The 288,358-nt window shown below is 44.8% G+C and overlaps 2 protein-coding genes across 2 annotated transcripts; one reads left to right on the plus strand and one right to left on the minus strand.

The window, feature by feature from the left end:
- The first annotated feature begins 28,872 nt into the window (after positions 1 to 28,872).
- On the plus strand, positions 28,873 to 185,835 carry LOC144769164 (extracellular calcium-sensing receptor-like). Its single transcript, XM_078653178.1, has 5 exons — positions 28,873 to 28,878; positions 37,670 to 38,506; positions 103,863 to 104,090; positions 140,815 to 140,938; positions 184,916 to 185,835. Exons 1-5 carry the CDS (start codon positions 28,873 to 28,875, stop codon positions 185,833 to 185,835), a joined length of 2,115 nt encoding a protein of 704 aa, XP_078509304.1.
- Positions 185,836 to 212,824: 26,989 nt separating this feature from the next.
- LOC144769165 (integrase/recombinase xerD homolog) lies at positions 212,825 to 213,778 on the minus strand. Its single transcript, XM_078653179.1, has one exon. The coding sequence runs from the start codon at positions 213,776 to 213,778 to the stop codon at positions 212,825 to 212,827; it is 954 nt and encodes a 317-aa protein (XP_078509305.1).
- Positions 213,779 to 288,358: the final 74,580 nt, after the last annotated feature.

Genomic DNA, 288,358 nt, shown 5'->3' on the forward strand with positions numbered 1-288,358 from the left:
TATGCAAGGGGACTTAGTTCCCCCTCTGCAAACAAGCCCGGGGACTGCATTGCAGAGAGGTGTAAAAAAGGGTGTGGCCTCATTACACCTCTCTGCATTGCAGCCCCCTGGTGCATACTGGAGGTTCCAGGTCAGCTAGTTGGCCCCCAGGGACCCCCAGTATGCAAGGGGAATTAGTTCCCCCTCTGCAAACGTGCCAGGGGGCTGCGTTGCAGAGAGGTGTGAAAACATTTTTTTTTAATTTATATTTAAAATATGTAATGTAATTAAAAAAATTAAATATCTAAAAATAAATAATTTAAAATAATGTAGTAAATCAGTATAAAAAATATAACAATGCATTTAAAAATTATCATTTACAAAACCATTGAAATTCACTGAAAAAACCATAGGTTTCAGCCACGATATAGTTAGGAATAAGCATTTAAAAAACCTTGCAAATTCATTGAAAAAAACATAGGTTTCACACACGTTATAGTTAGGAATTAGCATTTTAAAAACCTTTGAAATTCACTGAAAAAACCATAGGTTTCACACCAGTTATAGTTAGCTGGTCATTTTACTCATACAAAACCTTTGAAATTCCACCGTTATAGTTGGTTCAGCTAACTATAACTCGCGCGCCCGCAATGCACTGCTGATGACATCACATATTACATCACTCATGACATGGTCAGTGACATCACTCATGACATCACTGATGACATCTCAAATGACATCACTGATGACATCATCCTTGTGAAAGAGTGGGAGACCTCCTCTCACTCGAATATAACCTTTGATACACACATTCAGAAATAGAAACAAAAATTTTCAAGAAAATGGAGATACCAATACCAGTTACAACAACCTATTCCAACATCTACTTCCACATCCACTCATTCACCAACAGTTCTATTTAGTCACTCATACATGCACTCAATCATCATATGTACTCATACACCTATACATCCTGTTACACACCGATACTCATCCATAGAGTTACTTACACACATACTCACACATGCAAATAAACTATCAAATATCCATTTACTTGCATATACAGCTATATACACAAACATACACATACTGACTCTCTTAAACGATCACTTATAGAAACACATACTTAGTTATACAGGAACTCTTCAAATCTCTAACTCTCATATATACTCACTTATATACACCAATACTCACATATAGTAGTTTAACACATATGTATTTAGTCATAAAGATAGTATTGAGACAGTCATTCTCTCACTAACACACCTATACACAAACTCATCCACCCATACAGTCCTGCACACATGCTGTCTTCAAAACACATATAAACAGTGAGTCACTCATTAATGCATCTATGTGCTAAGTAATATCCCCACCAAACCGTATAAACACTCAGACACTCATACTGATACTCAAAAAAACAACTAATAACCTATATAGACACTCATGTAGTTACTCACCAACCCATGCAGCCACTTAATAAAAAAATGTGTGAGACTGATACAGATATTTACATATTTAAACATTACTCACTAATCCATGTATTCACTAAGATACAATTAATCAGTGAGTTATACTATCAAGTTTACAAAAAAAGTCATCCATTTAGACACTTACTTACCCATTTATTCTTCCATCGACCTTTAGATATACATATATAAAAAATATTTATTTTTCAGAAAGACACACATCCACTGGATGATGTCATCAGTGATGCCATTTGAGATGTCATCAGTGATGTTATGAGTGATGTCACTGACCATGTCATGAGTGATGTAATATGTGACGTCATCAGCAGTGCATTGCGGGCGCGCGAGTTATAGTTAGCTGAACTAACTATAACGGGGGAATGTCAAAGGTTTTGTATGAGTAAAATGACCAGCTAACTATAACTGGTGTGAAACCTATGTTTTTTTCAGTGTATATATATATATATATATATATATATATATATATATATATATATATATTCACTGAAAAAACCACAGGTTTCAGGCCTTATATAGTTAGGAATTAGCATTTAAAACACCTTTGAAATTCACTGAAAAAACCATAGGTTTCAGGAGTTATATAGTTAGGAATTAGCTTTTAAAAAACCTTTGAAATTCACTCAAAAAACTATAAGTTTTAGTGGTGTTATAGTTCGCTGGACATTTTACTCATACAAAACCATTGAAATTGCTCCTATATAGTTAGTTGTACTAACTATATTTCGCGCACCCGCAATCCACTGCTGATGATGTCACATATTAGATCATTCATGACATGGTCAGTGACATCACTGATGACATCTCAAATGACATCACTGATGACATCATCCAGTGAATGTGGTTTGCTTCGTTATTTAAATATGCATTATATATATAGCAATTTGCATTGAAGAATAAGTGGATATATATAAATAAATATTTGGATGGAGGATTTAGTAGCAGTGTAATTGACTGTTTACTTGACCAATTTATAATGTCTCACTAAATATAGTGGATAGTGACTAAACTATGTGAATATCTGTATCACTTTGTCAGTTGTTGTGTAAACTGATTCTACAGTTGGTTACTAGCTATGTGAAAGCCTATATTAGTTATTGATTAGTTAACTGAGTATTTGTATGGGAGTGTGAAAGTGTGTGTGGTTCGGTGGGGGGGGTGTGACTGTCCAAAGATGTGTGAATAGTTGATTCAGTAGATATATGAAGTTAAAACTACATGTTCTAACAGTTGTTTGGGTGAGTGAATATCTTTATGGGTGTGGTGTTGAGCAAATATATTTCTCAATGGTACAGGTCCAACAAACTAGAAAAATAAAAGGCAGTGTATGTGTCAGAAGTTGTATATAAATAAGTATACATAAGACACAATGATTGTGTGAGTGACTGTATGGATAACTGTACACTTGTAATAATGATTTTATAATTCACTAAGTATGACTTACTATCTAAATGAATAGAAGAAGTGGTGTTTGTATAAGTGTTTTGCTAAGTAAATATGTAAGTATGATCCATTGTTTGCATAAGTGAGTAGGATGACTTCATATGTGAATAGGATGCGTGCTGTTGTTTAATGTCGATATAGATGTATAAGTATTTTTGATAGTGTTCTATTGTTCATTGACAGCATGTATGAGTGAATCCATAGGTAAGTGATTAGATGTGTGTTTACATCTATGAATCACTGAGTGGATTTTTAGATACTTGTATTGCTGTGACAATGGATTTAAATATGATATTTCAAATTAGAGAGAGACCCCCTACAACCAGGGGAATAGGGAACTTTAACAGTAAAAGAAGTTATCCCTTGGCGGACCGTTCCTACATGAAACAAACCCAAATGTTTGTCTCAAACTACCCAAAAGGCCCCCTAGCTCCCTTGGGGGACCTTTCCTATCTTATATACTAATGCAACAGAAATGTAGTTCATTCGTTTTATTGTAAAAAAGGTTCGTACAAATACACTCAAATATTAAAAACAAATCATTGTACACATATGTTAAAAAGTCCTAAACCCATTCATGGAGTGCAATAACTCCTACACAAAAACATATAGAAATAAATTGTTAAAAGACAACAGTTAATACATATTATATCAAGGTAAAAGATACAAAAAAAGGGGGGAGAGACATACATAGACATAAAATTGTCAATAACTACTGCACGTTGTTTGAGATTTTTGACATCAAAACCCTCCTGGACATATACAATTCTTGGTCTACAGGCTAGGCTTATTAATCTCCTGATCGTGCAGAGAGGCGTCGACGCGTTTCGATGGTTTTTATCGATGCATTACCATCTTTATCAAGACAATGTTTATAGATCTCTCCTACAAATGGCACTGGTTGGTTGCCGTCTGTATAGTTCTCCTGCAGATAAACATATTACCATCAGTACTTTATATGTATTACATTCGACTTTTTCATTCTAGACACACCTCTTTTCTGTTTGGTAATTGTATTACAGTCGTCCTAATTCTGCATCATATCATAGTATATAAATATTATTCTATTTCTGGTTCAAGAACAGTAATCCCAATAAATCGTGATTAAAACACTGTAGGTTACTTGGGGTCATGTCCCCCAGGGATTATATCTTCCCCCTGTGCATCTTATCAGTTCTAACCCACTCCTTGTCTCGTGTTGGCCACCTTTCGCCTTTCTATTGGCCCCATCTAGTTGTTGTCTATTTCTTCAGCTGATATCGTATTCACAAGAGTCTAATTCACCTTTACTAGGGGAACTTGTATAAGGTTATCTTATTACCTGTTCACATCTTGCACGGTTTCCTAATTACTCTCATGTACTTCATCACACTTTAATCCAGGACTGGTTATACTGAAAGAATAGATACATCTTGTTACCTTATCACTGCTTCTATTTTAAAGGACAGGAGATAAGTGATTTATCCAAAATAATCTAGTTTACCTTATTTTTTTCGTTTTGGATTTCTCAAATTGATGATAGAAAATGTTTCCTTGGCTGCCTTATTATATTTTTCTTACTTTCTATAAACGAGAAAAGAAAGAGCACAAAGGAAGGATGGAGTTATCTTCTATTTATTTTCCTGCACTATATTTACTCTATATGACAACAGCGCTCTTTGTAATCTATTACCTTTATTGTTAAAAGATTTTTTGTCCACTGTTTTATATTTCTTTCTTCAATTTAAATTCGGCTTCAATAGTCTGTATTTGCCGATATCCTTTCTGCACGTACTCTGAAAATATATAATAAACGCGACCTGTTGATTAACTCGACTTTTTACTATGTTAACAATAAAAAATGCGTGTTGTGCACATCTTACCCCTAATGACGTGCTTCTGTGGATTTTAAGTTATGTCCCTGGGAACTTAAAATCCACATCCTTCCTTTGTGCTCTTTCTTTTCTCATTTATAGAAAGTAAGAAAAATATAATAAGGCAGCCAAGCAAACATTTTTTATCATCCATTTGAGAAATCCAAAACGAAAAAAATAAGGTAAACTATATTATTTTGGATAAATCACTTATCTCCTGTCCTTTAAAATAGAAGCATTGATAAGGTAACAAGATGTATCTATTCTTTCAGTATAACCAGTCCTGGATTAAAGTGTGATGAAGTACATGAGAGTAATTAGGAAACCGTGCAAGATGTGAACAGGTAATAAGATAACCTTATACAAGTTCCCCTAGTAAAGATGAATTAGACTCTTGTGAATACGATATCAGCTGAAGAAATAGACAACAACTAGATGGGGCCAATAGAAAGGCGAAAGGTGGCCAACACGAGACAAGGAGTGGGTTAGAACTGATAAGATGCACAGGGGGAAGATATAATCCCTGGGGGACATGACCCCAAGTAACCTACAGTGTTTTAATCATGATTTATTGGGATTACTGTTCTTGAACCAGAAATAGAATGATATTTATATACTATGATATGATGCAGAATTAGGACGACTGTAATACAATTACCAAACAGAAAAGAGGTGTGTCTAGAATGAAAAAGTCGAATGTAATACATATAAAGTACTGATGGTAATATGTTTATCTGCAGGAGAACTATACAGACGGCAACCAACCAGTGCCATTTGTAGGAGAGATCTATAAACATTGTCTTGATAAAGATGGTAATGCATCGATAAAAACCATCGAAACGCGTCGACGCCTCTCTGCACGATCAGGAGATTAATAAGCCTAGCCTGTAGACCTAGAATTGTATATGTCCAGGAGGGTTATGATGTCAAAAATCTCAAACAACGTGTATTAGTTATTGACAATTTTATGTCTATGTATGTCTCTCCTCCCTTTTTTTGTATCTTTTACCTTGATATAATATGTATTAACTGTTGTCTTTTAACAATTTAGTTCTATATGTTTTTGTGTAGGAGTTATTGCACTCCATTAATGGGTTTAGGACTTTTTAACATATGTGTACAATGATTTGTTTTTAATATTTGAGTGCATTTGTATGAACCTTTATTACAATAAAACGAATGAACTACATTTCTGTTGCATTAGTATATAAGATAGGAAAGGTCCCCCAAGGGAGCTAGGGGGCCTTTTGGGTAGTTTGAGACAAACATTTGGGTTTGTTTCATGTAGGAACGGTCCGCCAAGGGATAACTTCTTTTACTGTTTAAATATGATACTCTGTATTTTACAAAGAGTGATGAAAAATTGTAACAGTGTATGAAAAGGTGTATGTGATTGTCACGTGGATGATGTCATCAGTGATGTCATCAGTGATGTCATTTGAGATGTCATCAGTGATGTCACTGACCATGTCATGAATGATCTAATATGTGACATCATCAGCAGTGGATTGCGGCTGCGCGAAATATAGTTAGTACAATTAACTATATAGGAGCAATTTCAATGGTTTTGTTTGAGTAAAATGGCCAGCTAACTATAACACCACTAAAACTTATAGTTTTTTGAGTGAATTTCAAAGGTTTTTTAAAAGCTAATTCCTAACTATATAACTCCTGAAACCTATGGTTTTTTCAATGACTTTCAAAGGTTTTTTAAATGCTAATCCCTAACTATATAAGGCCTGAAACCTATGTTTTTTTCAGTGAATTTGCAAGGTTTTTAAATGCTAATTCCTAACTATATAAGGCCTGAAACCTATGGTTTTTTCAGTGAATTTCAAAGGTTTTTTAAATGCTAATTCCTAACTATATAAGGCCTGAAACCTATGTTTTTTCAGTGAATTTGCAAGGTTTTTTTAAATGCTAATTCCTAACTATATAAGGCCTGAAACCTATGGTTTTTTTCAGTGAATTTCAAAGGTTTTTTAAATGCTAATTCCTAACTATATAAGGCCTGAAACCTATGGTTTTTTCAGTGAATTGCAAAGGTTTTTTAATTGCTAATTCCTAACTATATAAGGCCTGAAACCTATGTTTTTTCAGTGAATTTGCCAGGTTTTTTTAAATGCTAATTCCTAACTATATAAGGCCTGAAACCTATGGTTTTTTCAGTGAATTTCAAAGGTTTTTTAAATGCTAATTCCTAACTATATAAGGCCTGAAACCTATGGTTTTTTCAGTGAATTCGCAAGGTTTTTTAAATGCTAATTCCTAACTATATAAGGCCTGAAACCTATGGTTTTTTCATTGAATTCGCAAGGTTTTTTAAATGCTAATTCTATTAGCGGATAACGTTTTTATATATTAAAACGTTTTTTAAATCTCAAATGCCTGCTTTGCTAACAGAGTTTTTAAGTACAGGCTCTTTTGTCTCTGGTGGCCATCTTTGGAGACTGCATATCAGAATGTTTTTAATGAAATATAGGAGGATTTGAGAAGTCACTCAAAATGTGCCCTAATTTTTCTTTCTTCAGCACTAATCATAATTTCTATGGCAAAATGAACCCCCTCATTTTGTTCCTTTGCAAATTAAATGTTTTAAGTGTTAACACTTTATTCCAATCAAGATGACTTAAGGTGTGCCATACTTTTGTCATAAGTAAGACTGTTAGTGCTCTAGTTGTTCTTTAGAACACTCTGGGACATTCTGTCATTGGGCTATAGTTGGGCTACATCTGGGTGATATTTGGGCTACATTTGTTTTTTTTGTCTCTGGTGGCCATCTTTGGGCTACATGGGGCTACATTGGGCTACATTTGGCTCTAACATATATATAGCCCAATGTAGCCCAATATATATTTTTTCAAATTTAATTTTTGTAAAAACCACTGGAGCACATATCTTGAGACATAGCAAAGGCACATCGGGCTACCAGTCCCTACAATTTTGCCAAGTTTGGTGGAAAACCATTCAGCCGTTCGGGCTAAAAGTGAGTCCAACCGCCCTATGGAAATTAACATGGGGAAAACACGTTTTGGGACCCCCCTTTTATCTCGGCCCCCGCTTGACGAATCCCCCCCAAACTTTCAGGGAAGGACCGGAGCGCTGCGAGGCAAAGTTAAGGAAAATATCAGGAAGATTCCTCAACCGGCGCCAAAGTTATTCCCATTAGAATGTTGCGATTTCCCTATGGAAAACAATCCTAACTAAATATACCTACTGGCTATCGCCAGTAGGTAATATATATATATATATATATACATATATATCTATAACTATTGCTACATCTATATCTATGTATTTATCTATCTGCTGATCATGATATGGTCACCTGTAATTGACCATATTGTTGCTCGTCATTTGATTTCCTTGTAGCAGATGTGGTGCAACTATGGGGTGCCTGGCTCCCGCGACCTGGGCGCCATACTGAAGTGCCTTTCAGTAATTTAATACTTTATGATTTAATTTTCTCCCTGTTATTTTAATCTGTTATCACTTCACAGTACTGCACGCTCGCAGGGGAGCCTGCAGGTCTCGCCGGGAGAAGCTGAACCCCAGTTATTTGTAGGCCTTGGCGTAGTTCGTTGACTTTCGCTACACGGATTAACACAAAGTTATAAAACAACTCTCTGAAGTTCCGCAAGTGGCGGAGTGCAAACTGCAGTTTGTGCAGGTATTCCTGCAGCTCGGGTAGAAATTCTACCAGAGCGGCAGCTCGCGCTCTTGAACTTACCGTTCGTGATTGCGAACTTACCGTTAGCGATCGCAAGTGTGTAAAAACTCTGCTGCACATTGAGAAGCAGAGCTTTCTGCACTCTGCGAGGTCTGCGGAGAGCAGAAAACTCCGCAAACCCAGTGAACAGAGCGAAGTTCACCACCCAGGCCTAGCTATTTGCACCATTTTGTTTGGCCATCTGTTTTTGAATTTGGACCCGCCTCCTCCCACATGGTAGAGTATTTAATACAAGCTTGCAGTGGGTATCTGCCAGCGCACCGAAGACACGCCAAAGGTCTGCTCCTGTCTTAGCTTGGACCACGCTCAGCGACAGCTCCCCTGCTCATTTTCTCTCAGAAGAAAACACTTGGCTACGGTACTCTAAGATGGAATTAATGGCACTGACTGACGAAAGGTAGGATGGACTGCACCAGTCCAACGATATATCTTCATACTAAATCCTCACTGTTATCATGTTCTTATTGTCAGATTTCTTTTCCCAAATTGCTTTTGATTGTGCTACTGATTCCTCCTTGTTAAAGGCCGGTTTTTCAAACATAGTGGGGAGGCCGAGCAATAAGCCCCTTCTCTGTGCTCTCATCAATGTGAGATCAATAGTAAAGCACAGTTTAGAATTTGCTAAGTTTATAGAAAAGCATCAGCTGGATGTATTGTTTGTTACCGAAACCTGGACCGGTGCTCCCTCAGGTCCCAGCCTGTTAGAAGCCATTCCTCCTGGTTTTTGCAATGCACACTTATGACAGACCCGGAAGAAGGAGAGGTGGCCTTGCTATCTTATATCGAGAGACATTTGCCACGTCGGTCTTTTTAGCAGCACCCTCTTAGGAGTGTGAAGCTCTTGCATTTAACATCCAAACCACCATGCAACACTGCTTTAAGGGCGTATTAATTTATCATGCCCCTGGTCCCAGAGCTTCTTTTACTGCCAATGTCAGTATTCTATTAGAATATGGCCTAGCTTCTTCCAACATTACCACGTTGGGAGATTTTAACTTCCATTTAGAAGTAGGCTCTGACCCGGAGTCTTCGAGACTCATTGACGCTATTAATTGCCTAGGTTTGTCCCAATTGGTGGTGGGATTTACACATGTCGCAGGCCATACAATTGAGGGCATCTTTTCAAATCACCCCCATCTATCTCTCAAGGGTATTTTGCCTTTAATTTGGTCTGGCCACTCTGCAGTTCATTCAAAATTGCCCTCCCACGTGGCCATGCTATTTGTAAGACTAAGCTTAACCCCAGAAAAATGTGCCATTGGAAAAAAATCAACCCCCATTCACTTCAGGAACTTCTTATCTCGTCTCAACCGGCTTACACCAAGGATGTCGATAGCAAGGCTAAGATTTATTCAAACCTGCTTGATACGGTGGTAACCACAGTGGCACCAGTGTTAACTATTAAGGTAGGTCGAATTTGCAAAAGACAAGAACATGTTTGGAGAATAGTAGTAGTAGTAGTAGTATAAATCTTTATTCGGTAAAAATTCTCACCATAAAAGAATACATTTTATACAATAAAACATTGGTAAAAGCTATCAACGATAAAATTACCTTGTTAAAAGTTGAAGCCTACACATTGTACAGTACATTGGGTGATTATTATGAGACCCCAGCCAAACATCCTCATCAGTACACTATTGCATAATGGTTAGAATGACTTCAAATCCATCCAGTCATCATCATAGCGTCCTGCCAATAAGGGCCTGCTAGCAATTTGGCGGGGTGGAGTATAGCTTCATCCTCCTAGTACGAGTCAGCCATGCACTACTCAGATATTTATCCACTCCGCATACCATGGCAGAGGATGTCGGGTCAGTGGTGAGAACTCGTAGGGACATTCTATGGCACCTCAAACCCAACCGCGTGCATACTGGTTTCAACCAGACCTTCATGGCAACTTTATAAGCGGGGCAGGCAAAAAGTAAATGCGCCACAGACTCCTTTGGAGCCGTGCACCCGGGGCAGGGGCGTGGAGGACCACCAGCGTTAGACCACCCCGCGGTGAACTCATGCATCGGAAGGGTCCCATACCTGAGTTTTAAATAAAGGGCTCTGTCCAAAGGCTTGGCTATGAGGTCTAGGAAGGGTTCCAACTTCCTAGACCATTTAAACTCTAAAAACCGCTCAGTGAGTAAACCCCCAACCCCGATGCGTGTTGCCTCTGCCTGAACCCAGTCCCAGTATAACTTCTTAATCACCGGTTTGAGGAGTGGCATTTGACTCGCCCACACATCTCTCAGGCCCAATTGCACCACCAACTGCCTCAGGTTGCTCAACCACCCGAACTTGTTACCAATGTCGAGCAATATTAGTTCATCCAGCCCAGCAGCATATTTGGCGAGCTCCCTGGTCCTTCGCAACCGAGCCCAGAACAATAGAGGGCGCAGCCGCACTAGATCTTTGAAGGATCGCCTGCCCAGATCTAGTGGCAAAGGGATTAGCGGGGTAGAAACAGGAAGAGCCACCAAGTCCCTCAGAAACTTGTTTTCCGCTGCAACTAGCTCAGAAACATTGTCAAACCCCACAGCTCGGAGCCATATAATGCGGGCGGGAGTATCTGGCCCTCATAGATTGCCATGACCGGTGCCACAGGTTTACTCGTTGACTCCCGATGCTCCCTCAAGGTCACCCCTGATACTCTTTTATGGCCAAGTAACATTTTGGCCAGGTGGTCCTTCCAATTCATCCGACGATTTACCCGCACCCCCAAATAGTCTAAAGAATCAACCAACTCCAAGGGTGCCCCATTGAGCGTAAAATTATTTCTAAATCTTTTGGAGGGTGAAAGAGCCATGAGCTTAGTTTTCGAGGTGTTAATGGTAAGTCCTCTATCTGTAGAAAAGGTCTCCCACAGCTTTACTCGAGGGACCAGGTCAAAGGCCGTCTTGAGATCTATGAAAGCCATGTAAAGGCTACCCCTTTTGATGGTAACTGTCTTCCAATAGATGACAAAAAAGCGAAAGACCTGGTCCATCGTACCCACCTTCTGGCGGAATCCTGCTTGGAGGTGGGAGAGGATTTGTTCCTCTTCCATCCATTCTCCAACCCTTGAGATGATGACCCTGCCAACCACTTTCTGAATCACGTATATCAGACTGATAGGTCTGTAATTGGCAGGGTCCTCTCTAGCCCCCTTTTTGAACACAGTGACCACCTCTGACCCCTTCCAAGAGTCTGGCGTGGGGTGACCCCTGGCAATCAGATTCATTATAATGGCAATTAATTCGGCCCAAGCCCTAGGTTCCTCTATCAAAAGGTCCCCCGGGATCCCATCCGGGCCAGCCGCCTTCTTCGGGGTCAGATGTCTGATGGCCACTACTACTTCCGAGGGCGAGAATGGGTCCTCGAGCTCCCCTATAAGTTCCCCTTCTCTACCCCTAGCTACCGTTGGACAAGAGGGGACTTCAGTTCCACCATATAGTGCCGAAAAGTGGTCAAACCATTGCTGGCTTGTTATCTGGGCGGATAAAGGCTGTGCGCTCTGCTGCCTAGCTTTATTAATAAGGTCCCAGAATAACCTTGAATTCCTCATGCTGACAGCACAGTTTAGGTCCTGCCAATGTTGTTCCTCCCACTCTCGTTTGGCCAGTGCCATTACCCTTGAATAGTCCTTCCTAGCCGCTCTAACTAGTGAGGGATGTTTTTTAAGTAGGGCAGCTGTTAGCTCTTTCCTTTTTCCCTTGCACTGGGCCGAGTACCAGGGATTACTAGAAATGGGAGGTGCGTTATTAACTCTATGGCTTTTCCCTTTGGATAAAAAATATTGGCTCACTTGCTCTATTGTGGTTTTGTAGGCTGCATCAAAGGCAATGGGCGACTCCGGGGCACTTCCCATTCCCTGTTCCCATACCGCCAAGTCCAAGGTCAGATCTACCACAAGAGATTTTATACTCCCAAGTTGATCTTCCTGCAATTGGGCCTTGTCCCATTTCAACCTACTGTTACTATTGTAAGGGACAACCTCTTTGGTTAACCTCAGGGGAGCACTCATCCCCCTACCCTTGGGGTTACCCCACCTAAACTTAGTGCAGAGGGGGTTGTGGTCACTATCCTGAGTAGCCACCACCTCCATATCTATTAGGTCTTTCCACAATCTAACGTCCAGTAAGATGTAATCAATTCTAGACGGACCATTAAGCCTGTTGAAGGTCATTGCACCAACGCTGTCGGACATAGTCCTGCCGTTGAGTGCTCTTAGATTGTGTTCCCTAGTGAGGGCATTAATTTGTATTGCCCTTGCTGACCATTTTCGAATAGGGGGTAGTGACAAGGCTGGGATAGACCATCTAGAATCTTCCTCCTCGGGACCCAAACAATCATCCCCAAAAAGGGGTTCATACGTGCAGTTAAAATCCCCGCCCACTATAATTTTAGCAGATGGGGAACACTTAGCTAATGCTAAGTCTAGACTCGTTAAAATTGCTGAGGAAGTATCCCCCGGTGCCCCTCTAGGGTAAACATTAAATAATTTGAGCCTGCTCCCCTCAATGTATCCCCTAGAGGAGAGGTGTAGTACATCACTACACACTGAATCATGAATGACAACATCCCAATCCAGATCAATTTTAATCCAAACCGATAGTCCTCCCGCTGGTCTACCCTTCCCACTGCTTACTGCTGGGGAAAAATATGTAGTATAGCCGGATTTGTGTAGTGGGAACAGACTCCAGGTTTCCTGGAACAGGCAAACATCAAACTTCTCAATGAATGTGTGCCATTCTGGTAGAGCCATCTTCCTTTTTAACCCTGCCACGTTCCAAGATAACAGGTGTATTACCCTGTGACCCATAGGAACTATACCAGGGACCCCCTTGCTCCCACACCTTCCCCCCTCCTTGGGCATGGGAATGGCGTCCACACAGATAGATGACTTGGGGGATGCAATGCTACCATCTATGGTGTCTACACACAATACATCCGTAGAGACTCTGGTAATACTGCTATCCGTACTTTGGGCTACTAAGGGGCCCACCTGTCTATTGTCTTTACATCTTGCCACCCTTAGTGCCTCAAAATCTGTGCCCTTTGGATTAGCCACACTTGGTCGGCCACCCCTCTCCCCCTTAGACTGTAGACATCAGTCGCAGTCTTCCATACCGGATAGCAACGAGAACCTGTTGCCTGTCTCCAGAGGGGTAAAGGGCCTCAAGTGCTCCATTCTGCTGTTATTATTTCTGTTGTGTCTCTGGGGTGCCGTGATCCAGCCAAAAGGGTCAGCCGCCTGGGCGGGGTGCTGGGCATAAGGAGCATACCTATTACTGTATAGTGGCGGAAGGTTGGGTCTGGAGGGGTAGAGCCCACTTACACGGGTTAGGGGAAACACCACTGATCTAGGGTAGAAGTATGTCAGTGCCCGAGGGATAATGCAATTGTCCCCATTTCCAGTGGGCCAATTTAATATGTAATCCACTGCCCGCGTATCTCTAAAATTAACCACCACCAGGTCACTCTCAATATCTTTACATCTGCTACCCAACCAATTGAGCCGCCTGACATGCACTATGTCCCCATCAATGTTATGTGAAATGGGCCTATAAGTACTCAACCAGTGTATAATTTTATTTTTCAATTGAGCGTAGCCCTCCCTCTTGTTATCTAATAACGGCGGAACCCCTTTCAAGATGACCACAAAAGGGACCGCTTGTGGAGGTATCTCCACTTGTGGCCCCTTGGTCACTGGAGCTCTAGTGTGTCTGGCGCTTCCCTGTTCCTCCTGCTTATTTCCTGTGGGGGCCATTATCGGTCCCCTTTGGGAATCACCCACTGGCCCTGCTACTGGGATGTTTATATGCTTTAGAGTGTGCGGTCTTTGGTAGACGGGGTCGGCCCTACCATGGGACTGTGACTTCGGTTTGGGGGGCTGGGATGGAGCAATAGGAGCATTGGTAGAGGATAACCTAACCGAGGTTGCGGGTGGAGCAGGCCCACTCACCTGGGCTTTGGCTAAAGTAACCATACTACTTATGGCAGTCTCCAGGATGGTCAGTCTAATCTCAACTTTCTTTATGCTCTCACTAATGGGCAGGAGCAGGGACCTGAGTAAAAATTCCAAGTTCCCCAATGATGTGGCGGGAAGTAATGCATTCGGTGGTGAGTCCCCAGAAATATTGTCATGGTCTATGGTGTTGGTACCCATGACAGGTGAAGCCACGACTAGCGGTAGTGGTAGAGTTGAAGGAGATTCTGGCACCTCCACTATTGCCATATCAGGGATGATAGGGGGCTTTGATACTTTACCGAAATCAGAGTGGGGAATTTTGGCTTTACCCTGTCCTTCCCTCAACTTCCTTCTTCTCTTACTAGGTGGTGGGCCATGCATCTCCACCGCAACTAGTTGTTTCGGCTTCATCTTCCTTGGCTTTACTGCAATGGGGGTCTGGGTGATTCGATCAGCAGCCGTACAACAGAGACTAGGAGGGGGGGAGACACTTACAATCTGATCGGGAGACAAACAGGGGGTGGGAGTACAATCCCGCAACAAAAGAGGGACGCCATCCTGGGTTAGTACATCCTCGCTAATATTAGGTGAACCTCCCTCCTGGGCAACAGGATGAGGAGCGGTATCGGTAAGGGACCTGTTTTTCATACTTTCAACAGGGCGTCGACGCTCAGCCTTACGCTCAGCCATAGAGGTTTCCTTATCGCCATCACCCAGGACCCTAGAAAAATATTTGTCCAATGACCCATTTCTTAATCCACCCGCCTTCCCAGTTATTCCCTCCTCAGACGGCATAGCCATGTCTGTCGCCTGTATCAAGGTCCACAGTTCCAATTCAATACAGGCGTTAGAGAGTAGGCCAAGCCCAGCCTACACTGGCCTACGAGGGCCTCAGAGGGCCCACCCTTTGCCCGGGCTTAGCCCCGCACTTCGTCCCGCGCGCGTCCCGCAGCGTGGAATGAGAAACCTTGTTTTAATCCTCCCAGGCGGGTGGGCGTAGCCGCTGCGGGAAGAGGCTGCAAGTGTGTTGAGAACTGCCTCGCAGTCCCGCAGCGGTGTGGGCGGTGTGGGCGGGTCCAGCGGCGCAACCGGGGAGCGGGCGCCGCGACCAGGAACCAGCAGTTCAGGAAATCCAAGTAAAATCCAGGGAGCCCAGTCCAATGCCCCGTAAGATTCAGCCAGTGAGTAACACCCGCGAAGCGGGTGTTATGAACAGTTATGGAGGAGCCAGGCGGGGGGGCGTAGCCGCTGCGGGAAGAGGCTGCAGGTGTGTTAAGAACTGCCTCGCAGTCCCGCAGCGGTGTGGGCGGTGTGGGCGGGTCCAGCGGCGCAACCGGGGAGCGGGCGCCGCGACCGGGAACCAGCAGTTCAGGAAATCCAAGTAAAATCCAGGGAGCCCAGTCCAATGCCCCGTAAGATTCAGCCAGTGAGTAACACCCGCGAAGCGGGTGTTATGAACAGTTATGGAGGAGCCAGGCGGGGGGGCGTAGCCGCTGCGGGAAGAGGCTGCAGGTGTGTTAAGAACTGCCTCGCAGTCCCGCAGCGGTGTGGGCGGTGTGGGCGGTGTGGGCGGGTCCAGCGGCGCAACCGGGGAGCGGGCGCCGCGACCAGAAACCAGCAGTTCAGGAAATCCAAGTAAAATCCAGGGAGCCCAGTCCAATGCCCCGTAAGATTCAGCCAGTGAGTAGGAAGGAGAGGTGGCCTTGCTATCTTATATCGAGAGACATTTGCCACGTCGGTCTTTTTAGCAGCACCCTCTTAGGAGTGTGAAGCTCTTGCATTTAACATCCAAACCACCATGCAACACTGCTTTAATGGTGTATTAATTTATCATGCCCCTGGTCCCAGAGCTTCTTTTACTGCCAATGTCAGTATTCTATTAGAATATGGCCTAGCTTCTTCCAACATTACCACGTTGGGAGATTTTAACTTCCATTTAGAAGTAGGCTCTGACCCGGAGTCTTCGAGACTCATTGACGCTATTAATTGCCTAGGTTTGTCCCAATTGGTGGTGGGATTTACACATGTCGCAGGCCATACAATTGAGGGCATCTTTTCAAATCACCCCCATCTATCTCTCAAGGGTATTTTGCCTTTAATTTGGTCTGACCACTCTGCAGTTCATTCAAAATTGCCCTCCCACGTGGCCATGCTATTTGTAAGACTAAGCTTAACCCCAGAAAAATGTGCCATTGGAAAAAAATCAACCCCCATTCACTTCAGAAACTTCTTATCTCGTCTCAACCGCCTTACACCAAGGATGTCGATAGCAAGGCTAAGATTTATTCAAACCTGCTTGATACGGTGGTAACCACAGTGGCACCAGTGTTAACTATTAAGGTAGGTCGAATTTGCAAAAGACAAGAACATGTTTGGAGAATAGCTTATGACAGCCAGGAGAAGAACAAGTATAAATCATGTCTTACAACGTACAAATCTCTCTAAGCCAAGAAAAAACAAAGTACTACACACAAAAAAGTGAGAGTGCAAAAAATTCCTCCAAAGAACTGTTTAATACAGTCATGATACTTACATTTTCTTTAAAAAAAATGCTGGCCCAATATCGTGAGTCGCTTTGATCGCAATACAAAGAGCCTTAACCTCTATCTGCCTTTTCACTGGCAACCAGTGAAGCTTTTTGAACGCCTTAGAGGCCGAATTATGTTTTGGGATATTCAACAAGAGGCGCGCTGCAGCATTTTGCACAATCTGCAACTTATTGATACCATTTTTGCAAAGGTTCATAAAGAGCCCTTTACAATAGTCAGCTCTGGATAAAATAAAGTGCCTAAACCACTAATTTCCTCAAGTCAGCTGGAATGAATGGGAGAATCCTTCTCAGTATTTCTAAAGTAAAAAAAGAGGTGGAAGTGATCTGATTAACATGTCCTTCAAAGGAGAGCATAGAGTCAAACATAAAACCCAAGTTTTTGACCTTATCTTTTGGGCTGGGGAGCGTACCAAACTCTGAGTGCCACAGAGCGGGGGCCCAGAAGTTGGTATGGTTGCCGAATAGTAAGACTTCAGTCTTACTAGCATTCAGCTTCAAACAGTTAGCAGACATCCATTCCCCCACCTGGCGAAGACAGGTATGGAACTGTGCCACTGTTTCGTCTGGAGAGCCTTTCACTGAAACCACAATCTGGGTATCATCTGCATACGAAATAGCAGAGAAACCCAAGGATCTCATTAGCCTTTTCAGTGGGGCAACATAGATATTAAAAAAGGTAGGGCTCAATGACGAGCCCTGTGGTACTCCACATGGCAGTGTGAAATTCAGTGACTTGTACTCAACAAGAGCCACAAACTGTTCCCGACCTGACAAGAATGATTTTAGTAGAGCAAGCTCTTTTCCTTTAATACCAATCCCCTCCAGGATCTGCAATATTTTCTGATGATTAACCATATCAAATGCCGCAGAGGGGTCAAGCAGCACAATTGCTGCTTTGCCTCCTACATCAATGGTCTGCCTAATCATTTCGGAAGCTGAGATCAACGCCAGTTGAGTACTGTGTTGCTTTTTAAAACCGAACTGGGAAGTTTCTAGACAGGCATGCTTTTCCAAATAATCGAGATGACAGTATTCATGGCTTTCTATACTATCTTTGCGGGCAAGGGGAGTCTAGAAATTGGTTGATAATTATTAGGGTCTGTTCCATCCAGATTGGCTTTCTTTAAAAAAGGGAGAACGGATGCTAATTTCCAATTAGCTGAAAAAATCCTGGAAAGAAACATTTGATTAAAAATTAAAGTTAAATGTGGGGAAAAAACCTCTGGCAGGAGATGAATATTTTGGGTGGACAGGAATCTAGGGGGTACCTGGATTTAGTGGACTTCAAAAGCTTAATGACCTCCTCTGTTGTTAATAACAGAAAGGAAAGCAGATCATTAGCATCGTTACTATCAGCGGATAACGGAGGGGTTTCTATTTTCACCGTGACATCACCAGGAGACCCTAAAGACAGCGACTTCCCTGAGGCAGCACTCCCTAAGCACCCGCTATACACCGCTTTCACTTTTTCTTGAAAGAACATGGCCAGGGAATTACAGAATGTTTGGTTTGCGGAGTGACCCCTCCTGTTATAGGCCCATCTCCTTGATTGACTCTGCCGTTAAAATCTTGGGCAGAGTCATCCTGCATAAAATGGAAGATTACCTAAAGGAAAGGGGAGTCCTCTCCAACCTACAGTATGGGTTTAGGACAAAAAGAGGAACTTTAGACCAGTGCCTAAACCTCCAGATGCTTATAAGTAAACACACCCAGGCGAAGGACGGTATGCTCTACATGGGTTTTATGGACCTTTCATCGGCCTTCGACTTGGTAAACCGGGCAAAATTGTGGTCGATCTTATCCAACTTAGGCTTCGATCCCTCCCTGGTTAACTTTCTAGCGACCCTTCACCAAGGTCTCCAAGCAACAATTAGAGTAACAAAGAGGGGGGTTGCACCAGCTATTTTAACTCCAAGCGTGGTATCAGGCAGGGGTGCATCCTGGCACCCCTATTGTTTACTCTATATATTAATTCCTTGGCCGAACACCTAGAGGGGGCTACCTTGGATGTCCCGCGTGTGGGAGACTCTGCAGTCCCGGTCCTTCTTTATGCGGATGACGCAGTTTTACAAGCCCGCACAGGACTGGGACTGCAGAGACTCTTGGACGCCTTTGGTAGTTTTATTGGGTCCCTGGACCTACAGGTAAACAGCAAAAAGTCTCACGTTATGGTGGCAGGCAAACGTCCGCCACCTTCAGTGACACAAGGGCAATGCAGTTCTTTGATAAATCTGGCCCTTAGCATTTTGGAATGAATCAAGTGAACCTGCACCACAAGAGTGATGGTGTTAACAGGGGTGCAGCAGATATAGGATCACACCAGGAGTACCCACTTGATTTGGTATAGGATATGGGTAATGACTGTTCTTCATATGATTAAATTAGCATCTAAAAAAAGATGTGGCCTAGCTCTTTGTGAGCATACACAATAAATTGAAACTAAATACGTTTAGACTTATGAAAAACAAACTACAATACTAAAGTAAGTAAGACTAAGGTGAATTATTGAAGTAGGAGTTAAGCCACTATACATTATTAAAGAATTCTTATACATTTGTGAAATATGTATTGATTTACAGACTGTCCTATGACATAAACATTTAGCATTTCTATGTATAATGAAATTTACAGCCAAAGGCAACATCCTTCATACTAATTATGAAAATCCAGAGGAGAAGTTAAAAATTATCGAACTTGTTAAGCACAGTCCATACTAATGCCTCATCACCGGCTTGGGTCCAGATGTAAAGCGCTGTAGGTGCCTGTCTAAGTGGAACCCTCTAGTGGAAGGGGCTATACCCAAGTCCAGATTGACATAGACTGCTCCTAAGCCCTTCTACCCGGGTGCTTTTAATGATTTTGCCAATTTAGTTTTCAACAAGTTAAGTCAGCTCCTGCATGCTAGCCTTCAACCACTTTATGATCATTTGGATGCAGTAGAGAAATGTTTTACAGCTTATCGGACAATAATAATAATGATTAATCAACGTTACCTACCCTCTTATTGTCCAAGGTGTCTCAAGTTCAAACAGATAATTCCAAGGCTATGCAGACAATATGTAGTGATGCACCAGGGGAGGACTGGCCAGAGAAGGTTGCTAAGGGAGATGCTAAGGGAAATGGCAACCCTAAGTCCCAAGTTTCAGCTGTTTCGATGATGAAGAGTGGTAAGTATCAGAGTGGACACCTCTCGGTAATCCACTGGCTGCCACTCCATGCGTTGTGGTGCTGAAAAATGTCCCTCATGTAGGTACTTGGGTCTTTTTGCATTTGTCACCCCGAGTGGGACAGGTATGCCCAGACGTGGGTCCCGTGCTCAATATGTCACTAGAATCAAGCTATGCTGGCTGATGAGGGCTGAAAGCCTGAACCCGGTCCTAGGATGCTTATTTCCAGTCCAGGGAGGACCTGGCATGGCAGTTCGGGTTGGACTGATCCCATTGTGCGCAGGGTAAAGACTGATTTGCATATGGCTGGGTCCAAACTGGAACGACAGGGTGAGCAAAAAAACTATGGATTTAGGCCCAGGCGTGAATGTATGACATTGTTCTGCAGATTTTGAAAAAGGGGGGTGGTGATGGACAGAGTTTCTGAATGATGCAGAATACTCTTACCAAGTCAAGAGATCATGGTTTTAATCCATCACCGTTTTTTAGCTCACTGCACCATCCCAGCTCAGAACCTGGCTATATGCAAATTAGTCTGTTCCTGTCCCAGTGCATGATGGGAACAGGGCAAACCAAACTACCAAGCCAATTCTTATACTGGGAAGGAAACAAGCTCCCGGGGACCGGTTTCTGGCATCACAGCCTTCTTCGGCCCGGTTTGCTTGAATCCTGATGGTGCAATGAGCAAGGGACTCACGTCTGAGTATACCCTCCCACACATAGTGTGGATAAAACCGATTTTGAAAAAGGGGGGTGGTGATGGACAGAGTTTCTGAATGATGCAGAATACTCATACCAAGTCAAGAGATCATGGTTTTAATCCATCACCGTTTTTTAGCTCACTGCACCATCCCAGCTCAGAACCTGGCTATATGCAAATTAGTCTGTTCCTGTCCCAGTGCATGATGGGAACAGGGCAAACCAAACTACCAAGCCAATTCTTATACTGGGAAGGAAACAAGCTCCCGGGGACCGGTTTCTGGCATCACAGCCTTCTTCGGCCCGGTTTGCTTGAATCCTGATGGTGCAATGAGCAAGGGACTCACGTCTGAGTATACCCTCCCACACATAGTGTGGATAAAACCGATTTTGAAAAAGGGGGGTGGTGATGGACAGAGTTTCTGAATGATGCAGAATACTCTTACCAAGTCAAGAGATCATGGTTTTAATCCATCACCGTTTTTTAGCTCACTGCACCATCCCAGCTCAGAACCTGGCTATATGCAAATTAGTCTGTTCCTGTCCCAGTGCATGATGGGAACAGGGCAAACCAAACTACCAAGCCAATTCTTATACTGGGAAGGAAACAAGCTCCCGGGGACCGGTTTCTGGCATCACAGCCTTCTTCGGCCCGGTTTGCTTGAATCCTGATGGTGCAATGAGCAAGGGACTCACGTCTGAGTATACCCTCCCACACATAGTGTGGATAAAACCGATTTTGAAAAAGGGGGGTGGTGATGGACAGAGTTTCTGAATGATGCAGAATACTCTTACCAAGTCAAGAGATCATGGTTTTAATCCATCACCGTTTTTTAGCTCACTGCACCATCCCAGCTCAGAACCTGGCTATATGCAAATTAGTCTGTTCCTGTCCCAGTGCATGATGGGAACAGGGCAAACCAAACTACCAAGCCAATTCTTATACTGGGAAGGAAACAAGCTCCCGGGGACATTGTTCTGCATTCTGTCCATCAATTGTTCTTTTTGCATTTGTCACCCCGAGTGGGACGGGTATGCCCAGATGTGGGTCCCGTGCTCTCCATGCCACTGGAATCAAGCTATCCTGGCTGATGAGGGCTGAAAACCTGAAACCGGTCCAAGGATACTTGTTTCCAGTCCAGGGAGGACCTAACCTCAGTTTGGGCTGGACGGTTCCCATTGGACGCAGGGTTAAGACTGATTTGCATATGGCTGGGTCCAAACTGGAATGGCATGGTGAAAAAAAACGATGGATTTAGGCCCAGATCTATGTAATGGGATGAATGTATGACATGGTTCTGCATTCTATCCATCAATTGTTGTTTTTGCGTTGGGTATCTGAGACCCCCGCGCTGTTATGAGGACATTCTTCCTGTATGTTGAGTAGGCTGAAATGGTTTGCACCCTAAAAACCTCCAGACGGATTCCATTACTGTTATTTTTAGATATCCTTTCATTGTTCAAGGTGTTTTACGCTTGCACGAATTGGTCTGCCTCGCCGTTAGCATCTTCTTTTGACTCCCTGACAGGGCCGGACTGGGAACCGAAACCGGCCCTGGCAAAGTGCTCGGCCGGCCCCCCTCTCCCAGGGGGGGGGGGGTTAGGGGTGCGACCGCGCTCTTTGCCAGTGCCGGTTTTCGGCCGTTTTTGTTACAGGGCCGTTTTTTGCAGCTATGCTGCAAAAAAACGGCGCTGTAACAAAAACGGCCCCCTGGGGCCCAAAACCGGCCCCCACCCATGCAGCCGACCGGGGGATTGCCCGGTGCCCGCAACGGCCAGTCCGGGCCTGCTCCCTGAAAGTGTTCCTAAAAAGTATTTCTGCCTGGATGAGCACTAATTTCCTTAAACTTAATGCTGACAAGACGGAGGTCCTGTTTTTTTTTTGTATTCTTTTTTATTAATGCACACAAAATAAATCATAAAACACATACAAAAAATACACTGGGTTCCATCTCAAAGCACAGTACCAAGATGAACGCCCTCCTGATCAATTCAAGTACATCAAATAATAATAACATATTGGTTTAGGGATCTTCCGACAATGCCGGATCTTCCGTTGCCTCCGGGGGGGGCATATACCGCCCCTATACAGATTCCAGGGCCCCCGAATTTTGCCCCATTCCTTGGGCCTCCCTCTGGCCACATACACTGCCCGCTCTCTGAACATACACCAGCCCAAGTCTTCCAGCCATTTTCCGATCGTAGGCGGCTGAATCGCCCCCCACATTTGAGCGATATTACGCTTAGCAACCCCGCATGCCAACGTGGCCCACACCTTTCCATGGGAAGAGAGGTCAGTTGGCTCCCAAACATTCAGGAGACACCGCCGCTCCTCCAACTCAAAACTCACTCCCCACACCTCCCTCACCTTGGCGTAAACAGCGGACCAGTACTCCCTAATAAGAGCACAGTCCCATAGCATACGGAAAAACATACCAATCTCGCCACATCCTCTCTTGCACACACCACTCTCAGCCAAGCGCAATCGCACCATTCGCAGGCCAGTCACATAACTGCGATGGAGGATCTTTAGTTGAACCAGCCGGAGTCTCATTTGAATTGCAACAACCCTAGGAGAGGCTACAGCCTCCCTCCAGTCTTCATCATCTAGGAGCAATCCATCAGCAATCCATTGGTCTCTAAGAACCACGAGGGGATCCTCCGTATGGTTAATCAGTTTTCTATAAATCAGGGAGATCGTTTTTGTTGGAAGATGACCGTCCAACACTCGGTCCTCCAACGGGGACGCCTCCGGAAGCGTCGCCTCCCGGGGAACACCAGCCAGCAGCGCATGCCTAATCTGGAGGTAGCGAAACCTCTCGTTCCCATGCAGGTGATACCGTTCCTGCAACGTTTCAAACGGGAGGATTCCATCCTTACCCCAGAGATCACCTACTCGGGAAATCCCGATGAGGTCCCATTTGTCAAAACCCTTGGACTTCCATAAACTTCCCAAGCGTTCGGAATTCCAGAGGGGTGTGGCCAACGTAATCTTCCCCTCCCACTTAAGGGAGAGATTGGCCTCATGCCAGACCTGTACAGCAACCGCCGCTTGCACCACCAAAGAAAAACGCCCACGCCTGGCATACAGTGCCCTAGTAAACTCCCCCCCGGGAACCTAACCACGGTCCATAGCATAGCCCGGATCCAGCGGCGAACCGTAAATGGCATGATTAACCGCCGCCAGCTGTAACGCCCAGTAATACTTGTGGAGATTGGGCAGACTGATCCCCCCATCGTACCACGGCAGCGTCAATTTCGCAAATGCAATTCGGGGTCTACCATCCAAAAGAAGCTGTCTCTGCTGAGACTCAACCTCCCAGAAATACGACGAGGGAACCGGATCCAATGAGTTCTGAAGTGCGTACAGAAAACGAAGCAGAGCCATCATCTTGAACAGGACTGCACGGCCGAGATGGGAGAGAGGAATCGATTTCCATCGAGACACATCGCGTCGGAGCCGGACCAGGGGCGGCAGCAAGTTATTGGATATAAAGACGCCAAGATATTTGAACCCCACCATTTCCAGTCTAACCGGACAACCCGGGGGGACCTCCGGGGGATCTCCACTTAAGACAAAAAGGACCGACTTCGCCCAGTTAATGGCAAAGCCAGAAAACTCACCAAACACCTCCAGGATATCCCAAAAAACCATGAGCGAAGTTCGAGGGGACGTCAAATACAACAAAATGTCATCCGCAAAAAGCGATATCTTATCCTCCCACTCAGGTGTCCACCGGAGCCCCCTAATCGACCTGTCCCAACGGACCCAGGCTGCCATCGGCTCCAGCGCCAATGCAAATAATAGCGGGGACAGAGGACATCCCTGCCTGGTGCCCCTCCCCAAAGCAAAGTCAGCCGATCTGTGGTTATTGACGACTACTCGAGCCAATGGACCAGAATATAAAAGTCAGACCCAGGACACGAACTCCTGGCCAAAACCCATCTACTCCAGGACAGCAAAAAGATAGGGCCATTCCACTTTGTCGAATGCCATAGTGGCATCCAGCGATAATAAAACCGTCGGCTCGTGAATATGGGCTGCCCCTCCCAGGACCCCATGCAGCCTGCGTAGATTAAGAGCCATATTACAGCGAGGCATAAAACCTGACTGGTCCGGATGAACCAGCGTCGTAATGACCTTTACAAGTCGGGTCGCCAATAATTTTGCCAAGACTTTTGGCTCAGCATTTAACAATGAGATCGGCCAATACGACGAAAACTCCGTCGTCGGCTTGCCTTCCTTGTGCAGGACTATGATATTCGCCACACGTTGATCGTATGGGAGCTGACTCCTCTCCCTACTCTCCACAAACATACCTCTGACGAAGGGAGCCAACTTATTTGCGTTTACTTTATAGAGTTCAACGGGGAGCCCATTAGGACCGGAAGCCTTACCAGAACAAACCCCTCTAATAGCCTGCGCCACTTCATCATCTGTGAATGGAGAGTCAAGAAACTCCCTGTCCTCCTCCGTAAGAGCGGGCATCGGAATGTCCTGAATCATGTCTGCGTTTTCGGACTCCGAATAGTTACATTCGGCCGCATGCACCTTCCTATAGTAGGTAGCAAATGCATCCACAATCTCCTGTGGACTCATGATTTTATCCGAACCAGTCGTCTGCAGCACCGGAACGAACCGCGACGCCCAGTCCCCTTTCTCCAACCAAGCTATCAGCTTCCCGGCCTTTTCCCCGTGCTCTTACACCCTACTCTGGGTATCTGCCAGCTGCGACCTCGCGCTATCTCGGGCCAGACGCCGATACTCATCCCTGAGGAGACGCAGGCAATGCAGTCCCGCCAGGGTGGAGGCAAGTGACATCTCCCGTTCCAGAACAAGCAACTCCGATTCCACCCTATCAATCGCAGCGCGCCCCTCCTTTTTCTTCCCAGAAATATACGAGAGCAGTTCCCCTCTCAGGACAGTTTTATACACTTCCCATAGGGAGCATTTGGAGTCCACCGATTCTACGTTCTCTTGAAAATAACTATCGGCCACACGCACTATCTCCTTCTTAGCCGCTGGGTCTCGGAACCGCCAAGCACTAATAGGAGCGACCCTGGCCACATCACGCCCGCCAAGGTCTAAACTGATCCAACCAGGTAAATGATCCGAAACCCCCCTAGCCAAATGTCGCACCTCCCAAATACACGCAGCCAGAGCCACAGGCACCAGTACATAATCTATTCTGGAGAGGGATTTGTGCGCTGCCGAGACATGAGTGTATTGAGAATCACCGGGGTTTTTAAGCCTCCATCCATCAATCAGTCCAACAGTTTCCACAAAATCAGCCAACCACTTCCGGGACAACAACAACTCACGAGCCGGACACCTATCAGCCTGCCCATCCATAACTGCATTAAAATCGCCACCAACAATCAACAACCCGACAGGCAACGTCAATAAAATCTTACACAGATCCTGAAAGGTATCAGCCTGAAGGGCCGGAGGAACATAAACAGACAAAAGGGTCACAGTTCTCCCTTCCCACAGCCCCGAAATGCCGACATATCTACCCCTATTATGGGTCCAAGTGGGCAAGGCGAAGGTGTTCTTAACCAGAATCCTGACGCCTCTCGACCCAGTTGTAAAGCCAGCGTGCGCAACCAACTTATAGCCCCCCCTGTGAAGAGCCATGCATCGCCTTCCCATAAGATGAGTTTCCTGCAATAACATCACATCTGGGGAGTGCCTCCGAATCAACTGGCGCACCATACCCCAACCCATTCACATTCCAACTCAAGGAGGAGATCCCAACCACCCCTTTAACAGAGGACATCACGATTCCAAGAGAAAAAAAAAATAGCGTGATAGCTCCCAGAGTGAAAAAAACCCACATACAATAATACAAAAACAAACCCCGAACACCCCCCACCACCCCCCTCCCTGCACCCCTGCTAACAGCTTACGCTCATCCCCAACTCGCAGTGTGCCTGTCACCCCGAACTAACCTACGCTAGCCTAAGATTAGCTAAAAGTAGTAAACGGAGGAGGACCCACTTACAGGCCCGCCGCACCCACCCACCCCCGAACCACACAGCCCCCCCTGTAAAAACAATTTGTACGAGGAAAGCAAACTTTACAATGATAAACAGGGGATTCAAATATTTGCTCCTGTGGAACCAAAAGCTACTTAAGAGTCATAGTGAGTCCCCACGGCCACACATTTACACACTAATAGTTCTTCCGCCTCCGCCGCGTCACCTGTCCCGGACTCCGGCACTTGGGAGCTGTCCAGCCAGTCTGCCGCCAACTCAGGATTGTCAAAAAACCAAGTCTTACCATTCAGTTCCACTCGCAGATGGGCCGGATACAGCATTGTATATTTCACACCCTTGTCCCTCAGTCTCCTCTTGACCGACACAAAAAGCCCTGCCGTTGTTTCTGTACCAGCTGGGTGAAATCCGGGAAGAAGAGGAGGGATGCGTTCTCAAATGCCAATGGGCCCGAGGTGCGAGCCGCCTGAAGAATAACATCCCGGTCTCGGAAGTTAAGAACTCTGGCTATCATGGGACGGGGGTTCACCCCAGGTCTGGGTCTCCGAGAAAGAATTTGCTCAGGCCTTTAGGCTTCAAATACTTGAGGACGATATTCCCCACAAACAAATCTGGCGTAGGACCCTCTGATTTCTCTGGCACACCTAAAATGCGGATGTTATTGCGCTGTGCCCGCCCTTCATATTCATCGAGCTTCCGGTCAGTAAGATCCCTTGACTTATGAAGATCCGGCACCTCCTGCAGCAATGTGCTGACATCATCGATAAGACTCGTGGCCTTCACCTCCAGAGATTTGACTTTCTCGCTGGTTTTTGTGAGGTCTGCCCGTAAAAGTCCCATTTCAATGGTGACAGTATCCAATTTGCCGTCCATTGTCTCCATTTTCTGACCCAGGGATGTCTGCACTCCCGCGATCGCAGCAAGAAGATCCGCCATAGTAGGCTCTGCCATCCCAAGGATATCCTCCGGACACCCGGCAGACCCCTTCTTGGTCTCACCCGGCGATCCCTTGGGGAAAGTATAGCGATCCAGTTAATTAGCTTGGATTTGCCTGGCCCCTCTCGACGACTTGTCCCCAGTTTATCTGAGTCCACTCTCGCCACCATCACACCACACTAGGCAGCCTGCCGCCGCGCCTCCACCTCCAGACAGACAGCGTATCAGCGGTATCCGAATCAGGATGGGCCCAGGGTCACCACCGTCGTCACCATTCGGCCCTCACCGGTAGACCACTCCAAAACACCCCCCGGGCCTCGCCAGAGGACGAGACCACCAATCTCCTCAGGGGCAAATCCAGACAGCAATCTCACCCACGGCCTCTCAAAATGACCCGGAAGGAAGCGGCTCTCTGCCCCCCTCTCACCACTGCTCCCAATCAATGAGCAGATAGAGTCAGGGCCCTCTGCGTAAAAGTACTAATAGACCCTCGGCATTCCCCACAATCCAGAGGTTCCCTGCATCTCAATCCTGCCAGCGGCCGACCTACCGCCCCGCAGGGACCTCCGGTCCTGGGAATCAGCTCCCGATCCACTCCGTCGAGGCGCTCCCGGGGCCCAGCCAGAAAGGTCCAAAATCGCCGCTGGTCACCGCAACACCACCTCAGGAGCAGGACAGATACTGTGCCTGGCCTGGCAGCCCGCACCCCAGCTGTCTCGCGGGCCCAAGCACCCGGGGCTTCAGGGACACCCTCACGCGCCTCCAGGCTAGGCAGGACTCCAATGACTCCTTGGGGCTGGGCATCAACAATACAGACCGGCCCGAGTACAGTAACACTGAGCCCCTGTCGGGGTCCTTCAGTGCAGTGCCCCTCAACAGCTGCGGCACGCGTCAGCCTCTGATCCCGCCAGGGACCTGCAACAAAGTCAGACCGGCCTCTGACCAGACCGGCCCCGCCCCGCCCCAGTGCCCGCTGTTGTTGCACTCTAGGGCGGGCAGGGCGTCAGCCGAAAACTGGAGTTGCACACCCCAGCACCGGAGCGGTTCCTCCACCCGAAGGTGAGGCAGGAACACAGAATAGTTAACAGGATGGAGGTATCAGGAGCGGAGGGCCAGCAGAGCCGGTCCCTATGCGGCCATCTTGGTCACTGGCGCAGCTCCTCCTATTAGGTCCTGTATTTTAATCAAGCTGTAGTACCCTCTTCAGCATTATGGTGGCCAGCTGATTTAGGATCCCCCTACTCCTAAGGATTCAGTTAAGAATCTAGGAGTCAGGTGGGACAAAGACCTTACCCTTGATACCCATGTCCAACAGGTATCCGCGGCCTGCTTTGGCAAGGTAAAAATCATTAGAAAAGGTATTGATTTCTTGCCTGAGTCAGCACGCAAAACCGTTGTGCATGCTCTAATCACCTCCCATCTTGATTATGCTAATGGTCTCTACATGCGTCTGCCAATTGGACTGATCCATAGGCTCCAGATAGAGCAGAATTCAGCAGCCAGACTGGTCTGCAAGGTCCCTCTTCGCAAACGTATTTCCGCTTACCTGAGATAGATGCATTGGCTATCTGTGGCCAAGTGCATCGAATTTAAGGCCCTTACGTTTGCTTTTCGGGCACTTCAAGGTAGGGGGTCAAACTACTTGAGGAAGAGACTTCGTCCTTACCAGCAGAACAGATCTCTTAGGTCTAACCACAAACAATACCTTACCACCCCCTGGTTCGCAAAGGCCAGAATGGGTTGAAGGACATTTGAGGTGGGAACCTCTAAATGCTGGAATAACCTATCTCCTCAATTGCGCGCATTGCAGTCCGAACAGTAATTTAGAAAGGCCTTGAAAACCTAGCTTTTTCGTCGCAATGACTAAATGTATACTGACCACTATCTCTACTTCTGTCCGTACTAGAGCGGGGACACCGCATCTGGGGTAGCTGTGCGCTATACAAGTATCTTCATTATTATTTATAAATTTTTTTATTATTATTAATTTTAGATATTCTTTCATTGTTCAGGGTGTTTCGCGCTTGCACAAATAGGTCTGCCTTACCATGAGCAGCTGAGGCTGGTACCCATGGGTTATTTAATCGGCATCTGGCCGTATTTCTGAGTGCACCTGCCCAAAACACCATAGGCCCTATAGGCCCCCTTAGATGTTCCTCTACGCTGCGCGACTTTTTAATGTAATGATTTCTGATCGATTTTCTGTTTTATCTGACTAAAATGATTCCGCATTATGATAAAGAAAGGATGGATAATTGTGGTGTGTCACAAGGGGATATAATGGTGTAGTGCCCCTAGCCAAGACTTATCTTTTGGAATGTAGCAGGCCCCACACCAAACTGGACAACATCGAATGGTTAAACGCGATAAATAAATTGTCGATTTTGTGTCTTCAGGAGCCCCGTCATATTAATGGTTACCTCATATACCATCTACCTACTACAGCATGCTCTAATTCGAGGCCATTTATAAAAATATCAGTCTTGTGATTCTTTTTTCCAGTCTATTGGAATTGAAGTTTCACAGGGAGTACGGAGAGTGTGTGTGAATTTTTATAACAATTGTTTAGTGTTTGAAGAAGTGCTGTGATCGAAAGGCTAGATAGAGACTTAACTAGATAAATAAGAAACATCAAAATTTGTGGCAAGGATTTTAATGCTCATTTATGTGTGTGCATTCCTAGGGAGGTATGTGGCTTTTGCGATAACTAGGGCAATGATCACACGCTTTCCACACACAAGGTTTATGGCAATATGATCAATCGTGTCCTCCTAAAACACAGCTTGGGGTTTGCAAATGAAATAAGTAAGCTATAGTCCCTTTTATTAAAACTTTAATGCCTGAGGGTAAAAAATTAGGATGGATTTCCACTCAATATCGAAAAATATGAGACAACATATTTATACTTTTAAAACCCACCCAAAATCTTTTAGTGATAATTACCCCCAAAGCTTCCAGGTTGACCGTCAGCTATGGGAAGTCCACCTTAAATCATATGTAAAAGTGAAAGATATTGAAATGATAGTCAATAACGTAAAATGGGCAAAGGTGAACCCTGTAGGATTTTATGGTAAATTTAGTAAAGGACAACAAATTATGGTTTAAGATTATTCTGGATGAAAATGCTTATAACCTAGAAAAAAAGAGGCTTTTATTTAAAAATCAACCTACATTAAATGGGAGCTCACTAAAAACATTAGCAGTAGGAGAGAACAAAACAAAGTCTGATTTGACCAGGAATGCACGATGGCACACAGGACACTAAAGTCTGCATTAGGTAGCTCTTATCAAGATTGTGGAATGCAGAAGACTTTATAAACGTACACTAACAAATAGGAAAATAATTGTAATGAAAGAGGCATGAACTGCCCTTGAACACACCAGTACATTAAAAGAAACAGTAAATGTGCCTATTCTAAAATCTTGATTGGGTTCCCTCAGATCTGTTCCATCAATCAATCATGGTTGGTAAAGTGCAGTTGCTCCCCTGCGAGGGTCTCAAGGCGCTCGGGCTTTGAGTGGGGGCGGCTCCATTGAGTGCTAGAAATATCAAACAACACCAAGATCGTCTCTCATCTGATCTATCAAGCATGCTACATTCATACCACAGACAATCAACACATATTAAACACAGCAAGGAGAAATAGACTCTTTTGAAAAGACCATCCCCAGTCTAACATAGAGAGACTTCCAATGTTCGGTCATATATCCAGTTGAAATAGTCTTACTTTTTTACATTCATATCAAACCCTAGAAAACAATTATTGGCAATGACGTTATTAAATCACAGTGGAAATGAAAGGAGAAATTACAATAATAATCCTAGCTTCATAAGGCAGCTTGTACATGGATTTTTTCTAATTTCCAGGTGGTCTCCTATAAATGCGTCAACGCGCGTCAGCGCTTTTATAGGGGACCACCTACAAATTAGAAAAAACCCTGAACTGGAGCAGTGTAGAGACTTGCCCGAGGCTGTGAGGTAGGTGAAGGACTTTCCTCCCATTCTGGTCTTGTAATGCGTGGGATGGTGGCCAGATAGAGGTCAGCTGATCGGAGGTGTCTCTTGGGTGCGTTGAAGGAGAGGCAGTTGTTCAGGTATGGTTTTGGGTGAAGTGGTTGTGATGTGGGATGTCTAGGATCAGTCTGGCTGCGACGTTCTGGATGGTCTGGAGGTAGTTTCTTGTTGATTCCGGAGTACAGAGCATTGCCGTAGTCCAGTCTGCTGCTGATGAGGGCGAGCCTGACTGTTTTTCTGGATTCAGTTGGGATCAATCTGAAACATTTTCTGACTATCCGGAGGGTGTTGAAGGAGACTGTGGATACTGCATTGATCTGGCGGTTTATCAAGAACAATGAGTCTAGTATGATGCTGAGATTTTGTGAGTGGCCCTTCGGGGTGAGGGAATTTCTAAGGGTGGGGGCCACCAGGTGTTATCCCATGCAGAAGGGTGGAGCCAAGGATGAGGACTTCTGTTATATCGGAGTTGAGTTTCAGGCATCTCTTCTTTATCCAGGTGGCGACGGCTTTCATCCCTTCTTGGAAGTTGTGCCTGGTGCTGTTGGGTTCTTTGGTGAAGGAGAGGATGATCTGGGTGTCGTGGGTGTAGGAGGCAATGTTGAGCCTGTGGTTTCTGATGATGGTTGTGAGGGGGGCCATATAGAAGAGGGAGGATTCCTGGGGCACTCCACATCTGGTCTTTGTTGGTTCCGAGAGGTAGGGCGGTAGGGCGGGAGTCTGATTCGCTGAGTTCTGCCTGTGAGAAATGAGCATATCCAGTCAAGGGCCTTTCCTCGGATGCTGGCATCATGGAGTCTGGTGACTAGTGTGCGGTGGAAGATGGTGTCAAAGACAGCTGAGAGTTCCAGGAGGATGTGGGCTGCCATATGGCCCTGGTCAAGGAAGGAGCGGATGTCATTGGTGGCAGCAAAATGGGCAGTCTGGGTGCTGTGGTTGCTGTGGAATCTGGATAGGGAGATGTCAAGGGCTCTGTTGGCTTCGATGAAGTTTGCTAGCTGAGTGTTGACAGCTTTTTCAATGTCCTTGGCTGAGAATAGAAGCAGGTAGATGGGCCTAAAGTTCTTGAGGTTCGTCGGTTTGCAGAGGGTTTCTTCAGGAGGGGGATGACTTTGGTACATTGCCAGTAGTCGGGGAATGTGGCAGTTTCGATGGAGCAGTTGATCGTCCAACGTTGTTCTGGGGTGATGGCCGTGGTGGCTCTGTGGAAGATGTGGGGTGGGCAGCAGCCGCGTCCGGTAGTGAGAGTACCGGCCGGGTGGTGACGTGTGGAGGGGGGCAGGGTGGGGTGGTAGTAATGTATCGATAACGGAGTTTAACAGGTAAGTAAACATATAAATAAATAAAACAAATTTCGTTGCGCGCACTGCATCGCATTTTGTGATGCAGTTCACGCAACGAAATTCATTTTATTTATTTATATGTTTCCTTACCTGTTAAACTCCGTAATCCATACGTTACTACCCCCCACCCTGCCCCTCCCCACGTCATCGCCCGGCCGGTACTCACACTACCGGCCGCGGCTGGTGGGCAGGGGTCTGAGGGTGCTCTGGAGTGGATGCTCTTCATGGTCTTTATGGTGTCCTCTGTCATGATAGGGGTCTAAGTGAGTAGAGTCTGTTGGGTGGCGTCGCTAAAGGTGAGAGGTGCAGCGGTGCGGAGGTCTTGGTTGTTGAAGTTGTCATAGGTCATCCTAATCTTGAGGTGAAAAAAGGTGCTGAGTCTGTGGCAAAGATCTCGGGAGGGTGGTATGTCTGTTATTTTGCTTGTGGGGTTTGGCGAATTCCTTGATGATGGAGAAGAGTTCTTTGGAGTTTTGGGTGTTGATGAGATTCTTTGTGGATTTCATTTGATGAGTTGGTGGTGTGTTGTGGTGACTGCTCTGTAGGCAGTGCATGTTTCTGGAGTTTTGTTGTTCCTCCATGTCTTTAAGAGTCATCAGCAGGAGTGATTGGATTCTTGGAGTGCAGTGGTGAACCAACTTGCTTTCCTGATGTGTCATCTTGTGGCTTTCCTGAGGGAGGCAAGTGTTTTGGCGCAGTTTGTGATCCATCGATGGAGGTTGCATGCCGTGTTGTTAGCGTCTGGCGTCATTGGTGGTGGGGCTTCCACGGAGGTAGCGGTGGGCGTGCTTGTGCACTGTAGGTTTTCTGAAAGAGAAGTGGATGCAGTGGTAATCTTTCCAGGGGAGTTCAGTGGTATGGTTGTAGGAGACATTGTTTCCTTCTGCGAAGATGAGGTTGAGTGTGTGTCTCGCTGTGTGCGTAGGGGGGGTGACCAGTTGCTTCAGTCCTATGTTGCTGAGGTTCCCTAGGAAGGCGGTGGTGTTGGGGTCATCGAGGTTGTCCAGGTGAAAGTTTAGGTCTCCATGTAGGATGCAGTCTGTGGAGGCGAGGGCGTGGGGTGCAATGAGGTCAGCGATCATGTTGGGGTATGGAGTGTTCAAGACTTATATAGACTTTTGGGGTCAATATTATTGAATGTTTTGAAAGTAACCTGTAGAACCGGGAAACTGGATACATAGTCCTAGTCACTGATCATCCCCATTTTTAAAAAGGTAGAACAAAATGAGCCATAATTCTATTGCCCGATCTCCCTATTGGATGCGTTGGTTAAGGCGTTCCGGGGAGTTATCTTGGGAAGACTGGAGATGCGGGCGGATGAACATGCCATCTTGACAGATAGTCAATATGGTTTCTGAAGAGACATGGGCACCATAGAGCAGTGTAATAATCTGTTTCTAATAATCTTAGAATATACAATTGCCAAAAAGGACTCAATTTACATAAGTTTAATGGTCTTGTCAAATGTGTTTGATTGTGCCATCTCCTAGTAAATTGCAGCACTTGATGGGGGTTATTGAAGTGAATGTGAATATAATTAACATCATCAGAGACATCTACATGGGTATCATTACCAGAGTCAGAAATGGAGTAGGGAGGGAGTGTGTTGAGGAGTTCTCCATATCTAGGGGATTAAGACAGCAGTGTGTTTTTTCACCCTTCCTCTGCACATTGTATACTAATAATTTGAAGAAGCTGCGAGAGGGGGTGGCAAGGACATACCCCAGGTTGGCCACAATCCAGTTCCAGTGATTCTTTATATGGATGACACTGTTCTGATGCCATGCACTACCATTGTGCTCCAGCTATTGATGGATTACTTTTCAGCTTACATAGGAGATCTGGACCAAGGGGTAACATCAAGAAGTAATTCATAATGATGTGTGAAGCATCTACCTCAATAAAGAAAGGGTTTAGTATCCAAGGTGTTGTCGTAAAACAAGCAGATACGTTTTCCTATCTGGGCGTTATTTTCAACTCCAGAGGAACTTAGATGTGTCAGGTAGTTAGGTGTGATTTGCCAAAGCAACCAATGCGTAATAGACTGTGTGAAGAAATTAATTGTGCAAGAAAAAGCATGCCTAAGACAATTGTTACAGATGACGGCAAGTTGTGTGTCTGCCCTATGCCACTCTGAGTTAAAGCTGCCATACATAGAAGATCTCATTAGAGTAAAACCTTTACTCTTGTGGCCTGATATATACACTAAACCAGAGACAACCTTAAACAGGAGAGTAGTTGCAGACTGTTTATTACTTGAGCGGCACTAGAAAAACCTTGGTTAAAGAATATTAGGAGCTTATGTGACGGGATAAACAGGCCAAACGACGTTGATGATCCTGAATAAATGTTGGATGTTAGTGAAGCAGTGCTCAAACATATGTGTTTCAACGTTTTGAGCTTCAGAAATTATCAGGAACTAGAAACAAAATGGGTTTTAAAGCATATTGCGAGATGACACTAGAGAGGGGTCTTTAACCTTATTTATCATCAATTCTGGACACTCAATGTCGATATTTTCTAATATGTTTTAGGTTCAATAAAATTAAGTGTATTGCTACCTCTCCACATATGAACGACTGGTCACACACCTTGACTAAATGCCCCTGTGACAACCATTCGACTTAATGTATGTTACACTTCACACGGTTTTGCAGGTTTTCTAAGGCTCCTAGGTTATTATTTCTGAGACCCATTTTTAAACAACATAACATGAGTTGTATCATTCTGGCCCTTACTTTCCTGCAACAATTTCAATCCCCTCTAATATGTGCCTCTGTAACATCCTATTTATGGTGCAGTATTCCAATTAGGAGACCTATAGGAGATCAATGGCCTGACCTTGTGCAATAGGGGATGAAGTGATACTGTTTTTAAGATCGTAATCTTATGTTATGCTTTATGAACTCACAAATTTATGATTTTATCTAAACACATTCAAAGGGACCATGATTGGTATAGTCTTTTATGTTTTTACTAATAATGATCGGTATGTTTGATGTTTCTCTTAGGACACTTGTGAACAGTGTTTCTCTGATTATGTCTGCCCACACATGTATGTGTAACAGGTACTGGTTGACACTAGTTTTAGACTTTTTAATTGCAGTGAAATTTTTGTTTTAATGCTGATTTCATTGTATATTTATAAATTGTGCTTTTCTGGCTTTTTCATAATGCCAAGTAAATATTGCTGTTGTGCTGCATAGTCCACATAATCTGTTATTTTGAGAAAATCTAGGCTTAAAATGTAATCTAGTCAAAAAGTAGCTCTTTATAATAAACACAGATGATCTGTATAGGTAGGAAACTATAAGAGAATGCACCATTTATAATGCAATTTTTCCTGTTGAATTTGATCGATGACACAAGGAAAAAGTACAGTGAACAAGAACTAATTTACAATGTGTAGGTAAAAAGATGCTTTTGATAAAACAAAACAGAATATTATATAGAAAACTGAAAAACAATAGTACCAAACAAGTCAAACAAACAAAATTAATATATTAAGTATATGTTTAGGATTAAAAACATAGCTAAAGGATTTCCTTTGTTTGTGTAAAATTTGTTACATTTTCTTTTCCCAAACTATAAATCATATGTCACGTGTGCAATTGATCAATTGTTGTCATTTACAATTAGTTGATAACTGTTACATAAATACAATCTCACAAAATAGATCTTTTTGATATATTTTCAATTTCTTAGGATAACATTTAAGAAATTTACAATTTCTATTATATTGGGGAAACAGCCATTACATTGCATGTGTTACACTGCATGCATTACAACGCAGTCGTTACAACAACCACGTTGTTACATCACAGTACATTACAACGCAAGTCATTTCATCGACTTGCTGTATGGGGCCCGCTAATATAAGGAGTAGAATCTTCCATTTCAACATCTTCCCCACTGTTGTGCACCGTGGAGTTGGAATAGTAAATTATACTATTCCTAAGTCCAGCCTGCCCCCTACAGCAAGTCAATCCAATGACTTGCGTTGTAATGTACTGCAATGTAACAACGTGGTTGTTGTAACAACTGTGTTGTAATGGCATGCATTGTAAACACATGCGATGTAAAGTGTCCTATTCGTTATAATGTTTGAGACTCCAGAAAGCAAATTTGTATTCAAAACACACTTTGGCTGGAATCAAAAGTGATCTGGCAAACTTTGGAAACAATTGAAAGTTAATATAATCATAAAATGCTTTGGATTATTTATTGTCAGAAAACGTAATGTAAAGGTTCCATTTTAATAATCAGACTGCACATATATTACCAGTCAAATTAATACAGTCTATTGTCTTTATAACTGAGTGCCTAAATATAAACCAACCAGGAAGAACCTCTCAACATTTTAGATCCTAAAATTACGATTTTGTTCTCCAGTCTGTTGCAGGTTTTAAATTCTCTAGTAGATACTGTTATGTCAAACAACCAGTATTCCACAACTCACATTAGACAATCAAGTATTAAAATAAAATGTGTTACATATTCATAATGCAAGCGTTTTCCACCTTTCTAGATAAGCTATGGTGCAGCATTGGGTTCACTAAGTGACAAAGCACAGTTTCCATCTTTTCTCCGGACCATTGCAAGTGCAGGATCTCGGGCCAATGCTTTCATTGAGCTCTGTCTTCACTTTGGTTGGAAGTGGATTGGAATTCTGGCTTCAGACAATGATTATGGTCTTGAGAATGGTCAAAAGCTAATGGACGAAGCTCCTAAGAATGGCATATGTATTGAATTTTTTGAAACACTAGCTACAAAGATGACACAGAAATCATTATTTCATATCATCAACATTATACAAAAGTGTACGGTAAAAGTTATAGTGTGCTTGACCTTTCCACCGCAGATGATTCAATTTTTTCAGGAGATCTCTGCAAAGAAGATTGTTGGTAAAATTTGGCTTGCAAACACCAGTTGGTTTTCCTCTCCTGTATTTTCCATAAAAGATTTGTGGCAAACGCTGCATGGTACAATTGGGTTTGCAGTGTATAGTGGAGAGATCCCAATGTTTAAGGAATTCCTTTATAGTATACATCCATCAAAATTCGTCAATGACATCTTTATGAAGTTGTTCTGGGAGCATGCCTTTGACTGCCAATGGCTGGAGGAATTGAACAGACCAACCACTGAAAACGGGACACCAGGAAAGAGATTTTGTAACCAAACAGAAAAATTGGAAACACTAGATGTGTCAGAATATGATGTGAATAACTTCAGATATTCCTATGCGGCATATAATGCCATCTATGCATTATCACAGGCCCTACATGATTTAAAGTGTTGCATACCTACAAGAGGACCATTTGCCAACGGAACATGTGCAAAGTATCCAGAATTTCAACCTTGGCAAGTGAGAAACTCTTAAATATTTATCTTGTTTTACAATTCAGTGTGTTATATCATTTTCTGGAAAAATCTTACAGTGAAAGAGAATGATGCTTTGAATAATGAATCAATTTAGGCAACACAGAGTAATGATCTGCTGTATATAATAATGCAAAAATATGATTGGGGAAAGAGAGCATTTGGATAATTTTTAAAACACTGTTATACAGATGGTGGTAATGTCTAGAAGTTGTAATTGTCATTAGGAAATCTTTGCCAATATCCATTTGCTATTTTGTTTACTACAGGAGCCCCAAAAGCAACAATTTGCTGGACCCACAAATATTTGATTTTTAGTTGTTAGTCATTCAGTGTCATGATAACAATTGATATGAAACCTATTGTAAGTCATCCAAGACAAATAAAACTAGACTAATATCATACTGCCCCTGTAAATGTAGGACCTAGAGGTTTTAGGATTGACAGCAATATTTTTATAATTATAGATGATTGTAGTACTATTAGGATTAAAAATAGGTTGCAAGGCCATTTTTTAAATTGTGTTTAATTTCATTCAATTAATATTTTGAATGTAACACCTGATGAGCTTGTGTCAGCAGATCCGGAAATCAGTCATTGTTATCATTATGTGGTATCAACGCAGTGTGATGTCAGGACCAGCCATGACCACTAACACAGAGGGACTCTATTCAGATTATATATTATTTTACTATATAATGATACACGTTCAACATTGTTTCCAAAATAGTGCATAATATTAAACTTGACAAGAGAAAAGGAGTAATTAATAATGAACTAGCATTCTCAAAGTTAAATAAAAAGTGGGAAACAAAGAATGTGAACTACAAATGACGTGCAGTAAATAAATGGGTTCTAATATTTTATAAATATGACCATAAATACAAAAAGCCTTATGAAATACAGAAAATATAAGAAGTCAACAATTTATCCTTGGAAACTTCAGAATCAAGTGGTTGTGATAAATCGTTTTGACGGTAAGATGTCACATGTAATTAAGTAATAAGGGCTTACCCTTTTCCTTGTAAAAGTAATTCACATCCACCAGTACTGAATGGATAAGGAACTGGCTTATTTAAAATTTTAAATGATATACTTAATAGCAGATAAAACAGTGAAATCAAATAATTTATTTTGAGACTATGATAATGAAAAGGTTAAGGCAAAAAAAAGCCATTAAGATAATGAATTTATATGAGTAGCGTCCTTGATATGTTGACCAATTGCATCCAAGTACTTCTCCAAGAACCTAAATACAATTGGACATTTATGAATTAAATGTTACAATGAACGAATATCAAATGTAAAATGCCAGCATATCGGAGTGCCAGGAAATTTAGCCTTAAAGAATTGACATAGTGTCCATAAACACACAAACAGTTGTATAGTACATATACATTAGTATGGTGCAGAGTAAAGGTTAACTAATCTAAAATATTACAAAACTAAATTATTTCAATTGTTCATAAGAAAAGGTGGAAGGTAGTTCTCCGTAGTAGTCAATTTATCCAAATAATCAATCTTACCAATACACATTGTATTCATTTTAGAAGGAACATGTCCAAGTTTGTAAGCAAAATATCGATTCTGCAGTTGTGGTCATGAGCAACACATTAATAAAGGTTTTTAGGATTATATCACGTAGGATTTCATATTTGTGAAGTTCTCAAGGGTGTACTTTAAGTTTTGCTTGTAGTTCTGAAGATGACAAAAAACTGATAAATATCAAATACATAAACCATTCCAGCATTAATCCAAGATTTTCAGAATTTTGTATCCTTTCTGAATCTGAGTGAAGGCTTATGCCAAATAGAAGGAGATTTAAAACATTTGACACCAACTTAAATTAAGGGATCAACATGAAACAGAATCAGCGTAACATCACAAAAAGACTTCACACAGTTTCAGAAAACTAGCTTTCTCTATTATTAATGAAAAGAGATCCAAATGATAAAAATATCACAGCATCTCTCAAGATATGCATTTTAAAGAATACCAAGAATCACAGTGTTCAATAGTTCTTGAGTGTCAAAGGGACACTCATGTTCAAGGCATTTTGTTTAAAGTAGGCAAAAATGCAAGATTAGCAAACGGTGGATTGTCGATAGTACACTGGCTTTCAAAACATTTGTTTAAAGTACGCAACAATGCAATATTAACAAACTCTGGAGTGTCAAAAGAGCGCTCGCTTTGGATCAGGCAGTCACAGTATCACTGAGCGGTTTACACTACCAGGCGCAACCACAGAGGAGTTGAAACAACATGGCGCCAATAATGAGGCAGACTCCACCATCATTCAGTTGGAACACAGAAGCTGTTGGGACCTGTAAGGTCTGCTGTGAACCCGTTCCTGCTTCAGATGCTGAGAACAAGGGAATCGGTTCTCTGGCGTTGGATGGCCTAAGGCGGCTCGGGCGGGGTTGGCATAGTTGCTGCATGCCTCGTTTGAAGGGAATCCACCAGATCTCCTCAGCACCCAGCCAGACATGCTGCTTTCACTTGGAGTATCCACTTACAGAGCATGGAATTGGGGCAGGGAGCGTCGGCCTCCCAAGGTTGAAAGTTTGTTTTTATAGAAGTGGAGCACAGATTCTGTTGAGGTTTATGCTGCTACTCTCACAGTCCCACAGCAGCGCTGGTGTGGCAAAAGTCTTTGATGACCCTGAGACCTTTTAGGAATGGGGGCAATCTAACAAGCCCTTGGAGAACAGTTGTTGCACACAAAAAGGTAGCAGGCAGCAGGCTAGCACACACAAGCAGGTCATAGAATGGCAGTCCATCCTGCTTCTCAGCACTCAGCAAGCAGCAGGCCAACACAGCACAGCAGTCCTTCTGACAATGTGCAAATGTAGAGACAGCCGCACCTGGTCACAAGTCCAACTCAGTATCTGATTTTAGGAGGTGAGAGGAGCCCTCACTGACCCCTGCCCACCACACATCTACCACAGAGCCACCGCTGCCATCGCACCCGAACTTAGATGGACCATCAACATCTCCCTCGAATCCGGCACCTTCCCAGACAACTGGAAGAGGACGGAGGTCAAACCCTTCCTCAAGAAGCCCACGGCCAACTTGACAGACCTGAAAGACTACCAGCCCATCTCTCTCCTCCCCTTCACTGCCAGAGTCACCAAGAGACTAGTAAACACTCAGCTGACCACCTTTGTCGAAGAGAACTCTATCCTAGACGCCTCCCAGTCTGGAGTCTGCAGCAACTACAGCATCGAGACCACCCTCCTCGCCGACATTGATGACATCCGCATGCTACTCGACCAGGGACACACCATGGCCCTCATCCTACTAGACATCTCCGCAGCCTTCAACACCATCTCACACCGCACCCTCGCAGCCAGACTTCACAACGCTGGGGTAAGAGGAACAGCCCTCAACTGGATCAGCTCCTTTCTCTCTGGCAGAACCCAGAGCATCAGACTCCCCCCTTCCTCTCCAAACCCGCAGATATCAACTACGGAGTACCACAAGAATCATCTCTCAGCCCCAGGTTTTTAAACATCTACATGGCTCCCCTCGCCGCCATTCGTCAGATGCATGGGCTCAGCATAGTATCTTCCGCGGACTACACCCAGCTCATCCTCTCCCTCACGAAGAACCCCAAAGACACCAGACTCTGCTTCCATGAGGAATGAAGCACATCGCAGCCTGGATGAAAAACAGCTGCCTGAAGTTCAACTCGGAGAAGATCGAGGGCCTCATCCTCAGACCCTCCACCTTCGCCTGGGACAACACCTGGTGGCCCGCCTCCTCTGGAGTCCGCCCACCCCACAGACCATGCACGGAACCTCAGCATCATCCTTGACTGCACCCTCACCATGACCTGCCAGATAAACTCCATCGCCTCCACCAGTTTGAACTGCCTTCGCATCCTCCGCAAGACTTTTAAATGGATCCCCCCCCCCCCCCCCGGTTGCAGGAAAACAGTCTCCCGGGCTCTCATACCAGCAGACTGGACTACGGAAACGCACTCTATGCCGAAATCAACAGAACTCTCCTACAAACCATCCAGAACACCGCAGCCAGGCTTGTACTCGGAAACCCACGACACGAACACATGACCCAACACCTACAAGACCTCCACTGGCTCCCCGTCAAGAAGAGAGTAACCTTCAAACTGCTTACTCACGCCTACAAATCCCTCCACAACATCGGAACCAAATACCTCAACGAAAGAGTCTCCTCCCCGTACCCAAAAGGAACCGCCGCTCCGCCGACCTCGTCCTCGTAGAGACCCACTGAATCTGCAGAACCAGAGCAGGTGGAAGAATCTTCTCCTGCGTCGCAGCCAGAGCCTGGAACAAGCTACCAGTCACCATCAGACCCTCCCCGACCCTGCACACCTTCAGGAAGAACCTCAAAACCTGGCTCTTCGACTGAACTGGAGCTGCACCCCCCAGCACCTTGAGACCCTCACCGTGAGTAGAGCGCTTTATAAACTCCTGATTTATTGATTGTTTGATTGAAAGCCCATGTACTGATACCCAAAAGTGCCTTTGATGTAGGGGGTGACTTCAAAATAACTCTCTGAAGTGCACAAGTCCCTTTTCAGCCTCATCCTGTGTTCCAGCCTAGCTATTGGGGTGAATCAGCCCTTTGTTTGGAGACAGGACAATAACTACTCAAGTGAAGTGTTACCTCCTCTCCTCCCTCCTGCCCAGGATGACCCATCAATATGCAGATAAATGCAGATGCAGGTGAGTGCACTGTGTTGTTGCTGTCTAGAGGGAATGTGCAAATTTAGCTATCTCACACAAGGGGAGGGTCTCATTGGAGTAATACCTACCCGATCCAACCGTACTACTTCACTGTACTTAAACTCACACTATGTACGGTGTGATAATAAAAGAAGAAAAAAGAAGGAGAAAGAGGAACTGGAAAGCACTACTGTCTTTTAGCAACTCCATTGGAATGATCTAAAATAATTTTCAGTATTACAGTATATTACATGGAGGTGAGTATCAACATTTGAAAATAGTAAACATTACTTTGAACACCTGGATTGAGATGCTGGCAGGAGTTACCTAATTCCTGATACTGCAAAATCATCCGAAATGTTAGCGGTCAATAATTGATATGTCGAAGGATGCTACCAATTTGTCAAGTGCTGTGTCCAACATCGCAATGCAATCGCCCCCACAGGTAACACAGTAGTCTTAGGCTTTAAGAACCGAGCCTGTCAAAGAAATCAGGCAAGTCAACATTCGTAAAATAACTATGCATAAGCAAAATCTTATTCCCATGCCAAACGCCAGACATGAAAACTCATCAGCTCCCATCAGCAAACTAGAGGTTTGAAAGATAATATTTACCTCCTTATAGGTCAGTATGCTACATCTTGAGAATAGGAGGAGAATAGTTTTGCACCTCTACTCCTGGTGACACCTAGATATGCCGGTTCCATCTCATGTAGCAAAACTATATGAACGTTGTGCCTATTTGCAGAGGAAAAGGCATTCCTTGTTTTGCTGAAGTTGTTAAAATCTTTAACATTCAAGTACATCAGCATCAATGAATTGAACTGTAGAAAACAAATGCTGGAACTATGCCATGACCTAAGAACCCAGAAGATGGGTGACCCAGTACCCAAGGATAAATTCTAGCAACTGAATGTTATGCTGCACTCTGTGTAGATGGAGCCATTAGTGCCACAGCTATGTCAGAACATAGCCAGGAAATACCTCACGCCCTCCACACTTCACCAGAACTGAACTTAATAATATGCATAATTCTCGTTCATTTGTCTAACAGGCAGAATGGGAGCGTGTCTGGTAAAACCTTGAAGAAGTACCAGCATCCTAAAAGTCTGACACCAACATCCTTAAAGTCTGGCACTCCCACCCTGATTCCAACTGGCTGTGAAATGATAAAAGCCAAACATGACATAGGAAAGCCAGGGAACAAGCCAAATGCTATCAGCTGTCATCAGCCACTCGAATCAAGCTATCCTGGCTGTTGAGGGCTGAATACCCGAAACAGGTCCTAGGATGCTTGTTTCCAGTCCAGGGAGGACCTGGCTTGGCAGTTCGGGCTGGACTGTTCCCATAGGGCACAGGGTAAAGACTGATTTCCATATGGCTGGGTTCAAACTGGAATTGCATGGTGAGCAAACAAACAATGGATTTAGGCCCAGATCTCTGTACTGAGGTGAATGTATGACATTGTTCTGCATTCTGTCCATCAACTGTTGTTTTTGCATTTGTCACCCTGAGTGGGACGGGTATGCTCAGACGTGAGTCCCGTGCTCTCCATGGCACTGGAATCAAGCTATACTGGCTGATGAGGGCTGAAAGTACGAAACCGGTCCTAGGATCCTTGTTTCCAGTCCAGGGAGGACCCGGGTTGGCAGTTCGGGCTGGACTGTTCCCATGGGGCTCAGGGTCAAGACTGATTTGCATATGGATGGGTACATACTGGAATGGCATGGTGAGAAAAAAACGATGGATTTAGGCCCAGATCTCTGTACTGGGGTGAATGTATGACATTGTTCTGCATTCTGTCCATCAACTGTTGTTTTTGCATTTGTCACCCCGGGTGGGACAGGTTTGTTCAGACGTGAGTCCCGTGCTCTCCATGCCACTGGAATCAAGCTATCCTGGCTGATGAGGGCTAAAAGTCCTGAAACCGGTCCAAGGATGCTTGTTTCCAGTCCAGGGAGGACCTGGCTTGGCAGTTCAGGCTTGACTTTTCCCATGGGGCACAGGGTCAAGACTGATTTGCATATGGCTGGGTTCAAACTGGAATGGCATGGTGAGAAAACAAACGATGGATTTAGACCCAGATCTCTGTACTGGGGTGAATGTATGACATTGTTCTGCATTCTGTCTAATACTGTTATTTTTGCATTTGTCACCCCGAGTGGGACGGGTATGCTCAGACGTGAGACCTGTGCTCTCTATGCCACTGGAATCAAGCTATCCTGGCTGATGTGAGCTGAAAGGCTGAAACCGGTCCTGGGATGCTTGTTTCCAGTCCAGGGAGAACCTGGCTTGGAAGTTCGTGCTGAACTGTTCCATGGGGCACAGGGTAAAGACTGATTTGCATATGGCTGGGTTCAAACTGGAATGGCATGGTGATAAAAAAAACTATTGATTTAGGCCCAGATCTCTGTACTGGGGTGAATTTATGACATTGTTCCGCATTCTGTCCATCAACTGTTGTTTTTGCATTTGTCACCCCGAGAGGGACGGGTATGCTCAGACGTTAGTCCTGTTCTCTCCATGCCACTGGAATCAAGCTATCCTGGCTGATGAGGGCTGAAAGCCCGAAACCCGTCCTAGGATGCTTGTTTCCAGTCCAGAGAGGAACTGGCTTGGCAGTTCGGGCTGGACTGTTCCCATGGGGCACAGGATCAAGACTCATTTGCATATGGATGGGTTCAAACTGGAATGGCATAGTGATAAAACAAATGATGGATTTAGGCCCAGATCTCTGTACTGGGGTGAATGTATGACATTGTTCTGCATTCTGTCAATCAACTGTTGTTTTTGCATTTGTCACCCCAAGTGGGACGGGTATGCTCAGACGTGAGTCCCGTGCTCTCCATGCTACTGGATTCAAGCTATCCTGGCTGATGAGGGCTGAAAGCCCGAAACCGGTCCTAGGATGCTTGCTTCCATTCCAGGGAGGACCTGGCTTGGCAGTTCGGGCTGGACTGTTCCCATGGGGCACAGGGTCAATACTGATTTGCATATGACTGGGTTCAAACTGGAATGGCATGGTGAGCAAAAAAACAATAGATTTAGGCCCAGATCTATGTACTGGGGTGAATGTATGGCATTCTTCTGCATTCTGTCCATCACTGTTGTTTTTGCATTTGTCCCCCTGAGTGGGACGGGTATGCTCAGACGTGAGTCCCGTGCTCTCCGTGTCACTGGAATCAAGCTATCCTGGCTGATGAGGGCTGAATGCCCGAAACCCGTCCTAGGATGCTTGTTTCAAGTCCAGGGAGGACCTGACTTGGCAGTTCGGGCAGGACTGTCCCCATGGGGCACAGGGTTAAGATGGATTTGCATATGGATCGGTTCAAACTGGAATGGCAACTTGAGAAAAAAAATGATGGATTTAGGCCCAGATCTCTGTACTGGAGTGAATGTATGTCATTGTTCTGCATTTTGTCCATCAACTTTTGTTTTTGCATTTGTCACCCCGAGTGGGACGGTTATGCTCAGACTTGAGTCCCGTGTTCTCCATGCCACTGGAATCAAGTTATCCTGGCTGATGACGGCTGAAAGACCGAAACCGGTCCTTGGATGCGTGTTTCCAGTCCAGGGAGGTTGTGGCTTGGCAGTTTAGGCTGGACTGTTCCAATAGGGCACAGGGTCAAGACTTATTTGCATATGACTGGGTTCAAACTGGAATGGCATGGTGAGCAAAAAACAACAATGGATTTAGGCCCAGATATTTGTACTGGGGTGAATGTATGACATTGTTCTGCATTCTGTCCATCAACTGTGGTTTTTGCATTTGTCACCCCGAGTGGGACGGGTATGCTCAGACGTGAGTTCTTTTCTCTCCATACCACTAGAATCAAGCTATCCTGGCTAATGAGGGCTGAAAGTCCGAAACCGGTCCAAGGCTGGGTTCAAACTAGAATGGCATGGTGTGTGATGTATTCCTATAGGTTCTGAATCGATCCCCCTATTCCTGACCCTATTCTGGTTAACAAACTAACAAGTTAACTAAGTAGTCAGCCCATGAGGCAGAAAACCCCCATGATGCAGATACCGTTATCTGACGCAGTCACACTACGGCACAGGAACATGTTATCTGATTAGGTCATAACGCTTGCGATCTAATTAGACAAGCGATATTCCTCCAGCCCCTGATAAGGCATACGGAGTTCTCATAACAAATCAAACCTATGACAACCTGGGCAAAACCCTGCGGCCATTGTTTTGATTTCACCGAGAACTTCAGTAAAAGAATGTGCTAACGAGCAAGTCGTATGACATCCTTATTGACGTATCTATGTCCATCCTTACGTCAATCTTGGCACCTTAAAGGTATAAATATTACCGATATTGCCCTATGCAAACACACGCGTGGTGACGAGACGGAGCAGCCATACTTGCCGAAGCGAAGAGCAGAGCAGACCCCGCTGGCGCAGCTCCGCCTTTCTGACGCGCTGAGAGAAGCTGCTTTCTCCTGCCGAGAAATCCAGCACCGGCGTTTCTGGGTAGCCCTCGCAGGCAGCCTGGAATATCGAGACCAGAGACGAGAGATACCATCCCTCATTCAACCTAGATTCCAGGTACAGAACTGAATAACCCCTCACAGAGAATTCTTTAGTTATTCACTTGGCAAAAACAAACTTAACTTAAACTGTAACTTTCTATTCCCGCCCACATATTAGACTTAGGTCAGGTACACGGGGTAGGCGTATTTAGAAACACCAGTTGAGTACGTTTAGTCAAATGTATATGTGTATGTAATATATTTTATTCATTTTAAACATCTTATGGCTTAGAAACCATATCAATGTTTTTACAGTATTATTTTATACTATTGCTTTTAATGTATGCACTTTACTTAACTATAAGTATTGCAATAATATCGATCCATTTCTCTTGTATGAGAAAAGAGACTGATCAATAAATAACACCTTTTTATTGAACACGCCCGTCTCTTCCTTTTCTCTACAATCTGATGAGACTAAGAATGCACGTACTGACTGAGTAAAATAAATTGCCTTTTGTTCACACGACTCTCGAGATATACTCTTGATTAGGGGAGAGCAAAGTTGTCATGTTCTATGGTTGTCAGAAACTAAATCCCTTCTTGTCTAATCAGGGAAGTTAAGTCCTCCTTGAACATTCGAGAAAGTTTCTAGTGAACTCTGAGCTAAGCTGGCAAACCCAAAACTTTAAGTCTAGTATCGACAGTAGTAGACCTAGTTAACGTCTGGTCTAGGCCTTTACTGCTGTAGGTATTATTCCAATGCGCAGAGCCTATTGGGATGATAGGAACTACACTACATGGCGCCCAACGTGTTTGGAAAGGGCGATAAAACTAACGTAAGACATTTAGAGTAACTCAGCCGTGCTTTCTCACTCAGACCCCTTTTCCCAAATACTCCAAAGACGTCTGGAGTGGGTGAAAGGTTATATCCGCCAGACCTCGCAGGAGGGAACTCCTATGTATGGTTCTTGGTACAAGTCAACGTTGAAGGATACACAGTTCCAAAATATTGTGCATCTAATCTTTGTTTCCATAAGAAACCTGATCTGCAAACAAAAGAAAAAACCTTTTGGACAGTAAAATGTCAGACAATGAGGATGAAAGAGAGGCAGTTAGATTAGCAACTGAACTCGCAGCAGCTGATGCTACCATGCAAGACGCAGACCCGGATATAATACTCATCCCGGTCATTAAAAGAAAATCTATAACCATAAAACTTATAGAAAATGGACTGACACCTAGAGGTGGTACAGTCATATTCGTAATTGAGGCACACGAATATCGGCAGACAGAGGTATACTATTCATGAATAAATTTTCCAGCAGCAAATGCTGTAACAAAGTACTTCCACTATTACAAAATAGAGGAACCTCCTGAAAATTACACTCCTTTCGAGGAGGTGGAAGCACCACTCAAATTTCAAGAGCATTTGCTCTTATTTGATGGCGCCCTAAAACATAATAATCACATCACCAGGCTCGGTCCTTTAGGTAGACCAGGAGCAACGTGGCCGGTCCTAGCCGGATACACACCACATCCAGACATCGATGGGATGTCTGCACCAAACCTTTTAACACAGCTAAAACAGCTAATAAAAATACACAGACAATTAGTCCAATATGTGATGCGGACTTCAACAATTCAGCCAGCGATTAAACTCCCACAGCTGACCCCTCACCAGGGGAACACAAATAAAATTACACCACAGAACATCCAGTCCTGCCTAGGTAAAGTACCGGCTAAACGGGAACAAATACCATTCTGGCTAGCGCAGAAAATCACCCAAATAGAGGCGGTGTTTCCAGACACCACCCCGCTAGAAAAGCACAGGATTCTGACTATCTGTCTTCCAATGGGAATCGCACCACACATTGAGGACTGTGACACTTGGGGTACAGTCTTTGCTTCCATCTACACAAAAACGCACGGTGTTCCATCCATTTCGGTAATACCAGATGTGCTAAAACAAATTCAAGATGAATATGGTCCTGAACCCGCTTTAACTCTTGGTATGAAATTACTAAAAGACTTCAAGCAGGTCTCGGCTATACTATTAGCCAACATAAAAGGAGAAGCAGCAAACGTGGCGATCCGCCAGAGGTTAAAAGAGACAGATATAGCAGACCAACCAGCTGAAATTGCCAGAATCATAGAAAAATCCTATGAGGAACTAGGTCGAGATAGTTTAGGTGGAATACCAGTAAAACCGCAAATAATTGAAAGTCCTGAAAAAATATTTTTTAATAATAATTCTACATCACCAAAAAAGAACTGGGATGGAAACAAACAATCCAATCCTAAAGAAAAGAAATTCCAGTCCAGAGGAAGGTCTCCTAGGCGAAGAGAAAAATCTCCAAACCAAAGACACAGGTCACCTCAGAGTGACCCCTCTGGGAAAAGATATAACCTTAGAAATAGGGATAATATAAAAAAGCCTGATAGATATCAAGACATTGATACACGTCCCTCTCAATCTTTTCAGACTTCCTCGCAGAAATCGGAAAGAAGAGGACGATCAGAACAAAGAGAAGAGCACACCAAGTCCAAAGACAAGGAACCTGCTCAGCTAAAAAAGAAATTACAATTTCCAAAAAAGAAGGTAGCCAGTATCAAGGTAGTTAACAATGCCGAGAATACTGAGGACACAACTGAAAAACGGAGAATGGGCTCAGACAATGCTAGACAGCGCAGCAGAAGTGAGCATAGCTCGCAAAGTCCTTATGAATCATCTGGAGACAGTGGACACGAATGAATATCTTCAAGTGGAAACTGCGGACACCAGAGTTAGCAAACCTCACAAAATATACGAAATAACATTGCGTATAGAGGGAGATAAGACTAGGAAAATAAGGGGACTATTTTGGGATAATCTCTCCAAGGGCTATGATATCCTTCTAGCTGAAAAAGACTGGCCACCAGAGTTTGTCAGGGAGTGCCCTCATGGCGAAGAAGTAATTATGCCTGCCTTCTCAAATCAAATTCCTATTCATAAAAAATACACACTTGCTAGAAAGTGGGCAGTGGCTCTAGCTCCTGCTTTATATAAAAATCACGTGGGATGGGATGAGGACTCTCCTCCTCACAAAATCCAGTTAAAATCACAACCTACTGCACAAAGGCAGTACCCAATTAAGCAAGAAGCTAAAAAACAGGTAAATGAAATACTAGATCAGCTAGAATACCAGGGGGTGATTGAAACTTGCACCTCACAAATGAACAACCCTTTGTTTCCGGTCTCCAAACCAGACAATTCATATCGTCTAGTTTTGGATTACCGACACCTTAACACATGTTGCAAAACTTTTGCAGTGCAAAACTCACATAGTGCTGCACTAATGAATAACATAGTGCGCAAAAAATACAAAACAACATTAGACATCTCTAATGGATTCTTTTGTCAAAACATAGCACCAGAGAGCAGATATTTAACTGCATTCTCAATAAATGGCACTCAAAAACAATTCTGTCGGTTAGCCCAGGGGTACAAGAACAGCCCGGGAGTATTCTCAGCGAGAGTAACAGAATTACTACAAATATATGATGATGAAGCATTATCTTATGTCGATGACATTTACTTAACAGATGATGACTTGGAGACTCACTTGAAAAGAGTGAACACCATAATACTTGGGTTCGCTGCAGAGGGTTACAAATTCAACTTTAAAAAATCCAGAATTGCCCATCTGACAGTCCTGTTCTTAGGATATGAATTATCAAGTGAAGGCAAAAGCCTGGCTGACAATTTCCTAGAGAAATGTGCCGTAATCCAAGCACCTAGAACACTAAAAAACCTACAGTCGATTCTAGGCTTCCTAAATTTCGGAAGAACATACATTGCAAATTACGCAGAAAGGGTCAAACCCCTTTATGATCTGATAAAACCAGATTTTAAAAGATCCAATTGGACTCAAATACACACAGAAATTTTGAGATCCCTACAAACAGACATGCTAATTAAAACAAAATTAGAAACACGTGATAACACACGCAATCTTGTGATTCGAGTCATCCCAGGGAGATGCGGATTCACATACCCCACCTCTAATGAGGGAGAAAAGGTACCAATTGCATTCAAATCACACTTGTACACAGAAGCTGAACAGAAATTCAGCAACAAAGAAAAAATTGTTCATGCAGTTCAAACCGCAATAGCTAGAGAAAAAGATCAAGCGGACGGTAGACATATCACAGTCAGAACAGCAGAATCAGCCTTTGAGGCACTAACAACACCGTGTAATTTACCAACAACAACATTGAATCCGGAATGGATGCAATGGGTGAATTCAATCACAACGGACAAAGTGTACTACTACTTTGATCCAGAACTAGAAGAATTAAAAAATCTAGAATATGAAAAAACATATCCTCTGCCAATCGATATTCTGCCTTTACGACATTACGCCTGTGTAATTTATACAGACGGACATGCTCAACCCCCCGTTTGGGGCGAACAGGCATACAACCCCACATGTGGGATTACAAAAGAAGTGTGGCGCGGAGGTAAAATAAAACCTCTATTAACAAAAACACACTCAGTAGAAACTAATTCAGAACAACAAACTGAAATATTAGCTTTGAAAATGGCGCTAGATAATGCGGATCGCGAATTCCCGACACTTATAGTGTCAGATTCATATTACTGCGTCAAATCATATAACAAGGATTTGCAGACATGGATTCGAAACGGTTACAAAGATGACACAGATGCACCAATAAAGCAGAAACTGCTCTGGGAACAAATAGCTCTTTTACAAAAAGAACTACCAAAGACTTACGTGACACACTCACTGAGTCATCAGCGTGATGGCGTTCACGTTGCAGGGAATTCATTGGCTGAAACAGCCACAGCGGCAGCCACTAAATCGGCTCCCGTAGTTCGAAAAAAGCGTACATTAAAATACATTGACGGTGAAACAGTGCTGGCAGTGAAAACGTCATCAAAAGGCGACTGCTCAGCGTTACCGATCAACTATCCACTCAATTATACATACATAATCGATGCAAACTCCGTCCCTTTTGCTCGAATCCCTGGAGTGGGGGATAGGGTGATTCCAAACATGGACAGGAGAAACTTATTAATCGCAGACGCACATATGGGCGAGGGTCTCAGACACCTAAAAATAAAAGATTCTCTGGAAGAATTACAATCACGGTACTGGTGGCCAGGCATGAGCCTGCGTCACACCATGTTTGTAAAAAACTGCCCAAACTGCAACAGAGATCGCAGTGGGGAGAGAAACAGTTTAATACCTCGTCGGTTTACTCCAGGAAAAATCAGGAGTAAAAAGGAAGGGTTGCGATTAACATATACAGGCTAGTGCCACTTATAATGTAGATCACCAGCACTCGGCTGACGTCTGGACTGTTATACAAAGATTTGCGAGTCTTTATCGGCACATACGCAATTGGCATGCAGCATTCGGACCACGGTCCTGCTTTTAGCTCTAGAGCTTATAAGGAGGCCATGGTCAGCATGGGCGTGGCATTGCGGTACTCTTGTCCATTTCACCCTGAGGGGAACGGAATTGTTGAAAGAAAAAACCGTGACATAAAGCAATCTATAACGGCAAAGGTATTAGGTTCGGGAGCTGGGTGGGTCAAACATCTAATAAGTGTCCAACGTAGTCTAAATAACTTGCCAAGAAATTCTCTGAAGGGATTCAGTGCGTACGAATTATTATTGGGAACTAGGATGTTGATCTCTGACATTGATAGTCAGACTTCAGTGGTAGAAGAAAAAAGCTTTGATATCAAAGACCGTTTGGCTATTTTGCAGGACTTAAACAAAACAAGAAAAGACCTGAGCAACATAAAATTGAAACAACAGCCAACAACCACTGAAGAACCACCACCTGTCCCAGCAAGACCTGTCTGGATTCCAAAAGTCGGGGATCTAGTCAGGGAAAAGATCGCGGTAAAGAAGGAATTTGTGCCTTCTTACAGAAAAGCAGTTCCTGTCTTGTCTGTCAACGGGACAAGATCAGTTGTACTACCGCCACTTGCTGGAAAAAAGGAGAACCGAGTTGTATCCATCGACCTGGTAAAACCACAACATGTGGCCGATAACAAACAGTAGGCCAAGTGGACTCCCAATAAGTAGCAGAACACCAAGGTTTGCTACCAGTACAGAGGTCCTAACGAAGAGGCTCATCACAATCGAAACGCCTACAGAAGAACAACAAGGACTATGCAACAATGCAATAGAACTCAGACCTCTGAAAACCCAAATAAAAACATTTAGCAGAGACACACCAATCTATAATGAAGTACCAAGTGAAAATGCAAGAAACAGAAATCCTGAACCAATTGGAACAATTGACAGAACAGCATCCGGCTACTTCATAAACTTCGATGATTCCTCTGAAGGCTTCAGTGAATCAAAGACACAGCCATCATCAAAAACCTTTAAAGATAAAGCTAAAGAACTTTTGAAACAACTGAAAGAAACATATCTGATTTCCCCATGGATTGAATTTTGGGTGGGTTTTGGTGCATTTATCCTCATACTTTGGCTCATCATGATACTAACTTTGGGACGCTTCATTGAGGGAAAATATGCAAAAATGGACACAGCAAGTCAGAAAATCAACTTGATCCTCAAACAACACACATCTTCACACATCGAGAAAAGAGAACTTTCTTCAGTCAACTTCACAGCCAATCCGATACCGGGTGGGGTAGCCTGGGACAACACTGACTATGAAATTTATGGTTCGGTCGAAATCCTGAAATATCCACACCAAATTAAGATCTCATTGAGTGACTTTGTAAAACCAAGCTCATTTGCTGATGATTGGGACTTCGAAAGCATTAATAATATGATGTCTGACTTAGTAATGTCTGCTAAATTTACCAAACATGATTATTTGCAGGGTTCTACAAATTATGATAGTATGTACTGTTATAACCACTATGGTAACCATTTTCTACATAGATCTGCACAACCTAGAAATGTTTTAAATTATAATCAATGGGAACATTGTGCAACCCCTCCAAAAGGAAGCTCAAGGACCTTCTATGACAAATATTCATACTTTTCAGGTTTTAACACAAGTAATGCTGAAGCATTCTATTTTAAATTGTCAAACAAGACAGGGACAAAGACCATGATAACCAACACAAAATTGATATATTCAGACTCATTTTTTGAACAAATGAATACTTTTGGTTTTGATTATTGGGACAAAAATGTTGAATTGAAAAGTGTTTGGGGTACAAAAGAATGGCAAGTGCAGGGTATAGAATCTTTGTTTAGAGCCTGCATGATCCCAGAACAAATGATATTTTTAAATGACACTGTTCAACAAACTACCTGTCTTGGCCTAGCTAAAATCAAAGACTTAAATAAACCGTCTATTCCAAAGCCGACAATGCTCAGCAATAGCTCTACAGATGAAGAGATAGACGTAAATTATGTATTAAACCAAAACAGAACACATCCTGATTGGAAACAATGGATGACCTGGCCCACAGATACAAATAACTGTCAAGACAGATTCCTGAATAAAACACAGGGGTTCAAAATGACCAGGCCAGACCCTAGATATCCTCAAAGACATCACCCAGGGATAATAACAACCTACAGTGTGGGCAAATTATGCCTTCAATGGCTACAAACTTCCACACTGGCAGAAATTAAGCAACACCTAACTTTACTTACTGATGGTGCTGACTTGCGTGATTTCATAATGGGACCACGCAAACAGCGTCAAAAACGTTTCATAGCAGCCTCTGTATATGCAGCATACAATGAGGCCTGGAAGGTTACTCAAATTGAAACAGCAGAGAGAATACGGGAAATTGACCGTATTAATTTGGAAAAATCACTTTCTGTAGTGGACAATGGGTTAATGACTCTGTCCTCCAGAATTTTTTCTTTGGACAGCATTGTGTCTTCAGCAATCGACATATTGTCGCAAGACTTACTGTTATTACAACACGGTCAGTCACAATTGCGCTCTATTGTACAGCTTGGCTGGACGTTACAAAATCTGCGTTCAGGCTATGTGCCTTGGCGTTTAATCAACACAACGTCACTATTCCAAATCTTTAACCTTACTGATAGACAAATCAGTATGGCACAAAAGGGTGCTGATTATACAATCCTGAGCATTGAGAAACTCGAAAGATTACCAGTGACAATGTCAGAACGACCTGTCAGTGAATGGATAATACATGGGATAATAAATATTCCAATCTCAACCTTCAGGTTTCAATACTGCCAAAAATATATACAGGCTGGCATGTACGAGAAATTGGGAAAGGGGTACCTTAAAACAACATGGAACCTGCCCTATTCACATGCATGTGTCAGTAATAAAGGACAGAAAGTGTTTCTTAGTGGCAACAATTGTGCGATGTCACTAAGTGGCACACTTCTGTGTAACGGAATTAGTTTGCATGGAGCCTGTGAAGGGAATGCATACAACCTTTCATGTCACCAGCAAGGCGCACCTGCAACAGAAATAGAACCATTCTTTCAAAGACTCTATAATGGGACTTACATTCTAATTGTAGACCGCAGATGTTGTAGTCTTATGCCCGGGACTCCTTATCTAGTCACTACGACTGCGAAGGTCAAGTGCTGTGGACGCTCATTGTTCCCCAGCTCCTTTCCAGACAGGGAGGCAAGGGCATGGCCCAATTTGAAAATTACTTCTATTCGAATAGATACTTTAAGCAGAATGAAAACAGTGCTTCTTCAGACGCCTACAAGGCTCACGTCATCAAAAGAAACGTATGATCTACAAGTCGCAAGGACGACTGCAGAGATACATTCATTGTTATCAACTAATTCCCCCATACATTTCGCGGAAATTCTAAACGAAATCTTAAATATTTCTGATACCAATGGGGTCTCAAAGGTATTTAAGACAGTATTTTCGATGGCATTAACACCATTCAAAGCCATACTGGGTATTTTTCGATTTTTGGCGGACTTCCCCTGATCTTGGGACTAATTGCAGGAATCCTATTCTTAGTCCTTATTTTTCGTTATGGCAACCCATGTCACAGACAAAACTCCTGCGACAAGGGAAGAAACAATCCTAGCCATTGGATACCGGGACCGGATATCAAAAATCCTGGGATTCTCCCGGCTTAGAGACCTGAACATGACTTGGTTTCTATCATTTCGACCAATGTGGCAAAGATGTGTTTTACCTGTATTAAGGTGTCTGCTATGCGGAGAAGAATGCGTGTTAGACACCCGTCTGACGCTACAATCGGATGCGCCAAAGGATGCAGAAACATTGTTGAGCCTGATCAAGGTTCATGCTTTGTGCTGCCCTCAAAGGCTACCAATCCTACTGACGGCATTCGTGGAAGCTTCACCACTACGATTGATGGGTAGTGAAGTTCAAGATGAAAGCAGCATCGATCAGGTACGACCTTCTGTTAGCAATGCGAATCAGAATGTCAATGGAGACAATCATGCGCACGAATGCATGATTACACCTATATCCGAGTTAGTGGAACTTTCCCAGGAAGCTGTTGACAGTTTTTTCGAAAGCCTAAATGATATGATGTTCTCGCCAGAACAGAAATAGAGACTTTTGAACAAGCTCGCACACGGCGTTCCCTGAATTCGGCCTTCAACTTTAAAAATAAAGTCACATGAACAATTTTCCCTCCAGTTCACGGACAGCAATTTTTCAGCAGCCCCAGAATATTTTTGCATATTTTTCGGGACACTATCTTCTGCTTAAAGTAAGAACTATTCTTAGAGAACTAAGGTTTCTAAATTTTAGATAGCTTATAGACATTAGCTGCCCGCTGGTATGTTCATTGTTATTATATTCTGTGATGAAATGGTCTCGAACTTTTCTTCTGTATTAAGAGCCATTTCATGTGTAATTCTCATATACAAAATAGCAATAATGTATACAAATGCGATTACTTTGGCATTATTCTACAGCTTGAGTGCATACAATACATATGACTGCAATGTTTCCGTATATTTGAAAAATTTCAAAATGCATTTTATGTATTTTGGGGTGGTAAGGTATACACTATACTCTATAGTATGTTGTACTATGTTATACTATGCATAGATTAGTAAATATGACCATAGTTAGCGTGGAGTGGGTGTGATGTATTCCTATAGGTTCTGAATCGATCCCCCTATTCCTGACCCTATTCTGGTTAACAAACTAACAAGTTAACTAAGTAGTCAGCCCATGAGGCAGAAAACCCCCATGATGCAGATACCGTTATCTGACGCAGTCACACTACGGCACAGGAAAGTGTTATCTGATTAGGTCATAACGCTTGCGATCTAATTAGACAAGCGATATTCCTCCAGCCCCTGATAAGGCATACGGAGTTCTCATACCAAATCAAACCTATGACAACCTGGGCAAAACCCTGCGGCCATTGTTTTGATTTCACCGAGAACTTCAGTAAAAGAATGTGCTAACGAGCAAGTCGTATGACATCCTTATTGACGTATCTATGTCCATCCTTACGTCAATCTCGGCACCTTAAAGGTATAAATATTACCGATATTGCCCTATGCAAACACACGCGTGGTGACGAGACGGAGCAGCCATACTTGCCGAAGCGAAGAGCAGAGCAGACCCCGCTGGCGCAGCCCCGCCTTTCTGATGCGCTGAGAGAAGCTGCTTTCTCCTGCCGAGAAATCCAGCACCGGCGTTTCTGGGTAGCCCTCGCAGGCAGCCTGGAATATCGAGACCAGAGACGAGAGATACCATCCCTCATTCAACCTAGATTCCAGGTACAGAACTGAATAACCCCTCACAGAGAATTCTTTAGTTATTCACTTGGCAAAAACAAACTTAACTTAAACTGTAACTTTCTATTCCCGCCCACATATTAGACATAGGTCAGGTACACGGGGTAGGCGTATTTAGAAACACCAGTTGAGTACGTTTAGTCAAATGTATATGTGTATGTAATATATTTTATTCATTTTAAACATCTTATGGCTTGGAAACCATATCAATGTTTTTACAGTATTATTTTATACTATTGCTTTTAATGTATGCACTTTACTTAACTATAAGTATTGCAATAATATCGATCCATTTCTCTTGTACGAGAAAAGAGACTGATCAATAAATAACACCTTTTTATTGAACACGCCCGTCTCTTCCTTTTCTCTACAATCTGATGAGACTAAGAATGCACGTACTGACTGAGTAAAATAAATTGCCTTTTGTTCACACGACTCTCGAGATATACTCTTGATTAGGGGAGAGCAAAGTTGTCATGTTCTATGGTTGTCAGAAACTAAATCCCTTCTTGTCTAATCAGGGAAGTTAAGTCCTCCTTGAACATTCGAGAAAGTTTCTAGTGAACTCTGAGCTAAGCTGGCAAACCCAAAACTTTAAGTCTAGTATCGACAGTAGTAGACCTAGTTAACGTCTGGTCTAGGCCTTTACTGCTGTAGGTATTATTCCAATGCGCAGAGCCTATTGGGATGATAGGAACTACACTACAGGTGAGCAAAAAAACAATGGATTTAGGCCCAGATCTCTATACTGGGGTGAATGTATGACATTGTTCCGTATTCTGTCCATCAACTGTTATTTTTGCATTTGTCACCTCGAGTGGGCCGGGTATGCTCAGACGTGAATCCTGTTCTCTCCATGCCTCTGGAATAAAGCTATCCTGGCTGATGAGGGCTGAAAGCCCAAAACCGGTCCTAGGATGCTTGGTTCCAGTCCAGGGAGGACCTGGCTTGGCAGTTCCTGCTGGACTGTTCCCATGGGGCACAGGGTCAAGACTGATTTGCATATGGATGGGTTCAAACTGGAATGGCACAATGAGCAAAAAAACAATGGACTTAGGCCCAGATCTCTCTACTTGGGTGAATGTATGACATTGTTCCGCATTCTGTCCACCAACTGTTGTTTTTGCATTTGTCACCCCAAGTGGGATGGGTATGTTCAGACGTGAGTCCCGTGCTCTCCATGCAATGGAATCAAGCTATCCTGGATGATGACAGCTGAACACCCGAAACCGGTTCTAGTGTGCTTGTTTCCAGTCCAGGGAGGACCTGGCTTGGCAGCACGGGCTGGACTGTTCCCATGGGGCACAGGGTCAAGAATGATTTGCATATTGCTGGGTTCAAACTGGAATGGCATGGTGAGAATAAAAACAATGGATTTAGGCCCAGATCAATGTACTGTGGTGAATGTATGACATTGTTCTGCATTCTGTCCATCAAATGTTGTTTTTGCATTTGTCACCCCGGGTTGGACGTGTATGCTCAGACGTGAGTCCTGTGCTCTCCATGCCACTGGAATCAAGCTATCCTGGCTGATGAGAGCTGATAGCCTGAAACCGGTCCTTAGATGCTTGTTTCCAGTCTAGGGAGGATCTGGCTTGGCAGTTCGGGCTGGACTGTTCCCATGGGGCACTGGGTCAAGACTGATTTGCATATGGCTGGGTTCAAACTGGAATGGCATGGTGAGCAAAAAAACGATGGATTTAGGCCCAGATCTCTGTACTGGGGTGAATGTATGACATTGTTCCGCATTCTGTTCATCAACTGTGGGATTGCATTTGTCACCCTAATTGGGACGGGTATGCTCAGGCGTGAGTCCTGTGCTCTCCGTGCCACTGGAATCAAGCTATCCTGGCTGATGAGGGCTGATAGCCTGAAACCGATCCTAGGATGCTTGTTTCCAGTCGAGGGAGGACCTGGCTTGGCAGTTCGGGTTTGACTGTTCCCATGGGGCACAGGGTCAAGACTGATTTGCATATGGCTGGGTTCAAACTGGAATGGCACGGTGAGCAAAAAACGAAGGATTTTGGCCCAGATCTCTCCACTTGGGTGAATGTATGACATTGTTCCGCATTCTGTCCACCAACTGTTGTTTTTGCTTTGTCACCCCGAGTGGGACGGGTATGCTCAGACGTGAGTCCCGTGCTCTCCATGCCACTGAAATCAAGCTATCCTGGATGATGACGGCTGAAAGCCCGAAACCAGTCCTAGTGTGCTTGTGTCCAGTCCCGGAAGGGACCTGGCTTAGCGGTTCGAGCTGGACTGTTCCCATGGGGCACAGGGTCAAGACTGATTTGCATATGGCTGGGTTCAAACTGGAATGGCAACTTGAAAAAAAAAATGGATTTAGGCCCAGATCTCTGTACTGGAGTGAATGTATGTCATTGTTCTGCATTTTGTCCATCAACTGTTGTTTTTGCATTGGTCACCCCGAGTGGGACGGTTATGCTCAGACGTGAGTCCCCTGCTCTCCATGCCACTGGAATCAATTTATCCTGGCTGATGAGGGCTGAAAGTTCGATACCGGGCCTAGGATGCGTGTTTTGAGTCCATGGAGGATCTGGCTTGGCAGTTCAGGCTGGACTGTTCCCATGGGGCACAGGGTCAAGACTGATTTGCATATGGCTGGGTTCAAACTAGACTGGCATGGTGAGCAAAAAAAGATGGATTTAGGCCCAGATATCTGTACTGGGGTGAATGTATGACATTGTTCTGCATTCTGACCATCAACTCTGGTTTTTGCATTTGTCACCCCAAGTGGGACGGGTATGCTCAGACGTGAGTCCCATGCTCTCCATGCCACTGGAATCAAATTATCCTGGCTGATGAGGGATGAATGCCCGAAACCGGTCCAAGGATGCTTGTTTCCAGTCCAGGGAGGACCTGGCTTGGTAGTTTGGGCTGGACTGTTCCCATGGGGCACAGGGTCAAGACTGATTTGCATATGGCTGGGTTCAAACTGGAATGGCATGGTGTGCAAAAAAGATGATGTATTTAGGCCCAGATCTCTGTACTGGGGTGAGTGTATGACATTGTTTTGCATTCTGTCCATCAACTGTTGTTTTTGCATTTGTCACCCCGAGTGGGACGGGTATGCTCAGACATGAGTCCCGTGCTCTCCATACCACTGGAATCAAGCTATCTTGGCTGATGAGGGATGAATGCCCGAAACCGGTCCAAGGATGCTTGTTTCCAGTCCAGGGAGGCCTTGGCTTGGCAGTTCGGGTTGGACTGTTCCCATGGGGCACAGGGTCAAGACTGATTTGCATATGGATGGCTTCAAACTGGAATGGCATGGTGAGCAAAAAAACGATGGATATAGGCCCATATCTCTGTACTGGGGTGAATGTATGACATTGTTCCGCATTTTGTCCATCAACTGTTGTTATTGCATATGTCACCCGAGTGGGACGGGTTTGCTCCGACTTGAGCCCCGTGCTCTCCATGCCACTGGAATCAAGCTATCCTGGCTGATGAGGGCTGAAAGCCTGAAACCGGTCCTAGGATGCTTGTTTCCAGTGCAGGATGGACCTGGCTTGGCAGTTCGGGCTGGACTGTTCCCATGGGGCACAGGGTCAAGACTGAATTGCATATGGCTGTGATCAATCTGGAATGGCATGGTGAGCAAAAAAACTATGGATTTAGGCCCAGATCTCTATACTGGGGTCAATGTATGACATTGGTCTGCATTCTGTCCATCAACTGTTGTTTTTGTATTTTATCACCCCGAGTGGGGCGTGTATTTTCAGACGTGAGTGCCGTGCTCTCCATGCCACTGGAATCAAGCTATCCTGGCTGATGAGGGCTGAAAGCCCGAAACCGATCCTAGGATGCTTGTTTCTAGTCCAGGGAGGACCTGGCTTGGCACTTTGGGCTGGACTGTTCCCTTTGGGCACAGGGTCAAGACTGATTTACATATGGCTGGGTTCAAACTGGAAAGGTATGGTGAGCAAAAAAATGATGGATTTAGGCCCAGATCTCTGTACTGGGGTGAATGTATGACATTGTTCTGCATTCTGTCCATCGACTGTTGTTTTTGCTTTTGTCACCCCGAGTGGGACAGGTATGCTCAGATGTGAGTCCCCTGCTCTCCATGCCACTGGAATCAATTTATCCTGGCTGATGAGGGCTGAAAGTTCGATACCGGGCCTAGGATGCGTGTTTCCAGTCCATGGAGGGTCTGGCTTGGCAGTTCAGGCTGGACTGTTCCCATGGGGCACAGGGTCAAGACTGATTTGCATATGGCTGGGTTCAAACTAGACTGGCATGGTGAGCAAAAAAAGATGGATTTAGGCCCAGATCTTTGCACTGGGGTGAATGTATGACATTGTTATGCATTCTGTTCATCAACTGTATTTTTTGCTTTTGTCACCCCGAGTGGGACGGGTATGCTCAGACGTGAGTCCCTTTCTCTCCATACCGCTGGAATCAATCTATCCTGGCTAATGTGGGCTGAAAGTCCGAAACCTGTCCTACGATGCTTGTTTCCAGTCCAGGGAGGACCTGGCTTGGCAGTTTGGGCTGGACTGTTCCCATGGGGCACAGGGTCAAGACTGATTTGCATATGGCTGGGTTCAAACTGGAATGGCATGGTGAGCAAAAAACGATGGATTTAGGCCCAGATCTCTGTACTGGGGTGAATGTATGACATTGTTCTGCATTCTGACCATCAACTCTGGTTTTTGCATTTGTCACCCCAAGTGGGACGGGTATGCTCAGACATGAGTCCCATGCTCTCCATGCCACTGGAATCAAGCTATCCTGGCTGATGAGGGCTGAAAGCCCGAAACCGGTCCTAGGATGCTTGTTTCCAGTCCAAGGAGGACCTGGCTTGGTAGTTTGGGCTGGACTGTTCCCATGGGGCACAGGGTCAAGACTGATTTGCATATGGCTGGGTTCAAACTGGAATGGCATGGTGTGCAAAAAAGATGATGGATTTAGGCCCAGATCTCTGTACTGGGGTGAGTGTATGACATTGTTTTGCATTCTGTCCATCAACTGTTGTTTTTGCATTTGTCACCCCGAGTGGGACGGGTATGCTCAGACATGAGTCCCGTGCTCTCCATACCACTGGAATCAAGCTATCTTGGCTGATGAGGGATGAATGCCCGAAACCGGTCCAAGGATGCTTGTTTCCAGTCCAGGGAGGCCCTGGCTTGGCAGTTCGGGTTGGACTGTTCCCATGGGGCACAGGGTCAAGACTGATTTGCATATGGCTGGCTTCAAACTGGAATGGCATGGTGAGCAAAAAAACGATGGATATAGGCCCATATCTCTGTACTGGGGTGAATGTATGACATTGTTCCGCATTTTGTCCATCAACTGTTGTTATTGCATATGTCACCCGAGTGGGACGGGTTTGCTCCGACTTGAGCCCCGTGCTCTCCATGCCACTGGAATCAAGCTATCCTGGCTGATGAGGGCTGAAAGCCTGAAACCGGTCCTAGGATGCTTGTTTCCAGTGCAGGATGGACCTGGCTTGGCAGTTCGGGCTGGACTGTTCCCATGGGGCACAGGGTCAAGACTGAATTGCATATGGCTGTGATCAATCTGGAATGGCATGGTGAGCAAAAAAACTATGGATTTAGGCCCAGATCTCTATACTGGGGTCAATGTATGACATTGGTCTGCATTCTGTCCATCAACTGTTGTTTTTGTATTTTATCACCCCGAGTGGGGCGTGTATTTTCAGACGTGAGTGCCGTGCTCTCCATGCCACTGGAATCAAGCTATCCTGGCTGATGAGGGCTGAAAGCCCGAAACCGATCCTAGGATGCTTGTTTCTAGTCCAGGGAGGACCTGGCTTGGCACTTTGGGCTGGACTGTTCCCTTTGGGCACAGGGTCAAGACTGATTTACATATGGCTGGGTTCAAACTGGAAAGGTATGGTGAGCAAAAAAATGATGGATTTAGGCCCAGATCTCTGTACTGGGGTGAATGTATGACATTGTTCTGCATTCTGTCCATCGACTGTTGTTTTTGCTTTTGTCACCCCGAGTGGGACAGGTATGCTCAGATGTGAGTCCCCTGCTCTCCATGCCACTGGAATCAATTTATCCTGGCTGATGAGGGCTGAAAGTTCGATACCGGGCCTAGGATGCGTGTTTCCAGTCCATGGAGGGTCTGGCTTGGCAGTTCAGGCTGGACTGTTCCCATGGGGCACAGGGTCAAGACTGATTTGCATATGGCTGGGTTCAAACTAGACTGGCATGGTGAGCAAAAAAAGATGGATTTAGGCCCAGATCTTTGCACTGGGGTGAATGTATGACATTGTTATGCATTCTGTTCATCAACTGTATTTTTTGCTTTTGTCACCCCGAGTGGGACGGGTATGCTCAGACGTGAGTCCCTTTCTCTCCATACCGCTGGAATCAATCTATCCTGGCTAATGTGGGCTGAAAGTCCGAAACCTGTCCTACGATGCTTGTTTCCAGTCCAGGGAGGACCTGGCTTGGCAGTTTGGGCTGGACTGTTCCCATGGGGCACAGGGTCAAGACTGATTTGCATATGGCTGGGTTCAAACTGGAATGGCATGGTGAGCAAAAAACGATGGATTTAGGCCCAGATCTCTGTACTGGGGTGAATGTATGACATTGTTCTGCATTCTGACCATCAACTCTGGTTTTTGCATTTGTCACCCCAAGTGGGACGGGTATGCTCAGACATGAGTCCCATGCTCTCCATGCCACTGGAATCAAGCTATCCTGGCTGATGAGGGCTGAAAGCCCGAAACCGGTCCTAGGATGCTTGTTTCCAGTCCTGGGAGGACCTGGCTTGGTAGTTTGGGCTGGACTGTTCCCATGGGGCACAGGGTCAAGACTGATTTGCATATGGCTGGGTTCAAACTGGAATGGCATGGTGTGCAAAAAAGATTATGGATTTAGGCCCAGATCTCTGTACTCGGGAGAGTGTATGACATTGTTTTGCATTCTGTCCATCAACTGTTGTTTTTGCATTTGTCACCCCGAGTGGGACGGGTATGCTCAGACATGAGTCCCGTGCTCTCCATACCACTGGAATCAAGCTATCTTGGCTGATGAGGGATGAATGCCCAAAACCGGTCCAAGGATGCTTGTTTCCAGTCCAGGGAGGCCCTGGCTTGGCAGTTCGGGTTGGACTGTTCCCATGGGGCACAGGGTCAAGACTGATTTGCATATGGCTGGCTTCAAACTGGAATGGCATGGTGAGCAAAAAAACGATGGATTTAGGCCCAGATCTCTATACTGGGGTCAATGTATGACATTGGTCTGCATTCTGTCCATCAACTGTTGTTTTTGTATTTTATCACCCCGAGTGGGACGTGTATTTTCAGACGTGAGTGCCGTGCTCTCCATGCCACTGGAATCAAGCTATCCTGGCTGATGAGGGCTGAAAGCCCGAAACCGATCCTAGGATGCTTGTTTCTAGTCCAGGGAGGACCTGGCTTGGCACTTCGGGCTGGACTGTTCCCTTTGGGCACAGGGTCAAGACTGATTTACATATGGCTGGGTTCAAACTGGAAAGGTATGGTAAGCAAAAAAATGATGGATTTAGGCCCAGATCTCTGTACTTTGGTGAATGTATGACATTGTTCAGCATTCTGTCCATCAACTGTTGTTTTTGCTTTTGTCACCCCGAGTGGGACAGGTATGCTCAGATGTGAGTCCCATGCTCTCCATGCCACTGGAATCAAGCTATCCTGGCTGATGACGGCTGAAAGCTCGAAACCGGTCCTAGGATGCTTGTTTCCAGTTCAGGGAGGACCTGGCTTGGCAGTTCGGGCTGGACTGGTCCCATGGGGCACAGGGTCAAGACTGATTTGCATATGGCTGCGTTCAAACTGGAAAGGTATGGTGAGCACAAAAATGGTGGATTTAGGCCCAGATCTCTGTACTGGGGGGAATGTATGACATTGTTCTGCATACTGGCTATCAACTGTTGTTTTTGCATTTGTCACCCCGAGTGGGACAGGTATGCTCAGACGTGAGTCCTGTGCTCTCCATTCCACTGGAATCAAGCTATCCTGGCTGATGAGTGCTGGAAGCTCGAAACCGGTCCTAGGATGCTTGTTTCCAGTCCATGGAGGACCTGGATTGGCAGTTCGGGCTGGACTGTTTCCATGGGGCACAGGGTCAAGACTGATTTGCATATGGCTGGGTTCATACTGGAATGGCATGCTTCGCAAAACAAACGATGGATTAAGGCCCATATCTCTGTACTGGGGTGAATTTATGACATTGTTCTGCATTCTGTCCATCAACTGTTGTTTTTGCATTTGTCACCCAAAGTGGGACGGTTATGCTCAGACTTGTGTCCCGTGCTCTCTATGCCATTGGAATCAAGTTATCCTGGCTGATGAGGGTTAAAAGCCCAAAACCGGTCCTAGGATGCTTGTTTCCAGTCCAGGGAGGACCTGGCTTGGCAGTTCGGGCTGGACTATTCCCATGGGGCACAGGGTCAAGACTGATTTGCATATGGCTGGGTTAAAACTGTAAAGGTATGGTGAGCAAAAAAGAATGGATTTAGGCCCAGATCTCTGTACTGGGGTGAATGTATGACATTGTTCTGCATTCTGTCCAGCAACTGTTGTTTTTGCATTTGTCACCCCGAGTGTGACAGGTATGCTCAGACTTGAGTCCCATGCTCTCCATGCCACTAGAATCAAGCTATCCTGGCGGATGGCGGCTGAAAGCTCGAAACGGTCCTAGATTGCTTGTTTCCAGTCCAGGGAGGACCTGGCTTGGCAGTTCGGCCTGGACTGTTCCCATGGGGCACAGGGTCAAGACTGATTTGTATATGGCTTGGTTCAAACTCGAAAGGTATGGTGAGCAAATAAATTATGGATTAAGGCCCATATCTCTCTACTGGGGTGAATGTATGACATTGTTCTGCATTCTGGCCATCAACTGTTGTTTTTGCATTTGTCACCCCGAGTGGGACAGGTATGCTCAGACGTGAGTCCCATGCTCTCCATGCCACTGGAATCAAGCTATCCTGGCGGATGAGGGCTGGAAGCTTGAAACCGATCCTAGGATGCTTGTTTCCAGTGCATGGAGGACCTGGCTTGGCAGTTCGGGCTGGACTGTTCCCATGGGGCACAGGGTCAAGACTGATTTGCATATGGCTGGGTTCATACTGGAATGGCATGGTTAGCAAAAAACACGATGGATTTTGGGCCAAGATGTCTGTACTGGGGTGAATTTATGACATTGTTCTGCATTCTGTCCATCAACTGTTGTTTTTGCTTTTGTCACCCGAGTGGGACAGGTATGCTCAGATGTGAGTCCCCTGCTCTCCATGCGACTGGAATCAATTTATCCTGGCTGATGAGGGCTGAAAGCCCGAAACCGATCCTAGGATGCTTGTTTCTAGTCCAGGGAGGACCTGGCTTGGCACTTCGGGCTGGACTGTTCCCTTTGGGCACAGGGTCAAGACTGATTTACATATGGCTGGGTTCAAACTGGAAATGTATGGTGAGCAAAAAAATGATGGATTTAGGCCCAGATCTCTGTACTGGGGTGAATGTATGACATTGTTCTGCATTCTGTCCATCAACTGTTGTTTTTGCTTTTGTCACCCCGAGTGGGACAGGTATGCTCAGATGTGAGTCCCCTGCTCTCCATGCCACTGGAATCAATTTATCCTGGCTGATGAGGGCTGAAAGTTCGATACCGGGCCTAGGATGCGTGTTTCCAGTCCATGGAGGATCTGGCTTGGCAGTTCAGGCTGGACTGTTCCCATGGGGCACAGGGTCAAGACTGATTTGCATATGGCTGGGTTCAAACTAGACTGGCATGGTGAGCAAAAAAAGATGGATTTAGGCCCAGATCTTTGCACTGGGGTGAATGTATGACATTGTTATGCATTCTGTTCATCAACTGTATTTTTTGCTTTTGTCACCCCGAGTGGGACGGGTATGCTCAGACGTGAGTTCCTTTCTCTCCATACCGCTGGAATCAATCTATCCTGGCTAATGTGGGCTGAAAGCCCGAAACCTGTCCTACGATGCTTGTTTCCAGTCCAGGGAGGACCTGGCTTGGCAGTTTGGGCTGGACTCTTCCCATGGGGCACAGGGTCAAGACTGATTTGCATATGGCCGGGTTCAAACTGGAATGGCATGGTGAGCAAAAAACGATGGATTTAGGCCCAGATCTCTGTACTGGGGTGAATGTATGACATTGTTCTGCATTCTGACCATCAACTCTGGTTTTTGCATTTGTCACCCCAAGTGGGACGGGTATGCTCAGACGTGAGTCCCATGCTCTCCATGCCACTGGAATCAAGCTATCCTGGCTGATGAGGGCTGAAAGCCCGAAACCGGTCCTAGGATGCTTGTTTCCAGTCCAAGGAGGACCTGGCTTGGTAGTTTGGGCTGGACTGTTCCCATGGGGCACAGGGTCAAGACTGATTTGCATATGGCTGGGTTCAAACTGGAATGGCATGGTGTGCAAAAAAGATGATGGATTTAGGCCCAGATCTCTGTACTGGGGTGAGTGTATGACATTGTTTTGCATTCTGTCCATCAACTGTTGTTTTTGCATTTGTCACCCCGAGTGGGACGGGTATGCTCAGACATGAGTCCCGTGCTCTCCATACCACTGGAATCAAGCTATCTAGGCTGATGAGGGATGAATGCCCGAAACCGGTCCAAGGATGCTTGTTTCCAGTCCAGGGAGGCTTTGGCTTGGCAGTTCGGGTTGGACTGTTCCCATGGGGCACAGGGTCAAGACTGATTTGCATACGGCTGGCTTCAAACTGGAATGGCATGGTGAGCAAAAAAACGATGGATATAGGCCCAGATCTCTGTACTGGGGTGAATGTATGACATTGTTCCGCATTTTGTCCATCAACTGTTGTTTTTGCATATGTCACCCGAGTGGGACGGGTTTGCTCCGACTTGAGCCCCGTGCTCTCCATGCCACTGGAATCAAGCTATCCTGGCTGATGAGGGCTGAAAGCCTGACACCGGTCCTAGGATGCTTGTTTCCAGTGCAGGATGGACCTGGCTTGGCAGTTCGGGCTGGACTGTTCCCATGGGGCACAGGGTCAAGACTGAATTGCATATGGCTGTGATCAATCTGGAATGGCATGGTGAGCAAAAAAACTATGGATTTAGGCCCAGATCTCTATACTGGGGTCAATGTATGACATTGGTCTGCATTCTGTCCATCAACTGTTGTTTTTGTATTTTATCACCCCGAGTGGGACGTGTATTTTCAGACGTGAGTGCCGTGCTCTCCATGCCACTGGAATCAAGCTATCCTGGCTGATCAGGGCTGAAAGCCCGAAACCGATCCTAGGATGCTTGTTTCTAGTCCAGGGAGGACCTGGCTTGGCACTTCGGGCTGGACTGTTCCCTTTGGGCACAGGGTCAAGACTGATTTACATATGGCTGGGTTCAAACTGGAAATGTATGGTGAGCAAAAAAATGATGGATTTAGGCCCAGATCTCTGTACTGGGGTGAATGTATGACATTGTTCTGCATTCTGTCCATCAACTGTTGTTTTTGCTTTTGTCACCCCGAGTGGGACAGGTATGCTCAGATGTGAGTCCCCTGCTCTCCATGCCACTGGAATCAATTTATCCTGGCTGATGAGGGCTGAAAGTTCGATACCGGGCCTAGGATGCGTGTTTCCAGTCCATGGAGGATCTGGCTTGGCAGTTCAGGCTGGACTGTTCCCATGGGGCACAGGGTCAAGACTGATTTGCATATGGCTGGGTTCAAACTAGACTGGCATGGTGAGCAAAAAAAGATGGATTTAGGCCCAGATCTTTGCACTGGGGTGAATGTATGACATTGTTATGCATTCTGTTCATCAACTGTATTTTTTGCTTTTGTCACCCCGAGTGGGACGGGTATGCTCAGACGTGAGTCCCTTTCTCTCCATACCGCTGGAATCAATCTATCCTGGCTAATGTGGGCTGAAAGCCCGAAACCTGTCCTACGATGCTTGTTTCCAGTCCAGGGAGGACCTGGCTTGGCAGTTTGGGCTGGACTCTTCCCATGGGGCACAGGGTCAAGACTGATTTGCATATGGCCGGGTTCAAACTGGAATGGCATGGTGAGCAAAAAACGATGGATTTAGGCCCAGATCTCTGTACTGGGGTGAATGTATGACATTGTTCTGCATTCTGACCATCAACTCTGGTTTTTGCATTTGTCACCCCAAGTGGGACGGGTATGCTCAGACGTGAGTCCCATGCTCTCCATGCCACTGGAATCAAGCTATCCTGGCTGATGAGGGCTGAAAGCCCGAAACCGGTCCTAGGATGCTTGTTTCCAGTCCAAGGAGGACCTGGCTTGGTAGTTTGGGCTGGACTGTTCCCATGGGGCACAGGGTCAAGACTGATTTGCATATGGCTGGGTTCAAACTGGAATGGCATGGTGTGCAAAAAAGATGATGGATTTAGGCCCAGATCTCTGTACTGGGGTGAGTGTATGACATTGTTTTGCATTCTGTCCATCAACTGTTGTTTTTGCATTTGTCACCCCGAGTGGGACGGGTATGCTCAGACATGAGTCCCGTGCTCTCCATACCACTGGAATCAAGCTATCTAGGCTGATGAGGGATGAATGCCCGAAACCGGTCCAAGGATGCTTGTTTCCAGTCCAGGGAGGCTTTGGCTTGGCAGTTCGGGTTGGACTGTTCCCATGGGGCACAGGGTCAAGACTGATTTGCATACGGCTGGCTTCAAACTGGAATGGCATGGTGAGCAAAAAAACGATGGATATAGGCCCAGATCTCTGTACTGGGGTGAATGTATGACATTGTTCCGCATTTTGTCCATCAACTGTTGTTTTTGCATATGTCACCCGAGTGGGACGGGTTTGCTCCGACTTGAGCCCCGTGCTCTCCATGCCACTGGAATCAAGCTATCCTGGCTGATGAGGGCTGAAAGCCTGACACCGGTCCTAGGATGCTTGTTTCCAGTGCAGGATGGACCTGGCTTGGCAGTTCGGGCTGGACTGTTCCCATGGGGCACAGGGTCAAGACTGAATTGCATATGGCTGTGATCAATCTGGAATGGCATGGTGAGCAAAAAAACTATGGATTTAGGCCCAGATCTCTATACTGGGGTCAATGTATGACATTGGTCTGCATTCTGTCCATCAACTGTTGTTTTTGTATTTTATCACCCCGAGTGGGACGTGTATTTTCAGACGTGAGTGCCGTGCTCTCCATGCCACTGGAATCAAGCTATCCTGGCTGATCAGGGCTGAAAGTTCGATACCGGGCCTAGGATGCTTGTTTCTAGTCCAGGGAGGACCTGGCTTGGCACTTCGGGCTGGACTGTTCCCTTTGGGCACAGGGTCAAGACTGATTTACATATGGCTGGGTTCAAACTGGAAATGTATGGTGAGCAAAAAAATGATGGATTTAGGCCCAGATCTCTGTACTGGGGTGAATGTATGACATTGTTCTGCATTCTGTCCATCAACTGTTGTTTTTGCTTTTGTCACCCCGAGTGGGACAGGTATGCTCAGATGTGAGTCCCCTGCTCTCCATGCCACTGGAATCAATTTATCCTGGCTGATGAGGGCTGAAAGTTCGATACCGGGCCTAGGATGCGTGTTTCCAGTCCATGGAGGATATGGCTTGGCAGTTCAGGCTGGACTGTTCCCATGGGGCACAGGGTCAAGACTGATTTGCATATGGCTGGGTTCAAACTAGACTGGCATGGTGAGCAAAAAAAGATGGATTTAGGCCCAGATCTTTGCACTGGGGTGAATGTATGACATTGTTATGCATTCTGTTCATCAACTGTATTTTTTGCTTTTGTCACCCCGAGTGGGACGGGTATGCTCAGACGTGAGTCCCTTTCTCTCCATACCGCTGGAATCAATCTATCCTGGCTAATGTGGGCTGAAAGCCCGAAACCTGTCCTACGATGCTTGTTTCCAGTCCAGGGAGGACCTGGCTTGGCAGTTTGGGCTGGACTCTTCCCATGGGGCACAGGGTCAAGACTGATTTGCATATGGCCGGGTTCAAACTGGAATGGCATGATGAGCAAAAAACGATGGATTTAGGCCCAGATCTCTGTACTGGGGTGAATGTATGACATTGTTCTGCATTCTGACCATCAACTCTGGTTTTTGCATTTGTCACCCCAAGTGGGACGGGTATGCTCAGACGTGAGTCCCATGCTCTCCATGCCACTGGAATCAAGCTATCCTGGCTGATGAGGGCTGAAAGCCCGAAACCGGTCCTAGGATGCTTGTTTCCAGTCCAAGGAGGACCTGGCTTGGTAGTTTGGGCTGGACTGTTCCCATGGGGCACAGGGTCAAGACTGATTTGCATATGGCTGGGTTCAAACTGGAATGGCATGGTGTGCAAAAAAGATGATGGATTTAGGCCCAGATCTCTGTACTGGGGTGAGTGTATGACATTGTTTTGCATTCTGTCCATCAACTGTTGTTTTTGCATTTGTCACCCCGAGTGGGACGGGTATGCTCAGACATGAGTCCCGTGCTCTCCATACCACTGGAATCAAGCTATCTAGGCTGATGAGGGATGAATGCCCGAAACCGGTCCAAGGATGCTTGTTTCCAGTCCAGGGAGGCTTTGGCTTGGCAGTTCGGGTTGGACTGTTCCCATGGGGCACAGGGTCAAGACTGATTTGCATACGGCTGGCTTCAAACTGGAATGGCATGGTGAGCAAAAAAACGATGGATATAGGCCCAGATCTCTGTACTGGGGTGAATGTATGACATTGTTCCGCATTTTGTCCATCAACTGTTGTTTTTGCATATGTCACCCGAGTGGGACGGGTTTGCTCCGACTTGAGCCCCGTGCTCTCCATGCCACTGGAATCAAGCTATCCTGGCTGATGAGGGCTGAAAGCCTGACACCGGTCCTAGGATGCTTGTTTCCAGTGCAGGATGGACCTGGCTTGGCAGTTCGGGCTGGACTGTTCCCATGGACTGCTATACTGGTCGCATTTAAGCGTGCTGCGCTTATTACTGATTTTAAAGCCCGTTTTTTTCATTTGCACTATTTCTGTATTTGAGCCTCGTTTTATTTGTATAATTGTATCTGGCCTCATACTTGCATTTTAAATTGTGCCTCCACCGCGTTTTATCGCGGAATCTCACCGTTCTTGTTGTTCCTTCGTGGCGCTTGGCCGCCATCTTGGGGTGGTCTCTGCCTCCTTGTGCCATTTGCTGCAGCGCTCTAGCGCTTCCTGTAGCCCAGGTGAGCTGCTACTTAAAGCTCACTCTGCTAGCGCAGCGGTGACGCGCAGCGGTAGCGCCTGACTCGCGCCAGAGTCGAGCCAGAGTCTGCCCGTCTGCGCCCGTCCGCGCTAAGTCCGCGCGGTACGCCGAGGGTCTTTCTTTCCCTGTGTATTACCGTATGTCCTTACCCATTGGTTGATAAGATGTTTGCTTATTCCAGTGCCTCGCTCCATGCCATCAGAGGCACACTCCCTCGCTGTTCTGCCACGCCTTACCATCCGCTGTGTGGCCCATGTCAGTGTGCTTGCAATAGATGGTCTTTGGATCAGCCTGTGGCCATTCGTGAACTCGCCGTTTCCCTCGCGCCACGTGCTCCTCCCGGTCTCCTTTCGGTGCCTGGTAGCTTGGGATCTGGTCTACGATTTTTAAATCTTAACACCAGATCTCTAGTGAAACACCATCTATCTGTGGCTGATCTTATATTGGATAAGACACCGGATCTGCTGGCTTTAACTGAAACCTGGCTGCAAGACACTGATGATGCTATAGTCAATCTTGCCTGTCCTCAGGGTTATTCATGTTTCAGATCTAATCGCCACTCCAGAGGTGGAGGTATCGCCCTATTTATCAAAGCTGCCTTCACATGTACCTGGACGGTCCTGCAGATTGCTGGATGCGAGAGTGCGCTGTTTAAGGTTACCATTAGCCCGCAGTTCTCACTGTCAGGGATGGTTGTGTACCGCCCCCCAGGCAGCGATGTAGCTTTTAGAGGTGCCTTTCCGGAGGCTGTGAGCCTATTGGCTAGTGGTTGTGCAAATTTTTCGATCTTGGGCGACCTAAACCTCCACTTTGATAGGTCAGAGTCTCTGGCCATCAGTGGTTTTTTGGCTGACCTAGAGGCTTTGCAGCTGATCCAGCTTGTCTCTCAGCCTACACATGTGGCTGGCCACACTCTTGATCCGTTTTTCACAACTATCTCGGATACCCAGATTGTGGCGGTCGATCCTGTGATATGGTCTGACCACTATCTGGTGTCTGCTTGGCTCCCCCTTCCTGCCAATCCCACTATTCCACCTCCTTTGCGGATACCTCGACGCCACTGGAGCAAACTTAGGTTAGAGGACCTTCACCGCATTATCGGTGTTGAGCCTTTAGGCCTTTTGCTGGATGTTACCTTGGGCTATGACCAGTTCTGTAACTGGATTACCAGAGCGTTGGACGCCCTGGTACCTATCATCTCCAGTAAGTCCAGTCCCCGGCAGGCCAGCCCCTGGTATGACAGCGCGCTGCGTGCAATGAAGTCCTCTTGTAGACGGGCAGAAAGGGAGTGGCGTAAGTCGTATGATGCAGATAAGAAATCTATCTACCTGGCCTTAGTTAAGCTCTACCATCGAGCCATATGTAGGGCCCGGGCGGCATTTTACGCAGCCGAATTCCGTAATAGCCCCAATCCTACCAAAACCATCTTTAAGACTATAAAAGACCTGATGGCAAAGAGAGTTCCCCCACAGTTGGACAGCTCCACTTCTCACTGCGAAGCCCTTGCTACTTTCTTCCTGGACAAAGTTAAGAAAATCTACCAGGCGTTTCCGAGCACACTGTCGCCAGTGATTCCCTGGAGCGGCTCTAGTAACTGTCCATCGTTGCACTCCCTTCCCATTCTCTCTAACGAGGAGTTTGCTAAATGGGCCCTGCGAGTCAAGTCTGGCTCGCCTGCAGACCCGGTAAGATCGGCTCTTTTCAGGGATGTCGCTTTTCAGGGACGCACAGTAGTGTGCTCGCTAATCAACCTCTCCCTGACTTCCGGCCTGGTCCCTGCCAAGTGGAAGCAAGCGGTGGTTTCCCCGATCCTAAAAAAACCATCTTTGGATCCGCTGAGACCTGAAAACTACCGCCCTATATCTTTGCTCCCGTGGCCGGCCAAGGTCATGGAGGCCCATGTAAATCAGACCCTCACGGAGCATATGACCCAAGTTAATGTCCTGGATCCCATGCAGAATGGGTTTCGTGCTGGCCACAGCACGGAGACGGCCCTTCTGGCAATGGTTGAGCATTTGCGGAGTGTGCTCGATGCAGGTCAAACGGCAGCGCTTATTTTGTTAGATCTGAGCGCTGCCTTTGACACTGTCTCCCATCGCATCCTGCTACACCGCTTGCAGGACATTGGCATTTGTGGTTCAGCTCTGCAGTGGTTCCGCTCCTTCCTCAGTGATCGCTCCTTCTGCGTTGCCACCCCTCCATTTCAGTCCAAGTACCATCCTTTGGACCTGGGGGTTCCTCAGGGCTCCTCGCTGAGTCCTACGCTTTTCAACCTGTACGTGCAGCCGCTGGCTGAGGTCGCCAGGCAATGGGGCCTAACCATGGTCTCCTATGCCGACGACACTCAGTTGGCGGTCACGATCAGCGGGGATGCCAAGCAGGACGCCCTCAGGTTCCGAAGTGGACTGAGAGAGGTGGCCAGCTGGATGAATAACAACTGTCTCCAGCTGAACGCGACTAAAACGGAGGTGATGATCGTTGGAAGGGAAGCGGATCACTGGGGGGACGGATGGTGGCCTCCGGAGCTGGGATCAGCGCCGGCCCCTGTCCTGGAACTCAGGAATTTGGGAGTATGGCTTGACCACACGCTAAGCTTTGTGACGCACACGAAGAGAGTGGCGGCCTGCTGTTTTGGAGTATTACGCGGGCTTAGACCCCTGCTCAGATTTTTTGATGCTCCTACTAGACAGCTGGTCATTCAAGCAATGATTATCTCTCGGCTGGACTACGCTAGTTCACTCCTTTTAGGAGCGAACCAAGCCGAGATTCTTCGTCTACAGCGAGTCCAGAACGCTGCGGCCAGGGCGGTGGTAGGTTTGCCCCGAACCTGCCCCACCTCTAACACTCTACGGTCCCTGCACTGGCTCCCGATAAGCAAGCGAATCCAATTTAAGGCTCTTTGCCTGGTTTTTAAAATTCTTAGAGAGTCGGCACCCGTGATCCTTAACGAACTGATCTCTCCCTACGTTCCCACCCGCTCACTCCGATCCCTTGGACAAGCCTTGGTGGTGGTCCCCCGTTTTAGACTTAGTCGGATGGGGGGTCGCTCCTTCCGCGTGAAAGCTGCAATTCTCTGGAATGCGCTCCCCTTGGAAATCCGCCTCTTGAATGATTTAATATCCTTTCGTAGGGCTTTGAAAACCTTCCTGTTTTAATTTGCTCCCTGTTTTAATGCTTCTGCTTTTTGTTACTGGATCTAGTGTTGTGTTGTGTCTACCCTTTCCCTGCGCCAGGACGCTCCTTCGCTGGAGCAGCTGTGCGCATTAAAATGCAAATAACATAACATAACATAACATAACATGGGGCACAGGGTCAAGACTGAATTGCATATGGCTGTGATCAATCTGGAATGGCATGGTGAGCAAAAAAACTATGGATTTAGGCCCAGATCTCTATACTGGGGTCAATGTATGACATTGGTCTGCATTCTGTCCATCAACTGTTGTTTTTGTATTTTATCACCCCGAGTGGGACGTGTATTTTCAGACGTGAGTGCCGTGCTCTCCATGCCACTGGAATCAAGCTATCCTGGCTGATCAGGGCTGAAAGCCCGAAACCGATCCTAGGATGCTTGTTTCTAGTCCAGGGAGGACCTGGCTTGGCACTTCGGGCTGGACTGTTCCCTTTGGGCACAGGGTCAAGACTGATTTACATATGGCTGGGTTCAAACTGGAAATGTATGGTGAGCAAAAAAATGATGGATTTAGGCCCAGATCTCTGTACTGGGGTGAATGTATGACATTGTTCTGCATTCTGTCCATCAACTGTTGTTTTTGCTTTTGTCACCCCGAGTGGGAAAGGTATGCTCAGATGTGAGTCCCCTGCTCTCCATGCCACTGGAATCAATTTATCCTGGCTGATGAGGGCTGAAAGTTCGATACCGGGCCTAGGATGCGTGTTTCCAGTCCATGGAGGATCTGGCTTGGCAGTTCAGGCTGGACTGTTCCCATGGGGCACAGGGTCAAGACTGATTTGCATATGGCTGGGTTCAAACTAGACTGGCATGGTGAGCAAAAAAAGATGGATTTAGGCCCAGATCTTTGCACTGGGGTGAATGTATGACATTGTTATGCATTCTGTTCATCAACTGTATTTTTTGCTTTTGTCACCCCGAGTGGGACGGGTATGCTCAGACGTGAGTCCCTTTCTCTCCATACCGCTGGAATCAATCTATCCTGGCTAATGTGGGCTGAAAGCCCGAAACCTGTCCTACGATGCTTGTTTCCAGTCCAGGGAGGACCTGGCTTGGCAGTTTGGGCTGGACTGTTCCCATGGGGCACAGGGTCAAGACTGATTTGCATATGGCTGGGTTCAAACTGGAATGGCATGGTGAGCAAAAAACGATGAATTTAGGCCCAGATCTCTGTACTGGGGTGAATGTATGACATTGTTCTGCATTCTGACCATCAACTCTGGTTTTTGCATTTGTCACCCCAAGTGGGACGGGTATGCTCAGACGTGAGTCCCATGCTCTCCATGCCACTGGAATCAAGCTATCCTGGCTGATGAGGGCTGAAAGCCCGAAACCGGTCCTAGGATGCTTGTTTCCAGTCCAGGGAGAACCTGGCTTGGTAGTTTGGGCAGGACTGTTCCCATGGGGCACAGGGTCAAGACTTATTTGCATATGGCTGGGTTCAAACTGGAATGGCATGGTGTGCAAAAAAGATGATGGATTTAGGCCCAGATCTCTGTACTGGGGTGAGTGTATGACATTGTTATGCATTCTGTTCATCAACTGTATTTTTTGCTTTTGTCACCCCGAGTGGGACGGGTATGCTCAGACGTGAGTCCCTTTCTCTCCATACCGCTGGAATCAATCTATCCTGGCTAATGTGGGCTGAAAGCCCGAAACCTGTCCTACGATGCTTGTTTCCAGTCCAGGGAGGACCTGGCTTGGCAGTTTGGGCTGGACTGTTCCCATGGGGCACAGGGTCAAGACTGATTTGCTTATGGCTGGGTTCAAACTGGAATGGCATGGTGAGCAAAAAACGATGGATTTAGGCCCAGATCTCTGTACTGGGGTGAATGTATGACATTGTTCTGCATTCTGACCATCAACTCTGGTTTTTGCATTTGTCACCCCAAGTGGGACGGGTATGCTCAGACGTGAGTCCCATGCTCTCCATGCCACTGGAATCAAGCTATCCTGGCTGATGAGGGCTGAAAGCCCGAAACCGGTCCTAGGATGCTTGTTTCCAGTCCAAGGAGGACCTGGCTTGGTAGTTTGGGCAGGACTGTTCCCATGGGGCACAGGGTCAAGACTTATTTGCATATGGCTGGGTTCAAACTGGAATGGCATGGTGTGCAAAAAAGATGATGGATTTAGGCCCAGATCTCTGTACTGGGGTGAGTGTATGACATTGTTATGCATTCTGTTCATCAACTGTATTTTTTGCTTTTGTCACCCCGAGTGGGACGGGTATGCTCAGACGTGAGTCCCTTTCTCTCCATACCGCTGGAATCAATCTATCCTGGCTAATGTGGGCTGAAAGCCCGAAACCGGTCCTAGGATGCTTGTTTCCAGTCCAAGGAGGACCTGGCTTGGTAGTTTGGGCTGGACTGTTCCCATGGGGCACAGGGTCAAGACTGATTTGCATATGGCTGGGTTCAAACTGGAATGGCATGGTGTGCAAAAAAGATGATGGATTTAGGCCCAGATCTCTGTACTGGGGTGAGTGTATGACATTGTTTTGCATTCTGTCCATCAACTGTTGTTTTTGCATTTGTCACCCCGAGTGGGACGGGTATGCTCAGACATGAGTCCCGTGCTCTCCATACCACTGGAATCAAGCTATCTTGGCTGATGAGGGATGAATGCCCGAAACCGGTCCAAGGATGCTTGTTTCCAGTCCAGGGAGGCCCTGGCTTGGCAGTTCGGGTTGGACTGTTCCCATGGGGCACAGGGTCAAGACTGATTTGCATATGGCTGGCTTCAAACTGGAATGGCATGGTGAGCAAAAAAACGATGGATATAGGCCCATATCTCTGTACTGGGGTGAATGTATGACATTGTTCCGCATTTTGTCCATCAACTGTTGTTATTGCATATGTCACCCGAGTGGGACGGGTTTGCTCCGACTTGAGCCCCGTGCTCTCCATGCCACTGGAATCAAGCTATCCTGGCCGATGAGGGCTGAAAGCCTGAAACCGGTCCTAGGATGCTTGTTTCCAGTGCAGGATGGACCTGGCTTGGCAGTTCGGGCTGGACTGTTCCCATGGGGCACAGGGTCAAGACTGAATTGCATATGGCTGTGATCAATCTGGAATGGCATGGTGAGCAAAAAAACTATGGATTTAGGCCCAGATCTCTATACTGGGGTCAATGTATGACATTGGTCTGCATTCTGTCCATCAACTGTTGTTTTTGTATTTTATCACCCCGAGTGGGGCGTGTATTTTCAGACGTGAGTGCCGTGCTCTCCATGCCACTGGAATCAAGCTATCCTGGCTGATGAGGGCTGAAAGCCCGAAACCGATCCTAGGATGCTTGTTTCTAGTCCAGGGAGGACCTGGCTTGGCACTTCGGGCTGGACTGTTCCCTTTGGGCACAGGGTCAAGACTGATTTACATATGGCTGGGTTCAAACTGGAAAGGTATGGTTAGCAAAAAAATGATGGATTTAGGCCCAGATCTCTGTACTGGGGTGAATGTATGACATTGTTCTGCATTCTGTCCATCGACTGTTGTTTTTGCTTTTGTCACCCCGAGTGGGACAGGTATGCTCAGATGTGAGTCCCCTGCTCTCCATGCCACTGGAATCAATTTATCCTGGCTGATGAGGGCTGAAAGTTCGATACCGGGCCTAGGATGCGTGTTTCCAGTCCATGGAGGGTCTGGCTTGGCAGTTCAGGCTGGACTGTTCCCATGGGGCACAGGGTCAAGACTGATTTGCATATGGCTGGGTTCAAACTAGACTGGCATGGTGAGCAAAAAAAGATGGATTTAGGCCCAGATCTTTGCACTGGGGTGAATGTATGACATTGTTATGCATTCTGTTCATCAACTGTATTTTTTGCTTTTGTCACCCCGAGTGGGACGGGTATGCTCAGACGTGAGTCCCTTTCTCTCCATACCGCTGGAATCAATCTATCCTGGCTAATGTGGGCTGAAAGTCCGAAACCTGTCCTACGATGCTTGTTTCCAGTCCAGGGAGGACCTGGCTTGGCAGTTTGGGCTGGACTGTTCCCATGGGGCACAGGGTCAAGACTGATTTGCATATGGCTGGGTTCAAACTGGAATGGCATGGTGAGCAAAAAACGATGGATTTAGGCCCAGATCTCTGTACTGGGGTGAATGTATGACATTGTTCTGCATTCTGACCATCAACTCTGGTTTTTGCATTTGTCACCCCAAGTGGGACGGGTATGCTCAGACATGAGTCCCATGCTCTCCATGCCACTGGAATCAAGCTATCCTGGCTGATGAGGGCTGAAAGCCCGAAACCGGTCCTAGGATGCTTGTTTCCAGTCCTGGGAGGAGCCTGGCTTGGTAGTTTGGGCTGGACTGTTCCCATGGGGCACAGGGTCAAGACTGATTTGCATATGGCTGGGTTCAAACTGGAATGGCATGGTGTGCAAAAAAGATTATGGATTTAGGCCCAGATCTCTGTACTCGGGAGAGTGTATGACATTGTTTTGCATTCTGTCCATCAACTGTTGTTTTTGCATTTGTCACCCCGAGTGGGACGGGTATGCTCAGACATGAGTCCCGTGCTCTCCATACCACTGGAATCAAGCTATCTTGGCTGATGAGGGATGAATGCCCAAAACCGGTCCAAGGATGCTTGTTTCCAGTCCAGGGAGGCCCTGGCTTGGCAGTTCGGGTTGGACTGTTCCCATGGGGCACAGGGTCAAGACTGATTTGCATATGGCTGGCTTCAAACTGGAATGGCATGGTGAGCAAAAAAACGATGGATTTAGGCCCAGATCTCTATACTGGGGTCAATGTATGACATTGGTCTGCATTCTGTCCATCAACTGTTGTTTTTGTATTTTATCACCCCGAGTGGGACGTGTATTTTCAGACGTGAGTGCCGTGCTCTCCATGCCACTGGAATCAAGCTATCCTGGCTGATGAGGGCTGAAAGCCCGAAACCGATCCTAGGATGCTTGTTTCTAGTCCAGGGAGGACCTGGCTTGGCACTTCGGGCTGGACTGTTCCCTTTGGGCACAGGGTCAAGACTGAATTGCATATGGCTGGGTTCAATCTGGAATGCCATGGGGAGCAAAAAATGATGGATTTAGGCCCAGCTCTCCATACTGGGGTGAATGTATGACATTGTTCTCCATTCTGTCCATCAACTGTTGTCTTTGCATTTGTCACCCCGAGTGGGACGTGTATGCTCAGACGTGAGTCCCGTGCTCTCCATGCCACTGGATTCAAGCTATCCTGGCTGATGAGGGCTGAAAGCCCGAAACTGGTCCTAGGATGCTTGTTTCCAGTCCAGGGAGGACCTGGCTTGGCAGTTCGGGCTGGACTGTTCCCATGGGGCACAGGGTCAAGACTGATTTGCATATGGCTGGGTTCAAACTGGAATGGTATGGTGCGCAAAAAAATGATGGATTTAGGCTCAGATCTCTGTACTGGGGTGAATGTATGACATTGTTCTGTATTCTGTCCACCAACTGTTGTTTTTGCATTTGTCACCTCGAGTGGGATGGTTATGCTCAGACTTGTGTCCCGCGCTCTCCATGACATTGGAATCAAGTTATGCTGGCTGATGAGGGCTGAAAGCCCGAAACTGGTCCTAGGATGCTTGTTTCCAGTCCATGGAGGACCTGGATTGGCAGTTCGGGCTGGACTGTTTCCATGGGGCACAGGGTCAAGACTGATTTGCATATGGCTGGGTTCATACTGGAATGGCATGCTTAGCAAAACAAACAATGGATTAAGGCCCATATCTCTGTACTGGGGTGAATTTATGACATTGTTCTGCATTCTGTCCATCAACTGTTGTTTTTGCATTTGTCACCCAAAGTGGGACGGTTATGCTCAGACTTGTGTCCCGTGCTCTCTATGCCATTGGAATCAAGTTATCCTGGCTGATGAGGGTTAAAAGCCCAAAACCGGTCCTAGGATGCTTGTTTCCAGTCCAGGGAGGACCTGACTTGGCAGTTCGGGCTGGACTATTCCCATGGGGCACAGGGTCAAGACTGATTTGCATATGGCTGGGTTAAAACTGGAAAGGTATGGTGAGCAAAAAACAATGGATTTAGGCCCAGATCTCTGTACTGGGGTGAATGTATGACATTGTTCTGTAGTGTAGTTCCTATCTTCCCAATAGGCTCTGCGCATTGGAATAATACCTACAGCAATAAAGGCCTAGGCCAGACGTTAACTAGGTCTACTACTGTCGATACTAGACTTAAGTTTTGGGTTTGCCAGCGTAGCTCAGAGTTCGCTAGAAACTTTCTCGAATGTTCAGGAAAGAATTAACTCCCCTGATTAGACAAGAAGGGATTTAGTTTCTGACAACCATAGAACATGACAACTTTGCTCTCCCCTAATCAAGAGTGTATCTCCAGAGTCGTGTGAGCACAAGGCAATTATTTTACTCAGTCAGTACGTGCATTCTTAGTCTCATCAGATTGTAGAGAAAAGGAAGAGACGGGCGTGTTCAATAAAAAGGTGTTATTTATTGATCAGTCTCTTTTCTCGTACAAGAGAAATGGATCGTTATTATTGCAATACTTATAGTTAAGTAAAGTGCATACATTTAAAAGCAATAGTATAAAATAATACTGTAAAAACATTGATATGGTTTCTGAGCCATATGATGTTTAAAATGATTAAAATATATTTACATACACATATATATTTGACTAAACGTACTCAACTGGTGTTTCTAAATACGCCTACCCCGTGTACCTGACCTAAGTCTAATGCGTGGGCGGGAATAGAAAGTTACAGTTTAAGTTAAGTTTGTTTTTGCCAAGTGAATAACTAAAGAATTCTCTGTGAGGGGTTATTCAGTTCTGTACCTGGAAGTTAGGATGAATGAGGAATGGTATCTCTTTCTCTGCTCTCGATATTCCAGGCTGCCTGCGAGGGCTGCCCGAAAGCGCCGGTGCTGGGTCTCTCGGTAGGAGATAGCAGCGCGCCTCTCAGCGCGTCAGGAAGGCGGGGCTGCTGCCAGCGGGGTCTGCTCTGCTTCTGGGCTTCGGCAAGTATGGCTGCTCCGTCTCGTCACCACGCGTGTGTTTGCATAGGGCAAGATCGGCAATATTTATACCTTAAAGGTGCCGAGATTGACGTAAGGATGGACATAGATACGTCAATAAAGATGTCATACGACTTGCTCGTTAGCACATTCTTTTACTGAAGTTCTCTGTGAAATCAAAACAATGGCCGCACGGATTTTCCAGGTTGTCATAGGTTTGATTTGTTATGAGAACGTCGTATGCCTTATCAGGGGCTGGAGGAATGTCGCTTGTCTAATTAGATCTCAAGCGTTATGACCTAATCAGATAACACGTTCCTGTGCCGTAGTGTGACTGCGTCAGATAACGGTATCTGCATCATGGGGGCTTTTCTTGCCTCATGGGCTGACTGTTAGTTAACTTGATAGTTAGTTTAACCAGAATAGGGTCAGGAATAGGGGGATCGATTCAGAACCTATAGGAATACATGACACCCACTCCACGCTAACTATGGTCATATTTACTAATCTATGCATAGTATAACATAGTACAACATACTATAGAGTATGGTGTATACCTCACCACCCCAAAATACATAAATGCATTTTGAAATTTTCAAATATACTGAAAAATTGCAGTCATATATATTGTATGCACTTAAGCTATGAATTAAACGCTAAAGTAAACACGCATTTGTAGACATTATTGCTTATTTGGTATATGAGAAATACACATGAAATGGCTCTTAATATGGCTATACAGAAAGAAAGTTCGAGACCATTTCATCACATAATAAAATATTTGTGAACATACCAGCGGGCAACTAAAGTTTATAAAGTATCTAAAAATAGAAATCTTAGTTCTCTAGGAATAGTTTCTTACTTTAAGCAGAAGATAAGTGTCCCGAAAATTTTGTAAAAAATAATTTGGGGCTGCTAAAAAATTGCTGTCCGTGAACTGGTGGGAAAAATTGTTCATGTGACTTTATTTTTAAAGTTGAAGGCCGAATTCAGGGAACGCCGTGTGCGAGCTTGCTCAAAAGTCTCTATTTCTGTTCTGGAGAGAACATCATATCATTAAGGCTTTCGAAAAAACTGTCAACAGCTTCATGGGAAAGTTCCACTAAGTCGGAAATAGGTGTAACCATGCATTCGTGCGCATGATTGTCTCCATTGACATTCTGATTCGCATTGCTGACAGAAGGTCGTACCTGATCAATGCTGCTTTCATCTTGAACTTCACTACTCTTCAATCGTAGTGGTGAAGATTCCACGAATGCCGTCATCAGGATTGGCAGCCTTTGAGGGCAGCACAAAGCGTGAACCTTGGTAGGAACCAACAATGTATCTGCATCCACTGGCGCATCCGATTGTAGCGTCAGACAGGTGTCTAACACGCATTCTTCTCCGCATAGCAGACATCTCAATACAGGTAAAACACATCTTTGCCACATTGGTCGAAATGATAGAAACCAAGTCATGTTCAGGTCTCTAAGCCGGGAGAGTCCCAGGATTTTTGATATCCGGTCCCGGTATCCAATGGCTAGGATTGTATCTTCCATTGTCGCGAGAGTTTGATCTGTGACATGGGTTGCCATAACGAAAAATAAGGACTAAGAATAGGATTCCTGCAATTAGTCCCAGGATCAGGGGAAGTCCGCCAAAAATCGAATGGACGAAATCTGGAAAAATACCCAGTATGGCTTTGAATGGTGTTAATGCCATCGAAAATACTGTCTTAAATACCTTTGAGACCCCAGTGGTATCAGAAATATTTAAGATTTCGCTCAGGATTTCCGCGAAATGTACGGGGGAATTAGTTGATAATAATGTATGTATCTCTGCAGTCGTCCTTGCGACTTGTAGATCATACGTTTCTTTTGATGACGAGAGCCTTGTAGGCGTCTGAAGAAGCACTGTTTTCATTCTGCTTAAAGTATCTATTCGAATAGAAGTAATTTTCAAACTGGGCCATGCCCTTGCCTCCCTGTCTGGAAAGGAGCTGGGGAACAAAGAACGTCCACAGCACTTGACCTTCGCAGTCGTAGTGACTAGATAAGGAGTCCCGGGCATAAGACTACAACATTTGCGGTCTACAATAAGAATGTAACTCCCATTATAGAGTCTTTGAAAGAATGGTTCTATTTCAGTTGCAGGTGCGCCTTGCTGGTGACATGAAAGGTTGTATGAATTCCCTTCACAGGCTCCATGCAAACTAATTCCGTTACACAGAAGCGTGCCGCTTAGTGACATAGCACAATTGTTGCCACTAAGAAACACTTTCTGTCCTTTATTACTGACACATGCATGTGAATAGGGCAGGTTCCAAGTTGTTTTAAGGTACCCCTTCCCCAATTTCTCGTACATGCCAGCCTGTATATATTTTTGGCAGTATTGAAACCTGAAGGTTGAGATTGGAATATTTATGATTCCGTGGATTATCCATTCACTGACAGGTCGTTCTGACATTGTCATTGGTAATCTTTCTAGTTTTTCAATGCTCAAGATTGTATAATCAGCACCCTTTTGCGCCATACCGATTTGTCTATCAGTAAGGTTAAAGATTTGGAATAGTGACGTTGTGTTGATTAAACGCCAAGGCACGTAGCCTGAACGCAGATTTTGTAACGTCCAGCCAAGCTGTACAATAGAACGCAATTGTGACTGACCATGTTGTAATAACAGTAAGTCTTGCGATAATATATTGATTGCTGAAGACACAATGCTGTCCAATGAAAAAATTCTGGAGGACAGAGTCATTAACCCATTGTCCACTACAGAAAGTGATTTTTCCAAATTAATACGGTCAATTTCCCGTATTCTCTCTGCTGTTTCAATTTGATTAACCTTCCAGGCCTCATTGTATGCTGCATATACAGAGGCTGCTATGAAACGCTTTTGACGCTGTTTGCGTGGTCCCATTATGAAATCACGCAAGTCAGCACCATCAGTAAGTAAAGTTAGGTGTTGCTTAATTTCAGGCAGTGTGGAAGTTTGTAGCCACTGAAGGCATAATTTGCCCACACTGTAGGTTGTTATTATCCCTGGGTGATGTCTTTGGGGATATCTAGGGTCTGGCCTTGTCATTTTGAACCCCTGTGTTTTATTCAGGAATCTGTCTTGACAGTTATTTGTATCTGTGGGCCAGATTAACCATTGTTTCCAATCAGGATGTGTTCTGTTTTTGTTTAATATATGGTTTACTTCTATCTCTTCATCCGTATCAGAGCTATTGCTAAACATTGTTGGCTTTGGAATAGACGGTTTATTTAAATCTTTGATTTTGGCTAGGCCAAGACAGGTGGTTTGTTGAACAGTGTCATTTAAAAATATCATTTGTTCTGGGATCATGCAAGCTCTAAACAAAGCTTCTAAACCCTGTACTTGCCATTCTTTTGTACCCCAAACACTTTTCAAATCAACATTTTTGTCCCAATAATCAAATCCCAAAGTATTCATTTCTTCGAAGAATGAATCTGAATATATCAACTTTGTGTTGGTCATCATGGTTTTCATCCCTGTCTTGTTTGACAATTTAAAATAAAATGTTTCAGCATTACTTGTGTTAAAACCTGAAAAATATGAATATTTGTCGTAAACGGTTCTTGAGCTCCCTTTTGGAGGTGTTGCACAATGTTCCCATTGATTATAATTTAAAACATTTCTAGGTTGTGCAGATTTATGTAAAAAATGGTTACCATAGTGGTTATAGCAATACATACTATCATAATTTGTAGAACCTTGCAAATAATCATGTTTTGTAAATTTAGCAGACATTACTAAGTCAGACATCATGTTATTTATGCTTTCGAAGTCCCAATCATCAGCAAATGAGTTTGGTTTTGCAAAGTCACTCATGGAGATCTTGATTTGGTGTGGATATTTCAGGATCTCGACCGGACCATACATTTCATAGTCAGTGTTGTCCCAGGCTACCCCACCAGGTATAGGATTGGCTGTGAAGTTGGCTGAAGAAAGTTCTCTTTTCTCGACGTGTGAAGATGTGTGTGGTTTGAGGACCAAGTTGATGTTCTGACTTGCTGTGTCCATTTTAGCATATTTTCCCTCAATGAAGCGTCCCAAAGTTAATACCATGATGAGCCAAAGTATGAGGATAAATGCACCAAAACCCACCCAAAATTCAATCCATGGAGAAATCAGATATGTTTCTTTCAGTTGGTTCAAAAGTTCCTTAGCTTTGTCTTTAAAGGATTTTGATGATGGCTGTGTCTTTGATTCACTGAGGCTTTCAGAGGAATCATCGAAGTTGATGAAGTAGCCGGATGCAGTTCTGTCAATTGTTCCAATTGGTTCAGGATTCTTGTTTCTTGCATTTTCACTTGGTACTTCATTATAGATTGGTGTGTCTCTGCTAAATGTTTTTATTTGGGTTTTCAGAGGTCTGAGTTCTATTGCATTGTTGCATAGTCCTTGTTGTTCTTCTGTAGGCGTTTTGAATGTGATGAGCCTCTTTGTTAGGACCTCTGTACTGGTAGCAAACCTTGGTGTTCTGCTACTTATTGGGAGTCCACTTGGCCTACTGTTTGTTATCGGCCACATGCTGTGGTTTTACCAGGTCGATGGATACAACTCGGTTCTCCTTTTTACCAGCAAGTGGCGGTAGTACAACTGATCTTGTCCCGTTGACAGACAAGACAGGAACTGCTTTTCTGTAAGAAGGCCCAAATTCCTTCTTTACCGCGATCTTCTCCCTGACTAGATCCCCGACTTTTGGAATCCAGACAGGTCTTGCTGGGACAGGTGGTGATTCTTCAGTGGTTGTTGGCTGTTGTTTCAACTGTATGTTGCTCAGGTCTTTTCTTGTTTTGTTTAAGTCCTGCAAAATAGCCAAACGGTCTTTGACATCAAAGCTTTTTTCTTTAACCACTGAAGTCTGACTGTCGAGGTCAGAGATAATCATTCTAGTTCCAAATAATAATTCGTACGGACTGAATCCCTTCAGAGAATTTCTTGGCAAGTTATTTAGACTACGTTGGACACTTATTAGATGTTTGACCCACCCAGCTCCCGAACCTAATACCTTTGCCGTTATAGATTGCTTTATGTCACGGTTTTTTCTTTCAACAATTCCGTTCCCCTCAGGGTGAAATGGACAAGAGTACCGCAATTGCACGCCCATGCTGACCATGGCCTCCTTATAAGCCCGAGAGCTAAAAGCAGGACCATTGTCCGAATGCAGCATGCCAATTGCGTATGTGCCGATAAAGACTCGCAAATCTTTTATAACAGTTCTGGCGTCAGCCGTTCGCTGGGGCCACATCCATATAAATCTCGTGCATGAGTCCACTGCAACCAAGATATATTTATAGTTACCATCCCTTTGTAAGGGACCGCAGTGGTCTAGATAAACACAGGCTAATGGTTTATCCGAGATTAGAAGGGGCGTCTGCGCTGGACGTTTCACCGTTGATACTTTCATTTTTTGACATATTTCACATGCTAGAACCTAGTTCCTCGTTTGTCTTCTCATTTGTGGCCACCAGTATCTCTGTTTTAATAATGATACTGTGGCTGAGACACCAGCATGAATAGAAGCAAGCCCTTCGTGTGCCGCTATTATTAGTCCTAACCTATGTTCCATGTTTGGAATTGCCCTATCCCCCACTCCAGGGATTCGAGCAAAAGGAACATTGTTTGCATCAGTTATGTATGAGTATTTTACTGGAAAGCCTTTAGGGAGTGGTTCTATCGAATCCTTTTCTGAAGCGCTGACAGCTTGTAATATTTCGCTGTCTATTTTTGTTTTTGACCGGGTGACGGCAGCTACGGAAGCCGTTTGCACAGCTGCCTTCGCGGCCTCATCAGCCAATGAATTCCCTGCAACGTGAACGCCATCACGTTGATGACTCAGTGTATGTATCACGTGAGTCTTTGGTAGTTCTTTTTGTAAAAGAGCTACTTGTTCCCAGAGCATTTTATGCTTGATTGTGCCACCTTTCGCATCCTTGAAACCGTTCTGAAGCCAGATCTGCAAGTATTCATTATAAGACTGAACGCAATAATACGAATCGCACACTATGAGTGTGGGGAATTCTCGATCGGTATTTTCAAGCGCCATCTTGAATGCTAGTAGTTCAGCTCGCTGAGCTGTACAATCTCCTAGGGATTGTGTTTTAGTGAGGGTTGGTTTAAATTTCCCTTCGTGCCAACGACCTTTAACAATCGCGCACGCAGCACAGTAAGCTTGTTTACCCCCTACTGCGGGTTGTGCTGATCCGTCTGTATATATTATACAGCCGTAGTGATCTAGAGGCAGAATTTCGGTTGGCGGAGGACATTCAAATTCATATTGGAGAAATTCTTGTGTTTTTAAGTAAGGATCAAATTCGTACACCACGTCTGTTGCAGCAAGAGAGTTAGCCCATTGTATCCATCTTGGATGGAGTGCTTTAGCATTTGGAATGCTTGCCTTTGTTACCGCCTCTAAGGCTGGTATTGGTGTCACGATTACTATTCGTTTACCTTGTGCCAGGGCTCGTTCTTTTGCTATAGCTGTCTGTGTTGCTGTAAGAATTTTTTCCGTTGGGCTAAATTTCATTTCAGCCTTAGTGTACAAGTGTGATTTGAATGCAATTGGTACCTTTTCTCCCTCATTAGAGGTTAGGTATGTGAATCCGCATCTCCCTGGGATGACTCGAATCACAAGATTGCGTGTGTTATCACGTGTTTCTAATTTTGTTTTAATTAGCATGTCTGTTTGTAAGGATCTCAAAATTTCTGTGTGTGTTTGAGTCCAATTGGATCTTTTAAAGTCTGGTTTAATTAGATCATAAAGGGGTTTGACCCTTTCTGCGTAATTTGCAATGTATGTTCTTCCGAAATTTAGGAAGCCTAGAATTGACTGTAGGTTTTTTAGTGTTTTAGGAGCTTGGATTACGGCACATTTCTCTAGGAAATTGTCAGCCAGGCTTTTGCCTTCACTTGATAACTCATATCCTAAGAATAGGACTGTCAGATGGGCAATTCTGGATTTTTTAAAGTTGAATTTGTAACCCTCCGCTGCGAACCCAAGTATTATGGTGTTCACTCTTTTCAAGTGAGTATCCAAGTCATCGTCTGTTAAGTAAATGTCATCGACATAAGATAATGCTTCATCATCATATAGTTGTAGTAATTCTGTTACTCTCACTGAGAATACCCCCGGGCTGTTCTTGTACCCCTGGGCTAACCGACAGAATTGCTTTTGAGTGCCATTTACTGAGAATGCAGTTAAATATCTGCTCTCTGGTGCTATGTTTTGACAAAAGAATCCATTGGAGATGTCCAAGGTTGTTTTGTATTTTTTGCGCACTATGTTATTCATTAGTGCAGCACTGTGTGAGTTTTGCACCGCAAAGGTTTTGCAACATGTGTTAAGGTGTCGGTAATCCAAAACTAGACGATATGAGTTGTCTGGTTTGGAGACCGGAAACAAAGGATTGTTCATTTGTGAGGTGCAAGTTTCAATCACCCCCTGGTATTCTAGCTGATCTAGTATTTCATTTACCTGTTTTTTAGCTTCTTGCTTAATTGGGTACTGCCTTTGTGCAGTAGGTTGTGATTTTAACTGGATTTTGTGAGGAGGAGAATCCTCATCCCATCCTACATGATTTTTATATAAAGCAGGTGCTAAGGCCACTGCCCACTTTCTAGCAAGTGTGTATTTTTTATGAATCGGGATTTGATTCGAGAAGGCAGGCATAATTACTTCTTCGCCATGAGGGCACTCCCTGACAAACTCTGGTGGCCAGTATTTTTCAGCTAGAAGGATGTCATAACCCTTGGAAAGGTTATCCCAAAATAGTCCCCTTATTTTCCTAGTCTTATCTCCCTCTATACGTAATGTTATCTCGTATATCTTGTGGGGTTTGCTAACTCTGGTGTCTGCAGTTTCCACTTGAAGATATTCATTCGTGTCCACTGTCTCCAGATGATTCATAAGGACTTTGCGAGCTATGCTCACTTCTGCTGCGCTGTCTAGCATTGTCTGAGCCCACTCTCCGTTTTTCAGTTGTGTCCTCAGTATTCTCGGCATTGTTAACTACCTTGATACTGGCTACCTTCTTTTTTGGAAATTGTAATTTCTTTTTTTGTTGAGCAGGTTCCTTGTCTTTGGACTTGGCGTGCTCTTCTCTTTGTTCTGATCGTCCTCTTCTTTCCGATTTCTGCGAGGAAGTCTGAAAAGATTGAGAGGGACGTGTATCAATGTCTTGATATCTATCAGGTTTTTTAATATTATCCCTATTTCTAAGGTTATATCTTTTCCCAGAGGGGTCACTCTGGGGTGACCTGTGTCTCTGGTTCGGAGATTTCTCCCTTCGCCTAGGAGACCTTCCTCGGGACTGGAATTTCTTTTCTTTTGGATTGGATTGTTTGTTTCCATCCCAGTTCTTTTTTGGAGAATTATTATTAAAAAAATATTTTTTCTGGACTTTCAGTCAGTTGCGGTTTTACTGGTATTCCACCTAAACTATCTCTACCTAGTTCTTCATAAGATTTTTCTATGATTCTGGCAATTTCAGCTGGTTGGTCTGCTATATCTGTCTCTTTTAACCTCTGGCGGATCGCCACGTTTGCTGCTTCACCTTTTATATTGGCTAATAATATAGCCGAGACCTGCTTGAAGTCTTTCAGTAATTTCATACCAAGAGTTAAAGCTGGTTCTGGACCGTATTCATCTTGAATTTGTTTTAGCACATCTGGTATTACCGAAATGGATGGAACACCGTGCGTTTTTGTGTAGATTGAAGCAAAGACTGTACCCCAAGTGTCACAGTCTTCTATGTGTGGTGCGATTCCCATTGGGAGACATATAGTCAGAATCCTGTGTTTTTCTAGCGGGGTGGTGTCAGGAAACACTGCCTCTATTTGGGTGATTTTCTGTGCCAACCAGAATGGTATCTGTTCCCGTTTAGCCGGAACTTTACCTAGGCAGGATTGGATGTTCTGTGGTGTGATTTTATTTGTGTTCCCCTGGTGAGGGGTCAGCTGTGGAAGTTTAATCGCTGGCTGAATTGTTGAAGTCCGCATTACATACTGGACTAATTGTCTATGAATTTTTAGTAATTGTTTTAGCTGTATTAACAGCTCTCCTGTAGACATTCCTTCGATGTCTGGGTGTGGTGTGTATCCGGCTAAGACCGGCCACGTTGCTCCTGGTCTACCTAAAGGACCGAGCCTGGTGATGTGATTATTATGTATTAGGGCGCCATCAAATAAGAGCAAATGCTCTTGGAATTTGAGTGGTACTTCCACCTCCTCGAAAGGAGTGTAAATGTCGGGTGGAACCTCTATTTTGTAATAGTGGAAGTACTTTGTTACAGCATTTGCTGCTGGAAAATGTATCCATGTATAGTATACCTCTGTCTGCCGATATTCGTGTGCCTCAATTACGAATATGACTGTGCCACCTCTAGGTGTCAGTCCATTTTCTATAAGTTTTAAGGTTATAGATTTCCTTTTGGCGACTGGGATAAGTATTATATCCCCGTCCGCATCTAGTGCTGCAGTATCAGCTGCTACTATTTCAGCTGCTAATCTAACTGCCTCTCTTTCGTCATCACTTTCTGACATTTTACTGTTAGAAAGGTTATTCTTTTTGTTTGCAGATCAGGTTTCTTTATGGAAACAGAGATTAGATGCACAATATTTTGGAACAGTGTATCCTTCAACGTTGACTAAACCAAGAACCTTACATAGGAGTTCCCTCCTGCGAGGTTTTGGAGGATATTACCTTTCACCCACTCCAGACGTCTTTGGAGTATTTGGGAAAAGGGGTCTGAGTGAGAAAGCACGACTGAGTTACTCTAAATGTCTTACGTTAGTTTTATCGCCCTTTCCAAACGCGTTGGGCGCCATGTAGTGTAGTTCCTATCTTCCCAATAGGCTCTGCGCATTGGAATAATACCTACAGCAGTAAAGGCCTAGGCCAGACGTTAACTAGGTCTACTACTGTCGATACTAGACTTAAGTTTTGGGTTTGCCAGCGTAGCTCAGAGTTCGCTAGAAACTTTCTCGAATGTTCAGGAAAGAATTAACTCCCCTGATTAGACAAGAAGGGATTTAGTTTCTGACAACCATAGAACATGACAACTTTGCTCTCCCCTAATCAAGAGTGTATCTCCAGAGTCGTGTGAGCACAAGGCAATTATTTTACTCAGTCAGTACGTGCATTCTTAGTCTCATCAGATTGTAGAGAAAAGGAAGAGACGGGCGTGTTCAATAAAAAGGTGTTATTTATTGATCAGTCTCTTTTCTCGTACAAGAGAAATGGATCGATATTATTGCAATACTTATAGTTAAGTAAAGTGCATACATTTAAAAGCAATAGTATAAAATAATACTGTAAAAACATTGATATGGTTTCTGAGCCATATGATGTTTAAAATGATTAAAATATATTTACATACACATATACATTTGACTAAACGTACTCAACTGGTGTTTCTAAATACGCCTACCCCGTGTACCTGACCTAAGTCTAATGCGTGGGCGGGAATAGAAAGTTACAGTTTAAGTTAAGTTTGTTTTTGCCAAGTGAATAACTAAAGAATTCTCTGTGAGGGGTTATTCAGTTCTGTACCTGGAAGTTAGGATGAATGAGGAATGGTATCTCTTTCTCTGCTCTCGATATTCCAGGCTGCCTGCGAGGGCTGCCCGAAAGCGCCGGTGCTGGGTCTCTCGGTAGGAGATAGCAGCGCGCCTCTCAGCGCATCAGGAAGGCGGGGCTGCTGCCAGCGGGGTCTGCTCTGCTTCTGGGCTTCGGCAAGTATGGCTGCTCCGTCTCGTCACCACGCGTGTGTTTGCATAGGGCAAGATCGGCAATATTTATACCTTAAAGGTGCCGAGATTGACGTAAGGATGGACATAGATACGTCAATAAAGATGTCATACGACTTGCTCGTTAGCACATTCTTTTACTGAAGTTCTCTGTGAAATCAAAACAATGGCCGCACGGATTTTCCAGGTTGTCATAGGTTTGATTTGTTATGAGAACGTCGTATGCCTTATCAGGGGCTGGAGGAATGTCGCTTGTCTAATTAGATCTCAAGCGTTATGACCTAATCAGATAACACGTTCCTGTGCCGTAGTGTGACTGCGTCAGATAACGGTATCTGCATCATGGGGGCTTTTCTTGCCTCATGGGCTGACTGTTAGTTAACTTGATAGTTAGTTTAACCAGAATAGGGTCAGGAATAGGGGGATCGATTCAGAACCTATAGGAATACATGACAGTTCTGCATTCTGTCCATCAACTGTTGTTTTTGCATTTGTCACCCCGAGTGGGACAGGTATGCTCAGACGTGAGTCCCATGCTCTCCATGCCACTAGAATCAAGCTATCCTGGCTGATGGCGGCTGAAAGCTCGAAACGGTCCTAGATTGCTTGTTTCCAGTCCAGGGAGGATCTGGCTTGGCAGTTCGGCCTGGACTGTTCCCATGGGGCACAGGGTCAAGACTGATTTGTATATGGCTTGGTTCAAACTCGAAAGGTATGGTGAGCAAATAAATTATGGATTTAAGCCCATATCTCTCTACTGGGGTGAATGTATGACATTGTTCTGCATTCTGGCCATCAACTGTTGTTTTTGCATTTGTCACCCCGAGCGGGACAGGTATGCTCAGACGTGAGTCCCATGCTCTCCATGCCACTGGAATCAAGCTATCCTGGCGGATGAGGGCTGGAAGCTTGAAACCGGTCCTAGGATGCTTTTTTCCAGTGCATGGAGGACCTGGCTTGGCAGTTCGGGCTGGACTGTTCCCATGGGGCACAGGGTCAAGACTGATTTGCATATGGCTGGGTTCATACTGGAATGGCATGGTTAGCAAAAAAACGATGGATTTTGGGCCAAGATGTCTGTACTGGGGTGAATTTATGACATTGTTCCGCATTCTGTCCATCAACTGTTGTTTTTGCATTTGTCACCTCAAGTGGGACGGTTATGCTCAGACGTGTGTCCCGTGCTCTCCATGACATTGGAATCAAGTTATCCTGGCTGATGAGGGCTGAAAGCCCGAAACCGGTCCTAGAATGCCTGTTTCCAGTCCATGGAGGATCTGACTTGGCAGTTCAGGCTGGACTGTTCCCATGGGGCACAGGGTCAAGACTGAATTGCATATGGCTGGGTTCAATCTGGAATGCCATGGGGAGCAAAAAATGATGGATTTAGGCCCAGCTCTCCATACTGGGGTGAATGTATGACATTGTTCTCCATTCTGTCCATCAACTGTTGTCTTTGCATTTGTCACCCCGAGTGGGACGTGTATGCTCAGACGTGAGTCCCGTGCTCTCCATGCCACTGGATTCAAGCTATCCTGGCTGATGAGGGCTGAAAGCCCGAAACTGGTCCTAGGATGCTTGTTTCCAGTCCAGGGAGGACCTGGCTTGGCAGTTCGGGCTGGACTGTTCCCGTGGGGCACAGAGTCAAGACTGATTTGCATATGGCTGGGTTCAAATTGGAATGGTATGGTACGCAAAAAAATGATGGATTTAGGCTCAGATCTCTGTACTGGGGTGAATGTATGACATTGTTCTGTATTCTGTCCACCAACTGTTGTTTTTGCATTTGTCACCTCGAGTGGGATGGTTATGCTCAGACTTGTGTCCCGTGCTCTCCATGAAATTGGAATCAAGTTATCCTGGCTGATGAGGGCTGAAAGCCCGAAACCGGTCCTAGGATGCTTGTTTCCAGTCCAGGGAGGATCTGGCTTGGCAGTTCAGGCTGGACTGTTCCCATGGGGCACAGGGTCAAGACTGATTTACATATGGCTGGGTTCAAACTGGAATGGCATTGTGAGAAACAAAATGATGGATTTAGGCCCAGATCTCTGTACTGGGGTGAATGTATGACATTGTTCTGCATTCTGTCTATCAACTGTTGTTTTTACATTTGTCACCCGAGTGGGACGGGTTTGCTCCGACGTGAGCCCCGTGCTCTCCATGCCACTGGAATCAAGCTATCCTGGCTGGTGAGGGATGAAAGCCTGAAATCGGTCCTAGGATGCTTGTTTCCAGTGCAAGAAGGACCTGGCTTGGCAGTTCGGGCTCTACTGTTCCCATGGGGCACAGGGTCAAGACTGAATTGCATATGGCTGTGTTCAATCTGGAATGGCATGGTGAGCAAAAAAACTATGGATTTAGGCCCAGATCTCTATACTGGGGTGAATGTATGACATTGTTCTGCATTATGTCCATAACTGTTGTTTTTGTTTTTGTCACCCCGAGAGGCACTGGCATGCTCAGACGTGAGTCCTGTGCTCTCAATGCCACTGGAATTAGGCTATCCTGGCTGATGAGGGCTGAAAGCTCGAAACCGGTCCTAGGATGCTTGTTTCCAGTCAAGGTGAGGACCTGGCTAGGCAGTTCGGGCTGGACTGTTCCCATGGGGCACAGGGTGAAGACTAATTTGCATATGGCTGGGTTCAAACTGGAATGGCATGGTGAGCAAAAAAAAACGATGGATTTAGGCCTAGATCTCTGTACTGGGGTGAATATATGACATTGTTTTGCATTCTGTCCATCAACTGTTGTTTTTGCGTTCTATTATTAGTGTCATGGTCTCACAAGCTGCTCAACTACATAAATGGATGAATGTTGTGTAAGGGAATAAAGGGCAGTGCATAACTACGGATTGACTAATATGAAGCATGCATCATAAAGTCGGGTAAGTGGTCTTGAAACAGACCATTTTGGATGTTAAGTGCTAGAGGGACTCTATGGTTTGACACCAAGTGATGGCCTTTGACAATCATGATTTTAATTGACTTTGGTGTTTCATTATACCCTAGCATGAATGTAAGTCCTGCATATGCCTTGTTTCCTTTGAAGGTTTCTTTCATGTTATCCTGCAGTTTTAGCAAAGTCGGAGCTGTCCCAGAGTAGAACAGCCTTACAAGGAACAGAACATGTGGGATGTGCATTTGAAAGCATGAGAGAGAGAGAGAGGTGTGGAATGTACTGTTTGGTCTCTAAGTGCAGTGTTATGAACAGTGGTGCTCAAATGTGCATTGAGAGAGGAAGTGTGTGATGCTATAGGCAGTGGTGCACAAATGTGCCTTGTGTTGTACATTGGGAAGTATTAAGACGTTCTTACTGTTGGCTTAGACATGGCCTCATGTCATCCTGAATTGTGCCTCTTTTTCTTTTGCGCACAGGCAGGCCCCCAGAGTGCTCAAGTTGTTTGAGGTATTCATGTTAAGGGTGCTTTGTTTTTGGAGAGGAGTGTGGGAAGTGTGCTTAATGCCTTACAGATCAGTGATTGTTGTTGCCAGAGAAATGTGTGTAATGTACAGCTCAGTCTCTGAGTCAAAATACAGGTGCCTGGCCTGCTTCTGTCGTGACTTTGACACAGAATAGTAAAGACAGCTCGGTTTTCCATAACAGAAGACAGGGGGCGAGGTTTCTAAAACCTTGGCCTTAGGATGAGTAAAAGGTATTACAGGGCGGTCGATCTTGGCAGCCAGTGGAAGCTCATTTGTGGGGCAAATTTGTCGTCACAAAAAAGAATCAGGGATTTTAGTCCTAGCCGCGAGTCCCTGCCTGGCTGTCACAGGGCTCCTCCAGCTTGAGTTGGCAAGGTTGTGGAGCGAACGACCGTGAGGTGTTTTCTTTGAGTTTTGATAAATATATATAAATATTCTCCACTTTGTGACATTCCATTTTTTTACACTCCACTATGCTCCACTCTATGACGCTCCACTCTATCCCATTCCAGTCTAGGACACTCTTCTCTGCTCTATGCGACTTTACTCCACTCAGTGCCTCTCTACACCACTCCACTCTGTGCCACTCCCCTCGATGGCCATTATACTCTATGGCACTCCATGCTATTGTACACCACTCTACTTCACCCTACACCACTCCAGTCAACAATACGCCACCCCCCTCTACGACACTCTATGCTACTCCACTCCACACCACTCTACTCCAGTCTATGCCACTCCACTCTGTGCCACTCCACCTTATGCCACTCCACTTTACGCCACTCCACTCTACTCTACAACACTGTACCCCACTTTACACCATTCTATATCAGTCCACCATATGCCACTGTACTCCACTCTATGATACTAAGCTCCATTCTATGCCAAGAGAAGGAAGAGCAGAACTATGGATTTTTATTTCAGCAGACTGGATGACCTTCACCATTGTGACGGTGTAACTCATCCACCGAAATCTAAATCAGGCCCTTTGTCTTGGTCTAGAGATATACGAGGAGTTCTGTCCAGTTGTAATACAAATATGCTTGGGAAAAGCTAGTCAACTTGTAAGAAGAAATGAGATTCAGTGCTCTCTTCTCTGGTCTCCAGTGGTAGGAAAGGGGGACAATTTGACTTTTCATGTCTTGAAAACAACTGGTCTAAATATGTGTGGCAGATTAATTCTACCATTGATAGCACAGGGATTTCATGACTTTCACTGGGAGTAAGATGATTTTATTTGTAGATTGCAAGTACTAGATTGTGCAAGACAATGCCAGAAAACAAACTCTATTCATAACCACTTTGAAGTTATCATTAAAAATTGGCACGTGGAGTAATTGGACTATGAGATAAGGTAGTCATACAGAACACCAGGCACGCATCCATAAATACCTCACTTTACCCTGTCAAATTGGGTGACGATTCAAGTCAAGGAATTGCCTAGGATACAAGTGTACAATTCATGCCCCTGAAGTGTTATTTAAAGGTGTCTTTTTGGTGGGAACCATGGCCTTTTAATATGTATGCAGAACTATGGTCTTCCCCCTTCGATATAGGCTATAACCACAAGGCCAATTATAGTTCTGGTGAGCCTTATTTAAATTGAAGATGTAGGGAGTGATTTAGAGTTTGAAACAGAGGGACATCCTGCCCGTGGTTATTCCACTCTATGAAACCTGCAGTTACCCTGCATCATTTAGACTGGGGAGCATCTTCATTTCTTACAGTAGAGTTTCAGCTGGCTTCTGCCTTCAGAAACCTTCAGCTGGTGGCCTGACCACCAGAGGGCCACCAACACTTATGGCATTTTCATGAGCACAGTTGTGTCGCTCTTGCACCACAAAACATGGTGCATGGGCAATGTAACCTAAAAATGTGAGTTATGGGGCTATGCAAGGCTACCTTGCATGGCCATGAATAGCTTCATAAATGTGGAGTAACGCAAGGCAGTGCAAATCTCTGTGTTGCATTACTTTGCCCTGGGAAGACTTTCCATGGGCATTGCGTGGGTTTTCCGATGCATCTCTTGTGGATTTTGATGCATTCCCAGATTTACCTGAACTGGTAAACCTGGGAATGCACCAAAATGCTACACCTTCCCAGGGGAGGCATAACAAGGAGAAATATCTTTATTTCTGCTGGTTACTTCCTCCTTCTATGTGTGCGGCATTCTGCAGAGAAATATTCCTCAATGGATTGTTTTTGTGCAGGGAGGTGCCCCTTCATGCACAAAAACAATCCTGCATGCAACACATGCACTCATGCACCATTGTACAACGGCTCCTGCATTGGTGCTAGAGAGCCAAAACGGGCCCAGCGCAGGCATGAGCTGTATTCTCTTCAATATGGTGCATTCCTGTCCATACCCAGTCGTGCATTCCTGCTCTTACCCAGTCGTGCTGTGCAGCGCAGCAAGGTGACTTGCTGACCTGCATGACTTTCCCATAAATATTCCCCTCAGTTACCTCATTACAGTCAGTAAATAGGCACTTGGAATTACACTGCCATCCATCTGAAATGTATTTTGGTACATCACAAGTGCACTCAAAACCAATTCCCTGCACAGCACAGGATATCTTACTAGCCCAGAAAGACTTCGATGACATAAGTGGCTTCCCCTTTAAACCACACATGCACCACCATCAATAAGTCTTACAGACGCCTTTCTGTATATTACAACCAAAAGGCTTACACCAGCTTGAACATCTAATGCAATCGACACCTACATTTAACAGCTTGGACACATCCTTCACAGTGATGCAGCATGATATTACTATCCTGGGTACCCATTGGATTTCCAGATGGATGCAAGAACACAAATACCAAAACTGTTCTGCTAGTTAAATGACACTTTCATGCTTTCCTTTTTCCCTCCAAAAGATTACTGCATTAATTTACTGAAGACTTTATACCAATTCAGCCAGCCAACAGGAAGCTGACCAGATAGTACTGTACATATGTCTGCACATGGTGCATCATTGAGAACACTAGTGAGGTATTCAAACATCTCTTTTTGTGTTTGTTTCAAGGGATCTGCAAGGTCTGAAGCCATGCACATAGCGATTAACAGATGAATCGAGAATGACCATGGTCAGTGTATGCCAAGTCCACTTTCACAGCTATGCAGACAAGGGCAGGTTTTGAACTGCCACAAAACCAAATCCTGATGGGCTGGATTATTTCTCTTAGTGAATGGGGGTAGGGGACGCTTTCTTCCAGTGCATGCCTGCTTTGCCTGTCATGGCATTTGCGGTCTTTCAAAGACAGCCAGTGGTATGAGGCTAAATTTGAAAGGGCTATTTATTGATCATTTTTAAGCGTGAACGTTACACGTTTACCTGGGTGCCATCCAGCCCAGCCATGCATTTCTTGTTTCAGAGCTACACAAGCTCACCAAAGCACTCAGCAGCCACTCTGCTGTGAGATAAGTCTGTTTTTGAATGCATTGACCTCTGGGCTTCAGTTTTTTGTTGTATACTGCTTGCTGCATATTTTATGTTCTTTCTGAAAAGGGTATGGAGATTCTAGGGAGAATTTGTACACTGAAGCCCTTATGTACTAGGATTTGATGTAGTGAAAGGGGAGGAATGCACTGTATTTATGCAATGTGGTGCGTTTGCGTCCTTTCTCCCTGCACTGGTGCCATTTTGGCTGCCTAGCACCAACACAGGCACCCTTGCACCATGGTATAAGGGTGCCTGTGCCGTCTGGAAGATTGTTTTTGTGCAGGAAGGGGCACCTTCCTGCAAAAAAACAATCCTAAGACATGTTTCCCTCTTTTTAGGAGTGCTTCAGAATGCAGTATAGAGAGAAAGAGGTAAAAATGAGGAGAAATAAAGTTCTTTCTCCTCATTGCGCCTCACCTCTGAAGAGATAAGATGTTGGTGCTTCCCCAGGTTTACATGCTCTTGCAAATATGGGGCAGTATTAAAATCTATGGGTGTTGCATGCGAAAACCCACCATAATGCCCATGGAACGCCTCCTGGGTTTAGAGTAAGGCAATGCAGCGATTTGCACTGCCTTACCTTACTCCATATCAATGAGGCCCTTCAAAGCCACTCATAGTGGCTTTGTGTGGCCTCATGGATATGATTTTGCAATCTTTGCCGCCGGAGCGGCACAAAAAGTGATATTCCGGCAGCGCAGGGGGCTCATAAATAAGCCCCTGAGGTCTGTAGAGAAAGCAGCTGAGGACTACTTGACCTCCATATGCCACCATATTTGAAGTGAAAAATGATTATTTTATGACGGTTCAGAAGAGCAGAAACATTAAGATGTCTAACTGCCAAGAGCCTTTACAATAATGACTAGCATTTAACTTTTTTAGTGGTTGCACATTTTACTTTTTTTAGAAACCTAGATTTTGTAAGACGTTTTTCTTAGTAGGTTTCAATAAAGTTAGTGCAGCAAGTCACAGTGCTGCGCTGCAAGATTGGGAAAGGACAGAAATGCACCATACTGAACATTATACACAGTGCTTAATTTGAGCCGGTAGTTTCTGGTGGTCGGCACTGCCACTTAATTGTCAAAACTGGCACTAACTATAGTCTGCAACACAGTGGCACTGTCTCTCGAATTTTGAGATGAGCACAGCAGCTGTTTATTAATTCAAAACACAAACAGATTACTAATACCTATCACCCAGGCCGTTTTTATAGCTTTGGGGACCTGGAAATGTAACTCTTTTAGGAGTGTGATGATTAGTAGTGTGTTGGTGCGCTTATTGGCAACTCGGGCCGGGGCAACAGGTGGTGCAAACTGAAGGCCTACTGACAAGAGTTCTGGCACTTATTGTTTTACAAATTAAGCACTGATTAAATGAAGCATTCCTGTCATTTACCAGTGTTGGTGCACAATATGCTAACTAGGAATGACGTTACAACACAAACAATTACAACGTATGCTTTTACATCGTGGTTTTTACATCGCAACGACCATTACATCGCATGATTTTACAACGCATTTTTTAAAACTACCATTACAATGCATTCCATTACAATGCATAATACTATTAGGGCAACAGTGGGGTAAGTGTTGGGTAGTGTAGGGGTAACATTACTATTCCACTCCAGTGAGTGCAACAGTAGGGTAAGTGTTGGATAGCATAGGGGTAAAACTTACTATTCCCATCTACCCCAAAACCCATACCCACCCTAAAACAAAAAAATCTCCATTACTTACCTTAAAATGAGTTGTAATGGCATGCGTTGTAGTGACATGCGTTGTAATGGCATGTTATGTAAAGGCAGTTGCGTTGTAACAGTTGAGTTGTATAAGCAGTGCGATGTAATGACTGCATTGTAATGGATGTTTCCGGCTAACTAGCGCTAATGCAGGCACCATTGCACCATGGTGGAAGGGCGCCTGCGTTGTAGCAGGATTGTTTCCGTGCAGTAAGGGACAATTTCCTGCACCAAAACAATCCCCCTGTGGCATTTTCCTGTCTCTGCAGAATGCAACACATAGAAAAAGGAAGTATCAAGGCGAAATAAAGATATTTCTCCTCGTTATGCCTCACCTGAGAGGTGTAGCATTTTGATGCATTCCCAGGTTTACCAGTGTTGGTAAATCTGGAAATGCGCCAAAATCTATGGGTGGATGAGTGGGAACACCCATGCTCCACCCATGTAACACCTTCCCAGGGCAGTGTAACACAACACTGCGATTTCCACTGCATTGCATTACTCTGGATTTATCATGCCATGCAGGGTCACGCAAGGGGGCTTTGGTTGGCTTGATAAATCCGACTTAGATTTTGCTCATTCTTGCGTCTACATGCAAGGGTGACGCGAAACTTTCATAAATATGCCCTTAATGTACAAGAAGAGACTTTCATAAAATAATAGATTTTCGATTCCTGTTTTAGCTTTTGCACTATCTGAAAAATGTTCGCACAAAGAATTCAGCGGGTAAAGAGGTGTCCTTCGACAGAAATGGAGATGCTCCACCACTCCTGGATTTTGTACACTGGCAGATGACTTCAAAGGACACAAGCAGGTTTCTGAAAGTGGGCACCTTTGATTCGAGTGCACGAAGAGGACAGAAGCTTATCATCAACAGCAGTGCCATTGAATGGAGTGGAGGGTACAATAAGGTAAGAACAATCAAGAGGATGGACTAACTGCAAAGTTGTTTTTTTCATTTTCCTGCCACAAATTTATGTCACTCTGAAAACACAACAGGCTGGTGGGGTAACAAGACCTATATAAAATCAATTATTATTAATATATGAGTTTAACTAATGAATTGAGGAGAAGAAGGCAATAAAACTGATCCGTTGTGGCTGACAGTGTGCAAAGATGAAAACAGATCCAATAGTTTGTTTATTTTTCTGCTATTGCCAGACTTTGTGGCATCTCTATCTTTCCACCACACTAAAATGACTACGTGTTTCATTTGAAAAGGAAATCAGGACATTTTGGTAAACAATATTATTACTATAGACTTATTAAATATTTTGGTGGGATGATTTGTTTTGAATTTTTAGGCGCTTGTTAGCAGGACTTGATATCTTTACCAATCCTGATCACATGAGGATGGAGACCCCCTTCTACTAAACTTGGCCTGTCGACGACCTTGTCGCTTACTGCTTTTTGACGCCTTCCCGAGCCCATCATCTCTCCAAGCACCAATTTAAGAACCTGGAAAATAGCCACAGGTGAGACCTGTGAATCCGAGCTCATCAAATAGCCCTACTACCTTATGTTTTAAATTACGATTGCCACCAGCAACTTCAACACCTGGCTCCCCTTAAGAGACAGCCAGGAATCCTGCAGAAACTTGCACTAGAATAGGTGCATTAAAGAACCAAGACTGCTCAAGCACCATTAAAATCAGCTAAAATCCCATTGTCGATGCTCCTACTCAGACCCAGACAGGAGAACATATAAATCAGCACTACACAGCTATCATGCAGATTTAAGACAAGCAAGGTGCATCTCCCTGGTTGCACGCATCCACCCATCACTCTATGTACATACCTGTCTAACTTTTTGAAAACAATATCAAGTATATCTTTGACAATTTCCAGCACCTCCTCTGGACCCTGTAGAATTAATCACCCTTCCATCCACTACCACATCGGGGGCATCCCTGTCCCTCCTTTCTCTGACGAACTCAGTGGATAACACCAAAAATATGCATTCCATACAATCTGGCTCTCCCAAAGATCCCTGCCTTAAGTACATCATCACATTTGGTCATGAATTCATGGGCTCCACCCTCACTAGCCTCTTTAATATTTCTCTTACATCTGCATTCTACCCTACCAAATTGAAACAGGACCTGCCCCTCCTCGAGGAACAATTTCATGACCCTAACGCTTTAGTAAACTTTAAACCAATTTCTCTTATTTTTCCAGACAAATTTCTCGAGAAACTCTCAAACTTACAACTCTCTAGCTGCCTTGAATTCCATCAATCCAAAGCAATCACATGTCCTCCTCCTGATATTTCTTTATTAGAGCATATTCATAAGTAATTTTCTTCTACCAGACAGCTGTGGTAATCTATTTTTCAGACTATGATTCTGTCTCTTTTTACTTCAGTATTTCTCAGTACTTACTGTCTAGACTTCAAGTTAATCAGGACCCCATCTTCTTGGACTTCCTCACCACTCATCTAGTTCTGCCAGCCTCCGTTCTTTGCACTGTCTCCCACTGACAAACTCAGGGGCAGATTTACAAGCCCCTTGTGCCTCATTTACGCCGCCATTGCGTCACTTTTGTGATGCAGCGGCGACGCAAATCCTGCTCTATGGTGCGGGGGTACTTACGACGTGACGTTGTAATGCCCTGCGCCACATGTAGGCATTCCTGTGCAGGGGGAGGGCATTCCGGCGCAGGAACGCCTCCTAAAAGTGGCTGAGTGAAATCTACAAGATTTCACTCAGTCACTTTTGAGCCCATGCTGCGTCAAAACCCTGCACCTGCTTGAAGCAGGCGTAAGGATTGACGCAGCATTAACTAAATAGGGCCCCCAGAGCATTGCTGGAGCTGCGTCGCGCTTGCGACGCAACTCCAGCAATGCGTCACTTTTACGGCACAGATGCGTCATGCATCTCTGCCGTTTTTGCACCATGGTGCGCCGCATTGTAAATGTGGCGCATACATGATGGCGGAGCTGTGGCGCACAATAACTGGCGCATCCCTGCTGATTTACAGGGGTTCGCCAGTTATTGTAAATATGCCCCTCAGTCTTTTAATACTCTCTAGCTATGTTCAGGGGCTTTGTATGATGCACAACAACGTTTGTCTTTCAAATCCATCCACCACCATTTTGCCTTTTGCTTTATGTTCTGATATCCACTCTCTTCGTGATGGCAGATGATCCTTTTCATTCCTTGTCCTTAAAGAGTATAATCAAATTTAATTTTCTCTTCAATCACAGTTCAAATAGGATGTCCTATTGGGTAACAATGCACATTGCTAAATTATATCATCATTGTCATTATCAACGAAACCAAGTAGCGAGAAATGTGTGAAAGTGTTTGATGTATGCTTGTGACTGTGCCTTAGTTTTACTGAAGGTGGAAAATTATTTTTGAAAGGGGGATCATTTCTGAACACCTTCCTCCATATTAGACGGCTATAGTGCCCTGTGACGAAAATCGAGATATTGGAGTCTATTGTTTCTTCAAAATGAAAGTTCTTGTTGGAAATGTGTCCTTTCTGCATGGTCAGCCCATATTTTTTTGCCTTTTTGCTGAATCCTATTTTATGTATGTAGAATTCTACACTTTTTCCCTGCTAATCAGTAGTAAAATGTTTGTGCTCCTTGTTTCAAAATGGTAAAATTGATATGCACCTTATTGGTTTATTTAATTTGCCTATAGGTCCATAGTATATGGTACCAAGTGTACCCAGGGCATTTAAATTAAATGCTACTAATGGTCAGCAGCACTCATTGTGGCACTTTAAAGCATGTCTCCAGGCCCACCACTGTAGCCTGTCTGTGCAGTTATAAAACTGAAAATGTAATGTGGCAAAATATTTCATTTCAACTGGTCTAAACCTCCCTTAAAAAAGTCACCTCTAAGTAGGCCTTAATGCCCAAAAGGCAGGGTGCATGATTTTCTAGGACATGAGCACCTTAAAGCTACTTTAACTGAGGCTGTTCCAGTGGAACACACTTAGATACAATAGTACATACTAATATTGTGTCTCAGGGATGACACTAGCTGCAAAGTTAATTAAACAACGATTTTTAGTAGTTAATAAAAAATCCAATTCAATGGTGCAGTCAGATTTTTTTTAAATATTAAGAAAAAGTAACTTTTAGAAAGCTGCTCTTGCCCTCTCCTAAGTCCTTGGAAGCTAAATCTGCATTTTGCTCTCCCTTTCTGAAAGCCACTAATGAGCATTGAATAGGCGGAAATAAGATGTGTATCTGCTCCCAGAAGCAAACAATAGGCTGACGTGAATGGCAGAAATGACCCATCTGAATCTGAGAGAATGTACAGGGTGGGGTTGTGAGGGTCCTTTTTGACATTAAAGTGTCAAATCATGCTTAAATTTAACATCTTGCTTGACCGTTCTGCTGGTGTTTTTTCATATGACACTTCAAAGAAGCCTCCCATGTCAAAAGCAAATGATAGCTGAAACTTGAGCAGGCCCTTCTTTGTCCCCCCCCCCAGCCAGAGAGGCCCAATTACAGGGGGCCTCTTTATGACATTGCAGTGTCAAAGAGGCAAATGTGAGACCATACTTATTTGTGCGTATTCACTGTCAGGTTGATGAAAACTCAGGTTTGTTCTACCAGACTTCTGCCTCTAAAGGAGTTGTTGGTATAGGGCTTGCCTCATACTGGATTTTAGTGCTAGTAGTAAAATGACACTAGGATTGCCTTAGTACACTTCACACACACCCAGCCCTCAGAGCCCAAATTGAGTGTTTCTGAAGATGTAGGCATGCTTAAAAATGTTCAAAGTAAGTAGTGGTATGTAATGTTATTCATTTATTTAATATAGTGTTTTATATAGCGCAAACAAGACCCTTTCAGGTGACAGAGCGCTTTACACAGATAACAGTAAAAGGTATGTTACAAAGATTGTAGGTAATATTCAACGTACAATATAAGACACATAAGTAAACAGTGAAAATCAAACATAGCAACCTATTAGCATTGCCACAGTCCTCATTAGAGAAAGACAGGTGTATAGACTGGAGGAGAAGCACAGGGAAGTGTTTGCAAGGGAGTGGCAAAAAAAGTAACAGTGTCCGAGCAGGAAAGAGTTTTTCATGAAGGAAGGCAGAAATTTCCTTATCAAGTTTGCAAGTAGAGTTTTTATATTCAAAGTCAAAGTCGAAAGAACTTTATTCGAATGTTCATAGTAACATCCATAAAAGCACATTTCAATAAAATTACAATTAATGCATAAAATTCATATATTACAAAAAATCACATGAAATAAAAAGTTTACAGGCAGACTACACAGTAAAAAAGAAGAATTTTTAAATAGTTAAAAAGAAGAACTCACGACAAGAACACAATTATCCCTCCATACTTTTCCTGAATTTGACCGCAAGTTTTAAAAAACTACATACAAACAAAATGCAATCACTACTTAAAAGTTGGAGGTAATAAAGTGCTGGACGAGTATGTGCAAAGTTCAGCTCTTTGAGTATTGATTTTAGATATAATTTCCGAGGTACCAGATAGAAAGAGCAGATGAATAAGAAGTGTGCCAGATCTTGTGGAGACTTATCGTCGCAGCCGCACGATGGCAACACTTGGCCTCGATGGGCCCCCCTCGGTACTGCCAGTAGAAGATGAAATAAGTCTAGGCGAAACCTCGTGAGCAAAAAACGGCCATAGCCTGACACGGGCCACGACAGGTACGGTTCCATGTGCACAGAGGTTTTTACAAGTACATGTTTCCGTACACTGTCTTTCTTTAATTCGGCCTCCTCCCGGGCAAAGTACCTAAAAGAAATAAATGACTTCTTCACAGAGGTAACATCAGATTTTCTAGTAAGTTCTGGGGTTACAAAGAGATCAGGGCGCCCTAGTTCGATTAAACATTTTCTAATATATTTGAGCCAGGGGACTTTAGATCCATTTTCCCATGTTATTGCTTCTTTTAGAATTTGTTGGGTAAGGGGTATTTCAGTATTTACCCAGCAGTTTAGCCAACAAAGTATAGGATTTACGGCTAAACTGTCGCTTAGGTATGGCATACCCAGCTCTTCATGAACAGAGAAATTACCAGTACCCCTTGGTACCCTCAGGACTCGTTTTAGGAAGTTATTTTCAGTGACTTCCAAGCCTCTGGATGGAGTAAACCCCCATAACTCACTGCCATAACACGCAATAGACATACTTTTTGTTTTATACAGTTGGAGCAGTGCCGTCACTGGGGTGTTTCCTATTTTTCTTGCAAAATCAAATATTGCTGCATTAGCCCTTGTTACCTCACCCATTTTCCTCTGTATAGCGTGTCCCCAATTTAACTGATGGTCCAAGAGGACACCTAGATAAGAAAATGTCTTAGTCACAGGAATTTTTTCCCCATTAACATTAAAGGTATTTGGTTTTTTATACCCCAAGCCTACCTTCATGACATAGGACTTTGAGTTGTTAATACTCAAGTCCCATGAGGACATGAAGTCATGAAATGCTTTTAGCAGGGTTTGTAGGCCGGCTGCGGTCCTGGAGATCAGGACTGCATCGTCCGCATAAAGCAGTACCGGCAATCCTTTCCAGCCTACGTACGGGTAATCGACTCCTGTGTCAAGGAGATGCTGTTCTAAGTCATTAATGTACAAGTTGAAGAGGAATGGGGCTAAAATACCCCCTTGTCTAACACCCCGATGTATTCCAAATTCCCTTGTTACTTTTAAATCTTGTGTATATCTAACATTTGCACGTGTGTCAGAATGCATGTCGGCTAGGAAATTTATCAGATTCTGCTCTATGCCCATTTTTGCCATGACATCCCATAATCTACCTCGGTCTACACAGTCGAAAGCTGACGATAGATCCATGAATGCCATGTGGATTGTACCTTCTCTGGCCATGGTATATTTCCCTATAATCATATATAGGTTCAAGCACTGGGTAATCGTTGAATGACCAGGCCTGAAGCCATATTGAATTGGGGAAATTATATTGTTTTCATCTGCCCACGTTTTTAATCTATTTAAAATTACACCACCTACCACTTTTGCTACAGAGTTAATTAATGATATTGGTCTGTAGCAAACTGGACTGCTACGGTCTCCTTTTTTAAAAACAGGTACTATGGTAGAAATCCCCCATGACGATGGGCAACCAGATGTCGCCGCCGCATTAATTACAGCCGTGAGGACTGGGGCCCAAAGTGATGGCAGGGATTTAAAGAGATCCGGGGGAAGGCCATCAGGCCCAGGGGCCTTATTGCAAGGTAGGCCTTGAATACCTATTTCAATCTCATTAGCTGTAAAATGCAAAACGTTCTCCATAGGAGTAATAAAAGAATATTCTGCCTGAGGCTTATTATTACTTTTAAAAATGGTACTGAAATGGGTAACCCAGTCTTCCTCGGGAATATTTGTGCCAAGGACCAGATTACTCGGGTCATCAAACAAAGGTTTGTTGATGATTTCCCAGAACCTGGCACTATTACCCAAAATTTTCGGGTCTAGGAGAGACTCCCATGTACTTGCCTTAACCTCTTTTTTCCGTGTTGCGAGGCATTTTTTATATTGTGTACGCATGGCTTTGATACAGGCCGGGTCTCTAGGTCTAGCTTTTAAGGCTGTCTTGAGGTCTCTGTTGGCCTTAAAGCAAGAGTGATCAAACCATTTTGGATTGTTTCCAATACACCCTCTTGCTGGCACTGTTAACAAAGACCCTACTATTGCAACGACCCCCTCAAAGGCAGACAAAGTTTGACCAGGAAATGATGTGGGTGACACACAAATTGACAGATCAGAGCTACAAAGGTTATTTATCGATGCATACAAATTATCACAGTCCACCATAGTCCATTTTAGGCGGCGTTTTCCCTTTATAGATTTTATGGTTCCACGGCTTTCACTGTACTTTCCCAATTCAAGAATGCCTCCACCAACATTAATGGAAATCGGGTTATGATCACTGTGGGTATTCCATTGAATGCGGAAGTCCGAAGCAAAATTCGCAAGATCCGTGGATAATAGAATATGGTCTATGTATGAACCATTTAAGTTGCCTTTATAGGTAAGGACTTGGAAGAGTGTATGCTCCGCTGTCTCAGACATAGCAGCAACTAGGTTATATTTATCCATCATGTTGTTAAGCTGTGTTCCGCGCCGCGAGTGGTCAAAGTGAAATCCTTTTATGCTGTTGCACCCTAAATATCCCATGGGCGTCTCTCCAGGATTCCCACAGGGATGTGTATTAAAGTCTCCTGCAATCAGCAATTTACTCGACAAATACCCCTTATTTTCACTCAGAAAGTCACTCAGGTGTTGTAAGTTACATTCTCCAAGTTGGTTAGGGGCATTGTAAAAATTGATCAAAGTCAGGGTACATTTACCCCTTTTTAACTCAAGTACTTGGAGGTTCCTATTTCCTGTGTGACAAATGGTTTTATGGTGTGTAAGAGCCAAACTTATATAGATTGCCAAACCCCCGTTTGCTCTCCCACTGCTTGAGGGCTCTGCTGGGTTGAAAAAACTTTGGTATCCCTCAATGTGAACAAATTTTTTATCTACCAACCAGGTCTCTTGCAGGCATATCACTACGTGTTGTTTGACGAAAGACAGCCAAGTTGGATCACAGATTTTATCGGCCAGGCCTGCCGTATTCCAGGAGACCAGACTTGTAGCATTTGAGCCTATGTTTAGATTTACATTTACGGATTTAGCAGCTTTTGGAAAAATAGGCTCTGATCTAGTGGCTACCTGTTCTACAAATACATTATGATGTTGTTCTGCATTAGATGGTTCGTGACTAAGAACTACTTCATAGTCTATAAGCAGTTCTGATGTATTTTGTAGAGGTATACCCTCAAATGGGGAACTTGTGTCTGAAACCATTTGCTCAGTTGTTGATAAGCTATTGATAATATCAAAATCGTTTAAACCCTTTATACCATTACTTTTGTCGGGTATCAGCTCACTATTTAAAATATCTTTATATACACAGGAAATTTGTGATTCAGGTAGTCAATCAACCCCCTCCAAGTCACACTGGTCATAAAAGGCATGACATCTGGTTGAAATTGGAACGTTGTACTGATTGTTCATATTAGGGAAGCAGGGATATTCCTGTTGAGGTGCCTGGTGTAAACCTTCCCTACTCTCTAGGTACATTGTAGAATAATCTGTAGTTTTATAGTTCCAAGATATAGCCTGGTCTGGATATAACTGGTCACCCATATTGGGATGGCTGATATTGCCTACATTATGCCAGTTTTGATGTTGGTTAGTGTGGGTATAAGACCCTCTCTGTTCCCCCAAAAGATAAGGATGCCTAATATTTGGCCCAAGACCATTTGAGGGGTAGAAATAACTAAGGTCCTTTGTGCGGATAAAGCTATTTGTAGAACTGTCCCTCCACCTAGTGATGTACCTTGCCACTCTAGTGTCGTTAAAAGTTACAATAATGCATTCACCTTCTGTAGACTTAAATCTGTGGCCCACCCAATCTACCCTCCTAACATGAGCTATACGTCCGTCAAGATGTGGGTGGAGTGGCCTATGAGTAGTTAACCAGTGAGACACCTTATTTTTTACCTCCCCATATGTTTCTGTCTTTCCTCCCCCAGCTTAGGAACACCTATCATCACCATTGTGTATGGATGAGACTCTGGGGAAAGGTTAGTATGAATTGGCTTTTTAGGGGGTTTTCGAGTTGAATTTATAGTGGTGTTATTTATTGGCACATTTTGCGCCAGTACGGACCTTGATGAACCGTGCTGGTCAGTTTGTTTGTCTAAGCATGAACCCTCAGCTGCCCATTCACTCTCATCGTTATCAGCCAGCGGGGACTTAGGAGTTGCATTGATGTCTGGAATTACTACAGGAACACTATTATTGTTATAGGCAATAGAGTTTTTGTTGGAAACATTTAAGACAGAACCTGTCAATAAGAGAGGTAGTGGCTGTTTAATATTACCAATACCAGGAGGATTTTTAGGTCGTACAGCCTTTTTGTTAGACAATTCAGGTGGACATTTGACTGGCGCCTCTTTTGTAGATATAAATTCAAGTGTTTCCCGTAGAAATGCTGTATTTTTATTTTGTATGAAATCTGATTTCTCAATCATTTCTTCTAGCTTGATAAATCTTTCACGTATTGGCAGCAAGAGGGACCTTATAAGATGTTCTATGTGGTCCAAACATATAGTATCGCCTGGAACTAATGAATCAGTCTGACATGACCGATCAACGCTGTCTGATGTATTATCTAGCCGTTGAGTTACCGTCATACTAGTTGGTAGTAAGGTCTGATGAGTAGTTATCTTATTTGTCTGTTTGGCCAGTCTAAAACTAGACCAAACGTCTTTTGATGAAAATTTATGTTTACAGATAGGTCGTGAAATTAGCCTCCTGTTTGTTTTTAACTTTTTCCTATACCGTCTTCTAGGTTTAATTATCAGGCTATCCTTTCCATTCACAGGGGTGTTCAAAGGTAGCAAGCCCGCCGAGTTTACTTCACACGATAGAGTTAAAGGTGCGTCCTTCAGTGAGGAGGAGGTACCTTGATGTGTCTGTGGACTGCAAATTAGTGGTGAACTACTTTCCGCGCTATTACAGATTAATGGTATACTTGTGTCTAGAATAGAAATTTCTCTGGCTTGAGTATTCGGCAGTCCTGTAAAGGATTGCATTAAGAGTGAAACCTGCGAATTTATAGAACAATCAAAGGTGTTAATAGCAGGAGTGTTGTGTAATGATAAATTAGGAAAACATAATTTAGGGGTTAGCGATAGACGTCTCTCCGTATTTTGAATGGCATCAGCCACAACATTAATAGTTTTCTGCAGCATTATATCAATCGCAGTCATGGTAGGCAGAGGTGTAGTAGAAGACACTTTGTTCCTGGTGGAAGATCTAGTAGCGATGGGTGTCTTTTTAGCTTTCATCATACTGTATTAGATTACCCTTGAGCAGTCAGTTTATCTACAGCTGTGCAGTACAAATGCCTTTGCTTTAGATCGTGGATATCAATCGCTGAACAAGCAAGCAGATGATGTAATAATGTCTCTCACCTTGTACTGGAATTAACGAGCGACGATCAAAGGGGATGGCCGTCCCGTCCTCCTTGGGCCTCTGAGGGCCACAGAGGGCTCGCCCTTTGCCCGGGCTTAGCCCGGCGCACCCGCGCGCTCCCGCGACGCGGATGTGGGGCCTGATTTAAATGCGCCGCCTGGCGCGCTATAGAGTGCTGTGACTTCCGGTAGAGGGTCAAGGGCTGCTGGGCAATGTAGTGTGCAGGCCCTCTCGCTCTCCCCTACTCGGCAGCTGCAGGTGACAAGCAGCGGCGACGGAAGAGCGGTACACCAACACCGGTCCTCCCTCTGAAAAACGAAGGTTACTGGGCAAAAGGTAGGGCGTCAGCAAGTCCGTGGCAGAGACTTTCACAGTGGTGTTTCCCCCGCTCCACCGATGTGGGGCCTGATTTAAATGCGCCGCCTGGCGCGCTGTAGAGTGCTGTGACTTCCGGTAGAGGGTCAAGGGCTGCTGGGCAATGCAGTGTGCAGGCCCTCTCGCTCTCCCCTACTCGGCAGCTGCAGGTGACAAGCAGCGGCGAGGGGAGAGCGGTACACCAACACCGGTCCTCCCTCTGGAAAACAAAGGTTACTGGGCAAAAGGTAGGGCGTCAGCAAGTCCGTGGCAGAGACTTTCACAGTGGCGTTTCCCCCCATATTCATTAAGATGTAAGTGGAAGGATTGCATCTGATATAAGGCTGGAGAGAGTTCCAGATTTTCAGGGTGATTCGGTTGTAGGTTTTCTTTTTGATAAAATGTTATGTTCTACGTAGTAGCAAACTCGTACTTCTTGAAGGTATGTTTCCACCCACTAGGGTCAGTTCCTGGGCCAGGTACGAGGGGGTATTGTAGTGCAGTGCTTTGTGGGTCATGCAGGCAGTTTTGAAGTGTACCCTAGCCTCATAGGGTAGCCAATTCAGTGTTTGGAAGCCGGGGGAGATATGATCAAGTTTTTTAGATCCAATTAACCAGGCTGCAACATTCATATTGACCTTAATGGTACAAATGTGATTTTTTGGAAGCCCACATGTGTAGCACTGCCCTAGTCTTATTTTGATAGTATCAGCGTGAGCTGCTATTTTGAGGTCTGCCAAGGGAAATTATTGTTTGAGTTTCCTCAAAGCGTGAAGTTGCAGGTTGCCTCCTCTGGTGGCAGCAATGACGTGCTTTGTCATGGAGAGTGTATAGACCAGAGAAATACCTAAGGATTTTGCCAAGTCAATGAGATGTGGGGTACAATTCAAGACAGTGAGATGTGGGAGCCAGTCTTTAATACTGTGGATGATGGCAGGCAAAGAGATCAGGAGTTCTGATTTTGAAGGCATTGAGTTTGAGGTGGTTGACAGTCAGCCAATATTTTAATCAGGATGTCTTTGAGGATATTGATGTCGTCAGAGGAGGATATTTTCATTTGTAGCTGGGAGTCATCTGAATACATGTGGTAGGAGATGTGTGCCAGTTTGAGGATTTCTGTTCTGTTATGTTATATACATTTGTTGAGTGCACTTGTCACCTGTGAGGATACCCAGGTGCTTGAGCAGGGGTGTAGGTTGAGCGAGAGTAGGTATGGATCATCCGAAGAAGAATCGCAGGGTTAGTTGAAGAGCCAGGTATTCAGTGATGTAGGAAAAAGAATGACCTCCAGCTCTTCTTCTGTGGATGCGTGGGATACATGCAAGTGAGAGACATAGATTGCAATTGCCTGGTGGGTTGGTAGAAGTGGACATGATAGTTGAGGTAGACAGGTCCAATGTTATAGAGAGCTTTGAATGCATCGGTGAGCAACTTGAATTGGCAGTGTTTCTGATTGGGGAGTCAGTGGAGCTCTCTGAGGTGAGGCAACATGTAGGTGCGGCGAGGCAAGTTTAAGATGAGTCGGACTGCAATTTTCTGATTGGTCTGGAGTCTCTGTGTGAGGTTCCTTTGGATTCTGGCATAGAGTGTGTTGCTGTAGTACAGCCTGTTCATGATGAGGGCTTGAGTGATGATGCATATGGTGGTTTGAAGTAGTTACTTGAAGATCTTATGTAGCATTCATAGATTGAGGAAGCAAGGGTTGGTGTCGCCGTTTATCTGACATGCCATGGTGAGTTATATCTAGGACGAGTCTCAGGTTTGTGGCTTGTTCCGATGGGATTGGCATTTTTCCTAGTTCCACTGGTCACTGAGAGAGGTCTCAATGTTAACGTTTGTTTCTGAGAATCAGTACTTCCATTTTATCTGTGTAGAGATTCAGGCAGTTCTATTTCATCCAGTCTGCCACGGTGGTCATTCATTTTATGTAATTGTTTCTGGTGGGGCTGGCATTGTCTGTCAAGGATAGGATGAGCTGCGAATCATTGGCTTAGGATATGATATTGAACCCATGGACTCTGATGATGCTTGCAAGGGGTGCCAGGAAGACGTTGAAGAGTATTTGACTGAGAGGTGAACATTCCGGCACTGCATGGAGGAGTTTTTTTAGGTTCTGAGACGTATGGTGGAGGCCTGACTCTGTGTTCTATGTGTGAGGGAGGTAGCTATACACTTTAGAGCTGGTCCTTCTATTCTGATGTGGTGTAGCCTTGAGACAAGGGTGTAGTGGGAGACGGTATTGAAAGCTGATGATAGATCGAGCAGGATAAGAGCTGCAGTGATCAAAAAAGAACTGAACCTGCTGTCTGAAACCTGGGAGGAGCCCTGGAGGACTGGACCACTTTCTCGCCTGTACCCAGGAGAATGTAGTGTACTCCAAGAGTCATAAGGCTGACCTACTATACAAGGTACTGGGATGCAAAAAATCCAAGAGGCCTTTCCTGAAACAGCCAGCTGATCAGAAGCAACTGGAACTGAATTGCACTCTACTGGTTTGTCGCTAAGTGCATCCCCTGAGGTCCTCGGGCTTTAGAAGTGTACTTATGGGGGTGGATTAAAGGACTAAAGTCAGAAGGTAAAATCTTTTGTCGAGAATGAACCTAAGTTGGTGTGTCTGACTTGTGCTCTATCATGGCCAGAATCAAAGTGCACCTAGGTTCTACCACAATCATTTATTACCATTTTCAGAATGTGCTTCTTGGCTCTAAATGCATCTAAACTTTAAAAACTCACATTTCTGAATCCTTTATTGGATTTTTGTTGTTTCGGTGTCATTGTCTTTATTAAATGTTACCCTAAGATTCAAATTTGTTTTGGTATTTTTATTGTTTTGCATTTCATCTTTATTGTTGTTGTAGGATTGCTGAAATACCTAGCACTGTGCCTCCAAGTTAAGCCTGTCTGCTTTGTGCTGGAGCTACCAGGCAATTGAGCTCAGTGTTATCTAGTGACATTAGTGGTGCACCCTGACAAGGATTGTGATTATTACTTGAGATGGTTACTTACCCCCGAAAAATAGCCTAATTTCTTACATTGGTGGTAAATGGTGAGATCTAGGACTTGTGTTTTGCAGTACCACTCAGTAATTTAAGTTAAAAATAAAAAAGCACCTTTGTAATCTGACATAAAAATGTACTTTTGTTTTTCATATTGATATTTGATTTTTAATTGGATATTGGATATTTTTTTATTTTTCTCTAAATTTTATTCCTACCATCCAATTTTGCACCTGTGATTTTTTAAAGAATTGAAGTGCATAGATTAGCATTGAGAGCTTCAGCATGACAGATCTGACGAAACTGTGTAAGGAGAGAGCTGGCAAAGGTATCTAACAAGAAGGAGTACCAGATCGCCCTCAGAGCCTGGGAAGAAGTCTGAATGCTACAGTCCATCATACAGGAACAGGAGGAGGATGATGATGAGGAGAATGACTTTGCAGTGGACTCAGAGCAAATGGAGAAGGAGGATTCGGATTTACCTGCCTTGCCCAGAGTGGAAAGCAGCGTTTTCTTGCAGCTTGACCCTATCAGAGTTAGAGTACAGGAGAAAAGAGAGAAACCTAAACTACAACTGGAAACTGTTTCCATAGAGGAAATTAAAATAGAACTGGAAGAAAAGAAGTTAGCCTTGGTATTGGAAGAGGAAAAGGCCGCGTTGGACCATAATGTCAGCCAGAATGAACTGAAGCCAAAGAATGTGTCTGAGTACAGTGATGATGGTGACTGTGACAGTGAAATGGCAGACGTCCACATTCCCAAAGACCTGTTGCTTAGCTATGTGATGGAGTATGATATTGACAAGAGGTTAGAGGACTATGAGTTAGCTTTGTGCATGCCTACTAATCGAAAAGGGCTGAGAGGCTAGCCTGTGGAAGCACATGCCTATTACAGGGAGGGATACCTCGTTTACCATTGAGAAAGCTGTTAGGATGAGGTATGCCCCCACAAAGAAAGCCCTTGTTGAGAAGTTTGGTCTGACCCCTGAAAAGTATTTCCTGAAGTTCAGGAGTTGCCAGAAGCAGACACACCAGTCAAGGGTTGATTTTATGTATTCATTAAACAAGGCACTGGAAGGTTGGGTGAAGGGCATAAAGTAAATGATTATGATGGGCTCCACAATTTAATAATGAAAGAGCACATGTTCGGTAATTGTTTTGCAGAGTTGCACCAACATTCTCCTCCCAGTGTATGCTGGTCTTGGCAGGAAGGCAGAAGGCTAATTCTTCAGGCTCAAGGTAAGTGGTCTTGACTACATGGGTGATAGCCCCTCACTCAGTAGGGAAGCTAGCAGCTCAAAGTCTTGGTGATCTTTCCACACTGATGAACAGCAGGTGAGTCTAATATTCACATTAGCAAAATTGGCAAGCCACATCTCCTGTATGGGGTACAGTGCTCACCTTTGACTAGCCTTTCCAGGCCCTGGGCTTTCAAAATGGAATCCACAGGCCTTTTATATACCAAGCACAGCAAAGATACAACACAGCAAGTACATGCAAGTATCAGTGCTTAATTTGAAACACAATGAGTTCCTGTGCCAAAATCACTGGTTAAAAGTCAGCAGCGATGCTATTAAACTTCCCTGTGCCGAATAGCAAGGCTGCATAGTGCAGAATCTACTACATGCCTATTTAATCCACTGCCAGATAGTCCATGGCTCTTTAGCCTAATTTTGCAGGCTCCTGCTTTCTCATTTGTTGGCTTTATTTCCACCTTCTCGTCCTTCTTCTTTCCTATTTTGTGTTTTTCCCTCTGTTTCTCTCAGGGGACCTCTGATAAGGAAAATAAAAGTGCCAGTGGGCCCTACTGGCCCCAGAAAGAAGCGCCAGTAGGCCGCACCAGCAACCACATACTCATATTAAGCACTGGCACTACATACATGTCGGCCAAAGGGAAAATAAGTACTCAGCAGCAGAGTTTTACATGAGTGGGCTCACTCCATGGCACAGGTAAAAGGCCTGATCATACTACTGATTACAACAAAACACAAAACTGTTATGCTGCCACCAGAGACCTTATGTCACTTAACTCCAGGCAAGAGCAGTAGCTCTCTACCACCAAGAACATAGCGCTCAATGTGTCCCTACCAGTCTAACAGACTCTATAACCATGACAAAGGACAAGGTAATGGTGCACACATATGTTCCGTGCTACCCAAGGCCAAAACCTAGTACAAGGGATCCAAATATCCATTAAGCTGCGGCACACAGGGTAGGAGAACATGCCCATCACCAAGCAGGGGACATTTACATCCTGCAACCAGATAACTGCATCTCAGTGGATCGCAACGGGGTTTCTTCTGCCTCTTACATCGCCAGACTCCATCTAACAAGCAGTATGTCCCATTTTATGTAATCAGTATGATCTGATTTTAACATCTTCAGTACCTCTTTCTAGGGTTGGCAGTATTGCAGCCCAGCTGTACCCAATGCCTGAAACTGGAAGGGAAGATCTCCCTGACCAAGAGAACCTGATAAGCCCCCATCCCAACTTCATCATGGACATGTTACAGAGCACCGCATCTTCACTGCAGGCAGACAGTGCCATCCCTGACCAAAAGAAGCTTCACATAGCCTTTTCACTTAGTCAAGCGCAACATGGAAGGCCCAGAGATGGAAAACAGGTCAGTGTGGATGGGTAAACATTGCAAAAAAGATTCTTCCGAGCACTCCAGATCCAATATATCAGTGTAATCAGTCTATCATCCAGTCTTGGGTCCAATCAGCACTCAAGTTCCTGAGGTAAGAACTGAACGTATCCGCACTTCGTATTGCAGGATAGATTTATTAATTCCAAAGTTCCCAAATCCAAAGAAAATAGTTCCAGTATCCAAAAAAATAAAACACAGCCGACACGTGTTTCGTCTTGCTAGTACACAGCAATTGACTTCTTCAGGGCTGCAACCCAAATGATAATGTATAAACAATATGACATAACCAACTCAATACAAATAGCATCATAAGTAATATACCAGGAGTATGAGCGTAAACCTACACCCGTATGCGGATACGTTAAGTTCTTACCTCAGGAACTCCACGGATATATGACGGATGCATCCCTGAGTATCTAGCCTTAAATATTTTTTACCTAGAGCTTCTCTGCATCAAAAAACATTTACTGAATTGTCTAAGTACCATGTTGTTTCCCTGATTTGATTTATACTGTTTCTTGCTGTAGCTCTGTCCCACTGTTAGGATATTGTATTTTTATGTAATGTTTTTTTATCTGCATTCATATTGTATTATGAATTTTTAAACTCTATGGTTATTGTTGTCTCAATAGGTTTTTTAAATAAATCGCTTGTGTATCCCATTTTTTAGTTGTTTGCCAGTCATTTGGTTTTCTGGTTCACTCCGATGAGAGAATAGACTTGAGAGTGTGTACAGATACCCTTCTGGGATCTAAGTGTGAGTGGTAGAGTGGTGTAGCATATTGGCGTGTTATACTGGTTTCCCAGGGGAATCTTCTTTAGACAACCGTCTTCTGGTACCCTGTCCCTGTGGGAATTTTGGGTCCCTCCCTCCTTTTTTATATACTATTTTCTTTATATACTTTTTTAGGCAATTCTGCATTGGGCACCCAAACAAGTGAGGTATCATTTGTATTAGGATACCAAGGGGAATGCTGGGTGGTAGGAGATTAGTGCTGATGCGATTATCCCAGACACAAATGTAGGGATTATATGATTTTGTTAGATAATTTGAGGTTTGCAGAGGATTCTGCATAGGAAATCATTGAGGGATCCACATAAGTCAAACCTCCTTTGACTTCACTGGTTGTCTAATTTTCAGAAATGTCTGGGTTTGGTAGGTTTCCCTGGAAGGACACCTTTTCACGGGACCTAAAACGCAGGTGCCTCCCTTTCAAAACCAGGTTATTTTGTGATACATAATTTTGATGTCTAAACATTGCGTTTTGGGCCATTCCCTGTAATGGGTACTTGGACCACAGACACAAGTGAGGTACCCTTTTATATCAGGAGACCTGGGGAATTGCTGGGTGGTAGGAAATTTGTGTCAGGCCATTAATCCCACAACTGAGAAAAATTTGATTTTGTCAGCTAAATTCTGGGTGGGTGGAACATTGTGATTCCTCGCAAATTCCAGAACTTTCATCACAGAAATGTGAGGAAAGTGTTTTTTTTTACAAAGTTCGAGGTTTGCAAGAAGTTCTGGGTAACAGAAGCTGGTGAAAGCCACACAAATCACCCCTTTTCTTGACTACCATGGGTGTCTAGTTTTCAAAAATGTACAGGTTTGCTAGGTTTCCCTGGGTGCCAGCTGACCCAGGTACATGAATCCACAGCTACGCACATTGCAAAAAAAGGGTCCGTTTTCAGCGTGAAAATGTGATATGTCCACGTGGCGTTTTGGCACATTTCCTGTTGCGGGCACTAGGCCTACCCGCACAAGTGAGGTACAATTTGTATCAGGATACTTTGGGGAATGCTGGGTGATTGGGAGTTTGTGGCTCCCAGCAGATTCCAGAACATTCCAGCACAGAAATGTGAGGAAAATGTTTTTTTTCTTCTTTTTACAAAGTTTGATGTTTGCAAAGGATTCTGGGTAATAGAAACCTTTGGAAAAGCCACACAAGTCACCCCATCCTAGACTCCTCTGGATATATAGTTTTTAAAATGTACAGGTTTGTTAGGGTTCCTTAGATGCTGGCTGAGCTAGGTCCCAAAATCCACAGCTAGGCACAATGCAAAAAAAGGGTCAGTTTTCATTGGAAAACTGTGATGTGTCCATGTTGCATTTTGGACCTATTCCTGTCGCAGGCCGGAGGCTTACCCACACAAGTGAGCTACCATTTTTAACGGCAGACTTGGGGGAATGCTGGGTGGGTGTAAGTTTGAAGCTCCTTATGGATTCTGGAGCTTTCCATCACAGAAATGTGAGGAAAAATTTATTTTTGGGGAAAATGTTGAGGAACTACCCTAAATAGCCAAAAAAGGGAATGGCACGGGGGAGGCCTGACAGCGAAGGGGTTAAGGAATTCTGAAAACGTTAGGCCCTTGAGCACTGCACATGCTGCACCATTCAAATCAAGCTCCATTCAACTGCAAGGTAAGTGCAATTGTGACTGCCTGTTCAGTAGTGAAATATACCAATATTAGTTGTTTGGAGGTGTTCTGACAACTTCTCGACCCGGTGCTACTGCACCTGCTGCACCATACAAATCATGACCCTGCAGCCTGCAAGGTAACTGCACTGTGGCTGCTTGTTTAGTAGTAAAATATAGCAAAGCTCTTGTATATTAACTTTATTTTTCACATACAAAGTGTATTACATTTAGAATTTGATCATAATGACCAAATAGATTAAGATGAAAAAATCAATGCGATAATGCATACAAAGTCCAAAGAAAGGTACTGAAGCATGAATAGGAAATGCCACAAACATTCTAAGGCTAAAGCATCTGCTTTACACAACTAAGCAACAAAAAGCAAGAATCGCAGCATACTGTTAGAAGCTGCCTGCCTTTTCTATGGGAAGAGATCTTATATTGACAGTGAATGGGGCTTAAGCAGTGTGAGCAGCTCTAGTAGAAGTATTGTAAATGTGTGCTGCCAGGGGGAGTTAACAAAAAAAAGGTCCACACAAAAGCAAATGAACACAGTAATTCAGCAATGGGAACTGATAATAGCCCCCTTTTAAGATATATTAAATACTAGAGATTTCACAAGCACAGCGCAAGTTCTCTGCAGGTGAAATTTAAAATGGAGAAAAAAGAAAATTCTTTCTCCCATGGGTGTATATTTTGCGTTCAATCGAGCACCTCAAGATCACATAGAGACCAGGGCCATAGCTGCTAAGTTTTCAAACTCCTTATGTGTGACATTGTATGCTCGAAGCCTGATTAGGTGTGACATTCCATTGCCGTATATGTGATACTTTAAGTGATGCTTCATTACCAGTGAAACCAAGCAGTGAAATCCATAAAATGAAATAAATATCCAAACCACCCTTTTCTGTGCAAAGAGATGTTCTAGTGGTTGTATTGAAACAGATGGACTACACCTAGGCACAGATTTAGAAAGGTTTTGCATCTGGTTTGCCTTACTTTTTCAAACCAGGGTTTGGGTTGGTTTGTATGGAAAAGTAACGCAAATCCGTACAAAGCACTGCTTTGCTTTACTCAGGGTCAAGTGGGGCATTACATGGGTGGCACTTTACGTGCTGCAAATGTGATGCAGTGCTTTCATAAATAAGCTGCTCTGTTTTGCGCCAAAAATTAAAGCCACTTGAAACAAGAGTTTAAAGGAGTAATGCTTGCATTTCTCCTTTCTTTTCCGACTTTGCAATTGTGCTGCACTGTACAGCACACATACAAAGTAGGAAAAGTTTTAAATGTAGTTTAAGCATAGGAATTTTATTAGAAGGGTACTTTTACAGCACAAAAGCTATGCTACACTCACATGCACACCCTTGTACTATGGTGCAAAGGCGCTTGGCAGCATATTTTTGCACAGGCACAAGGGACAGGGGAGGAGAGTGCCATATCTCTGTAGATATGGTGTTCTCCTCGTCTCTCCTTGCTTTGCAGTGCAGCACAGCATCTTTGGTTGTTATGCTGTATTTTGTGACTTTCTCATAAATCTGGGCCTTAGAGCGCGCTAATGCAGCTACTGGAGTAAAACATGATTGCACTGCGTTCCAGGCAATATTTTGTCATTACATAAAAAGCTGTATGAAGGAGACACCAGATGGGTAAGATGTAAGCTCAGGCCTGTGGTACTGACTTACGGGGAAGACTAAACTATGAGGTATGTGGTCTGCCTTAGGGTCACCATAGCCTGCTGGGCACTGCAATAGTGCCTCAATGACCACCACAGTTCAAGTGATGCAAGAGTGTGCTGTAAAATAAGGTTAGGGTTATGAGTTACGCAGAGTCTTTCTGGAACAGTCACAGCCGTAAGGCTGATGAGGACTGCCATAAATTAAACAATTAGGTTATGCGCTGCAGGTAGGTATGAGTACAGCTGTTGAAGGGATCCCAGTCGCCAGCCCTGTACCACTAGCCATGCATAGAAGTTCCATTGACTTTTCACTTAAATGTAAGTACTTTTGGGAGTCTGTTTAAAATGGGTTCTTGTGTGACTCTCAGCAATGTCAGCCTCTGTAACACTGTCTGTTCAACACTAACCTTTGAAAGCCTATGCAGAAAGTGGTACTAGGAGGCTTTGAAACATTCACTTGTGGTAGATTGTATAACAGTTGTGTATGGAAGCCTATGCATTAGGCTGTCATGGGTGTCATTACAACATGGGCATAGAGGACCCTTAGCTGTATTTCCTTATGCAAATCTGTGTGCTACCAGCTAATAATAAACTATAGAACAAGAGCTTACATAATCTTGTGGGGCCTGTGCCTATAGGGACCTTTGTTGTGTGCTCTTATGGGATCCTGTTTCATGCCCACTTATAAAAAAAATGTTCAGTAGATACTATTGATGATCTGTGTCACAAATGCATGTGAAAGTTGGAAGGGCCGGGCCCATAAATTCTGTACCTGTTCTAGAGATACAATCCTATGGTTCTTTTTAGTAGTGTGCAAGCGTAGAGGGGAGAACGCTAATTATTTGTGCCAATCATTTTAACAGAAAATCACAGATAACTACATAAGGTTAGTTTGAATTATTACAAAGCCAGAAATAACTGAACATAAAGATACCTCAAAATAAGGGTAAAGAAATACACCAGAATCAGCATAAAGCCAAATATGCGTATCCAATTTAGACAATGTAGCCTAAACAAAACAATTAGGGGTCCATTAGGATGACGGACGGACTTTGTCCGTCCGCCATCCCGGTGGAAACGGGACTGTCCGCCACGTGTGCGGCGGTCCCGCCATAGCAATTATGATGCGTCCGCCACAGTGGCGGGCGCATCCAGCATTTTTAACATTGTGGTGGGCGGTGTTCTCAGCACCACCCGCCTCAATGCTAAAAATGCACGTTGTACATTTCAATGCACAACATGACAGGCATCGCGCGGTGCCTGTCATGTTGTACATTGAAATGCTGGGGGGTACCATAGGTACCCCCCCATGTGCACCCCCCACCCCCCTTCACCCTGGGGGCCCGCAACGGCCCCCCAAAGTAAAGACCGTATGCCTTTCTGTGGCGGCATACCCAGAAGCCTATCCTAATATGGCTTGCGGTGTCTGATAGACACCGCCACCATATTAGACCATATTAGACCTTTTCCGCCGCGGTCACAAGGCGACCACTGCGGAAAAGCGGCGGACATTCTTTCCGTCCGCCGTGGTCCCTCCACCATTGTAATATGGCGGGGGGATATTGCTGGTGGACGGTGACGGATGGCGGACGGATCGCCACCGCCTGCATGGCGGTGGCGATCTGTCCGCCTTCCTAATTGGCCCCATAGTTCAAGAAACAAGATGCCGAGGATCAAAATGCATGAGTCCAAGTTTCTCTGCTTCGCTGATGAAAAATTAGTCTATCTCTACACTAACACTAAAGTCACATCCCTACTTAATAAGAATCCCCGAGAAAATAATCTTTTTTGAAGCACAACGACCTTCCTTTATAAACTTGAGTGACATGATTGAAACTTCTTCTCTCCTTGCTTGACTACGAAACCAGAGACATTATTCTAGCTAACAAGAACACTTCTTTCACCTGCAACACAAAACGTGAGAAAGAACAAATTCTACAGCACACATGAGATTCAGCTGTTGATTCCAAAGTGAGAGTTTCAGGGGACAGTGTTTCAGGCCTACAGAGTTCAGCTAACATAAGAAAAAATCACAGAAACTTTTACAAATTGCATGGGAAATAAGGCCATTCAATTCATGTGTTTTCCTACATTTAAAATCACACAACTAATTAACACATTTACTACATAAATATTTGCCAATACACAACACCTGTTCTTCACTTTAATATTTTATGCTAGTTACATTCACTTTCTACGTTAATTCTCCATGGTGCTTTTCAATAACCTAAGCACATCACGTTTTGAGTTAATACACTTCAAACTTCTAACACTACACGTTAATATGACACAGGATAATATGCGGGTGCGCTCTACACGTGTGATTATAATGCACCCCTACAAGTAAAATGTAATTTCTGCTACATCAAAGTCTGTATGATACACACAAATGGAAGGCCATATGCTATTAACATTTACAGAAAAATAAACCTGCATCTGACTAGTAGTGGTGAAACGCTAGACACTGGATGAGCAGTCTCTGGGTCTCCTGCAGTCCTCCATTGTAGTGGGTAAACCACTGGAACCTTGAGCCAGGCTCAAGCCAAATGCCAAACTCTGTTCAGTTTATGGTCCTCAAGCACCTATGGCTCAAAATGAGCTTTCATGTGCTTCCTGCCTGCCTCCTACGCACTAACGTTATACGCCAAGAATTAAAGACAAAGCACAAAGATTTAATGTAAAACAGGAGAGAGAAAGAAATATCAATGTATTAGCTGAATTGCAGGATTTAAAAACAGCAAATCTGAGATAGATACCCGCTTCTACACTTGAACAAATTGAACAAATTGTGTGATCAAGTGCAAATATATTATTTCACTGAGCCTCACTTTTCTTCACTATGATACAAAAGACCAACTTCAAGGACATGAGTTAAGTATTTGCTCTGTGAAAAAACCTATTGTGCCTGATTTAATAAACCTTGATGTTGCTTCAGCTGTAAGAATCTAAGCCACAAAGAGCACTCATGACCACAGACTTGCCTTTTGTTCACTAATGGCATTGTTGCCAGGCTGAGAGGAGGGGCAGGAATGTTTCTAAGTTCCTGTTTAGCTTGTATCACTTTTAATAAATGCCTCACACAGCCCCAATGAAAGATGTACCCGCGCCTAAGCACGGAATGAAGCCTAGCCTGAATTCAATTCAAGCATCAAACCCATCACTTGTTTGCATATTCTGTTCTAAGCTTGATATGAGACATGCCCTTAACAGTGTCCCTTTCTGTGGGTTCTAGCCATCACTGGGACAGTGTTGAAGTCACGCCTCATATGAGCTCTCTCCCTAACACCTCTTGTGTGTGATCCATCAATGATTTTTATGTTTGTGTATTATGTATTTTTAATTATAAAATAATTGTTATAGAATGTTGATGTATTAAGAAATGTATGTAATTTATATGTGTGTGCTTTTATGAGTGTATAACTCGAATAAAGCTTTTTCAATCACATCAACATGGTCAGCTTCTTCTCCTTTTGGAAGGTAAATTAGAGCAGGTTAACAAACCTATTTTTCCTATCAGTAGTGTACAGGGCCCCCAGATATCTGGAGCGGTCAGTTTGGTATCAATCAAGGGCATATGCTGGGTCATCCGGGGGATGATATATCCAGTGACTGATGGTCACCAATTGTGACGCCCAGTAGTAACGCTGTAGGTCAGGGAGTGCTATGCCCCCGCCGTACCAGCTTTTTGTCAATTTCTGCAGTGCAATTTTAGGGGCCCGTCCATCCCACCGTAGCATGCAAATCTCACCTTCAACAGCTCTAAAATACGAGTCTGGGATCCTGTGGGGACAGTTATGTAGTATATAGAGAAAACGAGGAAGGGCTAGCATTTTAAAGAGTGCCGCCCTCCCCACCAGTGTTAAAGGCAGCGACCTCCAATGCTTCGCATCCGCTCATAACCGGGCCAAAGGAGGGGGGGCAGATTGGAGCAGTAAAAACACGCTGGATTTGAAGTGACAAAGATCCCCAAATAGCGAAACCCCTTAGTCGCAACCGCTATAGTGCATTCTGCCGGAAAGAAGGCGGGTAACTTCGCCCCTCAACATAAACAATACGGAGTTGTGCCAAGTGATCGCGTATCTCGAATATTTATCAAAATTTGTGGAAATATCTAGCACTACTCTGATCGATTTGTACAGGGATGCTAGGTATAGCAGTATGTCATCTGCATACAAGGATATTCGATCTTCCACTTCAGCCGCTCAGCGCATCCCACGCACCATCACGTCTCTATGCACCCAGGCCGCAAGGGGCTCCAGCATAAGAGAGAATATCAGCGGGGAGAACGGTCATCCCTGCCTAGTACCTCTCCGTAGTTCGAACGTCCAAGATGTAAAACCATTAACCCTCACTTGCCCCAACACACCGGTATACAGAAGTTTTACCCAGGCTATGAATTTAGGGCTCTGTTCCACCTTCCCTAGGACCTCGAACAGATATGGCCATTTAATAGAATCGAATGCCATTGAGGCATCGAGAGATAGCACTGCAGTGTCCTCTAAAAATGTATTTCCTACGAGCCATCACATTGTGTAGAAGCTCTATATTAAGGGCCGTATTTCTACCTGGCATAAAGCCAGATTGGTCTGGGTGGACCAATGATGTAATAACTGTCATCAATCTATTCGCCAGGACTTTTGCCAAAACGTTTGTCTCCACGTTAATCTGCGAAATTGGCGTATAGGAGCCACAGTTATCTGCTGGCTTACCCTACTGGTAGCCCACCCACTTTGAGGCTCTGTTCATACATGGCTCTCAAGTGTGGCACCGTCAGAGAGGCAGTGGCCTTTTTAAAACTCTACTGGAATGCCGTTAGGCCCCATCACCTTTCCGGACTTAATCTGCCCCAAGGCCTTGCTTATTTCTTCATTTGAAAGGTCTGCCTCCAGGGTCTCCCGTTCCACATACGAGAGGCCCGGCACATTGCTGCCCAGGAGAAGCTGATGGGAGTCCTCAGCCGTGTAGTGTGTGGAGGGGGAGTACACAGTTTTAAAATGATCAGCGAACTTCTCCGCTATTTCTTGTGGATGAATCACTGCTTCACCCCCCTGTGTCGTCAGTTTGTGTACCCATCTAGACCCCTGCTCTCGCCTTTTTAGCCACGCCAGTGTCCGGCCAGCCCTATCCCCAAGCTTATAGAGTCTGTGTTGGGTGGCACGATGTTTATCCACCATATGAACCCTGGTTTTTATCCTGTATTCATCTTGCTTCAGTAGGAGTCTATGACTTGTGTCCGGTGAGGGATCTTGTGAATGCTCCCGCTCTATTTCGAGGAGGTCTGACTCTACCTGGGCCAAGAGTTCGCGCTTTTTGGTGATATAGCCCATCTTTAAAGACAGAGCTTGCCCTTAACGACCACTTTGTATGCTTCCAAGATTATTTGTCCGGAGTCGACTGAGCCCACATTTTCAGTGTAATAGTTCTCCATTTCTGTGCGGAGTTTTTCTCTAATATCTGGTATGTGTAGAAGCCATGGGTTAAGGACAATAGTGGTGCGTGCTTGTCGTTCCCAGTGCGTATATTCCATCCAGACCGGGGAATGGTCCGAAATGCCTCTGGGTAGAACTTTATACTGGGCGAAATTACCGATTGAGTACAGATGTGTGCGGAAGTAATCAATACGTGACAAACTACGGTGGACACTAGAGAAATACGTGAATAATTTATCAGTAGGGTGAAGTGCACGACCTACATTTGTCAAACCCAGCGCCTTCGTGAAATCAGCCATTACGTCGTTAGATTTCTCCCTAAACTTCGGTGGGTGGCGATCCACAGTGTCATCTAAGGTCATGTTGTAGTCTCCACCCATGATAAGTGTGCCCTCTCAGAGTCTCGTCAGCCTACTTCCTAGGTCCTCCAATTCCGCCTTGCCCAGAGTGGGTGGCAAATACACAAAGAGTATGTTGATGTCCTTTCCATCCCACTGGGCCTCTGCCCCTATGAAGCGGCCCCCGTATCCACCCATGTCTTACAAACAATAAGGGGAGTAGTTTTCCTTACTAATATGGCCGTCCCCCTCGAGCCCTTGGGGTAGTCTGCGTGTACTTGAAGTTTGTATCCCCACCTAGGGAGGGCCTTGGATTTCTGACCCTCAAGATGCGTTTCTTGCAGCAAGACCACATCAGGTGAATATTTCTTTAGGTACTGCTCGTCTCTGGCTTCCTACCGAGCTCCATCCTTCCATCTAGTCCCAGACTGCCTCTGGTGAATCAAAAAACCACGATTTGCCATCCGACTCCACCCTCAGTCTCGCATGAAAGGGCATTGCGCATTTCACCGCTCTTTCCCCCAGTTCCCTCTTCACCCCCTGAAAGATGCGATTTTGGGATTGGACCTTGGCCGTTTAATCAGGAAAGAAGGCCACCTCGTAGTTATCTATTTTCAGCGGGGGACTGGACCTCGCTGTCTGCAGGATAATGTAGGGAGTCATCAGGGCCAATCACCCCCAGCCTCAGGTGCCCCTCACTGCCATCATCTGCCACCACTGGACAAGGCTTTTATTTCTGATGTACACCCCAGAGTCACTCCTGTGTAGAGCTGTCGGCCCAAGCCATGCGTTGGGTAACTACTGTAGGGCCCACTCCAGGCAGATTAGCTGGTCAGAAGACCTACCAGTTACGGCCTCAACTGTGTACGTAGGCCTGGGGATCTAGCGCAGATGCTTCCCCCCAGTACTGCAGCTGGCCCACGGGGCCTAGAGGGCTATAGATTGCCTAACTGTGCTTACTTTGAGTCACCAGCAGTATTTCATCATTGGAATCCAGTCAACAGTCGTCTTTGGGCACCCCGCGTTAACCAGCAGGACAATTGCTCCAATATTCAGTGCCCTCGCTCAGGCACCGGTGTTGGCATACACCTCCCTTTTAGGCCATAATCCGGGGCCTCAATTTTAACGCTACGCCAGTCTAGCTCCTGGTGGGCCACGGCACTCTGTCTTCTCAGCGGGTCCCACCACAGGCCTCGGTTCAGATTGCCTCTAATGAAGCCCAGCACTTCTCCTCACCGAAGCTGCAGGGCGACACTCCCAACAGGACGCCGTCTCCAACTACCTGCAGGTGCCCATCGTTTTACTGACTCTCTCTTCTGCACCTTCAGGTCTGCGCTGCGTGCCCCACGCCAACCACAGAGGCCGCCGCCACCCCAGCAGTGCCCAGGCCTCCCGCACTGCCTCTCGTCAGTTCCCCGCTTCATGCCGCAAAGCCGGGGTCTCGCGCAACTCTTAGAAGCTGATGACCTCGAGCCTGGGGCCGCCACACCCCTTCTTTTATGCAGTCTCTCAGATATGCAACAGGCCTCGCAGCCCAGGCTCCAAGTCTCTACCGCTCCCCACTGATTATCCGTCCAAACCTCAGCCCCTCAGGCACCACAAGTCCTATGATGGTGGCCGCTGCATGCTAAAGCTGCAGAGCTGGGGACTCAAGTGATTGAGTCACTCACCGGGTCCTCCCCCTCTCGGCAGCACCACTTGGCATGGGATCCCTCAGCTGGACTTCGTCTGTCACCAGGCGCTTCTTCACGATTAAGGCACCTCAGGACCCCTTCCAGACCACCCAGCTGCCAGGCGTCTTCAACATCCCTCTGCCATTATCGTCGCTTTCACTCTGTGGGAGTCCGCCATTGCCGCCTCAGCAGGGATGCATCAAAAGGGGTCACCGGAATCACCCGCTGAGTCATTGCTCCCATTGAGTCTCTCCTAGGAGGTAAGGAGTGAGATACTGTTCATTTCTTCAATTTTGGGATGTGGATGGCAGCAGATATTGAAGGATTTGTATTGAGGATTCAGGAGCCCTCTCAGTCAGCGGCCATTTTTGTTGGCTGCTAGCCACGCCCCGTTTAGGCATTTTAAGTTGACATTAAGTAGGCATAGGATTCTCCTAGGTGCATAGGCGCTTATTTATAAGCCAATTGCACCACTGATGCATCACTTTTTGTGATGCACTGATGGCGCAGGATCAAGGTCCAGATTTTCCAGACAGCAACTAAGCCACTTTTTTTTGGGCCCAATGCTGCCTTGTAAACATTGTTCCCTTTAATGCACTTTTCTCCGTTAAAGGAGCGGGCAATGGGTGTTGTTGGGGTGTTCCCAGCAACATCCATGGCTTTTTGACACTGCCCTAGACTTATGAGAAATTGTAAATCTGAGACAGTGGCAAACACTTACGCCTCCCCAGGGGAGGCATAAGTAAGGCACAACGAGGTGATATATCTTTATTTCCCCTCGTTTTTCCTATATCTATGTGCGCTACCTTCAGCAGCACACATAGAAAAAGTAAAAAGCCTGTTGTGATTGTTTTTTTGCAGGAAGTATTCTCTACCTGTACAAAAATAATCATCCCTGCAACGTAGACACCCTTGGATCATGGTACAACGGTGCCAATGTTGGTGCTCACCAGCCCATTGTGCAACAGTGCAGGGGAAAAGGACAGGAAAGCACTGTATCTCATACATACAACAAATTCCTGCCCTTTACTTTTGCCGTAGGGCATTGCAGCAGGAAAGCCTGCTGTGCTGCCCTATGGCAAAAACTCATAAATGAGGCCCTAAGCATCGAAAATAGAGGAAGGAGTTACTCCTGTTTCTGATGGACTAGAAAGAATGACCAGGGCCTCATGGTGTATGTGTCAATCTATTGGGCCACAGACTAAGGTACAGTGTGAACAGTGAGTTGCCGAATTAGTCTTTATACCTCCTTTTCCTTAAGGCTGTGGTCAAATAGGTATTTAGCCTGCTCTAATTTGCTTCTAAAATAATGCAGATAAGTATTGATGCACTGTATGTAGCTTCATATATGTGCCTTGAATATGTTTATATCTTCAGGTATGTAGATGTCAAGAATGGTGAATGTAAACGTACCTATATATGCTGATCGTACATTATTTTTTGATTGATTTGTAAAGTGCGAACTCTTACCTGAGGGCGTGTTGGCGTTGTAGAGGCAGTCATAACTACGGAGTTGTTGGGAGTTTTTTCAGATACCCTGATATCTCCTAGTGCTGAGATAAAAGCCAGGTCTTCAAGGCCTTTCTAAAAGAAAGTAAAGAGGGATCAGCTTTTAGTATGAGTGGTAGGCTGTTCCAGAACACAGCTGTGGTCCTGAAGAAGCTCTTTCCAACCCAGGTAGTCCTCCTAAAAGGGGGATTGTCAGGTACATAGCAGAGCCTGAACGAAGTGTCCTCCCAGGGACATACCATTTGGGCTTCTCCTTGAATCGGACTGGTCTCAGTCCGTGCAGTGATTTGTATGCCAGGCAAAGAGCCTTAAACGTGACATGTTGTCAGACTGGTAGCCAGTGGACTTTCCTGATGGCTCCGCGGGCTGATTCATATTTAGGAATTTTAAAAAGAAAACATGCAGCTGCATTCTGCAGGGCTGAAGCCTATTCAGGGGACCTACGGAAAGGTTAAGATAAAGGACATTACAGTAGTCGATCCTAGAAAGTACCAGTGCGATGGTTACTGTCTTCAAGAGCTCAGATGGCAAAAAATGCCTCAAGCCTCATTTTAGCATGGATATCCAGGCTATGCAGGTTTCTTGTAGCATGATATTTTTGTGTGATGATATTCCAACATAGAGTCACTAACTGGCTGGAGTTAATCAGGCAAAATGATATTTTAAAGTTTCAGGAAACCTGAGCTACCAGAGATATATACCACGAGGAGTTTTAGTGTCATAATATTTTTGCACCATCACCCAAAACAGGACAGCATTTTGGTGGTCTAGCCATACGGGAGAATATTGCGGCGGGGGCATGTGTCAAGGCCATACCAACTCATAATTATAACTTTCAGGTTATAAGATACGAAAGGTGCATGACCCTATACCTGATTCATTTTTATAATAATGATTTTATATACAAAATCTAACACTAAATTTATTAGCCTTTTAATTACATTACTGTCATTAGAAATTCGAAGGATGTGCACTCTAACCCAGGGAGGTGATTTTAATGCTAAGCTGGCCCCCCAGGACACTTTTTTGTCAATCTCAGCAGAGCTCAAGCCTGTAATGGGGTGTAGAGCTGATGAAATATTTGACATTCTACAATTTGATTGATTTTATGGACATTGCTGCTTTTCAAAATAATGATATAATACAACTACTTTCAGAGGTAGGGGTCGCGCTTCCTTAATTGATTATGTTTTTAACTCTTCCAATTTAGAGGAATATTTATTGTATGGTAAAGTTGTTGTAACACATCATGGGGATCACAACCCAATTGAAGTGGCACTCAAAGTGTACCCGAAGCCTGAGTACAAAAGTGAATGTGGCGCAAGGATCATGGAACCCTCCATGCATAATTTACGATTAGTGTGGTGTGGAGTTGATGCTGCCTAATTATTTTACAAAGTGGGCAGGGAGAATCTCACGGAGTTCAAGATTTTGTTTGACACAATCCTGATGTAATCCCCGCATTCTATGATGTCTGCTTGAATATCAATACGGAATTAATTAAACCTGCCCGATCAATATCCCACAGCCCTAGATGGTTTAACCATGAATGCTCACCAGTGAAACGACAGTTGCGTCAGCCCCTTGTGGCCAAGTCCAGGAGCCCGGAAGTCGGCACTTCATTAAGGAAACAAGCATTTGCAATGCAATAGGTCTCGCATTAGGAAAGTTTGAGCTATTGGTATTGTAAATGACACATTTTTCATTTATGTGTTGGGTTTTGAAAATAGCGAAATTAATAGCTTTGTCATTTACAATGCCAATAGTTATAACTTTCGCAAATGTGACACCTATAGCACTTGTAAAGCAATATGTGTTGTATTTACGGGACTTAGATGTATTGATATTACAAATAACAATGGCTTTTAATTTTTTTAAATAATTAATATTAAATAAAAGTTATTGTAATTTATAATGGGAATAGCTTAAACTTTTGTAAATAACTTTTGTGAATATTATGTTCAGTGTATTTTATTGTGATGAAAATAAAAACAAGTGACACACTCTGGGGAAAAACACCCGGAAGTGCCGAAGTGGGATATTTATTGTTCATCTGGTGCAACTGAGCCCCGACCCTGCCGCTTACTATTTTAGCCCACGATCGGGTGGACTATCAGGCTGCCCCAAGACAACCTCGAGGAGCAGAGTATGTGTGTAAGGGAGGGAGGACAATAGAGGCAAGAGGAGGAGAGAAGGGGATGAAGGGGGTAAATGTAAGGGATGAGGAGAGGAGGTGCACGCAAGGTAGTGGCTGTCTGAGAGGGAAAGGGTTTGGCACTGGGGGTGAAGGAAGAACGGAGATGTCAGGTTATAGATGGGCTTAAATCATGGCTGAAAATATAGGTATAAGGACCGTGGGCAAAAGAGCGGGTGATTTAAGCTAATAAATGGTGAAAAGAAGAGGCTTCTGACGGTAGAAAAAGACATGGTAGACGAGGGAGAAAAAGAGCACAAGAGAGGCGGGAGGAAACACGGTAGACGAGGAGACAGGACAAGGGCGGGCACAGAGCAGTGTTACCAAGACACTTATCGGGAAATGTTTCAATCCACGCACTGTGCTTATAAGGTTGCCAACTTGTTCGCTGGGGATGTTCCATATGCTTTGCTCGAAGGCTGCCGCAAACCCAAACACACAGCACCTACAGACTAACAATGGCACAGCGCGCTAAGCAAAGTGTTACTGATGAGTGAAATGCGCATATCATATAGTATTGAAGTATGCCCCTGCTGCAAATACGTACTTACCTCGTTTACTGCGCTGAGCCATTCAGGAATTTAAATACTCCCTGTATCTCCCCGGCGCTCCAGTGCTGACACGCTCCGAACAGCATCTACTCTAAACCCCTGCGAGACAATTTAGCTAGGTGCGCCCTACACACTAAGTCAGTATTATTAGCTGCGCTGCTCGCTCTAAGCCTAGAAAGCATTGGCCAGGATGTTTTTCTTGGACCCACGGCACATGCACAATACCACCCATCTGCTTCAACTTCCCTGGAAGGATTGCTCCCAAAGCCAGCTAATTGGGCATTGGGTACACATGATCTCAAAAGGGCAGGGCAGAAAACGAGCCTCTTGCTGTCCGCACACAAAAGAGAGGCAGGTATGGGGAGCCCCAGCACCGATTGCCCCGTTCACCTGAAGGAGTTCAAACTAAAGTCAATTATTGACTTCTCCACCTAGAGCGGGGCTCCTGTAAACAACCCGATGCCACCAAAAACACCCTGTATCAGAACAGTGCTAAATGAAAACGTGCTTTTAACAGACTTTCTGCATTATTCAGGGATCTTTATGTGGCAAGAATGCATTAAACATGTAATTGCTCGGTAGACGCTGAAGGTGGATGAAATCGCGTGGATTTTTGCAATATTGAGGGTTCAAACGTAGAGCAAAATATAGGACTGTGAGAAAATAAATTATGAAGCTGTTACATATGTCCGAATACACATGGTATAACCAAAACATGACCGTGCCTATACGGAATCTGTATGGACAGCGTTATTATGAGCATTGCAGAAGGCAATGGCCTATTGAATGTACCAGAACACCCCCATCCCATCAGATGCAGTCAATGCCGACCCCATTAGAACTTATAGTAATACAAAGGGGGTGGGGACGGTTGTTTAAACACAAGAGACAGCCGCGTCCACCCAAGGAGCAGGATTGAGACTGAAGGAGAGGAGTACGTAACGTTGAGGTAAAAGACAGATACCTGCACAGCTTTGTGCATCCCGAGCCGGGGGGAGAATGGCCCCCAGCAGACCCTCGCTGCAGAGTAGCAGTACCAACTCTGTGCCAGCAGCCCCCTACCAGAGGCGTCGCACATCGTGCAGCACACACCGGAGGCAGTAAAACGCCCCCACCTCTCACGGGGAACCCTCTTGCCTCACACCACACTGGCAGAGGGGCAACAACCCTCCTTTACCAATACGCCGCCCACACGCCACTGACCCTGGCCACTTCGTAACTCCCCTCCCCAACACACACATATGCAGGCATTGCATGCACAGTGTGCATTTCGGTAGAATAACCGGCTCCTTGCCTTCAGCCCCCGACGAGAGCAATTGTGGGGGCAGGGGTGGCATCGCTGCCAGCCTGCTCACCTTCTGTGGGTGCAGACCCCTTTTGTTGGCGCCCTGGGCTGGCGGGTGCGCAGAGAGCCCTCCTCTCCTCGAAGTCATACTTCGCGTGTTTGCTGATCACAACAGGCCTCCCAGGCAAGGTCACGCTCCAGGGGGAGAGAGTAATGTGGGCGGTAGCGAGGACTGAGTCACAAGGGGACTCAAATCCACATGCAGGTCGCGCCACCCTCAGACGTTTAACGGGAGGAGAAGACAGCTACACAAAGTGCGCAGGCATGTGTATTTAGGGCAGAGAAACAAACGAAAAAAATGCCTAGAAAACACACATTTTCTCAGAGGGCTTAAAGACAAGCTGCGAGCGTGCGCATCCCGAATATGGAAGTTCGGGAGCGTCACGCCTGTCGTGGGGCGGGACTTCCGTTTTCCGCGAAGCCCGCGCCCACGGAGTTGATGCCCCGCGGTGGCTGCAGAAGTCAGGACGGAGTGGCGGCGATGTGGTGAGTAAAGCTTAGTTGTAAGGGGGGCGGTGTGTGGGGGGGGGTAGAGGGCGGCGGCGGCGGCGTGTGTGTGCAGGGGGGTGGCAGCGGCGGCAGCGTGTGTATGTGTGCGCGCGCCTGTGTGTGCGTGCGTGCAGAGGGGTGGGGGCTGGCTGTGTCTGTGTTGCATGCGAGGGAAGCGAGTTAGTCTGCGCAAGCGCGGCTCAGACGCGCGCTCCCGCGGTCAAAACTGAGACTGCAAAAGCGCGCGTCTGAGTCGTGTCCACATTCCCAAATACGGACAACATTAGTTGTCGAAGTGACCGCAATCAATGCTTCGCATTGAATGCAGGTCGTGCTTCGACCTAAAAATATAAGCTGGTTACCTCACTGAGGAAGGAAGAGGTATTGGTCCAATGATGGGATTTGCTTGCTAATACGGCAAGACAAAAAAATAGTAAGCCCTTTTGAGCAGCCATAAAAAATATGCAAACGATGGGTCAGAAGTTAACACCAATTAGTTGCACTATAACTAGCGATGCGTGGTAGGCACATTTTTCAGCGATGTACGCTTCATCGTCTCATGAAAATTAGATATCCAAGCTGCCCATCTCTAAGGGCGTAATGATGTCTCAGGCCGAAGTGGAAGTAGCCATAAATAAGAGTATGTGCTTTAAGGCTCCGAGACCTGATGGGGTGCTAATAGATCTCATTAAATTAAAACAGATATTTGGGCCCTGCTTTTGCCTAATGTTTTTAATACCCTAGCTTGCTCCCTGTTACCAAGCACATAGTCAACCTCTGCTATTGTTGTACCAATTTTTAAAAAGTGTGACCACCCCCAGCCTAGATGTTACAGGCCCATTTCTTTAATTGTTTTAATAAACACCACACTGAAAATCTTGGGCAGGGTCCTGTACAACAAGATTAAAGTCTGGGCTGAAAAGAATTCCATTCTGCATCCCCGTCAACATAACTTTTGGAACAATGTAGGCACAATAGAACAGTGTCTCAATCTAAACCTAATAATTGGCAAATATACTATTGCCCAATCCTCACTGATTTATTTTGCATTCATGGATTTGACCTCAGCTTTTGACTATGTTAATCGATCTTTGCTGTGGTCTATCCTTTTACAGAGCAGAATGGAGGAGACACTAGTGTATTTATTTAGCCTATTTACCCGGAGACATGAAGGCCAGGATTAGAATGAACACATATGGGGATGTATCTAATGATATCAGTGTTTTTAAAGGGATAAGGCAAGGGTTTGTTTTAGCTCCATTACTTTTAATTCTGTATATTAAAAATATACATGCGTTTTAACAACCCTTATTAAAGACTTCTTAAGAATCAACGGCTCTATCCTCCCATCCCTATTATATGCAGATGATGCGGTCTTGATGGGCCGCGCTCCAAAAGCCTTGCGCCTTTTAGTTTGAGGATTTTGGGATTTATGGCCTCTTTAGATTTACGCACTAATTTTACTAAATCTTTTATATTGGCCTGTGGACTGAGAAAGCACACAATAAATGCCCTCTCTGTTGGCAATCAAAGTTTACAAAGCACAAAGATTTGTCCTTATCTGGGATTATTTTTTGCTGCTAATGGTCTGTGGATAAACCATCCTGTCTACTGCAGGACTAAGTTCTCTAAGTGAATTATGGCTGTACTTAGTTTACTCCATGACTCCAACCGAGGTATGGGGCATTTTACCTATTTTAAAATTTTATAAAGCTCAGTGCACACCCACAGCAACCAACGGAACAGAGGTTTGGGGCATTTCCAATTGCTGTAATATCCAGAATCAAGAGAACTGGGTCTGCCACAAGCTCCTGGGCACCCCAGTCTCTTCGGCCCCATATGCGTGTCATAGTAAACTAAAATTACACTACATTGAAGATTATATTAGAGCCCACCCTTTATTTTGGCTCGATATATGGAGAAATAAGGCAGCTGCCCTTAGTAGAGACATATAGCAGTGTTCCTTAAATATGAGAAAGGTATGGATATTCCATGGTTAGCAAGGGTGCGAACCAGCTTACGGAGGATTAGCTATGGACATGTTTTTGACAAACCAAATGATCTTGACACTGTAAGTATAAATGAGCTTCAGAAGGCACTATGCAAGTGTTATTGTGAGGATAGACTAGCCAAAGAGACCAGTAAACCGAGTGTGGCCTTGTTTTTAAATATTGAGAATGACCATCTCCTTGCTGGCTACCTGCCTAAACCTATGGGCAGCTGGGAGCGTTTCGTTTAAGGGTATGTAATGTTAAGTACTTATTAAGCTTTCCCCTGGATTTTCTGGATAACCTTGATCTTGCTCCCTTTCAACGCGCTGGGCATTCTGGCCAATCCGTATTACACTGCTTATGTTTTTTTAAGTATCATACGTAATATACAAAACTCCCTACTTACTTTTTTTAAGAGGCGGTTCTATGTAGATTATAGAGAGGCATATAGGACCCCTCTTAAATTGGAGGATAATGAGTTGATAATTCGTGTGGGGGCTTTCTGAAAACTGCTGTTAGAGCTGGTAACTCGATGAACACTGTATGACTGTATTTAACAGCTTGGCATCGTATTGACCTTTTATGTGTTTACTTTTTTAACATATCACAATTTTGTATGTTTTCATTTTGCGATGAGTTTGACCCTTTATGAATATGTTTTTATCAGAATAAAGTCATGAAAAGGAAGAATCTAATGACATACAGTCAATAGTTTTGTACATACAAGTCTTCACTCTACGACGGAAGACCTTCGAGCAACACGGCGTATAAGATTGCATCATAAAAGGGAGTAGTGAGCTTTTATAATATATCTTACACAAGAATGAGAAATAAAGTGTGCTGATTTGTAAGCCTCGACTCCCCTGAATCCTAGTAAGAAAATGGATTTAAAAAAAACTCCAGGCCCAACAGTTTACCCTAATATATCTACTGCTGAAAGTTGTTTGTGGTTGGCACTTTAGAGATGCCTCCATTTCAGACATTTTCAATATTCTTCTTACATCACTTTTTTCATTTCCTTATCCTTCAGGTACCCGTCTCTCTTTGCAGTGAACCGTGTCTTCCCGGTTATAGAAAATCAGCAATAGAAGGGAAGCCTAGATGTTGTTTTGAATGTGTCCCATGTTCAGAAGGGAGCATTACCAACCAAACAGGTGGGTAAGGTTAAGGTGTTTAAAGTATTTTAAGAAAATGTAAAGCCAGTGAAATGCTAAATACTTTCATGAAGTGAAACAAACTAGGCACTTCAACTAAAAAGTATCTTGGAGTGTCACATTAGTATATATCTGTCCGGATTTAAGAATTCGAGGTGGAATTTACAGGTTTTTTATCCAACGTCAAATTGATATTGATCACAGCAACTCATGCACCAACTTTGTAAGTAAACAAACTAATTCATTGTTTTTTTAATAGGCCATCCCTAAGGCCCATGTTCAGAACAGTGGATATAACAAACTCTAATACATTTCAATTAATTTGTCCTAATCCCTTATCTCTGGTTTCTGACTACAGCAGACATCTGACTGCTCGAGAATGTATCACTTATCAACAAACCCTGTTATAATTATATCAAAACCTACAGGTTATCCACAGGCCATGCTAATCAAGTCATTATCATTCTGGTACCTAGTGGCCTACACGTTATCCACTAAATGGGCAAAGGCTTTAAATCCAAGAGAAGAGCTGCTGTCTTCATGGTAGACAATCCCATTATGGCCACATGACATAATAAATGTCCATGGTGGCCTTCTCTTCATTATGTAGACCAAAAGCTAGGTGGAAAACAAAAGGATTCTTGGAGCAAGTCTAAGCGATTCTTCGCATACTCTGTCCTGATGACAGGTGTCTTCAGTTGAGCCTGTATGCAAACTGAAAACTTCCTATAGTCACACTCTGCCCACCTGGGAATCTATCAACCTCATCCTCAACAGAGCCAAGATGAACGTCCAGGATATAGTTTTTTTGCAAATTCATGAACCTCTGTTTCCAGAGCTGCCCCTGAGTGTAGCAGTATGACTGCAGACTGCCAAATGAACTAGTGCTACCTACAAGACCAATCAAAATAACATGTTGTGTTTGTAAGCCTTCAGCAAATCCCAGAGGAATGATCACTGCTGGTGAACTGTGTGCTAGATGAACATCATTGCTTTCAACAGTCCACCATTCCAACAACTGGATTCATGAAAAAGAGCTCTGCAGTTTAGTGCTGGACATGTTCTAGTTTCTCAGCAGACACTTAGTTTGCCAGCCACTCCCTCTTGGGCTGGACACACTCGCATCCCACACCCATCCATCACAGGCATCATGACTGATGTGACCGAATAAAAGGGCCCGGATGCATGTGCTCCTGGCTAGTTAACTAAGCATTCATTAGGTGTGTGTGTCATCTTATTAGCAGCATGTAGACCTAGGGCCCACATCACTCCATTGGCAATGAGTGGGTCTGACCCCCACCTACCAGGCTGCACCAGGTAAAGCGATCCGAAGGTGACAGATGGCAGCATCGATGAAGCATCCATGTCCCAGCCAGTGTTACAGCAAACAAATGATGGACGGGGTGCTGACAATGCAAACATTCTCCCCAGTCAAAAGATCTGGGTTAAATCCATTGTTCTTTTGCCCATTACGCCACCCCTGTTTGGACCCAGCCATATGCAAATCAGTCTTGACCCTGTGCCCCATAAGAATAGTCCACACAAACTGCCAAGCCAGGTCCTCCCTGGACAGGAAACAAGCACCCCGGGACCGGTTTCAGGGTATGTCACCGTTCTTCAGCCTGGCTAGTTTGAATCCAGTGGAACAGTGAGCAAGGGACCCACGTCTGGGCATACCCATCCCACTTAGGGCCAAAAGTGTTACAGCAAACAAATGATGGACGGAATGCTGACAATGCAAACATTCTCCCCCACTCAAAAGATCTGGGTTGCCCCAGCCAGGCACCAGTCCACAGAATGCAGTAGAGGGTGAGACAACAGCCCAAGTGTGAGAGGACAGTCACACATTGATTTGCTTCGAATGCCGCTTCTACAGCACCCACAGTGCCCCGAGGAGAAGAGCTGTAACTTGTGCATTGTCAGCTAGACAGCATCTGCCTGCAGGTGAGAGGCTCAAGGTCTGAGGCTGCACCCTTCCTGCACCGCATGACATGAGCCGTCAGCATCGCCGTGCCGGCGAGGTAAAGGACTGAGGCCCCCCTTCACCATGAGTAGAGCGAGCCCCTGGCACCTCTTGGAGCAGCCGCACGGTACCCAGGAGCAATCAATGCTCCCTGCGACCATCTTACAATGCCTGCATAATTAGGCATGGCCTGCCAACCTGGAAAAGCAGCTACGGCCTGTACGTAAAGAAATAACACCAGAGAATAGAATAGAGTAGAATATTTTTATTTGCACAGTTAATTAAAACCATTGCAGTACAAAATCAAAAAATAAAAATAAATCTGCATACTTGATAAAGGCAGCGTATCATTATCACAATTTCTCAATTCGTTTTAAAATCGCAAAGATGCATCCTATTAAATTGGTCTTTGGAATAGATACAGTTTTGCTTTATAATATTGTCTAAAAACATTTAGAATTCAAGTTATGGCATTTTCTTTTCCACTGCCTTCATGCATCCTGTTAAATTGGCCTTGGAGATAGATACAGTTTTGTTTTATAGTGTTGTCTAAAAACATTTAGGGTTCAAGTTTTGGAAGTTTCTTTTTCACTGCCTTCATGAATTTCACAAAACTGCAGTTCAACTGTGGGTCCGGAGATGCAAAGCAGGCAAGGACTGCTTTCCTTCGTGAGCGTATCCCTCGTTGATTAAAGTGATGTTTCAGCAGATGTTTTTGTTCATCCAACAGTTTGTCACAGGAACATACATAACAAGTGCAGCATATCCTCTGGCACTAAGCCACATAACCGTCAAAGGGAGCCTGCTTTGTCTTTTAGCCAGTGTGGGAAGTGTTGGATGCTGGGTAGCAGGCCCAATCTATACCTTAAAAACCTAATTTTAGCGGTTTTAGCGTAACCCAAACCAAAGTAACTCTGTGCTGCTTGTGTTGAGTAAGAGTTCAGGGTCATCCAGCCATGTGATCTTTTTGAGAGGGCTGCCTTATCTTCAACCCACGAAAGATGTTTGATTGTTTTCTTGACCAGGTTTTTGAGCGTTGTATGGTTTGTTGGGGTATCCCAAAGCTGCTTTAACCTCTTCAGTGCTGCGCGAATTTCGCTGCAGTGCTGAAGGGTTATAAATCATATTGACTCATGACGGAAATGTTCCGTCATCAGCACCGGAGCACCGACGCTGATGACGGAACCGTTCCGTCATGAGCATGGAAGGGGTTAAGCCCGTATTTGCCAGGCTACTTTTAAGATACTTTATTATTTACAACAAGGGGTGGTGATGGACAGAGTCTCTGAATTAAGCAGAGTACTCTCACCCAGTCAAGAGATCAGGGCTAGATCCAACACCGTTTTTTAGCTCATTGCACCATCCCAGTTTCAGAACCTGGCTGTATGCAAATTAGTCTGTCCCTGGCCCAGTGCATCATGGGAACAGGGCAGACCAGACTACAAAAGCCAATTCTTACACTGGGAAGGAAACAAGCTTCCGGGGACCGGTTTCTGCCATTTCAGGCGTCTTCGGCCCGGCTTGCTTGAATCCTGATGGTGCAATGAGCTGAGCAAGGGACTCACATCTGAGTATACCCTTCCACGCTTAGGGTGGACAAAATTATTTACAACAAGGGGTGGTGATGGACAGAGTCTCTGAATTAAGCAGAGTACTCTCACCCAGTCAAGAGATCAGGGCTAGATCCAACACCGTTTTTTAGCTCATTGCACCATCCCAGTTTCAGAACCTGGCTGTATGCAAATTAGTCTGTCCCTGGCCCAGTGCATCATGGGAACAGGGCAGGCCAGACTACAAAAGCCAATTCTTACACTGGGAAGGAAACAAGCTTCCGGGGACCGGTTTCTGCCATTTCAGGCATCTTCGGCCCGGCTTGCTTGAATCCTGATGGTGCAATGAGCAAGGGACTCACATCTGAGTATACCCTTCCACGCTTAGGGTGGACAAAATTATTTACAACAAGGGGTGGTGATGGACAGAGTCTCTGAATTAAGCAGAGTACTCTCACCCAGTCAAGAGATCAGGGCTAGATCCAACACCGTTTTTTAGCTCATTGCACCATCCCAGTTTCAGAACCTGGCTGTATGCAAATTAGTCTGTCCCTGGCCCAGTGCATCATGGGAACAGGGCAGACCAGACTACAAAAGCCAATTCTTACACTGGGAAGGAAACAAGCTTCCGGGGACCGGTTTCTGCCATTTCAGGCGTCTTCGGCCCGGCTTGCTTGAATCCTGATGGTGCAATGAGCAAGGGACTCACATCTGAGTATACCCTTCCACGCTTAGGGTGGACAAAATTATTTACAACAAGGGGTGGTGATGGACAGAGTCTCTGAATTCCTTTCCAGTGAAGAATTGGCTTGGTAGTTTGGTCTGCCCTGTTCCCATGATGCACTGGGCCAGGGACAGACTAATTTGCATATAGCCAGGTTCTGAACTGGGATGGTGCAGTGAGCTAAAAAACGGTGATGGATCAAGCCCTGATCTGTTGACTGGGTAGGAGTGTTCTGATTAACTCAGATACTCTGTCCATCACCACCCCCTTTTTGAAATTATTTTGGCCACCATGAGTGTGGAAGGGTATGCTCAGACATGAGTCCCTTGCTCATTGCACCATCAGGATTCAAGCAAGCCGGGCCGAAGACGGCTGTAATGCCAGAAACCGGTCCCCGGAAGCTTGTTTCCTTTCCAGTGAAGAATTGGCTTGGTAGTTTGGTCTGCCCTGTTCCCATGATGCACTGGGCCAGGGACAGACTAATTTGCATATAGCCAGGTTCTGAACTGGGATGGTGCAGTGAGCTAAAAAACGGTGATGGATCAAGCCCTGATCTGTTGACTGGGTAGGAGTGTTCTGATTAACTCAGATACTCTGTCCATCACCACCCCCTTTTTGAAATTATTTTGGCCACCATGAGTGTGGAAGGGTATGCTCAGACATGAGTCCCTTGCTCATTGCGCCATCAGGATTCAAGCAAGCCGGGCCGAAGACGGCTGTAATGCCAGAAACCGGTCCCCGGAAGCTTGTTTCCTTTCCAGTGAAGAATTGGCTTGGTAGTTTGGTCTGCCCTGTTCCCATGATGCACTGGGCCAGGGACAGACTAATTTGCATATAGCCAGGTTCTGAACTGGGATGGTGCAGTGAGCTAAAAAACGGTGATGGATCAAGCCCTGATCTGTTGACTGGGTAGGAGTGTTCTGATTAACTCAGATACTCTGTCCATCACCACCCCCTTTTTGAAATTATTTTGGCCACCATGAGTGTGGAAGGGTATGCTCAGACATGAGTCCCTTGCTCATTGCACCATCAGGATTCAAGCAAGCCGGTCCGAAGACGGCTGTAATGCCAGAAACCGGTTCCCGGAAGCTTGTTTCCTTTCCAGTGAAGAATTGGCTTGGTAGTTTGGTCTGCCCTGTTCCCATGATGCACTGGGCCAGGGACAGACTAATTTGCATATAGCCAGGTTCTGAACTGGGATGGTGCAGTGAGCTAAAAAACGGTGATGGATCAAGCCCTGATCTGTTGACTGGGTAGGAGTGTTCTGATTAACTCAGATACTCTGTCCATCACCACCCCCTTTTTGAAATTATTTTGGCCACCATGAGTGTGGAAGGGTATGCTCAGACATGAGTCCCTTGCTCATTGCACCATCAGGATTCAAGCAAGCCGGGCCGAAGACGGCTGTAATGCCAGAAACCGGTCCCCGGAAGCTTGTTTCCTTTCCAGTGAAGAATTGGCTTGGTAGTTTGGTCTGCCCTGTTCCCATGATGCACTGGGCCAGGGACAGACTAATTTGCATATAGCCAGGTTCTGAACTGGGATGGTGCAGTGAGCTAAAAAACGGTGATGGATCAAGCCCTGATCTGTTGACTGGGTAGGAGTGTTCTGATTAACTCAGATACTCTGTCCATCACCACCCCTTTTTTTAAATTATTTTGGCCACCATGAGTGTGGAAGGGTATGCTCAGACATGAGTCCCTTGCTCATTGCACCATCAGGATTCAAGCAAGCCGGGCCGAAGACGGCTGTAATGCCAGAAACCGGTCCCCGGAAGCTTGTTTCCTTTCCAGTGAAGAATTGGCTTGGTAGTTTGGTCTGCCCTGTTCCCATGATGCACTGGGCCAGGGACAGACTAATTTGCATATAGCCAGGTTCTGAACTGGGATGGTGTAGTGAGCTAAAAAACGGTGATGGATCAAGCCCTGTTCTGTTGACTGGGTAGGAGTGTTCTGATTAACTCAGATATTCTGTCCATCACCACCCCCATTTTGAAACTTTTAAGATACTTGGCTGCTGGTGAGGAAGGGTGTTGCTCTAGCTCCGTCCATAGATACTCATTTAGAGTTCCTTGTTTGAATTTCCTTACTTTATCCCAGATATTTATGTAGGCCCCCTGTCTTGCCAGGAGCTGTTGTTGGACACCTTACCAGAGGGATTCCATTAGACCATGACCAGGGTTACGATAAGGACCTCGCAGCACTGCGTGCCTTCTCCCGCATCAGCACCTCTAAGTAGAGGTGTGTTGGGTCTTGGGTCTTATGTTTCTTTAATTGATGTTTGTGTATTTATAAATGTAGCACATGCCACCATGACTAACATTCCATCCTGGAATGGTGGCATGTGGAAGGGTTGAGGGTCAGTTACTGTTTGCTGTCCATTTGGCCGGTCATTATATTGGATGTATCTTATCTACAATAAAGGATATAATCATAATTGGATTCAACATCATCTTTTCATTGGCGACGAGGATAGGATTCGAACCCACGTGTGCAAAGTACAATGGATTAGCAAAGGTGCTGGGAATGTTTCCGCATAGCTAAGTGGCATTATAGACTGATGGAATTTCATTTTCGTTTAGAATATATTCCTGGAGTGAAGAATATTTTGCTGATTGTCTGTCTAGACTCCCTTTAGCCACAGAACATTATAATGAATTAGAAGAGGAAGAATGTTGTATTGTGGCCTCCATAGCGGATTCAGATTTTGCATGTGTCTCAGAGGATGAGTGGAAATTGGCGGTTGATCAGGATGTTGTGTTTGAAGAGATTATTTCAATGCTGAGTAAAGGTTGGGCATCCAAATGTGAGGAAACTGATGTTTTCAAACATGTTTTTCCTGAGTTAAATTGTGAGCGTGCTATAATCAGGAGACTAGATTTATTAGTTGTTCCATTTTCTCTTCAGAGTAGGATTTTGGAGATTGCTCACGAAGGTCATATTGGTATGAGAGCAATGAAAAGGAGACAAACAGCCTGATTCATGTAGGTAAATTGCACTCGCAAAGGGCCAGATTCTGAGAATCTGGCCCTTTGCGAGTGCGATTTTTGCATTTGGTATTCATGATACCAAATGCAAAAATCGCTATGTAAGAATTCGCATATTTGCGTGGAATGGCATTTAAGGAATCTCTAATAGAGATTCCTCAAATGCTATTCATGACACAAAACAAAATAGCGATTTAGGACTTTTGGGGCCGCTATTTACCGACAGGTCAGACCTGTCGGTAAATAGCAAAAACTCAGAAAAATGCTTTTAAAAGCATTTTTCAAAGTTGCATGTAGAACACACACATGTCCTTTGGACATGTGTGTGCGCAACACCTGTCCAAAAGTGCATTTTAGGGGTGCTACAGGGCGTCCATTGGACACCCCTGGCACCCTTAAAATCGCTATCTTAGTTGCGAGTAGCAATTTGCTACTCGCAAACCCCCATTCATTCCTATGGGCCTCTTGGCCCATAGGAATGAATGGGGAGTATTTGCGAGTAGCAAATTGCTACTCGCAAATAAAGAACATGTAGGAATCGCTATTTAAGTAGCAATTCCTACATGAATGCCGTTTTGCGTGTCCTCAATAGCGAATCGCTATGATTCGCTATTAGGGACACGCAAAACGGCATGTACATGAATCAGGCTGTTAGGGAGGTATTTTGGTGGCCTGGTTTGGACCATTCTGTAGAGCATCTTGTAAGGGATTGCATCTCGTGCGCCACCAGTGACAAAACTCAGGTGACTTTTCCCAGTCCAGTTAAAGCCATTCCTGTTCCAGACAAACCTTGGATCAAATTAGCGTTGGATGTCATAGGTTCTATGTATGTGTTGGATGAGAGGTCTAGATATAGTTAAGTCTTAATAGACTACGGGTCAAAGTGGCCAGAAGTAAAATTTGTCAGGGCTGCAACTACTGTTGAGATTGTTTCTTTCAATCGTTATTTTTAAAGGAAGGTGCTCCAATTGAACTAGTAACAGATAATGGGGTACAATGAGACAATTTTTTTCTCATTGGGGTGTTAAACACATCACTACTTCGCTATATCACCCTCGTAGTAATGGCCTTGTAGAACGCTATAAAGGATTTATTAAGGATAATATACAATTGTTTGATGCTCAGGGCAAATACATTACTAAGGAATTGAGTAAAGGAAGGAAACAAGTTTGTTTCAAAGAAGGAGATTGGGTCAGAGTTAAGTTTACTGGTTACATTGCCTCGGGTCATTCCAAGTTTTCTTGTCCCAAACAAATTGTTTCTGTTAGGGGCAGATCGGTGATGTTAAAGGATGGAAAATGGTGGAACATGGAAAGATTGTGGAAACAGAATTTGCATGTTAACTCTGGCACGGAACATCAAAATGTACCGGTTCCTGTACATCATGGATCTGGTTCTACACAGGATAAACCTGTTATCAGAGTTTCTGTGAGGGTACGAAAACCTCCTGTTAAATACAAAGATTATGTATAATCTTTATATAGTTTTCTGTTTATATTCTGGTTTGTGATGATATTTGTTTTGTAATATTTTGTTTCAAATGTAAAGGGGAAAGATGTGTTGGGTTCGTCCAACACATAAATGGGACCTATGACATCCAACGCAAATTTGATCCAAGGTTTGTCTGGAACAGGAATGGCTTCAACTGGACTGGGAAAAGTCAACTGAGTTTTGTCACTGGTGGCGCACGAGATGCAATCCCTTACAAAATGCTCTATAGAACGGTCCAAACCAGGCCACCAAAATATCTCTCTATGGGCCAGATGTAGGTAAATTCTTTTTTCCGACTCTTAAATACCGACTCATACCGAATCGGTATTTCAGAATTGGAAAACGGGATGTAGGTAAAAAATTGGTAAAATTTACCGATTCGTTAATACCCATTCATTCCTATGGTCCTTCTGGCCCATAGGAATGAATGTGATTTACCGAATCGGTAAATACCGAATCGGTAAATACCGAATCAGGAATAAAAAAAAAACATGTGAGCCTGTAAACCAAACAGGAACACCCACCACACTCCACAACAAAGGTGCAGAGGAACAAACCAATCCAATTCAAGCACCCCTCCCCAGTACCTGGGAGTGGCCACACCCATGCCGGTGCAGAGCAACTGAACAGTTTGGAGAGCAGGAGGAAAGACAGAGGAGCTGTATTCCTTGAGCATACATGAGCAGCAGAATGGAGACCCAGGATGGCCAGAAGGATGCTGCAGAGCGCAGGAGTAAAATCAAATTCAGCCCAGCAGAACTGCAGGTGCTAGTTGAGAAGGTGGTTAAACACCACACCCACATTTTTGGAAAACAGTCTCTGCATGTTGCAGAGTCTGTGAAACGTACTACCTGGCTTGATATCCAAGCCAAGGTCAATGCCATTGGGGTCACCCACAGGGACATAGATGACCTCAAAAAAAGATGGTACGATCTGCGTATCATCACTAAGAAAAAAATTGCTGCACACAGAAAAGAAGCTGCAGCCACAGGTGGAGGATAAAACAGAGCACCACGACTGACAGACCTTGAGGAGCTGGTTGAATCCACTCTGGAGCCGGAAAGTATCCATGGCATTGGGGACGCTGACAGTTCTGCCAGAGCTGCAAGGAAACAAGGTAAGAAACATGGACATCAATCCCCTCCCATTTCCCTGTCTCTCTTCCCCACTGGGTGTGCCTGCATCACACTCCAGAACAGGTTTTACTTATGTCCAGCAATGCGTCATGGGAGACCTAGTCTTAGGTAGATACATCAAAGCAGTCACCATAGAATTCAGCAAGGCATGCCACACACTACTTCCAGAAGCTGATGAAGAACAGGCAAATGTGTGATAGAAATGTGATTTAATCATGACACACAGGTGAACTACACCACTGACCCAATGTCCATATCTGTCCACAGGAGAGTCATCGTGCAAGACAGCACAGGAGAGGGAGAAGAGGGCACCGACAACAGAGAGGAGGGAGAAGACAAGAGAAAGAGCAGGTCACAGCGCTGTTCAGCAAGGGAAAACTACAGCGCAGGCAGACACTACACCTGAGCGACCCACGACACCACAGCCTCGTCACCTCTGTTGTTTGTGACTCAAGAGTCAGAACCAGCAGCACTTTCCCCCACACCAACATCACAGTTACCTGTGCAGGGAAGGGCAAGGAGGCTTGATGTGCCCCCTCTCCAGATTCTTGAAACATCAGAGGAGGAAGATGAGGAGGGTGGCATGCCAACCAATCCACCTGTGTCAGACACCGCTGGGCAGCAGACTACTTCAAGAGCTGTGAGGTCCAGTGTCCGAGGCCGAAGTGCACGGGAGAGAGGTGAAGGCCAGGATGGTCAGGGGGTCTTCTGCAGTCTTGAGGCCACCATGGTGAAGGTACAGCACCTGCAGGCAAAGGCAATGTTGGCAGTTCACAGGCAGGTGCGCAGTATGAATTGCAAGATGGCAAACATCGACCAGGGCATAGGCAACATGACAGTGAGCATGCAGTCGATGGCAAAGGGGATGACAGAGATGAGCCAGTGCATGAGTGCTCTATGCGACAAATTAGATAGGGACCACTCAGAGAGGTGCAGAGATCATCTGTGTAAGCGGCAACAGACAAAAGCATTGAACCGCTTTGCCACTTCAACCTCCCTGCTGTGCCGCCGTTCTGTTGCTATGCAGGATGCAATTGTGCACCGTTGCACCGATTTGTCAAGGGGGATGGGTAGAGTCACCTCTGCCATGGAGCTGATTCTCACGCAACAGGCAGCCACTGCTGGAGACACAGGTGTGGGGGAAACGGATGAATCCACCAGCAGGAGTGGCTCGAGCACTCCTATCCCTGAAATGCAGAGGAGTAGCAGGCGCCAATATGCTGAGCCAGGCACCACCGAAAGCCTTGATAACCAGCCTCGTGCATCCTGACTGTACTGCGTGGACGCAAACATTGAAAATGCCCTCAACCCATAGGACAGGTCACGGTGAGGTTAACTGTGACCACCCAGTCATGATAATAAACATTGTAATACCATGGTGTGGTATAATTTGAATGCCGTAGTGACAATTAAACTACGTACTTCATATACTAAGCCTGTCTGTATCTCATTACTTACTTAGAAATATTGGCGTGTGATATCTGCCCGTCTCAGTCTCCCATCTGTTGCTGGTGCTGCTCCTGTTGCATAGGGTCTGCCTGTTCTGGGTCATCATCAATGTCCTCATGATGTGTAATCTCCACCTCTGTGCCTTCCTTGGTGGCAAGATTGTGCAACATGGCAGCAGGACCTGCTCTTGAGGAGTCCAAATGTGTGTTCCACAACGTTGCGAGAAGATCTGTGAGCCACGTTTTAACGCCTCTCACTCCTGGTAGATGTATTGAGGTAGGGGGTGAGCACAAAGGACCGCAGGGCATATGCGCTATCGCCTAGGTGGAAAAGAGAATGCCATTAGTTACATATTCATGATACATTCATCTGCTATGACTGTCACAGTGAGTCAAAGTCACTTACCTAGCAGATATCCGTCCCCAAAATCTCCAGCGACTAGGCGTGTGTATATCCCACTGTTCTGGAATATGTACGAGTCATGGGTACTCCCAGGGAATTTGGCCACAATGTCTGTAATGATGTTGCCAGCGTTGCATATCACCTGCACATTGATAAAGTGCGTTGACTTCCGGTTCCTGTATATGTGTTCTGTGGCTGCAGGTGGGCAGAGTGGGATGTGGGTGCCATCTATGCAGCCTATCACGTGTGGGAAGTGTGCCAGTTGATATAAATCTGTCTTGGTCTTTGCAAGTTCCGCAGGTATGTCAGGGAAACAAATATAATGATGCATACTCTGCATCATGGCCTCAAGGAACTTCCTAAAGAAATGGGACAGGCAGCTCTGGGACACACCACCTACTGCAGCAATCACACTTTGCTAACTCCCAGAGGCAAGCAGGTTTAGGCTACTCAGCACCTGCACATGGGGTGGGATGGCGTGCGCCCTTGGTGTTTGGTGCTCCAGGAGTGGGTGCAGGTCCCTGATCAGGTCCAGGATGGTTTGGGGGTGTAGCCTGTACCTTTGCAGTATCTCTGGCTCAGTCAGTTGGAAAGTGTTATCCTCTGCCTGTACACTTGCTCCTCCCTTATACATTCCCTCTCTCCTGTTGCCTGTAGCCGTTGCCGCCTTGCTATGATGTAGAAAGCCGCCATTCTGGTTACACCGTTCCATTTTGGGGCCTTATTTTATAGCCTGCACCTGGTTACCACCTGCTTTCAATCCATGGTAAATACCGACTCTTAAATACCGAATTTCATTGAATTTGGTATTTTTTGGGTTTCCTTCATCTCCATTGGCATTTTTTACCATTTCTTATTTACAGATTCGGTAAATAAGAATTTGGTAACTGAGGATTCGGTATATTCCGATTCGAGAAAATACCGACTCATATTTTCAGAATCGGTAACATTTTGACTCCTACATCTCATTTTCTACATACCGGTCGGTAACGGCCGAAATTACTGATTTTCGGCCGTTACCGACCGGTATTGGGCTACCTACATCTGGCCCTAAGTCTCCTTTCATTGCTCTCATACCAATATGACCTACGTGAGCATTCTCCAAAATCCTACTCTGAAGAGAAAATGGAACAACTAATAAATCTAGTCTCCTGAGTACACCACGCTCACAATTTAACTCAGGAAAAACATGTTTGAAAGCATCAGTTTCATCACATTGGGATGCCCAGCCTTACTCAGCATTGAAATAATCTCTTTAAACTCAACATCCTGATCAACTGGCAATTTCCACTCATCCTCTGAGACGCATGCAAAATCCGAATCCGCTAAGGAGGTCAAAATACAAAATTCTTACTCTTCTAATTCATTATAATGTTCTGTGGCTAAAGGGAGTCTAGACAGACAATCAGCAAAAATATTCTTCGCTCCAGGAATATATTCTAAGTGAAAATGAAATTCCATCAGTCTATAATGCCACTGAGCTATGCGTGAGGTTGCATTCCCAGCACCTTTGGTCGAAAACAGATTGACAAGAGGTTTGTGGTCCATTCGTGAATTCAGAACCCCATAAATACTGAAGTGATTAACACCCCACCAGCAAGCTAAAGCTTCTCGCTCTACAACTGAATAAGTTGATGCAGCACGCCTCAAAGTGCGTAAGGCGAAAGCTACAACCTCTTCTTTACCATCCCTTTTTTGGAGCAATACCGCACCTAGACCATATTGGCTAGCATCAGTGACAACAATAGAATGGTCTTGTGTGTTAAAATGCTGTAAAGGAATAGCATTACTTAACTCTAGTTTTATAGATTGGAATTCACTCTCAAGATCGTTTGACCACACAAATTGTTGATTTTGTTTCATGAGTGACCTTAAACCATGTGTTTTACTGCTACAGTTACATATAAATCTGGCATAAAACTCTAACATACCAAAAAATGAACGAAGTTGATCTTTGTTCTGAGGACTGGGAAAACACTTTATGGCAGAACCAGATCCTCCTTGGGTTCTATCCCTTTTTCTGATAATTTGTAACCTAAATAATTGACTTCTTGAACTGCAAATTTGCACTGCTCAGCCTTTAAGTTGCAGCACGATCTGCTAAAATGGATAGAACAGTGGCTAAGGTTTTATCATGCGATTCCATGTCTTTACCATAAATTAGCATATCATCCTGAAAACATTTAATATTCGGTACATTGGCAAACAAAGACTCCATAACCCTCTAAAACACCGCTGATGCCGAGGCTAACCCAAAGGGCATTCTCTTAAAGTGATAAGCACCAGAAGGAGTTACAAAGGCGGTAAGGTGACAAATGTCTTTTTTAAGAGGAATTTGGTGATACGCTGATGACATATCCAATGTGGTAAAAACCTTTGCATCCTCGAGAGAACATAATATTTCCGTGATGTTCGGAAGGGGATGTCTATCAACCCAAATTCTATTGTTAAGATCCCTCAAATCAATGCACATTCTCAGAGTTCATTTCGGTTTTCTGGCCAAAACAACTGGAGAAAGCCATTCTGAGCTTTCTATAGGTTCAATTATTTTCTGCTTGCACAGGGAATCTAGCTCTAAGGCTAATTCATTTCTCATGGCTAAAGGATCCCTTCTGGATTTGTGTACCACTGGTTGGGCATCATGTTTAAGGATAATTTGATGTGAAAAACCTTTGATCTTACCAGTGTGTCAGAAAATACAGTAGGAAAAGCCGATATCCAATCGTAAGAATTTATAGTGCAAACAGGTATAACTTGATCTCTGAGAAGAACTTGTTCTTCACTATTTGGATCAAGATTTATACCTACATTTTTCTGTTCTAACCAACCCAGCAGTGAATACTTATCATCTGCAACATACACTGTAGCTGGAACAGAACGCTTTTAAAGGTTAAGATACAGTCGAATTCACCTAAAACATCAACTGGTTTACCACCATAAGCCACAGGTTTGATGAATGACTTTCTTAAAGAAACACCGGATGATGTTAATTTCAACCACTGTTCAGAACCAATTAATGTGAAAAAGGAACCTGAACCGGCCATCATACCACTTTCTTTACCATGAATTTTCACTTGACAGTGAGGACGCTTAATGTTTGACAATTGTAATCTTAATATGTGTGGAGCACTTTCAACACAAATGGACGTAGATGGAATGTTCTGAGACTCAGTAACACAAATATTAGACAACATCATAATCTCATTTCAATCATCACTGTCAGAAGTTGAATTTGACTCAGGTTTGGTCTCAATGGCTAGAATTTTCTTAGAAGAAGGTTTCAAATTTGACTTGGAAGAAGTATACATTGGTTTGGATTTACAAAGCTTCGAAAAATGACCCTTCTTCTTGCACTTTGCACAACACTTGTCTATGGCAGGACAAAAAGGAGCATTGCCCAAATGATTCCTGCTTCCACATCTGTAACATTCAAAAACTTTCTTTTGTTTATCATACTTAACTTCTTTTTTAACTACAGGCTTGTTTATAGCTAGAGTAGGTGTCTTAGAGTCTAAAGTCATTTGATCCATATATTCAGCAGCTGACTCAATATTTTTAGCTATTTCTAGAGCTTTATCTAAAGTGAGATCTTGAGTAATTAGCAACTTTTCTTGTATCTTTTTGCTGTTAATCGTTTCAACAATTTGATCTCTTAACATCTCATCATGAAAAGTTTTGTAGTCGCATGTGGCAGCTAAAACCCTTAAATCACTTACAAACGTTTCAATAGATTTGCCAGGTAACTGTGTTCTCATATAAAATTTATGTCTCTCCATAATGATTTTATGCTTCTTTTTAAATCTGAGATCTAATACTTTTAAAGCCGAAGCGTATTCATCAATAGCGTCTCCCTCACCCATGATGACAGAAGGAGGAAGATGCTTTAAAACCTTCCTTCCTTCAGTACCCAAAGAATGGCGTAGTAATGCAAATTTCTTCTTTTGAGTAAATACATCTGCTTCAATGGCTTCAAGATAACCCTCAAAACCCTCAACCCATAATTCCCACTCAAGAGGAGGATTTCCAGGTGTGGAGAGAAATGGAGGAGGTGGTAAAATAGATTGTTGCATTATGGGAAATAATTAACATAAACTAAAGATAAAATGAATGTTGAGAAAATGCAACGTCCCTGTTGAAAGAAAATGGTTAATGCAAAATACTATCATAAATACGTTTTAAATATATTGTCTAAAATTGCAAAGAAAAATGAAGTAAACAGTCTCAAAAGGATGTAATCAAATAATAAGTCTGTTCAAATATTGTATATGCATCACTGAAATGCATATAGATTCCCAGAAAGGAGGCAGAATTGCCAAAAACGTGCCAAAAACTTCAGGATGATTGAAACTCCGAAAGAAAACTGCCTAGTTCCGTGTTTAGTGAGTTGAAAAAAAAGGTCTTGACCTCGAAACGCTAAAACGAGGCTTGAAGTGCATAAATTAGTTGTCAGGGAAAAGTCCATAGAAATGCATGCTTGTAGTTGCCAGGAAACAAGAAAGACAAAGCTCTGACCTAATAACGCTGCAAGGATCAGAACTACAGTCTGTGTTTACATTTGAACAAAAACATGATGGCTTTCACGCTTGACGTAGGAAAGGAATGCATGCGCAGTGTTTATTTTTTAAGGTAAGCGCGATGACTTAAACGCTGCTAAACAAAAATGCCTTTATAGTTTAGTTTCGATAATAGAAACAGATCCTTTCACGCTTGACTTGAGCTGCACAAACAGAATGTACTTCCTTTCACGCTTGACTTGAGAGTTAATAATCCTTAGCGATTGAGAGAAAAATAGCAAGCAGAAAGGTGAAAAACACTTTATCATTCAGTCGGGTGCACAAACAGATATTGGCATGTGGAATGGTTGAGGGTCAGTTACTGTTTGCTGTCCCTCTGGCCGGTCATTATATTGGATGTATCTTATCTACAATAATATAATCATAATTGGATTCAACATCATCTTTTCAAGGTGGCCTGCGGTTTCACCGAAGAGAGCCATGGCCTCCTCCTAAAGCATCTGCAGAGCCCCTAGCGGTGGTTTGCCACACTGCACCCTGGCCAGCGACTGAAGGAAAGTGGTGCACCATACTTTCAGTCCAAGACTGCTGTGGTGGACCTGCCTGCAGCGGGAGCCAGGGCAGAACTCCCTTAACAGAGGAAGCTGCCTTTGGAGATAAGGGAAGGCACTATAAGCAGCTCACGGCTCCCACCCCTCTCTGAGGACACCAGCTAACACAGCCTCCGGTGCTGCTTTGGTGCATACACTGGAGACTGTTGGCGTATCACTGGCGGTAATGAAAGGGAAGACAAGGGTAAAGCGTGAAAGCCCTATACTGAAGGCATAGCCCAGTAACCAGCTTTGCCTACCCCAGCAGGAGCCATTCATCACCCAAATACAGGTCCACTGTAGCCTGACATTTCAAGAAAGACTGCTATGCTATGGCCTTGTGTAATGGTGCTACCTAGTGGCCATTATGTTGTACTGCACGCTGGTCCTGGCAGGAGACCAAGCAGTGCCCCACGACCATGCCTCTGGTAATTCACTAATCCCCATTAACTCACCAGCAACGAACAGGGGTATCTACAGCTCTCCACCCATCTCGGTAAACAGAGACAGAGGCTGTGAATGACAGCCAAGACAGGCGTTGACTGTACCCTGCGCCCCATGAAGAGACTGTTTGCCTCGAGCAGCATAACAGCAGTCCAGCTTACATGCACAAAGAAAATAAGTAAATGTTCATGCCAATCACCTAACTCCCACATGAAGAGATTTCCGACTGGAGGAATACATACAACTAGTGGCCACCTGCTGACAGTGGCAGTAGAACGAGAGCACTGGTTACACCTTGATGCCCTGCAAGAGAAAGGCACATCAAAGCCTATAGAATCCCTGGCCCTAGGCAGCATTAATACGTGGAAGAAAGCATTACAAGCCCCCCTAGCAGCTGTCTGCCACCTCCGCAAGGCAAGCTGTGTAAGCATACAGGGAGCCAGCGGGTGAACCCCTGAGGAGTCTCTGCATGTGCATACATGAGTCATGACGCACTGCCAGAGTTCCACAGAGCCAAGACGTGTTGACAGGCGTAGCATGGCCCTAATGCAGAAGAGAGAGCCTCTACATCTCCACCTGCATTAGCACTGCCCCGCAGTAGGCCAGAGACAAAAAGAAAGTGCCCCAACACTGCTGTAGGACTGCGTCGGACATTGGCCCATTACTGTCAGGAAGAGAGTTGCACGTCCCTAAGTGACAAGTTGCCACCACCTGTCACCCTGAAGAACTAGAATAACACAGGTGCCCTGGGAGAGACCAGCGAAGGGAGAAGAATGAGGACTCATACTGCAAGACAAGATTTTACCCGCAGACACAAGACAGCCACCAGGGCGACGTCCCGGGAGACAGCTCAATGGGAGAACCAAATGTAAGCTGTGGCAAGCTCGAATTGTGTCTCTCCCCAACGCTTCCCTGTGCGACTTTCAGATCCTGAGTGTTGACTGTCTAAGTCAGATGGCATCCCTACTCCCAGTTGAAGATGCAACGGGAGAAGAGCAGCACCAGTAAAGATGCGTGGTTGCGAAGTACCTCCAGTCATCCTTTCTCGAGGCAAATCATTACCACCTGTCGTCCAGGTCTAATGTCAACCACAACATCACTTCCATGTGCATTGCCCAACCCAACCAAGGAGCAACTTGTCACAAGGTGAAGCCTTGCACCTGCAAAGTTCAAAGAGGCTGAGGTGCCCCTGGCAAGTTGTGCCATCTTAGTACCTGGGTGCCTCCAGGAGAAGACTCTGTAGCGAGACTCCACTGACGCTCCTGATGCACCATGTTTGAGTTGTCAGACACCAACAGCATCACCCCCAGAGCATACAGACCCACCCAAAAGTGTGTAAGTGGACATGCTGCCACGGAATTTTGACTTCTTCAATGCATCCTTCGTGCCCAGTAGAAGCTGGTTAAATTATGGACATGTGCCGAGATGCCTGGGTACTCCCAGCTGCGCTTGTCGACTAGTGTCCCGGGTACTGCCTCTCAAGACTGAGAGACTAAATTATGTCTTCTGAGTATAGTTCATTTTCACAGTTTGGAGTTGGTTTGAATTTTAATAGAGTTTGGGAGGAATGTAGTGTCATGCTGGACACGTTCTGGCACAGGGTCAAGACTGATTTGAATATGGCCATGTCTGAACTGGGGTTGCGTGGTGAGCAAAATAATGATGGCTTAAACCCAGATCTGTGACTGGGGGTGAATGTTTTGCCAATGTGCAACATTCCGTCGATCACTTTGTGTGTTTTACTGTTCGCCCTATGTTGGGAGGCTATGCCCAGACGTGGGTCCCGTGCTCACTAAGCCACTGGAGTCAAGCTATCCTGGCTGAAGACGGCTGATAGCCAGAAACCGGTCCTAGGATGCTTGATTCCGGTCCAGGGAAGACATGGCTTGGCAGTTCGGGCTGGACATTTCCCATGAGGCACAGGGTAAAGACTGATTTGCATATGGCCATGTCTGAACTGGGGTGGCGTGGTGAGCAAAATAACGATGGATTAAACCCAGATCTGTGACTGGGGGTGAATGTTTTGCCAATGTGCAACATTCCCTCCATCATCTTGTGCGTTTTGCTGTTCGCCCTATGTGGGAAGGTTATGGCCAGACGTGGGTCTCATGCTCGCTACGCCACTGGAGTAAACCTATCCTGGCCGCTCCTTGGATGCTTGATTCCGGTCCAGGGAAGACATGGCTTGGCAGTTGGTGCTGGATTGTTCCCATGAGGCACAGGGTCAAGACTGATTTGCATACAGCCACGTCTGAACTGGGGTGGCGTGGTGAGCAAAATAACGATGGATTAAACCCAGATCTGTGACTGGGGGTGAATGTTTTGCCAATGTGCTACATTCCGTCCATCCTCTTGTGTGTTTTGCTGTTCGCCCTATGTGGGAAGGGTATGCCCAGACGTGGGTCCCGTGCTCTCTACGCCACTGGAGTCAAGCTATCCTAGCTGATGACGGCTGATAGCCAGAAACCGGTCCTAGGATGCTTGATTCCGGTCCAGAGAAGACATGGCTTGGCAGTTCGGGCTGGACATTTCCCATGAGGCACAGGGTAAAGACTGATTTGCATATGGCCATGTCTGAACTGGGGTGTCTTGGTGAGCAAAATAACGATGGATTAAACCCAGATCTGTGACTGGGGGTGAATGTTTTGCCATTGTGCAACATTCCGCCAATCATCTTGTGTGTTTTGAATTCTATCCTTGCCTTTACTGGGAGCCAGTAGAGGTCTTTTAGTCAGGATTTAACCGAGACTCACCTGGAGATTTGGAGAAGGGTTCTGGCTGCGCAGTTCTGGATTATTTGTAGCTTATTTAGGGTGGACTGGGGGGGCCCCAGGTATAGGGCGTTCAAACGGGACAGAATTAAACCTTGTACCATAATCCGTCTGGCATGAAAGGATTAAAGTTGAGCGACTTGTCTAACCACATGCAGAGGCTTTTGATTGATTCTTTGGGTGGAGGGGGAGGGCCCAGACAGGGGGGGCAGAGTGGATCTATAGTCTTATCAATGGTGTTCCCAAGGAGCATACGCTCCGTTTTGACCCCGTTTATTTGAGGCAGGAGGATGTCATCCATATGGTGACTGCTTCCAGACATTTTTCCAGGCCATGGTGTGAGTTTTGGGGGGGGGATCTAGAGCTGCCACTAGCTGGGTGTCGTCCGCGTAGGTGACAATTTTTACTCCGAAGGGGCGGACGACCTCAGCCAGTGGGCTCATGTAAACATTAAAAAGGGTGGGGCTTAGAGAGGAGCCGTGTGGTACACCACAGTTCAAAGGTTTGCTGGGGGAGGTGTATTCCCTCTCAAATACCTGGAAGGAACGATCAGAGAGAAAGGACCTGAGCCAGGTGATTGCCATTCTTGAGATTCCTATCCCGCTGAGTCGGTGCAGTAAGATGTTGTGGTTTACAGTGTCGAAGGCGGCACTTAGGTCAAGGAGAATGATGGCTGTCGAGCCTCCATTGTCCAGGATCCTTCTGGCCTCCACCGTCACTGCGACCAGGGCTGTTTCAGTCCCATGAAGGGGGTGAAATCCGGTCTGGGATGGGTCCAGACATATGTTTAACTCCAGAAAGTTTGTCAATACTGTGTTGACATGTTTTTCTAAGAGTTTACTGAGCCAGGGCAATAGGGAGATGGGTCGGTAGTTGGAGGTGTTATACTGATCTAGGTTTGATTTCTTTAAAAGGTCTTTGACCATGGCTTGCTTCCAGGGGGGCGGGACAGTATCAGTGTAGAGGGAAGTGTTGAGTAGGTCCAGAATGGTTGGTGAGATGTGAGGGATGATTGGGAGAAGGATGCCCGGGGCGCGGGGTCTTTTGGTGAGCCAGACTTAACCTGATACATGATTAACTCTAAGTTAGTGGGATCTAGAGGAGGAAAGTGCTCAAGTGTAACTGGGGGAGGGGGGCGGGTACTAGGGAGTTACCGGTCAAAGGGGGAAGGTGGGGGAAAGAGGTGTTGATTGTTTTGAATTTACCGAAAAAAAACTCTGCTAGGTTGTCGCAGTGGGCATTGACATTCACGTATTCTTTGGGTGCCTCAGGTAATTGAATGAGGGTTTTCGCAATGCGGTAAATTTCCTTGGGTTTAGAGGTTGATTTGGCAATTTTTTCCTCAAAATAGGTTGCCTGGAGGAGGAGGAGCTTCGCGCGCAACCAAGATGGCCGCGTGAGCAAAGGGCTCCCGAGACCCTCGTAACCTCCCGAATATATCCTGTCATTTATCCTGTTGGCAGTTGACGTCTCGATGCGGATGAACCACTGGTGATCCTGAAACCGTTGCCGCCGTTCAGATCGGACCCCGGTGACCGGAGTTGTGGCCCTGAGACATTTTCAGCCTTTGTCTTCTGAATGCCCGGCGCCCGAGTTGACAAGGTGCCCGGGGCATAATTGAACAACAACGGCTAGCTATTGCGTGAGGCCCCGGTCCTGCTTAGTTTCACTTTCGTTTTTGGTGGTCGCTGGGATTTCAGACCTAGGGCGCCGCTCTGCCATTCGCCCTCTCGGCTGCCTTCCACATTGAGGCCCTGGTTGACAGTCCCTCTGGCTGGAGCGTGTTCTCTCCTACTAGGCTGGTCTGTCTGTCTCCTCTTCCCTCGCTGTTGCCTAGAGGGGAAGGAACTATTGGATAATATCACGACATGGCAGGAAAGCCGGACGGAGACAAGCAGAGGGTTAAGAATACCAGACGGGGCAGCTACACGCAAACCAACATTATGGATCGATATGCTCTGACCCGAGGGTCGCCTGGCGGTGCCGGCGGATCGCAAGAAAGCGCGAGGGTTTCGTCGACCCCCAAAGAGGAGCCGATGCTACAAGACGTTATGGCCACCATTGATGGTGTCCAGTCTTCCCTCGGGAGGCAGATGGAGACTCTTGCTCACAAGTACGACACGGTGGCGATCGAAGTGAATTTGATCCGGACGGATCTTACCAAAACCAAGGAGAAGGTTAAATCATTGGATATCAAAACATCGTGCCTTACGGATGACGTCGTTGAGTTGCAAACCACAGTCCGTAAGCTTGGAGCTTCCAATGACATAGTGGTTCATCGCCTGGAGGAGTTTGAAGGACGGGCCCGGCGGAACAACGTTCGCATAATTGGGGTTCCGGAAAAGGCAGAAGAGCAAGCAGCAGACCTCTTTGTTGAGGACCTGATCACCAACCATTTGGCACCTAAGGGATTGAGCAAGTTTTTCATGGTGGAACGGGCTCATAGGATCCCGGGTGGAAAACTGAAGGTGGGAGCCCCGCCACGGCCTTTGATAGCACAGATTTTAAATTTTCGGGACAGGGATGCTATCCTGCAGAGCTCTCGTGTGGGAGGTCCTCTCAAGTTTGAAAACTCGTCCATCAGCTTCTACCCGGACTTTACGCAGATGGTACAGAAACAGCGTCTCAGTTTTATGGGGGTCAAACGACGTCTTCGAGATATGGACATGAAATATGCCATGCTCTTTCCTGCCTGACTGAGAATTGAACACAACGAAAGAGTGTACTTTTTAGATAAACCTGAAGTTGTGGCGGACTGGTTGGACACCCTGACTCCCCGGGAAGAGACTGAGAGCCGGCCTGGCGGAGCTGAGGGAGGACTTGAAGAACAAGAGTAGGCTCCACCGGGGTCGATGACAGAACTTTTATTGTGATGATTCCGTATCTGAGCTATTACTGTCAATATTATTTTGCTAGGGGGTTATTGGGATATCTTCGGGGGTTTATTCCTCCTCAGCTTTACTTTTCGTAGTTTAGTTGGGTGTGAGGGCGACAGGCACACTGCAAGTTGGGGTGGCTTTCTAGTCTCGCGCAGGGGTGCATGGTGGGGGGTGTTGTAATGGGTTGTTTGGGGACCGGGGGTGGGAGGTTTGGTTGTTTTGTTTGTTGTCTTTGCAGGGTGCTATACTGTTGAATGACTTCACCGAGACATTGGACTTAGCTCGTGGCTGGATCTTCTTTCTCTTTTATGATGGGCGGTAGGGGTTTGAGGTTGATTAGCTGGAATGTTAATGGGTTGGGGGACAAGATTAAATGTGGGGTGGTATTGCAATTCCTGAAACACCATTCACCCGATATTGTTCTTCTTCAGGAAACACACTTGGTCGGGCATACATGTCACGCTCTGAATAGAATGGGATATCGGCTGGTAGCGCATGCCGGGTTCTCCTCTGGTTTGCGTGGAGTTGGGATCCTTGTTAAGACTGCTCTTCCACTTGAAGTGGACTCCACTGTCATTGATGAACGAGGCCGCTATGTGGCAATTTCGGGGCGGTGGGAGGGTCGTACTCTTACCGTACTTTCTACTTATGTTCCCCCGGACTTACAGTCGACTACCTTCTCTGAATTGGGGCGGGTGTTACTTGATCTCCCCGTTGGGCTTTTGATCCTGGGTGGGGACTTTAACGCAGTGGTTTCCGGAAGGCTTGATAGATATCCACCTAGGGACCTTAAAAGATCGCATAGCTGGCTGCCTGATTTCATTGATGTATTGGGCCTGGTGGATTGTTGGAGTCTACTTCATTCTACTCGATACAAAAGAGGATGATGGACGGAGCGCTTGAACAAATCAAACACTCACCCCCAGTCAACTGATCTGGGTTTAATCCATCACCATTCTTTAGTTCACTCAGCCACCCCAGTTCAGACATGGCTATATGCAAATCAGTCTGACCCTGTGCCTTATGGGAACAGTCCAGCCCGAACTGCCAAGCCATGTCTTCCCTGGACTGGAAACAAGCATCCTGGGACCGGTTTCAGATTCATAATCCTCATCAGCCAGGCTATCTTGAATCCAGTGGCCAAGTGAACAAGGGACTCACGTCTGAGCATACCCTGCCACACTTAGGGCAAACAAAGCGATACAAAAGAGGATGATGGATGGAGAGCTTGTACAAATCAAACACTCACCCCCAGTCAACTGATCTGGGTTTAATCCATCACCATTCTTTAGTTCACTCAGCCACCCCAGTTCAGACATGGCTATATGCAAATCAGTCTGACCCTGTGCCTTATGGGAACAGTCCAGCCCGAACTGCCAAGCCATGTCTTCCCTGGACCGGAAACAAGCATCCTGGGACCGGTTTCGGATTCATAATCCTCATCAGCCAGGCTATCTTGAATCCAGTGGCCAAGTGAACAAGGGACTCACGTCTGAGCATACCCTGCCACACTTAGGGCGAACATTCATTCTTCTCAGCGGCAATATATGTTTCTGTCTGGAGCCCATGGTAGTCTCTCTAGGATTGATTATGTGTTAGTGCCGGCTGCGCAGGCTTTTGGCGTTGTAGAGGCTCTTCATCTAGCTCGAGGGATCTCTGATCACTCTCCGCTACGGCTCCGATTAGAACTGGTCCCGGGCGCCGAGGGTCGGGTTGCCCCGATTAACCCTTGGTACCTTCGTAGCCCCAAAATTCGTACTAGCCTGGTGAAAGTGCTTGATCATTATTTCCTAGAAAATTTAGGCTCGGTTGCTTCCGCCATCTCCTTGTGGGAGGCGTTTAAGACCGTCTTGAGGGGTCAGGCCCTATCGTTGATTTCTGGCGCCAAAAAGCAAAATGAAGAAGAAGTGGTGAAGATAGAGACTGAAATACTGGATTTGGAATCGGCATTGGAACAGGAGGTGACCCACTCAAAACTGCATGTTTTACAGCTGAAACAGTTTGAATACAAATCATTAGTGTCGGATGCGGCGAAGGCTCTTAGCCGGGAGCAACAGGGACGTATATATGATGTCGGAGACAGGTCCGGTAAACTGATTGCTTGGTTAGATAGGAAAGATAGAGCAAGTCGTGTTGTGCCAGAAATCGAGACGGAAGAGATAGTCTTGGTTACCGACCCGTGGGAGATAGTGGCGAGCTTCGCCACCCATCTTCGCACTGTGTACTCCTCTGTGTCTGATAGGCCAGAGGAAGACTCTTGTTTGTTACTTCGGGATATCACCCTTCCAAGTCTTTCTGAGGAAGATTGGGACTTAATGGATTCAGCGATTACAGCAGATGAAATAGCATTGGCTCTGCGTTCCTTGCGCTCTGGTAAGGCAATGGGCCCAAATGGTTTGCCAATTGAGTTATACAAGCTTCGACCCGACAGGATTGCTCCGTATTTGAGGGATATTTTCAAGGAATCCCGCGATGGTGGGTTTCTCCCCCGTGATCAATGTCTGGCCACTATAGTTGTTATACATAAGGAGGGAACGCCTCGGAACAAATGTGCGTCATACAGGCCGATTTCATTGTTAAATGCCGAGCCGAAGATTTTGGCTAAGGTATTGGCTAATAGACTAATCAAGGTTATTAGTGATTTAGTACATCCGGATCAATCCGGTTTTATCCCGCAACGGAGTACTGCATTGAATCTTCGGCGGTTGCATGGTGTTATAGCTAGGGCTGGGACGCTGAGTGAACTGGCCATTTTGGCTTCTCTTGACGCCACTATGGCGTTCGATACTGTGGAATGGCCGTACTTGTGGGCGATTTTGGCCACGTACGACTTCGGCTCTGAATTTATCAGTTGGGTGCGACTTCTCTACGCTGACCCCATCGCTCAGGTTGTGGTTAATGGCCGCATTTCTGGAACATTTGCTCTAGGGCGTGGGACTCGGCAGGGTTGTCCGCTTTCTCCCCTCCTATTTGCGTTGGCGCTTGAACCTCTGGCTGCATGGATCCGTAGGGAACCGTCCATGAGAGGGATCTACTGGTCCCCGGAACATGAGGTTCGTAATTCCCTATACGCGGATGACATTCTATTGTATCTTACTTCCCCCAGAAAATCCCTGATAGTGTTATGTGACGTTTTGGTCTCTTTTGGTAAGAATTCTGGTTTGATCATCAATTGGGCGAAATCCTCCCTTTATGTACTCAGTGGTGATGCGCCGGTTTTGCTGCGTGGTTGTCCTATTCAGATTGCACAACAGGGGTTCAAATATCTTGGTATTTTTATTTCAATGGACCCTTTGATCCGATATGAGAAAAACCTCCTCCCTCCTTTGGCGCGGTTGAGACGAGATGTGGCGGGGTGGCGAAAGCTCCCGCTCTCTCTGCTTGGGGGTGCGGCCCTTTTTAAGATGAAATTAAATGAAATGAAAATGAGTCTTGTAAAGTGCACATAGCTGCCCGGAGGCGTCCAAGCGCTGAGTGCCGACCGCGTGCTGTCAACTGAAATAATGAGCAGAACGTAAACAACTATTTATTGAACAAAAAAGTTTTCAACTGTTTCCTAAAAGAAGTTAGGTTCGAATTGGACCTTAGTTGAAACGGTAGACTGTTCCAAAGCCTGGCCGCATTCAGGGAAAAGGAGCGACCTCCTGATCTGGACCTATTTACCTTTGGCACAACAGCACGTAAAGCATTGGTTGATCGTAACTGTCTGCAAGGAAGGTAAGGGGTGATTAGGGGGCGACTAATCACTGGACCAGTTTCCCAGAAAGACTGGTGGGCAACACAAAGGGATTTAAAACTGATCCTGTCTTTCACCGGGAGCCAGTGCAGTCTTGCGAGTCCAGGTTTCACAGTAGTCCTGCGGGGGATTTGAAGCAAGGTCCTGGCAGCACAGTTTTGAATCACCTGCAGCTTCTTTAATGTGAAATCTGGGGCTCCAAGGTACAGCGAGTTTCCAAAATCTAGCCCGGAAAGGATAAGTCCCTGAACTACAATTTGTCTTGCCTCAAAAGGTAGCAAAGGAAGAATCCTCTGCAACATTCTAATGAGGCCAAAACAGGTGGCAGATAGTACAACAGCCTGATGGTCAAACGTCAGGGACTTATCCAACCAGACGCCCAAGCTCTTGATGGTATCCTTGGGGACTGGGGGAGTGCCCAAACAGGTTGGCCAGATCCGGTCGATTGCAATTGGCGCCGAATGGCCCAACAGCATGACCTCTGTCTTGTCCCCATTAAGTTTGAGACAAGACAGGGTCATCCAGCTCCTAACCTCACTCAAACAACCCGCCAAATCCACAGTGCCCGCAGGGTCCTCAGCCCGTGCCAATGAGACCACCAGCTGTGTATCGTCGCATAGGTCACGATCTTAATACCATATGGGCGGACGATCCCAGCCAGCGGCCTCATGTAGACATTAAACAGCGTCGGGCTGAGTGAGGAGCCCTGCGGGACACCACATTCCAAGGGCCTGCTGGTAGAGGTGGTATTACCCTCGAAGACCTGGAAATTCCTATTGGTTAGAAATGAACTAATCCATTCCAACGCTCCTCCTTGAATCCCAATGTCCCGGAGGCGCTGCAATAAGATGGTATGATTTACAGTGTCAAAAGCGGCACTCAGATCGAGGAGGATCACTGCCACCGAACCTCCCCGATCTAAGACGCCCCTTGTTTCCTCCAGGACTGCCAACAGGGCCGACTCCGTCCCATGCTTGGGACGGAAGCCGGTCTGTGAGGGGTCTAGAAGGCTGTTATTCTCCAGGAAATTGGTCAGGAGGCTGTTGATATATTTTTCCAGTAACTTGCTGGCCCAAGGAAGCAGGGAAATTGGACGGTAATTGCTGAAATTGTTGATGTTCAGATTGGGCTTTTTAGGAAGTGCCTTTACCCTGGCCTCTTTCCACCTGGATGGAACTGTGTTGGTGGAAATAGAGGCATTGAGCACCTTTAGTACAACCGGGAGGATGGTTTGACCAACGGTCCTTAGGAAACTCGGAGGGGCAGGGTCGCTGGGAGAGCCAGATTTTACCTGTGTCATCAAGGTGGCTAACAAGTCCAAATGCAACAATGGAAAGTTATCCAGCACCGGTAACATATTGTCTGTCACACTGTTTTTGACATATCCAGACATAGCTACTGGAGTATGTGGTTGAATATTGGGAAAGGCAGAGTATATAAGATCTATTTTTTTTTTTTAAATAGTCTGCCAACTCATTACATCGGACTTGTAGATTGTCACAGTTTATGGGGGGCTAGGAAAGAACAGTGAGGCTTTTTACTATTCTATAGATTTCCTTGGGATTGGACCTAGCATCAGTGATCTTTTTTGTATAATGTAGAGATTGAGCGTTCTTAATCTCCTGCTTATATTCCCTGATGGAATTTCTATATACAGCTTTGTCAAGATCTGTATAGTCCAAACGTCATTTCCTCTCCAGCCTTTTGCACTTCCTTTTAATTTCCCTAAGCTCAGGGGTGTACCAAGGGGCTGAGATCCTAGATCTTTTAGCCCGTGTTGTTTTCAATGGGAGAATGGTGTCCAATGACTGGGTTATCCAATTATTAAAGATGTCATTGGCTGCCGTTGGATCTGCAGCAATAGAGGGTGTAGTGGCTTGAAGTTCGTAAGCCCACTTATCCATTGACAATTTAGGCCAATTTCGGGCTTCTCGTAGACCTGTGGGAAGAACAGGCAATTTAGAGGTGTACCAGGTTAGCGGGACAAGTCGATGGTCTGTCCACGGGAGTACAATAGGGGGCTTTATCACTAGATCCGGGCAGTTGCTAAACACAGGGTCCAGCAAGTGTCCCTTCACATGTGTCCCTCCCCCGTTTTTTGTACGCCTTGCAAAATACTCTAGATTTGGTTCCTGGTAGCTACTTCCGTATGGTTGAAGGTCTGCAGAGGGAGTTGCTGTGGGATGGTAGGCCCCTAATTGCTCTTGCCAAACTGACACTTCCCTGGTACGATGGGGGTATTGCTCTTCCCGATATTAAACTGTACTATTGGGCATCACAGTTGGGAGCTATCAACCATGGTACATATTATCCCGGGCCTCACCCGGGTTTCGCTATGGACAGGTGGCTGCTCCCCGGAGGTAATTACAATAGGGCCTTATATTCCAAATCGGTAGTGGGATCTCTGACGGGGCCGACGCGTATGGCTGTACGTGTCTGGCAGGTTGCCACTTGTGCATTGGGATGGAGGGATCGTTTGACCCTGGCTACCCCGCTGTTTGGATCGGATCAGCTCGGCAAACTGTGGAATACGAAGGGATTTGATAGGTGGGACCTCATTGGTATCTCCAAGGTGGGGGACCTCTGGGCGAAGGGACAGGTGAAGTCCTTTATGGCCCTACAGGCCGAGTTCAACCTGGGTGGAACGGAGTTCTTCCGCTACGCTCAGATTCGACATGCGCTTGATTCGGTCTTTCCTAGAGGGACGGAGATAACTGAATCTGCCCCGCTGGAGGATCGTGTGCTGGATGGGTATATACCGGATAGTACCATCTCTCTGGTATATAAAAAATTGATTCATCATAGAGCTGACCTTCTCTTCCAGCTGCGGGATCAGTGGACCCGTGATGGCCTTGAACTTGATGATGAGGACTGGCAGTCAGCGATCTCCTCCTCGAAGGAGGTGGCGATACCAGCTCGCCTTAGATTAGTGCAACTTAAAATACTGCACAGAGTATACGTCACGGGCCCTCGTTTGGTACAGATGGGTTTTTCGGAGGAGGGTCTGTGTAGGCGGGGGTGTGGCCAGTTGGCCACTTTTCTGCACATCATTTGGGAGTGTGATCACATCATTGACTACTGGCGCAGGATACACGGGGTACTCCAGGATGTAACGGGGATCGCACTTTTACCTGAAGCCAGGCGTTGTATTTTAAATATTTGGGAGCCCACCGATAACAATGTAGCCCAAACTCAGTGGGTGACCTTGGGAACAATGATTGCCAAACGTAATATTGCACAGCTGTGGGGATCCCAACGGCCTCCTACTATTGAGGGTTGGATGAATGATATGGATTGGTGTATGTTTAGGGAAAAGACTGTGTATGTAGCTCGGGGTCGCCCCTGGAAGTGGCAGAAGATCTGGGCTCCCTGGAATCGTTATAGAGGGGATATATGTATACCACCTGAAACAGTGATACTAGATCTCCCGCATTTCCCCTGATCCTCACGATATATGATGTCTAAATGCTTCCTTCTGTCTTCTTCCTCTCCTCCCCCCACCCTTTCTTTATTATATTTGAGTGAAATTATGCTTGTTTCGAGGATTCGCCATGGCACAGTCTATTTGCTTGATGTAACTATGTGGCACCTTGTTGTTTTCTTCGTTAATTTTCAATAAAAAGAAATATTAAAAAAAAAAATAGGTTGCCTGTGCTAGTTTGATTGAGGCTTTGTAGGTTTTGATTGCAGTTCTATAGATCAGTTTTTTAGTGGGTGAGTATTCTAGGTGCCATTTCCTCTCCAATTTTTCGCAGTTACGTTTGGATTCCCGTAGATCGGTGGTGTACCACGGGGCAGTTGTGTTGCCGCGTTTGGGTTCAATGGTTTTGAGGGGGAGCACCCGATCGAGTGAGTTGGTGATCCAATTGTTATAATTCTCGTTCCCCTCGATGGGGTTGGAGGTATTGGGTGGTTTGGTGGATTTAAGCTTCTCCAGCCATTCTGGTTGGGGGAGTTTTGACCAGTTCCGAGATTTTTGGACTGTTATAGGCTTGGGTGGACGAGGGTTTGGGGTGGTCCATGTGAGAGGGATGAGAAAACGGTCTGTCCAGTGAAGGGGGGAAGGGTTTCCGATTTGAAGGTCCGAGCAGAGGGTCAAGGAGGTGGCCCTTGTGATGGGTGGGTACGAGCACTCGTTGTGAGAGTTCGAGGGCGGATAGACTAGAGATTATTTCTCTGGCGTTAGGGTTGTTGGGGTCATCAAAGTGGATGTTGAGATCTCCTAAAAGAGTGAGGCTTGAAGGACTGTAAGCAAGATTTGCTATGATGGGTGAAAGGGCGAGAGGGAATTGTCCCTGTGGGCCGGGAGGGCGGTATATAAGAATTCCCGAAAAGGTGCTAGTGAGAGTGAATTTTATAGTGTAAGGTAGACTTTCACAGTCTTGGATGAGGGTCAGAGAGCTGCATATTTCATAGCAGTTTTTGGGGATTACTGCCAGTTCACCCCCCCTTCCTGTTTTGCGGTCGTTGCGCAGTATTTGGTATCCTTGGGGGAGGGCTTGGACGAGGTCAGGTTCTGACTGTTCGTGCAGCCATGTCTCTGTGAGGAATAGAATGTCAGGTTTTAGCTCCTCTATTAGTATTGAGATTTCTAGGGTGTGCCTAGGGAGGGACCTGTAGTTTAGGAGGTACATAGAGTGTTGACACGTTTGGATTGGGGGTGCAGGTAGAGGTTGAAACCCACACTGAGGGCAGGTAGTGTGTTGCTCTGCTAGGTCCCAGGAAAAGTGGCATGAGGGGGGTACTTTCCCCTTTAGTTTGTGTAGGAGGTGTGGACTGTAACTCCTGATGTGGATGGGCGACCAAACAGGGGAAATGGCCCCTGGCCCCGGCTGGCCGCGGACGGGCGCAGACGGGCTTGGCGGCACGCCCACTGCACGCGGTGAGAGTCATCCGATTAAATGGGGTGTTGCCGGCGAGGTCCGCCCCCTCCTCCCCTCTAGCCCGGAAGTGCTTGAAGCTCCGCTCCTCCCTCCACATCAATCGGGAGAAATCCCGTGGTGGACCGGGCAGGTGCACGGAAGCCGGGTGTCCAAGGGTGCAGGCAGGAGTGCAGGTGAGTTGCTAGTGAGCAGATTGCTTTTAGTTTTAAAAATAGCGCAAGATACAATTTTTAAAATACAGGTCAACAACAATTTTTAAAAGGTGGCAGTAATACCGTTGAGAGCAGTCGCTGCTCTGCCTAAGCGTGCCTCCACTGTGCGAATGGGAAGTGGAAGGCTTTGTAGAGCACTGCCGGTGAGGTCCGCCCCCTTCTCCCCTCTAGCCCGGAAGTGCTTGAAGCTCCGCTGCTCCCTCCACATCAATCGGGAGAAATCCCGTGGTGGACCGGGGAGGTGCGGGGAAGCCAGGTGTCCAAGGTTGCAGGCAGGAGTGCAGGTGTGTTGCTAGTGAGCAGATTGCTTTTAGTTTTAAAAATAGCACAAGATACAATTTTTAAAATACAGGTCAACAACAATTTTTAAAAGGTGGCAGTAATACTACTATATCATTTACCAGTGCCTGCTCACCTTCGCTCTGCAAGCTGTCCCCTCTGCCAGCATTAACCTGCTCCTCTGTGTGTAGGATTATGGCTGCCCTGCTTGACCTTAAGCTGTATGTATCTCCGCTTTTTGTCTGCTGCATCAGCGCCCTACGACCTCTGCCGAGCTCCTGAGCAGCTCGTACCCAGCAGGGGTCCAGGACCAGAGAGGTCTACAAATCGATAGGGATGGAGAGACCCAAGGCTCCCACCCTACTTTCACACACATCCGCTTTCACCCAGTGCACCCCGCAGTATCCTATATTATGTACATCATTACCCCATGCATTCACATGTCTCACTGACTGCTCACAGTTATATGTCACCACTAGCAGCTTACTTTTTATTTAACACCAGGCGTTACCCGAAAAACACCATGGTTGTGTCACGGAGAGGATGTAGCCTTCCGGCTAGAGTGGTTGACCTCGCAGGTGGGGAACCGGGTTCGAGTCTCCCCAACGACGCTCAACATCCTGTGATTATCTGCAAATCGCTTAATCTCGCCATGCCTAACAAAAACAAGCATTGGCATTGCCAATAGGTCTCGCCTTTGGGACCTTATAAGTGTTTAGCCATGCAACAGTTAATGTTGCTGCACCAAGGATATTGTGCTGCATAACTAAATACTTATAAGGTCCCAAAAGAGAGACCTATTGGCTATGTCAATGCTTTTTTTATGTCTATGTTTTCACAGCCCAGATTTCAGACAAACCTACTGCTAACAATAAATACGCAGTGGGCTTTGTGTCTGTCCCTTTCAACCATTGGCTTTCTTCAACCAGCCTCTTCCAACCATTGGCTTGAGACTTGCCATGGAGTATTCGTCTCTCACCTGATGGTTTGTGGTACATCCTTCGCCTCCACTCCAGTGCCTGCACTGGACTGCATGAGGGACTATTTACAACTACAGCCCTGTGGCTCCACTTCTGACACCTGCTTCTCAAGCATCTGCATGAGTACCAGTGCTTAATTTGAGCAAGTGGTTTCAGGTACTAACTACCAGCACTTAATTGTCAACACCGGCACTTATGACAGCCTGCCACATGGTGTAATTTGGAAGAGATGAGCACAACAACAGCTATTTACTAGTTCAATGTACATTAAAATTGACTAATACATGCCCTCCAAGACGATCTTATAGCTTTGAAGGCCTAGAATAGTCACACCTGAAAAAGTGTGATGGTTAATAGTTGTGTTATTACTGGCACTGGCTGCACTGGAGGAGCAATGGGTGGTGCAAGCTGCAGTGACCTCCGGGAAAGGACCCTGGCACTTTTTATTTAACAAATTAAGCACTCAGTTCCCACAATAAACTAGCACCCCATCAGATCTTGTGGCTTATCAAACGCTTTTTATAGGAGAGGTCAGTAGCACAGAACTTAACCCACTACAGAGTGTGGATCAGTGGTGAAAACCATTGGAGAGCACCTTCGAAAGGCGCAATTACTGCAAACGAAATTGCCTCTTGGTGCTACAGGGTGAACAGAAAATTGTGTCTTGACCAAGTGTATCAGGAGTCAATAAAATGCACCAGACAAGGATACGCTGATATACCCAGTATCACGTTTATTTAGTTAAGAGGGAAAGTTTTACCTCGGATCTCTTGTTTTTGCACTCTGCATCTTATCAGCTAAGACAATACATCCTTTACTCTGCACAATATTATCTTTTCGCCTAAAATATATGTGCCTAGAATCCTCAATTCTGACCCATAGGCTCTACAAAGTAAGACAAAGACGTCAGCACAGTCTACATTGCACTCTCTTCATATGCTGGTTTCACATCCTTCAATAAGAGGAATCAACACCTAGAGTTTGAAGAATTTAACAGCAGGTAACATTTTTGCACAATACGTTAAAACAAGCTAATATGTGTCTGCATGCCAAAGAGTTGGAAGTTTACTGGGGTCAGCGCACGTGACAGACACTTCAGGGGTCTAATTAAATGCTCGTCTGTATTGTGCAAACTGTTGATATTATTATCCTTATGAGCCACTTTTATAGAACACAGTTTGAATTTTGGGAGAGTTACAAAGCCTTCATCCTTTATGGGTCGATAAATAATGAAGTACCCTCAAAAGTGGGCAACTTTTTCAGCGATGAGACACGGTGTAAATTGTGGAGTTAAGAGTTTTATAAAAACAAGCTTCCATTACTATGAGACTGGTCAGTTTGACTGCTACTACACTGTAGTCTTTCTCATCGGCCACAACGTTCTCCCCTCAAATGTCTGAACTGTCATCAGTTTCCGTTGTTGTCCGTCTGTACCGCCAAGTTCAATCTTACTAAAAATGAGATTCTTGACAAAACGCTATGTGATGTTTTGTTATTTTTAAACACAAACAGGATATGTTTCACAATCTCGCTATTGGTACCCCTCACCACACCCATCCACTGGCCCCTATACTAAATTCGGTGTAATCATTATGCAACATTTCGATGACACCCTGTCCAGCACTCCACAGCCATGCGCCTAAGTTCGCATTATACAAATACCCCATACATATAGATGGCAGTGCACACAAAAAGAATACGTTTTTGTACAGTTGTAACCCCCGGGGGCTGGGCTAGTAGCATTGACAAGAAGCTATAAAATTACCCAAATCTATGTTTTTGTCTTACATATCTTTGTCTTTTTCCAACTTGCATATCAACGATCTAGTACAAGATAACTAAAAGAGACCACATACATGTGCAAATGTACACAAGCACACCAAAAGCATGTGGTGCGCAAAGACGCCTTGAAGTGTAACAACCACCTATAGACAAGTAATGGACAACTCTAAGTCTCAGCAGTAACAAAACATCAGTGCGTGCCTCGCGCTGAAAGTAAAAAGCAGCAGGGGAGGGGATAGAGTAGGGAGCCTGGGCCTGTTTCCCTTGCGGGAGCGAGCGAGGTAATTACAAACATATGGTTTGAAAGCTCGCTCCTGCAAGGGAATCGCCAAACGTGCTTGCGTTGCCATTCAAAGCAATGCAAAGCGTGCACGTTTTTGCCCGCAAAGCTGTGCAGATGACTAAAGGTCTTTTTCCTAAGCAGCGCATGTGAACTGTGAAGGCGAGACCTAATGAATGTCCATCTGTAACAAAACTGGTGCTCGTGTAAAGCGCTCTGATACCAGATGTCTTGGTCTAGTTCGCGCTATATAGAACTCTTAAAAAAAGAAAATACTTCAACACCATTAATCTCAACGACCCAAAGCTCAGGATACCTCATCACACCAAATTAATCTTTAACCTAGTTGCTTCTAGCTATCTTTTCCTTTATTTTCTCCTATGCAACCTTGGCATTATTGTCAATTGCTCACATCAACGTTTTTATTAAAAGTATTACTTCTCACTTAACTCTTTACATGCTGAGGGTTCCCCCTTCCCTCAGAGCTGAGCCCTCTTTATGACATTTCGGGCACTTCGTAGCTAAGCCTTCATAACCTTTTTTCTTCCAATCACATTCAGGCTAAATGAGCGCCCTTTGTTCCCTATATATTGGGAATTGTAACGGTTAGTGTTAGTGATAGTCCTGAGAAAATATCCAGACTATGCCAGAATTAAAAATGTTCTGAAAAATTGGAAAAAACGCTGTGCTAGAAAGCGTATTTTTTTCTAAAAATGTAATCAACAAAGGGCCTGCTGTGTTACGATTGCAATCTTTCCAAATAGAGTGCAAACACAAGAAAATTTTTTTTTCGACAAAGGTGTTGTCATTTTCTAAGTAGTGGTCAGTGCTTCTAATTTTTGCAACTTCTAAATACTTGTTGCTTGTGAGGGAAAGAGTCATAAAACCCATCGCTGATGTAAAAAAAACTATCATATCAATTCAATTCAATTCAAATAATCTTTATTCGGATAAGAATATCCATAAAAGCACAGTTCATCACCACCAATAAGAAATACAGTACATTTTTTAAAACATATAAATATACAATATCATCCAGTACAGGTACAACATTACAGAAGTAAAATTACATTTAAAAGAGTTGGATGGGCCGAAAAACTAGCAGCTTAAATGGCATAGCGCAAAATATAAATTTTAAAACAGTTGTGCAAAATCAGCAACAGGTTGTGAATAAAGTGCAATAAATGCAATCAGTCAGACAAATGCAAAATATGGGATTTGACGTAATTGTGCAAAATCAGCAATAATTTACAAATAAAGTGCAATGTATTCAATGAGTTAGCAGTATCTTGCAAATAAAGTGCGATATTATTCAATGAATCAGCCAATAATAAGCATCAAGATATAAATATATAATCTAAAAACCCCATGGATCCTACCACTACTTGCAGCAACATCAAGGTTTTGGTTGTTGGCGGGGTAATAGGGGCTTTTCATTTGACCATCTTACAGATTTTATACGACATTAGGATTCAATCATAAAAGCACGTGAGCGTACCGCAGCTTGTAAAAATGTGCTTGCACGAAAAATCAAATCATCACTTCCTAATTTTAAAATGTCAAAATATACTAATTTAAAATCCATGATAGCCCGTTCCTTGAAATAGGAGCGAAATACTGTTTTGTGTGTCTTACATAGAATTTACAAAAGAGTAAGAAATGAAACAATTTTGTTTTGCTACCAATGCCGCAGGGGCAGCTCAATTGCTCCAAATTGCTGTTAAAGCCTATTGGAAAGCAGAGTGAGTATTTTATGCTGCCATCCCTAAGGCGGTAGAGTAAACTCCTTTTCCATTTCCCTATATTTTTCCTAAGGTATTGCTGTGGCATGTGATGTTGAATGCTCGGTGCCTCCAGAAGGGGCATATATCTAATGAAAGGGGCATATATCTAATGATCGATGGTTTATTGCGCTCAATGCCCTGTCTATCTTTATAGTACAGGTCATAAAGCGCCCCCCTGACTGATCTTATATTTATACCTTCCACTGCTAATGGGCTTAAACAAATATGCTCCAAATTCACGCTAGCTAGACTGTTTTTTACTGCAGCTAGCCAGAGTATGCTGCCACCCATGTCGCACTTAAGACAGTCAATAATTATCTCTCTTGTTAAAATTGCTGCGGGATTCTGCCATATTTTTAACCAAAATATCGCTGGGCGGGACCTAATAAAATCCTCCACATATTGTAAATTCAATTCCTTATGGCATATATAATTTGGAGATGAGATTGCGCCCCAAGGATTTTCCTACAAAATCTGTTCTCTTCAATTTGAATCCCACTACAATTCGCATGCCCCCAGACTTCGGCACCATAAGTGGCCGTTGATACACATTGTGATTTGTATATCTGAATCAACGGTACCACTACCTCAGATTGTTTTGGTTGCCGAAGGCTAATGATAGAATTAACCACTTTAGTGAGTTTACTTCTACCGCGGACCGTGTGAGCTTGCCAGGAACCTGATTCTGAGAAAATAAGGCCCAGGTAGGGAAAAGTGCTTGTGCATGTTAGCGATTCACTGCCCGATGTAATTGACTTAATACAATGTTTTTTTGGCCCACAAGTCATTATATAAGATTTTTTAAAATTTGTACAAAGGTCAAGATCCACCATAAAAGACACAAATCCTGTGACTAAAGTACGAAGTGCATTGGGGGTGCGTCCCATGAGGACCGCGTCTCTGCGTATAAAAGCGCAGGGAGTAATTTGACATTAATTTTAGGTACATCACTAGTCAATCTAGATAAGGAGTTGTGTAATTCATTTATATAAAGGATAAAAAGCAGAGGGGCCAGAACACAACCTTGTCTGACCCCTCAACCAATGGTGATGTCCCCAGAGACTTCCCTATCAATACTTATCCTCACCCGTGCCTTCAAATCCCTGTGCAAATACGCCAGAAAACAAACCAAAGCCTCGTCCAACCCATAATTTAAAAGAATCTCCCATAAACACAATCTATTAACAAAATCAAAGGCTGAGGTTAAGTCCATAAAACCCAAATAGAGTGGAACTTTTTGAGCAACCGTATATTTTCCCAAGATAAGATTCAAATTCAAGCGTTGTTCCACTGTTCCAACATTGCTTCTAAAACCCAGCTGACAACAGTTTAAAATATGGTTGTCTTCAGCCCAGTTCCTAATCTTATTAAAGACAACCCTGCCCAAAATCTTCAAAGTGTTGTCTATCAGAGAAATTGGGCGATCAGCTGGGGTTGGATGTCGCCTTTTTTAAAAATGGGCACAATAATACTGGTTGACCAAGTGCTCGGGATAGCTGCATTAGTCAGATTATTAAAAACATTACATAAAAGAGGAGCCCAGAAGTCCGGTTCATGCATTATAAGGTCGATTGATAGCCCATCCAAACCTGGTGCTTTGTTCCCTAAACTTTGGTGTATGGCATCCTCAACTTCAGATATAGTTATAGCAACCTTTAGGACTGGGAAGCAGGTAAACTTACTAGAGGTCTTTGTGGGAGCAGTATAAATTCTAGCAAAATGCTCCTCCCATAGTTCACTGGATATATTACAACTTATGGAGGTAATATTTGTGTCCATGGATCTCATACCTTTAACTTCCTTCCAAAATCCAGTTACATCCTTAAGTGAAGCAGCCCTGTCAAGATTATCCCAGCGTTCTTTCAATAACTCCTCTGAGCGTAATTTGGTTGCTTTCTTGTAGCAGGCTCTTAATGATTTAACTAGAGTTATATCCCTGGGTGTAGCCGCTAATGCTTCACGCAGTTCTCTATTAGCCCGTGAACAAGTGCTATCGGACCATCTGGGATTCTTGCTTAAGTTAGTAGAAGGTTTAGAGATTATGTGTTTAATACCAGCACATAAACCACTAAAAGCCTCAATAATCTCACCACCCGAGGTGCTACTTGACAAGCAGATATCAACCAGTACGGGGTGTGATCTTATCATACCTACAAAAAGGGCTTTATTATCTATCCCCTTCCAGATCACTCTGAGCTTGTCAGTAGATGCCACCAAATATTTAGCTCCTATTTCCTTTTGAGAAATAAATTTAGAAGAAAGTCTAATAGTTGTTAAAATTGGGTTATTGTCACCTTGACTCGTGCATAGAACCTCAGCCCTTACTAAAAAGTTTGCCAATGAGGATGATATAAAAATATAATCTATGATAGATGAACATCCGCAACCCATATAGGTAGGCAAGAGACCCTTAGTTGGGTTAACACCGACCTTTTCCATTACATTAATCAGATGACGGGGATAAGTAGTTACGAAGTTCCTCCCCTCTTTTGCATGGGATCACCCTTGTGGTGATGTTATCAGTACCACTATGCAGTCGTGCGTTTAAAATCCCCGCCTAGGAGTATTCCGTATATTTTGCCATACCTCTGCTCGTCGTTCAGTTCATCAATAAATTCAAACAACTTAATAAAATTTCTATTTGGTAGTGATGTAAAATCGTTATTATAAAAGTTAATTAAACATATGGAAGCCCCCCGTGAATAAATAATGGCTTGGAAATTCGCATTATTTGTCGTTACAGATTTTATGCTACCCTCAGCCGATATCTTTATCCATGTTGATAACCCCCCACACGGTCGGCCTATTTTGGGGCTGATTACAGTGCTATTGTAACACACGATTCCTTCTAGAAACAATTCATTTGTGCACCAAGTCTCCTGAAACATCAAAATATCGTAATTACTAACCAAATCAACCCACTCCCTGGAATTCAGTTTAGATCGTAATCCTGCAATATTCCAATTTAAAACATTTAATTTCTAATCTGGGATTATGGGTTCGCTAACAGATGGGCATTTCTATTTAGGGGGTCTACTGTCTCTGATATAGTAGTTGGTGGGTGATTCAATAATCCTGGCTCTCCAGGCTGGACAAAGCAGTAAACCGATTTTGTGTGTTACATGTTGGTATCAAAGGATTACGTGGGCCCAAATGGAATTTATAGAAGAAGCCCAGAGGTAGTGAATGTATGAGAGTTGGGGCAGTATTGTGATTAACTTGTGCTCGCAATAGCCATCTCACTAGGGGGGGACGTCTAAAATTCATGACTATTCAGTCACCTGAGATATTCTTTTCTGAAGGTCCCACCCATCCTACACGTCACACCATTAAGATTTTGTTGCCATTCACCATCCCTAGACCCTTATACTTTGTTAGCCAATCAGTACTCTTGTTTTTAAGTTGTTCCCGTGATTCGGATTGGTCTTTCTTCAAGGGAGGAACACCAGCTAAAATTACAGCATATGGGCAGGCTTCGGGAGGTAAATTAAGGATATCTTTAGATGGATTCTTAGCCTGATTTTTCGATGCAGTTGCTATACTTGTAGGAGTGGCAGCCAGCAGTACAGGGATAGCTGAAGCTAGATTTCGTGACTGGCTATTGCTAGTGGTCCCGTTGCCAACAACTGCATTTGACGGGGGCATCAAGTTGGTAGTGGATTTGAGAGGAGGACTATCCTTAGAATTGCCACATTTGTCACATGCAGCGTTAGCAATTGAAAGCGTACAATCACCACTCGCCCTTGACATGCCATGATCAGTTACTTCCGTTTGTTTATTGCCCCCCATGATTTTATCAGCAATGGTAACATTATTTTTCTTTATATCAGGTTTCTTGACCAAGTTTTCCAATCTGTCCCACCGTTTAAACAAAGCATTAAATTGTTTATCTACTAAAATTTTCAAACAATCATAAACAGAGTCCATTATGATGTCAATTGGAATATCGCCCGATCTTCCATATATACCATGTGCAAATGTATGCTCAGTTTGTGTATGTGTAGAGTTAATTGCATCTTCGGGTGTGGTCAAGTCTACGGTATTATCCTGTGTTTGCTCAATTGGGCTTGCCAAGACAGCAGTAGATCCTCGCCTCCACATGCTTAGGAGAGTGGGTTGAGTTTTTAGGCGAGCAGGCTGTTTCCTCTTACTGTTAGTGGGTTTGGTTACTCCTCTCTTCCTTTTTTTCCCCACTATTATAGTTACTGAGGCCAAGGCCGAATCCCCACTACTGGCAATGACTTGAGGCCCCAATTGTCGTTCTGAATTATCCGTTTCAACATCGTCAATCTCAAGGCCCTCGTGCAACATTTCTCGCTGGCTGGGGGTAGTGATCAGTAGATTTGGGGATAATGGGAGAGGGATCATTGGATTGCCCTGCTCAGCTCCGTCAGCTCCGTCAGACAAATGCAGGTTGGATGCCGATAGGTCCATGGAAAGTCTTCTTTCAGTTAACTCGATCTCTGTTGAGACCATGTTAACAGCTTCTATGAGCATACTTTCAATGGTGGTAGCAGTTGAGGTCTTTGGGCCAGATATAACTGCACGTTTCCCCATGGTGCTTGATATCACTCACCTTATACTGAAGCTTAGCGGGGTTGCCCAGCCCGGCCTCTTCCGGCCCCTGACGGCCACAGACGGCCCGCCCTTTTCCCGGCACTCACCCGCGCTCGTCCCGCGGGGCGGGAGGCATTCCGCAGTCTTGTGGCGCCTCCAGGCGCAGCAGGAGCGTCAGAGGTGCGCCGGTCCCCGGGGCAGCTGGGGGATGTAGTCTCCACTGGCCATTGCCCTCACGGCAGGAGAGAAGATGTTAGTGCGGCCGTTGCCCTCACGGCGAGGGGAGTGCTGATGGTGCTAACAACGTGGCCGTTGCCCTCATGGCCTCCGGGATGCTTGCCCTCTGCCTCACAAGTAACAGATGATGACTGAACAAACAGGAACATGAACAGCTATACATATCAGAAAACTACAAATTGTTCTAATACAAGGGTCACTTGTATTCCTAATTAAATTAATAGTTTAACCAAAAATAGTGTAAGCAATAAAAAAATAAAACGAGAACAAAGACAACGAGGTGACAATGTTTTTATCTCTAAGTTTTTGCACTAAAGGCCCCTTTCTGAAAGTAACTTAATGTTACCTCTGCCTGACTCTACCGTACGTGGAGGTGTGTAGTGTTTGTTGGTTGCCCTTAAAAACCTACATTACACGAAATGCTAGGTGAATATGGTGGTGTTTTTTTCAAAATATTTTTTTGGCACCCTGGTTTAGAATGCTACTTTCCCATACTTCTTCCAATGACAGATATCTTGCTTATGTGAGTGAGCCTTTGGATAAGCTAGACATTTATGGTAGCAGTTGGCTGCCATATTTGGGCCTGCGGTCCACATGCATCCAAAGAAACCTACCAGCCCCAGAGATTATTGAAAACTAGAGATCACAGTGAGAGTAGAGTTGTGTGGCCTGAATTGATCCCAACATTTTCATTCACCACAATGCCATGCACATAACAAAGTATGCTCCAAAAAACATTTCCTTCTAATTTCTTTGGTAAAATTTGTAATAAGTTGTAGGGACCGCCACAAGCGTACTTCTCCCAATAAAAATGGTACCTCACAAGTGAGGGGTGGGGGAGCTAAAGCTCCTGAGATGAAAATCTCAAAAAATGCTTTAATCTGTCATGAAACACCATGAACGCGAACCACCATGGACACACCCACCCACGCAAATAGTTGACCCAACATCTTGGTGCCCTCCGTTGACACTTTTGACTTGATGGTTATGCCCAATTTTTTTTCCTTTTTGTTGATCAACAGACTGGTGACCAGCTCTCTGTATTTTCCACTGCCACTTTAGTGTGGATTTACATTAAGGATACAGTGCTTGAGTAAGGCATCCTAAACACTACCTTAATGGCTCAAGATTCCTCAGCATTGGTTCCTTTGTATCTTGAAGATCACACAAGACATCCGTTGCTTGGGTGCGATCGGGTATAAAAGACCGAAGCCAAGTGGCAATGGACCAGTTTGCATGGTCATTCCTAACCTTTCCAAAGAACGCCAGCCCCTCCTTAGTTAGAAGAGAATCTCCTATTCAAGGACAGTCAAGTATTTAAGATTTGAGAGCACATATCTGTTTCTTTTGAGAGAAAGTCTAATGGATACCCGAAGTTACCCAAAAAGTTAGCACCTAGAAAAGAAGGAAATAGTTGAAATTGAGAAAGATTAATTTTTGATAGAATTCTCCCAAAACTTTGTATTAAAGCCCTGCAATAGAATATTTCTAAAACGCCTGCAGGTGAACTAGTACACAAACTATAATTTTGAAAGTTTATAGGTTAGTTAGGATAGAAGTTAATTTTGTGTTAATATAAAGATGTGAGGACAACTCAATCTCCCCTAAGACTTCAAATGAAGTTAAAAACTACAGGGACAATGTGAATGCATTAGAAAATAAACTTAAGTTAAAAGTGGATGGTTAATGAGAGTAGCCAGAGGATAATAATTGTACTGTTTTGTTTAGCTGCGTAGCCACTGAATTAATTTGGTGATAATCATTGATCTGGGACACTACGTTGAAAATTTAATCAACCAGGTGCCGTATATGTGTAATCTTCTAATAGAGGCCTGTCTCTGAGGACAAGAAAGGCCCAAAGTCACAATGTGGAAATATCAAGTGTTTTCTTTGAATACTCTTCAATTCTTGAGATTTTGGTAGCTGTGTATTCTGGCCCAGGCAAACGTACTGATCCTGGTCTTTTTTTAAAAAATTAGACACACTTGGGAGTCATAGGTTGTACGTCTTATATGGATCCCAGAACACCCATTTATCTAATATGCCCTGCAAGCTTCCAAACTACGCCTAACAATACTATTTTATCTCTCTTTCCTTAGTGATTGGTTGTTCCTAGTGCAATAGAATTTAGCTTGTTAATTGCCAATATATAGCTCTAGCCTTATTTACCAGCAACATCTATAAATAAATGCCACAAGCAATGAAGGATACATCTTCATTTGAAATTTTTTTGCCCACAATGCCTTCCTTTCCTTTTTTAAATGTACCTATTATTTTGAAATCCATTACACTGATAGTTTTCCATGTATTGATGCTTGCATGACTTTAGGTTTCAATCTCTTTTCCAGATTCTGCAGACTGCATGAAGTGCCCTGATGATCACTGGTCTAGTGTTTTAGGAGATCGATGCATACCAAAATCTATTGTCTTCCTGTCCTATGAGGAGCCTCTGGGTTTAACATTAGCCTTTATGTGTATTTTGTTCTTCTGCAATACTTTCTATGTCCTTGGAGTCTTCATTTGGTACAGAGACACTCCAGTGGTGAGAGCGAACAATCGTGGCATAAGTTATCTCCTACTGGTGTCACTCATGTTGTGCTTTCTTAGTGCCATGATTTTCATCGGCCATCCGAAGAAAGAAACCTGCATGTTGAGGCAAATTGTCTTTGGGATCGTCTTTTCCATGTGTGTTTCTTGTGTGCTTGCCAAAACTGTCACTGTTGTGATGGTCTTCAAAGCTACAAAGCCTGGTAGCAACCTCAAGAAGTTCTTAGGGAAAAGGTTAGCCTACACCATCGTTCTGAGCTGCACATTAATTCAAATTACCATTGGAGTTGCATGGTTGACAACATCTCCTTCTTTCCCAGAACACACCACTAGCCCTGCCATGAGAGAGATAATTATTGGATGCAATGAGGGCTCCATCGTATGGTTCTATAGCATGTTGGCCTTCATGGGAATATTGGCCAGTATGAGTTTCTTGATCTCCTTCCTGGCTAGGAACTTGCCTGACAGCTTCAATGAGACCAAGTTCATCACATTCAGCATGCTCGTGTTCGTCAGTGTTTGGTTATCATTCATTCCAGCATATTTGAGCACAAAGGGAAAGTATCTGGTTGCTGTTGAGATATTTGCTATTTTGTCCTCTAGTGCCGGACTTCTCTTTTGCATATTTGCCCCAAAAATATTCATAATATTTTGGAGGCCAGAGAGGAACACTCGAGACTATTTAATTGCAAAATCAAAGTTAGCTATGAAAAATAAATGAAGATGCTGACGATTGTATGTATGCTTGTTTGCTTTGGATCATTTACTAAACCTACAGCTGAATGGTGGAAATGTGTTATATATAGCTGACAAATCATTCCATTGTGCACAGTTATTATCATATGACTCACCTGATCCTGAACATCCTAATGCTTTGATAACACAGGCAAGATAATTTCCCATTCAATCAGCAGTTTTAAAGTAGTAGGAAACACTACATGTATTATTCATGCACTTGTGGTTTTTGGAATGTTCTATGACTTGTAGCTATGTCACACACTGTTATGGATCTGGGCCCCCCAATGTGTATGTGGGATCCCCAACAGTTAACCATGTATCTTGTTCAATCTGTACTTCAGGTTCAGTATGTGCGTTTGTGTTTGTGTCAGAGCGTTGGAATTTTGCAACTGAGATCAGTCAGTTGATGATCATTTTGAGTTGGCTAAGGACAAGTCATCATTCATTAAGCTTTATTACGGCAATTTCAGCCAAAAAAGCACAGAATTTATATTTTCTAATACATTAAAACATGATCAATAGCAACATTATGAATTGCAATTTTCAGTCCAACAAAATCATACATTGTGCAACGTCGCAGTAGTAGAGCAGATAACCAACCATAAAATTAAGACTATAAAAACATAATTAAAGTTAAAAGGTTAAAAGGAGACCTAAAAGAGCAAAACATCCCACATAGTACAGAGGAAGGTATCCAGAAAAAGAAAATCACTAATAACTAGATGGCTTCCTTTACCAAAAACATACGTTTGAGCCACATTGCAAAGAAAATTTTTGAACAAACCACAGCATATACTAGCGTAGTGTCAGATTTCAAAATCCTAAAACGATCTTGATAATTTCTAATGCCCATGTTTTTACACAATTGGATGATCCACTTTGCCCTAGATGTTTTGTACGCAGGGCAGAAGAACATTACATGGGTCAGATTTTACTCCTCCACCATGCAGCCTGGGCATAAGGACTTTGAGTGTCCAGCCCACTATCAGTTACTGCATAGAGCGGGAGGATTCCATATCTGAATTGCAAGTATAGCCTCCTTGCTAGCGTTGGCTGGATCTGATCTAAAATCGATTCAAATTGATAAACTGATTTAAAATCCAGAAACACTTGTTATAGCTACTCCCTGTATTACTCTTGTAAGCTTATAAGCACTCACAGTCTTAGATAGTTGGCTTTTAGAAATAGCTTGACATGCTTCCTCGGGAGAGGCCCATAGGTCCTCCATGCGTATAGCGCGGAAGGAATCCTTAATAAACGACAACCAGGGTATGCGACCTACAGCCCCTAGCAATGATAGTACCGCTTTCAATTCATCCCTGTAATGCCTTAATTCAGGTGTGCTACACAGCTGCCGCCAATATAGCAGGGCCTAGCCGAAATAAAGTCTTCAATTGGGAGAATTCCCAGGTCCATTCGTAGCGGGACCAGGGGGGTACTTATTGGTAAAGCTAGAATATTCCTTATAAGCTCATTTTTTTCTGTGAGTTGAAGGCATTTGGGCGAGCAGTGACACCAGAGTTCTGCCCCATAAGTTGGAGCCGCCCTAGCTTGGACTTTGGCTTAAGGTCTTTGTCGTACAGGACTTATGGACTTTCATTAACCCTCCTACAGCTTGTGTTAATTTCAAATTTGCCTTAGCAATTTGGGTGCTCCATCCCATCTTGTCATTTAGTGACAGACCCAAGTAGTCAAATGTTTTAACTTGCTCTAGCGGTCTAAGATCCATCAGAGGATGTGGGCAGTTAGTGGTAGTGGCATTAAAGACCATATATTTTGTTTTGTTAATATTGACCACCAATTTTCGCTTCTTGCAGAAATGGACAAATTCATTCAACACCCTCTGCATCCCCATTTGTGACTTAGAGAGGAGCAGGGTGTCGTCTGCAAACATTAGAGCAGGAAATTTAGATGACGCGATTCTTGGAGCATCTAGATCTTTTGCGAGAAGCAGGTCATCTATCAAACCATTTAGAAAATGGAAAAGAGTGTCAGGCCAGTACGCAGCCTTGTCTGACACCCTTTCCCACTGGGAAGGGCGCTGTTAGAGAACCGTTCTTCCAGTATCTTACCATGGCATAGGTGTTTTCATGAAGGCGTTTAAATTGAAAACAAAGATATGGCAGAACTCCCATGTCCAGTAAGATCTTCCATAACTGGTCACGGCCCACCATGTCGAATGCCGACTTCAAGTCTACAAATGTAAGATACAAGCTCCCCCCTTCTAAAACTACATGCTTCGAGTAAATTAACTAGAGCCCGAATAATTGGCCTGTGGTCGAAATTTTAGATCTGAATCCTGCTTGTAATGGAGTTAATATATCTCGGTCCTCAATCCAATCCTGTAGTCTGCCTAATAATATCCTTCCATACATTTTCTGTGTGACATCGATGAGACTGATTGGTCTGTAATTCGCAGGCTCAATCGGCGACCTTTTTTTGAAAATGGGCACAATTTCTGCCCCTGTCCATGTTGAGGGTAATGAAAGGCCAAAGAGTATCTCATTAAACAGCAATAAAAGATACGGTGCCCATACTAACTGTTCATTTTTAAACAGATCCCCAGGGATCCTATCCAGCCAGGGGCCTTATTAGGTAGTCAGTTTGCTAAGGCTAATAGGACCTTGGCACTTGTGAACGGGGGTGTTTCCTGTGTTAGTTCAAAGTTAAAATCACAATGGGGTGAATTACTATCTGGCGGAGGAGGAGACGATCCAGAATACAATTTTTTTAAATATAGAAACCATGATTGTTCGTCAATATTAGGGTCGATATCTGTCCTTCTCTCTGATTTCCCGGTGTGAACCAGGTTCCAAAATGATCTGGCATCCTTAAGTTCTAGGGCAGTCTTAATGGCCTGCCATCTATCATCCTCCCAGTCCAATTTAGCTTTTTTAATTATTCTTCTAAAATCAGCCCTAGCATCCCTGATGCGGACCCTGTCACTCCCCTTGAGTGCACAGAGCAATGCCTTTTTGGCTACCCTGCAATCCATACTATACCAGGATTCTTTCTTAGTCCTGGATTTTCGTTTTTGCGAACTGTCATTAGTAAAGAAAAACTCAGCTAAAATCTGTAGCATATCCGTATGTATTTCCCCAAAGTTGGTTAAAGGGGCCGTATTTGATCTGTTGTCAGTCAGGGCACTAACCTTTTCCAATAGGGGAATAACACTAGTATAGAGCTTAGGCAAAATATCCGGTGACTGGTTTATTTTTGCCCACCTTATGCGCCTACCACCATGTAGCACTTCTAAATTATTATAAAGCGCAGTCTCTTGAATAGTGGCCATTCCCACCAACTGGTAATCCAGATTCATAATCAGTGGATTATGAGCACTTTCAGGGCGCGCATTGACTCTAAAGTCAGTGACATGGTCCCAGAGTTCGACACTAAGCATTAAATAATCAATTATAGTTGCTACGTCACCTGACCTAAAAGTGGGATTTCCCGGATTATCTCCATTAAACCTCCCATTGCATGCTCTTAGTGAGTAGGTCAGAGTAAAAGTTGGTAATTGTAAAACAAGAGGTGACCACCCCCTAGTGGGGTAACTGTTAGGAGGGGGGATTGACCATACTAAATCCTCATCGGAACTTATGGACTGTGTCATCCCATTGAGTGGCTCATAGTGACAATTAAAGTCCCCCCCAATAATGAGGTGGGTACCACCCTCAATTGAGCTCAGAAAGTCTGTCAGGGAATCTATAGTTAGGGAGGTGTCCCCGTATTGTACTGGCCTCGAGTAGACATTGACAACAGCTAGTTTAGGGAGCTTGTTGTGTATCAGGAGAATACACGTAATATCAGGGGAGTGCGTGTTTACCCATATGCAAAGTCCTCCCGATGGTTTACCCATGGGCCCCTTTAAAGCTGCTTCGCAATGTGCCACATATCCTGTTCTATACTGGGAATCAATTGCCCACGTTTCCTGGAATTAGCAGATCTAATGTCCATCAATGAAAGCCCCCCAGTCCGGTTGGTCCATTTTGGACACCAGACCTGCAAGATTCCATGATAGGATTCTAAGAACACCAACGTCTAGGCTTTTCTCCCATTGGGGGCTTATCTCAGGTATCTCGGTCGGACCTTGAATAACAGTTTCACCGTGTCCCCTAGGTCCCTGGTCAAGCACAAGGTCTTCACAACTTGGGACATTAGTTCTGGTGGAATTCTCCCTCACATCAGCCGTTAAGGGGCACAGTGTTAAGTCATCCAAGGCCAGCCCCTCGTTTACCTTTGGCACAATTCGAGGCAATATCCCCCTTCCCAGGACCCCACTAGATATTGGTGATAGAATTGGCGTAACATGGCTCTTGATTGGTGCGGGGGTTAGTCAGTCCACCAGATCTAAACACTCATTCTATTACTAAGTGGGACCATATATTGCAAACCGTTGCAACCGACCCTATTCCCTTCTTGATGGTCAAAGTTAGACAATTGGTTTAGAGGGCAGTAAAAATGACTATGGTTGTAGGCCCTAATAGTTGTACCTGTGGGTCTCAACGGCCATGCACATATGTGACTTACTGCTCTCGGGTCCCTAAAATTGACAACAATGCAATCCCCCACTGTGTTCTTTGGTTGATCCCCCACCCAGCTCACTCTCCTGACACACAATATCTGACTGCAAACTTCACCCGGAAGGGGCTTGTTAGCGTTTAGCCAACGGATCGTTTTACATTTAAGCTGATCATGTGTTTCCTGCTTTCCCAGTTCCAGTTCTGGGGCCCCCGTCAATATTACCACATATGGCGCATAATCTGGGGGAAGATCCAAGTGGGGCTAATTAATCTTTGCCACCACCCCATTGTTGGTTCGCTGGCCAGACATAGCCTTTCTTTGCGTATTTGGAGCCCCCAAAGACCTTCCCTCATGATCCCGTTCCCGAGTACCGCCATTATTCACCTCAACCCCTACATCGCCTACAGCACTTGGGGCTAGTTGTTGTACTATCTCATTGCGAATAAGTCTAGAAGGGGTTCCACTATCCCCGGATCCCTCTTTCAATATAACATTTGATCTATCAAGGTTTACTATAGTGCTCTTGATAGTGTCCACACTAGACAGCATAATTCCTTCAAGTTTGTCTAGCTTATTTTCAATTTGCATTAGGCGATCTATTAGTGGTTTCAGGGACGAGGTAATAAGCCCACCAATCCTCTGCCAGTTAGAATCATCTTCTTGGAAAAGTCTTGTGTCGGGATCAGTCACCTTAGGTATACTGGCCATAGTGTTGCTATCCTGGGCTATTTGGGTAGCGGAAGAGTCTGGTATAGCCTCGTTGTTGTTTTTAGTTGGCTTAAAAGCTATTGGATTCCTCCCCTTCTGGTGTGTGCCTCCACGCTTTCTCTTCGGGATTGCCCCAACGACCTTTTAGGGGATGGGAATTTGGGCCTTACAGTGTCCATTGCACGAGTCGCAGGCCCTCTACACAGGTCTGACATGATATCATTGGTGGGGGAAACTGAATGATCCTGCACCCCCAGTAGGTTAGCTTCAACATTCACAGCTTGCGAGGCACCATGGCCTGTTGTATGGGGCGGAGTAATACAGGCTAATAGCGTGTCTGTCACGGGAGAAGGGACGTTCAAAAGACCCCCCAAGGAAGAGCGCTTATTGAAAGCAGGGTCCAACGAGAGACGTCTTTCGGTTATAGCGATCTCGAGTTCGAGGACAGAGGAAGCCCTCGTGATAAATTGGTCTAATGTACCAGCCACGTATCCTACGCCAGTAACCTTCCTCCCACTTTTGTCCTGGGCAGGCATCTTAATGAAAAGTCTAGGGCAAAATCTGTATCGCTACTCCTACCTTGGATTACAGCAGAGTCCGGAGTACCGTAGATGTTAGAGGGGGGGCCCAGCCCGGCCTCCTTCAACGGGCAATAATGGGCCCACCCTTGGCCCGGGCTTTGCGTGTCCCGTGTGTGTCCCGCGTGGCGGAAGGCGTTCCTCAGCTTTGTAGCACATTTGAGTGCAGCCTGCAGCGTCACTGGCGGTCCCTGGGGCACCTGGAGGATGTTGTCCCAGCCGTTCCCCTCACGGCGCTCGAGATGGCAGAATGAACCCAACAGCCGTTCCCCTCACGGCAAGAGAGACTTCAAGATGCTGGGTCCGGTGAGTCAGTAAGGTAAAGACAAGTTGTGAACTTAAGTTTGTCCTGGGACAGACCCACAGGGTCAGAAGGTGAAAGAGGAAGTGGACAGTTAACAGAAATATTGGTTGTGAGATTTTCAGTGCTTATCTAAATCATAGTTAGTCTGTTTGTTATTTGAGGAGGTGTTGGCATTTATTCTAAAGTTCCACTCTCTAAGAATTGTGGGTCTGATTCACAAAGGGCCACTGCATTGGTGGCGGAGGACCTGCAGTCATGGCAGGGTTCTGCATTCATAGCGGGACTTCCGCAATGGTAATTACAGTACGGAGGTTCCGCTACAAGTGTGGGGACCCCGCAATGACTGCGTGTGCTATTTCACCAAATGTTCCTTTAGCACGCAAGTTGTTACAATGGCTTACTTTAGAAGGCTCTGAACTTTGGAATAGTATAAATTACTATAACAACTCCATTCTATGCAACAGTAAGGAAGGTGTTGGACTTACAAATCTAACACCTATTTAAGAGCACGCTCCCTACAGCAAGTTGTTGTATCGACTCGTGCGGTACCGTGACATGTGGTAACGTTGCAAGCGGGTACTGTCTTCGTTGTAAAGGGTGGTCATTGTAAAGACTCATTGCCAGCCATCACAGGGATGGTGGCGTGTAAAGGTCAGCAGGCCACCATGTTTTTAATTGTTTTTCAATAAAGCAATTTTGTTTGTGACGCAACCCATTTTCTTTCAAGCAAAAAGAGGTGGGTTTAAAGGAAAATACAAAGTGAACATTTCATTTTTTAAGAATAGGCAGTGGTCTATGGCAGTGGTCCACTATTGAGTACTCCATAAAAAGCCACAACGCCTCTTTATGTCACCATGCGTAGATGTCCCTGGATCGGTCCGATCAGCCTAACCGGGTCTGTGCCACAGTGTTCCACTGATCAGAGGTGATAATGAAAGTGCAGGAACATAAGGAGCATAAACTACAGTCAACCCTGATAACTTTGTTATGATAAACTCAAAATCCACAAACAAGAACACTCAGGGAACAATGTTGCTTGGCAGCCAGGCGTGAAAGGTTTTTTTAAAAAAAGTGAAGATCGAATGTTTCCAAAGAGATTATGAGGGATTAGTTTTTCCTTAAATGTCGTATTGCTTGTTCATTACTTATTTAAGAGGGAAAATATCAAAGTGAGGTTTACATGTTGGAGCAAGAGATTCATGAGACGGAGCACCAGTCTGAGAGGGGTATGAACCTTAGAGAACGTTTCATTAAAGGAGTGTTGGGCTACATTTTTCAGTAATCGCACCAGTAAGGAGCTTTCTGTATAATCAAACCATCTGGTTTCAGAGATCTGCAAGGTTTAAATCTAGCAGAGTGGTAGGTAGGTAGGTAAGTATTTATTTGTTGATTAATTAAAATCATTACAATTAAGAAAAGATAAAAACAACCAAATAAAACAAGCATATACAGTGGTAGATGACCATTCCATCAAGATATTCATACATTACGCAAATAATTAAAATACATTGGACTTCCTAAAATGCCTTATAATTGCCCCAAAAACTATTATTGCAGCATTTACATAAAATGACTTGTAATGGCAGATACCGATTTTAGCTGTAATTCATATAAGAACAATAATAAAATACAACATTATTACATTACACAACAATTAAAATACATAAGACTTACTAAAAGTGCCTTATAAATACTTCAAGAACTAATATAGCAGCATTTACATAAAGTGACTTTTGTTAGCAGTTTCAATTGCATGTGCAAAATTTGACTATATTCCATATGCAAGCAATACGAAGAAGTGCAATATGCATGACTATATTAAAATATACTCCTAGTCCATTAAGCTAAATTAACACTTTGCATCCAATGATCCTTAATTTATGTTCCTTTACATATTTTATATTGCAATACAGTTATTTATCCGTTCTACTCCCTTGAGTTTCTTCTCTGCAATAATAATAAACTTAACAAAAAGATAAGTAAGTTTAATATTCTCTCCACTCACACAGGTAATAATTGCTTGTCTACATGTTCTAATTCCTAATTCATTAAAAATCGAATTTAAGACGGATTTCCGAGCGTCTGCCAATGCTGGGCATAAGGTTACTATATGGATTATTGTTTCATCCCTTTGCCTACAAAGCCTGCAAATGCTTGATGGCCATTGATTTTCCCATTTTGGTATGCCATCCTTTGTCGGATATCTTCCCAACCTTAAGTGCATAAATTTATTCTTGAACCTTGGTTTTAAGTGATATGCTAAATAGGGTTGAGCCATCAATTTACCAAAGGAATTAGCAATTGACCAGAAATTATTTATTTTCCTTAATTCTTCTTTGTCAGCTATGGCCGTTAATAGTGCGGCCATTTGATTCATTTCTTTTTTAAAAACTACTTTACTCCTCATTTCATTTTCCAAATTAGTGCAATCAAAATTATATAAGCATTCAGTTAGGTAGAGCTGCCAGTTTTTTGAATATTCTCCTTCTGATATTTCGAGCCAACAAAGCTTTGCTAAAGATCCTTCCTCCGAGCGGGCTAATGATATTAAGGACTTCAGAAATGCTGATTGACGTGCCACAAATTGGTTTTTCAATCCAAATTCCAATCTTATGTTTGCACGACTGATATATTTAGGAATTTTAAAAACAGCTTTATAAGTTCTAATTTCTATGTCGTCGAGCACTTTAGCATCTTTACCCCGAAAGATGAGTGAGCAGTAGTCCAAAGATGGAATTAACTTTGCTCTCATCACCTTCATCAAATGATCATAATTAGGGCATAATAATTTGTCTCTTAGTTTCCTGAAGGCAAATGCAAGAGAACAACCCTTGGCTTCAAGGTTATTAAAATGTTGTCTAAATTTTAGGCCGTCATCAAACGTAATCCCAAGGTATTTATAAGATTTCACATTTTCAATTACCAGGCCATTAATATTCCACTCTTTAGTCCTATGTTTACCTTTTCCCATAGTCGTTATTTTTGTCTTTTTTGTATTAATTGTTAGTCCATTTAGTGTAACATAGCCATTAAAAGAGTTAATTAACCTTTTTTAACCCAATTTCTGTTTGGCTCAATAAAATGGTATAATCTGCATATTGCAGGTATTTAATTTCTTGACTCTGAATAAAAGGTGAATGTGAATTACTATCTTTAAAATGGGCTGGCAAATCTGCCATAAAAAGATTAAAAAGGCAAGGAGCCAACACACAGCCTTGCTTTAATCCCACATTCGTATCCAATCGACGGGTCATATGCTTTCCATCGCCAATTTTGATCTGTACCCAGGTCTGGGAGTATAAAAGTATAATCATCTTTAATAAAGATTCTGGAATACCCAAATTCCTTAACTTACCCCAGAGAATATTTCGCGGCACAGAATCAAAAGCAGCTTTTAAATCGATAAAGCACACATATAATCTTTGCATCCTGGTTTTGGCTCTCTCACCTAATAATGTTAATAAAATCAAATTGGTATGGGTAGATTCTCCCTGTCTAAACCCAGTTTGGAAATTGGGGATAAGATCTTCCATTGTTGCCCAAGCCTCTAGTTCTTCCAACAGGCAACTAGCAAATATTTTTGCATCTACATCGGTGAGCGTAATTAAACGATAATTGGCCAGATTATCCTGTGGGCCACTCTTATATACCGGTTGAATAACACTCCCATGCCAAGATAGCGGAATAATACCTGTTTTAAGAACTTCATTAAAGAGAAGCATTAGCAGCTCTGGCCAGTTACTTATATCAGCTTTAAATATTACGTTTGGGATACCATTTGGACCTGGTGCTCCGTTGGATCTAATCTTATTTATCATTTTTTTTTTACTTTATCGAGCGACCAGGGCCCCAAATCCACTCTACATTGGGAAGGGGGAATACTACCCTCACTCCCTCTATCTATTATTTTATGCATATCAATTGGACCGTTATTAAAACATTTATCATTATCTAGGCATTGGGTATCTATTTTCTTATTAAAGAAGCTCACCCAACTCACTTCATCAACATTAGCACTATTGCTTCTATTATTGCCATTCTCGATGTTATTAATAATGCTCCAAAATAATCGTAAATCTTTGGATTTACAAGCATGATGGATTTTTGCCCATGTTGTTTCATAAAAACCTTGCTTAGCCCTCCAGATTTCCTTTTTATATCTCTGTTTTAACTCTCTGATTTTAAACGATGCAATTTGCAACGATAGCCTATTTTTGTTCCGGTGCAGTGATCTTATCTCTTTATCAAGCTTTCTTTTTTGATATAGTAGATGAGAAGAGTACCATCCTGGTTTTTTAGGATTTAATATAATACCATTAGAGGGCTCATCTCTAGCAGATTTAGCCAACAGTTCATCACATAAATGTGCCCATAAGTCAACCATAGTTTTCCCTTCGTCATAAACTGCATGAACATCCTGGATTAAACAGTCATGCACTCTCAAGATTTTATCCTCAGTTTTAGCATTCCATGTTAACCTTTTAAGATTAAAGGATGTTGGTGCTTTTACCAGAATCTTAGTTTCTGGTAAATGGTCTAGATCTATATCAAAATTGATCACTTCTGGATTGTGATCACTTTCAATTCTTGGGGCAATCTCGTAGCTTTTTACTAATTTATATAATTTCTCTGACATTATAGTGTAGTCTATTACAGAGGAGCTATCTGCTTTGTTGAAAGTCGGAATATTATCAAGGTCATGCATGATCTTTAAGTTGTATTTTTTAAACTCACAATCCGTCCATTGAGCTAACCATTTTGAGTCTGTTGTCTGCCTTTTAAGAGCAACAAAGTGCATATTAAAATCACCAGAAATAATAAATACTGAATCCAGGTGCTCATAATATAATGTTTTTATCATCCCCCAAAGCTGAGTAATTTTGGTAGATCTAACCTTCTTTTTGCAACTTAAATACACATTTATCAAGATAATTGAGTGACTCGCTATTAGCTTAACGCACTGTAACCACTTTACATGAAGGTCAATTTCAAAGTGAGAGGCTTTTAGTTTTGATGATATATATATGGAAAGACCACCACATGGGCGACCTGAGTTGGCTTCTCGTGTTGCAACATTACAGTATTCAACAAAACCTATAAAAGGTTCTTTTGACGTGATCCAAGTTTCCTGAAACATCAATATACCAAAAGCCTTCAAAAAATCAATTACATATTGATCCTCGATTAATGATTTTAGGCCATTGGTGTTCCAGGAACAAAGAATCAAAGGATTTGATATATATCAATTCTTCGTTTCAAAATTATGGTTTGCTAGAATTCCTGGAAGCCAACTCCAATCCTCTACTAACTCTGGGACTTTCTTCGATTCCTCGCAGGTTCGCAAACCAGACTGGCTACTTCTTATCTTGATGCCATATGCTAAATTCAATTTCTTAGATGCGCCTTTTTTAAAACTCTAACTTGTTCCACTATGTCTCTTTTTTGTCATCAATTTTTTGAGTAGCCATAGCTAATTTTTTATCATCCCCTTTTGATTCAATTGGTATTAGCAACATCGGGTAGCTAGATGCTTGAACTCGCCAAAGTTTAATGCCCCAATACACTACTGTTCGCCATTATTTTATGAACAATTTCTATACTTGACCAAGTTGTAATTGTTATCTCCCTATCACATTTTTCACTTTCTTTTTTAAACTCCACAGCTTCCAGATTCGTTGTTATCACATCTTTAAGATCTATAGTAGCATGTAGTAATTTTAGGATGTTACCACGATTTAAGATATCATGTAGGCCTCTTGAAGTGTATTGAGGGCTAAAGGCAACTTTCCTCGTATCGGTCGACAAATTTAAATGCTCAATATTATCTTTCCCAATTTTGATTTGCGGACATGGATTATCCTTAACGGGCGCAGGAATCCTTTCCGTTATCAAGTTGACTTCTTTAACTTCCTTTATTAATCGCTCTTGTGTCCCACAGAGGGCCACTTGATCGAATCTATTTACACCTTGCTGATAAATGTGATTCACTAAATTCTGATTAACAATATTATTTTGTGCATATTGGTCAACCACTACTTCATTACTTGATTTCCGGCTTATTTTAAACCCCAGTTCGTTGCTCATAGCACCCACTTGATCATTAGAGTCCACTATATTCTCAATATGACTAGGTTGCGTACTAATGACTTCCACATTTAGTGATTTATCAGAAGCATTATCTTTTATTATTCTTGGGGCTTCGCCTATGAGGCCAGAACTAAAATTGTGATCTACGTCCCCTAGTTTTTCAGTGTCACACTCCATTGTTTGATTTGCCTTTACCTTAAATCCTGATTTCTTATCGGGTCCAAAAATCGGGAAAAATGATTTCATTTCAACTTCCTTCACTTTCAAGGATTTAGGATCATCACTCATTTTATTACTAATAGGCTTTAATTCATGTGCTTTCTTATTATGAGCTTTCCTTAACCTTTTTCTAGTCCTTTTCGAAAGGTTTGTTGGTTTTAATGAGCCGCTTGGATCTTGGTGTTGTTTTGAACATGTCTTTTTTATAATACTTGAATCATTAGTTAACCTTGAAAAATCGCTAGTCACATCCTCCTTTACCAAGCTATCATTATTTATGTCGCTTTCGAATTTTGGATAGGGGGTCTCGGTTGCTTGTAAGTTGCTTTTCTCCTTTACATGTGGCAACTTATCAGCGTCAATGGATATACTCAATTTGTTTGGTGGTTCAATGATTACATTTCTACCTTGGTCATCTCTACCCGACATCAGTTTAACTTCTTGCACCATAGAACTTACTATTGAGGGCAAATCGGAGATCTTATCGATCAACTGTGCACAGGTGCAGGTTATGAATGGACTATCCTTATCTGCTTGCACCTTCATAATCAGGTTAGTCAGATGCAAGAGTTTGGTGTCAATGCCCGCCACATGGGACGCTAGCGTGTTTAAAATATCCACCTGAATATCCAGTTTGTCTGAGTGGAAATTAAGTGCGTTAGTAATTGAGCCCATGGTGTGTAAAAGGCAATCCCATAAACCCTGCTCCGTGCTAAGCTCACCCCTTTTTGAGTCACCTGTGGTTCCATGCTGGTCAACCTCTACTTTAGATAATGACAGTGTATTCACTGATTTAGACTGCTCTATAAGGTCTAAGCTATGTTGTTTATGTGTATTAAGAATGTTCTCATAACTGCCAACACCTTGATAGAATGATGATATATTGTTATTAAGGCTATTGTCCATTGTTATATTTGACTGGTCCGGATTAAAAAAGCTAACATTACCACCTTTAACTGAACAGCTAATTGGGCTTGGCAGTAAGTCTTGTGTAACTAGAATTGGTTCACTTTGGCCGTCCTTAAATACTAACTTTCCAACTTCGGTACTGACTTCTGCTCCCAGATCATATACATTATCATGTTTATTTACTTTCCTAGACATACAAGGAGACAAATCGCACAATCCAGATTCCCCTTTATAGGTCGTCCCTTGATTGGTAATTTCAAGATCATTGGCCAGCCGAGTCACCCCCTGAGCTTCCCCCTCACAAACATGAATTTGTACCTGAGCCTGTAACAGACCAGCTACCATTGAAGAATGGAATGGGGGTGTGGAGACAGATTCCAACACTTTATCTGTTACAGCATTTTCGCCTACTGCTCGCCTATCCTGATTAACCGCTACAGCATCCAATTTTTCCGGCAGTTTAGGTTGGATCAGATAACTATCTGAGCAACCTATTTTCTCTTTTTTACACAGCGGCGGAGGCAAAGGGGAAGACAGTGAACATTCACTAACCCCCCCACTAGAGTCTCCCTTATATGAGGACTTCCTTTTATGATTGTCTTTGCGATCATCTTTGTAATTATCTTTATCAGATAGAGTTTGATGGTACTTAAAAAAGTAACTCTTTATCGACGACTGTGCCACACATGGAGACCGGATATGACACAAGTCTTTACTAAGGGAGACAGAAAACCCTTTTTCCTCAGCTGGGTTACACAGATTCTCCTCTGAACAGGCATTTCTTTTGTTAATTTGCATGTTTCCCTCCTGTTCTCCATTATCCTTATCCCTGCACATTTGAGGGGCTTCTGTGATCTCTGTTGTCTCCTCTGGTTTTTGAATTTGTATAGAGTTTTGTGGACCCCCACATTGGCGGCCGGACCTCATCATCATTAGTCACGCAAAGTCCACCTTACACCTTACACAAAAGACCACCTACTCCTTCTCTCTTCTCTCTCCTTCTCACTTTTGAGTTTGTGTGACCAAAGTTCTCAATTCAAATAGGATACAGGTTTTGACAGGGTTTGACAGATTCAATGGTGAGGGCGGGGCAGCTTCCAAGTGATCAAATATACTGATATTCAAATATTCAATCAAGGGAGCACCTCTCCACGGGAGCCTCCTCAATGGTCCTCAATGGTCCTTACAGGTATGGAAAAATGTCACCCCGATCTCGGACTCATGCACCCCCACTCCCGGCGCCTGGGCGATTCGGCTGCACACCGACCCCCGTCTGGCCACTGGGACTACGAGGTACCTCAAACTACACTCTTACTCCGCTCTGCTCAACAACTCGACTGCTCAACAGCTGCAACAGCTCAACAACGCCACCCAACAGTGACAAAGCTGATGCTTCTCTTCCTCTGAACTCAAGCAAACCACACACGTTTTTCAGCCCCCCCCGGCTCCCGGCTCCAGGCTCCAGCAGGCTTGGGTTAACTGGTGAAGTGGTGTCCGGTGATTTTTGGACTGGAGAATTGCCAATCTCCTGTCTAACGGAGGTACAGTGTAGCGCAATGCGGTCTTAGGCGGGGGTGTTATTAGGCAGATGAGGCCTAGAAGGCAGGCTGTAGGACTTAGCTCTCTCCACTGCCTTCAGCCCCCTGCCTGCCCACCCACCTGCCGCCTTTGCCTTTCACTTCTTTACTCCTCACTCTTCACTCTTCCCGCTGCCCACCGCTCACCTCCGGTCACCTTTTTCACTGCCGCTGGAGACAATAGCAGAAGCAGTAGCAGCTGGTAGGCGTAGCCGCCGCCGCCCCTGCGTGTCAGAGAACCGCTACTGCTACTGCTACACTCGCCGGGTCTTTCCCGGCTCCCCCACTCTCGGCACGGCTTGGCTCGGCTCCACACACGTACGGTGCGGCGCGGGGCAGCTTAGACTTTCGGCTCCGCCGTAGCTCTGTAGCCGTAGTGTAGCCTGCTCACTTGTTTGCAGGCTCAGGCTCAGGCTCCGGCTTCCCGCTCCGTCCTCCGTCCTCTGCTCTCAGACTTCTCTGGCTCTCTAGCACCACCGCCTGGGCGCACTCGGGGAATGGTGCTTGCACTCCACCACAGGAAAAACAGTAAGAGTGAAGTCATCGTTGGAGCCTAATAGGATGCCTTAAGGGGCTATCTATGGGTCATTCCCACCCTTTCCTGCTGTCTGCAGCTTAAGAAAACCACAACTGTTACATCAACACTGCATTGGCTATTTAAGACTTTGCAACTTCCTTTGTCCTGACCAGGTTGAAAGGTCACCATGCTCCAGAAGTGTGTCCGTGAGTGCCGTCAGATGAGAGGGTCTCTGTTGGCCTTAATCGCACCTACACAATGCTTCCCTGGTCTGATACTCCACCACAAGCACCCAACACTGAACAGTGAAACCACTGAGTCTCACGCCAGCTACATGACACTGAAGAGCATCTGCCAAACATGTAAGAATGATAAGATATAGTTGCAGAACCCATCTGTACTGATTCCATTCATCAGACATGCAGCCAATATATGTGTTGGATTTCCAAAACAAACATCAGGTTATCCCCTTTTTTGGGTACAAAGTATTTGACCCTGAGCTGTTGCATTTTGCTGAGCTATTGTACCTTGAAGTGATTAAAAGTCCTGTTCTATAAATCATGAAACAGCACTGCCTGGACATTAGTGTTATTGTACCTCTTGTGTGATTGCACATCTACTGCAAGCAACCTGCAATGGTTGTGACATTCCTTTATCTTCCTTACAACCAATGTACGATTTCTATGATATGCTTACAATTGATAACCAGTATATTAACTGACATATAATTCCACCACTACCTAGGGAGGAAAACACAAAAAACAAGAACATATAACTTGTGCTACTCTCTTCCAATTACTATTCCTAACAAACCACTCATTTTGCAATTGCCATATTACCAATTATATATTGGCAAGGGACTGACAGTAGGGTATTGTGAACGGTATCCTGAAGTCTACAGAGATTTGCAAATTTGTGGTTCATGCCAAGCACAGGCATAAAAAGGCGGGAAGAAAGCGGCAGCAGGAGCTCGGGCCGACGGGATGCCCCCTAACTCGTTCTTCATATAATGATGTATCTCCCTCTGAAGCAGAATCACATAGTGACGGAAGGTAAAGCAGATTTTGTATTATCAATTGAGCATTTCTACGGTGCTTATGCATGTGTGAGTTTACATGTCTGTGAGAGCTCAAGAGACTATAGGGGTGTGTTTGTTCTGCATATTTGTATGTGTTCTACCAGAACTGACACCACTCACTTTAGATTGTTTGTTTAGCCACTTGGTCCTGAGGAATCGCCAATTGATCTATTAGAGACATTCTCAGGCGAGAAACATGTTGACCATCGGGGGGGGGGGGGGGTAAAGCGTATTTTTTGTCATATTAAAACAAAATAGTCGCGCCCCCCCCTCGTTTCCTTTTTAACCAGGTTGTGAGCTCTTCAGAATATAAATAATCATAGAGGATTCACTTATCTGTTTTAACCCGCACTCCACATCTACATCCTTCTAGGCCCCTCACACCCATGGCACCTATACGGCAAGGAACAAAAGATCTCCGATAAAGAGCCCCTTTATGGGTGCCCGTCAAGCATTGCAGCGCCAGGTCGGCGAGAAGCAGACCCATATGATGAAGCATGGCACCTAGCTTTCTGGCTGTGTTAGGGTCCTATTTCCGAAAGGAAGTAGTCCCCACCTCCTCACTACCTTGAGTACACCCCAGGTGGCCTACTTGCCTAGTAGGAACACTGTACCTTTCTTTTCTTCTAGCAAAATTGTGTACAGTTTATCCTTTACAAATGTTCAAAGAACTGAGACCTGGTACTTGTTTAGGCAGGAGATGTTCCCTTGTGATTTGTCAGTGTGTCATCCTACGCAGTGATTTCCATTTTGTATTGTGACTATGTGACTTTGTGAACTAGTTACTTTGTGAGTGTGCAAGTGACTCACATATGCAAGCTAGTGGGAATAGTATGTTTTTCACAGTAGGAAGCACAGGGGTGGACTCCAAGCTGGAGAACCCACAACATTGGCACAATGACGTGTGAGAACGTCCTGAAGCAGGAATCTGGGGCAAACAAAGGGCATGCCTGGCCTAGAAACTGAAGTCCCACCCCTTGCCCCTGTCACCCACTAAATAACAGTGCTCAGAAAGACTAATTTACATCAACTCATTAAACAAAAGTCCTCTTGCTATTATTTAAGGTAGCCCGGTTTCTTCCTCCTCACTTCATTGCCTATGTCTCCCGGTCCCAGGATGCTTGATTCCGGTCCAGGGAGGACCTGCTTGGCAGTTCGGGCTGGGCTGTTCCCATGAGGCACAGGGTCAAGACTGATTTGCATATGGCCAGGTTTAAACTGGGCAGGTATAAACTGGGGTGGCATGGTGAGCAAAAGAATTATGGATTTAACCCATATCTCTTGACTGGGGGTGAATGTTTTGATTCGTTCGGCATTCCGTCCATCAAATGTGTGTCTTTTCCCCTCTCCAGCTAGAAATTGCAGGTCATACACCTACCCTGTCAGTGAAGCTATTTTACCCCCATCATGTGCTAGACTAAACTAGGGGCATCCAGATGAATCCCACTTTGCTTTGGTAAATAAAACTGGGCAACAAACTTTAGGGATACACATCAAAAGACAGCCTTGCCATCATTGGCAGAATCTCTTTTTCAAAGTTTACATTAGATGTTTGTACTGCTTAGCATGTGCATTCTCTCATGTTCTCTCATATTGCTTTTGTCATGTTTCTGCTTCTTTCAAGCACAGCCTAAAGTTCTTGATATTTCCCTAGATATATGTCTAGCCATTACTTTATTCTTCCAATCCTTGAGCGAATCACCTGTCATTGCTGGGGCTGTGGCCTAGCAGCAGCCTGCCAGTGGACAGCATGTTTGCCCGGCTCTGGGCCTATCAAACGTACCTCATTTAGCCATTATCTGACATGCAAATGATGTTTCTTTCTACAGTTTTGCCTTCTCAGAATGCATACTAAAGTTTACTATATGTTCTTAAAACCTTGCATGAAAATGTCAACCCTGACTTAAAACCTCTGATTGTACCTTCTTGTCTTTGAATTACCTGCATCTTATATTTCATTATATGCATGTCTCCTCTCTCTGAATACAGCCTACTTTAAGTTATGTACATGTTTGCATTCATTTCTAATATTGTATTTCGGCAAACTGCCCACACCTCAACACAAAGATCACAACTTTTCCTCCTTTGAAAGTCACACCCTGCACTCTAGGCACAACTTATCTACTCTGGCTTATGTACTAATCCCACAACCCTCTACATGAACTCACATAACCCTCACCTAATGAGCACACCTAATGGATACTAATTTGATCCACCACAAAAACAGTGGAGTACATGAAGAGAATGGTCTCTTTCAGAGCACAAGTCTGTTCCCAATAACCAACAACAGCCAATAACCTCTGGACGAATCACGAACCTTGCATTCTGGACCGGTGTAAAGTGCTTCAATACCTCGTCGGAGGCATTAAGCGCTAAATAATTGCAATTACAATTACGTTTAATATGAGTAAAACATATTAATGATGGCAGGCATATATATGGAATCTAAGTGATTGCTAAGTCTAGCACGTGACTATTTTCACTAAGATGTTTAATTGAATCCATTGAATAATCTTAATTGATTTTCATTCAGTTCCTTAACTATAATAACCTTTTTTCGAAAGTTTCCTGAAGCAGTGTCTTCATCATGCAGATCTTTCAGAAGCCTGGGACAGGAGTTAATGGATTGAATTATCCCTTCCTTTGTACAAAAGCCTGTTTTTAGGTTTGGCTATAATCGTAGGTTACAACACTAATGCCCACATGCATCAAAGTCAATTGCATTCGCAAACGGTGCGAATCGCAATTTTCGTCCGTTTGCGAATGCAATTGACTAATTTGGAATGCATCATGCATTTCGCAATTTTAGGAATCGCAACCATGTTGCGATTTCTAAAATTGCGATTACATTTAAGAAATCGCAATTTCAGATTTCTTAAATGCAATGCATGATCATTTTTTAATTGCGAACTCGCAATTTGGAAGTGGTAAAATAGCATGAAGTTGAACTTCATGCTAATTTACCGAAAACTTTCAAATATGTACAAATTGCATTTTTGAAAGTTTTAATTTACACACACACATGCCCTTGGGGCATGTGTGTGTGTAAATTGCATTGAAAGTTAAATTTTAGGGGTGCAAGGAGGGGTTCTTTGGACCCCCCCTGCACCCTTGAAATTGCATTCACATTTTGCGAATTGCAATTTGAAATTCGCAAAATGTGAATACCTTCCCATTCATTCCTATGGGCCTTTTGGCCCATAGGAAGCAATGGGAAGGGTTTTCCTTAATTGCGATTCGCACATTGTGAATCGCAATTAGGGACAAATACAGAATCGCAAAAATAAATACGAATTGTTCATGCATTGCAGTTTGCGATTTCTAAATTGCGATACCTTAATTTTCGCAATTTAGGAATCGCAAACGGGTGCAATGATGCATGTGGCCGTATATGCCAACGTTTTTATCATTAGAAAAACAAACTTATAAAAGCGTCTTTGGAATGCAAACTTAATGCGCTTTCTTTCAATTCTTATTGGTCCATTGACACCGTCTGTGCATCTATTTTACACAGAAAAACTACATGGGCCGTCTACTAAGCTGCGTAAAAAGGTGCCTTGAAATGTTGTGCATCTTTCCCTGGGAGATTATTGTTAGGTTATTTGAAACGCTTCTTCTTGAAGCACACTTGGTACGGCACAAATAAAAACATCACTTAAAACCATCATCTATTATCAAAATTATTTAGGAAAGTGCACCTTTAAACCTTTCCATGCACGAGTAGTGTACTAGCTTTTAAAAAGCTTTTAAAGTTAACTCCATCAAAAAAGTATCACATTGAATATTGTGCCTATGTTCATAGTCGGGTTGAATTAAAATAATGCTGCTTTTTATTTTGAACAAAGACCTGCTTTATGCCCTGCAAAGGTGCATTTATTTTCACCTGCCTTATTTAGACCCTGGCAGCCTGTACTCCCTTCTGTCAGAGCATCAGAGGGGTGTACTCAAGTGCCCTGGGAAACGAACCCTGCCTATTTAGAGCTCTGCATCTGTGGGGCTCATTTTAAGCGATTGGAGCTTTGCTGAGAGGCATCTTGCTTAATGTGGCGGTTCAGCAAAGTGTTTTGTTTTTCAAAAAAACAGCCACCCAAAGTCTGAATATTTTTTTGAAAAACAAATCAGTAATGGCTTTGGCACACTGGGACTTTTCAATCAGCTTGTGGGGGCCATTTTTACAATTTCATACTGAGGACTTTCAGCATTGTCTTGGCGGTCACAAAGAGGAAAAAAGTATATAAGAACATTAGCTTTATTTAAGGCAGACTGTTTGAGGTACTTACCTGACTGCCCAATGTCTGTGATAAAAACAATGGTTTGGTGGACAGAGTACTCCTCTATGTTTGTCTACCCTCTCTGCCAAACTCCAAATCAGACCCCAAGGGTCTTATTATGAGTTCAATATTCCATAAACCACTGTGGCAGTATTCCGACCGCCGCAAGCTCAGCGATCTGACCTCCGTATTACTAGTTTGTCGGATTGCTTTTGCAAAAGACCGCGGTCGAACCGCCAACACCGCCAGTCATCTGCAGACTGCTGCGACTGCAGTCGGGGAAATTTAAATGCCATTTGGAGGTATAGAGGAGTCTACCTGCTGTCCGTATTACAAGTTAGCTTTCCAATGAGTCAACCACGGCAGTGGGACCGCCGTCTAAAGGTCGGCGGAAATTAACGATTTGGGGTGCAGACTCACCCCTTTCCTATTCTTCCCATCAGAGTTCAATGCCGACCCCTTTTTCTAGGTCCCCCTTCACAGCAGCATCTTCACCCTGAGAAAAACAACCCTGTCTGCAGTGATACACGGGTAAGTGCTCTTTGTACCATATACCCATTGCCTGGACTGCCCACATATGGGTTGAACTCCGGCAATGGATAGGTGGCATTTTTTTTACATGTATTATGCATATCTGTGCATTTGACAATGTACAGGTGGGAAGCAGGGAAACTCATGTACTCCAAAGGACTGTTGAATACAAAATAATGCTAGCCCCTGGGCAGTGCGGGGTCACCAGAGTGTTGCATTTATTTTGATATCATTTGGGAAGTTTTTGGTGTTGTCTACGAGTGCGCAGTGGGGTGCTCTTGTGCTGTGGCGCAGCGCCTAGTAGAGTGTTGGAAGAGCAGCTGTAAGAGACAGGTGCACCAATCAGAATTATAGTTAGTACTAAAACATATAGGCAGGTACACAGCACCAGTCGTGTCAGAATGGCAGTGGGGTAATGTGTGTGTGTGTTTACATGAACAGAGGCCGAAATGCTGTCGAAGGAGTAAAATGACGGAACACATTCGAGAAGTTGGTGAGGTGAGCCGTAGCCATGCACAGATTTTAAAAGGCAGAAGTATTGCCTAGCGCTGCACACATGCACCTAATGAACGAGGAAAGAACTAGAAGAGAATCAAGCTGGACAGTTGGAGCAGAGACTTCGCTTCCTTTAAAAAGTCCAGATTTCAACCACTCCTGCTAGGCGGAAAGAGGCAAAAATATTGAACGGGGTCCACACCCCAACCTCCTCTTAGGATCCTCTGGGTTCACAAAGGTGAACAAATACAGGAAGACACATCGAGCTGCGGCCCTTAACAATAACCCTGGGTGGACTTTGCAGAGTTGCGCTACGCACAACTCCGCAAAGTGGCAAAAAAACTCCATCGCACTACGCGGAGCCCCGCAAGTGGCGGAGTTCCATAGAAAAATGCCATTTGCAGTGATTGCACAGTGTGGATGTTTGTCCTCACTGTGCAATCATTGCGGATGGCACCTTGCACAGCGCAAGCAGTCCCTTCTTTCCCTTTTCTGCCGCTCAAGTAGATTTTTACTCGAGCAGCTGCTTTCTCAACGCGAACAAGTAGTTTCTCCTTGCGAGCGGTCGCGAGCATACGTGACCACTCACAATGAGAAACCTGACCACCCCGCATTGGGAAATCTCACCCGGTTGTTTATTTTCCATATTCGCTCTCACCAACTTGATGTTGACGATCGCGAACAAGGAAAAATCTCACCGGGAGGTTGATTTTCCACACTTGCGGTTGCCAACTTGACGATGATGAATGCAAGAAAGGAAAAAATCTCCACTCTGCTACACGGAGCGGAGTTTTTGGGAACTCGGCGCGCTCCACATAACGAAGAGTGAGGGAAACTCCGCAAACTCCTCGAGCAGAACGGAGTCCACCCACCCAGGGTTACTTAAAACCGGCCTCAAGCAGCTTCAGTTTAATGCCCAATTTTTCACTTGTCTTATCAAAAGGATAAAATGCTAGGTTTCGGACTTGTGACCAGTAGATCATACATACAGCATCTACAATGCTTGAAACACCTTGCGGGCTCCTCACAGATAAGTCTGGTTGATTCTTCCTGCATATATTTGTTGTGACTTCTCCAGCATAATCATCACTTAGTTTTTCATCCTATTATCCACACTTTATGTCAGGCAGGCATTACCTATTTGGACAGAACCCAGGATGAAGCAACCTTCTGGTCAGCTTTGCCATCGCAGACCATGTGAATTTGAGCGCTTTTTGGCTGCAGTGCACACTGCGTCCTGTCAACAGAAGCATGTGAGAGCTCTTGCGAGAGCTGTACTTCAGGGCCCCCTTCTGCCTAAGGTATCTACATCTCCGTGAAATGTAGGAGTGTCACAGGCAGATCAACAAATTCTGAGGTGTGAGGGGCTTCATTTTGCTGTATGTCACTAGCGCAAACATTATTGCCTTTAGCTCCTTGAATCTGCATGGAGAGAAAACTAGGCCTCACTTTTACGTCAGCAGCTATCCGTTTAGTCCAGAGACCTGTGAGGGACCAGTGTGGTCAGGCACTTGTCTGTCAGGGGACTCTGAGGGAAATGTTGGGCTGCGGCTATGTCTTCCACCAACCTAAGCTTGCTTTGGAGCATAAACTTAAAACAAGCCATCTCAGAATGGACATACCAGTGCAGTAACCAACTAAGACTGCTATGAACAAAAGAAACACCATAAGGGAGCTGCAGAGCTGTTCACAATTGTCAGCTTTCTGAAATTGATAAAATGTGTGCTTTTCTCCCACACTTTATCATACATCACACAACTAGGCACTGCATTCCATAACACGATAACCACACCTCGGTGGTCATCACCCACAACATAGAAACACATCCCGCACAGGATCAAAACAAAGACAAGACACTGCAAACCACACACCCTCCACGGTGTAGCTGCTATCCACGTAGGTAAGCGTGTCGGCACCCCACACAAGTGTTGTAATACAAAATAATACTGTGAAATAAGTGCTCCCTGTTTAAAAGCAACCTGCGCCCCACACAGGTGTTGTAAGCTCTATATAAGTGTTGTAATTCAAAATATTACAGTGCAAAAGTGCTCCCTGTTTAAAAGCACCCTGTGAGATACTGGTTGGAACTAATCATATACAGTGACCGAGGACAAATGAGCACAACTCCGAAACTAACAAATAACCATAACGAATACTGCTGCGAAATGGGATTAAGGCTTTCTAGCTCCTTCAATGACATACATCTTAGTATATGTAGCCTATAAAAGGAATCCATGTGGAAATCCCTTACAGTAATATACACAACCGTTTGCAATGCAATAGGTTTCTCATTTAATCACGTTTGAGCTATTTGCATTGTAAATGACAATGCTGTTTATTTGTTTTGGTTTTTAAAACTTAAATAAAAGGCATTGTCATTTACAATGTTAATAGCTTAAACTCTCGCAAATGCGAGACGTTTTGCATTTCAAATGCTTGCTTAGAGGGTTAGCGAATAGCGAGGATGTCGTGTAGTGGCCAAAGTGGACGACTTTGAAGCTGGGAAACCAGGTTCGAGAAGGCGGGAGGCTCAAGCATCCTGTGATTGCTGACAAATTACTTATTCTCCCCATGCCTAAATTTTTTTAAAAAAAAGAACGAGTCCCTCTGAAAAGTGCTGCTATATAAATCTGGTGAAAAGCAGCACTGGGTGGGAAAAAAAAGAGTGCTCTTGAACTAATAGAAAAGCACTGCAAGGGTAACAATACTGTACTTAGCCGGTGCTCCTTTTCCGAACAAGGGAAGTGACGTATCGCCGGCTGTACCAGTTATGAGGCAGTAAAGAAGAGCGACGTAAGAGTCTGACCAATGGTGAGTAGGGAATAGAGTGGTATTATTGATGACAGCAGGTCTTGCAGACAGTGCATGCTCGCTGATGCTCGGCCTAAAAATTCACAAGTGCAGAGTCAAGGACACTGCATGTAGGGGACATTATTAATAGGATTGAGAGAGCTGACCGCATGCACAGCAGAAGCTTGGGAGGTGAGAGGGACCCGAGGGGCTTTATTTGTCACCGGAAGGTCTGATTCTCCTTCCTTTTCTCCCATTGCTGGAGTGGGGCAAAGTGCAATGTACAGCATACTGCAGAGCAGCCAGTGCTTTCCACTAAGGATTCATGCCATTAAAAACAATTAACTCACTCGCTCGGTACTTTTAAAAGAGACATTGTAATTTATAATAGAAAATATCACAGTAAGTTCCTAGGAATCGTTAGTCTTTCTGTACATACAAATCAGCAAGAGGAAACAATTGCATTGAAGTGAAGCCAGTAATGCAGAGATTATCCCACGGAAAATGCACAGCACATAAAAATGTAAGAACCTATAGTGGGGATATCTCGTGCCATTCGCTCTTTACCCCAGGCTCACCCCTCTCCCAGTGAGACACTTACAACTGATTGGTGTCCTCTGCGTAGCTTTATTATTATACCAAAATCCATTTCAGTTGTGGGTAAAACTTCCCACATTTACCATTTATTAAATTCACACATAAATGCTGCGCCCATACATATGCGCCACAGTTTACCATATATATACAAATTGGCATCTCTAGAGGAGTGTTGTACCAGCAGGACACAACACCACCCCCTTTCCAAGCCACCAGCTACTAGGGTAGAGCCAGAGAGTCCAGGACCACCAGCAGGACGGCCCCCTCTCCCGCCAGCCTAGAGCCGCCATAACTGCCTCCCCTGCTCCAGGGGGAACCGTTTTCCGTCCAAAAGGAGTCCCTCAGCCTTTTCTCTTATCAGGGACCCCGCCCCCAACAATTGAACTTAGGGATGGGTGGGTGGGCAACTCTTCTTGGCTGGCCTTCCTGCTACCCAGGCGAGAGACGAAAGAGGGCTACTTCCCGGGGTGCTGCTCTCCTTATCGCCTTGGGAAGGAGGGTCCTCGGACGCCCACCAAGAGTCTCGCATTACCGAGACCCTCCCCATGACGTCCAACCCCAGAATCGAAACTTTACCTACAGGGGCGGGCACGGAATGCCCACTAAAGGCCCCCCTCCCCTAGACGCGGGGGTGGCCTCTCATAGTGGGGATATCTCGTGCCATTCGCTCTTTACCCCAGGCTCACCCCTCTCCCAGTGAGACACTTACAACTGATTGGTGTCCTCTGCGTAGCTTTATTATTATACCAAAATCCATTTCAGTTGTGGGTAAAACTTCCCACATTTACCATTTATTAAATTCACACATAAATGCTGCGCCCATACATATGCGCCACAGTTTACCATATATATACAAATTGGCATCTCTAGAGGAGTGTTGTACCAGCAGGACACAACACCACCCCCTTTCCAAGCCACCAGCTACTAGGGTAGAGCCAGAGAGTCCAGGACCACCAGCAGGACGGCCCCCTCTCCCGCCAGCCTAGAGCCGCCATAACTGCCTCCCCTGCTCCAGGGTGAACCGTTTTCCGTCCAAAAGGAGTCCCTCAGCCTTTTCTCTTATCAGGGACCCCGCCACAGGGCAAGGAGCCCCACTGGCGCTCTTGCCCTCCCCCCATGCTAACGCCCTGCCACTCTACCGGGGTGTAACATAATGGCCCCCAGGATTGTTTGCACAAACACCTCCAAACCTACCCTGGTCAGGTGCACCCCCCCTGTCCGATACTCATCTGAGGTCAATGTCTGCAGCAAGGTATGTCTAATAACCAGTATCTGTGAACCCCTCAACAACTTTTCCACCTCCCTATTCATTTTCTTTACTGACGTGTTCATTGCTGCTGCCGGCACATCGCACCCCCACTCCCTCCGAGTGAGAACCTCTGACCAAATAATTGCTGTGTCCGGCAATGCCCTTCTGATCCAAGTAAGAAGAGAGAATAATGCCTCCTTGGCTTCTCGCCTGCCCCCTGGGACCATATTTTCAGCCCCGACATGAATAACCAGCACATCTGGAATAGGCAAACCTTTATTGAGCGCACTCCTCAAATGAGTTGAAACGTCCTCAGCCCGCAGGCCCTCCAAACCTAACCAGTTGTGGACCATTCCCAGGGCCCTCTGCGTCTTGTCCACCCCAGATTCTCCAAACCAATTCCCCGCTCTGCATATGACCGAATCTCCACACCAGCATACTTGCATCCTCTGGCTTGCCACCCCTGCAAGCGAGACCAGAAACAAAATACAAAAGAGAGAAGTGGGTAAATACCAACCTGTTGAGGATACCACCCCACCTATACCAGCTGTGGTCGCACATAGCGCTCGAAACTCGCTGAATTCCACCTGCCCACTCTCTTGATAGCACCCGGTGATAGTCCTAATTCCGCTGCTGTAGTAGCTGCCCCAATACGGAATGAATGTGACGTAAAATGAGCTATGTCTTCTCCTAACAATTCCAGAGCCCGCTTGCATATTCGCGTGAACTGGAATTTCGTCAACGGTGTACCATCCTCATGCACCAACAGCCTATTGTCTTCACATCCTGGCCTCATCTGCATGAACCTTTCCATCAACATCACCGGGCAATAGCCCGCCCCCTGGCTTGCTCTCAGTTGCACCCATACTCCTTTTCCCAGTGGGTCTGTCTTCGACCGCCGTACCCTGACCTGCAGCAAGCCCGCTGCCATCACCACATCATCAACGGCGATCCCACCCTGTCTGTCCATCTTAGAGTTTGGCACTAGCTCTGATACCCTGAATGCCCCAAAGAAAGCTAATGAATATGCTAGCTGCAGCAATTGCACCTCATAATGCGACCAACAAACCTGCGGCAACGCCCCCAAGATATTCACCAACCTTTTGGAATCGATCGGTCTCCTGGAATCCTTTTCCCCTGGAACCAATCGTTCCCATCCCTTCATGGCCCTTCTCACTCTAAGGTCTTTAGTGGGATCCGTCACCCCTTTTATCCCTGCAAAGAAGGCTATTGCTGATAATTGTCTGCGTACCAGAGCCAGGGACCTTCCCCCATCTTTCTGGCTAACTATGAAACTGAGCACCCCTTGTGGTGTAAATTCTCCCACACCCTTTTTGCTCTGCAAAACAGCCCTGTAAACCTGCCAATCCCTCTCATACCTACTCTTAGTCTTGGGAGCAACCGATGCCGCTATGAGATCGGGAGCAATGGGGCACCAAGCTTCCACAGGCTCTCCGGGAAGGCTGTCATCTGAGCGTCTGCTTGCGGCCATCGCGCTCTGAATTCTGTTAACTTAAAACGAGACAGGGAATCAGCTACTGTGTTAACCACGCCTGGCACATGCTTTGCAATGAAATGCACATTACGCCGCAGACACTCCCGCACCAGCACTTTCAGTAAACGGAGCACCCAAGGACATTTGGCACTTTGGTTGTTCACCGCCAAAACCACTGACATACTGTCAGACCAAAACACAATTTTTTTGTTTTCCAGAAAAATGCCCCATATCTGAAGAGCCACAATAATGGGGAATAACTCCAGAAATGTGATGTTGCGGACCAGCCCCCTCTCAAACCATTCCGCTGGCCAGTGCTGCATACACCACCTTGTTCCTAACACTGCCCCGAAACCAACACTACCTGCTGCATCCGTATAAAGTTCCAATTCTCTGTTGTCCTGCGCCGGTTGTTGCCATATTACCGACCCATTGAAATCCTCCAAGAAATCCCTCCACGTGACCAAATCATCCTTCATCTCAGTTGTCAGCCTAGTGTGATGGTGTTTTTCCTTCAAACCTGACATCGCCCTGGCGATATTCCTGGAAAAAACCCTGCCCATAGGTATCACTCGGAGTGCAAAATTCAACTGACCCACTAACACCTGTAGCTGATGCAAAGTAACCTTGCGTGCCCTCAAGCATTGGTCCAAAGACCCCTGAAATGCCTTAACTTTTTCCTGAGGTAATCTGCACACTCCTTCAACCGTGTCTATCTCAATACCTAAGAATGTCAACTGGGTTGTCGGTCCTTCCGTTTTCTCCACCGCCAGAGGCACCCCCAAGGCCCCCGCCATGCGCTGAAAACCCACAAGAGCCTCCTGACAATCGGTCGCGCCCGCCAGCCCCATAAACAGGAAATCATCCAAGTAATGCACCACCTCTCGCGCGCCCATCAACTCCCGCACTGTCCATTCCAAGAAGCAACTGAATGTTTCGAATATTGCACATGCAATGGAACAACCCATCGGCATACATAGATCCACAAAGAAATTGCCCTCAAAAGTGAATCCCAGCAACCTAGTGTCCTCCGGGTGGACCGGCAGAAGGCGAAAGGCCGACTCAATGTCAGCCTTTGCCATCAGAGCCCCTCCCCCCAGCAGCTGCAATTTCTGAATAGCAGAGTCAAAGGTGGTGTAACGAACTGCACACAATTCTGGATCCAAACCCTCATTGACTGACCCACCTGCCGGACTTGACAAGTTGTGAATGAGACGGTATTTTCCAACTTCTTTTTTCGGAACTAGCCCTAGGGGAGAACAAACCAGGTCCGGCCTAGGCATTGTCTGAAAAGGACCGGCCACCCTCCCCAGGGCCAACTCCTTGCTAATCTTTTCCCACGTTACTTCTGGATTCCGTAGCACTGACCGTTGGTTGCGGGGAGGAACTGCGGATGGGACTGCAGCCGAGGGAATGTGAAAACCGTACTTAAAACCTTCATACAAGAATTGTGCTTCTGACCCCCTCTCATACCTCGCTAGCAGATGGGTTAATACTGGGAGCTTTATGGGCGTGGGCAGGTTCCGAACTTCACTGTGCAGGGCGGGGCTTTGGTTGCAAGGGAGCTGCAGGGGAAGGACGGGGCTCCTTAGGCTTTCCGCCCTTCTTGAAACACTTGATCTCTGGGTGGCCAAACATCCCACAGAAGGAACACATGTGCCTGAACTTACAAGCCGTCCCTCTATTACATTCATTCTTGTTGAATTGCCAGCATGCTTGTTTCTTTTCCCCGGCACCCTTGTCTCCTCGAAAGGAATGTGCAGGTTTGCTAGTTGGTACCGCTGAATAAAATTCCCCATGCCAAATATTAATCTTGCGCTGATCCCATGCTATGTCGGGTTTCACCGCCTTCATCTGCCTGAATTTCGTGTCATATTGCAACCATGCCGTTCCCTGAAATTCTGAAGCCGCCCCATGAATCAATGCCATGTAACTTATCAACTGTGCCGCCAATGCGGGGAACCGCTCCACCATAATTGCTGCATATATAGCAAACCCAGTCACCCAGTTCTTCAATGACCATTCCACCCAGACCTTCTTCTGTTTCATTTCCCCATCTTTACCCGATCTGGTTTTCCCCGGGACCACACCTGCATTAATCAGATCAAACACATCCACATACTCCCCCTTAAAGATCTTCTCCCTTGTATCTGCCGGCACGTGCCAAGTTATACTTGCCGACGGAGTCATTGCCAAAGATGCCGAGCCGTATAAAACTGGGCTATGCATAAGGGGAGCATGCGACGGTGCCACCGGCGCAGCGGGTGGAGTTGGAGACACTGGCCCCGCCCCCACTGACATTGCGTTGTTCACTGGGCCTTGAGCTGTGTTAGCCATCACCATCGGTGCTTGTACTACACCCCCTGACTGGACCCAAACCTGAGCCACCCCACCATTTTGTGTCGCCACCACCGGGGCCTGAACTGTTTCCACTAGGGTCCGCACTGCAGCAACGGGCACCACCCCCCACCATCCGGGGCTGCCCCCCTGGCCACCACCGCATTCTGTGTCGACCCCTCCCTAAGCGACAACCCACTCTCTGCTGCTTCAGCTGTCTCGCCTACGCTCGCCACCCGCATCGTGTCCTTGACCACCAGGGGCAGGCCCTCTGCCATCGCCTCACCTGGAACGGTCGTTCGCTGACCTGAGACCCGCTTGGTCTTCTCTTGCTGAGCGTCCTTAAAGCGACTAGGCGTCCGCCGTACCCGTTTTGCTAAAGTGGACTCCTGCTGCCCACTCGCACCCCCATCTTGCGATAGGGTCCTCAGCGCCCAATCGATACCTCCTTTCTTTGCGACCTCCCACAATGCCGCCAATGACCGAAATTCCTCTGTTGATGCCGGGGCCTCCTTGCCCCCCCGTGCCCGCTTGGGCGGCATTTTACCTACTAAGAAAGAAAATACAATCATTAATGAGTCCCAACATGCCTGCCCCTTCCATCCGGTATTGCACTGGCGCACAACCTACTACGCGCCACCCCTGTCCTTTGGACCCATGCACCATATCCGCCTCTGATGTACAACAGCCCCACTCGCATTGCCTGCACACCACCAAACCCTTCAAAGCCCTTTACATAATTGCGCTGCTGCAATTCTATGACTTAGGCTGGCAAAAAGTGGGAATAATGCCACCCCCCAATCCATTTACAAAAAGAGCTGCTTGTCTGTGAGTGGGCATCTGACGCACCGAATTAAGATGCTGTTAAATGAGTAACGGTGCAATGTTCCCCGTGAAATGGCCAGACCCCCTATGTGTGCCTGACCGAAAGACAATACATCTGAATGAAGAAGCGGCTTCTGTGATCCAAATGCCAATTCCCTCACCCTGCATACCGTTTAAAATTCCCTTCTCACATAATGAAATCTCCCATGTGCCCAGCAATGTGAACTGCCGCCCTGTATACGCGGCGCCCTCAAGCTGCACCCCTCCGTGCCTCCAGGGCGCGTCTCCTAACCCTGAATACCTATCTCGGAGCCCTTAGCCCATCCATCACCTTGACATCGCGCTCTGGCTCCCCCTCCTCCACATCTCTGCCGTAATACCGTGCAGCAAATGATCTGCGCTCTGCTGTCCTACCAGGATCGTTTCACTGTGCCATACTTAATCGGCATCGAACCCAAAGTGAAAAACCATTACCGCCACAAATGCAAATGCGCTCCGTAAATCCCCATACAATCATTCCCTTAAACATCGCGCCCCAGCACCACGCTGCGCTCATCTCTCCTTATTTATCTTTACTCATTCATGCTTCTGTGACGATGTCGCAGCATCCCTACCGGGGCTCGAACCGTGCTCTAATGTGAACCCCAGGCCAACTCGCACCGCAGCACGCCACGCGGGTTGAAAAGGGGGACCACCCCTCCCTCCGCCTGTCCGATATCCCTGCACCCGCTCAGCCTGCGTTATCACTGCTCGGTACCCCCACCATAAGGCTTAACGAGGGGGTTTATTCAACTCTCCATGCATTATTACTTTGCCACAAAAAACGGGAAAACAATGAAAAAACCTTCCTGACTAAACGTGCGCTATCACAAGGGCCCGAACCTGAGGCTCCCGGCCCCATCCACTACTGCTGGCTCCCCCATTACGCTACGCTATGGCCTCTCACCTGTGTATCAGAAAAACAAAAGCCACCAGTCTCGACTCCGCAACTCTTCTTGGCTGGCCTTCCTGCTACCCAGGCGAGAGACGAAAGAGGGCTACTTCCCGGGGTGCTGCTCTCCTTATCGCCTTGGGAAGGAGGGTCCTCGGACGCCCACCAAGAGTCTCGCATTACCGAGACCCTCCCCATGACGTCCAACCCCAGAATCGAAACTTTACCTACAGGGGCGGGCACGGAATGCCCACTAAAGGCCCCCCTCCCCTAGACGCGGGGGTGGCCTCTCATTCTCGAGCTGCAGCTTGTAGTACCTTTAGAAGTACCACAGTATCACTACTCAAACACTACAAATTTAAATTCACTAACCAATGTACAGAAAGCTCTACCTCTCCTATTTTGTCTGTGTGGAGATCACCGCCCATATTGTAGAGGTCTCCATACACTTAGGCCTATGTTTTAGCAGTAAATGTGGGAGGGAGGAGAGTGTTTGCGAAATGGGGAATACCTACCACACAAAGGGAAGGGTTTTGTGAGAGGCTGGGCGTGCTTAAGGGGGTTTTAAGGAGGGGTTTAGTGAGGGACAGATACCCACCAACAAAAGCAGTAAGCCCATATCTATTCACAAACTACACTTTCAAGGGTACCATAATGAAAAATGAGCAAAGACAGTCATAAATATACTCTAGTCAAGTTTTGGAGTACTACCAGTACAGTACATGTCCACGCACAGGTACTACTTCACACTCTGATGAAATACAGTGGAGGCAAAAATTTAAAATAAATCCCCATATGATATATTGTGTTGTTAAGAAAAATTTACTTATCTTGACTTTTAAAAATATATGTATATTTTATTAAATGTTAAAAATTAAATATAATAAAAAAGGTTTATTACGTTTAAAAAAACATTTTGAACTTACAATTTTTTTAGAACAATATAAATTATTTAGAATTCATTCTTACATAACTTTTAGTACACATTAAAAATAGTTTATGGTAGGTGTGTTTACATGAAATAAACATATTTGAAATAGTTAATTTTTTAATCGAAAGTCAACGGCATCCAGACTTGCGGGCACAATCATTATTGTCAATTGCATTTGCAAACGGTGCGAATCGCAATTTTCGGCCGTTTGCGAATGCAATTGACAAAATTGGGATGCATCATGTTTTTCGCAATTTTAGAAATCGCAATCATGTTGCGATTTCTAAAATTGCAATTGCATTTAAGAAATCGCAATTTGAGATTTCTTAAATGCAATGCTTGAGCATTTTAAATTTGAGAATTCGCAAATAGGGAGAGGTAAATTAACATGAAGTTGACCTTCATGGTAATTTACGAAAACTTTCAAAAATGCACAAAAGTGCATTTTTGAAAGTTTAATTTTACTCACACACATGCCCTTGGGGCATGTGTGTGTGAAAAATGCACTTAAAGTTATATTTCAGGGGTGCAGGGGGGGTCCTTTGGACCCCCCCTGCACCCTTGAAATTGCATTCTCAATTTGCAATTCGCAAATTGCTAATCGCAAATTGAGAATTACTTCCCATTCATTCCTATGGGCCTCTAGGCCCATAGGAATCAATGGGAAGGGATTCCTTAATTGAGATTCACAAATTGTGAATCGCAATTAAGGAATTTTAAGAAATCGCAAAAAAATTTGCGATTTCTTGATGCATAGCCTTTTGCGATTTCTTAATTGCGATTCCTTAATTTTCGCAATTCAGAAATCGCAAACGGCAACAATGATGCATGTGGCCGTTGGTTCCATAAGTGCGATTATTAATTGCTTCTCTCGTCAACTTGGGCTGCCTACCCTCCTGTTATGTGAATTCATTCTTAGCCATAAGGCAGAGTGCAAGTTGCATATTCAGGAAACCCATCTGAGTCAGGCATTTTACCTCAGGCTAGCTGAGCAAGGGCCAGCTTAATCTCTGTGGTTGTAGGTTCCACCTCCAGGCCACCCTGATAACAGGGCGAAATGATAGGGGTGGTGATAGAAATCAAGTAAGCCTGATTTTGTACCGGTTCTTTGTTTTTCGGTTACGAGACTGACCTGTGGATGTATGTCAGAATTGCACAGCTGTTTCTTTCTTGTGATCTCCTCACTATTCAATGAGGTTTCCATTTTGTTAATACTAGTGGGGTTCAGCTGGAGTGGCACCAGGGGAGCGGCCGCTCCAGCTGGATTAGGATTCACCATAGTGTGTGTCAGTGAGATCTTTAGTAGGCCCGTCAGTAGTGGATGAGTGATCCAATCCCAATCAGGGTTGGACTCAAGTGCGCAACGCCCATAGGGCTAAGAGGACTGTCTTCAGCCCCCCCATATCCTGTGTCTCGCCCCGGGGTGCTGCAGCTCGAGCTGCTGTGCCCTCGGCCGGGCAGTGTCTGGAGTCTTATCTCCGACACGTTCGAGTTTTTCACAGGTCCATTTGCATATTTACATCTATTTGTAAACTAGTTGTCCGGGCTTAGTTTTTTTTTGGTTCCAGTGCCCCCTGGGCCCTCACTCTGCCTAATCCTTTGCAGTTATGTGAGAATGCGTTGCATGGCAAGGAATATAAAGTAGGGTCGGCCAAAGAAAAATGCCAGCCATATGTTGTTTAAAGAGCCTGCAAAGACCTTGTCTTGACACTAAATAGGGTTATAAATAAAAAAGTATGTATTCATTTGTAATGTGACTTTTCTGTCTTTGTTCCCTTTAATTATCAGTCATGGATCATTGAGGCAGCCCTAGAACACAATTAAAAGTGCTTTCTATTCATATTTGCTGTTCAAAGTATGCACAGATATGTGCTAAAAATGTGGTTTTAGGTGACTGTTAATATTTTTACCATCTGGGACATTAAAATAATGAGCTAGCAACCCTAATCATAAGACTGGAAGTTTGTTGCAGGATCAACACATTATTTCCTCCACCCTCAATCCCCGATAAATGCCATAATAGCAAATAGTTTAACTTATATCTGAAACCCTACGCCGCAGTCAATAACATGTTGAGTTCATTCATGAACGTTATTCGACAATTTAAGTCATAAAAGTATACATAGAAAAAACAGTATTTTAAAAACCATTAAAAATCCATTAAAGAGGAGGAGCTTCGCGCGCGCCCAAGATGGTCGCGTGAGCACAGGGCTCCCGTACCCTCGCCACCTCCACCGATTATCCTGTATTTTATCCAGTTTTGGACGACGGGTTGTTCATGGCGAAGCCTGGCTGATCATTTATCCGTTTTCGGAAACTGTTTTAGACTTTGGGGACCGGTGCTACGGACCTTCGAATTTCTCAGGCCTGCTCCACGGTGGTGCCCCGGGCTATGTTATCTCTGCCAGCCGGCTAGTAGTTGAACAACAATGGTCTACTGGCTTCATCTGGGCTCGGCAGTCACTTTCGGTTTCGATTCTTGCCCAGGGACCTGATTGACTTTGCCAGCGGTGCGGCAGGACCTGATTGCCCTTACTTGTTGGCCTTTCAACGTTCAACGACAGCCTGTTGTTGCCTCCGGGTTTGAGATGGGCCTCTATTCTACCCTCCTTGGTGCTGCCGACGCTTCTACAGTAACCATTTTTACCCGACATCAAGCGACCCTCCGGGGTCCGGGATCTAAGATGGCCACCAAGCCAGAGGTTGAGAAACGCAAGTCTAAGCCGGGTGTTCGAGGAAGTGCTGTACAATCGAATGTTATGGACAGGTACACCCTTACTAAAGGATCACCGGGTGCAGTGTCTAAACCCACGGCTTTGGTTCCGGACGGACCCTTGATTGAAGAGGAACTCTCGTTACGGGATGTTATGGGCGCCATTTCTGGAATGAAGGCTACACTGGGACAACAATACGAGGCCTTGTCCCTCAAATTAGACACTGTCTCCATAGATGTCAACTTGATCAGGGCAGACCTGGCGAAGACGAATGAAAAGGTCAAATCCCTCGATCTTAAGACTTCTAGCCTTGTTACCGACGTCTCTGACTTACAAGCTGAGGTCGGGAACCTGCGGAAAGCTAATGACTATTTCTCCGGGCGTCTGGAGGATTTTGAAAGCCGTGCCAGACGGAATAATATCCGCTTGATTGGTGTTCCGGAAGCATCGCATGCTACCTCAACGGACCTATTGGTGGAAGACCTGGTACTGAACCACTTGGCACCCAAGGGTCTTAGCAAGTTTTTCGCTGTCGAGCGTGCACACAGGATCCCTGGGGGCCCGCCTAAAACAGGTGCTAATCCACGTCCCATCATTGCAAGGATTTTTAATTTCCGTGACAGAGACGCTATCCTGCAGGCATCGAGACAATCTGGTCCCATCGCCTTCGAGAACTCCACAGTCAGATTTTATCCGGACTTTACCCAACAGGTTCAGAAACAGAGACTGGGGTTTCATGGGGTTAAAAAGAGGCTGAGAGAAAGATCCATGAAGTATGCTATGCTCTTCCCGGCCCGCCTGCGTGTGGTACATAATGATCGAACTTTCTTCTTCGACCATCCTGGGATCGTGAGTGACTGGCTGGATTCGATACACACGGAACAAGAACATTCTGAGGGCTCTGGACAATCGGATCGAGCGGAGGGAGGCTTGCCGGAACAGGAATAGAGAGCGGTATCGGCCCCCGCTCCTTTATAGTTGACTTTGAGCTGTGGCTAATGCTGTGACATTATCGATTGCAAGTATTTGGTCCATTGGGGGTTGGTGGGGGGTGAGTGGGTCCTTCTCCTCCTGGGTTTCTTTACGTAGACTAGTTTGGGGGTAGGGCGACAGGCACACTGCAAGTTTATGGGGCTTTTTAGTCTTTCGCAGGGGTGCGGGGTGGGGGGTGAGACGGTTAGGGCATGTTTGGGGAAAGGGGGGTTTTGGTTTGTGTTTTATTGTTACTTGCAAGGCGAAGACGAGACAAACTCCTGTTTTTGGATGTTGCTTAGAGTGTGGAGCGGGGGTGGGGCTGACTGCCGGGATGGGGGGTAGGGGACTCCGAGTACTGTGTTGGAATGTAAACGGGTTGGGGGATAGGATCAAGAGGGGGGTAGTGATGCAGTTTCTGAAACGTTTGTCTCCTGATGTTGTCTTACTACAGGAGACGCATTTGCTCGGCAACACGTGCTATGCTCTAAACAGGCGTGGCTATCGTCTTGTGGCGCACTCAGGTTTCACTTCGGGATCAAGAGGGGCGGGCATTTTGGTTCGGACTTCCCTTCCCTTGGCCATTGATGATGTCATGATTGACGATAAGGGGAGATATGCCGCCATTGTTGGGCGTTGGGAGGGGAGGGTTGTGGTTTTGCTCTCTGTATACGTGCCCCCGGGCCTCCAAGCCACCACTTTCGCCGATCTGAGTGGAGTTATCCTGGGATTCCCCGAGGGTTTGCTTGTGGTTGGTGGTGACTTCAATTCCGTGGTTTCTGGGATGCGTGATCGTCACCCTCCCCGGGAACTACCGAGGGCTCAGTCCTGGTTGAGTGACTTTCTGGAGACTCTGGGGCTAACTGATTGCTGGCGCTTGCTTCACCCGGAGCAGTCGCAATATACTTTCCATTCTGGCGCCCATGGTAGTCTCTCGAGACTGGACCATATTCTTCTTCCATCATCCCAAGCCTCCGCCGTCCGGGAGGTGAAACACCTTGCGAGGGGTATTTCGGACCACTCTCCGCTCTGGTTGGTGGTGGATGCGCGTTGGGGTTCGGCGGGCTGCGTGGCTCCGATCAACCCCTGGTATCTCCGAAATCCTAAGGTTAGGGCCGAGCTGGTTAAATCTCACGACCATTATTTTGTGGAGAATGTCGGTTTTGTTTCCTCCCCGATTTCGTTATGGGAGGCTTACAAAACTGTCATTCGTGGCCAGGCCCTTTCTTTGATTGGCAGCGTTAAGTGGGCTAACCGTGCTGAGGTGGTTCGTGTTGAGGGTGAAGTCACTGCTCTAGAGGGAGACTTGGAATCTGGGGTCACCACGGAGGGGCTGCATTTGCTGGAGTTGAAACAATATGAATATAGGGCTCTGGTCGCGGATGCTGCTAAGGAAATGGGCAGACAGCAGCAGGGCCGCCTGTATGATATAGGTGACAAAGCTGGTAAGCTGCTTGCTTGGCTGGATAAAAGGGAGAATGCTAGTCGGGTTGTTCCTGTGATTGTTGCCGAGAATGGAGATAGTTACACTGACCCTGTTGATACTGTTACATGTTTTGCTGAGTACTTCCGGGAAGTATACTCCCCAGTGTCTGACAGATCTGAACAGGATTCCCACTTGCTATTACGGGATATTGCACTTCCCCGTTTGTCTGATATTGATAGAGGCGTTCTGGATGCGCCGCCCACTGTGGAGGAGATCGCTGCTGCCGTTCGTTCGGTCCGATCTGGCAAGGCGTCGGGCCCAAATGGACTTCCTATTGAGCTCTACAAACTTCGCCCAGAAACGTTGGCCCCGCATTTGCGCTCGATGTTTCTTGAAGCCTTGAAGGTGGGTTCCCTCCCCCCTGACCAGAGACTGGCCTCTATAGTCGTCATCCACAAAGATGGAAAACCTCGAGATCGCTGTGCCTCCTTTCGACCTATCTCGTTGATCAATGCCGAGCCTAAGATCCTGGCCAAAATACTAGCTACGCGTTTGGCCACTGTCATAGGTGACTTGGTTCACCCGGATCAATCCGGCTTTATACCGCATCGCAACACGGCGCTTAACCTTCGACGTTTGCATGGCGTCCTGGCGCGAGCTGGGACGCTACGTGAGCCCGCCATTTTGGCGTCTTTGGACGCCACTATGGCGTTTGATACGATAGAATGGCCGTATTTGTGGGCGGTTCTTGCCAAATTTGGTTTCGGTCCGGAGTTCATTAAGTGGGTCAAGTTGCTTTATACTGATCCCTTGGCTCAAGTGGTGGTTAACGGTCATGTCTCCGCTCCCTTTGCACTCGGCAGGGGAACGCGACAGGGCTGCCCTTTGTCCCCTCTCCTGTTTGCTCTCGCCTTGGAACCACTGGCAGCCTGGTTGAGGTGGGAACCGTCCCTGAGGGGCATTAGATGGAACTCGGAACTTGAGGACCGTGTGTCTCTTTATGCGGATGACATTCTGCTGTATCTAACGTCTCCTCGAAAGTCCCTCATTGTACTGTTTGATGTCTTGACGTCCTTTCGTAAAAACTCGGGTCTTGTCATTAACTGGTCGAAGTCCTGTATATATGTCCTGTCGGGAGACACTCCTCTTCTGCCTCGTGGTTGTCCCATCGCAGTCGCGCAAGATGGATTTAAATATCTAGGCATTTTTATCTCTCTGAAGCCTGAGCTGCGTTTTGACCGAAACCTGCTGCCCCCTCTTCAACGCCTCCGGACAGATGTTATTGCTTGGGGTAAATTGCCTCTCTCCCCCCTGGGAAGAGCGGCATTGTTTAAAATGATGTCGCTGCCCCGTTTCCTCTACGCACTACAGAATACACTGGACATAGTACCAACTAAATATTTTCGTGAGATTGAGAGCTTGCAGAGGCAACTGGTGTGGGGGGGAAGATCTCGTATTGCTAATGCTAAAATGACACTCCCGTGGTATGATGGTGGTATTGCTCTACCTGATATCCGTCGTTATTATTGGGCGTCTCAATTAGCGGTGATAAATCACTGTGTGTACGGCCCTTCGCCGAATCCAGCCTTTGAAATGGACAAGTGGCTCTTGCCTGGTGGTGACTACTACAGAACTCTTTACTCCAGACTCACTCCTCGAAATGTAACGGGTCCCACCAGGACGGCCATCCAGGTGTGGCGCCATGCTTCAATGGCGCTAGGCTGGACGGATAAATTGACTCGCGCCACTCCGCTGTATGCCTCCGACAGACTTGGGTCTCTTTGGCAGTCGAAGGGATTTGATAGATGGGACTTGATCGGTATCTGTAAGGTGAATGATGTATGGGCCGGGGGGAGAATGAAGACATTTGACGAACTGAAAACTGAATACGATCTGAGCGATCGCGAATTTTTTCGCTATGCCCAGATCCGCCACGCGATTCTCTCTGTCTTCCCCTCGGGCATAGACATACCGGAAGCGTCCCCGCTCGAGGATAGAATCCTGGACGGACACGTCCCGGACAGTACGATTTCGCTCATTTATAAAAAATTGATCAACGCCAGGTCCGATCTCTTGTGTCACCTTAGAGAGACTTGGATCAGCGATGGACTAGAGCTTGACGACCAGGATTGGCAAGCGGCGGTCTCCTCCCCCAAAGAGGTGGCCATCCCGGCGCGCCTCAGATTTGTGCAGCTTAAAATCCTTCATAGAGTATATGTGACTGGACCTCGCCTGGTGCGCATGGGCTTTTCTGTGGATGGACTGTGCCGGCGTGGCTGCGGTCTCGTGGGCACATTCCTGCATATAATTTGGGAGTGTCCTGAGATAGTGCGATTCTGGACTCGTGTGCATGAAGTGATGAGTGAGGTCACGGGTGTGCGGTTGATGCCGGAGGCTAGGAGATGCTTGCTGAATGTGTGGGATCCGAATGACTACAATGTATCGCAGCTTCGATGGGTGACCCTGGGCAACATGATCGCCAAGAGGAATATTGCCCAATTATGGGGTGCTCGGGGACCGCCTGGGATTCGGCAATGGAAACAAAACATGGATTGGTGCATGTTCAGGGAAAAAACGGTGTATTTTTCTCGAGGTACGCCCCGTAAGTGGGGGAAGATATGGACTCAATGGAACTCTTACCGTGGTGATATATGTTCCCCCCCTCTCCCAGAATTAGATATTGAACCCGCATCCCCGTGACCCGATGATTCCTCCACTTGATGCTATGTGTCGGACTGCTGTTGATCGCACTGGCCCCCCCCCCTTCGAGATTTCTCACCGCAGATATTGTATGAACAATTGTGGACTTTTCCCGCTCCCCCCCCACATGATGCAACTCTGTATAGCAATAATACCGCCTTGTTTGTCTTTGTTCCTTGCAACGTTATTTGTGTGTTTAAAATTTAATAAAAATGTTTTATAAAAAAAAAAAAATCCATTAAAATTCATACAATAAATATTAAAATGGAATTAAACTACAATAGACTATTGACGAATATCAATTTACATATTTAAAATCAATCTGATCAATATACAATTCTTTCAGGGGTAAGTTACACAGGAACTCACAGCTAGGGCTAGGTCATCATATGTCTGTCGCTATTTGTTTTGCACGAATTACCCAAGCCCATTTTAGGAACTTAGCCATAGCAACAGCAATTGTAGGGGTGGGGTCAGTACATAAAATTCTAAGAGCCTCCTTATGCCTGTGTATCCCAAGCAATTTACATATAGGTCTAATCCACATCGTTCTAGGGGCAGTATACATGGGGCAGAAGAAGAGGAAATGGCTTATAGACTCTTGTTCCTCCCCACACTTTGGACAGCTATCATTACCATTTTTTCCTGCCCAATTTGCTGTAAAAGACCTTACTGGGAGGGTACCCACTCTCAGCTGAAAATAGAGCTTACGATCCAGCTGTTTCCCAATTATATCCCAATAGGGCTCTAGGGTCGGGTGGGTCTTAATATCCATGAAACGACCTGTCAGGTGCCGGGAGAGACCCTCTGCCCTCTCTTCTGTGATCACCATCTCCCAGTACTTTTTTTTAAAGAAAAGTTTTGGAGGGGAAAAAAGCATTTTCCGGATCTTCCCACAATTCCCTCATTCCCAATTTAAAAAGTAGAGACTGAATGTCCTTTAACCATTGTATTTTTTGAGAGGAGTCCTTGTTCATTATCTCCCTCAGGCCCTGAGCATAGTGGCTTAGTTCTTCTGTGGTCCATAGGCGGCGCCAATAAAGTAGGGACCGCAAAAGGGCGACGTCCTGCACCGCTTTTTTTCCAAGGTCCCACATTAAGGGTGTTAGCAGGGTACTTACGGGAACGCTAGTAGCGTTTCGTAGAAATTCATTTTCTGCTAGCGTCAATTTCCCTAGATCTTCAAAACCCCAAAGTTCGGCACCGTAAAGGGCCAAACTTAGGACCTTCATCCCATATACTTCTAGTAGAGGTCTAATGGGCCTTGTCAATGAAGAAGTGAATTTTTTCAAAAGAATGTCTGCCTGCTGTCGGTGTTTTAAGACTACAATGTCTATTTGTCTAGACCACCCCAGATCTTTCTGGAGAGTGACCCCCAGATAAGTGAAGGCATCTACACACTCCAATGGGCAGCCATTCATATTTATCGTCCCTCTATAGGGCCTGGAAGTCCCATGTGGTTTACGGCTCGTAAGGACCATAAACTTGGTTTTTGCCGTGTTTATTTCCAGGCCCCTGTCAAGACAAAAATCTTCATAGCGCCGCAGCGCTAGTTGAAGCCCACTGGGTGTTTTTGAAATAATGAGAGTATCGTCCGCAAACATGAGGATCGGAACCCGCTCACCACACAATGCAGGGGCATCGGTCAGGACCAGGGAGAGAAAATCTGCAACCCCGTTCACGAAGAGCGAGAACAGGGTCGGTGCTATGACGCACCCCTGCCTCACTCCCCGCTCTACAGGGAAGGATTCTGTAACTTCCCCCTGGCGACCCCACCGAACCTGGGTGAACGTACCCTCATGTAAGCGGACTATTAGACCCAACAATTCAGGTGACATACCCTGCCCCGCAAGAACTTCCCATAATGTATTTCGTGGGACCAGGTCGAAGGCCGCTTTTAAATCAACGAAGACGGCAAACAGAGTACCCTTTTCCAGGACCACGGTACCCCAGTATAACATTATAAACCGGAAGACCTGGTCTATGGTACTAGTTTTTGGGCGGAAGCCGCTTGCAGGTGACTCAAAATATTGTCATTATCCATCCAGGTCTGGATTTTGCCCAAAACCAGCTGTTCCATGATTTTTTGTATGCAGTCAATTAGACTTATTGGTCTATAATTGGCTGCAAGCGACTTGTCCCCCTTCTTAAACACCGGCACTATTTCGGCCCCTTTCCAGGATTTAGGTACATCCATACCTTGGGCTACAGCATTAGCCACATAAAAGATGTAGACCCGCCATCGCCCTCTGTTACTTAGAAATAAATCTGCGGGAACAAAATCCATGCCAGTAGCACGGCCCTCTGTAACTTGGTCCAAAGCCCTATCCGCTTCCCCTAAATTAAAAGCAGGTTACTTCAAGTGTCTGGGAATGCACCCTGCATTCAGACAATACACTCCTCATTCTCGCCCTTCACTTTCACACTCACCCTGCACTCATAGCAATCACAATGCACTCACACCATTCACCCGCTCACCCTGCACTTGCAATGATCACTTTGTACTCACAATTCACTTGTGCTGTTCACCCTGTAACTCACCCTGCAGTCACATGAGCATACTTCTCACCCTGCACTCATGTGACACTTCACTCACCTGTCCCCCTCATTGCGTAATCTGCAATCTCACTCAAACAAGCCATCACTAGCCATGCATTCATTTCTCCCATTCTGCACTTACATCCACACCCAAATTCATATGGTCACTGCACTCATCCTGCAATTCCTCCTCTTACCCCACTCTCATACTGTCGGATTGCTCACCGTGCACTCACATGGGCTCTCCTGCCACCCACACAGCACAGAGGGTTAATGAGCCTGCTACAAAGAATTTGTACAGTGCAGCTCACAAAACTGAGTGGGAGGAAACTGTGAGTAGTGCTATCAAAAAATGAAATGTTTGTCAGGAAGGTGCTATAGAGAGATGACGTACATTGCTGCAGAATGGTAGTGAGGGAATTCATCAAGAAAGAGGAAATGGGGTTGGGGGTGCCAAAAAAACTGTTGCACTGTGTGCGATCAGTGCTAGGGCGAGCACTGGCTGCGAGTGTTAGCCCTCTCCAAAGTTTGGGTCTAGTTGCGCCCGTAGTAGGACTTAAGCTCTCACCCTCTAAGTGGCTCTGTGTGTATACCTCAGGGCACACACCACTGTGTGTCATTGTCACCCAATTCTAGGACCCCCCCCACATGGGTTGGATGCCAGAGCTAGCTCTCCCTTGCGATTGAATCAATGTCCCGTAGGAGTGTGGTATAGTGATTCCTCTTACATAGCCTCCAATTCAAGGCACTACATGTGCTCGTCCTCAGTTTGTCAGCTCACCAGCACTCAGTGGTGCTCCTCCCGGGCCACCGGGTGACCAGGGGTACCAAAGTCAAACACCACCCCCCCCCCTTCAGGACCTGCCAACTTGGGTAGAATGCAGTGTTTCATGGCCCGCCTCAAAACAACTGACTGAGACCACAGTACTCGCTGCACTTCATCACTGTTCCACCACTGTCCTGTGCTCAGGAATCTATTCCTTTGGTTGAGAACTTGCCGTTGTACACTGTATGTCCTTGATATATGAGGCCCATACCTCCCTCCCTGGCGTACTTCTGTGTTTGGGGCCCCATCACGCGGGTGGAGAAAATCTGCAGGGTGTTCATAGATCCCTGGCCAAGGGATTGGAGTCATTTTGCTGTTCTCTGGTTGCAGGTAAGGCCTCGTTTGCTGGTCTGCTACAATCAACCACACAAGTTGGACATCAGCTCCTCAATCCAACCAAATAACATTCAGCTTTAGAAATTGCAGCTGTGCGTTTCTCTCCATGCAAGCTCCTAGTCTAGGATGTATGCATTTGTGTGTCAGTGGCCGAGCAGCTTTGCTAATACATGTCCAACACTATGTTTGGCCTGGCCATCTCTGTGCTTTTAAAATGCTCCCTTGGAAGACATATTGCCTTATTGGAACAGCAGAAGGATCACAAAAAAGTCAATACTTCTGATTTTGTTTGTGGTGTACATTGTTACTGTGACCATTATCAAGATGGGTTTTAATGCTTAGTTGCTGGAAGGATATGTGCAGCTTCCTAGCCTTCATGATTTCCCTGTCTGTGCCATCCCCATCTCCAGGTCTGTGTCTGCTGCTACAATATGACTGTATTATAAATATATAGGCATGTAAAGATTTTGTATGCAAATGAGATCTTCAGGTTCACTTGCTATGCCCTATTAATCATAATAAACATAGCCAGACACAGAGTAATAGGATTCATACATTTTCGATATAAACAACACTTTTTGTATATACTGAAACCTATGTGACACATGTGGTATATGGACAGTTGTTTGGTAAATGTTTCAGTGTAATGCATGTACCTACCTTTGACTGTGCACTTTGGGAGTTGGTTGCATGGTCTTTACCCATGTGGTGCCGGAGTTGGCCAGGTCATGTGCCCAACCGCCACAGTCAAACAATTCATCCTGCTTATGGCTTTTAGCCTGTGTTGCGGAGATGTGGTACCAGGGCTTGGTCTTCAGCCTTCAGCTATGTCCTGCATACAACCCAAAGTATAAAGAGGAGAAGCACAGCACATCATTTGCACTTTGACCCAGTACCCTAACTGCAAGCAACCCGCACTTTGGTCCTGATCCCTACCGGCATAGTGGAGGGGCGTGGTACACCTAAAAGGCCGGAGGAGGTCCCGCATCGTGGGGAGTGCCCAAGCTCGTCCCGGGCGAAGGCAGGGCAAAGACGGGCCTGTCTTAGCCCATCAGAGGCCAGAGGAGGGTAGGCTGGGCTACCTCCCTGAAAAGTACATAAACTGAGTCTTGAACCTACAGGAGTGAGTCCTTCTTCATTGTGCAATTATTTCTGGACCTGTTACCTTTATTGACTAACCACCTTAGGCTGTTTGAGGGACTATACAAGTAAGGACAAGTAGCTATAGGCTTCATTTTGAACAGCTAAGTGTAGTTCAAGCCTTCGCAATTGTGGGACATAGACTTGAAACATTTGAAGTTTTCTTGGAATTACACGTCAGCGGGCTTACTGTTGTAGGCATCAGTCTTTGTTTGAAGGCCCATCTTCCTTCATTTACTGATTATATGGATACTTAGCTTGCTGATCATATGAGGTTAAGCCCCACACTTTTTTTATATCCTGAGTGTGTTGTAATTCTTTTTTGTTTTCTCTGTGAGTGAGGGTGCGGGATGGGTAAGAGAAAAGTGGGGAACATTCCCAAACCGCCAGGGGATGCTCAGCAATCTTTAATGAACTATGTAACCAGGTGTATGGGGACCAATGAAAAACAAATTAACTCAGTTGAAGAGTCGCTAACACAAGGGAAGGTAGGAGGTGGGGCAGCTAGGAGTCCCCAGGTAATTGTACACAATGCCTCTTTATTCAGCCAGCCAGAGGTCGCACCTGGTCAATCACCTCAGCATGGCTGTGTTGAAGACACATCACTGTATATATACGTGAGTGACCTGGATTGTTACCAACATCCCCCGTCGTAGCGACCTAGAAACCCTGAAGCAGTTTCTAACCATACAAATTTAATTCAACCAGCACCTAGGACAGATATTAAAAAGAAATGGAAAAAACTAACAAACCAAGCAAACCTGACGTTGGTAGGAAGGGTGACCCTCCGTTAATACCTTAATCATGAATCAGTCAACCGACTGTAGATAAAATAGATGATTTACACAAAGCTGTAAGTGATATACTAATTAAGGTAATGGCAGGGTGGGTGTAATTGAGGATATATCAAAGCACAAAGTAGGCACACAAGACTCCCCCCATGAAGGTTAATACTGATATTCATTCATACAGGGATTAAACAAGCCAACCTGTGGGCCAAAAACCCGGTGGAATGTCATGTGTTGAGCCTTAGGAAAGGGTTGGTCCAATGCCATTAATGAATTTAGACCATCAGGCCACTGGCCCATACCCCCCCCCCACTGTAAATCTGAACTCGGTAAACTGCACTGCAGATACCATCTTGATGGCTCCTACCATATCCAACTCAAAAGTGAAACAGCAGACGGTCCCTTTACCCCAATCTAAGCCTAATAAGGAGGCATGCACACTTGATTTACCCCTGGCAACAACCCCCCACACTATAGTTCTGACCAACGTCCCAGTCCTTCAGACTCAGACAAGGGAAGCATGGGATGCCCTGAGAAATAAAGCCTTATTTTGGTTGGGCACAAAAACAGCATTAACAGAGGCTTTATTTGCCGAATCTAAAATGGCCAGAAGAGTTACCTGGGTTGGTAGAGACCGTAAATCATTTGCTGGAGACTGCGTAGTACTGGCTTTAAGATCCCCATATTTAATACAGGAGACTCTCACCAGAGCTGGCAACCAACATATTACACCCACCAGAATTAACATTCTGCCCCTGGGGTATTTATACCAGCCACATAGTGTAACTCACACAGGAATACAGAGCAGGGGTCCTTTGGCTATCCTATTTGATTCTTATAATGTCCCTGTATTTAATCGTTTCAACATTTTACCCACTCTAGAAGACATAGATTGACCCAATGCCCCTGGTGTATGTGGCGTCCAATTAGAGATATCCGACCTGTATCCATCTCTTGAATTATCTGTCCCACCTATAAACGCTAGCCACTATGGCCAAAGATTCTAATTCCCCCCCTCTAGCTAGGACTTCTGTACGTACCCAGGATACATCGGCTCAGACAGCTCAACAATACAAAACTGCACACCACCTATCTGTAATATATCATTTTGGAATGTGGCGGGATTGCAAACCAAAGCCAGTGACCCTCTGTGGTTAAACTTTGCTGAAGATTTTACCATAATGTGCCTGCAAGAAACCTGGCTGAAGAATTCTTTGCACATCAACGGTTATAAAACATTCCATTCACCAGCGGTAACTACAGCGCACGGGAGAAATAAGGGAGGCTTGTGCACTTATGTGTCCAATCGAGTAAATATCAAAAAGGTTGTACTTATGATTTCAGCCATTTACTATCAGATTGTTTTGTTACATGTGGATAAAAAGCACAACATTACTTTGTTAAACTTTTATAACAAGATCCCTAAGGAGCAGTTTGTGGGTGTACTGAACAAGTTACAGAATGATCTGTCTATTTTACAGAATGATATGGCCAAAGACATGTGTGTCGTCTGGGTAGGGGACTTTAATTTTGCCTTGTGTTCACATGCTAAGGGGGGTACTTGCGGCATAGCACTCGATGAAGGTGCAGATTATGTTTACTTTCCACACACAATACCCGGGGGGCTTCTAAATTCACTCTTGTTCCTATTTGATATTTGGTTCACAAACAAATTGTGTACCCCCACAGACCCCTTTAGTTGCACCTACAATGGCAGAGGGCTTGGTTCCACATTGATTTTATTGTGTTTTCAAATCTTCACTTGAGTAGGTTTACTAATTTTGTGATACTTCCCAACGCAATGAGTGACCACTTTTCTATGAGTATCACATTTCAACTGCCCAGCATTGTGTTAATTAAAAAGGGCACATCATAGCACCTTTTGCATAACCTTGCTCTTAATAGAATCAATGGTTTCTCCCTCAGCTGGCCTAAAGTAGAACGAATCGAGGGGCATATTACCAACAACTAGCGATCATTATCGCTATGTTGGTTTAGCGGCGATATTTTTATCGCCGAGTTGCGGCGATTTTTATCGCTTAGGAGCTTTGATATTATCAAGGTTTATCTCCTAAGCGATAAAAATCGTGGGAAATGCATGAATATCGCTGAAAAGTCCGCGATAACATGGCTAAGAACTGCTCAGGGCAGGTGTTAGGTTTTGGAGATATTCGCGCTTACTGCGAATATCTCCAAAAGTTGGTAATAGGAGATAGCGATGTTAGCGACTGTTTCCAGTCGCTAACATCTTGGCACGCCCACTTTGCATGTCATTAGTGATAAATATCACTGACATGCAAAGCGGGGCCTAAGATGGTCGCTATCTCCTACTAGCTGTCGCTAACTGGTCTTAGCGACAGCTAGGTAATAGGGAGATAATTTTATCTCCGCTTTCTTGGCTTTTAAAGCCAAAAAAGCGGAGATAAACCGCCTTGATAATATGCCCCCGAGTTCACAAAGTCACTAAATGCAATTCGGATTTTCTTGTTTGCCTTAATGAGTCCGCTCTCTATGTGCAAGTTTTGAACTAATTTCGCTCTATTTCCAAAGAGATCAAGAGGAGTTTAACTGTGGAAAACAAAAAGTGTCACTCCAAGAAATAGGGGTGCTTTGACTCCAAATCACAAAAGCCCATACATACCTGGAAAAAAGTTCTACACAAACCTGATTGAAATCAGCTGGAAATTAATAAGGCCAGAAGTGCATATAGACATGCGATAAAAGAACGGAAGGAGGCACTGAGAGCTGAATCCTGGCGGGCCCTGCATGAAGCGTCTTTACATACAGATAATACAAGTTTTTGGAAGGCCGTTAACTCGCCTTTTTTAGCCCCTAGAGATCTTCCATCAATAGATATACCTATCAGTGAGGATAAATGGGTGGATCACTTTACCATATTATACAACAACAAGGAGCAGGCAGCGCCACCAGCTGAATCCAAACTCTCCCCATAGCATAAACTTTTTAATTTTTTTCAACTAGATGTTCACTTTCCATTAGACTAAATGATCTGTGCCATAAATGCTAGTGTGAGAAGTAAAGCTCCTGACCGGGACGAAGTCCCTGTCGACTTGTATAAGTCAAATCTCTCTCTCTGGGCCCATTACTAACTTTGGTCTTAACAGCATTTTGCCATTATGGCTTCATGCCATCTTGGTCCCAATGGAGCTTGGTCCCAATCTTTAAAAAAGTGTGATCGTAATATCCCCACAAGCTATCGACCAATTTCTCTGTTAGACTCCTTTCTCAAAGTGACAGGCCGTATTTTACTAAATAGACTGCAGTCATGGGCGGAAGACACAGGAGTCATCTCCGAATTACAATATGGCTTTCGCCAGGGTTTAGGTACAATTGAACATGGACTAAATCTGAGCCTATTGTTAAGAAAAGATACGCGAGCTAAGCAGGGGAAGTTATTTCTGGCCTTTGAGGACCTTTGAGGACCATAGCTTTGCGTTTGACTGCATGAGACACAACAGACTCTGGAGCATCCTTAAGGAAATGGGAGTGGAACTACCACTTATAAACCTCATGAGGCAGCTATACTGAGAAGCAGGCGCACGGGTCCGATATGGAAACTTGGGTGAATGCACAGCCACATTTCAAATCAGAAAAGGGGTGAGACAAGGCTGAATGCTTGCCCCCTTCCATTTTATCTTATATATTAAAGGCCTCGGCCAAGTTTTAGCCAACCAGTGCCAGGACTTGTCCCTCATTGATATGCGCCCTATTCCTGCATTATTGTATGCAGATGATGCTGTTTTAATGTCTCATACTCAACTAGGGCTACAAAGAGTAGTAACTAGCTTCGCTACATTCATGCAAAATCGGGGCATGCAAGTGAATATTTCAATACGTTTATAATGAAATGTGGTACGAATAGTGCCAAATGCTGCAACAATTTGATTTAATAATAGTAAGGTAGAGTGTATCAATGGATTTCCATATCTGGGTGTTCACTTCGATCAAAGGGGAACTTGGTCACAGCGGTTTTAGCTAGGAAAATGCTATTTTCTAAAGCCACTGATGTTCTAGCCAGTTTTGCTAGAAGATTGGGCAGAAGACCGGGGGTGGAACTAATGCAAGTCTGTAAAGTTCAGTGCCATGTATGGTGTGGGCATCTGAGGCCATGCCGATATTCAGCCCCTACAATTAATTGGGAAAGCTTCTGTCAGATACTTACTGGCGGTCCCAAATAGCACTGCTATTTACATTTGTCATGCTGAGCTTGGGATCCCATATATATCTGACTTGATTAAGATTGGACCTATCTTGCTATGGCATAAAATATGGGTAACAATACAAACTAGCTTTAGCCCTATAGGAACATTACACCCTTGTAGGGGCTTACTCAAATTTTAATTAGGCTAGAGCTACCACAGTAATAAAATACATTATAGTAGGACTGCTCTAGACTTATTTTATCTCACTAGCCTAGTGCACTACCCAGCCCTCACACCCACCTTCACCCTACGGCTTCTTCGAAAGATCTCTGCCAAAGTACTCCCAGTTCGCAGGTGCCCGTCGGGCATTGCAGCGCTGGCACGACGAGGAGCATGGCCCAATGATGAAGGATGACATCCTCCGGGGTGTGTGAGGGCATTACAAAGAAAGACCTTCCTTTCCCTTCCCCTTTCCCTAGGAACTGCACAACCTTTTGAGACATATTTCGCCCTGGAGCTTGTGTGCAGGACCTGCTTAAACACAGATCCTGGTTCCCATTGTTTACGACCTGTGGAAACTCTGTCAGTAAGAAGGACTACTATGCTACTGAAAGGACTGTCACTCTGCTAGACTCCTGCTCTGCTGTGCTGACCCGCTGCCCTTGTGCCTGGTAGTGAGAAGGACTGGACCTACATCTCTCCAAAACAGAACCAAATTAACTCTAAGCACTTGCTGGCTTGCCTCCTGTTTTCTGAAGTCTCAGGAACACAGAAGACTTCCAACTCACCTGCTACAGCACCTGGACTCTGCCATCTGTGAGTTTACCCTGTCAAGTGGTGCCACCACAGCCCTGGAGCCTTGGAAGTGGGCCTAAGGTGCTCCGCCTTCTGTGGTCTATCTTGGATCTGACGCTGGATGAAGCAAAGACTTGCAAAGCAATGCTGCACAGACTGTGCACCAGGATTTAAGGTACTGTGTTTAGCAGCCATTAGTGGGTCCCTGTAGCTGGCCCATGCTCCATTGCAGTCAGCGTGAACTTGTGCCTTTGTCCCGATGTGCCATGACCAGATAACCACAGTTGGTGATTTTCACTTTTATGTGCTATTTTTAAGTACATCTTTAAAATTACAGAGCTTAGGATCTACTCATTAGATCTGTGTTGTTTCAGTCTTCTTTTGTTCATTAAATTAAGCTGTACTATTCCAACCAGGCATGATATCTTTTTGTGTCATGTATTCACTGTTTTACTGTTTTAAGTGTTGCACAAATACTTTTTCACTTTGTTTCTTTCTTTAATCCTGACTGCTCTGTGCCAAGCTACCAGAAGGTGAGCACAGTTAAATTTACCCTGACTAGGATTGCAGTTCCTGCTTGGACAGGGTGCATACCTCAACCAACCAGAAACCCAGTTTCTAACATTGATGATCAGAGGTGAGGCTAGTGTAATGGTTTTTAGGCTTTGCCACCTTTTATAGAAGGTTCATTTATAATTTTACTGAAACAATAATTCCTATGACAAAGTCGCTACATAAGAGTATAGCTTTTCGATGAAGGGAAGAATTTCAAGTATTCTGCAGGATCACCCCTGACTTATTTGACTTTTACTGGATTCTGTGTTTTTGCTGGCTGTAGAACCTTGCCCACTTTACCCTTGCTAACCAGACATAAAGTGTGTGTGCTCCCCCTGTCAGGCTCTGCTTTCTGGCCTCTCCGGGGCTGTACTGAAAGACCTATAACCACCCCTTGTGAACTTCCTCGAAGTGTGAAGTAAAACACAGACTGGTAAGTCAGTTCAACCGGGGCGGGAAAGGAAGGGGACAGCAGGGAGGGAGATCTGCAATGACAAATAACAGGTATTTAGAAAACACCCCTCCCGTGACCTTCAATGTTGGCCCTCCCACTGCAGTCCCTTAAGTCAAACAATGCAAAGGAGCCCCCTCGTACCTGTAAAGGAAAATACAATGGACTTGTTCCAAGGAGACTTAAGACGAGGAGATACCAGGGACTCTACCCAACTGTAGATACAAAACAGAAAGAAACGCAATGAAAACTTGAAACCTAAGCGCGTTGTGCGATTGTCAACTTAGATTTCCTCACGTACCCTAGTTATGAATAAACACACTTCAATGGGTATGGAACAATCCCTCTGATAAGGTACCCCTCTTATCTCCTACTCCAAATGAAAAAAGACAAACAATGTTGTGGAAGAATTACGGGAGAACATAACAGCAGATAAGTATTCTCTGACTGTTCCAATGTGTCTGTTTATGCTGGTTGTGCATTTCCCAGGGGTGTTGCCATCACACCGTCATCATTGCACATTAAGCCAATACCCTGGAACTCTGCCTATGTTTGCCCGGGAAGTCTATGGCAAACACGGCAGTTTGAGGGATTCACTAAAGTTAAGTAACGTCTTTACATAGCGGAATGAGCTTCGCTATATGTACTCAAATGTCCGCTGAGGAAAGCGGCTGCAGCGATTCCCTCTCAGCCGAGAGGAAATACAATAACTCACAGTGTTAAATCACTTTGTCGGGACCATGACACCCAACGCCAAGTCACTTCGTAAACAAGTCAGATCAGGAAACGGGCTCCGTAGGGGCAAGAGAGAACAACCTTACTGCTACTCCAGGTTACAAACCGACAGCCAGGAACAGGAAAACAATTATCGGCGCCACTCTTCCTCATCGGCGTCTATTTGATTCCAGGGATGCGTGCCCACCTTGCGTCGCCTACGTGATGCGTCGCCTAGCATGCTGGGTGTTGTAGTTTCCTCGTAGGGGCGCGCACCCGGTGGTTCACCGCACCATACCACGGTGGATTCTGACAGTACATCCCCCTTCACAAAGGTCGGTGACCGATGGCGGGCTTGCCCCGGCATAAACGATGGTACTGAGCAACCAACCGGGGAGCGTGTACAGCACCTGCAGGTTCCCAGGAGTTCTCCTCCGGCCCATAACCCTTCCAGGAAATCAGATACTGCAGGCTCACCCTCACCCACCGTGAATCCAGAATCCCCTGCACCTCGTACTCCCTATCCTGCTGTACTCAGAGAGGCAGAGGAGCACGGCGAATAGGACACCGAGAGGCTTTCTAAAGCGAAACATGGAAAACAGGGTGTATTCTGAGCTGTGCAGGCAGGCGTAGACGAACAGCCACAGGGTTAATGTGCCTCACCACCTTGTAGGGCCCAATGAACCTGGGATTGAACACACTGTGCCTCTTGAACTTGATGTGTTTGGTGGACAGCCACACCAAGTCCCCTTTCTTATACTCTGGGTTAGGTCGCCGGCGTTTGTCAGCTTGTGTTTTTTAACTAGCTTTGGCTCGCACTAGATTCTTGCGTGTATCCAAAAGCACCCTGCGTACACGCAACAACCTCTCTTTGACCTCCGGCAATTTTACACTATGGTTCGGCAACAACATAGGGTTGAACCGGGGATGGTGCCCATACGAACAAAAGAAAGGTGTGTACCTAGTGGACGAGTGCTGAGTGAGTACTATTATAGGCTATTTCCGCCACCCACAGCCATTCCACCCAAGAATCAGTATTCTCTTGTACGTAACAACGGAGATATTGTTTCAAGGTTTGGTTCAGCCGCTCCGTCTGGCCAGCCGTCTGCGGATGGAAACTGGCGGACAAGGAAGTAATGTGGAGCGCTGAACACCATGTTTTCCAAAAACGTGCAGTGAATTGGGCCCCTCTATTGGACACAATATCTCTGGGGAGACCGTGCAGCCTAACTACATTCACTAGAAGGAGGTGAGCTAGCTGGCCTGCCGTGGGAACCTGATTGCACGCTATAAAGTGCCCCATTTTGGTTAAGTAATCGACCACCACTATGATAGCTGTTTTCCCCTGATCTTTCGGGAGCCCCACAATGAAGTCCACCGAGAACCTTTTCCATGGGTACTCGAGCGTGGGCATGGGTTGAAGCAGCCCCTGAGGTTGTTGTCGATCCGTCTTCATTTGATTAAATTTCATACATTCGGTTACCCACCGACGTATGTCAGGTCTGATGGAAGGCCACCAAAACTGTCTTTGCACCTTCAAGAGACTTTTGACATACCCCATGTGTCCTGCACAGGGAACAGTGTGGCACCATGAAAACGCGGTTTTCCGCAAAGCGATCGTAGGGATGAGGGCTTGCCTCCCTCTCATAGGTATTCCCTGCTTTATTTTCCATTCAGGATGATGTCGAAGCCAGGTTCGCCAGACACAGGTCCGTACACCCCGTCTCACTCCCATTAGGAAATCGCTGGTTTGGGTTACACATATGACCTTGGAAGGTTCTATGATGGACCTAACAGGTTTCGCAGTAAGATGTGTGGAATTTTCTTGTCTCGTTAGAGCATCCGCTTTCTTGTTGTTAGAACCAGGTCGGAATATGACAATGAAGCGGAATTCTTCAAAGAATAGCATCCATCGAAGTTGTCGTGGAGTTAGGTGACGTGCGGCCCGCATGAATTGTAGATTTCTGTGGTCGGTGTACACAGTTACTTGGTGCTTCGCTCCTATCAGCCAATGCCTCCATTCCATGAATGCATCCCGAATGGCCAACAGCTCCTTCTCAGCGATTGTGTAGGTGGTCTCCGCCGAACTGAGCCTTCTGGACATAAACGCGGTGGGATGTAACAAGCCAGTCTTTTCTTCCTTCTGAGACAGCACAGCTCCCAGAGCGATTTCGGAGGCATCGGCCTCTACGATAAAGGGTAGGTCTGGATTCGCATGAGTCAGCACCGGCGCCGTGGAGAAAGAGATTTTCAGCAGATCAAAGGCTTCTTGTGCTTCATTATCCAACACAAAAGGAACTTTTATCCTCGTGAGTCTGGTCAAAGGCGTTACCATACCAGAAAATCCGTGGATGAAGCGTCTGTAAAAGTTCGCAAACCCCAACAAGCTCTGGATATCCTTGACATTACAGGGACGTGGCCATTCTCTTATGGCTTGGACTTTTCTTTCCGCCATCACTTGTCCAGAGGGGGTGAGCATCACACCCAGGAATTCCACCGTAGTGACATGGAATTCACACTTGGTGATCTTGCAGTATAATTGATGCTTCTGTAACGCTTGTAACACTTGTTTCACAGGGTCCACGTGTTCTTCGGTTGAATTGGAATACACGAGTATATCATCAATATATATTACAACGTGGTGGTCAAGGAACTCCCTCAAAACTTCATTTAAAAAGAATTGGAATGCGGCTGGGGCATTGCATAGTCCGAAGGGCATCACTAGATACTCGTAAAGCCCATACCGCGTCTTGAATGCCGTTTTCCACTCATCACCTCGTCGGATGCGAACAAGGTGATAGACTCCTCGTAGATCCAGTTTGGTGTAAATAGTCGCTGCTCAGACCTGTTCTAATAGGACAGGGATTAAGCGCAACGGGTATTGGTTCCTGACGGTGATGGTATTCAACGCCCTATAATCGATGCAGCATCTTTTCTCTCCGTTTGCCTTCGAAATAAAAAATAACGGGGAGGCTGCTGGCGACCTAGAAGGCCTTATGTATCCGATGGTCAGGTATTTGTCCAGGTAGGCCCGTAATGTCTTGTTCTCAGGTATGGTGAGAGCGTAGATCCTACCGTTGGGTATCACGGCTCCTGGCAGAAGGTCTATTCGGAAGTCGTACGTTCTATGGGGAGGAAGGGATTCAGCTTCCGTGTCGCTGAATACTGCTTCATATGCTTTGTAACACATTGGAAGAGACACTTCTTTTTCTGCGGGCGTGGCAATGCGTTGTATAGAGGCCAACGCTTGTGCAGGGTTAGTCAACCCCACGAGACAATGTTCTATGCAGTAGGGAGATTCGAACTGCACTGTCTTGGTGGTCCATTGTATAGACGGGTCGTGTTTTTGTAACCAGGGAAGTCCCAGTATAATCCCGTATTTGGGTGCTTCGATTATGGGGAACGCCAGCCGTTCATGATGTGTACCATTGTAGGAGATCTCGTACTTTGGAGTGTGATACTTAATGGGCCCCGCCTCGAGCTCCTTTCCGTCAACTGCATATACTGTTTCGGCATGAGTCTTGGTGACCAGACGCACCCCCAGCCGTTGGGCTTCTGAGTAGTCCATAAAACAGCCGGTAGCTCCTAAATCTACCATTGCACGGATGCTTTTTTCCACGTTTTCTATCACCATAGTCATGCCCAGGAAGAGATGATTCCGTTCATGGTCGTTCTCAGGTGTGATTGAAGGGATGATGTTCCTGCTTGATGGTTCCCTACCTTTTACCCTCAAGCTTTGGAGTTTTCTGGCTCCTTTCCTGCGAGTCCGGCAGCGGTCTGTCCTCCCCGAAACCTGCCGGGTTTGGGTTTTACAGGGCACTCCCTTAAGAAATGCCCCTTTTTTCCACAATACAGGCAGAGCTCCTGTTTGCGACAGTAATCATTTTCGCTCGATGTTAAAGAAGCCCTTAGTGTACCTATTTCCATAGGTTCTGGTGTTGCGGACGTTTTTTCTCCTATGCTCTGATGTTGGTAAGTCATAACATTTTGTTCCTTCTTCTTGTGATTCCCTTTCCGTTCCTTCATCCTATGATCCAAGCGTAGGGTAAGGTCAATAAGTGCTGAGCAGGTACGGGGTTGGGGATCAATTTGCGCCAAGACGTCTTTAAGCTCTTCGCTCAGCCCTTGGTAGAACAAAGCCGATTGTTTAGCTTCTGGCCAGTCCGTTTCTGTCACCAAATGACGGAAACTGTTCAGGTACGTTACCAGATCAGAATCACCCTGTTTAAGTGTCAGTAATTCCCTGTCTGCAGTGAAGGTTTCGGCTCTCCTGTCGAAGGTTTTCTCAAATTCGGCGCGAAAGTCATGCCAGTGATATAGAAGAGGGTCGTTTCACCTAACGACAGGGACTGCCCATTGCGCAGCTTCTCCCCCCAGGTATGAGATTAGAGAAGCTACCCTTGCTTTATGTGTAGCAAACATCTTAGGTTTACACATAAAGTGCAATAATACTTGCGTCATGAATACCTGCACCTTTTTATTGTCTCCATAAAAATGCTCAGGAGGGGCCAACGGTATCTGTGAGGGCATTTCTACTACTACTGAGGTGGAGGAAGCTTGGCTACCACTTGCCGCTGAGGGAGGTGCGGGCAATCTGTCTAACCTGGCTCGCAATTGTGCAGTTTCAGTTCTAGAGGCTGCCACTTCCCTATTGGATGCTGCCAGCTCAACCTGGGCCTGCGCTAAGGCTGCTAGCACATCTTCTATGGTAGCCATTGCAGAGTTCAGCACAGCCAAGAAGTGGATAAAATTCTTGGGCCGATAATTCTGTCAGGCTCTACTTTCTGGCCTCTTCGGGTCTGTGCTGAAAGACCTATAACCACCCCTTGTGAACTTCCTCGAAGTCTGAAGTAAAACACAGACTGGTAAGTCAGTTCAACCGGGGCGGGAAAGGAAGGGGACAGCAGGGAGGGCGATCAGCAATGACAAATAACAGGTATTTAGAAAACACCCCTCCCGTGACCTTCAATGTTGGCCCTCCCACTGCAGTCCCTTAAGTCAAACAATACAAAGGAGCCCCCTCGTACCTGTAAAGGAAAATACAATGGACTTGTTCCAAGGAGACTTAAGGCGAGGAGATACCAGGGACTCTACCCAACTGTAGATACAAAACAGAAAGATACGCAATGAAATCTTGAAACCTAAGCGCGTTGTGCGATTGTCAACTTAGATTTCTTCACGTACCCTAGTTATGAATAAACACACTTCAATGGGTATGGAACAATCCCTCTGAATAGTACCCCTCTTGTCTCCTACTCCAAATGAAAAAAGACAAACAATGTTGTGGAAGAATTACGGGAGAACATAACAGCAGATAAGTATTCTCTGACTGTTCCAATGTGTCTGTTTATGCTGGTTGTGCATTTCCCAGGGGTGTTGCCATCACACCGTCATCATTGCACATTAAGCCAATACCCTGGAACTCTGCCTATGTTTGCCCGGGAAGTCTATGGTAAACATGGCAGTTTGAGGGATTCACCAAAGTTAAGTAACGTCTTTACATAGCGGAATGAGCTTCGCTATATGTACTCAAATGTCCGCTGAGGAAAGCAGCTGCAGCGATTCCCTCTCAGCCGAGAGGAAATACAATAACTCACAGTGTTAAATCACTTTGTCGGGACCATGACACCCAACGCCAAGTGACTTCGTAAACAAGTCAGATCAGGAAACGGGCTCCGTAGGGGCAAGAGAGAACAACCTTACCGCTACTCCAGGTTACAAACCGACAGCCGGGAACGGGAAAACAATTATCGGCGCCGCTCTTCCTCATCGGCGTCTATTTGATTCCGGGGATGCGTGCGCACCTTGCGTCGCCTACGTGATGCGTCGCCTAGCATGCTGGGTGTTGTAGTTTCCTCGTAGGGGCGTGCACCCGGTGGTTCCTCGCACCATACCACGGTGGAATCTGATACCAACATGGTGACATTGCCATAGCCCTCATTGGCATATTGAACTTACCTATACGTCCCTAATTTATCGTGCAAAGTGTACCCAGAACCCGTAAGTTAAATGTCACCAGTAGATTGCAGCAACCATTGTGCCATTCACTACCCTGAAAGTGAAAACAATATTGCTGTCTTATCCTTTGTAGCCTGGGTTTTGCAGTTTTAAGTTGAAAATGTGACCATGTCAAAACATTCCTTTTAAATATTTATATATCACCCCTTTGTGGGCCTTATTGCTCACCAGGTGGTTTGCATAGTATTTAATAGCGGGACATGTAGAAATGTATGGTAAATATTTTGAAATAGTGAATACAGCCCAAATGCTATTTTCACTGTAACAAGGCTAGCTGTTCCATATAAAAACATTGGGTTACATTATTACTTGTAATAATGCTAATTGGGGCTAGGAAACAGCTTGAAAAAAATGAAAACCACTGTTTTTAACAATTATTAAAATCTACTTCAAGAGTGTAGTGGGATTTTTGATAAATATTAAGGAAGAGGTATGTTTTCCATGCCTAAAGCCTCTGGGGGCTCCTTTGTTTCTCACTTTTTCCAAGCAGTATTTCAATCAATCAATCAGGGAATTATTAAACGTACTACTCACCTGACAGGGTCTCAAGGCGCTGAGGAAGAGGGGGGAGCGGCTCCAGTCAGTTGAAAAGCCGGGTTTCGAGGGTCTTCCTCATGATGTGCAAGTTGGGGGCGCATCTGAAGTTGATAGGAAGCTTGTTCAAGGTCTTGGCCGCGATGTAGGTAAATGATCTTCCAACTGTTCTTTCTCTGCGGATGCGTGGTGTGTCGGCGAGGGCGAGGTCGGTGGATCGGAGGTTCCCCTTGGGTACGTGGAAGGAGATACTGTCATTGAGATATTGGGGTCCGGTGTTGTGGAGGCATTTGTAGGTGTGGGTGAGTATCTTGAAAATGACTCTCTTCTCGACGGGTAGCCAGTAGAGGTTATGCAGGTGTTGGGTGAGGTGTTCATAAAATATCTCTCTTAATAGCTAGGGATACAGGCGTAATGTAGTTAGTATCCAGTCTATGATGGAAACAGGCAGCATTCCACCATGCTTTAAAAGTAACTTAAAAAACTAACCAACGGAAAAGCCAGTACTGTAATCTCTATTTATGTGAAACTGCCTGCGCGCAAAGAATTAAACTAAGTGCGGGACAGTGCCACAGTTCACAGTTTAAATCAATTTTATTTTTGCAATTAAATTATGAAGGGAATCAATTAGTTCAAGGTTTGCCAAAAGTTCAACAAAATTCGGCACACAAACAATACAGAGACAATTATTCATAAAAATGAAATTTTCATAAAACAAAACTAAATGACACAACACTAAGTAGAAAAAGTTCATAAAACACCTATCATTCCAAGTTGATCAACATTTCACATTCATTCTCTCATGCACAGCACACACACACAACTATATATACAATTACAATGTCAAAAATTAGTTTTTTTGGAAACGAATGAATGAGAAATCAAGAGACCACCATAAACAACCGTTTTAGAAAAACAGATCAAATTGTTTTTAAATTTTGGCAGAAATTAGTTGGAGTTTAATAGTCTTATGGTGTAATAGAACGGTCTACGCGTTTCGAACCCTTTTAGAGTTCAAGGGGTTCTCATCAGGACCTCATGGCTGAAAAGAGAGAAAATGAGGGCTGAGTCAGAGTTAAAAAAGGGAATCTGTTATATGGTTCTAGCCGCCTAAGCGCGCCTTCGCTTCCTACCTTGTGTGAGAACTCATGCTTAGAGTTGAACACCCGAACGTTGGCCCACTGCAACACAAATGTTTGGAATCATGAACTTCAAACCACTAGTTGAGACCACGCTCTGTCAGAATATTATAAATACCAGGGTTGTACTTACATGCACAACGTTGGAGACCACACAAATTATCTGTTTGAACAAAAGGGGACACTTAGTGAGTACTCGGGGGGGTGGGGTTCGCTGTCGGCACAATCGTCAGCGTTCTGTGTTTGACTTACTTGAAAGGAAAGTCGTCGGTTCTCTGTATGGTAGTATTCCAATATAGAGACGCTCAAATAAATTGAGTGGCCGGCCTGTGGGCGGAAAAATGGAGCATCCTCTTACTTGATTATAGATTGCAGTGTGGATTTTGCTTGTTCAAAACAATTAGATTCTTGTCAGAATTGGGCTTACACGTACCTTTAATTAGAGCCTTCGCTGGTCCTCTGTATTGCAGACGGCAAGTCACCCTCCATGTGTTATTGTGAGCAGGCTCCGCGGTTATATCAATTCCACTTCCGTATTAGCCGTGCTGCTGGGAACTGTAGTCCTGCCAAGGATGAAGAACGCTGAAACGTTTGTGTAACGCGCCTTGTGGCACTAGGTTGCCTCCATCTTTCAATTGGTTATTAATCATAAATAAACGAATGGGCTGGGTCTTCGCAATTTGGATAAAAGATACCTTATGTCTCGGGAAGATTTTTATCTTTAACGGCAAACAATGTGAATTTGTTAATCAGTGATGTTAACTAATATGTGTTGGGTCCGTAGTGTCATATGTCGGAATTGGCGCTGACAGTCAGTCGTGGTGGGTCCTTTTGGTGTCTCTCGTTTTTGATCCTCCGATGCACCAAAGCGCATTTGAGAATTGCGGTGTGTGAGTGGACCTCATGGAATATTTATCATGAGGGGCAGGTGACGGACCGATTCATCTCGACAATGTTGGGGTGATCCCACATCATAACACCTGTTTTCTGGCATTGTCCAATAGGAAGTCATACATCATCTCAAGGTTAAGTTGTCAAATCTAGGCATGTCTGATTTAGTTCAATTTATGTAGTTCCGACATTTCGTTCAGGCCGTTGATGACTGTGTTGAATTTCAGAATCAACATCGCTTCTTTTTGCAACAGTTTTTTGTCTAAGTCACCACCTCTTAGATCCTTGTCTACCTTTAGGATCACAGTCCATTTCAGGTCGGTTTCTTTGTGGTCCATTGCCATCCAATGGTTGACCAGTGGTGCTGTCACTGCCTTCATTCGTATCAGCTTTCTTCCAGTTAGAGGTTATTAGATGAAAGGCCACTGCTAATAGTAAATCTGCCAGTCTAAAATTAGACAGTGGTGGGGCCACTGAGGAGCTAAGGAGCCTAGGAATATGGTAGGGAGGGAGAACGTTACTTTGGTATTAAAAATGTTGTTTATTTGGCACGAAACTAAGTACAAAAATTGGGAGATAGGAGGACATTCAAAAAGCATGTTTTAGATCTGCATGGGTGCAGGTACAAGACCAGCATGCAGCTGAGAAGTTTGGAGAGAAGGAGAAAAGTTTAATAGGGGTAAATAAAAGACATTTATAAATAAAGTAAAGGGTTTGAGAGGTGTTAGCAGCTCCAGACGTTTTATGAATTTTAAACCATAGTTTTCCCAGAAGTGGATCAGACAATTTTTTGTTAGATCCTTTTCCCAAGTCAATTCAGTCTTTGTCTTACCTCTTTCTGAGGAAAGAAATGAAAATGTATATAAAGAGGATGCTGAGGGGGACGAGGTTAATAAGGGGAAAAGGCTTAAAGATTTCAAAGATGGGCGGAGAGTAGAGGGCAAAGAAAGAAGATACTGGACAAGAGAAGGGAATAGGAGTGCGCTCTAATATTTAATATTTATTATCTCTATTTATTGTGCTCTAACGGATGATGGTAAAGAGAATTTCTCTTGAAGTACTGAAAAGGATAAGGGGCTGTCGTTAGAAAGTAGTTGCGAGAACCAGAGAAGCCCTTTAGATCTCCAGGAATTCCAATAAATGGTATGATTTTTCAAAGGTAGTAAATTATTATGCCAAATAGGCTATTGATCTAATACAGAGAGAGAGAAGGGTAGGAAGAGGGCAAAAGAGGCCTAAGAAGTTTATGTGTGTGAGAAATAACTGGGGAACGTGAAGATGCTATATTATTAGTAAAAGCGAGAGACTCAGATAACTCAAAAGGGGTTAGGAAAGTTTTTCTATAGAAATCCAAACAGGAGGATAAACACCTTGGTCTAAGGAGAACCAACGAGAGTATTGTTTTAAAGAGAAAACATAATGGTAAGATTTAAAATCAGGAAATTTAAGGCCGCCAGATGATTTGTCTGCTTTCAAAGAAGATAAGGCTATGCAAGGTGACTTATTCTTCCAGAGGAATTTCGTTAGCAAAGAATCAATCTTTTTAAAATACATTTCCAAAATATGTATAGGGATCATTGAGAGGACCTATAAAATTAAGGGAGAAAGCATGATTTTGATGGAATCTAGTCTTCCACACCAGGAAAAAAATAATGAATGCCAACGTTCAATATTATCAGATAGGGTCCTAATGATATGATCAAAATTTCGTTTCAGAGTATCCGAGATATTAGAAGCAGACTATAATCTTAAATATTTTATTTTAGACGGTTTCCAAGAGAAACCGGTAAGAGCGAAATCAGGTTTATTGCAAATCACAGTAAGGGGAAGGATCTCACATTTATCTGAATTAAGGCGATACCCAGATACTTGAGAAAAAGCATTGACTTGAGTAAGAAAGGAAGGGATAGACGTGGCAGGATTGGAGCACTATAAAAGAATGTCATCAGCATAGACAGAAATTTTGACATGAGAGGTGCCCAATTGAAAACCTGTAAATTGGGGATCTTGTTTAATTTTGGCTAAAAAAGGTTTCAATGCTACTATAAACAGAAGAGGTGACAGTGTACATCCCTGTCTTACTCCTCTAAAGAGTGAAAAATAATGGGAAATGTTACCATTAACAAAAATAGAAGCTTTAGGACCTGAATATAGTAAGGAAATGAGGGAGATACATTTTGGGGAAAAACCTATCCATTTTAAAGCTTGAAACATGAAATCACATCCTATTCTATCAAAAGCTTTTTCTGCATCTAAAGCTATAGCTGCGATAGGATAGTCCAGGGAAGAGGCTTTACTAAGGATGTTAAAGAAGACTCTTGAATTGTCGGAGGATAGAAAACCCTTTACGAAACCTGCCTGTTCAGGGCCAATAAGATTAGGTAGAATGGGGTCTACACGGAGGGCGAGAATTTTTGCAAATAATGTATAATCTAAATTAACTAAAGAGAGTGGAAGGTAATTTTTACATAATGTTGGATCTTTATTGTCTTTAGGAATTAAAAATATCATCGCTTCTTGAAAAGTACCAGAGGATGAACCATTTGTAATAAAGGAATTGAAAAGCAGCAAAAGATGAGGAAGAAGAAGATTGGCAAAATGAGCGTAAAATTCAATAGTAAAGCCACCTGGGCCAGGAGCTTTACCTCTTTTTAAAATCGAGATAGCATTAGTAATTTCGGGCAAAGTAATATCAGTTTCTAGGGAGTTAAAGTCAACAAAATGAGTCGGAGGAGGTGTAATAGATTGAAAATAAGATAAAAGTCATTAGAGGTCGGATCTCCCTCGAGGGTATATAAAGGTTTGTAGAAGGAGACAAACTCATTTAGAACATCACTATCTTTAAAAACTGAGGTACCAGCACTAGTTCTTATGGACTCTATTCTAGTGCGGTCACGTCTGATTTTCAAATAGTTAGCTAATAGTTTCCCCATTTTATTTTGAGATAGGACGATGTTGCTTCCTTGGATATTTTGTTGAAATTGATCTTTGCATCAATTAGATTCTTTAAAGATGATTCAATGTTTGAGTGCTAGTAAGTATATTTAAGGTCCTTGATCTTAGATAGTAGCTGGGCAGATTGAGCTTCGAAAGACCTCTTCTTTTGAGAAACAAAGTTCATAATGAAACCTCTGGCTGTGGCTTTAAAGGAGTACCACACCATTGCAGGAGATGAGTCCGGGGTAGAGTTGAAAGAAAAGAACTCAGAAGCAAAGGAGTTGAATTGACTTGAAAAACTAGAATCAGATAGCAAAGCATTATTAAATCGCCATCTACCCGCGTGAGAGGTAAAGGGGAGCAAGTCAAAATCAACAGAAACTGGGGCATGATCAGATATTAAAATAGAGCCAATTTCAGAATGTAGACCTTGTTGGGAGAGGGATTTACTAAGAAAGAGATAATCAATTCGGGATTGTGACTGGTGAGGGCGGAATAAAAACTATATTCTCTGAGTTCTGGATTACAAAGCCGCCAAATATCAACTTGAGATTTGCGACGTGTGGTGGACATGAATTGCGGGTGCATCTTGGAGTTAACAAATTTAACAGAGGAATGTCTATCTAATATGGACTAGAATTTGATTATAATCACCGCCAAAAACAATATAGTAATCATCAAAAAGGAGAAGCTTATCAGAAATGTGGGACCAAAAAACATTATCAACAGTGACTGGTGCATAAACGTTAAAAAATACTACAGGTATTTGATTAATGATAAGTTTAACAATTACCCAACGCCATTCAGAATCTGATTCTTGATGATCAACTGATATCTGGAATTTCTTATGACAAAGAATTGAGACTCAATTTTTCTTACCTAAAGCAGGGGAGGAAAAAACATTGCCTACCCAACACCTCTTTAGTTTGGCTGCTTCAGTTTCAGACAAATGGGTTTCTTGAATCAAAGCAATATCAGTTTTTAGCTTGGCGAAGTGGGATAATACCCTCTGTCATTTTATAGGGTTGTTTACTCCTTTAACATTCCAAGTAGTAACTCTAAATGTAACTAATAAAATGTACATGCACAGTTATTATGTAAACAAGAAATTGATTAATGCCTCTATGAAAAAAGAGAAAGGAAATAAGTGAATAAGGATAAAAGAGCAAAGTCAGGTGTTTAAACATGGGAGAAAGAGGGAAACAAGATAGAACATAAAGTTTGAAGGATACTTAGGGGGTCATTAGGATGGCGGACGGACTTTGCCCGCCTGCCATCCTGACGGGGATTGGGACTGCCCGCCATAAGGGCGGGGGTCCCGTGGGGGGCATTAGGATGTGCCCGCCACAGTGGCGGGTACATCCTGCATTTCTAGCATTGTGGCAGGCGGTGCTCTCAGCACCGCCCGCCACAATGCTAGAAATGCATTCCAGCATTTGCATAAACAAAGCGGCAGGCACCGCGCGCTGCCTGCGGCTTTGTTTATGCAAATGTGGGGGTACCAAAGGTACCCCCCTGTGTGCAGCACCCACCCCTCCTTCACTCTGGGGGCCCGCAGGGGGCCCCAGAGTGAAGACCGCATGCCTTTCCGTGGCGACATTGCCGCCACGGAAAGGCATTGTAAAATGCCCATTGTAATATGGCTGGCGGTGTCTGATAGACACCGCCCCCATATTATTCCTTTTCCGCCCCGGCCGCAAGGCGACCGGGGCGGAAAAGCGGCGGACGGTCTTTCCGTCCGCCGAGATCCCCCCGCCATACTAATATGACGGGGGAAACGAGTGAGGATGTCGGGCGGATTGCCCCCGCCAGGCTGGTGGTGGCTACCGCCAGCCTGCGTGGGCAATCCGCCCGACATCCTAATGACCCCCTTAGAGTATGAGAGGGGAAGGAAGGCGAAAGGAAAAGGTAAAATGAGAAAAAGAAAAGGAAAGCCAATCCGAAGCTCGAGGATACGAAATGAAGAATACGTTTAGAAAAGGGAAGAAGGAAAAGGGATTAGGAGGGATATTGAACAGGAAAGGAGAGAACTGAGGGAGAGCAAAACACAGAACAAAAATCCAATACAAATCCAATATTTGATAATAAAAAAAGAGGTCAAAGAGACATACCACAAGAAAACAAAGAGAGTAGGGATGGTGGAATCACGTGAGGAAGGTAGCACACCGAACTGAAGACTCCATGAGGACGTAGCAAGGGAAAACACGATCTCCAGGTATATATGAGGATAACATAAAATCAAAGGGTCACAAAACCGCATCTAAAAGAAACCAAAAAGAAAGAAGTGTTCAGAGCGGAATACACAACAAGCAGAATACATCAGGGGGGAGGATATAACGAAAAACAACAACATATGATTGCTTGAAAATTCAAAACAATTATGATCGAAGGATGTCCATAGAATCAACTCTACAGGAGCTCAGGAATTGTTGAAGCAGCGATGGATCTTCATAATTAGTCATTCTGTTGTTGTAAGTGACTTTGAAGTGGCAGGGGTGGAACAAGCCATAATGAGCATTCAGAGAGCAAGAAGCAGGCCTCATCCCCAGAAATTTCTTCTTACGATCTGCAGTAGCTTTCGCGTAATCTTGCGTGAAGAAAAGATTAGAGCCATTCAAGGTAATCTTTCCTTTCTGTTTGGAAGCTTGAATAACTTTGAACCAATCTGTTATTCTAAAAAGTACAAGATAACTCCCCTAGGTTTTGTTGAAGAAGAAGAAGAGAGAGAAGAATGAGAAATTGGACCTAAGCGATGAGCTCGTTGGATATTCAAAGATGGAGAACTTGGGAGTCCAAGAAGTGTAGGCAAAAATAATTGAAAAAAGGATATGGGATTTGATCCTTCAAGGCCTTCCGCAAGTCTATAAATGCGTAAATTGTTACGCCTATTTCGGTTTTCTAAATTTTCAACTTGCTGCTTGAGATTTTGAATTTTTCTGTGTAGGCAAGGAACTTGATCTGTGACCACTTGAACTGAGGCAACATTTTTCTCAAGGTCTTCTACTTTTTGTTCAGTGTGTGACCAGTTATCTTCGAGATTCTAAAGACAAGAATTTGTTTCTGCCATATAGGGTTTAAGCGAGCGAATTTCCTCAAGTAGCAGCTCTATAGAGGTTGAAGAAGAATTATTGGTGGAAGAAGGAGGATTCGCTTTCATTCGTTTTCATGGTGCAGAAGCAGAAGTAGTGGGTAACTTAGCAGAAGTTTTAGAGTTTAAGCGTGGGGTAAGAGAGGAGGTGCTTTTTTATTACAGAAGCGTCACCTGTTGCATCATCCATAGTATCTTGTAATACGCTGAAAGGGTTAGGATCCTCCAATTACATGCCTGTTGTATTTTTTTGTTGAGTCTTAATAATAAGGTTGTTGCGTGACATTGCCATTTAAGAAAGAGAGGAAAAATTTGTAATAAAACAAGCTCCAAAATGTCTAAAATGATGGACACGGACGTGTATGAGTAAAGATAAGTTGAAATTCCTACAAATGACAGCCAGACGCTAGCATACTTTTAGAAGAAGTCCAAGTACTAGAAGTAAATGAATCATTTTGAATGAAAAGTGCTGTTGTAACTGTAGTGCAAAGTAGGAGATAAGCAGTAAAACATGAAGATTGATAAAGCACAAAAAAAATGGGGGTCGCTTCAGCAGCGATCCATGAACAACAGATCATCAAAGAACAACATGTTTCTTCCTCCCTTAGTTGACAACAAAGAACTCGCTTCAAATTGCAAACATTTTTAAGAAGATGCCCTTTTTTAAAAACAACAGCGTTAGGTATGCAGTATATACGAGAATCGACAAAAGCCACATAATGGCGGTCGTTTCTCAGTCATGATCCGCAAACTGGAAAAAGCTGAAGGATAATAAGCTTCTTCTTACTCCATCAGTGTTAAAATCACTTTTCCAGGTTGTAAGTACTTCTAAAACAAATGAAATTAGCTGCTGCGTGAGGCAGGGGACAAGCGGCATGAAGGGGGATCGATAACTGCAACAAAATGGCGGCTGCTTCTCAGCTCCGGCTTGCGAGCGGCGAAAAGTCGAAGAACATCGGCTACCTCTCACCCCAATTGCAGCGGAGGTTGCATTTCAATCCGCAGGTATTCCGCTGACGAAAGCTGCAGATTTGGAGACCGGGTGACCGTGAAGAGAATCTGGAGAGCTCACGTCACATCAAGGTCTCACTGAGCTCCCTGGAAAGGCGGCCCTTTCCTCCGGCGCCTTAGCCATGCCCCACTTTCCAACTTTTTAAGACACTCTGAAAAGGAGGCATCAAACATATGTGGTTTTATGTGGAGTGCAGCCAGTGACTATAAAAGTCAGACAAATGCAATCTGAATACTAAGAAACCTTACATTGATGTACTGCACTTTTAAAATAAGCTCATGAATCCAGGACATCTTCTTAAAAATCATCTCATCAATGGAGCTTAAGGACCAGCAAAAATGTTGAATTATTCTGCATGTCACTCGCCTCCTAATAGTACTTGCTACTCCATTATTGCTGCTTTTCAGCAATGTAAATGACAGTAGATTGTATTAAGGACCAGCAAAAATGTTGAATTATTCTGCATGTCACTCGCCTCCTAATAGTACTTGCTACTCCATTATTGCTGCTTTTCAGCAATGTAAATGACAGTAGATTGTATTACCCAACACAATGGTAAACTTCCTCTCTATCTGTCTGTCTATCTGCTTGTCTGTCTATCTATCTATTTTTAAACGTCTTTGCATAGAACTCTGTCTGCGGTCCTTTGAAGTGACACTAATGTCACTTCACTGTCATTAGGAACTCCGCCCAAGCAAACAAACAACCTTATGATTAGGTCTGGTTTGACTGTGCAACAGTATTGTTATAAAATCTTTATAATATACATAGAGTGGGCTTTTACTTCACTCAGAGGAGTATTATTCTCTCAAAGTTATCTGCTCTTTAGTGAAATAAATTCACCTTCCAGGAAGTGCTTCAATTGAAAAGTTGTTTGTCTATCCCTGCTCGCTCAGTGTTTACTTCTCTGCCGATTTTCCATGTCACATTACCCATCCTGCTCCCCTTCTTCAACTTCAATTTATTATTTTCACGATGCACCAATACTAGCATTGTGCTTCTAGGCCACATTCTTCCCTTTCTTACGCTAGCATGCACATTTTATGGTTTTGTACTTTTAATTTACTAGTTTCAATGACTATCTGCCCTGGTAGAACAGTACATTGAAATTGCCAGAATGGCCTTTGGTGCATCATGACGCAACGGGCATATATGAGTGAGAATGCATGCACACATATTTGGTGGCCTTTTTGAAACAGCTATTCTTAAATAGAAAACTCATTCCAAGAACGCTGGCCATGGGTCAGCATGTATTCACCTGAGTCATGATGCATATGTTCCCAAGACTTGTAATGCATGCGCTTGTATGTGTTGGGGTGTGCTGGTGGCAGTTTTGACATGTTTTACCAATGAAAAAAAGCTTTGGCAAAGCCTATAACTTTTCCTTTGGAGCTAAAACCTATTGGCCTGGCCAATCCTGGTTATGTTTGGCTACTGTGGTGCTTCATCACCAGTAATGCAAAATTTATCGTCGGTAATAAAGAACATAGCACAGTTTCCTTTCAGTTCTGAGAGGTCCTTTGCCTTATGGCTTTGTAGTTAGTGTTTTTGGATATTACACCATGAGTATATCTATCTATCCACATTGTCTAGTGTGCCATTCTATACTGAAATATGCTCTACATTTTGGCTCCTTCTCCTGGGAGAGTGCTATGTAATTATTTTCAACGTCTCACGAAGGCAGAATTACTGTAACAAAATGAACTAAACCTCATTAGACACTTAGGATATTTGTGCTCCAGTCAACATTCTTTGAAGAAAATGACTTAAACTGAATTATAACCCACTGGATTGACATATGCAATATTCATTCCATGAAAGGAGCTTCAGTGCTCATTTCTGCCTTGCTAAGTGCATTTTCCAAAAGTACTGTGGCTTCATTAAAATGTTTTCACTACTAGGAATAGAGCTACCACATTTAACAAATATATTTATATTTTTCACAGAGGAATGCAACACTTCAAATTGTTAAACAATCTCTTCAATATGAATTTCCCTTAATTCAGAAACGTAACCCCTTCCATCCAGGTTTTGGTTAAATACTTTTTGGTAAAACAAATACAGAAGAAAAAAGGCAATAGCAGAAACTATATATGCAGATGTGCAGGGTGGGCACGATTATTTTCAAGTTTTGTTACATCACCACCCAGATAGAGGGTGGCCCTTGGGCATTCCCAAAGGGAAACAGACTTGAAATCTACCAAAATACAAGAGGGACATCCTCCCTTATTTTCAAATTTGGCAAAGTGTGCCCTGTTTGGGGCAAGTAGCAATGGATTGTTTCAACCAGATTTATCAAGGTAAAACTGTATACCCTAGAGGTACCAAAACTAGGTATTCTCAAACATAATTTTGTTTTTACAAAAAGAGAATTGGTCCACTAGGAGGAGGCGAGCATTAGGTTGCTAGGAGATTTATTCTACGACAGCCGACTGCAGTCCTTTTGAGATGTTAGTTGAACAATACAAGCTAATCAGGGGACAAATCCTCACACACAAGGGATTGGCCAAAGCACTTCAAATACAGTGAGGAATCACAGACAAACACTAGATTCATAATATGGTTGAATTTCTACAGATCAAGGGAGATGGCAGGGGTTGATCAGCTGGATATGTAAGGTAACTCAGCCCCATACACGAAAATCCTTGGCTAAACTATGAGAAAATTTGGAGGTTTCCGGTAGGTAGAGCATTTCATGTCCCTGAATGGAAGCAATCCCTAGCCCTTCCAATGTAAAGATTTACACAACACATGATTTATGTATATTCAGTCTCTTACATAGAATCTACTTAATTACAAGCAAAATCAATTGGCTATTTTCTGAGTACAAATACGCAAGATGTCAGAAGTAATAAGCTGGACTTAAAACCTATGATACACTCATTAATTTTGAAACATGGTTGTATTAATGATTATTGAACTCTTGGGAAGAATGGGACATCTTGACATTGCTCTTTCGTTAGAAAACCATCTTTGTGATTTCATGAGCACTGGTTATACTATTTTATTTTATCATCAAAATGTTACACTTTTGTGATGCAGCCAGATACAAAATCCATGTTGGCATGTACTTAGCCATGCAAAGTCCATTTTTGTCGGTTTGCATGATTTAGTAAATACAAAGAAACACAATGCAGTACATGGTGCTACCTTGCGTTACTTTGCATTGGATAGATCTTACATGGGTGGAGCATGGGCGCTCCTGAAAAACTATTAATAAAATGCTATAAAATTTATAACTGTAATATAAGCAGGTAAGGACAAAAACAAAAAAATAGACACAAAAGGAGAATGATCTAGAGAATGGGTGTCACTGAATAATACAGCTCTAACCAAGTGTCATAATAATATAAAGATAGCAATGTAATGAAATAAAATATCAAATTCTTTCTTAATTCTCAATAGACTGTCAACAGAAATTAACAACGTCTTCAAGGAGGTTTAGCAACTTAGGGGCTGATTGTGATGGCGGTCGGACCTACGTTCAACCGCCATCGTATCAGGGACGGGACCGCCCAACAAGCTGTCGGTGGTCCCGCTACCCCAAATTACAATGAGGCCGCCTTCAAGGTGGTAACAAAGTGTATTTATTTGTATGCGGCATGTGCTGCTGGCTGCAGCACATGCCGCAGTCCAAAAAAACGCACATTGTGCATGTGCCTGCACTATGTGGCAGGCAACCATGCGTTGCCTGCCACATGGTGCAGGGATATGTAGGGGAGCACCATAGGTGTCCCCAAAAACCAAACACTGTGGGCTAGCGGGGAAGGGGAGCCTGCTACGGGCCCCCAATGTCCCTTTCCACCAGTGTCTTCATGGTGGGTTAACGGCTGGTGGGGAGGGACATCATAATCCCTAGGGGGGTGCCTGACAGACTCCGCCACCATTGTAGGGATCAGAGTGCCCCCCGATGGTCCAACGGGCTCCTTGAGCCCATTGGGTTTGTGGCAGTTGGTCTCTCTGACCGCAACCCCACCGCCCGCCATCCTTATGTGACGAGTGGAAAACATGCTTACAATGGTGGTGGGACAGCCACCGGCAGGCTATCGGTGGCGGTCCCACTGTCATCTTAATCAGGCCCCTGGTCATTTGCATTTGTACAACAATCAGAAGATAAAGATGTTTTTGTCAAATATTCTGCCGAAGGAAACCACAATTTGTTATTTTCTTTGAACATCTGGATCAAAGAATAATTAATAGTGTTGTTTTTTTTGGTTTTTTTTTTTAATTTTTTTTTTTCCTCATTTGCCACCTAGGTTTTAGATGTGTAATCTGCAGGTATACAAGCAACGTGCTGCCTCAGTTCTTTCAACTGGTGGGGATAGAAGTGGAACGGGGAGCTCATCCCTCAGCAATAGTGCCTAAACCAGCAAAGATCGCCAAACATAAACCTTACGGGGGTCTCAGAAGTGCAGCCAAGATACTAGTGAAGCATCTAACCACGGCTATACCCAAAGATGGGAATGCTGGCTTAATCATTGGACCTGGGAAAAAAAAATAATAATCTCAATGGTCCCACTTCAGGAGATGCCAGAAAGATCTTTTGTCACGGTTTCCAGCTCTGGCCAAGTCCAACCTAGAGACCTGCAAAGCCGAGGTATACCAGTCATTAATTGAGGGAGGTAGAGAGTCTTTCCATTTCCTGCATATTTCCCTCCTAGCAAGCAGGATAGAATAAAAAATCAACTTCTTTGCCGACGTGGGAACCCCTTCTACAAGTCCAAAAATTACCGAGGTTAGGTCGAAAACAATATTGGTACCAACTGATATTGAAAGGGTCTTACTTATGGCTTCCCAAAATTGGGACAAATGAGGGCACTCGAAGAACATGTGAGTATCAGCTGCGGCCAGAAGCCCACATTTCGCACATGCCACCCTGTTTCTCTGATTAAATTTAGAGAGTCGTAGGGGTGAGTAGTAAGCTCGGTGTATAGTGAAAAGATGGTTTCTACGTAACCATGCCAGCTTGACGATATCCCACATCATTCTGCATGATGTACTCCAAAGGTCTTGCAGGTTGGAGTTACTCACATGAGATGACCAAAGCTGATCTGGTAACATGAATTCACCATCCAGTTCTTGCAAAATTAGATTATACCAGGATGAAATCTCCTTCTTAGCTGGAGGCTTGTCAACAAGAAGGGTGATAAGGTGACTGTATGCACCCACGGGAAATTTAGTTCCTCGAGAAGGTAAAGCATTATATGATCTAGACCAGCTGGATATTTGCAGATATTTAAGTCTTGCAAAGTTTGGGCCAATTTTGTTTCTTAAACACTCCCAGGATAACAGGGCGCCGTCAACGAATAGTTCTCCCCACACCAAAAATCCAGCATCTCTCATGGATAGAGCAAGTGCATCTCCCAACCAAGCCGGGCTATCAGGAAGACCCCACAGAGGCGTTCTACTTCCATAGTACCCTATTTTAATAGCTTTTGTTAGCTGGGCCCAAATTCTTGCCATACCCCGTAAAATTTTCTGTTTGCATTTTTTTTTTAAACTTGGGATCTCCAAATTTAAAGAGGAAACTTGACTGGCTCACCCCCTCTGCCATCAACAATGTAGAATACATATAACCCACTCCATGGTCAGATGGATTCTTTAATAATATCCTAGCATGAGATAGCTGGAAAGCCCAGGCGTAGATCTGGAGGTCAGGGGCAGCAAGTCCGCCCTTATCCCTACGTCTCCTGATTTTTTTCCACGAAATTCTTGGAAGGTGTTTATTCCAAATAAAGGTGTTAATTTCGGCCTGTAATTTTTTAATAAAAGAAGGTTCAAAATATAAGGGGATAATGTTAAATAAGAAAGTAATCTTGGGCAAAATAGACATTTTAACAAGATTAATCCTACCCAGTAGGGATAAGGGGAGATGAGCCCAATTTTGGAGCAATTTACGGCATTCTTTAGCCACCTTCGAGAAGTTATTAGTGGCGATCTGGTCTATATCACCAACAACGTCGAGACCTAGATACCTCATCCCTTTTCCCGGCCGTATGCCAGAGCTAAAAGAACTCTGGTCGATGTTCCAGGTCATCATCTCAGTCTTTAACGTGTTAATCCCATAGCCGGACACTTCCCCAAATTCTGAAGCCAGCTTAAAAATTGCAGGAAGGGCCGAATGAGGTGCAGACGTAAAGATGAGGATATCGTCCGCATAAAGGGCCACCTTTCTCTCCCAACCCCTATATACGAACTCCTTGATGTTAACACTATCCCTCAAACTCTGGGCAAATGGTTCAGCATATAGATCGAACAGGAGTGGAGAGAGCGGGCAGCCCTGCCGTGTTCCCCTCGAGATGTTAAAGGGGTCAGATAATACCCCATTGACCAGAACGCAGGCACTGGGGTTCCGGTAAAGAAGACTAATTGCTCGACGAAATCTTTCTCCCACGTTGAACTTTGCCAAGGCCTCCGACAGGTACAACCAATTGACCCTGTCGAAGGCCTTGGTGGCATCCAACGTAAGAACCACCAAAGGGAGAGATTCCAAAACAGCCAGATCTATAGCACCTATTAAGTCAAAGGTTAATTCGAAAAGCTGTCGCCCTTTGACGAGCCCGTTCTGATCTAGATGTAAAATCGTGGGGGCAACTAAGGCCAGTCTGTTTGCGAGAATAGAGGAGAATATCTTGTAATCCCCATTTAGGATCAAGATTGGTCTGTACGAACCACATGTAGTTGATTGCTTCCCAGGTTTTAATATTACAGTAATGGAAGCATTGTCCCATGACACTGGAGGAGGCACCCCATCCAATAGAATCTGATTAAACAGAATTGCCAAAAAAGGGACAAGTTCCTGCTCCAAAGTTCTATGAATTTCCGCAGGTAGGCCATCTGGCCCAGATGCTTTCCCCTTCTTGGCATTCTGAATGGCTTTCCTCACCTCATCTTCAGAGATTTCGCTATCTAACATCTCGCTCTGGTTGACAGAAAGACGTGGGAGGATGATTTTACTGAGCCAATCTTTGATGGTAACAGGGTCCAACTTTTTGTCCTCATGGTAAATAGCTCGAAAGTATTCTCTAAAAGCTGATCTAATGTCAACATCCACGGATAGAGGGACATTATTAACGTTGATCAGGTCAATGTTGTTACGGACCTGATCCGTTTTGGATTTCCATGCCAGTAGCTTCCCAGCCCCCTCCCCATACTGGAAATGTGCAATCTTACTGGCCTCCCACCTTTCTTGTATCCTCTGGTTAAGAATCGAGGCTAGTTGACCCTTTAAGGAGAGCAGTCTTTCGCGCAGAGATGTCAAAACAGCGACCGTGGAGGTAGCATTAGTATCAATCTCAAGCTGGACCATAGCTATATTCGCCTCCACCGAGGCTACGCCTCTCTATACTCTCTCCTTCTATAAGCAACTTTAGCTGCAATAAGGCCTCTCAAAAAAGCCTTAAGAGAGTCCCAGACAACTCCCATACCAGCAGAACCCACAATTACTTTTAAAAACAGCGCTACCTCAGTCTTTAGAAAAAGCACATCTTCAGGGTGGGAGAGTAGCGAGCGATCAAAAGACCAAGTCCTTACCGGTGCTGCTAAAGGGGTTGAGAGTTCCAACAGTACTGCCGAGTGATCTGATAAGTGTAGGGGGAGGTATTTAATGGCCTTGACAACATCAACCAATCTCTGATTAATTAATATGAATCTATTCTCGATTGGTGGTGGTACTTGTAATTCCTAAAAGAGATGCCCTGCTGTTGGCCTGCCCTTAATCTCCAGATATCCACGTACCCATATTGCTTCATTGCATTCAACAAGAAGGCTCTTGACTTCGACGGGCCTCTGGATCGATTATTATGAGATTTATCCAAAATGGGGTCTAAAACAATATTAAAGTCCCCAGCAAATATTACAGGCTCAGGGAAGGACAAGAGATGGGAAAAGATGATTTTCAAGAAAGATGAATCATCTTGATTGGGACCATAGTATCCAACCATGGTCAGTTGAAAACCCAAAATAGAGAGAGAAGCAATAACCCATCTACCGTCAGGGTCCACTTTTGAGTCTAAGAGCTTAACCTTAGGATGTTTCTTGAAAATGAGCGATACCCCTCTAGAGGTCAAAGACTGAGAGGTAGAGATTGCAAAGTCAATCCATTTATTGACCTTAACTAACGCATCAATTTCCGCCTGAACCAAATGTGTCTCTTGGAGGATGATGACCTGAGCGTCTGAGTCGCGGAAATACTGCAAAAGCGTTCTGGCCCTAGATTTAGTTCGCAAACCATTAACGTTCCATGATATTATCTTTAAGTTAGTCATCACAGCCGTCCCAGACTCCGCCCAACCTCAATTTGAGACAAGAATCAATGTTAGGCTGACCTGCCCCTTTAAAGATTAGAAACACAACACAAAGACACGTATAACCAACAGAGTGCAATAAAGCATCAGATTCACAAATGAGGAATTTTCTATGAAATTTTTGCCCCCCCAACCCCGTGCCCCCTCCACCCTCCGCCCCCCCTCCCATGGAGAACCCGTGGTGTATCTAACCGGATGAAGTCCAGTAGATGGCACCTCTACCTCAGGTTACGGCTATCCCCCCCAGACCCTGAACCAAAGGAATCCCTACCTAAGTGAGATTAGTGCATCAAAAGAGAAAAGAAAAAGATATGTGTAATTGAAAACAAACTTATTATTCTTTTTTTTTTACTAATTTAATATTTTGATATTTTTATAATTTTAAATTTTTAAATTCATTTGTTTGTTATATCTATTCGATGTGGCTATAAACATCCATGATAATAATCACATACTCTAGTTTGATCTATGTCAATAAGAGATCCAAATCCTATTTACCCGACACCTTGTTGCCCAGATCTAACAGGAGCTCATCAGTGGCTTGGACTGTCCTGACGTTGATCATCTTGTTATTATGCATCACCCTTAGTTAGGCCGGAAATATAAGCTGAGCTGTAGCACCCAGCCTCTTAAAGGCGTCTAGCCGCCTACCAAACTCCCATTGCTTTTCCAGCGTGATCCTAGATAAATCTGACCTAATAATGAAGGTGAACCCCTTGCCGGGTAGTGACTTCTGCTTTAGAGCTAGATTTAAAACCTGTTCTTTAAGAGCATAAGTGTGGAAGTTAACCAAGATTTTACACGGTTTCGACCTTTGTGGTTCTGTTTAAATGGATCCCTATGGACCCTCTGGATGTCAGTGGCCAACACCTCCAAGGATTGGTCCAAAGATAGTGATTCTTTCAATAAATGGACAACAAACTTCTTAACATCAGAACCTTCCGATCCCTCTGGAATGTTAAGAATGCAAATATTACCCCTTCTGGCATTGTTCTCCAACACCTCCATCCTGTCTAGAAGGGCCTGATCCTCTTTCTTAAGTTTACCAATGTCCTCTACAGCTTTGTCCAAGTGTATCGACATCGCACCCACAGTCTCTTCCAACACCCCTGTCCTAGATGTTAACCCATCTATTTTGTTATCAAGGGACTCGCAATAGTTCAGAATCTCCAGCTGAATAGTTGCAGACTCCTCAAAGCCTCTTTTTATGTCTCGAGACAGGGTTGAAAACATTGCCAGCAAAGAGGCAGCCGTAATACCGCCTTCCTCCAAGGATTGAGCGGGATCTGGAAGTTGCTACTGAGCCAGATCTGAGGATATATCTGGTAAATCTGGTGGCCCTGTTTCAACCTCCATGCCACTCCTCCCTGTGTGCATGAATTCCATTAGGGGGGCAAAGGGGTCACCTGGCCTGTCTTCTACCGCCACATGCCCATCACAGACGTTATCGATCACCACACTCTCCCTAACTTCTATGGTGGTTAAAACTGCATCAATAGGAATGTTAGTGGGTGAGAGTTGACCTGATGATGACAAAGTTGTACAATCAGAGGGCCCGTCTATCCCAGCAGCAGCGGTTAGTGTAGAGACCTGGCCACCACCACCAGGAGGGGACTGATGAGGAGGGGACTGGTCAGCAGGGACTCGAACTAGATTGTCGTGAGCAGCCGGCCCCGATTTTGAAAGTATAGGCATGCCCTGAGCCTCAGTGAGGTGCAAAACCTGTGGGACTACTTTGAAATACGAGCGAAGAGATGGCGTGATTTTGGAGCCTACATCAAGCGCAGTAGTAGTGAGATTGCGTTATGGTAAGATTTTTCCTCTCACTTTCCCTCTATCACCCTTAACTTTGACTTCGGTCGAGAGATATGAAGAGGCTCTCTTACCTCCAGGGGATAATGCAGCTCTGACCAGCGTCTTGCCCCTCCTGCGGTTGTTTCTCCCCTTACCTTTAGACTGCTGCTGCTGCTGGTAATGCTGAAAATGTAAATGCAAACCCTCTTCCTCTGAGTCTCCCGAAACACTATCCACTTCAGACTCTCTCTCTTTCTTCTCGACGCCGCCGGGCACTCCTGCAGCCTTTGCACCTTCCACTGTATCCCGTGAACAGGACCCCAAGAGTCGACCCTTAGTAGCGCTGGCACATGAAGCGCACACCAAACTGGGTGCTTTCCTTCCACGCCGCAGCTCCAGGGCTGCCGAGGACCACAGCCGCAAGACCAGCTGGACTCCTATGGGGCTAGAAGCAAAAAGAAGAGAAACTGCATAGCTGCCGCCTCCGTTTTCACCAGCAGCCCTTCCAACGCCGAAAACGCTGCCGAGGAGACCCGTCATAGAAACGAAAGACAGACCTCACTCGGGGGTATATCGGACAACGCCTACAAAAGTTTTTACCGAGCTAAAGCCCGATACTTTTACTTTTTTTTACCTCCTAATACCCCTGTAACACTCGGTAGAGTAGGAAGTCTATGCCATTTAAAATTCGTCAAGGTGCAGGGTTCAGGCGAGGTAAACGGTAACCTGATTCACGGAGCACCACGGCAGCTCAGCCGTCTGCCGCCATGTTCTCCCCCTCTGCCCAAGAATAATTAATAGTGTTAAATGTATGCGCATTACATATGCCATTTCACCATGCCTTAAATGACAGTTTGCCACAATCTTCCCAATTCAGCAAGATTTATTGTAATTTATTTAAAAAAAATATATCTAATAATTTACCTTTCTTTGGAAGGGAATGAAACTTGTGAGCTATACTTCCAAGAAAAATATTTTTCAAAGAAACAGGAGCATTACCTCAAAATATATCAGTCCTTTCCCTGACAAATTTCTAATAATGCTGAACTAAATTCCATTCAAACACCATTTGTTTAAAAGCAATTCGACAGCAAGCTAGTGACCAAAAAGAAGAAGGCATTAGGATACTACAGTTATTCATAGAAACAGGGATAACACAAACTTGATTAGAAAGGAAATATGGAGTTTGAGTGATATTGGCAGCAGATGAAATTGACATAATCTTTGCCTAAATGAATTTTCAAATTAAACGTGAATTTGTTTTTTAAGGTCCAACTCCCATCCAGCCTGTATTTTGGATTTAATATCAACCCCTATAGCATCATTTAATATAGAATATATTAGTGAAGCTTTAGGAAGCACAGAAAAATTACATATATTAATATCACTAAGCAATTTAAAACATGTTGCCATAGGTAACCTTTCATCCCACATATTTTTTTAAACAGGATTTTGTCACATTATAGCAGTATTATCAATTAGCAAAAGTGAGCCATTCATCATTATCAAAAAGCTGACTATGCCAAAAAAATTCTCTGTTAGCGCAGTGTTTCCAAAATATTGTTTTGTTGTTTATCGTGCCAAATAGCTGAAGCATTAGGTGTATTATCACCTATTTTGCGATTAGCAATGAAAGTTTGCTATAATCACCACATATTTTTGAAAATAAGAAATGCTAAAGAAAATGGTTTTTGTGAAATAGAAAAATAATCAGAAAAATAAGAAGTGTGATTTCTGTAACAAAACAAAAGTTGTTTATGTGAAAAAGCATCATGATAACAGGAACAAATAGGGAATTTAACCCCTTCTTTTTCAGTAGGAAATTTAGAAATTCTAGGCTTTTTATTTTGCCATGAAAACCTAAGATACCAAAATATTGATTCTAGGATGCATCAAAAGAAACTATACAATTATTGGTAAAATCATAATTTATTGGAATCCAATCTACTGCGTCTAGATAGGTATAAAGGACACCATTTGTTAACTAAACACTCATTATTTTTCAAGACAAATAGTAAATTGTATTTTAAAGTCTGATTACCTGACCTAGAGAACTAGTCTTTACTCCAAGTAATATCATATTTTTTAAACATGTAATTGAAAAAAAAATGTTTAAAGGGAGAACCTCTGTTTTGTTTAAATTAAGTTTAGGACCAGAAAATTAGGATCATTTTTCACCTTCCTCAATAAAAGCTATTAAACAATGTTGAGGATTGTTCATAGAAAGCAGGCTATCATCTGCATAAGCAGGGTATTTAACTTCTATAGTACCAGATCAAAACCCTTCAATATTTGAATGGATTGCTGGATTTTAGATATAAAAGGTTCAAGAGATACATTTTTAATGGGAAAAATAATATTATTAACAGAAATACACACAGGGAGCTCTATATAACAAGGACACCATATTTAAAATTGTAGGGCCAAAATTAGGGCCTTACCCATACCACATCAAGGCCTTTGACATAATTTATCAGTTGAGGCAAGCAAAAGCTTTTTCAGTATCTAAAGACAATGCTGGAAAGGGAGACTTTAGCTGATTTACTTTGCTGATAATATTTAAGAAGACACTAGCATTGTCAGAGTTGATCTTTACTTTAACCGAGCCCACTTGTTCTGGTTTAATGAGATTAGGAACACTCTCTGTAGTTGATTGGCTAATATTTGAGCAAATATTTTACAATACTGAATCAACTAACTACAAAATACGCCATTTAAGCTTCTAGAGTCCTACTTTGCAGACATTGACAACACGATCCGCACTCTATTATGGCATGGGCGGGCACCACATATTGCATTGCAAAAGGTGACAGCTGGGGGTACCATGGCGGGAATGCACTCCCCGTTCTCTGGCGGTACTACTGGGAGTCACAACTTGTAGTGATTAACTGATGGGTATATAGTGCCCACGATGAACCAAGCACCTGTACTGACCTATGGTTGATTGGACAGGGGAAATACCGTAGAGCCCTATACACAAATCCTAACAAGTTAGGCCTAACAGGACCTACGGACAGAACAATAGAAACCTGGCACGCAGTCAACAGGAAATTGGGCTTGAACAAAACAATCACGCTGGCAACCCCACTCTGGGAGCCAGAGTGGTAGGGCTGCCTGAGTGCCTGCCCCGACCTTGACAAATGGGACCTGATCGGCATTTCATCGGTGAAGGATATGTGGACCAATAAACGTCTGATTAGATTTGCCAACCTTCAGAAAGACAATCAACTGGCTCAATCCGAAACTTTCAGATATTTGCAGATGTGCCATGCACTGAAAGCGGCGATCCACAAAGATGGCCAAATTCGGGAATTATCTCCGCCTGAAGATAGGTTGCTGTTAGACCCAATGCCTCAGAACGTCATTTCACTAACATATAAAAAACTGTTTAATAACTTACCGGACCCTCTGATAAGACAAGGGAAAAATGGGCGGCAGACGATTGGCGAGAGTACTTAACCTCCCCTAGGGAAATTGCCATCCCTATGAGGCTTAGACTGAACTTAAAACCCTACAACAAATGTATCTACCTGCCACTGTCCTGGTAAAGATGGGGAAACAATCTGACTCCCAATGCCTTTGCCAATGTAACCTAGAGGGAACCTTCTTCCACACAATATGGGAGTACCCAGTCATTCAAATATACTGGAACCCGGCCACAAGCTGTATGGAAGACGAAGGTGGGAAAAACTGCACTCTTCTCCAAAGCTTTGCCTATTAAACATATGGGAGGCAACGAACTTGACCCAAACTGAATAATCATGGGTATTATTGCCGTGGGCCCTGGCAAAAAGTTATATTATACAAAAATGGGGAGTGGGGGAACCACCACTACTAAAGGGATGGATGGGGGATATGGACAGAATTTTTGTGATTTTTGTTATCTAAATCTTCAACTTGAAGTTTATGTGAAGATATTTCCTTCCTCATTTTCACCATTCTAGGAATTTCATATTCCACATTGCTAGCACTTTGTTAGTTTTCTCCATCAATGTGTGGAGTTGTCTAATCTCCTCTAGTAAAACTTCCAATGTTAGGTTATCAGGAGAAGATGAGTCTCCTGTTTGTCGCTCATTTGTTGTAGCATAGCTGACAGACAGGCCTTGCTTTCTTTGGCTGTAAATATATGAAGATTGTTCAGACAGTTTATCAACACTATTGTCAGGTTTGGTCACTTTATAGGCAGAAGGGTCCATACTATGCAATAAATTCAAGACAACCGTTTTAAAATCAGATGGAGGAGTAGTTTTATTTAAAATTAAAGAAATCTTTCTGCTCCAGACCATAACCTTATGCAGTTCACGGAAATGGCAATTCTCTCCTCATGAAAATATGCAGACCTTGCTCACCAAGTAAGATAACTTCTGCATTTAGGTGTTATGTGCCTTCATGTTTATTTTTGACACTAGTAAACTGCTTGCCTGACCCCAAATGCCAATGGTCCTTTCTGTCTGTGCGGAAGCCTCTTTAGGCTGTCCCTGCCATCCTCCTATTACTTCCTCTTTCTATGTGTGGTGCATTCTGCCTCAACCGTAGACAGAGGAAACTGAGTCTTAGGATTGTTTTTGTGCCGTAAGGCATCCCTTCTGCACCAAAACAACCCTGCTTTTAATGCAGACACCCTTGCAGCATGGCACATGGATACCTGCATTGACACTAGGCAGCACACATTGTGCAAGGAGGGAGCATAAGTGTGCCATATCTTAGTACATATGGCACATTTCAGCTCTTTTCCTTCCATGCAACGAAATGGAAAGCAAAGCAACCAAGTTAGTTGTCTTGCTATGTTCAATTGCATTAAATATTAGCAAATGAGCTCCTGGGAACGTGTTACATAAAGTGCCCCGGATGTGCAACAGGCGTTTGCACCCTCATTGCACGCCCCCCGGGCACTTTGGTATTACAGAAAGGGCAGCTGACGCTTCTGCGGGCCCTTCTGTAATGCCAATAGTGCTGGTGTAAATAAATCGTCAGCGCTATCTTCAAGGGGGCATTACCTTATTTGCATTGGTGTCTGCCCTATGCAAATGAGGGAATCCCTTTGTCTCTGCGCCCACGGGGTATTACTGACGTGGGCAAAGAGGCAAAGAAACGCTCATGAAGCTCACTGACCGTGCACCCCCTAAAGGTGGTACACTGTCACTACGTCTCCTGAGAGCAGCCCTCTACAGGGGGTAAATGGAATCCTATGAACCCCCCAGACATCGCCTTGCAGGCAGGTGCCATCACTGACGGCACCTGCCTGCAAGGGGATCTCTATGCCCCTTTAAAATTGCAGGCGGGTTGGCACCTGCATAGTGAAACACGGAGCAGCTTCAAAGCAGCCATTCCGTTTTTAATGTAATGCGCTGCCCCCAGGGCAGCGTGAGTTCGAGGCTGCCACGGGGGTTGTGCATTCCCCACAATGCAGCACATTTTCCTTCATTGCACCGGGCGCACCTTTTTAAAAGTGCAGTAAGTGTAATGCGGCCCCTGATGTTTTCCGGGGGCATATGGCTCATGAAAATTTAAAGATTTAATTATTTACTCATTTAGCCAGCCTTTCATTCAACTGTCCATTGACTTACCCATTTACAAGTTTGTGAATTAATGAATTTAAATTCCATTCAATCATTTCTCTTTCACTGCCCCATTCATCAATGCATCCATCTGTCCTTCCATCCATCAATCCTTTCACTATTTATGTTCTTTCAGCATGCACGTATGTGACTGATCTACATGGAGAAGATGGCCCTAAACTTCGCTTCACAGCTTTGCCTACTGCTCTTCTCTTCGGTTGGAGCTGACATCACCCTATTACCGGGCTGCCACCTCAGCTCACCCAACATCCAGGTTTATGATCAGGAAGGGGATGTTATTTTTGGGGGACTTGCTCCAGTTCATCTAGACACAATACCATCTGCAGCATCTTCCCTCTTCATTGAACCACCTGGTGCCAGGCACTGTGCAAAGTAAATCTCGGAAATATTGTTCTTTCACTTTACACTGTAACTTTCCAAAGCAATACACTCTCTAGTTATGACCACACTGCAGGGCCTAATTTGTAAAGAATGTAAATGCGGGGGGCCAAAGTTTTTCTTAGGAGCCTGATGAATACTAGGGCTGCTGAATACAAAGGGTGACTACCTAAGCTGCGCAGTGATCCAAATGATGCTTCTTTCTCCCACCACTCAACACTTCCTATCTCTTTATCCCAATATTGCTGAATCTTTTTTTTATCCCTGCTTTCTACTTTTGTCACTGTTTCCCTTTCTTTCTCTTGTGCGTTCTTTCAACGTGTTCTGCCTTTCTCTCTCTTGATCTTGGTCAAAGTCTAATTAAGAAAAATAACTCCAGAGACCCAAACAATGAGTGCTGCTGCGCACCTCCTGCACCCATAGCACAGCTTGTAACATGACTCTCAAAACAATAAGAGTTGCCACCAAATTACCATTTGTGTATTTGTGGTAGGCACCTGAGGGTCTCATAACAGTGTGCAATGCCAGTCTGATGTAAATATGCACTACATGAATGGGCAACCAGCAAATGGTGCACTTAGAAATCAGCCCCTAAGTTAAATCCCGAACTGGACTGATGCCAGCACTTTGTACCGTACAGATGACAAAAACATGAATATATATGTGTGCAGCAGCATGTGATGCAAACACAAGGATTAACAACAAGAGAGCAAATGAATAATAACTATTGTTTTATGTGCTCTGTATTAGGAGTGTTGTGCATAGTCCACACCAGCCTCACCCTGGGGCGTTTTTTGAACATAGTAGATATTTAACATATAGACAGGAGGGACTGTAGTGACAAAGATGGTTAAAAACCTAGTAGTTGGGCGCAAATAACTCACATTATCTACCTTGTCTATTAAACTGGGCAACCTGTACATCACCCTTCTCCAAGAATTACACCAAATAGTAACACAAAGCACACCATTATTTCATTTTCTGTAATGATTTACAAGAAAAATGGAATATGAATGACTAATTTACATTCCGTATTCTGGAATAAATATGTTTATATAGAATGACGAAAATAATACTTGAACCATTCACGTACATGAAATAAATACAGGTACTAGTAAGATTCAAGAGGGACACTTCACTTCCACGGTAAATGGTATGGCAGGATCAGAATTTCGTGTATTGAATCTGAGGAGCAATGTTTCCAATTATGTGTTGCAACGTTGCTGAGGACGGAGTCTCATTGATTGTGGAGCAACAGGAAGAGAACAAAATTAGCACAAACGAAAACAATCCAGTTTAACACAACACAAACACAGACCACCCAAGACATTCAAAGCGTCCCTGCATAGCATATTGGTTCTTTAGTTACAATCCAATTCTTATGATATCATACTTGAATAGGGGGTGTGGCTAAGGCTGCCATGTTGGTGGACACTCAACAGAGCTCCGCATGCAGATCCCTGAATCCATCAATAATCCAGAGCTCCTGCTGCCATCGTGCTCCCTTACTTGCTTGGAGGAGCGATAGGGCCGGCAACCCTGGGTGGGAGCAGAGAGCAGATAATCACACTTCCTTGAGGGAGACACCAGTAGGCCCTTCCCCGCAGCCCAGTGACAAGAGTGCAGCGCTAGCAGCCAGAGATGATAGCTGGGCCTCCGCCCTGACCTTGCAGGAGCTGTGAGTCCCCCTGGTGAACCGGGGAAGGGACTCCCGCCACAGCAGCTGTAACTTGGTTAGGCGCGAGTGTGCGGAGGTGTCCCAACACGATCGATGAAACTGGGCTGGGCCTTGCGAGAATTAGAGGCGAGAGGTGCTGCTCACATACTGGATCGGCCCTAGGTGGGTGCCATGCTCCAAGATGTGGGAGGTGTCTGGGCACCGACACAGAGGGATCCCCGTGACCTAATACAACGGGAATCTGATGTTGGCTGCCGGGGCCCTGCTCAAGGAGAGACCCAGGAAACATCTGGTAGAGCCTACACGCCACTGCTGAGGACACAACAAACATGCAGTGAGTGCATCAGGTGGCAGTAGGGGGAACCAAAGAGACATGCAGCAGCCATGGGGAGACCACACACTGGCTCGTAATCCTTGGCAATGAGACCTACAGGACAACTGGCTCCAAACCAGATGGTCACTGAAGCACCTGAACTTCCTGTGGGCACTACTACAGTGGAAGAAATAGGTGGACATTGTTTAGCAGCCATAGAGAGGTCCAGAGTGTCCCTAGAGAATAAAATCAACTCCACTGCAACTAACCTAAGCAAACTTGCAGATAGAGTCTACACTGCAGAGCAAATGATGGCCATGCTACAACCACTGACCCAGGAGACTCAGATACCAACTCCAGACCCTCCAAAAACAGGCCAGTGCACTAGAGGAGAGAGCAGAAGATGCTGAGGGCCGTTCACATAGAAATAATGTTCACTTAGTGGGCCTCCCTGAGGGCCAAGACGCAGTGGCCTATGCCGAAACTTAGCTGTGCAGTTTAATCCCCCCTCAGCTCTTGCCTCATTCTTCATGGTTGAACGGGCACACCGGGGGCTGTAACTGCGGCTCACTTTGGGCACTTCTCCTAGATCACAGATCGTGTGATTCCTGCATTACAAGAATATGGATGCTGTACTGCGCGAGGGACAGAGACAAGACAACCTCGCAGTAGACAATGCCAAAGTTCTGATATTCCCGAACTATACAATGGCAGTCCAAAGTCAGAGGCACAACTTCCTGGCAGTAAAGCGCAAGGTGTGAGACACTGGCATATAGTACCTATGAGTCCAGGATGAGGTCCAGGTTAATTTCTTCATGGATCCCAAAGAGGCTCGGGACTGGGTGGAAAGCTTTGAGGGTACTGGGCCCTCCCTGTCCACCAAATCAGAGCAATCTGTTGGAACCAGATGCCGGCATAGAGTTTGACGCAATCATGTCTCCCCAGGAGGGTCCTGCTCTCTAGACCTAGAAGAATTAATAATGGAAAGAAGCGGGGTGCGGCAGGTGGCTGTAATACTCCAGAAACCTGTTCAGCCTGCAGATGCAGAGGAAGAAGGCTCTAACTCCACCAGCGATGCTGACTACATGTCCTCCGTTCTACACCCCCAGACATGAGCATGCCACCCAATGTCAAACCACAAACTGCAAATGATATCCTTTGTACAATCTCGTACTTTGAGCATGCCAAATGGGGACCCCCCCAAAGGATATCACAAGCACTTAACTTGCAGGAGCCGGAAAGGGCTCCCACATGGGGGCGTGGGGGCTCTACCCACTCCATGTCCCCCTGGACATACGATGTACTGAGCCTGCTGTGCCATGGGTGGAGCCCTGGCATTGGGGTGGGGCACGCTGGTGTGAGTATTCTGCCTGAGTATGTAGTTCCCTCGGATTGAATACCTGGGACTCACATGCAAAGAGTGGCTCACTAACCTAACGCAGTGACACCTAACACATACACAATTACGGTGAGCAGGTGACATGAGGGCTCACAAACACAGTTGCAATGGGGGATCACCACACCCATGCACCTAGCGCAATGCCACATACCCCTGAGCCAGGACCGTTCCATTGGCGCAATCAGTTCACACATTTGGGCAGGATGATGTTGAATCTCTGCTCTTTATGGCATTTTAAGTTTTTTCTAGTTGAAGCTCACGCCTGCTCAACCCACCTGTGTATCCTTGGACCCGCACCCAACAGTGAAGCTAAGGGTGGACAATCACCATACAGCAGACACTGTGCTAACAGACACTAACATACTGGCATGGAACGTCTATGGGATGCACTCCCCAGCCCGCCGATATTCAATATACGAATCCATGTGCCGTCTGCAAAGAATCACATATTACACAGGTAGAAGCTTTGTGACTACAGAGACGATTGAGAGGGCAAATATTCTCCACTAATTTCTCCACATACCCCAGTGGAATCCTAATATGGATTAAGGCCAGGGTTCCCTTTGAAGCTGGCACTACTGTAATCAATTCAGAGGGACATGTTGTGTTTATAGAAGGCTGCCTGGAAGGACGCAGAACATTACTAGGAGTGAACTATGTGCCTAACTGAGACCAAACAGCGTACTTGTGTGTCCTGACCAGCGTGCTCATGTAGTGAAGCGGGCTACCTTGGTTGATAGGATGATATTTAAATAATGTGCTAGACCGGTCCTTCCCAACACTCCCACACACCCCTTTTACCTCCAATGCCCAAAAGCTAGCGAAGTGGCTGCAACACTGGCACCTCACAGACATTTACTGGCAACGCAATAGACACATTAAAGTCTATTCATTCTATTTCCATGCCCATGGCCTGCAAGTACGAATCAACAGCATGGTCGCCACAGCCGACCTGCTCCCACATGTGTTAATATCAAATTCCTAGGCAGGACCCACTTTGATCATAATCTGTAGTACCTAAGCATACATTAGGACTGTGACCCTACTCCTATACCCACTTGCTTGCATGCGTCTGCCTTTGAGGATGCCCTGTTCAAGACATCCCTAGATAACTGCATACTTAAACACTTTGACCTCAATTTGGGCACAGCCACATCTCGATTTGGTCAAGTGGGGAGCCTTTAAGGTGGTTATCAGAGGCCACTGCCTGGGAAATGCCATCAATATGTGATGTTGCATTGACAAAGAGGTCACAGCAGTGTAACATATGCTGCTCTGGTTGGAACCGAAGTCACATGCCACTGCAGCTGGCATGAGCGACTGGGTAAGGCGAGGCATGAACAAGCCAACCTACTAAAGTGGCTGCTTTGTTTGAACCGTGTGGGAACACATTCTGAATCGGACAAATGAGAGGGACTGCTTGCATGGCTGATTTGCCAGGAAGAACCACAGCATCCCATCATGTCCATCTGCCTTGGCCTTGGGACACGCATTTTGCACACAAACGGGCATCCATGAAACATTTACGCAATTCCACACCACATGGTACATGCCAGTGCCTACCGCCACAGTTGCTGACCTTGAGTCCTTCCTGACTAGCGTGATTTTCCCCAGGGTATCACCGAAGGCACAGGTGGAACTTAATGGAGATAACATATTTGCAGAGGTGTGGGGAGGCAAACAGGCTTTGGCCAAAGGTAGGACGCTGGGCCCGTATGGTCTTTCACTTGAACTCTTCAAGACGTACTCAAAACTGTTAGCCCTTAGGTTGAAGACATTATACGATAAGGCCTGGGGACCAACATCTTGCTTACCTCACTGCATGAGGCACTGCTGATATCACTGCCCCAGCCAGGCACAGACCCGGAGGAACTGACGTCCTACAAACCACTGGCACTACCTCAACACTAACTACAAAATTCTTACAAAAATACTAGCAGACAGGCTCGTTCCATTAGTGAACCCAGACCAAAATGTGTGTGTGGCTGCCAGAAGCACCTCCCTGAACCTCCGTCGTTTTTGAAGTCTTCGAATACGCTTCTGCACAATGGCGGGTGTCTTGTGCTTGATTTAGAGAAGGCCTGCGATTTCCTGGAATGGCCCTACCTATGTAACCTCCTTCCCCATTATGGGCTGGGAGCCTGCTTTACCCGCTTGGTCAAACTCCAAAAACCCAGCCCCACGGCCGGGCTATTCATATCCACCCTGTTACAGATAATATGGGGCACTCACCAGGAATGCCCACTGCCCCTGCTTCTCTTCTCATTGACCATGGAGATGTTGGCCCACATCCTTCAAGAACAGTGCCGGCACTGGGAACTTCCACTAGGAGACGTCATTCATGCAGTATTGCTTTATGTGGACAATATATTACTCTGCCTGAAGGACATCCAGGAGGTAGCACAATCAATAACAAGTACAGTACACAGCTGCACCCAAATCTTAGGTCTACGGATCAACAGGGCCAAGTCCTGTTGCTTCCCATTCATTGCCAATGCTTTCTGTGTTGAGCCGTATCACTCTCACCAAAATGGTACTACTGCAGCGACTGTTATACTCCTTCTCTAACCTACCCTTATACCTTTCCAAACCATTCTTCCACTCCCTTGAATGCACTCAGTGACTTTATATGGCACGGAACGCAGAGAAGATAAGCTTTACATCCCCACAGACCAAATTTTGAGCAGTATTATCTTGCCTCATAACTCCAATGAGTGACCCACTGGCTATCGGGCAGTCAGCTGGAGGACAGAGCATCTGGGTCTCCCCAGTGGCCTCGCACTTGCATACTACATTTCTTTCATCCGACCCCCAAGCTGCAATTACCCAACATACCCATGATAAGAGCGGAAGATTGCTCATTCCGCAGAGGCCTATACCTTCCAAGGCGGCTAACTCCTTATACTGCCTTTGGGATGACCAGGGCCCTAGGGAAGACCACCGGGGACAGGTACAAAGACAGTACACTCATCTCATTTAAGGAGTTTATAGACTAAACTGGCCTCCCTCGGGCCAATTTTTGTTATGTAACCCTACCATTCAATGCCTGGGGCACGCTGAGGCAACATGCAGCAAGAACCAGCCATGCATCTCACAGTCCAAAATTTGTTTGTGATGGGGGAAGGCCGTCACTTGACAAAATGGTTGGTTGACTGTCTGAGAGTGCACACCACTCACTGAATTGTGACACCAGTGGGACATCGACCTAGACCGACCTTGCACTGATAAAGAGAGGCAAAGTATTCTGGCATATCCTGCAACGGTGTCCCGGAATGCCTGCTTTTGGCTACTCCAAAATTACTGCTGGTTATCAAGCCACCGAATAGAGGAGACAACATAGTTTCAGTATATACAGTACCTCGCTACTTGAATATAGTCGCCCCATTGAATCGCTCCTATTGACCGTCTTCTTTTTCTGAGCCCTTTGTACTAGATTTTATACACATGGTTATGGATGCAAATATTGCATTCCGAGGATCAAATTGATTTGAAGTATCTGTCACTGCTACCGATCAGTAATAGACAGAAGAGCCCTGACGAAGTTCCCTCTGGCAAACAAATGCGAAAGAAACGCGTTGGCTTTGTGTCAGTTTTAATTATCAATTCAATAAAAAGAAACAATTCTGAAACAAACTTCGATTAGTGCGTTTTTGACTTCTCAACGAGTGCACCTTTCGCAATTTTTTGAAAAATCAGCGATTTCTGACACCTATGGACAGCGGGTGTGGGAAGTGATTGCACCACTTTCAAATTGATTGTACATGTGGACTGGATGTGCGGGACCTTGGTCTGCCGTTTGCTCTTTCCCAGTTAATTTGCTACAGAGATCCTACCTCACACCATGTAAAATCAAGAAATATTTCAACTGAGCTGACGAAGAGTGCCCCTGCTGCCACACAATTGAAGCTGACTTCTTGCACACGTTCTGGATCTGCCCGCCCATCACAGAATACTGACTAAGTATGATGCCCACTCTGAAACATTGTACGAGACATCCAGCACTACACAAAACGGAAATATGCCTGCTGGGCCTGCTAAAACACACAAAAACAAATAAAGCAATAACATGGTTCATAGACCTAGCCCTCCTTCTTGCCAAGCGCCTCATCACTCGCTGGTAAAAGTGCCCCAACCCCCTGCCCTTTCCGCCTGGAAGCTCTATATGGGGGCTTGAGCACAACCTAAAAGTTAGGCATTGCACTACGAAGACGCTAAGGAGCTACAAAAGCCCCCATTGGCGACCGAATGGGATACATTCTTAGGGGAATTTGGGAATGTGCAGAGCAACATTAACCACCCCCCACAATGCATGATGGCAATAGTCTCTGGTGGAGGCCAGGACTGGTCGGCATCCTCAGAGCAATCCGAAAACACAACACCTGCCCTCGGCTCTCCCGGCGACCTTCCCAGTGCAACGCTATGCTCTGTTGATCCTACCACATGATGCAGGCGCAAGCTGTTTGCTGACAAAGTTTTGTGGATATATGGACACTTTACTCCCTTGATTAAGATCAGTCAGACTAACACGACAGTAAAAGTATCTTGTACCTATACCTTTGAATATGTCCTGTTGACATTGCAAAAGCAGTAGATGCAAAAGGTTAGGTTTATATGACGCTGTTTGACAGACAGAGTAAAAAAAAAATATATCATACTAGTAAGAATATCAACTAACATAAATATGTTGTACTAAATAATATTTACAAATATCATGGTATTGGGGTTAAAATAGAATATCTGCACCCATTGGGATAACAGTTTTGTAAATGATTTTTAGGTCACAATATTTATGTCAGACGATATTTCTGTGGGCAATATTCTGATATACTGACAGCATATTGGTCTTGTAGGTTTTGGACGATAAAAAAAAACATTGTGGCAAAGCCTCTTCCTGTTGTCTCATGAGAATAATGGGCCAGTCACTCCCATACCTCCTTAATACGCTTGTGTATAAGGAGTTCACACACTTTTGCTTACTTTGATGGAACACAGGTCACATGCCTAGCTCACTAACAATTGTGCAGACTTCCCATTAGTAGATATACTTTTTTTCTCTCCATCAAAACACTCTCCAGTAGAAACCAGAGTGTACTACGAGTGGTGGGGAAAAGGGGTAGCGAAGGGAGAGGGGAAATTACAAAATAATATTTTTTTTTTAACTTACCAAAAGCCGGCCTATGACGGCGGGCCAAGCCATCATGCGCAATGAAGGGAGTGCACTACCACTCTCCTCAGTGCGTCACCCCCACATCGCTCCCAAGACTCGCCAGGAAAGGAGAAATAAAATGAGTTACGTTTTATTTTTCCTTCCTGATGTTTTGGGGAGGCGACGCTCTGCCGCCTTACAGCATGAGCCGCCGCTTGAGCACTCTTTACTGAATATTTTTACAGAGAAACACAGGGCACAAATTTGGCTCTAGGAGGTGGCACTGGGGTTCAGCATGGAATAGGAGGCAAGAACTATCCTTCAAGAGCAGTCCAATAACAAAATGTGAAGCATGGATAGCTGGATTATCACTGATGAGAATAAAGAAACTGCTGCCTTAATTTTAAGAAGTGCAATACATGCACTGGTATTGAACGTATTAATATGTATATGAAATTGTGCACACTTGCTTCGAAAGATAATTTTCACACAGATTCAGATTCAGATTCAAAATACTTTATTCGGTTAAAAAACAAGAATAACCATAAAAGTAGCATGAAAAGGTACAGTTTACAGGGGAGTCATGGATTCATTATTTAAAATACATGTGTACAACATAGCGATTAATTCAATTGAATCGATTTGCGACATTTAAAAACAGATTAAAAAAATTCACCAAGTGAGGCTACCATAAAAAGTTTCCATTTTCTGGCACTCTAAAAACGCTAAGCGACATCTGTATATATTTAAGTCTTTAAGAATAGGAATGATAAGTTTCTTTCGAAAAAAGGTATAAAATTTACAAAAGAATAAAATATGTATATCAGACTGTGGGGACACGTCATCACATGGGCAAGAGGATAGTTCTTTCGACCAGCAATTCATAACAGGAAAAGATAAAACCCTAAAAACGATGTTGAGTCTGAACCGGGTTAAAAGGAAACGTTCATGATTGGACATATACAATGATAAATATGGCTGTAGTTTCTCTCCACATAAAATGTCCTGATGAGCGGAAACAGTCTTTTTTCTTGCCTCCTCTAAGTGTCTTTTATCCCTGAGATAGGTAATGCACAAATTTTTCAGGTCTCTTCTTGATATGTATGCCATTGATGAGGGATCCTCAAAGTATTGGGCACAATTTAGTTCCTTCAGGAAATTTCTGACATAGCATATCCATTTAAAATCATTAATATTGTCCAGTGCTAAAATGTCCTTTAAGATGGCCCGGTTAACCACACATTCATCATTTGTCCAAACCCTGTGCCAAAGAAGGATTGGCTGAATCCTAATCGTATCAGTAACATAGATTACTCCCAATTCAACATGGCATATCATAGTTGCAGTACTTTCAGGCACGGACAAGATGTAACGTAAAAATTTGTTTTCCATAGTTTGAATTGAACTAATATTTGAGTAACCCCACAAACCTGATCCATAGGTGGCTACAGCTAAGCAAGTTGCCCTATAAATGGTTAAAATTTCCTTTATGGGTTTTTTCCCTAACTTATTCATAAAACATTGTAAGGCCCTAATAGTTTTGGAAAACAGCAGGGATCTAGCATAGATTGCGCTAGTCCATGAGCCACTTTCATGAAACAGAATTCCCAAATATGGGAAGGTGAGGTCTTTTCTAAGGGATTAGAATTTATAAAAATAGGTTTCATATGCTTGCTTGTTCTTAACCCACAGTACATAGACAAAGTTTTTGAGCAGTTAATTTTTAAGTCTAAGCCAAGCATGAAACTATTGAAAGATGTGACCAAAGTTTGTAGCGCCATTGGGGTTCGTGCCATCAAAACAGCATCGTCCGCGTACATCAGGGCTGGGACAGGCCTTCCACCCACCATAGGCATGTCCCTACCCTCCTGCACGAGACGTTTCTCCAAGCCATTTATATATAACAAAAATAAAAAGGGGGCTAAAACGCACCCTTGGCGTACACCCCGACCAATCCCAAATTGTCTACTACATTCTCCATCTTTCCCATAACGGACACTTGCAGTGGCCCCGGAATATAGATCTCGCAAGAAGCATATAATGGCATTGTCTACCCCCAGCTCGGCCATAATTGACCACAGTTTATTATGTGAAACACAGTCAAAAGCTGACGATAAGTCAACAAAGGTGAGGTATAGACGTTGCTTTTTAACCCTTATATACTTCTGTTGCAGGATAAACAAATTCAATCCTTGCTCTATAGTCCCTAAACCCCTTTGGAACCCAAATTGAAAATCGCTTAACACCCCATTATCTTCTGCCCAGATTCGCAGCTTATCTAAAACCACTCTCCCCAAAATTTTTATAGAAGAGTCCAATAAAGAAATTGGCCTATAGCACATGCAGTTCTGCCTGTCACCTTTCTTGAAGATTGGGACTATAGTCGATGTAAACCAGGTAGGAACTAAACCTTTTGCCAAAGCAACGTTAAAAAGCTGGACAAGCACTGGCCCCCATAATTCGATGTTAGCCTTATAGAGGTCTGCTGGTATACCATCTGGTCCAGCCGCCTTACCCCCCTTAGTTGCCTTCAAGCTCGCAAGCACTTCAGGAAGGGTTACAACCAAAGCTTTGGATGTGTCCGAGTTAAAAATCATAGGGAGCTGGTCTGTATCGAAGACTGGTTCCACAGCCCTGTAAAGGGAGGAAAAATGCGCCACCCACTCATCTTCTGGGATGGCGATTTCCATGCATGCCTTTTTTTCATATAGGAGTGGGGTATTAATAACCCTCCAAAAAGCTGCCGGATCCTTGGATTGTGACGCCGCACATAAATCATCCCAAGCCTCCCTTCTTATGGAGACCTTCCTGTCCTTCAATACTATGTTATAGTCCCTCCTCAGAATTCTAATTTGGGTTACATCCCGTGGTCTTTTGTGGATCGCATGTCTAAGCTTTGATAAGGCTTTAGTACATTTCTTATCGAACCATTTTCTAGTGGGCTTTAGGGAGTTTTTTCTTGCAACCCACAGCGCCTCCTTAATTGCGGTGGAAATAATGTTAAAATGTTTTAAAATTTCATTACTCTCTGCATGCTCGTTCAAACAGATCAAAAAGCTACTCATACACTTATTCAGTAATTTAGACAAAAAATCTACCGGGACCACTCTACTCCATTTAAGACTATAACCATTTTGGGTACCTAACTTTACATCCTGCGCCATATAGTTGGGACCTACTATATGATCGGGTGCAGAAAATAGGTTCTCCATTTTTACTACCTGTGGGTAGTGGTCACTTAATGGTAGGTCCATGATACCAGAGCTAATCAGTCTGCCAGCAGAGCTAGTTGTACACAAACTAAAATCAATGATAGATGAAGCCCCCCGCCCCACAAATGTTGGAACAAATGGCATTGTGTGGTGGGCTAGTTCATTTGTAAACCCAAGATCAAAATTAAAAATCATCTCATTTAATGAATCACCTAAAAGGGTATGTTCAAAATGCGTCAAGTTAATATCCTGTTCCAGCATCAGGCCGCAAATACCCTTCTGACCCTTTTTACACAGAGTACAATTAAAATCACCCCCCATAGCACCATGACTTCACCCTTTTTTGTATCAAATTCATTCTGTATATCTGCGGTTATAGTAACAAATACATCCTTAATCATGCTGCTTAAACAGTTATTGTAAAAATTAAGAAGAACAATTGTTGGACCATTCCTTTTGTCTATCACTATTTTCTGATAGTAACTGGATCCTAGAGAAAAGGAGATCTTATCATAGATTAGCAGGTTCGATATATACACAGTCAATCCTCCCTTGGCTCTTCCTTGTGCGCCCCCCACCGCAGGTGTGAAATAAGTTCTATAACCATTAATGTGTATCGGTGCGGTGGTCCAGGTTTCTTGTAAGGCTAATATGCCAACGTCGGCAATTACATCACACCAAGACGGATTGGAAATTTTCTGCTTTAGACCTGCCACATTCCAAAAAACCACCTTGCAGTATTCTTCTATGGGTAACTCTTCGGCAATAACTCCAGTTTGACTAACCTGACTCCCTTGTATAATCTCTTCCACCCCATGAATTTCGTGTGTCTCAACATGAATTTCGTGTATCTCAACACACTCCAAGGGTTTGATAGGTCCTAAATCTGCGGGTTTAGTTGTCTTAAATACCTCTTCTTTTATCCTGGGGAGTCAATCCACCGCTTCCAAACAATCAAACCGGTTGGAACACGGAAAGATCGGAGGAGATTGTAGATTGCCTAGCCATCCTGGGTCAAAACTTTGTGGATGGCGGTAAAGGGGCCTTGCTCTATGTTTCACTACGTTCCAGCCCTCTTCATCATCTCTCCCTCCCCCTTGTATGTTATAATAGTTACTATCAGGAGCCATGCCCTTATTACCTCCTTGGTGTCGGTTGTCCCTAGTCCAACTCCACCTGTTGTCCGGGTGGTCACCCTCAGGGTAAAAATAGGATAGAGCCCTAGCCGTAATGGAAAGACCATGGTTACTAGGGGGTCTTGTGGTAATATATTTCGCAGTTAGTGGGTTCTCAAATGTTATTACCACACAGTCACCGTATGCCCTTTTTTTATTATACCCAATCCATGGGGCCCTTTCACCCATCAGGATATTACTTTTGATAGCTGGCGGGAGAGGGTAATTATCATTCAGCCAATGAATGGTTTTATTTACAAGTCCCCCATTATTTTCATTTGAGTTTGCATTTAGTTGAGGGACTCCTGTAAGAACCACAACATACGGTGCGGCTTTTGGGGGTAAGTGTATATTTCTACGCACCTCCCTTTTTTCTGAGTTATCTTTATCCTGTTGAGGTTTAAGAGTTTGTGGGACTGGCACTACTTTATCTTTCGGGGCGGGAGTTTTAGGGGTTGATATAGTTTTTGACGATGGATTCGTGGTAGGAGTACTTTTAGCAGCTACTAGTGGCCTATTCGTGTTAGTTTTTACAGGAGGAGCTTTATTATTCAAGTTTAAGCTAGGGGCACTTATATCTTTATGAATATTTTTTAATATAGTTTCCAAACAGCGTAACCTAACCTCGATAGGTTCGAGGAGATTTTTTAGCATTTCGAAGATGTTATTATTAGCCATATTTAGGCTACTACTGTCCTCACTACCTCTAGCTTGATTGTTTACTACACCACTTAATTCCAATATTTCCTCCAAACTACTATCTAAGACTGTTTCGTCTGGGAGATTTAATGGTAGGCCGATGTTAGGCTGGTGGCCTGCCCTCTCATCACTAGTATGGGCAACTGGATTACTGCTCACATTCAAAGGCAGGGGATCTGAAATGGTCAGATCTTGATTCTTACTAATATTGCCTTTTCTCCCTTTGCTCGTGTTAGGTTTAATAGTTTTTGGAATAATAATCTTCTGTTTAGGGATTGCCCCCTCTTTCATACCCCTTTGGATTAAATCGCTAACCACAGGTAAATTTTCAGTCTCATTTTCAGCTGAATTGCTAACCACTAACAAAGAGAGATTAGGAGTTGCCTCCAGATCTTCCTGGGAGCCTAGAGCATTATGACCCCCATTGTTCTGTACATTTCCAGGATTTTTCGCAACAGATACACTAGTAGGAGTACGAGCTTGAGCAATAGGACCTAAAGAGGAGCGTCTAGCCGCGGCTAAATCCTGAGACACCCTTCTATCCATAAGTATGATCCCTTCATCGATTAAGGCATTGGTGCGAACAATGAAATCGTCAAGGGTACCAGTCAGTTTCTTTACTCCTGCAGCGGCCCTACTTCTAGTTTCTGGGCAATTCATGGCAGACCCTACGAGTGCCTGGCAATAAGGATGATCTTGGTGAGAACAACAGCCAGTCTCGAAATATCAATATCCTAATAGGTCACAATAGCAAGTAGCATGGGTGGTTAGCCAACTTACAGTTCAGATGTCCCACTGTCCGTGTGCTAATGGCAGTCAGGCAGGGTTTCTGGCCCAGGCCAGGCTCCTCAGGCCTCGGAGGGCCACAGAGGGCCCGCCCTTTGCCCGGGCTTAGCCCCGCGCTGTGCCCCGCTCGCGTCCCGCTACGCGGAGGGGGCGTTGGTCTTTGTAGCGCCTCCGGGCGCCTACATGCGCGTCACAGCTGCGCGCCCCCGCTAAGGCTCCTGGGGGTTGGAGTCCCCTGCTCTGCTGTCCGCGTTGCTGGTGGTGAAAGGCGGCAGCAGAGTGGACGCAGCTCCTGGACCCGCTGGACCCGTTGGCGGACTCGTTCTCCGCCTCCACAAGGTAGCGTCCTCACCTGTCACCTCTGGCAGTTTAGAAAGGGCTCTCCACGGTGCTCCGGGCGCGCTGGTCTTTGTAGCGCCTCCGGGCGCCTACATGCCCGTCACAGCTGCACGCCCCCGCTAAGGCTCCTGGGGGTTGGAGTCCCCTGCTCTGCTGTCCGCGTTGCTGGTGGTGAAAGGCGGCAGCAGAGTGGACGCAGCTCCTGGACCCGCTGGACCCGTTGGCGGACTCGTTCTCCGCCTCCACAAGGTAGCGTCCTCACCTGTCACCTCTGGCAGTTTAGAAAGGGCTCTCCACGGTGCTCCGGGCGCGCTGGTCTTTGTAGCGCCTCCGGGTGCCTACATGCGCGTCACAGCTGCGCGCCCCCGCTAAGGCTCCTGGGGGTTGGTGTCCCCTGCTCTGCTGTCCGCGTTGCTGGTGGTGAAAGGCGGCAGCAGAGTGGACGCAGCTCCTGGACCCGCTGGACCCGTTGGCGGACTCGTTCTCCGCCTCCACAAGGTAGCGTCCTCACCTGTCACCTCTGGCAGTTTAGAAAGGGCTCTCCACGGTGCTCCGGGCGCGCTGGTCTTTGTAGCGCCTCCGGGCGCCTACATGCGCGTCACAGCTGCGCGCCCCCGCTAAGGCTCCTGGGGGTTGGAGTCCCCTGCTCTGCTGTCCGCGTTGCTGGTGGTGAAAGGCGGCAGCAGAGTGGACGCAGCTCCTGGACCCGCTGGACCCGTTGGCGGACTCGTTCTCCGCCTCCACAAGGTAGCGTCCTCACCTGTCACCTCTGGCAGTTTAGAAAGGGCTCTCACAGACTTTTTTTAATAATGTGTATAGACAATAAAGTCATGAGTACAAATATAGCAATGCTACATTGTTGTGCAGACGTTTATTAATATGATGTGATATGCATAAAGCAATAGCATCGGTGAAATAATTCAAAAGGAGAACATTTGGCTGTCTTGAACCTCTTTTCTTTTTGAAAGTTCTAATTGAACACACTACTGCATATCTAGGTGTGTGAAGGAAATGAAGGGAAGATACCCTTTGTCTCTAAATGTGGAGTTACTCTTTTTTTTTTTTTTTTATAGCTGGAACTCAACCCAAGTACTTCAGAGCTCTTTAAATGAGCACCAGTTACATTACACAAGACCAGATAATGTTTTTAGGCACAAGGAGATTAAGTGATTAGCCCATAATCATAGAATGTTGTTTCGAACCTGGAACTTGGACCTGGTTCCACAGTTCCTACATCAACAGCTCTGGCCGCAACCGCACATCCTGTGTGTTCAAAAAAGAAAGTGACCATGTTGGCACAGGTGACATCTTCAGGCGTAATTGCCTGTCATCAGCATATTGGTGGATTACCACACCTGCCTCCTCCCTCAAAACTCAGAGCACTGACAGCTAGTGTGGAAAAGGTCGCCTCATTGAAGCAGGTGCGCATCACATTATTGCTTAACATAAATTTGACACGGTTACACGAATTTCCACAGAACTTTACGACAGAGCCTCATGCACCTCATCTCTTTACAGGAAAGTTATGGGTTGGTTAGTCAAGCAGGGTCCAGAAAAAGGATTGAGGGGCCCAAAATGCGTTTTCCAAAGCAGTTTTCCATATGATAATTAGACACAGCTAAAGCCAAAATAGCTGCACGGAATTACACCAAAATCTGGCAGAAAGCTTGGAGAAATTAAGGTTAAAAATGTATAGGTATTTCTGTAAAGATGCTCCTGGACACAAGCTGCTTTAGATAACTTTATTCACATAGACAACACGCCATAAGCAAGTCAGCATGGCAGTGAGCACAGCCCGTAAATAACTGTCAACTGTCAAACTCACTCAGCTGTCAACATTCCAGCTGGGAGCTGACCAATGACGCGCAAGGAAGAGGCACGCGCTGGGGAGGGTAAGGGGAAGAAAGAAAGGACTAACCACAACACATCTCCTTCCCTATGGAACAAAGGAAGGTTAGAAAATTGCTATCCCCTTAAGCTGTAATATATTCAAGATTGTAATTCACACATAAAGTCTTTATATTTGCTAGGTTTACTAAGAATACGGCCATAGCTACTGGTGCTTGCTTTAGCTTCTCCGACACCTTCCGTGGGCCTACTTTCTGTGTCCTCAGTGGATGTGTCCACCCCACTCGCAGTGTCATCTGTTCCTTTTGGGTTGACATCACCCATCCCTTCTCCATTATCAGAAGTCTCATGTTCAGAGTCTGTACAACTTGTCTCCACACTTTCCTGTGGCTCCACCGACTCGTCCGAGTTTAGGGTCCTGTCCATTCCAATAGATTCTATTCCTTCTGATATCCATACTGTCCATAGGTGCACTGAATTGGCTGTCTTCTACATCATGCTCATCATCTGAACATTCTAAGTGGCGATCGCCCTGCTTGTTGCTACATATTTTTTCCATTTGTTCCTTTACTTCTGATCCGCGGCACATTGCCATCCTTGAAGCGTGCCATACTTTTCCGTCGCTGAGTAATGCTGAGTTACAAAAAACTACTACCACCTCTAAGGGTGAGGAATATCTATCCTCCCCTTTGGCTATGTGTCCACTTTTTTTTATCCTCACCTTGTCCCCTACTTTGATGCACACTTCTTTGCAGTTCTTGCTCTTGTCATGTTTTTCTTTGTAAATTTCTTGAGCGTTCTTTATTCTTTCCTTAATCGTTTCCATGGACCATCCTGTTCTTCTCGCTGACTTGAGCCATCCGATGTTGTCCTTTGAAATGGGTGTTCTTCCTCTCATTACTTCGAATGGGCTTACTAATGTCCTTTCTCCAGGAGTAATTCGGTACCCCCATATCATCGCCTTTACTTCCTTTCTCCAACACTTTCCACTTTTGTTTGCCAATTGGATGGTTCCTTTTATCACCCGATTAAACCTTTCCACGGCGCCGTTTCCCGCCGGATGATAGACTGAAGTTCTTTTGTGGATGATGCCATTCCTAGCAATGTATCTTTTGAAAGCTTCCGAAGTGAATTGGCTGCCGTTGTCGCTGACAATAGTTTTCG

This window comes from Lissotriton helveticus, chromosome 7 (genome assembly GCF_964261635.1).
Source record: "Lissotriton helveticus chromosome 7, aLisHel1.1, whole genome shotgun sequence".
Taxonomy (NCBI): domain Eukaryota; kingdom Metazoa; phylum Chordata; class Amphibia; order Caudata; family Salamandridae; genus Lissotriton; species Lissotriton helveticus.

What these genes read in the sequence shown, in the direction of transcription:
- LOC144769164 (XM_078653178.1), top strand. An exon ending in CAGAATTTCAACCTTGGCAA is followed by an intron (nt 38,507 to 103,862) that starts GTGAGAAACTCT and finishes TTCCTGTTTTAG; the next exon opens with CTTTTGCACTATCTGAAAAA. An exon ending in GAGCATTACCAACCAAACAG is followed by an intron (nt 140,939 to 184,915) that starts GTGGGTAAGGTT and finishes TCTCTTTTCCAG; the next exon opens with ATTCTGCAGACTGCATGAAG.
- LOC144769165 (XM_078653179.1), bottom strand. Translation starts at nt 213,778, where the DNA reads ATGGCCGCAAGCAGACGCTCAGATGACAGCCTTCCCGGAGAGCCTGTG.